Below are 220819 nucleotides of genomic sequence, written 5' to 3'. Positions count from 1 at the left end.
TTTGTCCGATTTCCCACTCGACCACACATATTGAGGCTGCTGCGAGTCGCTCTTTCTCATGAATATTAATTTGGGAATTTTTGGGGATGGGTAGTGCCTAATTAGTGTGGGCCACAGCGGCCATTGGACTGGCTCAGTAATTGAATCACAGCTGCGAAGTACTTACTAATGATGCGTGTCTCTAAGCTGAGCCGGACATTTGAGTAAAGCAGAGTCGAATATAGCCTGAGAATCAACTGGACTGCAAAGGAAAGCCCTGCAAATGAAAAGGAGTTAACAGTGTGCAAGGATGATCCTGGCTTGAATTTTCTCGCTCTGCAATAGAAATATATTCCACAGAAGTGTGGTAACAAGATGTCAGTGTGCCGAGAAGGCGTCGGATGTGGTGTTCATAATGCGAGGCGACATGCGAAATCAAATCGCGCCCAGGGCATCCCACCCACCTCAAATCCCATATCCCGACCCCGGGCATAACTCCAAATCAAGCGGAGATAAAATAAACAACCGCAGTCGGGTGACAGCATGTGCCCACTCTGAGTGCTCCGTCAGAGCAGTGCAAGCCGAGTTCAGTGTGGATGGCTGGGGGCGGAGCCAAGTGAAATTGCAGCCATGCTACGAAAACTCACTGGTTCGGCGGCACTGCTCTAGCACACGCGGTGCAGCCGAGCAGCTGCTCCGCTCCCACCACCGGCGCGATCGCCGCCTCTCACTCTCGCTCTCGCTCTCGCTCTGGCTCTGACTCTGGCCACACTTCCACCCTCGCCCGCACTGCTCTCGACCGAGGAAACTGGTTTTCCGGCTTCGAGAATCTCACGGATTCGTTTTAGTCTTGCGGCTGACCGTTTCAAAATCAGTTTCGAGCTGTCAAGCAAACGTGCAGCATCACCGTTCAGTGCGCACTCGCCTCACCAGCAAAACCAAACCAAAATTCAGCCGAGACTGTTCTAACAACGATACCTTGTGATCATCTCAACTGAAGCGCAGAAGTAAAAAGTGTTGACAGCAGCACCCGCAAAACCCCTCCGACGGATTACTGCAGAGGACATGGCTGTTTCGGCTCTCAACATGACTCCCTACTTTGCTGGATATCCATTCCAAGGTAAGCCCCGGCGAAGACCGAAACTAGCACTACCAATTACCACAATTACGAGTACAAAACGCTAGACTCGGGCGAAGAAAAGTGCTGGCTCATCAATTGGGGCAGCGCTTTCGCCCGCCGATTTCAAACGAGAGATCATTACCCGATCGGCAGCATGATCAGCTTTTTGACTTATTGATTGTGATCAGCGGCTTGGCGGCCAGGGCCCAGAGGCATCCCGGCTCCTAGTGCGGACCTTGCAGACTTTTTGGCGCGCCCGTCTTGCCAGCTCATGGCTCGTCTCCTCTCGTCTCGACTCGTCTCGAATCCCCAACTGGCGGCTTTCTGGCGCTGGGCTTTGATCTTGGCTCAGTGTCTGCCTGTCTGCGTGTCTGCGAGTCTGCGAGCTTGGGGTCTTGTGTATCACGTAGCCGAGCAGCGTCAGCGCCCCAAACAACAGACCCTGCACTCGGTCCGGGACTTATTTTCTTTTCGGCTGTTTTGGGGCCGCCTTTCCATGCGTACATACTATACGTATACGCTCTCGTATTAGCCGCACAGCTGGGCGTCTGCCGCGCTTATGGATTATTAGTTTGATTTGATTGCCTGAGCCGACCCGGGATGCAGCTGAGATTCCCCCGCCTCTTTCCTCCTCCCTCCTCCCACCGCCACTGGCTGCGAGCAGAGGCTTTGCATTCTTTCGAAAGAGCCTACGCAAATTTGCGTTTTGTTTTGTCTACAAATGGCCATCGAATCGATTGTGCCCCTGCGCAACAAAAGATCGTGCCAATTGATCCTCGGGCTTATCCTGCTTAGTGCATTTCAAGTGCAATGCTGCCTAACTAGATTACTGCCTTCCGCTCAATTGGGCACAGGAGTACCTTGATTGGATGATCGGGCGATTCTTTGTAATGGGATCAGACCTCGTCGGACTGACCTAACAACTAACAACAACTTACTTACCTTTGCGCTTATCTTCTGCTTGCAGGACAAGGTCGCGTCAACCAACTCGGTGGCGTCTTCATCAACGGGCGGCCCCTGCCCAACCACATTCGCCGCCAGATCGTCGAAATGGCGGCCGCCGGGGTTCGTCCCTGCGTCATCTCCCGCCAGCTGCGCGTCTCCCACGGCTGCGTCTCGAAGATCCTCAACCGCTTCCAGGAGACCGGCTCCATCCGGCCGGGCGTGATCGGCGGCAGCAAGCCCCGCGTGGCCACGCCAGACATTGAGTCCAGGATCGAGGAGCTGAAGCAGTCGCAGCCCGGCATCTTCAGCTGGGAGATCCGCGCCAAGCTGATCGAGGCCGGAGTCTGCGACAAGCAGAGCGCCCCCTCGGTGAGCTCCATCTCGCGCCTCCTCCGCGGACCAACCGGAGCGGGAGCGGGAGCCTCGCACAGCATCGACGGCATCCTCGGCGGAGGAGCTGGCTCGGCGGGCAGTGAGGACGAGAGCGAGGACGACACCGAGCCCAGTGTGCAGCTGAAGAGGAAGCAGCGCCGCTCCCGCACCACCTTCTCCAACGACCAGATCGACGCCCTGGAGCGCATCTTCGCCCGGACTCAGTACCCAGACGTGTACACCCGCGAGGAGCTGGCGCAGAGCACCGGGCTGACCGAGGCCCGGGTGCAGGTCTGGTTCTCCAACCGGCGCGCTCGCCTGCGCAAGCAGCTGAACACGCAGCAGGTCTCCAGCTTCGCCCCCACCGCCGCCGCTCCCTACGGCGCCACAGCCACTGCCACTCCCAACGGCATCGCCAGCTCTGCACCTGCCCCCCACATGGGCATGGGCCTGTACGGCTCCCAGGCCTGGCCGACGTCCGGAGCCGCCTACGAGAACAACGCCGGCTACGGCGGCTCGGTGGCATCCATGTCCCCGGCCAGCAGCACCTCCGGCAGCAGCTCCGCCGGCCACAGCCCCGCGCAGGCGCAGGCGCAGGTCCAGCAGCCAGGAGCCGGAGCCGAGTTCATGAACTCCGCCTACGGCGTGGGACCGGCCAGTTCTGCCTACCCAGCCTCCGGATCGGCCGGCTACTCCATGCCCCCCTCCGCTGCCACGTCCGCCGAGCAGCTGCGATCCCAGTTTGCGTCCGCCGCCGCCTCGGGCTCCCACCACCCCTCCTCGTGGGAGAGCTACAACTTCGCCGGCTCCTTCTTCCCCCCCTCCGCCTCCGCCAGCAGCCACATGGGCGGCTTCCATCACCAGGTGGAGCAGAAGAGCTCGATGATGGGAGCTGCTCCCACCTATCCATACTTCGGGTTCTAGGGAATTATGACGTCCCCCTCCTTTCCTTTTACTGGAGTGGCTTACTCTCCTTGTAGTGGTAGAAATTAGTTGTCATTTGAACTTTAAGACTGTTTAAAATTATTTTAAGTCCAGCGTAAGAACACATGTTTTTCTATATGTAACACAATGAGCTACAATCAAACCAATAAAAATTTAAACAAATAAACCAAAATTATTTTATTACAAAAGTATTCAGAAATAAGAACCAAATGATTTGATATATCGTTAGTTTCGAAATAATTCACGGCAGTCTTTTATGCGATTGCTATTTACTTTGGGTAAAGGAAGTTTTTCTAAAATGGTATTACAGCAACGTTCGTTGGTTTCCATCAAGCACGCATGGCAGCATCGCCATTTAATGACTATCCCATTTAAGAAATCCGCACAATGAGAACAAACCCCTAAACCCCACCACGTAATGGCATTATCGGCGAGGTAAGGAACCACACACATGACCTGTTCAGGTCGTGTTCCCTAACAGGCACCCTAACAGGTTTACAAGCACAAGCAACTAATCCTTTAAAATGCCACATAAACTGTTCCCTAAAATGACAAGCTGACAATGTACTAACACGACCTTCCCACAAGGATCTCTTGTGGCCACGGACCTCGGATGAGGACAAGGGCGCTCTCCTGACGGATCCAGACAACAAGCCGACTCATGATCTGACAATTAAACAATTAGAGACAAAAAGACGAACACGCACTGCGGGCTCGATAATACGAATATAATTTAGGGACCCATTGTTTGGGGACCCACACACATCGCAGCAAAATAGAGCAATTGACAAAGGAGATGCGCAAAATATGAGCAGAGAAATCCGGCGACCACCAACGTCACTGGCTGGCCCAGGACTTTCAAGATGCCGCCAAATGTGGGCCTGGCCGAAGATGACAGGACCCGAAGGGCAGCCAAGTGCACACGGTAGTGAACAAAGCCATTGACAAAGTGACAGGGAGGGAGGGAGGAAAGGACTTGTAGTCCTCTCCCCATGCCCTAGTTGCGCCGATCGGAGTCTTGGGTGGTGCTGCTGCCCGGCCAGCGGTGCCTTTCTTCGGGTCCTTCCTGCTGCTCTCAATTATGTGTGCTCAGCGGGCGTCGCACTTACCACCTAGAATGAAAACGTTGCCTGCTCGTCAGAGTGCCCAAATGAAAACATCAATTAGTTTGTATCGCCGGCGAGGAGCAGTCCTGCCACGACGACAGGTTCGGGGTCCTTGCGAGGGCGATAATGTGTGTCAACTGTGAGAATTGATCGCACATAGCGTCCGGAGAGCTGCCTGTTTCCACTTTGTCATTCCCATACCGCACAGTAGCCTTCGGCTTCCTCTTTGCTGACGTATCTTATCCAGGACTGGGTCCTGGGCCCACCAACTTGGACATTTCTACACAAGTTAAATTTGTGTGGCCAACCGAGAGCTGGCGGCTCATTTGACAAAGCTGTTGAAGGGCCGAGCACAAAATAATGCGGTGATTTATGAGATTCCAATAGATGGGCATCGTCGCCTTCAGACGAAGTCGGTAGCATGCGAATTTTGTATGCCCCTTCTTAACGCAGACTTCCTGTGTGTCCAACTTGGCCGAAGGGTTAGCCCCGATATCTGACGAAGCTCTGTCTTGATTGATGATCGCTGATTCTGAGGAGACTGTTTTTCGGCTAGCGGATAACACATTATCAATTTCAAGCCAGTTAAACCAAGCTACTTGCATTGTTAATTGCCACCGATCGCAGCGGTAATTCTACGACCTACGACAAAATCATCACCTGCTGACGAAAATTATTACATTTAGGTGTTGAGGTTTTGGGAATGTTCCGCCAATTTTTCACACACTCTTTGGCCGCGCTGAGCCGCACGCCAAAAAATATTTATCATATATTCATTAAAAATTATTAACGTTTGTAATGGCGACGAGCAGCCAGAGCGGTAAGCGTGTTCATGGGAGCGGTAAGCAGCAAGCGTTGATAAAGCATCAAAACCAATCAGATAAGGAACGCTTTAAATTCCGTTACGTAACGCAAATTTAGAGCATATCTCTGTGTGTTGTTTTCGGATCGCTGTGTGGCAAAACGAGGGCTGGTTCTGCCTCACACACTTCCATGCGATTCGTCTTTCTCCGGAGGGGTTTCACTTTGCCGGCTCTCGCGCACTCCACTCATCCCAGAGCGCTGCAGGGCAATTACGCATGAGTTTTTGATAGATACCTGATGATAACTCGATGTTCGGGTGTTAAAGTTATGAAAAGGGGTTTCGGTTAATCCGGAGAAGGGAGATGTGTATGTCGCCATGTAGGAACACTTGAACGCCTTCACATAAAGTGCCTGCAACAATGTCTTCATATTCCACCAAAAGCAGCCCCAGCGATCGCTTTCGAACTGAACCCCACAGCGAAGATTGATTCCACCATGTCTGCTATCCACCGCCGATGACGTCGACGCCTCGGAGAAGCCTCGGCGGCAGCCGCAACTAAATAACATTATAATTCAATAAAGAGCCCCCCAGACCGGGAGGAGCCCGAAGATCGGTTAAGTAATGGCAGTGCAGCTGCAAGTTGATTTCGAAGCCGACTCGGCCAATTGGACCAGCGATGAGGCGGCAGCAGCCCAGCAGTCCAGCAGCTCGGCAGCCAGGCTGTCTGCACCGGCCATGCGAACAAATTGTTGTTATTGCCGCCGAAGCTGGCCAGCAATTGCAGAAATCATCAGTGGGCCTGCAACGTGTAATTTCCATCTCCGATGGTGGCAGCCGGGGCAAGGCAGGCGAGTTGCGCGCGGCAGGGGCGGCTGAGCCGTCGGCGATCTTCTTTGAGCTCGGCACTCGGCCGTTTTAAGCAAGCGTAAAAATATGCACAAACGTCAGTCGGGGGACTCGAAATGTGGATCGCAGAAATGTGATTACAACGGAGCACTGATTATTTATTGGGGCAGGCTCCGCCGATGATCATCGAAGGCGATTGGAGATCTGCGGCTGCGGCTGCGACTGCGGCTGCAATGGCTTGATCAGGTTGCACAAATTGAATGTTATTTTACGAAATGCGCGCACGTAGTTAGTATACGTGCGGTGTGCAATGGACGACCAAGTCCTGTCCAGGTGATTGAAGGGCACTAAAGCTCGCCGGGTGGAGGATTGGGGCGAGGAGGGGACTGGAGAACTGGGGGCCACACTTGGCATAGCGCGCGAAGATTCTTTGATCATTTTACGCTCATTTGCGGCGCACACAGTCGCTGACACCCGATGATCTTTAGCATATTTTACGCTCAACTTGTGATCAAACCGTAACTTCGGTGTCGTACCTGCTCCAAGACGGCGGGATCGGGATCGGGATCGGGATAGGGAAGCGGCCACCAGGACGGATGACTCATTGGACATTCGGCGGTGCCATTTGCATGCCCGCGATGCTTGGGAAAGTTGCCGATGAACTCCGTTTGGGGCTCGGGACTGGAGTTGCCGTTGAGTCTGTCCCCTTTCCTGTACTCTATCTTTTCTCGGCTGATATTTTATTGTTTGCATCTTTATTGCCAGTGTTATTGTGCGCGCTGGCCACGTTATTTTCTGTTATTTCCTAGCCTGCAAAGCTTAGTGCTTCGCTTTGATCTTTCGCCGCCCCGCCAACTGGCATTTGTAATTGTAATTGAGGCCGTATTGTGCTCTCCCTAGTCCGGCTCGAATACTTTCGCGTAGATTCGTTTACAGTTTTCTCCGGCTGCTTTTCTATCGCCACAAAGCGAGGCCGGCGTTTGTTATTATGTCAATCTTGGCTGATTTCCACTCTTTTCGGAGATGGTATCTGCCAAACTCTTTTTGCCTCGTGTGAAACTCCTAACTCGTAGACTGCTCATGAAATGCAAAAATTGTTCTTCGTTTTCCTTTTTTAGCATCGCGGAGTAACCACCATAGGCGGAGCCAGCAGGACGATGTGAACGAGTGGGAAAGCCAATTTCCACGGCCAGCAGAGCCCAACTACACCCCCTTCCCCTCTCGCGGCTGCATTCTATACACACAACCAATCATTTAAATGAATTATATTTCGCGGCGTTGGAAGTCATTCCCAGCCAGGAGGAAAAGGACGAGCGAGCACAACACGCGAAAGGATGCTTCAGCGGAAGGCCATCGGAAAACTGCAAGAGCATCCAAGCAAGGGGAGCGCTGCCAGGGAAAGTGGTGCGGGAACAGCAGCAGCAGCACCACCACCACCACTGCCAACTCCTGGCTGATAGGCGCGCAAATCAGCGTGAAGCGTGCAGAAATCACGGAAAAGGGACAATGGCGGGAACACTATTTTTCAACAGATCTAAAATGAAACATTTTTTGACACTTTCTGCTGCCATTCTCTCCCCAGCAGCTGCCCTGCCCCGATCCCGATCCCGATCCAGATCCTGGCGGCGAAAAGCGGGGAAGCCGAGGGGTGGTCGAGGAAATAGGTGACGGGAGCGGCTGGCAGCTCGCTTAGCGAAAAGATGGATTATTTTCACGCTTATTTCGAAATGCTCGGTGGATGTTTGCTTTTGGCGGTTATAAACGCTTGGTGTGACCGAGCTCCGGCTGAAGTTGATCCCAGCTCTGCATCCCGTCCGCTTGGGGGTTGAACTTCCTCTTTTCCCGGCGGCTGCCATCATGAATTTCCACAGGCCTTGCCGAAAGGGAAATCATGTTAGCGGAGGCCATTTGCAATGCAGTTCTTTTGGGGCCCATTTTCAAATGATCAAATGGTTTTTCGGTATGTTGTTTTTCCCCTTGATGTTTATTATTCCTATATGGATATGATAATTTCGGATTGGATCACTTTTCTGCAAGCATTAAAATAAAGAACCAGCAAAAACCCAAAACCTGTGCTTGCAATTGCCCAAAGTCATACCCCATGACCAAGTGGAATTTGCTTCGCCCAGGGAGGTGACACGGCTAACAGGTTGGGGGTGGACCGCTTCCTAGTTTCAGATTCACATATAAGATTGCGCATTGCCTTGGCCCTAAGCTGAAAATCCGTAAAAATCAATGCCAGTGATCATAGAGTGTCTGGATCAACGCAGATCTTGATGTGCGGCCGGATCTTTATCCCGCTTACGATGGTGCAGAAAATTGTGTCAGTGGCAGGGCAAATCCTTTTTGGCCCAACATGACATGACTTTTGGCTGTGTAGGCGTTTACTCGACTTAGCACCCTCTCGGGCAACTAATCCGCATTCATTCGGCTCCGAGGTGGGCGAACGGGATCAGAGCCGGTGTCCGCCGGCTTTCGGTCGCCCGAATTTGCCTGATGAGTTCATCTCCTCAGCCTCCTCCAACTCTTGAAACTTGGCCGTCCTTAAATTCAGTTGTTGTGTCCTGCGAGGATGTGTAACAAGTGCTGCACACGCGCAACCCGAGAACAGGTCCGTCCGCAGAACCCTTTCCCACACGCTCGGCCACATAAATACACTGTAATCTGCTCTTGTGTTTGATTTCAATCAAAATGCAGCCACGCCCACCTTGCCTTCCGTGGCTCGCTCTGCATTCTTCTGCGCGGCGGATGCGGAGTCCCGACTTAATCTCCGCCTGCGGCTGAGCCAACTCAACGTTTGACAACATGCCGTTTTCTTGTCTTTTTCATCCGCTTGTTTTGTCTGCTGATCGCGATGATCTATATAAGCCGATATTCGGATATGCGGATTTTTTTGACTTCTGGTGAACTTCGGAGTGCTGACAGGAAGAGATTTCGAAGGGACTTCAAAAATATTTTGGTGGATTTTGATTTTGCGACAATTCATGGATTACCTTTCTGACCAGTCTGAGAGTTTGACTTTTTGTGAATGAAGTATGCCATCAAAAATGCGGCATAGATAATATAGCTATTACATTTACACTAGTTCTATACTTCCTAATTCTCTATGGGTAATGTGAAGACCTTATTGTAGTCAATTGATCACTGCATTGCACGTTATCAGAAAAAAAGACTCAGAAGATTTATTGCCTGATTTAACAGACTCAAATCAAAATCATCATGGACGAAATGGGGGAAAATCGAAATAGCTAAGCTGAACCGCCGTAAGTCCAAGCTTTGTAGTCAAACCGACATCAGCGAGCAATCAACATTTATCGCTATCGCCATCAACCGTCCTAAGAGTCACTTGCTCCACTTATCGAGCCAAATTATTTGTTCTAGAGCCGAAACCCAACTCAAAGCCTCTCTTGGGCTTAAACGCTCTTCCTTAAAAGTTCGGCTGTCCACGGGTCTAGTATCAGTTAGTTTAGTAAAAGTAAAAAGTAGTAAAACTCAGCAGTTCGTGATATATGAAACCAATTCAAAGTTTAATAAATGTAAGGGGGCAAAGTATGGCTTAGCTTGTAATCATTGTGTTAAGAACTAAAGAGAGAATATGATGTTAATTTAGGAGAGTTAATACCCAGCTGTTGTTATCTAATACCTTTAAAATAATTTAGATTACATCTGATCTTTACAATTATTCCGCTTTTATTCTAATAGGCTTTATGACTTATCAGTGTTTTTCGGCAATTCAGGCCAAGCGCACAGTTTTCATCTTTTTATTGCAAAGCATCCGCCATTTTGTGACGCTCCCCCAAGGAATTTTTGGCAAAAGTCTTTATTTATATTTAAATCGATCTTTGCAAATGCTAAAAAAGCAATAAACATTGTAATTAATACTCGTGGTTTAAATAAATTTCGGTCAATATTTCGCGTTTAAACCAACATTTTCGGTGTTTCTATGCAAAATGTTCTTTACATGACGAAAAAGCGCTGGCAGACAACTTATTTTGGCAAGTGCCAAAGTGTTTATAATATATATAATCCATTAAAAGATGAATTTAAAAATTTTAAATCTACTAAACCAAAATAAACAAGCGGTAAGTTATAATTTTTTTCCATTATTTATGATATTCGTTTATAATTAAATAATTTTACAATAATTAGAAATATATATGTATGAACTGAGGTTAACATATAAATTCCACAGACTAGATTTACAATGAAAAATTTGTTTCATTCGAAAATTCCCCCCAGATTAAAATTCTAAATCCGCCACTGATGGGGTCTGAGGTGTCTCCTATAGTACTCTTTGCTCTGCAAGGGTATTCAAATTAAGAAATTTTAATGGGCATTAAGTGCAGTTAAATTACGCTTTTACTAATGAAGCTCTTGTATGAAAAAGGAGGAAAAAACTTCTGGATTTTTACTTGAGCAGGACAGAGTGAAAAGGTGACATTCCCTGCCAAATTGATTTTGGGCCACAAATCGAAACTCCATTTTGTGGCTGTCCTCTGCCTGATCCGAATGGCGACACATCTGTCACGTGGTTCCCGATCATTCAGAGTACAGCCAATGAAAAGTGAATGAAATAAGGTTATTGCAAATATTGGTAATATCACATCAACATCGATCACGCTTCTTTAGGTTCCCGGCCACTTCATACTACTCGGTCGTCGCTTGATCTTTGATTGGATTTGGGCTTACTCATTGTAGGGGAGTTGAGTATAACTATTGCATTGTTAACCCAATTAGTTCCGATTGGGAGATCGAAACCTGGTAGGATTTATGAAGAGGATCGTTAATCGCTGCAGTGATTTACATGGCTTCGTTTTACTCAGGTATAGAATATCAGCAACGGCCCAGGGGATCACATTGAAGACTGACCTGCGTCTGAACCATGAACGATCTAATTAATGAAAACAAAGCCACATCTGCCGCCTGACCAATTGGTTTCGTCTCAACGACATCGCCGCCTTCTTGTCACATCAGCACTTTCTTTGGCATGCGCCAATTTTTTTTATTTCCGGCAGTAAACTTAGGAAATTATGCGGGCCGGGCGCAATAAATGATTTTATTAATCCATTAAAGGAGCTTCGTATTTATATTATAAAAAATATATTGGAAAGAGACTTCGTTGCCATTTTTTAATTGATTGCTTAAAAATTATGGAATATAAATAATAAATAATAAATTCTTTTAATACCCTCTGCAAGAATATAAACAAGGCTTCTCTATTTTACAGTTGTTTTGCGACCAATCTCATTTTACATACATTTTACGCAGTCTTCCATTTTCCGTTTATCGACATCTAGCGGTCAGGCAGTGTAGAAAAACAAAGATGGGCAGCACTTTTCAGTAGGAAATGTTAAACCTGAGTTGGAATCTAATAAAATTTCTTAATTTTTATTTATTTATTATAACGATGAAGTCATCGTCTATTGTGGCCTCGTAATTTTTACCCTATGTAAATGTTGGGGGAAGAAGATATTTTTTGTTCAGTTTTTCTTTTACAACGGCGGCCCTCAACAATATAATAATTTTATCGTGAACGCTCGGTGGAACGCCCCCTCTGCCCAGAGCTCACAAAAAAACAACGCGGCTTTGCCCCAACCTCACAAAGGGGATCCCGACTCGTACGTGCTGTCATCGCTGCGATCGGGGAACCCGAGGAGTTCTGCCGAGTTCGGGGAGCGCGGAGCGAGGAGCGAGACCCTGCGAGGTGATAAAGCTGCAACAGTTTGGGCAGAAAGCCAGGACCAAGCCGCTGACCACATGCCTTAATGTGATTACGGACTTTAAGATTATAAACACCGAGTGGCTCCGAGGCTAGGTCCGCTCTGGACTGCTCCTGGTCCAGGCACCGCGGCCCTCCTGTTGCGTTGCAATTACGGCGCGTGCAGGCGACGCCCGGTTTCTGCCTCCTCTGCTTTCTTGGGGAAGTCTTCCCCACTCCTCGCTGGCGTGGCACATGATGAATTCTTATTAGCTGTCTTGGGCTGCGGCAACTTCAACCGCTGGGCTTCCCCATGAGTTCTGCTCTATTTTCGTTGCCACTAGCGGGGATTACGAAGGCAGATCTTCTCTGAGCTGCCGAACGGTCCATGTCTTCGGTCGGCCATCTGCTGGCTGGGCTCTGCTGCTGCCTGGCTGTCTGCCCCGATCAGCTTGGGGCCCAATAACGTATCAGTGAGCTGGGATCAGTTTCTGTTTTGCTTTCGTACAACATGCTCAGGGCACGCGCAAATTCTTAATGGAATTCGACTTTAGTTCGGTGAGCGGGGACCAAAGGAGCTTTGGGTATAATAAAGAGTTGTAATACAAAACTGGAATACGGCAAAACGGTATTGTTAAGTTCGAAGTTTCGAAGGTAACAATGTCGAAAAAAATTTGTATGGAAAAGAGAAAAATATGGCTTAAATGCGTATTTCTAAACTTTTCAAAAAATTATAAAAAGTAAAAGAAAAATTATTTTTAAAAAATTCGTTTTGCAGTACTATTATTTTTGTTTAAAGAAACTTTTTGCATCCAAAAATTTTAGTTTTCAAGACGAGGGAACAAGTTTAAAAAGTAGATTTTTTTTAAAATTGCCCTTTTCAATAAATATCGAATGAGGTAAGAAAAGTATGGTATCATTCAAACGGCATTTAAATTACCTTTCCATTGATACCAAAAGTTAAAAGAAGCAAGTTAAAGTTTCGAGTATATTTCACTTTAATTTTGTCAAAATATATATGCCGACCAGTGTACTTCAATATTTATTTGGGTTTTGAGTTGGTTATAAGTACATAACAAAGCGATAAAAAGAATAACGCAGCTCCGTTCGCGTCGCGATGCTGTGCAGAATCAGACTAATTTGTCTCTCTCCAACAGCAGCGATAGCTCCCTTTGCCCAAACTCTCCGCAGGTATGTGCACCGTGGGGCCAGATCGCGAATCTGCACATGCCGCCCGCCAATGCTAAACCAGCAAAATATCGCTGTCCCATTGAAGATATGGAAATTCTCTATAAAACGGTATGTTTTTAAAAACCTTTTATTATACTAAGCAATCATTTTAATTTTTAATGGCCCTTGAAGGTTACAATGTTTTATTTATTTATTTATTTTCATTTCTAATAGAACATTCAAAGACTATAAATTTGTACAAAAAATTATATTTCTAATTTTGGTCTAAGACTCCAGTTGTATTTACACCGCCATTTTCCAGAGTAGTTAGGGCGATCTCAGATATTTTCTCGTTCAGAGCCTTGTGATGCCTGGAAGTTGCAGCCTGCAGGTTTTTAATCACTCGTTCAGAAGCCTGAATGGTGAGTGCTTTCGTCATGTTCAGCTCGTGTTGAGCAGTTGGCAGATTATGATTTACTGCTCGAGATGATCGTGATTGCGTCACAACCATAGAGTATATATCAATGGCAGCGTTTGCCAGTCGTGTTAGCAAAATTTGCTCGTTTACTATATTTTTATTGTATCGCAGCAATAGCTCTTCCACCGACTGACCAAAAAGGTCAATACAATGGGCGGTTTTCTTCGCATAGGGTAAAAGTTCATCCGCAACGTGAACACTCAGATCAGTGCCGCCTAAGCCAACCGTCGAAGCAGCTCTCTTGGAGGCTTCCTTGAAAATCAATCCCAAGTTTGCAGAGGGATTCTTGAACGCACGCTGCAATTCCTTTAAATGTGATCCTGCATATTGAATGCCAGTCAGTGCGATGAATAATCGGAGAATATCATTTGTGCCCTCGAATATACGGAAAATGCGCAAATCTCGCAGGACTCGTTCAAGACCGGTCCCCACCATATATCCCATGCCACCCAGAATTTGAATCGCCTCATCGCAAACGTACCAGGCGCTCTCGGAGGCATAAATCTTGGAAATCGCCGCTTCCAAGTGGTAGTCCTTGCTGCCTGCGTCCATGTTTTGTGAGATGGTAAAGGCCATCGATTCAGTAGCATATTGCAAAATATTCATCTGGGCCAGCTTCTCCTGAATCGATCCGTAGTTCTTTAGTTTTTGCCCGAATTGTACACGATTGTTTGCATGATCGGTTGCCAGTTCAATGCATTTCTTCATGGTTCCCGATAGCGTCGCTCCCATTCCGAACCGACCGTTGTTCAATATGTTCATGGCAACCTTAAATCCGTCTCCTTCCTTGCCGAGCACGTTTTCGATTGGAATTTTTACATCTTCGAAATAAACCTCGGCAGTGTTTGATGCCTTGATACCCATTTTTTTTTCCGGCGGACCATTAGTAACTCCGCCAAATGATCTTTCCACAATAAAGGCAGTTACCTTGTCCTTCTTTTCGCCAGTTTTCGGATCCACTTGTTCGGTCTGGGCGAAAACAGTCATGATTTCGGCAATTCCACCATTGGAAATCCAGATTTTGGAACCATTAAGAACGTAGTGCTTTCCATCAGCACTTTTCACAGCGCGGCATCGAATGGACCCAGCATCAGATCCGGAACTTGGCTCTGTAAGTGCAAACGCGGCGTAAACCTGCTCTGAGGCCACTTTCGGTAGATATTTCTCCTTTTGTTCCGGGGTACCGTATAAAAGAATACCCTTAAAACCGATACTTTGATGGGCACCGATCGTAATGCCCAGTCCCAGATCATTGGCGCCCACAATGGCGCACAGTCTGCCGTATTGGGTGTTATTCAGGCCGAGGCCACCGTAGTCGGATGGCACCTGGATTCCAAAGGCTCCGAGTTCCCACAAAGCTGTCGCCGTGGTGTCATCTATTTTGGCATTGGCATCGTTACGGGCGGCGTCATTGACATCGGAGAAGAAGCGTTCAAACGGGTCTATCAGACTGTTGGTCAGATCCTTTTGATCGGTACTCAAGACGTCCGGATAAGGGAACACTTGGCTTGACACCAAAGACCCTCGAAAGATATTAGCCATAAAGGACTCATTTTCACTTGCCTTGTCCTTGTTTTGATTGCTTTTTGTTCCCAATTTGGGACTGTGAATCGCAATTTGTCTGCAAAATTTAGCATTTCCTGCCAATTTGCTGCTACTTAAGATCGTGTACCTCCACATAGTTTATAAATGTTTGTTGAATCGCCCTTTGGACTAAGAGATTTCAGTGTGACCACAATTCCGATCTCCCACAACAATTTCGTCATCACAACCAAAAGCAAAAGAAATGCGGTATGTTATGAGTATTTTTAACGCTTTTTCGATTTGAATGATTCCAGTGCACAATTTGCAACAAGTTATAAATTAACATCTTAAAAAATAGCCATAGAATTGATTGCAAAATATTACCTATTTTTTTTTTCGTTCAGTAAACAGTTCTTGAAATTAACTTTATATTAGCGTTTAATATTAAAATTAATATTTCTTGCTAGCTGAAACTATAAATTCTTAAAAATATATCAGGAAAATATATTAAAAAATGAAATAATGAACAAAGTTCTCTGACAGCCCAAAAAAAAAGGTCTTTTAACTCGAAACTTAAGTTTATTCTTTTACAAATCGTATTCCGAAATTCAATGTTTTGAGGCCTACGTGGGATTAATCAAGCAATGCGTCAGTTTCATTAAAAAACTATCTGAACTAAGTGAAATTGAAATGCTCATGAGAGCCGCGAACTCCTCTTCTTTAACGAGTGTGCTAGCGAAGACGCAACCCTCAATTTTTTGATTAAAAATGTTCACTTTGCACGTTACCTTCGATTGTTCGATTCGTTAAGTCCAACTGTCCGTCCGACGGATGGACTTTGACATTTTAGGATTGAAATTTATTTATATTCACATACATATATTAAAAACATTAAGCTGACATTTTTAGCCGTTCAGCTTTTGGTCACTTTAAAACAGTGGCGCTTTAAATGAATATCGCTTTGATAAGTAAAAAGTTATCTTTGCTTCTAGTTCAGCTCTAAAAGGATAACAACCATGGATTACTTCATTAGCAAGCAAAGTAACTAAGTGATTTAATTATTGTCTGGTAATATATTCTCAATATTAAATTAATCCTTTATAGTTCAAAAAAACTACTACTTTGAAGACTCTATTGCCTACACAGAAGACCACATTAAAGTGCAGAAACTAAGTTGGTGCGATGCCCCAAGGGAGGTAGCCTTTTTAAGATTGTCTGCAGTGTTATAAAATTCGTTTCCTTATCCACTCGTTAAATGATTTTCTGCAGAGTTTAAATAAGAGCTCGATACAAGCATACTTTGAAAGCTTTGGGCGCGTGTTACAAATCCAGATATTGGAGCCCTTAGGGGAATCATCCTTGTTTGGAAGTGGATTCGTTATTTTTGACAACGCCAAGGATGCAGCCAGGTGAGAAATGTCTCTCTAGCTTAACAGGACCCTTAATTCTTTGTAATAAATTCCCAGTGCCCTGCTTCAACATCACCAGTTTCTAAATAGAATGCCGTTTCTGATTCATGCCAGCGATAGTTGGGAGCAGCCGGATGCCTACGGATCCTCGGAGGAACTGCTGAATCACCAGGGACTAACGCCCATTTTTTGCCTTAATGACCACTGTTTGGAGCTGATTATGATGGAACTGGATTTGCAGGATCAGGTGCACTTTGCTAGAGCCTGCCCGCGTTTTAGGGCTTTCTACCAGGAAGCCATCTCCAGAAAGTACACCACTGTCGATTTGAGTTTGTTCGAGGAAATGACCGTTTGGGATATGCGCGACTTCTTTCAACTGTGCGGTGCACATGTGCAGGTCCTACGCGGTTATTGCGAAACGATTCATTTGGAGCGTTTGGCCGATTTCATTAGACATTATTGCTGTAATCTTAGGTCCGCGTTTTTGTCGGATTTCCCGCAATTTGGGCTTCACATGCACAAGATTTTCGCCAAGACTTTCCAACTGGTGGAGTTGCGGCTAGAGAACTCAGATGTCACCGACGAAGATCTTTTGATGCTGCAACATCTAACCAATCTGAAGATATTGAACTTGAGCTGCAACCCAATCGCGGGATACAGCTTGGATGCGCTACCTGTTTCAATCGAGGTTTTGGGACTTGACGACTGTGTGAATTTAGACGCCAGGCTCCTGCTTCAAATGTGCAAGCGTTTAACTAAACTAAAAGAGCTCAGCATAAGGAACATAAAAGTATATGCATCAGGTAAGAAAACCTTCAAAAGCTTGGTGAATAAGAATTTTTGCCCAACGCTGGAGGTGCTCCAAATCCCGAGTTTCAGCGGATTTGAGTACGTCGCTCAGCTGCCCAAACTAAAGCACCTAACCATCTATGTTAACATGCTGAGTCGTCAAAAAAAATTTGCAAAACTCTTTGATCAGTTGAAGCACAAGACAAGCCATCTAGAAAGATTGGAAATAGTGGATAGTCCCTTTTGGCGATGGAAAACAAAGCACCTTATAAAAATCACCAAGCTTAGTGGGCTCCGCGTCCTTATTATTTCCGACTTTACCCTGTCCGATGAAGTACTGACGCATCTTGCAAATCTTAAGAAATTGGAACAGATCCATTTTAAGAGCAGGAGCTCATTTGACTCTATGTTCGTGCATGTGTTTCGTGCGTGCGCCAGATTATACTACCTGCGGCTAGACTACTGCAAGCAGATAAACGTTAAGCTGGTGCTTGCCATTGTCAACCAAGTGCGTGAGGAGATCGCAAACCATGATATGCAGAGAAGGCTTCCCATTGAATTGTGGTCATCTATGGACATCGCACAAATTAAAGAGCTTATTCTGACAGTAAGTACTTTAGATGATAACCATCCTAATATTGCGTTTATAGTAATTTATGTTTGTTTTTATATTTCTTAACTCGGCTTAAATAAACAACAAAATCTAGAGTCCTGATCTATTGCCTGGAAACATCATCCAAATGAAAACCATACCCAACCCGGTGGATGGCTTTAATATTGACCATTTAATGGATTCGGAATCTTCAAGCGATTTTGATGAATTCGATTAACATACTATATTCATGTTAAGGTACATTCTATTATCCAATTACTTCAAAACAATGATTTATTTTAAGATTTCTTAGTTGAATTATATTTTTTTAACTAATTTGCATGTTGATTTGCAAAATTAAACACATTATTTTTTCAATTCGATCATATATTTGTATTTATTCAATATAGTTTGTGTTTTAAAAATCCGCTTCAAGCCGCTTTTCATATTACAACGGTTTTTTTTTCTGAAAACCTAAAAATCATCGTTGTTTACTTGGTAATTTTAATATTGTACGTTTTTAATTTTTGTCTGTAAATTTGCCTTGGTGTTTTTGGGTTTTGCCTTAAATCTAACAAGCAACATTATTTTAATTGACTTTTGAAAATTGCACGAAAAAATTTACTAACATAATAATTGCAGCAGGAGTAAATACTTTTGATAATAAATAGCTTATACTGGAAACGCCTTCGCTGAATATATATAGATAATAGGAGTAACAATCTCTTTAAAATTTATAATTATAGGATTTATAGTAAAGCACAAAGATTTTTGCCTGTTAACTAAGATAAAGACAAACATAACACAAATATAATACTTTGTTGAGAGGCTTAATCAAACACTTTCTCCATGGATATGTAATAAGTATTAACAATTATTAAGTTGAAAATTTCGTGAATTTTTAAATATATCCTGAAGGTTATTTAGGCAGCATAAAATGTATATGTTTTTAATTTCAGCTATGCGCGTGTTCTGTGCAAGTGAGTAGCGTAGCTGTTTGGGCAAGGATCAAGGCTTAAGGAATAACGAGGCCTAAACTACGATCATTATTTAATAACACGCCCATATATGTATATGCCTTGTATATGTTTATGTTTGTATATTCTAATAAATTATTGTACTCTCTTGCTAGTGCCAAATGCCAGTTTGGCCGCATCTTATAATTGTCCAATTGCCTTTCCTTCTTTCTAAACATATGAGTATTGCTGTACCATTACTTGGAGTATTCTTCTTGCTGAGATTATTGATTGATTGAGTATTGCTGAACTTGATGGACTTAAAGGGTGACGTCGTGCTCTTCGTCGAGCATTTCGACAAACGCCCGTGGCACAAGTCCTTTCATCAGACCCTGTTTGCCGTACATGTAATCCTCATTAACGGGCGAGCATTCAACCACAAAAATCACCTAGAATCAGATATTACATTTAGCAACTAAAACTTTAGATCAAGTGTATAAAGGGGAAAATTAGTTAGAAGTTTCAATAAAAAGGTTAATCATAAACGACTCTTTAACATTCTCCTATTACTTAGAATCGCAGAACGGCAAATTATTGAATTATATTCTCAATATTAAGTTTTCATTTGATTTCAAATAAATCTCACCTCGTTTGCATTTAAATTTAGCTCAGTGTGATCCTTGGCATCGTAGGAGCAAAGCACGCGTGCTCGCTGCATCTGATCCGTGCTGACGTGCATGGGTTGACTGGGCTTGTGGCCGGAAGTGACCGCGTTCGCGGAGTGATTGTTTCCAGTACCGCGGGCAGCGGCTCCGACCGCGGAGCTGGACTTGCTGGCACTGGCCTCGCTCAGGTCGAGTGGAATGTATGGTGTGGGGCCTCCCAAGCTGATGGAAGATGCAGAGTTTAATGAGTTTTTGATTCGGTTCGATTGCGAGGCTCTAAATGGAGGGATGAACTGCTGAAACCTGACCTTAAACGGTGCAACAACTACAGATATAATAACAACCTATCTAGTAATATAATTAAATGTTAATGTTAACTGGCACGGTGTCCGATTCGAATTTCAGGCCACTAACAAGACCCCTAAACTGTGGAGACGGCCGTAGTATCGAACTCTATGTGAAAGTCTTCCAGCAGATTCGTTAGGGACTTGTCCAGATCGGGATCTGGGTCGCTATCTAGGGCTGTGCCCACTAAAGAATCGGAATCACAGGAATGCATCGACACAGAGCTGGGAGGCCCACCATCAACGTCTTCGCTATTGATGCGCAGGCGTGGCTTGGGATGCTGCATTCTGTAAGACCACAAACAGATAACAAATAACGCAGGGTGAGATGACCAGAAGGGAGAGCACAGGATACAGCAGGATGTTGGGCCTTTTGTATTGGGGTGCGAGGACAGGTTCTTTTTTTTTTTTTTTTGGTGCCTACTTGAAAGTCTCAGTCATCCACAGCCATTGCCAATTTTTAACTTACTTGGCCAGCTCCCGTTGGAGCTGTTCCATGACATCGCCGCACTGCTTGTAGTAGCGCACCTGCGTCTGGACGAATGCGTGCAAGTGGCGCAAGTGCGAGGCTTGGGAGGTGCTGATCCCGTCCAGCAGTAGCTTGGTGATCTCCGACTGCCGGTCGAACTCGGCCTGGGCTACCCGCAGATCTCGCTCCGCCTGCGAAAACAATGTCAATTATTCAGCCACATATTGATTTACCATTAATCTAAAGCACAGTCAAGGTCCCGATACCTGTTCGAAAACGGCCTCTGGCGAGATGCCATCTTTCTATAGATTCCATTGGCAGCAGGAGGGGCAGAAATAGGTCGTGAGTGTAAAACCGAAAGAAACCCATTAAAAAACAACCACCCACTTACCGATTGCTGACCGAGCATGCTGCGGGCCTTCTTCACCCGGTTCTTGCAGGCGTCCAAATCTAGACGCTTGGTCTCCAGGATGCCACGCTCCTTGCCGATGGTCTTCATCTCGCCATCGAGGAACTTTCGCAGCGGCTGTGTGAAGCAAATACCTGAGGTGGCTATGAAGTCGTGCTCACACTGTCCAAGCTTCTGCTCCGCCTGACCGACTTTGATGAGCGCCTGGCCGTAGGGCAAATCCTGACCGAAGTCCCCGCCAGCCTCAATCATGTCAAGTGCCAGGTGTTCCAGATTGCTCAATCGCTTCGGCTTTGACTTCTCGATCTTCTCGAAGATAAAGTCCTCGACCCGATTCTGGGGATTGGGTATCAGTACCGATTCGGTGTCGCGCACTATCTTCTCCGTCCATGTCTTGGTCACATCCGCCCGCTCGGCGAGATTCTGAAAGTGCACGTCGTACTCGGTGCGCTCTGTGGTGCCAAGTTTTTCCTCGGTGAGCTGAAAGGCCGTGCCAAAGGGCAAAAAGTCAATGAAAGTGCTTGAGCTTTGGGCTGGGAGGCACCACCCCCTCGAAAAAGCCAGTCCCATGCAATCCCCACCCGCTTTTTCAAGCCACCCAAAATCATTGATTTGTTCACCTGCACCACTCGCGATATCGTACTGCCCGCCTCCTTCACCAGATTCTTAACGTTGAAATTCGGTAGATTTATGTTCATTTTTGCAGGATTTTCGATATTCAGTTTTGTAGCTGATAAAAGTTAAAATTTAAATTACGTTGGACAGCCAAATTGTTTGTATTTATCCAGTTCGCGTTTTAGCGTGACCGTCAGTAATCATTTGAAATGTTCTAAAAGAAATCTGCCCAAAATATACTGAAACATACCAAAACATTTAGCAGCAATCTAAAAGTTTGGATTACCTACCAAAACTTCAAAAATTCCAGTTAGGGCGGCATTCTTATCAGAGAATTAAAATGTTAAAATAGGTATGCAAATAACAAAAGTTGTTCGCTAGTTGCTATTTGTTCTTTTAAAATACAAAAAAATTGTTAAGCTGACATTGTTGATTTAAATTTTATTGCAAACTAATACTAACTTATGCCGTCGCTAGATACACATTTAAATTAACTAATGAATCTGCTTCCAAAAGCCTCCGCAGTGGCAGTGCAGCCACTTGCTGAACCACGCCTTCAGGGCCGAAGTCTTGGCCACTTTGCTGGCGTTATTGACGAAAACGAATCCGCAGCGAGCACACCTTCGGATGGTATTGGGTCGCGCACCCAATTGGAGATTGCTCACACCATCCTTCACCGACCGGGCGAAGACCACTTCCTCCGTTTCCATGTCCTGCAAACAGGATGGCTCCACCAGCGAAGTGAACTGCAGCTGTCCCGATTTTACGGCCGCGAATCCCTGAGCACTCAACAGCGTGGTGGGACTGAACTTCGAGGGTTGGGGGATTAGTAGCTGCTTGGACAGCAGACTGCACTCGTCCAGCAGCATTTCGTCGGGCTCTGCAGGGTTTTGAGACAAGCGAGTCAGTAAACGGAACAGGATCACTAACACATCAATGTTGTCCATAGTCTTGGTGTAAACAGGCAGGCACTGGGGGTTCAGCAGGCCCCAGATGCGGATCATGACAAGGAGTTCACGCAAACTGCCGATAGCCACGATGTCGCGGCTTATGTCGTAGCTGGGACGTTTCCCGGATAGCTTGCTCTTCATCACCTCCTCGGGCAGACGGTGTAGCATGTTGAGAGCGAGGTCGGTGACCCACTGAATCAACTGTTGTAAGCTCTGCAGCATCACCGGCTCCACGGTGAAATCTTTGGCATCCAGATTTAGCATAACAGTGTCGACATCCGGTATAGATTCGGCTAGCTTTATGGCCAAGTTATCGGCGGGTCCTTTATCCTGGAATCCCAGATCGGAGGGTCGCAGCAGGCTTTTGAATGTGGTGGATATGGCGTGCAAGATGATCAGATTGTCGAATTCCTGCTGTTGAATGCGACACAGATTTGACTTGAGCGCCAGAAAATTGGCATAGTAGTAGTGCCGCACATAAGAAGGCTGGCGCGTAAAGTTGTCTGTCAGCTTCTCCACAAGCGCCTCCAGATTACCAAGGTTCAGCAGCAGTACATCGCTGGCATCGCAGCCCGTCACGATGCAGTACTCCAGCAAAAGCAAGCCAGATATGGCTTGCTTCACGAGAGGAGCCTGCATGGCATGTAACTGTGCGTGGCTATCAAAGATAAGGAGCATTTGACTTGTGGGCGTCAGATCACCGCTAACAAATCTCACTCCGCCACTTGCATCGGAGACCTTTTCAAACTGGGTGAGATTGAGCTGCTTCAACGTGTTGGGCTCCAGCACTTGTACGCTGTTGTCTTGCAGAATGGCGTACACTTGGCAGCAGTCTGGTGCGGAGACCGACAGACGCGTTACGCAGATATCGGCCAAAAAAGCGTTGAGCTGCACCTTGCCCACCTGCTCCCAGCTCTCTGATTGCACGAACTCGTTTGTCTTGCTGTTGGCGCCACCGCCACCCTGAAGTAAGGCGTGCACACTCTGGTGCCGGCGTGTCAGCGTCCACTGCTCCAGCTGGCTACCTGAACCATCCGGACAGGCGTAGGCTATGAAGATCACATCCTCGCTGGCCACCCGCGTCCATTTTATGTGACTGATCCGTCGTCCATCGAGAGGACCCAAGAAAATGCTGGCCTGCGACTCGGACTTAATGGCCAGATGCTGCTCTAGGCCAAGCTCGCCCTCCAGGGACAGAGAAACCCTGAAGCATTGCACCAACTGTTGCTGCCAGCCGCAACTGAAGGCGACATTTAAAGCGCCCGAAGGACTCGGCGTCATGCTACAGTGTTCGATAAAGCTGCGCGATATGCCGATGCTGTGAAACGTTGGTGTCAGCTCGACGATCTCGTGGACTGGGCCTTCCGCTCCTGCTCCTGCTCCGCCCGCGGATATCTTCTGCAGCACTGGAAGAACGAAAGCGGCCAGTAGTCCAGAGGAGGTGAGCAGCGCACAGCCCTCGCTAGGCACTCCGCCAAAGCCGCTGAGAGTGGGCTTCTGCTGCTCCAGCCGTTCGAACTTCTCCGCATAGTACGTGTGATCCTTCTTCTGCGGATTGAAGGTCACCCCCTTGCCGTTGTGAAAAAACTGGGCCTCAATGATGTCCTCGCTGGGCACGGTGGCGTGGAACTGCAGGACCCACTTATTAATTGACTGGTTTCTCGGCTGCCAGATCTCCACGCGTCCGCCAACATATCCTAGAAGCAGTTGTTCCCCGTTCGGACTCCACTGGAGTACACTGATGAGGGACTTAGAGGAGCACACCTTGTAGTACTCCCACGGCGTCACAATGTCGCACACGTACACATGGCTGTTGCTGGCGCCCACAGCCAAACTCGTCCCGGGCAAGGATCCATCGCCGGCTTCTCCTCCGTGGGACGACGGAACTATGGCGCTCTGCAAAGTACTGAACGCCACGATATTCCTTGCGGAAACGGAGCAGAGTACCTTCTTGTTCGGAAAGACACTGTCCTTGCTAAACTCCTTGCCCTCGACTTTGTACAATATTGTCATTTTGCGGCACAAACAAATATTAAAGCGGACTATTATTGTTTTCTATGCGACGCCTGCCAATACTTATTATCAAACATTTTTCAATTTCACAACACTGATAAGTTAGCGGCTTTCACACTAGTTATTAAGTTTAGAATTAAAAATTTTGTTTGTTTCATTTATATATCTTAACAAATTGTGTATAATTTAGTTGTATAAATTTATTCAAAGCAGAAATTTCAATAAATAATATAATGTAAAAGCAACATAGGTAATAATTATTAATTCTATGTTTTAAATTAAGTGGGGCGACCTTATTTCGTAGGACCATTGTACTTTAGCCAAAAATATTACCTAAAGCCGGCCACACTGTCGCGACTCTTTTGTTTACGTCTGACTTTGATTATAATTTTGATTATATTAACAATGTTTATTGCCGCTTCGACGCCGCAGGTGTATTGATTAGAGGCCATTCCAACAGGTGAGTAAATTATTCCTTCCCCAAAATCTAAACTGCACCATCAATCGAGTTCGACAGCCGGCAAACAATATACGGGCCGCAAACCGGCTTATCGACACCGTGTGTTTGAAGCGATCTTACTCATAGTTTATTGAACTCTGAGGGAGCGTACATTAACTTAAGGCAATAAATACACACACACGTCTTACGGACTAACTAAATATGGTATCGAGTATCGCATCCGGGGTGCTTACACCAGATTGGCGTATCGCAGTCCCTTGACGAGGCTGCCACTGAAGTTGTCACCGTCCGTAAACCGGATTCCGTCCGCCTGACAGGACTGCAGGCTGCAAGGATACTCCGCCCCGTAGGCACTGGGGTCCCAGCGGATCTGCAGCTCGTAGGATAGTTCCGGATTTAGCACGCAGGCCTCCTCGCGCCTCCAGCTAAGATGCAGATCGCAATTGTACTTGGTGTTCTGGTTTTGAACGACATGGCTCCATACTGGTGGCGTGGCCGCATCGTCGTTTTCTGGCAACACCTCGCAAAGGTCTAGGCGCAGCGACTCCCGGTACTCCAGCAGCTGGATGTGGCCCATACGGTTGGGGGTCAGTCGGCTGTTCAGCACAAGACCCAACAGAGAGATGAATCTGGAGCACTTTATGCGCAGGCGGAAGACTGGACATTCCGCATCCACAGTAAATGGCCGGCAGGCCTTGTAGTAGCAGCGCTCAACAGAAACCACTGGAGCCGGAGCGGGAGATTCCAATTGAGTGATGCCCGACGCCACAGGCCAATCGCTTGATTCACCACCCAAGCCGTGGACCACCAAATCCGCATCACTAGGCCCCAGGCCCAACTGCTCGCATTCCTGTCGCGTCCACTCGTAGACGTACCAAATCAGCAGCTTGTGCGGCTCCTTGCAGGCCGCTATAATGGCCTTCACACACTCCTTGGATACATGGACATAGTGTTCCTTTAGGTGGCTCACATACTGGCCGTTATTAACACAGCAGCGCATGAAAAAGGTCATACAGACCTCCAGCAGGCCATCGAGGCCCATGCAAACACTAAGCTCCAGGGCGGGCAAAATGTTGGCGAAGCGCAGTTTGCGTGTAATAGCCAATAAAGTGTCGGCTATCAGCTCCTCCAGCAGATACTTCTCCGCGGCATAGTACAACTCAATGCATGCAACCAGCTCCAGATCATTGTATTTCACTACTCCTGTGTAGATGTACTCCACCAGCACCTTGAAGACAGCAGCACTGATGTCATTGATCTCGATTTCTGGCTCAGTTTCGTTGTTTTGCATTGGACCAAAAAACATGGCCTCGAAAACAGGACTGGCAGCGCTTAGGATTAGTTTGTGACCCTTCACCTGCTCCTCGCAGATGTGGAACACACAATCCGTGTACTTGCCGCTATGGAGCAGCTGCCCATAGCGTAATCCCAGCGCACTATCCCCGCTGACTGGCTCCTTGCGATCCATCGCCAAGATGCTCATCTACGAAAGCGGCAAAGAAAGGTTGTTAATATTAATGAACCAATTGAGAACCAGTTTATAATTTGCTCGTGCCTTGAGGGCGCATCAATCATTCCCGAGATAATGGAAACTATTTCGGCACGGGTGAATAGAAAGCGAGAGAACAAAAACGATTTAAAAGAATAAGCTGTCTCTCTTTTTCAAAAGAAATAGAAACAAGTTTGCTGAAATTTTGTTTGGCGGTAAAAGTTTGGGATAAAGTAGAAAGGTATAGTGAAACGAGTAAAATATTCAAACCCCAGATAAAAAATAATAATTAAAATTGAAGTGAATTATAAATTTGCCTTTTTTATGAAGCCCCAATATAAAGATTAAAATTTAATAGCTACTAAAACTAATACTTAAATACTGTACCATTTGATATTTTCTTAAATCAAAATTTCCCCACTTTCAATTTTGCTCACATTTCATGGTTTTTTAATAAGAAGGGCGCGTGCCGTAAAAAAGCCGTAACAAAATCCCCTCGAAAATATTCTTAAAGTCAAGAGCGTTTCGGAAGGTATAACAGATGTGACGTAATTTGAGTTGAATAATATCAATTACCCCGAATGCATTAGATTTCCTTAGTCACGGCCAAGATTGCGATGTGGTCCGCATGCAAATATATATGTACATAGATGTACGAATGTATATACATCCACAATCTCGCACATGACAGGCTTTTGTTTATCAATAAGCCGAAATAATACTACGCCGCGTCTGTTTGCCAGCCAGTTAGTTATTCATCTATTGCCGGCTCGGGTTCGGCATTTGTTTTTGCAGCAGGTAATATAGAACCGGTTTAAAGTGTTTTTACAGATTTTAGTTGGCCGGCGTAGATTAGGCTAGCGCGACTTATAAGGGGTGCCTTACAAAATCAGTGCAAAGCACTTGACAAAGTAATCATGTCAAAAATAAATCGGCATCTTTAAATGTAATAAAATAAACTTAAGAGTTGTATGGCCCATTTAAATATCTAACTGATAAGCCCAATGTTCTTGGTATAGCGCAAACACAGATATATTTGTAAACAGCGGGCTCGCCCCGAAGAAGAACTGATGGAGTGCTAATCTCCGCTTCCCTGCTTTCAATATTTCCGAACTGAGCTCATGCTAATATTTATCCCCCTTTTTAAATTCAATCAATAACCTGACGATCTGCTGCGCACTTTGTTTATTCGATTCAAATCGTGCGATTCAGTTGCGTAAAGTGTACCTAACCAAGGTGTTCAAGGGTTAACACACGACCTTATGGCTAATTTATGATTTTTAAGAACTTTAGGAAATTTGGATAAGTAGATATTTCCAAGAAGAAACACACCTTTTGGCACTGTGACAAATTCTTTTTCAAATAAGCACACGGACGCGAATTGTAACAAAAGCGATCTATATGGTATAAGTTTTAGTGGTGTACGAAAAATTGAGTTGGGGAAAATTAAAAGCGAATTTCACGCGCCCTCACGGCGAGAATAATTAAGTGAACGTCGCGTCGTCTCAGTCGCCTGAACTTGACCGATATCGCGTCTTTATAAGACAGACAACCCAGCTGTTCCGAGTGAGATCGGAGAACTTGAGCGAGAACCAGAATAGCGACAACCGTCGAGCGCAACGCGCCACCTTCAACTGATCTTACTTGGTTTGGGGGAACGTTCTCCATTCGATTTCTCGGTCTCTTTCCTTCATTCCTCTCCCATTCTCTCACTTAAGTTCTGTTTGGGTTCTCAGCGATCTTGGATGCAGCAATAATGCCTCTGCGGTTTTGATAGCCCATTTCTTCCTGCTTCTTTTTATCCTGAAAGGTTCCCCTATGCTGTTGGAGAATGTTTTTGGCCAGCTTTAGGTAGGGCGACCGCTGTTTATCATCCATCAAGTCCCATATTTGTTTTTCTGGTATCGATTTGTGGGAATTAACCACGTCCAGGTAGTTGAGACCGACTAACCCCACTTGACGAATTCGTTGGGCGAGTAGGAAATTAAAAAAGGCGTTTGTGGAACCCAAGTGTTCCAGCTCGTTAAGTGGGAATTTTCCTATGGTACTGCGACTGAATCTCACACGGGACATCGTTTTCGAAGACTGAGATCCCGAAGAAGACGCGGTTGGTGGTGCTGAATCTTCAGCCGAGGCAATAGCCTCTTCGTCGCGAAAGAAAGAGCACCAGAACTCTAACGTCTTCTCCCAGATCCAGTCCATTTTGAGGCACAATTAATTTTGACGTGTAGGGCAATGCAAAAGGGGCTTTGTCTCTGAGGATGCGACCGGTATCTCCATAATGGTTGCTCTCCCGCCTTTACAGAGATTACAAATTAAGCGTCTGCCTGGCTTTTTGCTGCCAGCGATTGATGGCCAACCTTGAACCCTTTCAATTGACTCTTCTTCAGTTCAGCTTGGTGAGCGAAGAACACCAAAGATATTTCTGTAGCTCCCAGTCACTTTCATACTCTACGTACTTCGGGGGTATATCAGTTTATCGTGATTCAAATATTACACAAACCTAGCTGGCATTTTCGCGATAATGGGAAAGTAATCTTATCATTTAATCATGGTCAAAATTATCATTTAGAGCGTGGTTAAAGTAAAAAGATAACTTTGAAACTTCTGTTTATGTTTTAGAAGGTTTGTTTATAGGTTGAATAAAGAGATATTCATATAGTTGGAAATAAAAACAATGAAATTAAATGTATAAAATTTGTGAAATGTATGCTGAAAGAGTATACACTTGTCGGTCGAGGTAATCCCATCCAGCTGCTTTGTGTCGGAGCTATAGTTCTGCTTTGGCTGGCATGTGGCTGCCAAACAGGTAATGTGGTCGCTGGACTGGAGGCTGGGCCCTCACGCACATATTCCTCAGATACACACACGTGTTTCCTATTTTATTGTTTGGCAAGCCCATTCATCAAGGTCTTAACACTTTGCCTCCTCTCCTCCTTTTCAGCACCCTGTGATGCACCTGTCGCCTGGGCAACTGAAAGTGGTGCTTGTACTAGCCCTGCTGCAGGAACTGCAGGTCAAGCCACAGGTGGACGTATTCCAGGAGCTCTTCGAGAAGGATCTGGAATTGTGCCCTTCATGCTTTTCTGCACAGCGCCAGCAATGCGAGGAGATATTTCAGAAAATTAAAGAGCCCTCGGATTGGACTAGGTTTCTAAAAGCCATCGCCCAGCTGTTTGATCATCGATCGATATATTTCCTAGAGCTAATTGAGGATCATCAGAAAACCCAGCTTGTGGCCAAAAGAAAGAACATTTATGGGCATAAGGGCAAAGACCTCGAAAAGGAATTCCTTGAATTAAAGGAGCAACCTGGTGGTTTTCATCTTTGCCGAACCTTTTCAAGAAAACCTCGTTTTGTTATCTATCTAGAACAGCGCGGCTATGCGGCCGACACTATCTGGTTCTACATGATGCACTACGTCAGCCCGCTGCTCATGCAGGAATTGTACAGGCAGGAGTTTCCCGTACCCCGCACATACGCATCCTGCGGTCTAACACATATTCAGTCCCATGAAGGACGCACTATAATGCATTACGCTGAAGCCGAAGAAAAACTCCGATTGGAGCTGGCCCGCAAGATACTCGAACTATCTCTTAAGCTGACCTTTGGCTTTGCGGACTTTCGCCTCCTCTTAACTGATTTCACCGCTGATAATTTGGCGTTTGACGAAGCCAGCAGGAAGGTAACTGTAATCGATTTGGATTCCTTGGTGCTGGTGGATGCCGCATCCATTGCAGGGCAAGCTGAGAAGTACGAGCCGCTGCCTGGCGAGGGTTTTACCTTCCAGGTCTCAGCATTCTGTTCTGGCCAGCAGCTGGATGCGAACGTCTATCAGGCGTGCCTACTCCTCAGGGATGTTCTGCTCAAGAATCTCGACAACGAAAGACTGCAAACGCTCTTGGAGCAGTGTGTTGCATGCCAAGATGACTTCTGTGATATGCGCTTCCAACAAGCTTACGACTTGATTAAACTGTTGGACAGCTAGAATATAAGCCAAGGATTGGAGATCCACTAGTAGTTAATCGTTTATAATCATAAAACACATCCATTACACTCAATTAAATGTCTAATCGAACTTCGAACACCGAACTTTGAAGGATTTGGAAGGAGGGCTAGCAGCGGCAGTCTGCTATCCGGTTAACTTAGGATTAGGACGGGCGTTGTTTCGGAGCTTAGATAATATCACGTGGCACACTCAGGAAGTGTATGGAATTGGACACATGGTGTGTGATGTCCGTCAGTGTCTCTTTGTGCACGCCCCCAAAAAGGATCAACTCCCCGTTGCCGGCAATGAGGCTGGAGAGGATTAACCGATCCGGAGCGCCTTTAAGCACACCGAAGTTTTTGTATTCCACCCATTCGAGGGCGGGATCGCTGCTTTCCAGAATGCCGGATATGTCGCACACGAAGAGGGATTGCACATTGCAGCGCAGCCTTTTTGGAGAGGGGCGCGCAGCGGTTGTGGTTCCACTTGGGCGGCGGCAGGTGCACTGCGTCGCGAGTTTCGAATGGCGTTCATCTTCTCCTCCATGCGGCGAATGCGCTCGTTGTGATCCCTTGAGGCACTTCGCGACCGAGTAGGCACATTAAAGGCGGCCATACGAAAGGGATCCTGTTGAAAATTAAAAAGAAATTAAAGATTGGTAATAGGAGTACGTTTGTGCCACTAACCTCGTATAATTCATCGAAGCGTTTGGGTAGCCTAGGTTCATTATCACGACACCTTAGTGCCAGGTTCCTTTGCAAGCGCTGGGCGGCATCCACGTCGCCATCAGCGGGCGATGGAGCTGCATTTGGTCGCACAGGCGGGGACGGGGGAGAAGCAGCGGGAGCTGGAGCTGGCGGGGCATGGAGATCACTCAATCGGCCCGAGCGTGGCTGGTAATTATTGTTATTGTTGTTTACATTGCTGTTGTGCAGAAATTGCTGGGCCTGCTGCATGTGCTGATTGAGAATTGCTCGCCGGTTGGCCAAATACTGCTCCTGAGGACCCAGTGGGCCCGCCGCTGCTCCTCCCACTCCAGGGCGGATGTTTCCTGCGCGATTCTGACCAGGACCGGGCATTCCTCCGACCAGTCGTCGATCCGGCATCGGTATTCGGTGTCCCCTCGGGGGTAGATTTTGAAGAGGATTCGGCGGTGGCGGTCCACGACCTCCCACGACTGGGACTCTGCTCTGCTTCATCATTTGGAAGTCCTGCGGCATGTTGGGCGATGGTCCCACCACCACCAGGTAGTTGTTGATCTTGCAGCCGGGATTGCACCACATGTGGACGGCCCCAAAACGCTTGTTGCGCACATTCAGTGACTTCCAGCACCACACATCTCTGGTCATGTCCAGCAGCCAGGCGTCGGTGTACACCCGATTGGCGCCACCACATCCGCCCACCACGAGGAGATGGTTCCTGCTCAGCTCCACCTGGATTTGTCCGTATCGTGGACTGGGTCTCGTGTTGCCCACAAACAGCGGTTGCCACCAGCGCTGCTCGGGCAGATCCAGCACCCACGTCTCGTTGGAGTTCACATTGACATCGTCCTTGATCTGGTAACCACCAAAAACTACCATTCGATCGCCATGCACAGTGGCCGAGTGCCCAGCCATTGCTGGTGGGCAGGAGAGCGTGTTGCGCAGCAGCCAGCGGTTCTTGCCGAGATCGTAGTAGTGCAGCTCGTCGAACAGACACCACGGTTGGTAGGGCGGATGCAGCGAGGGGTAGCGCCAGCCGCCAAACAGGATCAGCTGGTCGCGCCACGCCACCATGGAGGCGCTGCCCTTGGGCGAGGGATAGGTTCCGGTTGCCACCGGTCGCGCCCAGCGCATGTGCGTCAAATCAAAGCGCCAGAGATCGTTGAACGTGGTATCAGAGGAGGAACCACCGCCGAAGACATACATGGAGTTGCCCTGCCGCACAGCCGAGTGAGCAAACCGTCCAGCGATGAAGGACAGCGGTGCGCCACCCGTTCCGTTTGCTGTTTGCGGGGAGAAAACCTCCCAGCGCAAACGAAAGTCGGTAAGACCCTTCTCCAAGTTCAATTTAGAGCGCCGCACGAGATCTGTGGATAGTTGGAAGATAGTTAGCGAGTATTATGGCAAAATATAGCAGATACCTACTTTTAACAATGGAGTGCCATCGCTTGCACACCAGGCTGCAGTGCTCCAAATCCCCGTAGGGTGGCAGGTAGGTGAAGATGAACTCCAGTATCTCATCGGGAAAGACATTCAGATTCACAGCGGCCAAGGTCGCCTCACAGTAATCGTTCTCGCCATCGACCTTGTGGCTGCACGCGTCCATCCTTTGTGATGTCCTTGGTGCCTTCCTTCCTGGCGTTCGTGGTGTCCCTCACCTTCAAATGCTGCACCACAGAGTCAGCAAATGCCAGCGAAAGATCCTAGTTCACGTAACTTTGCACTAGACCTCTATTCTGGCTCAAGCTGCTGATGATTTTGGGTTTTTTTGATAAATCCAAAATAAATTATAAACAGTAGCCTGTAAGCAGTGTGACCGCGATTAGATACACGAAAAATACCACTCGGCACGGAAAAATATACCAAAGACAAAGTGTAATGGCTTGCTTATTTGCTTATTCATTTTTTATTTTTAAAGAAATTTTTCAAAATGGGGAAGTAAAAAAATTTTTCTTTAAACGTAATACTTGATCGAAAGAAATGTTAGTTAAAATAAAAAAAGACAACCGATAAAATCTTTGTTATAAAAAAAATGGTTAGGTTTTATTAATGTTGATTTGGCATTAGACTTTAACAAGTTATTAAGAGCTGGTGTGGACAGTACATATGCTTCGATATGTGTTAGTGGAGACTGGTTAAATGCCCGCGTTTCGTAGCGAATGGGAAACCGACTTGGCGAATTTCACGTGTTTGATTTGTTTATTTTTTATTGAGCGCCAAAATGAGCTCAACAAGTGATAAAAAGATAGTAATAAATAAGCGATCAAAAGGACTACCCCGAGAGGCTCTGGAAAAACTGAGTCAAACGGAGTTGATTGACAAGGTGGTCCAACTGGAGGCTTACAACTTTCAGTTGCGGAATCTCCTCCAGAAAAAGTTAACCGAACAAGACAGAAACGATGACGAGTATGCTGTCTTGTTTGATAAAGAAAAGGAGGAAAAGGTTTCCAAAGAAACTATGATTTCCAGCAAGGTGCAGAAGCAACGTAAGTTTGATTGGAGCAGGTAAGTCAGTTTGTTTTCAACGATTTAAAAAGGCTTAATGGACTTCATCATCTTTTCAGTGCTCACAAGCGTCATGTTTTGTTGAAAATCACGTATTTCGGTTGGGATTATCAAGGATTTGCTTGTCAGGAGGACTCCAATGATACTATCGGTAAATTATAAACCTATTTACTAGTGAGTTACCTAATTTTTCTTAATTTTTACAGAATCCAACCTATTTCGCGCCTTAACTCGCACCTGCCTCATAGAATCCCGCGCCTCATCCAATTATCATCGCTGTGGACGCACTGACAAGGAGGTGAGCGCCTTCTGTCAGGTGATCTCCATCGATCTGCGTAGTAAACATCCCCCAGAATGCCAAATGGATCCTGGAGCTCTGTCCTCTGAAATCGACTATTGTGGGCTCTTGAATCGAGTGCTGCCCAAAAATATTCAGTGTGTGGCTTGGATGCCACTGCGCAGTCCTGTCTATAGCGCTCGTTTTGATTGCATTTCGCGTAGCTATCGTTACTACTTCCCCAAGGGAGACTTGGACATTGCTGCTATGCAGGAAGCCTGTAATCTCCTAGTGCGCCATGCCGACTTTAGAAATTTCTGCAAAATGGATGTCCACAATGGGGTAACCAACTACATGAGAAACTTGCAATCAGCCAGGGTGGAAGCTTGCCAAGATCAACTCTCAAACACAGGTAAGTGGTATCAATAAAAGCAGCCGTCATGTCTTAGTGATACAATTTTGTCCACCTTTTCCTAGGTTACGACATGTACTTCCTAGAGATCCAAGCCAATGCCTTCCTGTGGCATCAAATACGTTGCATTATGGCAGTGCTACTACTGGTCGGTCAGGGCAAAGAGAAACCCAGCGTTATTAGTGACCTTCTTGATGTTGAGTCCAATCCTTGCAAGCCTCAGTATACCCCTGCTATTGGGTTGCCGTTGAATCTTTTCCGCTGTGATTTTCGTGAAAATACTACCAGAAGTCTAAGCCATCCTGCTGACGGAGGTGCAGATGATGAAGCCATGGATACAACTACGGCAGAAACAGAGAATTTGAATACTTCTGCTCATGCAGAGGAAAGTGATCTTACGAAATGGATTTACAATGAAGAAAACCTCCAGAAACTTATTGAAAACACTCAATGTGAGTGGACGCAATTCAGTGTAAAAAGCACCATGATACGAAATGTGCTTGAACAACTGGAGGGCCTTTTAGAGGAAAACTTCAAACCCAAAGAACAAGTGCAGGCACAAGTAATATTGCTACAGGATTCCGTTAAACCCCGTCAATATCAGCCTCTCTTGGAGCGGAAACGTTGTGGTAGATATTGAAAAGCATCGTATCGCAAATGTGTTCTAATTATTCGTATTTACAGAGAGCTTGGAGAATCGAATAGAGCATTTTGTGAAGAAGCAAAGACTGATTGTCAAGGATGAAACGGCAACGGCTTGATTTATTTTAGTAATATTAGTCAAAACCAGATATATATTCTAGTGTGTATTTGTGTTTCAGGTAAATATATTTAACTTGTTTGATTGTATATAGAACTTGTACAACGTTTCGAACCTTAGCCTAATCTAGAATGGGTAATAATTTAAAATTGTAACTCCATACAATTGCTTACATGCTAAATGGGATTCTAGATGCTACAAATAGTCTTTATATAAGTATAGTTCTTTCAAGGGGCTTTGTACGATTACGAAAAAAACTCTACTTAATTAATGAAGCTAACATTTAACTTGGTTAAACGATGCAGGTTGTCCATAATCAGGTATTATCATAGGGATAAGTCAAATATGGGTCTTAACATGGATCTAACAACCCATGGATTTTGCTTTTTGTAATCTGGAAAATAAAATGTTAAACGTTAGATTTTAATTCAACGATTAGTTGACTTTGCCACACTCACTTTCTCCTCAAGATCTTGAGGACAATGGTGCCCTCTCTAACGTTTTTAAAGAGTCCAATTGTTTCGGCATGACTCATGCCCTGCACAGAGTTCCCATTGATCTCCACTATCTCATCGCCTGTTGGGTATTTATTTATTTATTTTTAATTGTTTGGTTATGTTTGCTGATAGCCAACTTACCCGCTTGCAGTGTTCCATCATCGGCTGCTTGACCCGAGGGAAATACAGTCTTCACAAAGATTCCCATGTTACCCTTTGGAGAATCGCGTCCTCCAACAATGCTAAAGCCCAACGATTTCAGTCCAGGTCCCTTGAAGAAGGTAATAGTCTTCGGGGTGCAACGACCACTGCCTATAATTAAAGAACTACATTAGAATTGCAACACAAACATTGATGGTAACAACTTCGGTAAAATTTGACTTCTGACTACGTTCGAAATACTGAACAGTTTGATTATAAAAATTAATTTTTACTTGCAATTATTAAAAGCAATGGTTGAAGGTTATAAATTTTATTAAACGAATTGTTACTTCTAGTAGGAAAATTATCTTGTGGATTACTGGGTTACTGATTCTCACCCTCGCTCATGGACGCACGGATGACCTCCGCCATTTCCTCGTCGCGAATAGTTAGCTTGGCCACCGGCAGCGATGGTCTGTGATTCATTAGGGCCGTGGCAGGCGGTGCCAGTGAGACACCGGCTCCCGCTGACGTCGCTGTGACACCCGATGCTGGTGAGGATGAGGATGAGGCGTTAACATAGGGATTAGGCGAGAACAGTGAGACGCTCTTTGGCGAATGCTTGATGTACAGTGATTGGTGTGTCTGTTGTTGGGATTGCTGATGCTGTTGCTGCTGCTGCTGGTTAGTGAGATCAGTGGTTGTGTTGGCTGTGGAGGATGGGTTGTTAGCGACTCCCTCTCCGACGGTTAGACTGTTAGGCGGCGCCTGCATGAACAGGCTGAGCCGCGACGAGCTCAACCGCGAGTGGGCAAACCGGAGCGAGCGATAGTGCGAGTTGGCCAGATTGATTGAGTTCCTGGCGTAGTGGGTGCGCTGGCCAAACTGCTGGGGACTGGGTGCAGTGGCCAGGGCGGAACCCTCGGAGCAGCGCTTCCGGGCCAGCAACTGCCACTTCTCGTCGTCGGCCAGCGAGGAGGCGACGCACACGCTCGCCGCCCGATTTGCATACACTGGCGTATAGGAGTCGGTGTCGTTAGCGGGTTCGTTCTCGTTATCCAGCAACCGTTGGTGGTGGTTAGGTGAGGAGGAGCAGCTGCTGCTGCTGGCAAAGAGCGGGGTCGGTGTTAGAGCCAAGCTGCGCTGACCTGAGGAGCTGCGTGCCCGCCGCCTGAGAAGCTCGTGCTCCGCTCCACCAATTTCCAACGAGTGCCTGGGCGTGGAGCTCCTTCTGTGCTGCATCAGTGGCATCGGCGTGGGCAGTGTGCTAACGCTGGCCATCGATCGGGCATCGCACTGGTCCTCGCCCTGGTTGTCCGCCTCCTGATCCGGCTCCTGATCGAGATTCTGGCCCTGCATCCTCTCCTGCTGCAGCTGCATACTCTGCATGCTGGTCAAACTATCGGTGCTCTGGGTGCGTTGCACGTAACTCAGCCTGTGGCGCTGCCCGCTCATCCCATCGATCCGGATTTTGGTGTAGAAATCGGTGACCGTGGTCACCTCATCGTGGGCAATCACCAGGTCGATGCAGTTGTCCACAAAGCTGCTTAGCAGGCGCTGCACCTCGGCGAAGGATTGGATGCCGCGCAGGTGCTTTCCGTTCACGTTGACGATCTCATCGCCCAAACGAAGACGACCATCCCTAAAAAAGAGGTGAAATTTAGAGGGGATAATGAATATTGAATGAAAATTGTATATTATGAACAATCATTTAGGATTTAAATTTCAAAATCTCAATGTTAAATATTAAGGATTTCTAACTTCTAAAAAGATTAAGTACAGAATGTATTCATATTAGAAGTTTTGAAACAATATTTGTAAGAATATATTCCCGTTTTAGACAACGTAAAATAATAAATTAAATAGACTTATCATATATTCATTAAAAAATATAAATAATATAAAAAAATTCATTACTTTTACCTACTACTGCGTACCCAAAAAATTTAATGAAAGAAAAATGTAAGATATCCGTAATCTCCCAATATAAATTTTAAGACTCACTTTTGGGCCATGCCATAGGGTTCCAGTTCGACGATGAGATACCGGTACTGCTGCTCGTTGCTGTTGGTCATCACCGTCTTGGGCGAGAGCACTATCCCGATGTAGTCCTCCTGGCACTTGCGCTCCAGCTTGAGCTGCCTGAATCTCCGCCGGATCGTCTCCGTTTCGTAGTCGTAGTTGTAGCCACCCAGTGAAACGGGGGCACTGCAGATGCTGCTGTTCCTCGTCGATGGAGCCGCACCCACCGTCGTGCCCATTCCCAATCCCATGCCAAGGCCTAGACCCCCGATGCCGATGCCCAGGCCCATGCCCACGCCCTCCGACGAACTGAGCGAGATGAGCGAGTTGCGCTTGAGCGTGCCCGAGGCAATAGATTCGGTATCTCCGCCGGAGATGCTCAGATTATTGCCCAGCCGGGCGCCCGTGGCACCGCCATCGCTGTCGTAGCCGGACTCGTTCGAACTTAGACAACTACTTAATCTTTGGTAAAGTGGTTCCCAGTCCTTGGAGGTGATGCTGTCGTTGCGCGACACATTGCTCACCATCGCCTGTTCGGGGGATCGTCGTTGCGGGAGTGGCGACGATGTGGCTTGCTCCTGCTGCTGTTGCTGCTGCTGCTGATGCAAATGCTGCTGCTGGAGGAGATCCCTCTGGTGCTGCTCCCGCTGCCGTTGTACTTGCTGCTTCAGGTGGCCCGGTCCATTGCCATGGTTCTCCTCAGGCAGAACCGAAAGACGGGAGCGCAGGAAGGCGTATGGGAATGCCCCACGTCGCGACGGATCGTGCTGGCCACTGGATGCACTGCCTCCTGCACTCGCTGCTCCACTAGATGGTGAGCCCAGGCTACCGGCAGCACTGCCACTACTTGTGCTGGCGGTCAGACAACTGCTCACCTTGGCGATGTCATCGCAGCTACTCGACTTCAAGCTGGCGATCCTCGGCAGACGCTGCTCTCGCTGTTCCCGCTGGAGATTCAGGCCCTCGGTGGGATCGTCGCACTTGACGTACGAGCAGCTGGACAGCTGGCTGGTGGAGCTGCTCCTGTACAGCGTGGTGGCCGCCGGAGTGGCCTGCTGTGCCGCCTCCGATGCCTTCACCAGGTTGTGGGAGCGATGGTTCAGCATGCCGGTGGATCCGATCCGATGGAAGAAGTTCTTCAGCGTCTTTTGAGGGCGCACCGCCGCCTGGAACTGATGTGTGGGCGTGGACTGGGCACTCTGGCTCTGCCCAGATCCCACATCCTGCTGCTGTTGCTGCTGCTGTTGCTGGTGTCGCTGCTTGATGGTCTCGATGGGACCCGACTTGCACTTCTTGAGGGTGCTGGTTGTGGTTGAGGAGCTGCTCTGATGACCACCACCAGTGGGTGCGGGCGAGGCCTTTCCCGCACTGGAGCCACTAGAACCACCAGATCCACTCGATGCCGCCGTTTTGTGGTGCGTTGGCGAGTGGAAGAGGCTCCTCAGGTCCGAGTGCGATTTGTGGGCGGCGGCGGGCGAATCGCTTCGCTTCAGCAGATCCAGTTTGCGACTCATCCGTTTGCCCCAGGTGAAAACTGCAACGGGGAAAACAGAGGATTTGCAATCAGAAAGCGATTTCTAACTTAATTATAACACTTCAATAAATCTCAACGCCTCGCCGCAACTTTGCCGCCAGTTGCCAGTTGACAGATGAGAAATGTCCGAGGGGTTCCGTTCCACACGGACTTGATCTTGGACACACATGGCCAATGACAATCCACTACTCCGCCAATCCAACTCTACAGCTCTCCAGCTATCCAGCTGCATTGTGGTCAGCCACGTGCCACGTTCTTGTGAAAAGGCATCCGATTTCAAGGCATTTGCGGTTGGAGTTTCCTCCACAACATAAAGTCACAAAAAGCGAGGTCGGCCCTAAAGATCTTTCGACCTTAACTGACGTTGAAGACATTTGACAAGAAGTCTTGTGCTGGTCAGAGTTGAGTAAGATTATAATACGAATTATAAGAAACAATATCAATAAAAAACCAACACAATGTTTTCAGTAAAGTTTCGAGGCTCTGAATGAACTTTTTTGTGTCCCTAATTTAAGTCCTAAGATTCAAGTAAATTAAATCCCTCTTAATTCCACCTTTTTATTCGACTGCAGTAGTTTAATCAGACAGCTCTCAGAATTAAGTAAATAAACCCATGGATGTGAACATAAAAGATATATTCAAATGATTTGCAGCATTAGCAGCCCATCGACTGGTCATCGAACGATCGTAATTCTGCACAGATATTGAGCAATAAACACACCTCAATTACTAACAGAGCATAACCAATCATTAAATGAACTCGCATTGCCCATCGCCCAATGGATATCTAATAACATCGTAAAATATTTTAACGATCGCGCCTTAACAGCAATCGCAAACACTTAAAAGAGCAAAGAGTTCTGGGCGCTAGTTCTAGCGCTCCTCCTCGAATCTGGTTAATAAACAAATTTATGCGCTTGTTCCATATTTATCGCCAGGAGACGAGGAGACCAGGAGACGTGGAGACCAGGAGATGAGGAGACCAGGAGACGCGAGGTGCCAAGCCAGCGGGATGAGGCATTTACGAACAATTAGCATAAAACATGCGCAGCGAAAGATTCGAGGGATCAAGAAGGCATCGAATTGCCATCGACTTCAAAGCGCATTATACGGCTCCACCAATAAAATTTCCAAAACTATTTTCATCAAAAACGGAATGGCGGAGTGGGAGGCAGAAGCTCTGGCATCCAAAAGCCGTGACTGGTGATGCAAGGCAGTGACTCAGGTCACTGACTAACTGACTAACCCACTTAAAAGACGCAGTTTTGCGTTCACTGGGAGAAAATCGATAACTGATAAATTGATTTGTAAAGCTATGTATCTAAACTTAAAAAAGGAAAAATACATTGATCTATAAAGTCCCAATTTATCGTTAAAGTTTCAATATTTTCATTTTTTTTTTTTAAATGTCGTTTAAAGAATATTCCTGAGCAACTCAAGATATTCAATTGAAAGGTTAGATATTTTTTTAACTGTTTTGCAACTAGTTTCCGATTTTCAGTCCGAATCATTTGGAATACAGTTTTCGAAACCTCTTGCGGAGCATTTCTTCTTCCAGCTGTTGAGTCACTGCCTCCCGTCGGTGATCGCTGGGTATAAGGTGTTGGCCATCTCTGGCTCTTTCCGGCTTCTTTCGCTGACTCGTGCCAAAGTTGTTTAATAGCCGCAGCCCAGCCGCGGGCTTTGGTCCGTTCAAATTGCCCTGACTCAGGCCATGTGTGGGCGCATTCGCTTGGAAGTCGGGATGAGGACGAGGATGTGGATGTGGATGTGGATGATGATGACCACGGCAATGGTGATGATGATGATGATGGGCACGAGGCTATGGTTATGAGGATGAGGAGGCGTTTCGGGGGGGGTGGCCAGATCCAGAGCCAATGCAGGTTGACAGCCGCTCCAAACGGCAAAACTCCACCCAAGGCCTGACCGAGTTCGTCTTTGATTAAAGTTTTCACCAATGCAATCACACAAGAGCCAAGGAAATGAGGGGCAGGATTGGATTGGATTGGATGGAAGGATGGATGGAGGGAAGGAAGGGGGAGCTGCAGCAGCCGAGTGTTAAACAATAATAGGAAACGGCGCGCGGGCATCAATTATATGACAGCCTCAGCCACACTCCACAGAATCCCTCTCTGGATCTCTGTACTCCTTAGATCTCCCCCGATCTCCTCCAGATCTCTCTGCTCTCCCCATCGCCATCTCCATCTCCACCTCGAACTCCATCTGCAGTCACCGCCGGCCACATGCCACAAATTCTACACCCACTTAACTTTCAAGACGGTGTCAAATGCCCGCCAGCCCCAAGAGGCCCGTTTTCCCTCCTCATTTTCCACTCCCTCCTCCCCGGAAAATCCCCTCCAAAAGTCGGGAGAGATGGCTTTGTTGCAATTTTGCCGGCTGACATGCAAGCGATGTTGAGGCAAAACCATTTGAGACCCAGAGAGCTGGAACTGAATCTTAGAACTGAACATCTGAAGTGGTGCAGAGGTGGAAAAAGCGGCGCTGCTGGATGATGAAGTGCAGTTTTCCAGAGTTGCCAGAGAAAGGAATGGTATCCATGGTATCCCAGAAAGCACCGCTAATTTTCCAAAAGCATATATTTGTAGAAAAGTAAACAATTAAATGTTTTGTCAAAAAATTAGCTAAAACTTTAAAGGAAAAGTTTAAAAATCATCATTTCCTGGATCTTAAAATAAAGTATCGAATGTTAAAGCGTTGAATACTAGTTAGCTTACGAATAAATGAAACCAAAATCCAAATAATTTTAAGTCTTGTTTCATTCTTAATTGATATGCAACGAAGCCAGCCGAAAAAGTTCAATAACCAAAAAGCCATGGGAAAGGCGGAATGCTTAAGAATACTTTTATGCAAATGTGCACTCAAAAGCTGCGAATTTGCGCCACTTTCAGATCAAACGGAATCAACATCAACCATCGGCGGAATCGAAATCAGTTTGGGAATCGCTTCAGAAACCCAAATGCACATGGCTTGCAATAATATCTCACGTACAAATGCGAATTGCTTGCGGAGAATTCCGCTGAGCAGACTTGGCCATAACGGATTGGAGTTGGAGTTGGCGGGCAATGAGAGATCGATAATCGGTTTTGAAATCAAGTCAGGGGGAACATGTAATAAGCGATAATCCACAATAAATGCGCATGCGTGCAGCGCCGGCAACAAAAAAAAAACTTGGAGGAGGCGAATCCAGCGTCGATCCTCAACTGGATCGAAAATTATAGCACTTATGCTGAGAGTCTTACAGATTGGCGTTTATTGATTTCTCATCTTTTGTTTTTTTTTTTTTTTGTTCGCGGTCTTTTTCTGCTGCTTTCGATGAAAGCAATTTACAATTGCGCAAACGTAAATGTTTATTTAGCTATATCTTAATATAAACTGAAATTGACCTTGGGGCGGCACACTTGGCTCAAAAACAAACTTTAATTAAGGCCAATTAAGTGCGGCATTAGAGGCGGCAAAAGCTCAACGAACTTAGAATGCGACTTTGGCATGCGATGGCGATGGCGATGGCCTAAACTTTAGAGTGGCTTTTGGTCTTAGAAAATGAGTGAATCTCGCGGAGCAACAGCTGCAGATTCTCGCGGCACCTGATAAAATAAAACCTGCCATATCTTCTGGGCCGACTTTGCAGCTGCCTGGCCGCTTTTGTCGGCCGGCATCTCAGAATGCAATCATCAAACGTTTTGTGGTCGCCGGAGAGGGGAGCAAAAACATTATTTGAATTGCCGTTTGCTAGAACCTGGCTCATAATGACGGCCTGTGGTTCGCCGATAAGTCGGGGAAAAGTGAAAATCGGAAAAAGTGCTAGATAGCATAGATACAAGCTACTTGCTTTCTTTCGCTGGCTCATATTTTCCCAGATTTTCTTGCCTTTTCGGCTTCGATTTACCAATCGTATCGTTAGTCATTTCCTGCTCTGATTTCTTTGCTTACCTAACTAGCTGTCTTAATACCCATATCTATCTTTTTTTTTACATCGACACAACTCTAAACCTCAATCGCATATCACATAACCGGCAAAAAATAAATAAATAAAATACTCTTTGTGCGAATCATTGAAACTAAACTGAACTCAACCAAAGTAAAACGAACTGAACTGAACTGAACTGTGTTGAATGGCATATAATGCCAGGCTTTGTCACACTTGGTCGGCTGTTCGTTGGGAGATATACTACACTGAGGGTAAATATACGTTAACAAAAATTTCATTAAGAAAAAATAAAATATTTGAGGTATCTACAACCCAAATAGGTGATAAAAGGTAATGAATTTAATTGGATCATTTTTCCGAATCAGTCGAAACTGTTCTTTAATTAAAGGAAATATTTTAATCCTTAGTGTTGAAATATATGTATTGCTCTATGGGTAATAAATATTTGAATAATGAATTCCTGAGTGTTAAAATGTATTTAGAGCTTTATAAATATACCGTTCTATTAGTACTGCATATTTAAAGATAGATAAAGATTAATAGTTCTATAATTTAAACGATTCATGTTATAAAGAGTGTAAAATATTAAAGCTTATGTTGTACTTAAAGTATGCTCAAACTTTTCAGAGCGAATTCCTGTATTGAGTAGTTATTTTTTTCTGGGTGCAGGATTGGCTTTTGGGGTGGGCTCCTCCTCAAAAATCAGACCGCAGTGGCTGGCTGGCTCTCCTCACTCGCAACTCGTGCCGCGGCTGAAAACAATACAAATTCCAGTTGCAGACATGGGATCGCATTACAGCAGCGATGTTGTCGGCGGGCATTGATGCGAAATCGGGTCAATACGGTATTTTGGAGTACGAGTATGTGCCATACGGCAAAACACGCATCGTATCGATGACAATCGTCAACTGATTGGCGCTGATTTACCCTCTGTGAAAATACGGAAGCACTGGGAGTGCTGCTTCCTATGTTTAGCTTCGGAAATTAACTGTTTCAATTAAAATGTGCTCTGAATTGAGCACTTAATACCTGGCTGACAACACACACTCTCGACCCGCCTACATAATTTATGGACTCATTTTACCCGACACCTTTGTTCGGCAAACACTCCCATTCCATTCCTATTTGCACCGAAATAAATTAAAACCCGAGGGAGAAAAAGACTTCAGGCGCCGCCACTTGATGGGAAAATCAATTTCCAGGCATTTGCTCGGATTTTTGGTTCTATTTTTGGCCATGGGTACTTACCATTTCTCGTGGTGCTGGCCAAAGAAGTGGTGCTTCCCGTGTTCGAGTTGCTGTTGCTGACATCAAGGTTGTTGCTGTTGTTGCTGCTGTTGTTGCTGCTGTTGTTGCTGCTGCTGCTGCTGCTGTTGATGTTGCTGCTGCTGTTGCGATTTGCTTCACTGGCTGGTAATGAATTCGATTTGTGCTCATCGTCCAGGACAACAACTGGCACCGCTGTCACCAATTTGTAGTCGGGCAGGTGACCTGTTAACCAAACAATAAGTATCAGTTGTGTTTAAGGAAACAAAAACAGGGCATTGCTCTTTAGAAATTCAAAGAGATTAACCAAAAAGCGATAAGATTTCAGGAAGTGGCACAGTAAAATCTGTACAAATAAGGAATCTACAGATCAGTATAATTAAGATTTTCCATCGCAATGGTCGTACTCATCGCAGTTATTGTATTAATAGGGCTTTGCCCAGTTCAAGCGGTGATTAATAGAGACACTTACACACCACTAATTGCACTTGTGGTTACTCATCTAAATGGAAGTCAATCGGATTTTGATAATTGGACCAAGGAAATTAGTTTGACTGTGGAAATTGAACAACAAGAGCGGGTGTCGTGGAATATTCCCTGGTTGCAAACTCTGGAGTCTGGAAAATCATCACTAAACTTGCAACAAAAGCTCAATCCAAGCAATTTCTTTAAGCTGAAGTTGTGGTTGAGTTTCTATTGGTATCTGAAACGCTCCCTGCTCTTAAATGAGATTCTTCTCTCAAACTTTGCCCTGGAATTAAGGAAACTTCATAAAAATCAATCAGAATTGTGGGACAATGATATTCAAAACATGTTGCAAAGTTTACCAAGACCTTTAAGGCTTTTGGTTAGAAGTCACCGTTTGTGTTTGCAACACAAAAAGGAAATGTTGTATGCTACTGCTGATAATCAACTAGAATTGGGTGCTAATAGTAATTGCAGCATTTGGGAAGTTGAACCGGAAATTCACGATCACTGGCTGCGACTTGTAAATGTCTGTGATGAGAAAGATCACTTCTTTATCAGCATGTTATCACAGGAAGAATCACACATCCTGCACAGAGCTCCAAACAAATTTGCAAGACAGTTTTGTGTTCTGAAAGGCTTGGGCTACTTTGAGGAGGCCTCAAGAACTTTAAACATGAAAAGCCGTTGTAACTGGCAACTGAATGATTGCAGATTTTTACCTATGATAATATCGGTGAATAATAGAAACTAGAATGAAAAGGAATACCAACTGAACCTATATCAGATGTTTATCATTTATCCTTTTAAAGAATAAGTTTATATCACGAATAAATAAACATCATAAATAAATAATTTTTCATCTTGATTACTGTGCTACTTCTCACTCATATATTTTTATTGTGAGTTAATTTTAATCAAAGATCTACTCACCATTTGGGGTCAGGGATCGGCTGCTCCTGTTGCTGCCCGTTCCCCCGCTGGCATTTGATCCCTTTTCGTACAAGCAACTACTGGAAACGGCCTGCAGACGCTGGGCAACATATTGCTGGTACTGGGCGGCATGTTGCTGCTGCTGCTGTTGGTGTTGCTGCATGGTGGCAATGCTGTTAGTGCTGCCATAGCTGAGGAGCAATGTGGCCGAGTTGCTGCCGCCAGTGGTGAGATTGCTGCCAAGTTTCGTGGGCACCGGCACATAGATGGTGGGTGTTTGGTGTTGCTGCTGTTGCTGTTGCTGCTGCTGGCGGTGCAGACTGGTGGCCTCTTGGAGCGACATCACCGATATGGCCGAGGGAGTCTGCCGTCCACTTAGCAGACATGTGGGCGTGGCCGTGCGTAACGGTTGCTGCTGCTGTTGCTGATGTTGCTGCTGTTGCTGCTGCTGCTGCAGACTGCTGGCAGATGTTGCTGTTGCCCCGGTGGCTGTTGCTGTGACCGCCGCCGTGGCGGTGGCTCCATTGCTGGCGAGGGTGGTGCAGCTGAGTATCATGACGGGCGACTTGTCATTCAGATCAGGCAGCGATGATGAGATTGTGGCGCTGCTCACAATGCTCTTGTTCAGTCTGTTGCTGCATGTTGCTGGTGTGTGACTCTTGCTGTTGCTGCTGCTGCTGCTGTTGCTATTGCTGCTGCTGCAGTTGCTGCTCTGGCCAATCTCGCTGGCGGTTTGCTGTTGTTTCTGAGCGGCTAATGTGCTGTAGGTGTCCGTGGATTTGCGCGTTTTGAAGAGACGCATACTATGTTGCTGTTGCTAGTGTTGCCGATGTTGCTGCAATTGTAAACAAAATTATGGGTTAATTTTTTTTTTTTTGGGGGAAATGCCAAATTAAAGTGGAGCGCTTTTTGGCCCAAATGTATGCCTGCAATCTACATCGACATTCCCTATTTGTTCGCTGCTGTTGCTTTTTTCGTCCAACGGAGCGTATAATTAACGCAAATTGCAGCGAATTTGGAAGTGTTGCTGCTACAGCAACTTTAACAAATAGCATGGCCAATGGTTAAACATTGATTTCCTACTTTCTTGCCTCCGATTTGATTTGATTTGATTGTACTACTCCAGATAACACTGCGAAGACGTTGAATAATTTCCCAGCCGAACGGGGTTATTTACAGAGCAGTTATGATGAATCCACTGGATCCGCTGGCTTTATTTATAGAGTAGTTAATAGTCTATAAATACCCAACCGCTTATCAGCTGGCCAGCACTTCCCCATACGCTAATGGATCAGCCGTCTTATCGGTTCAATAAACGCATCAAAGGTGATTATCAGACAGCAATAATAAAGAATAACCGAAAACATGCTTCACATACCTGCTGATATGTGTGCTTATATAATATTTGCTCAGTGGCTTTTGTTTTTAGCCATAGCCGTTGGTTGTTTGGTGTCACAATATTTGCCCGAGACACTTTTGTCGTCTGATTGGAGTGGAAATCGAGGAAAGACAGCGGCTGGCAGTGAAGGTCAGCGAACAGCTGTCGAGTGGGTGGCCATTGGCGGTTATTGAACCACTCAACCACAAAAGCAGCCACAACAACTCTCCAGGAGATGGCCAATTCGCCCAACTGCCTTTTACTTTTCAAATTGGCCAGCCTAGTCAAAGCTAGTCAAAGCTAATTTGCTGTTTTACTAGCCTCTTTACTAGCCAGCTAGTCGCTCTTAGCCAACTTGGCTCAGCTGGCCAGCTGCAATCGCCACAAACTGCGGCCCTCGGTGCGGCTAATTGATGTGACATTTGCGTGTGCATCGACGGACGCATTTTGTACACCGCAAAACATTTTACTTTGAATTGTAAAAGGGGGAAATAGTTCCACATCATAATAAATAATAAATATTTTTCTTCCCAAATGCTCACTTTTAAATATATGCATATGAACGATGTCAGCTTTCAATGTTTTGCAGTAAACATATTTCACTGAGTCTATTAAGCAAATAAGCTAGTTCATTTTAACAGTCAACAGAAATAAATAAAAACATTAAGAAAGATTTAATAAAAAATTGAAACAAGCAAGTATCATGTAAAATATATGAAATAGGTTGATTTAATTTTAAGATCATAATTTGAGCAATTTAAGAGAGAATAACTTAAGTTTTTTTTTAAATTTCACTTTTTATACCACATATTTCCAGTCTAAGCCAATGCTGTTTGCCTAATCAAATGGTTCTACCTGGTCTCCAGTGCCTCTTCACCGTCATCCACTTGATGAGGGCCAACTTTATGTAAATGTTCCCCTTAAGAGATACCCCTTCCCACTCCCTCCTCCTCCATCGTTTCGAGTTTGCCAAAGCGCCAGTTTCCCCCGGCTACTGTTCAGCAATAATTTTGCTAATTTTATCAGAAGCTTTGAACCTTGTCTCGCTGATTTTTATTGACGCTTTTAAGCATCGGCCTGCGGTTGAAGAACCGAGCAATATGTAGTCGTAATGTGCATTTAATTGGTCTGCGAGAGGTCATTGCCGTAAATTTCCAGTGTGTTGTCTAATTAATAGTGCAAAATTTTAATGGCCAGGAGATGGAATCGCTTTCGGTTTTCGAGAATCGGACTCGGATGCCCAGTTGGGGTCCGTCGAGTCATAGTAGTTTCCTAGCCGCATTACGACGGAGTGAAGTCCAGTGGATATCCAGGCAAATGGCCGACGTGTTTATGGGGCGAAACCAGTTTCAAGGACGCGCCGTTGGCGCAATTCCAAGAACCTCACTTGGCTCATTACCGCATGACGAGCATGTGGACTAGCTCCATCCAGCTAGCATCGGGATCTGCGGATCTGGGGATCTGGTGGGGATCTGGTGCGGATCCAAGGAGTGGGCAGAGCGAACGTGACTCTGTCCGCGGGGCTGACGATTGCTAAACTATTTTTTAAACTGCCTTTCAGTCGGACAAGGACAAGGCTAAGCCGATGGCCTTTCCCCATCAACCGCACCACCCCCTCGGCTTCCCCCAACTCCCCCTTTGACTCCCCGCATACGCCATATTTCTCAGCACTTAATTTTATTTTAATTTGCCCTCGCTTCGTGTGTGCTTAGCTTTTTTCTTAATAAGTAATAACAACATTTTTCCCCTCATCCTTTTGAGCCGAGTTTTGCTGGAGGAGCCGGCTGCCCCGCCAATCGCTGCTGCATAGTTGTAAAATTCCTGTAAACAAGCCGGGCTGCCACAGCTGTGGCATGCGGCATGTGGCAACTGCAACTGGCAACACACACTCACACACACACACAATGGACAACGCACACTGATTCAGATGATCCCGCCAACAATTGCGGCAATGAATTGGCTCCACGGGTTGTCAGAAGAATTAATTGAGAGAGTTGAGGAAATAGGGGATTTCAATTAAAATATTTAGCATCTCAATTTATTAATTGATTATTATTTTTATAATTTACAATACTGGATGATATCATTTTTTTATTGAATAAAGTAACTGTTTATTTATACTTTTGAAAAGATCAAGTTCTTAAACTTTAAAAGAAGAGTTTATTTAAAATAACATTCTAAAGTAATACTTTTTTAGATAATATTGGTACTGAGTATGCAAACACGTAGATATGGTTTTTTTTTTAATATTAAACTGATTTCAAACTCTAGAACCTTGGTTCTTATCCCATAAACTTATTGACCACCCCACTGGCTGGCTTTATCATCGGGCAGCCCGAGAGTTGTTACCTTTTGTTGCCACAAACTTTTTGAGTTATTTTCTCTGTGCATGCCTTACATATAGAAGCACACGTATATATATATATTTTCGATATGGCCTATCTACCGTGCGCCTACGTATCCCAGTGTGCATGTGTGTGTGTGTGAGTTTTGTGTGTGCGAGAGTGAGTGTGTCTACTACTGGCAAGTCCGCATTCTTTTAAAGGTTGCCAAGTTGGCCGGGCCGAAACCAAAAAAAAAAAAAAAAGAAACAGAAACCGAAACGCAGACGGAGTTGGAGTCGGAGTCGGAGTTTTTGGGCTTAAAGCGGAGCGGACCAGTTCGAACGAAACATAAACCAAAACCGAAAACCAAAAACATTTGCCCAGCGGCTGCCTTGAATGGTGCGTCGGCGACTTTGGCGCATGCGTTCAGTTTTCATTTTCGTTTTTAAATTGCAGGCCATCCAAAAAAAAAAAAAAAAAAACTAAAGAATATAAAACGCAAACTCATATCTGTTTTGTCAGAATGTTAAGCATTTTTTTTGGGCGCCAATCAATCCGAAATCAAAACAGTGTTGCAGCTAGAAGTAAACCAGCAACTAGTAACCGGCAATATTGCTGCTGCTGTGCATTGGAAAAGTTGCTGACCTTCAGGTGGCACCTGTTTGCCCAGTGCAAGAGGATTATCACCAACAACCCAGCCAGTGGTCGCTGTTCCAGCTAATTAGGCATATCAATATGATTATCCCCACATGTCGCAGCGGCAAGTGTTGCTGTTGCTGCTGCTGCTTGTTGCATGTTGCTGGTGTGACTCATCTGTTGGTGGAATTGTGCTGGCTTGGAATGTTGCCGGCGTTGATGCCGCATCGCATGGCTATAAATAGTTAACCTAATCAAAATGCAGGCGTGTAAGCAAACCATTTGCATAGTTGTTGATGTGGATGTTGCTGTTGTCGTTGTTATGCTGCTGATGTTGCTGTTGCTGCTGTTGCATGTTGCGCGCTGGCAATTAACTTTGGCATGCGCAGACATTGGTCTAAATGTCAAGGTAAATTATGATGCATTCAGCTATTACGTCTAATAGTCCGAAATTCATGCACGTGTGTAACTATTTTTAGTTGTTGCCTTTTGCCGGCAATGACAGATCACTAAACCTGCTGCAACTCCTCCTCCTTCTCTCCACATTCTCCTTCTCCTTCTCCTCGTTGTTGTTGTTGTTGTTTGTCGTTTGATGCATGTCTCTGGCTGCGCCCTTTTCTACGCTAATTAAGCTGCGACTTGGACCCAGTCTCTCTGCAAGTCGCAGAGTTTTATCTTCTCCTAGGAAGAGGCCAAGGCCCCAGCGATTGCCATCTGAAAAGATGAAGATGGGCTGGCAATTGCAGGAAGAGGGTGGTCAGGTGGCCAAGGGGAAAGGCGGGTGGAAAGGGGAGGGGGAAAAGGGGAGGGGCTGGCCTGCGGCGGTTGCAACATTTAATCATCACATTGCTGCAAAAATCGTATCATTAGCGTTTTTACGATTACGCGCTTTATCAAAATAGCTGCGGCAACAGCAACAGCAACAGTTGCACATGTGCAACAGTTGCACAATTTCAGGGAGTAGGGAACCATGGGTGCTGTACAGAATTTTGTCAATACAATTCCTATGACTTGGCTTTTAAAAGAACAAGAAAATCTATTATAACCAGCTTAAGATCAATTCACTTAATTTTGATCAAATTTGATCTAAGATATTTGACTCATAAAATGGGTTTTAAAATGTTTAATATTTGTATTAACATATTTGCTCTTACTTCTTGATAATAATATGTTTAGTGGTTCTCTGAGCTTTGTACTAGTATTTCAATTTATTTCCTAAAAAAAAACAAAAGAAAATTCCTACGCTTCATATGAAATATTCTTCAAAATTTATTCAAGCTGTGTTTGGTTCTCTGCTCCACTGTACAGGTACATACAATGATTAAATATTTTGTGCCTCTTCTGCGGAAAATTGCTGGCACTGCCACAAACTGCGGCACATACACACTCGCTGCCACAAAACGAAAAGTGAAGCGAAGAGGACTGGCGGAAAAATTCTAATCAATACTATCAGTGCTGCGAGCTTTTAACTTGCGACAACTTTGTTGCTGCTCCTGCAGCACGTACATGTAATTTTTTTAATTGCAGGCAAACTTGTTGCAATTGCAACAACGGTAGCAGCAGAAGCTATACTGAAGCGAACATCAGGTTTGCGGCAATTATTTTGAGGCATGCCACACTCCCACAATGAGCTGAAGCTCTGAAAATAACTGTTTAAATATGGCCAATGAACAACTGTTGTCCGTAAGCTAATACTTTCGCTGCTGTTGCTGTTGCTGCTGGCGCCAGCAGCATGTGTTGCTGTTGCCGCTGACAAGCAATGACAGGACGCCACATCCTTGCCACTCGCAACTCGACACCGGCAACATGTAGTGCAACAAAAAACGAAAAAAAAAAAAGGAGGCAACAGCCGTGTGATGCTTCACTTAATCAGGTGTTGCGACTGATCCACCACGACAATTACACACGAGTGCTGCCAATGTTGCTGCCAGCTTGAAGCAATGTCGCCGCTTGTAGCAATTATGCCTTGAACTTGTTCTGACTGCACAACACCAACAACAACAGCAATAACAACAGCAACAACAACAGCCACAACAACAGCAATAGCAATAGCAATATAGCAACGCTCTGAAATGACAATTTCATTTGGAGCCCACTGAGCCGACAGCCGACAGCCAACAGCCAACAGTTGAGGTTGTTCAACCCATTTGGCCATAGTTCCACAGTTCCACGGCTTGTCATTAGCTAATGCATGACGGCAGTGGCAAAGAAGAGTGCTTCAAATGCAACCAAAGAATCGCCGAGACTCAATTATGAGTGCACATCTGCAATCGCTGAACGTGTTGCATGTTGCAGTTGTCCTTTTCGGAGTCTGAAGTGTGACGTCCTTAGAAGGGCCAAGTTGAAAAGTGAAAGGTAAACAAAATAGCACATTCCCCGATTCCCCGCCATTATCCCCCCAGATTAGCAGATCCCAGTTTACTTTGTGTCGGATCTCTGTCAACATCTTTACGCCGATGGCCGTTGAGTGTGTCCAGGTTTATTGCCGCAATTCGGGCCCTCGGTTAGGAAACAAACACTCGTCGTAAATGTTGTCGCTCACTTTTGACACCTCAATGATTTTGTGTGTCAGCCAAACAAAACACCAGCCAGCGACAAATTCCACATTTCAAAAGTCTCGGGTGGGGGATCCATGTCCCACTCCTTCAATGCTGAGCAGTGGACTATCCTCACTAAAACCAAACTTCACTTGGAACAAATCATTAACATGATTGGCAAACAACCTTCTGCAATTTATGGTAAACTTTTAAATGTTGGATATGTAAGGTGCTCAAAAAGCGACCATCTTTAAATGAATTAATCAAATAATCAATTTAAAATGTTTGTTTTCCAGTGGATTCCTAAATTCATAAATGTTGTTGCTCCTTTTTGACACTTCATTGACTTCGTGCTTTGGGCAAACAACAAATTTCACGACTCTAAAACAATAAATAAGTACGGATTGTGTCACATTTCACTTTTATTCAGGCTTTGTAATAGCCAGTGCTCTTGTGGAAATAATTTACTGAAAATTTCTTTGATAGCTGCTCATTAGCTAAGAACACAAATCACTGGCGAAGGCTAACAAGCAAAAATAAGTCTCCAAAGACCGCAGCAACATGAGGCAGAGCCCAGAAGCAATACACGCAGCACTCGGGGCGAAAGCAATTTCCTTGGAAAATTGCTGCCTGCAATCTCTCAGGATGCTGGGACAAGCCAAAGTTTTGCCTCCGAGAAGAGCGCTTCATCAATTTTTATATCGATGAAGACCCATTTGGTTGATAACTCCATTTGTGGCAAATGTTGCGCACGCGCGTTTTAGTTGCTCTGTCCGCTGATGTTGCTGCTGTTGCTGTTGCTGCTGTTGCTGGCTTTGCTGTTGCTGCTGCAGCTTCTGCTGCTGATGATGTTGCTGTTGTTAATGTTGTTGCTCCTGTGCCGTTGCCGTTAGTAAATTTCGCGCGAAAAACTTCAAAGTTGCCTGGCCAAGCACCTTTTGATGTCGTTGTTGTTTTTTTTCATTTTATTTTATTTTATTTTATTTGTATTTTTTTTGTGTTGCAGTTGCAAAAGGCAAACGCACGTGTTGCTATGCTCGCTATGAGGATGTTGCTGCCGTAACAGTTGCGATTGTTGTTGTCGTCGGACTGTCACTGGCCGTTTAGGCCAAACTTGGTAAATTGTTTTGTTGAGCACTGAGCGTTGGCCTTTCTTTTCAGTCCGCTTATATGGCCACCAGTTGCTGCTGTCTCCGAGTGAGAGTTGCATACTAATGCCGTTGAGTATTTGTTTCTGCTTTTTTTTTTTTGCTTGCCAGCCAGCCAGCGATTTTAATTACCACATTGGGCAGAAAGGCTGTGGGGCAGGCAGCAGGCAAAGAGGCAGCAGGCTCCGAGCATTGATTTGGCACAATTTACATATCAAAGCGAGCGAAGCAAACTTCCTGTTCCACACCCAAACACAGCAGCAATATCAGCAACAGCAACAGCAGCAATATCAGCAGCAACCAGCAACAGCAACCAGCAACAGCAGCAACAACAACCATCGGAGCAGATGTTAGCCATGGGTCAAGCCCGAGTTGTTGGCCATTTACAGCAGGCAGTGACTTGGTTGTGATGATGATGCGACTGCTGCTGTGAGTCCATTGGCCCTCATGCTGTTTACTTGCACCACTTTTTGTTGGTTCGCTTTTTTTTTTTTGTTCGTTTTTGTTTGTTGCCGCATTACGTGTTTGTTGCTCCTCACATTGTTGTTGGTGTTGCTGCTTCTGGTGATGTTGTTGTTGCTGCTGCTGCTACTGTTGATGTTGCTGGTGTGTGCGAGTGCTCATTGCTCTGTGCAACCTCTTTCTGTGGGTATTAAAATTACTTGGCATGTAATTAGTTTGGCTTTTTTGTCGTTGCATCTTGTCGATCTCTGCGTGTGGCCCCCCAACCGAAAATGTGTTCCCCAATGATTGATGCCACTGATGTTGCTGCCGCTTGATGTTGCTTTTGCTGCTGCTGCTGCTGAAGGTGTTATTTTTATGGCTTTATAATGTGAGTCAGTGCGGCACTTCCTTGGTTCTTGCCCCGTTACGTGGCATGTCAATCACCTGGACATGGCTTTATAATTTGCACAATGGCCAGGAGTGAAAAGCAGTCGACCTGGAAGATAAGGAATGTCTTAACGAGAACGAAAGCTTGGCCATGGATCGATCTTGATCTACAGATTGAAGGGAAATTCCACAGAATTCTCACAAAGAGAAGAGCGAAGTAAAATACAAAGACAGCTGAACAAGTTATTCTTTTGCCATAAATTACAGAAATATAGATAGATGTTCTGTGAAGAATAAAAAACTTATAAAAGTTTGAAACGCTTTTTGATTTCTTATAAAATGTATGTCATTTACAGCATACCAAGTACTAAAGTATAATACTTCAAAGATTCAATAATATTTATTCTCCGAGATATAAAATCTTGGAAGAAAGAAATGATTTAAAAGCATCCAAATCGGAGTTACAATCTTTCCACTTGAAAGAACATTCAGCAGAGAAAGTAAGTCGAGGGAAAACCAACATAAATAAATATTCTCGAGTCGGCTTTAAGCATCTTGTGGATAGTAAACCATCATTAGTGGCAGCAATCGCTTTGAATTTGCCTTTACAATCGTTTTTCTTTTCCCAGGTTCGGTTCTTTGGTCCGTCAACAATTTGAGGCTTCAATCGATTCCTCTTCTCCCTCCTTTTTTTTGCCACATTCTGTGGCACATAGTGAGGTTTGGTCTCGTTGTTTCCGTTTGTGCCACTTGTGTCCAGTTGAGTTGAAAATTATTGTGATTATGGTAAACTTGTTGCTCTCACTGCTGCTGATCTCCAGCTGCGCACCTGTTGCTTTTGTGGTTCAGATTCCTTAGCAGTTTGCAGTTTGCAGTTTGCAGTTGTGCAGTTTTGCTGTTTGCAGTTTAGCTGTTTTCAGTTTTCAGTTTTCAGTTTTCAGTTTTGCAGTTTGCATATGCAGATATAGAATGCACACATGCTGTTTTATGACCGCAGTTTCCATTGTTAGACTCGTTTGGCCGCTTAATTGCCGCTTTGGATTCAGATTTGAATTCTGTTTGCTCAGCTCTTTGGCACCGCGATGCTAAGCACTTGGGATGTGCAGCTGCAGCTGCTGCTGGAATTCTAAAAGGCGTGACTAATCAATCGATGGCTCAAGCCGAAGCTCAATCTTCAGCTCCAAACTCTTCCCCTTGTAAATCGAGAAATCATGCCTGATTTACTCAATATTTTCGTGTCGATTTATGAGGCCAGGTTTTCCCTTGATTGGCACTCCAATGTCGAATTCATCACCGGCTCCATCTTTAGACATTTTCATTTTTTCTTTCATTTTTGGGTTTATGGTTGGGTCGCGCCCTATTCAAAATGCAGAGGCGTCGGAGAGAGGAGAAATAATAGTGTGCCACAAAAATATTTGTTTGCCTTGCCATTGCAAGTGAGTGGGGGAAAACATGTCAGAGGCGTAGGAACAACAAAAAATTACAATCAGATATGCAAGTTAAGAAAACAACACATGTTGTTTATGTACAAACAAATATTGGATGGCTGTTTTCAACTGATGATAAGTTTATATGAAATTGTATTGGTAAAAAGAATTAAAAGTTATGCAAACTTATTTCAAATTGTTTTCATTTTTGAAGTATCAGACACTGCACTGTATTTTAAATTAAAATTTGGTAGATTTAATCCGAAACATTAATATGTAATCTTGCTTGAAATACCATCTCCTCTCGAAAGCATTTCCAGCCTAATGCAGCTGCCAGATAAATCTCTTACATAAAGTGCGTTCAGACATTCAAGTATCTCTTTTATTCCGTCCCACATCTGTTTGGCCAAAATTCGATGCTAATAACCAACGTTTTCGGCTCCAGCCAGACTTTCCCAAAAAACCAACTCGCATCTGACCTTCAAATTGTGATACTCCTGATGTTGCTGTCATGTTGCTTCTACTGCTCACGCCCAGCTAACAAAAAAAAAAAAAACAAAAACAAAAAAGTGGCTGCCATTTCACTCAGCCGAGTTTGAAGTCGAAGTTGAAGTTGAGTTCTTCACGACAGACGTGCAATCCATCAAAGTTGTTGCTGCCACCCCGCAGCAGCAGCAGCAACAACAGCAACAGCAGCAACAAGGCGAAAAAGCATAATACATAATAATATTTGTGCAAAGTGTTAAGGCAACAGAACAGCAGACAGTAGCAGACATAGTCAGACAGCCAGGAGGAGCAATCCGGTAGCAGCAGCAACAAACATGAGCGGCAGTGGAACATCTAAACACCAGGTATCCCATCCTCCAGATATTCTTTGGTAGAACGAAGGAACGAAGGGGCAGGATCAGTGGCAAAGGCCCGAGGAACTCTTTTAGAAGGAGGAGACGACGACAACGTTTTGTTTTAATTTACTCGACGCCGCCAACAACGACATTGTTGTTGCTGCTGGCTGATGTTGCTGCTGTTGCTTCTACTGTTGTTGCTGCTGTTGCTGTTGTTGCTACTGCGGTTACTGCAGTTGCTGTTGGGTTTCCTGTTTAGATAGTTTTTTGTGATTTTATGCGATACACCTTCCATGTACAACTGTTAGGCGGGGAAGTCAGGGGCTAGTCCACTTTGATGTACGTACACTTTGAAATGTTGTTGATGAGTACGCGAGATTTTTAAAAGATTGCAACGCGCAACAGCGGCGACGGCGGCGTCAGATGAAGCTGCGACTGCAAAGGCGACTCTGTTGGCTTATATAATAAATTTTAATGCACGCCCGCCCTGGACATTCCGGACAATTGGATGGACGTGGTCCGGATAGAGCTGCCAGTCTGAAAACTGGCTCACAGTGACTTTAAACTGATTGAATACAATCGAGAATTGTTTATCGTAAAAGCGTTTGCTTTTTCTATTACGAGAATGTTTTTTATGGTTAGAAAGACATATATAACTTTGGGAATCATAAAATCATATAAACCATAGATTAGTTAATGTGTCATTTGATTTATGATTTATATTTTATTTTTTTTATCTTGAATTGTAAAACAAGTTATTGGGTGTATTGCCTTGATTTATGTAAGAAATAATTTATAGGCTTGTAAACACACACTAAAACGTAATTTTTTATGTTAATTTTAAATGTGACGTTTTAAGATTTATTGTAAGATTTATATACACAATATATTTGAAGTTCTAGAATAAAATACCATTAGATTAAAACTTGTATTACTTTTCCTCGTTTAAATTAAACAACTTGTGTTATTTTAAAAACCTCAATTCATAAGAATACATTTGGAATTGTTTGAAAATAATGAAGTGCATTGTCTGCTTTATACTTTATAATAAATATCAGCCAGTTTATCACTCCACTGTGCAGCAACTGTGTCAAAACCGAAACTTATCTTCGCCCGATGTCGGTCGGCAGTTTGCCGGTGTTTTGGTTGTTCCCTCTGCTCGATTATATGTGTATATATGTGTTTGTCTTGTGTTAGGCTGACACTTGGTTAACCAACTAAGAGATAATCATTAGCTTGGCGTAATTTATGTAGAACCGGCGGCAGTTGACGGCCGAAACAAAAGACTTAGGACACGAACTTGACGTGAAAAACGTCAGGCATGCAACAAAGTAAGTTAAAGTTAAACTGAAGAATTATATCAATTAGGCAAAGGCCAGAATGGAGATCAAAGCGAGATACTAGAGGCAGAGGCAGTTGAAGAGGAAGCGAGGAGAGAGCAATTTTGGGGGCTGGACCGGGAGACGCCCCAAAAAGAGCGAGTCACTGCCAACTGGCGACCGCCAACGGCAATTATAGAGCATAAAACATCGATAATCATAATAATTAAGGATGACTGGGCAGAAAAGGGGCCGCAGGAGCTGGCTGTGACAACGCACAGTAGCCACCAGATTACAGACTCCATTGGAGATAAAACCCCGAGGATGATGCATCAAGTTGGGAACTTGCAACTGTTGCTGTTGTTGCCGCTGCCACTGCACATAAATTGTTAATTAAAGCCTATTTAGGCGGCTTCCAACCCCGAAATGTTTATTCTACGGCATTGAATTCCTTACCCACTGCCGTGATTTGTGCATTTAGAAAGTATTCTGTCCACTCGTTCGCCTTTCATTGTGTAAGAAAGTCGTTTAACTGGAAAAAAAAACCAACTATAGAACCCGGTGAATAGAACATTCTTTTCATGGCTCTCAATCAAGAATCGTTGCTTGCTAGAAAATTGAAAGCTTTTGACTGGGGAATCTATAAATCTCAATGCTCTCAAAGGGCTTATTTTTATTCTAGACCAAAACAAAAAGAAGGGGGACCCAAAAATCAACAGCAGAAACTGTAACAAATTATTTATGAACTGCAGAGCACAGTTTGCCAGTCTTTTGTTTGCCCAACAGTCGTTTTCGCCTTTCATAAATAATTCAGTTTGTTTTGTTTGGGAATTAGCAAAACTGACAAACCGACAACAATTGGCAATTTGCCTCGAATTGTGTTGACACAATAATGGAAACTGATATTGAAGTGCGAAAAGTACATAGAGAAGCTCAAAATAAAAAACGATGATTGTGTGAGAGGTTTGGCTGCTGGCCAAAAATCGAGATAAATATCTAATTAAACTTTGCTAATGAGCCGCACAACATAGTTGTGGCAAATGAGTTCAGTTTTTGGCCAACATACAAATGATTCATGGGATTTGGGCTAAGAGTAAGCCAACAGAAAACAATAAACTTGACCCAAAAAGCACGTGAATCACTTTTCTTTTGGCATAAAAAAAAATAAGAAAAAATACGTTGCCATAAAAACCAACATCAAAATAAATGACTCAGTGAAAAGAAGAGACAAAAACTGTTTGGGTTAAGAAATAAATGCCCAAATTTGCGGATGATTTATTCCTTACGGAAAAAATGTTGAGATCCTTGGAAGTCGGCCCTCATTTACAGCTTTAAAATCCTCATTTTATAACCCATTAAAGGCATGATCGCAAACTTTACTCAAGCAAAACCAAGAGCCAGTTTCAGTTTCACTGTGGCACCCATTTTCATGCATGAATTGCTAGGGAAAATAACTACAGTTATTTTCTTTTTGCGTTCGTACAATTTAATTTTCTCAGCTTTTCACTTTTCCCTGCTGCAAACATTTTTGACATTTTTTTTTTGTCATTCGTGAAGGTTTCTCTGAAGTTTTGATTAACAAAACCCAAACTGGTTGTGCAGTTAAGCAAAACCATAAAATGCAGCAGAATAAAGACGAATCGGTTTGTTGCGGTGGAAAGGTGCCTCAAAAAATCTCTAACAAAACGCTCATAACTGGAGCGTAAACGCTTATCTAACTGGGTTTTTATTGTGATATTTTCCCCTCTTTTTTTTTTTTGGGTGCCAATTTATTGACTGAGCTAATGATGATCGGCTGGCTCCAAACAGAAACGTTTCTTTGGCAGCTTAATTGTTCAACAAATACCCAAAGCTGTTAAATATTTTTACGTCTTTAGCACTTACCTCTTAATGGGTTTTCAGTGGTGACTCCAGTGCTAGAAGAGGAGGGGTGCCGAGAATTCTGCAAGGGAGAGAAAGAGAGGGGAAAGAGACTCCAATTAGATTTTCCAAATCGATTTTCGAAAACCCACTTCCTGTGGGCAACGGCAAAAGGCACTGGCGACAGCCTCATAAGCACATAAATCAGCAAACTTCATTAACACGACTGCCAAAATCTACGAATATAAATCTAAGCTGCAAGTGCAACGTGCAGCGTGCAACTTGCAACCTGTTGCCGCTGCCAACACTCTGAAAAGTACGTGACCGTTCGCTCCGGGAATAAATAACTCAATTTGGGATCGGCGCAAAAAAAGTGTTAACTTGAAATCTGGCAATAAATCAATGGCCAGGGGACTCGTTGAAGGCAGCTTGTGATTAGCACTCGCCCGATGGCTTATCTACTGCGAAAGTAAGTAATTCTTCGCTTCCCGCCTCGAGATTCCGGAAGAGTTCTTTTTTAAATAAGCATCCAAGCAAACCGAGGAACCCCAAAAAACCGAAACGAGAAACTTAAGACAGCACAACGAGATTGGGCAGCCGTCACTTCGCTTGACAGGCAATAACTTTGGCAATCTTTTTTCGCCCGCTTGCCGTTTTTGGTTTTTTTTTTCTGGTTTTTGGTTTTTGCGGTGGCCAAAATCGTTGAGTTGTTTATTATAAATATTACAGAGTCGCGGCAATTTTGCATGCCTCACGCTTGTCTCTCCCGCAGATCTCAATCTCAATCAAGATCCAATCAAATGAAATTTAAATTAGGCTGTGATCCCTTTTGACACTACTTAAAATTTAATTATTTTGCTTGAAATTGTAAAATTAATTGGCTAAAAAGGTTGGCTGGCATTACAACCTAAGGCGAAACCTGTGGCGATTTGATTCTGATTCTGATTCTGGGTCTGACTACAGTTCATTTTGAACCGTTCTTAAATCCAACCGGTTCTGATATGATTATTATGCTCTGCAACCGGTTTGCAAGGCAAACATTTTTAATTTTATTCAGTTTTATTTTGCATTTTTCCTTTACTTTTTTTTGTGAAGTATTTTGTTGGATTTCTGTTGCTTTTCGTTGGGTGGATATATTTACATTTTTAAACGTATTTGACACACATGCCGCATTTTTGCCCATCTTGAATTAACTGTAAAACTCGAGTTTATTTGGGTGAAGCTTCCGATATAATTTTTGTGATTTTCGTTTTGCTCGGCTTTTGGCTTCGTTTACATAATGTTGGCATGAAATTAATTCCGATGCGGTCAGAGATAATAGACTTTTGTCTATCGGGCTATTTATGAGGATTGTGCTTTACCTCAATCAGTGGTTTTTATTACTTTGTGCCAAAAGCTTGCTGTATTCATATTAAAATGGCATTTAGTGTGAATTACTTTGTTAACAATATGCGGTTTTACTTCAGAAGGTTTAGCTATTTCCATGTTTGTTTCACTTCCTTCTCATTCGATTGTATCTTCCGCATATGAAGAAGAGAAATTATGCTTACCGCAACTGAAAATGGCCCCCGCACACACAGAAAACGGTTTAATTTATTACCCCGGAAAACTCAAGGTTAACTTCACTTCACTTGACGTCTTTTCCTCAATGACGCGGCTTTTCCCCCGCCAAGCTTGGCCTGCCTTTTTAGCTGCACTCCAATCATTTCCCATGCGAAAACATTGCGAAAAACACACACAAAACAAAGGAAAATCATTAAAATCTTAGCCGTACGAATGTGCAACTGCTGTTGGGCAAAAAAGCGGGGAGAAAGACTTATAATATATAACCATATATAACCGACGAGAAAGAAGAGCCAGCATCTGCGACTGCGTTAATTATGTGCATTTAATGCTTTAATTAATGTTTTCTATTGAGAGATGAGACAGCGCCGATGCAGTGAAAGTTATAAACACTTAACGGCAATGAAAGAGTGAAATATTTTTATTTCGCTCATAAATATAATTCGAATGTTAATTGATAAACTTGCTAACTTGTTGTGCGTGTGCTTTTGAGTGGGCAGTGGCCAAATACATTTGATTACGGCCTGAAATTGAAATTGAAGCGGGAGAAATTTCGAGCTCAATGAGATTGTCGTGGGATGTTGAAGACGAAATGGGATCAATATGGTTAAATGGAGTGAAGAAAGTAATCTCAACGCTCTGAAAATCTGCCCATGTTTGGAAACACTTTAAATGAAGAGCAGACGTTTGAAATTTGGCATCCAAATAGTTCGAATTCATTGTTAACAGTTTTACAAACTGTAAAAAAACTGCGAAAATAAAGAAAATAAATATTTTTAGATTCTGCCTTTCCTTAAACAAATCTATAAAATATAATTAGGTCTACAACCTTATTATAGTCTGCAAAATTAATTTTGAGTTGGCTATCAAAAAGATATAAAAGAAGATATAAATAGCTGATATCGGCAATGAAACGGTAGTTTTGTTCAAAACTTTTGTCTTGCAAACGTATAATACAAATATTGTATGTGATTATAAATCAAATCAATTTATGGTTTTGTTTCCATACAAATATCAACCGATAGATAGCCAGGGCCAGCCGCTAATTTAAGCTGATGTTTTATTTATGAACTCGATTCTGAAAAGCGTTGACACGCAGAACACCAAGAAAAATGGACGGTTTGCTCTAAGGTTTATCTCTCTGGTTACAACAAACAATGGGATTTCTTTGGAGCGCTCTGGCATAAGATTTCTGTATCCATTCGGCACCTGCTTATTAGTTTCTGGTCCCATTATCCACACAGGCAGATAAAGACGGAAAGGAAAGAAATTTGCAATTTTAATGACGTTCGGTAAGGTAGGGTTTTGTTTTTTTTTTTTTGCCGAACCGAACCGCAACCTTATATAACCCGACGAGTGCGAAAAGAAACCTCTCCTACGGAGTTAGCTCATAATGCCAGCCAGCCGCACAGTTTATGGCCCAAACTAAACGTGCACTTGGCTCGGATCGCCTGGCAAATCGCAAGTCTCAAGTCGCAAGTCGCGGCTTTTGCTTTTCCTCGGCCATAAACCGAGAAACAAGAAATTTCAATTTCAAATTTTAAAGCGTCTAACTTTCGCTTTCCTCCTCAAGGAGAAGCGGAGATTTCTCGTTTCTCGACGAGAATTCCTGCGCCCGCAGTTACCACATTTTCCTACTTGGCCAATTCCAATTAGCGGATTGGCCGCAGCAACAGCAATCCACACAAACAATAAATCAAAATCTAATAAAAATAATATGAAAAATTTGTTGCATGTGCTAATGTTTCTGTTGCTGTTGCACTAATGCAACCGGTTGCAGCCCAGCCAAAAAACGATACAAAAAAATAACACCAAAACAAAAAGTAAAACCGAAAAAAAAATAGAAAAAATAGAAAAAGAAACCCCCAACGAAACCCCCAAAACAAAACTGCAAACGACAACCAGACGACGACTTTCCATTTTCAAATGTGTTTGGCAGTGTGTGTCTATATGTATTTTGCTGGGTCTGCAGCCTTCGGGCGGCCAAAAGATACGCCGGCAACTGACCACTGCAACAGCAACTAACAACAAAAGCAACAACAACTGCATCAGCAACACCAACAACATGAGCAACATCGCAGCATCGACACAACAGCAACAACTTTTCATTTCGTTTTTCACGCGGCGCATGCCAAAAAAAAAAAAAAAAAAAATAAAAAGAAGCAACCAAACTGCGAAACTAGCAAAAGATTATGATAGAGAATCGAATGGGAGAAATCGGTACAAGGACTATAACATATAGTTGGTGATTTCCTAATAAAATGTAACTGTAACTATTTGTTAAATTTAACTATTTCAATGTTAATTACATATTTGAATTTTAATGAACGGAAGTGTATATTTTGCTTTCGTGTGCTAAACCATTAGAGTTTCTTTTATTAACCACTTCCTGATAATTTTGGTTTTAAGATTTAATTACTATTCTTTAAGCTACGAAAGGTTTCTATGGTTTTTCGTACTTTGCTTTTCAGTCTATAAAAAATATAGGTGTACTAAAAGTAGTATTTGTAGTATGTAAAGACACAAATGCACTTAAAACAGATTAGTGTGCAGATATCTTAACACTTTGATCGGTTTAGTTTCCCTTTTTCCCACATTTTCTTTATCTAGATAGCGTAGACAGACTTCGACTTGGATTGAAGTCTATTGTTGTTTTTGGAAAAGTGCAAAACGTCTCGGCAACTTGGGCAATGTCTGAGCTCTGTCTACGCAGCTGGATGTCTCCACTCCACAAAAAAAAAAAAAAACTCTGGGGAGTTGTAGTCAAAGTTGTGTGGCAAGTGGCTGGCTGTGTTGACAATTTCGAAGCGCGACGACTGCCACAGTTGACCGGTCTTGCCTTTCGTGTTGGCAAATAAAAACGAAGAAGTTGCCGTGGTGGCAGGCAACATGCTGCTGCCCCTTTTACCCAGCCACTGGGTTATTAGTGGGCGCAATTTAAGTGTACGAGTGTTGCACTTGTTGCTTTTCCTTTCCACTCACACTCAATAATAATAGTAATAATTGTCCAATGCCTTTTTTGGCCAAAAAGCAGCGGAAATGCGGCTGCTATTGCACTTGCCATAGACAACTGGTTGTAGCTTTGTGGCTTTGTTAATAGTTTTGACCGCCGTTGCCGTAGCGGTTGTTCTGCCTCTAAAAACGGAAGCAAAGACCAAACAAAAAAATAAAAAATAAAAAAAAAATACACACACAAAATACACTTCGAAAGCCGCCAAAGTTGCTGTCGATGGATGACTCAAGCATAAAATTCTAAAGGGTCTTTACACTTTGTCTGCGGGTCTTTGATTATGCGAACCAACGCGAGTCGTGAATGTACTTCCGTTGAAGTCGACGTTTGTCGGATCTCTCCTATTCATCAGACAAACATATATCCGACTCTTCAAATTGGAAAAGAGGAGGAGGAAGTCTAAGTGCAACGGAAGCTGGTTAGGTGTTGAATCTCCTGAAGTTTTGTCATTAGGCAGCCTGAAAATTCCCCCATTACAAACTTAAGTTTTCCAAAAAGTTTTGCCAGCTCTTCATAAATCTTCTTCACGGGAAAATATCAATTAAACTGGGGACGACAGGGTTTAATGATGTTCTACCAGCATATTGCCTTTGGGTTAAAATATATGAGCATTCGTGTTTATTGAATCATTTATCAAGTAAGAGACACGCGTGGGCAAACAGGTGAAGAAACAAACAAAGAAATAGAATAAATGTTCTTACACCCAAAAAAAAAAAAATATATATAGTACATAAAAAATATTTAAAGAGTTCAAGAAAGAATATAAATCCAAAATTGCCAAATGTTTTAGTAGGAATGTCTTTTTATATGTTTAATAAAACTATAGTTATGACTTTATATAATTAATTACAAGTCTTTTAAGTAACTCTTTGATCCCTTTCTTTCACTGTAACCCTTAGGGTTAAGTGCAGTTTTTTGACCCCTTTGCAGTATTAACTAATTATCCGTTAACATTACCACCAACCAACAACCATTTTCAACCTGCAGACAAATTTCCTTACGAGCTGTCCAACTCTGACAAGTTGACGCCTTGAAAATTGTCAACGTCATCTGAGCCAAGCTAATGTTTAATGCCGCTGCTGTGGGGCATATATTTTTACCGTTTGTAAACTGTCATATTTCTTGTGGCAGCCCCAACAACCGAAGCAGTTAATTTGTTATTATTTTGACATTAATTTGTTGATGATTTTCAAATGGTTTTTTCTGCTGCCGTTCGGCTCTGCATAATTTATTCAGACATTTAAATAACAAAACTGGAAATTCTATTTCCTCGGGCTACCAAAGAGTTGGAAATCAACTTTTCGGGGGAAAAAGTTTGATATTTATGGAACTATTTATATTAAAGGTCGTATTGGTAATTTGGTTGGCTGAAAACATTAACATTTTAATTAATATAATAGGGCTAAGAAAATAAAAAAAACTTTTGTTTCCAAGAAAAACCAAATAGACTTTGCCTTTTTTAAGTATAAATATTTTACACACAACAACCAATCAAATATGAATGGCGGAAAACAGAAAGGGTTGTTATATTATTATTGCTCATGTTCCCCAATCGAAGGTTAACTTAAATTATGCAAAAGTTATTGAATTAATGCAAGACCAACTATTTCCAACGTTGCAGCAAATATTCACGCAATTTCCTGTCCAGCTGCTCAAAAAATTCGAGCATTTTGTGTGGCATGCGACAGCGAACGTTTTCGTTTTACCAACGAGAAAAATTTCTGGCTAATTACGCCACTCGCTATCATTAACACATTTCTTAGTCATCGTTCTTGGCCAGTCTTCCCCCAGCTCTCTTTCGGCTGACCCAATTTTCCTGACAAATTAAACAACAGTAGCCACTGTCTACAATTCACAATCCACGGTCCATTGTGGTGGCCACCGAATCGCATCTGAATCGAGGCGACTTTTACCCGCGAATTGAAATTAACATTTTTTACTCGGTTTGGTTTTTTTTTGTTGTTGTTCAACCTGCTGACAGTTGCAAGTTGCAACTGGCAATTGGCTGCCGTGAAGCATTGCAATTAAGTGGGATTAATTTGTGGATCAGCAACTTGTTGTTGATGCCCAACGGCGTTCGGCGGAAAATGCAAGTGGAAAATGCCCGTTGTGTGGAAAATGAGGGTGTTAAAATGGGTTAGCAAATGAAAATTGGATTGCGGTCGCTGGAAAATTGGTTCAGGTGGCTTGCTTGCGGCTAAAATGTGTTTAGACTTTGGAGGAATTGGATAAGTATACACATTACATTAGAAAAAAGGAAAATAAAGAATTGATTGACTTATTATAATTTTTAACTTTTGGCAATCTGATAAAAAATAATTGAGCTAAAAAATTTATTTTTTCGTATTTTGTAAGCGTTATTAAAAAAATGTATTCTTGCTCTAAGTCAAAAAAAGAAACAAGTAAGCCGTACTAAAAAGTTTCACGGAAAGCATAATTTTGTCCACTTATTTTTTTAGTTTTGTTAAAATTGCTTCTGGTATCCCACAGAGGAAAACAAAGAAAGGCGTCTTACCGTTTGACAAACTCACCCAAGTACTTTCAACGGAAACGATTAAGGAAAATGGAAGTGGCGAGGAAAAACTGCCTTCACCTTTGGCCAGCAAAACGCCCCAATCGACTTGCGCCGGGGAAAAGTCGAAGCGAAGGCCAAAGAAAAGTGTCGCCAAGTGACGATCATTGTCTGGTTCGACACGTTAACAGCGGGTTCACACGCTTTTTATGGTGGCCACATTAACGTGGCCAACAAATGTTGGCAAACGTTTCTTGGTCTGCGGATTTGGCAGATCATCATCATCATTATCTTCATCAGAAGCAGCAGGCGGCAATTAAAACGCGCGCGAAAGTAAAACGTTTTACAGTTAACAAAAGAAATAAAAGCTATACATACATACATCTGTATAATGATGAAGAAGTTGCAGACTTGGTCTTGAAAAAAAAAAAACAACAACAAAAGCAACAACAAATTGCGTATTTAAAAGTCATCAAGAAATGGTTTTTATTGCACTCATTACCTCAGTCTCTCGCTTTTTTGTTGGCTTTCGCTGAACTGAACGAAAATACTTTTCGTGCTGCATTTGCCAAACGGAATTATGTGAAAATTAATATGTTTCTGTTTACAATCATATGCAATTAAATGCAAAACAGTTTGTAATTGCCGCGTTCAACGTACTCAGCCCCAATCTCAATTAATCTCCCCGTTCGCCAGATGGGAGATGAAATATTGAACAGTGTCAAGGCTTTAATTACTTTATTACCCGAGATTCCGCAACAGGAACAATCAACAAAAAAAAAAACAGGATCGAAGGCGGTGGCCTTAGCGGTATTTTGACTTAAGGGGCCGACAAAAAATTAACCAAAAGACAAATCGCTTACGCCCTCTCTTACATTTTGATGTTCGGGAGGGACTCCTTCCCTCAGGAGGCCGACATAACAATTTAGTGTAACGATATCGGTACAGCATATGGGTACATAAATACCAGAGAGATATATGCACATGAAAAATAATTTAATTTATAACAAAGCTCAGTTGCAGGACAGTGCACAGTGGAAAGGGTTTTTGAATTATTTTAAAGGATCAATTAGTTCCGTCTGTAGCCTTTTATGATTTAAAATAAATTATTATGCAAAGCCTTTTATGATTTAAAATAAATTATTATGCAAAGATTTTGATTAGTTTGTTTTATATTTAGCTATGCTTTTGGTAACAATATTCAAAGTACATTAAAATTAGAATTGTATGGATTAGAAATACCATAAGAATCCATTATGTTTTTTATAGATTGTAATCTATTTTCCCCTAACATTTTATAACATGTCATCCTAATATTACAAAAGTAATTATCTCTAGCAGAAATCCCAAGAATTCCCCAACAATTCCCATGGCTCTGGCCCCACTGTCTCGTGTTTCAATGCGAAATTTGACGATGGCCACACAACAAATAAGCTGGGCTTTCTGGACAGAAGGCAGCCGAAACCGGAGGCCACACACAAGAGGCGGATCCGAAACCCCCGAAATGGAGCCCGAAAAAAATGAGAATTAATACGAAATGCTCTTGGGCTGGGCATTTGGCTTTGGCTGAGCTCAGCTCCCCAAGAAAAAAAATAAAAACTGAGGCTCAGCTGTCAGGCTTGGTCAATGGAAAATTAATTAAAAACCCTGCCCATACGCCGAACGAGGAAAGTAACTAGAGAAATGGCTCATTACGATGATTACGAATATGAGTTCGAATGGGAATACGAAATGCGGCAGAGAGTCAGTGAGTCAACGGTCTACGTGCATTGAACAACCAATTGGGAAATGGAAAACGGGGAAAGACCGGCGAAGAAGAAGGCCTAGAACAAGTCGCACAAATTGATTGCCGAGAGTGGAGCGTGGAGAATCGACCCACTGTGGCCAAGACGATGGCTGTGGAGAATTGTTATAACTGCGCTTTGGTCGGTTAACTGTGGCAAGACCTCAATCCAGATACAAAACGCCGCTTGGCACGCTCGCAGTTCTCGATGCTCGATTCTCGGGCTCTCGGCTCTCCATTCTCAATTCTGCAACTTCGATTACCAGCGATTCGATTTCCCAAAAGAGCCCCCCAAAGCCAAAGCCAGTTGGCCAATTTGTTTAATTGCTGTAACGCTTAACAAGTGAGAGTTCCAATTTGTTTTGGCGGGGAAAGTTGCCAGTCAATGAACTGAAAATTCCTTCTAGTAGAATCAACCCGCTGGGGAAAACCCATCAGCGAACCAAAGAGATAAATTCTGATTCATATTTAATGACGATGGAATAAATCTTTGTGGATGCTTTTCTTTTTTTAACGAGTACCATAGAGACTAATCCCCATTTTTCTAAGACACCTTTGCAGAAGATCGTAAATGAAATGGTAATCCCAGAATCTACAGATGGTTAGTGCTGCTGTAAATGCTTATCACAAAACTAAAAACCAAGCCACCGATGCAAATATTTACATGTAAACTACGATAAGACACGATCTGGAAAATGCTGCAAACTCATAAACTCAGTTGTAAACGCTTATTTGCTTACATCAGCATCAGATAAATGCATTGTTTTCAGGCAGAGTTGAGCAGATAGAAGGTAATTTGAGGGGATTTTCATGACAATGTGTTCCAGTTAATCTGGAATTTCTTTCGGAGTGGAGCTGCTTGGATCCCATTTTCCATTGGCAACGCCCCTGCCCGGAAGCTTTCAACTGGCGGTGTTGCAACCGGGTAAATGCAGCTACTTTTACTTTAGAGCAATCTCTAGCTCTCTTTTCTTTTTGGTTTTTTTTTGGTTCGAGCTCTGCTTGCATAAGATACAGATACTAGGGGGAACGGGCAAAGATACATGGATACACGCCCCAAATAAACCACTAAACCGGTGACACTCCCCCGCCCCCACAGCACCCATCTCCCGCCCCCAAAGGTGGTGGCCCGCTTGGAGCTGCTCCTCCACTCAACTGCAATCCAATCCAATGGAAGCGAAGTCGGTCGGAGTCCACTGGCGAGTCGCTAATTCAAACAAATTGCAGCATAAATGCATTATAAAAGGCAGAGGAGCTGCACCGGGCGACACAGTGTGACAGTAATAATGTCACTCGCAGTCAGAATTGGATGGAGGGAAGGGGGTGAGCGGGGGGATATAGAATGATACGGAGTGGATATGGATATAGGTGGAATAGGGAAGACCGAAGCGTGAATGCCAGTGATAAATTAGCTAGCTTCAGCGGACTGGCCATGTGTGGGCACCGACTACAGTGGTCACCAGGAAGTAACATAAGTATTTAATAGGGAACTAGAAAACTATATTCGATTAATTTTAAGATTCAATAAAGTGAGAAATTTTGAATATATTTAAAATTTATACTGAATTGGCGAGAGTAAAAATAGTACTTTACTTAACATATAAATAAATTATATGTTATACCATTAGGTAAATCTACAATGAATCACAGAAAGCAAAATACATTTTATAGAAAATGCATAGAAAGTGTGTTTACTGTGGGGGTTAATGCAACATCTAAGTGATTTATCTTCGAACTCTTTTTTTCGAAGTGCCCACAAAACCAAAAGTAATTAGTGCATCATGACCTTCCATCCCAGAGTTTTATAGCATGTTTGGGAATATAATTAGACCCCATGAAGTATTTGGAAGAGGCGAACCAAAATCAAATAGGATACACGCTGTTTTCAGATCGCTTCTGCAGGTCAGTGAACCCGATTGAACCAGAATTTTCATCGCCGTGCCGGCTAATTGATTGTTCTACTCCATTTGAGAAGCTCTCCGGCAATTGCTCATTTGTGGCACAATCGCGGCATTCATGGTAATGGTTAATTACGTTGACGATCTGGCCACATGCGACCCACTGTGCCGCATTGCCGCAGCTTGCAACTTGCAACAGCAACAGGCAACTCGGTGGCAGACAAGCAAGTGTTTTGTTGTTGTTCTGTTGATGTTGCTGTTGCTGTTGCTTTTGCTGATGTTGCTGCAGCTAATTTGATTAATGATAAGCCGAGCTTAACTGACGACGATTGTGATTCATTATGTGCGCACAAGCCGGCACACTTAGCACAGCAGCAGATACAAATGCAGATGCAGATGCATCCAAGATTCATGAACGGGCGGGGGAATTTCTATCTTTCTATCTATCTATCGGTAGCGAATTTTCATTAAAAAGATTAGGGGGTCCGAGATCAGAGAAAGAGAGAACATTGCGTTATTGGAACGAACAACAAGTGCTCGTTGTTCTGCGAACACTGAAACGCTGTGTTTGATGCGTAATTGAAGCCACAATTGAATTCGCACCGGGGCCGTATTCCATCCATCTACTCGCCATCTGCGCGGTACAATTTCGCTGGCTTTGATTACATGCAATGAGCCATTTCCTCTCTGCATCTCCACTGACCACTGACGACTGACGACTGCCCGACTGACTCTTAATGCATGCTATCTGGTTATAAGGCTATCAGGCTATATGGCTATATATCCAGCATTCTCGGCCATTTTGTTGCTGCACCTCATTTGGGCCGAAACAGAGCGATGGCTTTATTGCCGTGGAAATGGCCGCATGTGGCGAGTTAAGTAGTTAATAAAGTGGCAGAACCCAGATATGTGATTACACTATCGCATCAAAATGCTTTCGTTAATGCTGCTTCGATCAAAACTTTTCCACATCTAGCCAGATTTAATTGGATAAACATTTACATACTAGCATTTACGGGTTACAGAATTATACATCCCATAAAGTTTGGCTAATTTAATTTAATTTCACATTTAAATTGGCATTTTTGTTTTTATCGATTAACTGCATCCAATTTAAATAAACCTGCTCTTTGAATCTTTTAAATTACCATCTAATGCTGATTATAAAGCTGCTTAAAAGCATTCTCTGGCCAACAGTAACCAATTTTGTTAATTTATTTAACAGTATTACCAGTGTTTAAGGGCTATATATTCGGTTAGTGTCCTTTGTATTTGCCCGACTTTTTGTGGACCTAGTACATGTTGATAGCTTTTTGTGTTGTTACTGTTGGCAAAGTAAATGAAACGGGGGATGGGGATTCGACTAGACCGCCTTTCTGGCCTTTTCGGCCTCCTTTTCGGCCTTCTCCTTCTCCTTTTGCTTCTCCTTTTCGGCCTTTTCGCGTTCCTTGCGCGCCTTTTCGCGAGCCTTTTCGCGCTCGGCCTCCTCCTTTTCGAGCTGCTTCTCCTTCTCCTGGCGCTTCTTGTCGCGCTCCTTGTCCCTCTCGGCCCTGACCTTGGCCTTCTCCTTGCGGATCTTCTCGCGCTCCTTCTCCTGCTCCTCGATCCGCTTCAGCTCGTCCTTCTCCCACAGCTCGAAGGACTCGCGCTCGGCGGCCAGGCGCTGCAGCTCATCCAGCTCGGCGTCGCTAATGCCGCCGTCCATGTCCCGCTGCATCAGCTCCACCTCGCGCTCCATGGCCTCCTTTGCCCGCCGGCGACGGATGCCCAGCTCCCTGGCCTCGACGGCGTCCTGGTGGCGCTCCTCGCGCGCCTCCTTCTCCTCCCGCCGACGCTCCTCCTCGATCTCGAAGTCCTCCCTCTCCTCGTCGGTGTAGGGATACTCGGGAATGGTCCAGTTGAGGCACATCATACCTGGGATTGGGGTGGTTCAGTGCAAGGGAATCAAGGATGGAAATTGGTTTGGGCAATACATAATATTCATTGCACCATGCAAGGAGCTTTACTATTTCATGTTCAGTTTATATTTTAGATCAAAGAATTACAAATAATGTGATACCATATCTTTAAATTAATTGTATCACAAAATACGAAGATTTTTTGTTTCATATAAATTGCATAGAACCAAATGCTATGCGAATTATACAGAAATTAATTTAAGAGATTAACAGAATATTAGCGTCTTAATTAAAAATTTATTATTTAAAGTCTTTGCAAAACAGAGAACAGTGATTTGAAATCAATATATAGTAAAATGCATAACTATTGTAAAAAATTATTAGAACCTAAAATATTTGATACCACAATATTTTATGAATGATCCTACCTGAAGAAAAAGCAAATCCTAGTGATCCCCCTGCCGCCAGGAGGCCGGAAATAAGGAAGAGATTATAGCGACTGTTCTTTTCCGACCAGGCCTTCATGAAATCGCCCTCTGGTTTTGGGCAATCACTGAGTACCGCATGTTGACCGCCGCTGGCAAAGAATCCTGGCTTTCGCTTCTTCTCGCCACCAGGACATTTGAGTGGCGGTTCTGCGGCCTTAGTGGCCATTTTCTGCGGAACAGTATTGTGGATCAACATCCGACCAAAACGCACTGGGGGTTCAGGTGGATTTTGTTGAAGGATCCAAGGAATAAATTTTATGTGGAACGTGGAAATCTTTTCAACACAACTTACATCCTCGCTGAAGCCGATCTCTGGCTTTTCCTAAAAATCGGGACATAGTTCTAACTTGTCACTAGTCACGATTGTGGTCTTGGAAATCAGGGTTCTTCTTAGCCAAGTGTTTCTTTACTAAAATATAAAATTTTTTCCAGTGGCTAACTTAAAAATCACAAATTGATGTCAAAATCAAATGCTACTAAGCTAAGAGAAGGTTCCTTCGTTCGTATTTCATGTACTGCGATAAAGGAATTATAAGATTGGACCACTAAAATTATAGTATTCTTTACAACTTACATCAAATATTGCTTCTAAAAAGTAAATGTATTTAATTTCAAAAATTTATGAACACCTTCAAACTCATAAAAATGGTTTAATGGATAAACGAAAGACTACTTGATCCACCTAGTAGAAAAGAAATGTATTTTGATCAACATAAGTTATTTTCTTATGCGTAATTCAGATCATTTTCCAAGTACTGAAAGATCTCCAAATCAGTTCACCCTAATTCCCCTTAAAATGCAGTGAACCAATTTTTAGCAGGCTGCACTTGATGGTGATAACCAGCGAGATACACAAATGTACAACTGGAGAATCGTGTACGGTAATTTACACAACGGTTTTCGTGTAGAACACAAAAGTTCGGCCGATAAGAATAACATAACTTCCAGAATGGGGACCGGGTCGAACCCACACCCCATTAGCATGTTTCGGAAAGAGAATTTCACGGAAATTTATGATGCCCCAAAAGGGAACACACCTCGGAGAAGGTGTCACGTGCGCTGTCAAAAATCGGTTGGTTGGTCGAGACGAATGCATAATATACTCTAGAGTGGACAGCCAGCCAAATGGCCAGACACGAAAAGTGGTTGCTAGATAAAAAGAAGCTAAGGCTAATCGCAGAATGCGGTCAACAAACTGGTTCTGATTCGGATTTTGATCCGTTCTTACAAGTGGGTGGACGTTGTCGAGTGGGTGAAGTGCGCAATTGGAACCATGAAATATATAATTTATTTAGCAACCAATCATCGAGTATAACACAAATCAACGAGGGTGTCGCATATTTTGCCGTTTGTAGAGTCGCTTCCTCCTCTTGTTGTCACGCCGGATGGCGATTATCGAAACAAACACGAATCCCAGATAGATGACGGCGGCTATGAAGCATCGAATGGACACCTCCTGGTAGGCCACTTCGGTATACTCCTTAAAACTCTCCGGACTATTGAAATCTTGGGGCAATTGCAGGTCGTTGAGCAGCATAAGGGATCGTAGGTAGAAGCAAATTCCCAGCAGATTGAGCATCAGAAAGCCCCAGAAGCTCATGAAGAGGCAGAAGAAACAGCACTTTCGACCACAAACCATTTTTACGTCAATTCGATACGTCTCGATTCGGAACTTTGTTCGACAGTGTAGGCGAGTGTTGCTCTGACCGCAACAGGTGCCAAGTTTAAGTCGACTTCGAAAGCGAAACCGAAATCGGAATCGGAATGGGTTGGACCCGCTATATAACCACCACATACCATATATCTAAGTCTACGTACAAGTACAACCTTGTGCGATTTCAGCGGCATTAGATCAGAGTGGTCGGATTATAGAGTTCAGGTGCCGGTGCCTCTCGCTTTCGATTCGGTTGCGGTTGGGTTTATTCAACTCGAATTGGCTCGGTTTTTATCTGAACCACTGACGGACAGCTGACAGAGCCAGTCAATCTATATTCATGTATATTTATAATATATCTAATATATATATGTAGCACCTATCATTGCGGTTGAAATACCAGCACTTAAAATATAACTTTTTATTTTAAACCAAGAAGAAAGCCCCCTCTTTATCAGCTAAAATAAAAAAATTGCTGCGACTGCAATTATTTTATCAGCATCTTCTATTTTTATCACTTGTCGCCTAAAGTCGGCCATACCATATAGCTGATTCATTAAAGGGCAAATGCCATTGTCGATTCCTCACATGAATCACTCTTTAGATATTTTATTAAAAAAAGCTAACCAAATAATTTAGCAATAATTAGCACAACTTACCGCGAATGCTTTTCGTTCTCCAAAAAATCCGCAGAGAGCCACTAAATTTTTGCAGCTGTTGCGAAGAATAAGCGGCAGAAGAATCCACAATAAAGTTTTTACCAGTTTCTTGAAAATCCGTTACAAAACATCAAGTTGTTGTGAAAATTCGTAAGTCGTTTTCGCGGTTGCTAAACTTTTCTTACACTATCTTGTTTTTTTTTAACGTTTCTTTTATTTTGTTTGTTTATGGGTATTGTCGTTTTTTTTATGGGTACTTAACATTTTGAGAAAAAATTCAAGAATTAGGAATACTTATTAGAAAATATTAATTTTTGAAAAAATTTTAATCTTTTCAGCACATGTTGCAACTTAAGCCAAAAGGCCTCAACTCTAATTGAGTAAAAATGTTTTCGGTAACTTAATCTGCGGATTTCGTGGAGCCCCAAAAATGGGGGTCAAGTCCATTAGGCTAAAAACACGATCCCAAAGAGAGAGACCTTGACATTAGGGCGTTTGCTCACTGAACTTGGTAATACCTCAAGTGCCTCAAATTCCCTTTTGGTAACGTCTAAGGTGTCTCTTATTCTCTTTGGCACAAATCAATCAACCTGTCTTTTTCTATATTTCCCTCTAAACTGCATGGGAAACAGTTTTTTATTTAAACATATATTGACGATCGTTACAAGAAAACATATAATAACTCATGTTAGAAAAGTTTAAAACTGCTTTATAAAAATCAAAATAAAATTTAAATAATATAAACGATAACAGCTCATATGTTTTTAATATCACACTAATATTCTCACTGTGTAGCTTCAGTTACAGTTAAATTATTGTTATTTGCCGTATTTGCTTAGCACATTCTTCATTTCAATTGCACTCACACTTGTTTCTGTTTATTTTTTTGTTGTAAGTCAAGCTTACGAAGTTATCAGTGAAAAATATTTCGATCGAATAAAACAGCAAATTTATAAATGCTTAGCTTTCAGTTTGGCTTTTGCTTAAACTTGTTTTTGCATTCACAGAAATTAATTCGTACTTTTAAATATATTTTTTCTGATAAGGTTGTGTTTTCGCTAATATTCACTTTTATTTGTTCTTCATATGTTAGTTTTTTCCGTTTTTGTTTGATTGGTTTCTTTTGCACTTTAAAACACTTTTTATACAAAAAACTCTTTTTGGGTAAGAAACTCAAAAACCGGTAAGCAATTTCGAATATCACTGTAATGAATTCAAATCATTTAGATGTATTTTTCAAATTCTTAGAGCACCTTCAGTTCGAATGTCAAACTTCGATGCGACCGCCGCACTGCGAAAACAGAGATTGAGCACGAGTTTCGGTGCGATGTGGCTTAAATACTTGGGGCTCTCTCTTTCTCTCCCCAACGCACAGTGGTGCGACATCTGTTAGGAAGATATTGAAAATGAAAGGCATTTACTGTAGGAAATTGATGTGGAATCTTCTTCAAATGAAAAAAAAAACAGATAATAATATTTTTGTCTCTTGAGTTCTTTGGCCACAATGACTTTGAAAACACAAACATGCATTTATATGCAATTAAACAAATTTTTAACCTAGGCCAGTTCACTGCACCACGCTCTCTTTCACTCGAAGCTCTCCCCACGGGTGTTGACTCTCAGAGAGCAACAAGTGGGAGACTATGTCGACTACAAAAAGCTGACTGCTATGACACGTGTCTCGCTCTTGGAGTTGTGGGTGTTAAGTGCCTTAAAGAGAAAGGGAGAGCGCGGTAGAGCATTATGGTCCATTAAGTGGAGGAGTTATAATAAACAAAACAAAGTCCCCAATATTCAAAACAATTCAAACGATAAATCTTGAGACGCATTAAACATTTTGTAGAATTTTTTGCGTCTTTTATGAAAAATAAACTATACAAATAAATTTATTATTGTGCGCAGGAGAGAGAGGTAGTAAAAATAATTTATTATTTTAATTTATATATTGAATATAAATTATGTGTTCAGCTATTTTTAAGCCCACGTTACTGAATGATAAGTGCAGTCCACTAAACAGGGTATTCCCCATTAACCAATGCATCAGCAGTCTGCTTTTAAATTATAATACAATTAAAATCCCCGCTAAATGGATGCATTATGAGTGCACTCAATAATCAGATGGGACAGCAAACATGTACGATGAGCAAGTGGTTTAATCGAGTCAGTCACTCAATTTCCCTCGTTTAATGTCATAGGTAAAGGGGCATGTGAAGGACAACTACTGCCCACGGCCCATTCGAGCACCACCCACTCGAACACCGCCCACCTGTTGGGTTGTCACTTCTGAATGCAGTCCTTTTGGCATTCAAATTTTGTGCAAAGGGCAAAGAGCACCTGGAAACGTGTTTCAACTCTTATCTCCCAATGCCAGATGAATAACTTTACATCATATTCATGTGGTTGCACTGGGAAAAATTCTTTGTAACTAAAAACAGGGATTCTTAAACTTACAGAGCCCATAACATTGCCAATTTTAATCTGATTCCAAAGTGACATACCTCTAAACGATTGTATTCGCACTCGTTATAGAATTGCATTTAAAATTTCCATTTTCCAATGGTTGAAATTTCGACCCCTGTTTGTTTGATTTAAAACTAATTTTACAAGAATAATCATATTATTCTTAAAAATTACCTCAAAGTTTTCACTAATTTTTTTTACCAGTGTACTCGTAGATATCTATTCATATTCTGCTCTTTTGGCAAACACTTTCGTTAGTTAACGCTTTGGGCTTCCCACTCGTCGGCCAATTAAAGCCCAACATTTATGGCAAATTAATCGCTTCGGCTGAGAGCCATTTAAGCCTTATTAAAATGAGATCTGCGTTCGATTCTGTTTAGTTCTGCTTGCCACCGAATTGGCCAAATCCGCTTAATAGATGGCCAAAAAAGGCCGTCTATTGGTGTGGAATCGAAGCGTACTATCGATTACCTCAAATGGCTAACAAAAGTTTTCGCATCGCGGATATCCGCTCCCAAGCTACTAGAATTTCCATAGCCCTATAACTTATCCCTATTCGATCATCGAGTGGCGTCTCAGATCAGAAGAAGGTCATCCGATACCGCCGGCAGGATGGGAAAAAGGGAAAAACGGGCCAAAACCCTGAGTTTACCGATTAGCATGTTAGGCCAACGGTTCGCGGCGGCTGCTTAAGGTCTATAATTAAGCGACATAAACTTGGGTATTAGGCGCTAAATACACAAAAAACAAAAAAAAATAAAAGTAAACCTTTCGAGTGGGAGAATAACAAGGTGGAGGAAAAAGAGGAGGGGGAGGAGGAGGGGAAGGAGGAAGGGGGAGTTGCGCCTCTTCTCGATTTGCATAACTGTTCGTTTGGGCCCAGAAGTTGGGGGCTTTGCCATCGGTCTGGGTTTGGGCCTGGTTATGGATATTGGTAATGGTTATAGTATTCGTATTGGTATTGGTATTAGTACGGCTATCGGTATGGGCTGCATTGGAAAAAAAAAACAGACGGACGGCAAATGAAAACGGAGGCAAACACACGCACACACCTGAATTTACATGGGCACTGCACCTGTCCACATAACACAAGCGACTTCTCCGTTGGGCTTTCATTTGCTGCTAAGAAAGAGTAAACAGCGCGCGTCGCTTCTTTTTAACCGAATGTACCCTAAATACTCAAATGAGAAGGTACTTAAATACTTCTAAAAAACAATTTGTAACTTTTTGGTGAGCAAGTTCAAGCCACAATGTAAAAAATACAATCTAAACAGTTCAGCGAAAGTAAAAACATTTCTAATAAGATAACCATTTTATTTTACAATTCTTTTTGTAAAATTTTAATATTTCTAACTTCTATGTTTAGTTTAGAGCTTTTGTCAACAAATTTAAATACAAGTTTTTTTATAAATCAAAAATATATTTTTTTTACATTTAAGTGAATTTAAAATTCGTTATTCTAAACTGACGTTTTACTTTCTTCATTTCTTTTTTTTTTTCTGTAAAACACAAAAGAATTTCCATCAATAATGTCAATAGTGCGTCTGCAACAACAACATTAACACCGCAATAACAACAAAGGCAAATGCAACAACATCACGACACTCCTTTTGGCTTTTGCCTTTGGGTTCTTCTTCTTCCCCGGCCAAGACGAATTATGGCCATTAAAGCTGCTTGGGGTTTTAAGTTATTAGGCAACTTGAATTTCAAACTGCACTTGACAAACGCATAAATAAAAAAATCTTCAATGTGCAGTCAGTCACTGAAGATTGTGTAACTAAATAGTTTATAATCTCGGCTTTAAATATACATTTTTTAGAATAAATAATCTCGTTCTGTCTGTTCTGTTATATGCATACATATATTTTGTTTATTTTATTTTCCCAGCAATCAATCGCACTACAAATTTAAAGGGGGGACTTTCTTCCACAGAAGGGTTTTAAATTTGGATTTTAAGGTCAGTGTGCAACGAAGAACATCGAACTCCCCATCCCACCCACTCGTTTACCTGTTGAATTCTGAGGGGAGCGAATCGGTGACCGCCATTTAACCCCTTTAAATCGACGACACCCCAAAGCTGTGTTGCGAATTGCTCATACGTCATTAACTTCACTGACTTTGATCTAAATTTATTCGAGTCTCTGGGTCTTTTATTGATTGGGGTGCAGCTTTTTCTGTGGAAATCCCATGGAAATCAATAAGGAAGGAAAGAGTTTGGGCCTGGTGAATTCGACTGGTAGATTCTGGCTGAAGAAATAGTTTGTGAAATTTAATCCGCATACGTATGTGTCTTAAAAAATGGAGGTGATATTTTTTTGGAACGATTAGAGCCTTTATACTTATATTTCTAGAAATCCACACAAGAATCAATTTTAACAGTTTAACAATTTAACAATTTATAGAAATAACTTATTCTACAACTTACATACATGGTAACTACATGAGCGGGTTAAAGTGTCTAACGCCATCTGTGAGTCAGTTATGTTTACCAAACTGACAGTGAGATGGCGCCACAAACAATTTTTGCTCAGAAACCAAAAAATGTTAGATTTGATTAACTTATATAACGACAGCCGTTACAAATAAAATGCATACATTTTTTTTTAATTTTCAGCTTGAATGCAGCAAACCCATTAATATGGGCAAGGGACCTACAAGTTGTTCATAAATTGTTGTTTGAGATCTTTAAGCGTACAAGCAATACACTTCATATTGATCGTAAACAAGGCTATTACCGTTTCACAACTGACCACCTCGATGCAGTCATCCCATAAATAAACCACTTACCACAAAATCCTGTTGACGAAAACGAACAAAAAGGCGAGAAAATTGCCAGCAAATGTGGAAAATGTCATTGGTTTGCTTTCAGTAGAGATTGCTAAACGCAAAATGGCTTCGCAATACACAACAATTTAGTTGTTACAATATGGATTTATACAGTATCAAAAACTTCCCATGTTATCATCAATGATCCTCATTTAGTCCAGAATTGAATTGTAATATTAACACAAATTTCCTTATTGTCATTTGTTTTGAATTTATAACCCTTTTAATCGATCTTTAAAACCCAAAACTCTTCTCTGTGCATAGTAAAATCCCCCAGTCACGTCACCTGCGAGGCTCGATGTTTGTCAGCTCCCAAATTCGAAAACCGAAGTCCATTTCCATGTCCACCACGATTCATTCATTAATTCAGGCAAAGCGTCATAAATGCCACGCGGTTTGTATTTTGTTTTTCTGCCTCGTTGAATTCGCCGTTTGCTTCTGATTTAATTAAACGGAGTTTTGCCATTTTGCAATGTTTTTTTTCGGCCGTTCCGCAAGGCATTTGCAAGTCAAATACAGCGGCGATAATTAATTGAATGAATCGAAAAAAATAACGCATACGCAGCGTGCGCCGCGAAGAATTCTGCGCTTGCAAGCCATTGGGCAATCGTCTCGAATTCTCATCCATTCTAGTGGCCAGTGGCTAATTAGGCCCGTCATCCAAAATCCGCGGCATTTTGCACCCATTTTGGAGCGCACGCCACCCGATCGCCAAATGTGGCTAAAGACTTGGCTCGCGATGGAAGCCAAAAAAGTAAAAAAAAAAAAAAGACGGGGATCGCCGAGCGCCTTAAGTCGGCATTTAGTATGTGGCAATTTGGCATTCGAGTTTGCCACCCTTCTGGCCGTATCGATTGCTGGAAAATTGCTTTCCACCTGGCCGAAAATGTGGGGCAGTGGCTGGGAAATCTTTTATTTATAAAGCGGGGCGAAACACCAGCAACAACAAAGCGATCTGTCCGCACCGCATCGAATTGGACATGGACATGGAACACTTGTTTGGCAGTCGCCAGGCACTGGCAACAATTGCTGCTATTGACTTAATATTTGCTAATAGATTTCACATAAATCACATTCCACTGGCATGATTTATGCATGAACTCCGATCGCAGGAGACTCTCTGTCTCTTTCTGGTCGCCGCATGCTGTCTCTTTCGCTCCGAGTGCTAAGTATCTTCGAGATGTTGCTGTGGCGTTATTTTTTTGGATACCTCTTGAGAGGAAAACACATTGAAGTGCTGCAAGTTGCATACAAGACATGGCGAATTAATGCAATTTGTTATGATTTAACTGTGCATAGGTGTATGGGAAAATACACAAGGTAGTATATCCCTTTGAACACCTGAATCTCAAAAACTTAAAAAGGATATATAAATATCATTACCACATGCCGTAAAATACTATACAATATCTTCCTTAATATAATTTTGTCCATTACATTAATCAAAACATATCTTCTTTTTCAGAACACAAAAAAAAATCATGCAAAATAAATCATCAAATAAATAATCAATAATCTGTGTTAACTATTTTGTCAGCTCAATATACTATTATATATTCAAAGAATTGTAGCATAATTAATAATTTTATGAGCCAATGCCATCGTGTCGTCGGCTGCCCACCCCATGGGGTTAATCATGGTGGCGATAAAAAATCCCACGAGCTGCCAGATGCTCAAACGATTGAGTTTCGCTGGAGAAGGGGCAGTCGATCGATGGAGAGCTGCAACTCGGATCCAATCCGATGAGATACAATCCGATCCGAACCGATCCAAACCGATCCCCCTTCACGCACAAGTGTCCTCGAGACGAGACGGCGTGGCTGCGACTGAAATCGCCCATCCAAATGTGGTCAAATGTGGCACGCAGCGGCATTCGTGGCACGATAAAGATAAATATGAAGCTCTCGCCTAGATATTTCGGCCAGCCGGGGATTGTTTGCTATTGCTATTGCTATTGCTTTAGGCGTTCGCCGATTTGGCAAGCATTCATCATTATGCAATTTGGGGAGAATTTCCCAGCGACACCGAGAATTTGGTTTGCTCGAGAGTTTGGCGTTGAGAACAATTAGACGACATTCTCCACTGGCTAATTAAGTTGTTAGTGACAAGGCTGGATGTTTATTCAATTTTTTTTTAAGGGGTGTGGTGTGTTGCTATCCAAAATTGGTCGGCTAATCAGCGATTTCAATTAGCGAGCGCGCTTTCCCATTCGAGGGGCACGAATCCATTGGCACCCCCAGTGGAAATGGAAATGGTAATGCCGCCTTTCCTGCGACTCCTTAGGCGGCAAGTGGTCTGCCTTCAGATCGGAGCACCCAACTCCCAGTGCTTCGGCTCCACACACATGTCGTTGCGTCATCCGCGATTTTGGGGCCTCTCCAACTTGCGGCGCAACTTGCAATGAGAACTGCAGTTTCACTTCAGCCGAGATACATACTTCACAAATTGGCGCTGCTTGGCCCGCTTTGTTGGCTGTGACTGTGACTGCTGACTGCTCGCTGACTGTTTGTGTCCGACGACGACGACGCTCAGATCGAAATCTAGTCAAGATCTGTCCGCTCGTCCATCCGTCCGCCGGTCCACTGTCCGTTCAAGAGTACGAATACGAGTGCGTTTCAGGCCGGCGAGTCCGTCGAATGGTATAAAAGTAACGCAATGCACGCAATCCACTTACAGTTGCAATTCTCCCTCCAAGCCAAGTGAATCGAAGACCAACGCTAGCATGAAGCTTCTGGTGAGTGGGGATTAGATTAAGGATCTGGATAATCCGATTAGGACAGGAGGTCTCTCATACAAACAGACTAAAAAACATATCAATTAGATCTGATTTTGCTTGAAATGGTTTTTTGTTCTATAATCTTTGGTTTTGATTTATAAGGATCAGGGTTATATGAAAACACATAAGTGTTGTGTCCTTAATTTTATGTTAGCGATATATCTACTGATATATGAATTCAAATTTAAAAATACAAAGTAAAGTGTTCTATCCCTGATTGAATCTTGGATCAATTTTATTTGACCACTCCGGTTCAAAAACAAATATTTAGAATGTTTTTGGAAACTGTTTAGATTTTTTAAAATATATTTTCTTAATATAAAATGTATCTAACTTCTTTTCTATTGAACCCAACAGATCTTTACAACCCTGCTGGCCGTGGCCAATGCCGCTCCTGGACTCCTGGACTACGGACACTCGGCACCGGACTACAGCTACGCCCATGCTGCTCCTGCCATCACCTATGCGGCTGCAGCTCCAGTGATTAAGTCGTACGCTGCCCCAGCCATCACCTATGCCGCCCCAGCTCCGGTGATCAAGTCCTATGCCGCTCCAGCAATCAGCTACGCCCACGCTGCTCCTGCCATCAGCTACGCCGCTCCGGTGGTCAAGTCCTACGCCGCTCCAGTGGCGGTCAAGGTGGCGGCTCCGGCCACCAGCTACTCGCACTTCAGCTCGGTAAGAGTGGGATCTACTTCAGAACAGAAAAATACATTTTGAATTTTAAGGAACTTCGGTATCCGTTATTCCATTCCCAGAAAATTTTAAAAAGCATTTTTCTAAAACATATATGAGAAAATTTTTATAATTTCTTTAAAATATTTTTGTTTTCATTTGCCTTTAAACATATTTATTTACTGAAGTTTATGTTTTTCCTTCTTTTTATCTCATTAGTGATTAAAACATTTTATATTTATACTAATTTCGTACCAACATTTTCCAGGTTGTTTCCCATGCCACGCCCATTGTGAAGTCCTATGCTGCACCGGCCGTGATTAAGTCCTACGCCGCTCCAGCAATCAGCTACGCCCATGCCGCTCCTGCCATCAGTTACGCCGCTCCCACGGTGGTCAAGTCCTATGCCGCCCCAGCCATCAGCTACGCAGCTCCGCTGGTGAAGTCCTACGCTGCTCCGGCCTTGTCCCTGGGTGGCTACGATGACCACGGCTATGGATACCACTAGGTCAGCACACCGAACACCTCCAAGTCGATCCCGAATCGGAGGTGGAGCAGATGGAGCAGAAAGCTGCGAGGAGTCGCAACAGACGAGGCACGTTCTCCCCTTTACCCTCTTTTTCCAACCTGTAGTCGCAAAATCTTCACTCTTTTCTCTACATACTTCTTATTTATTTAAGAATCCATTTATATTTTCTAAAAGGCAAAATAAAAGAAAAGGCAATTTTTCAAATACCACAAGTAATATCAATAATGGCGAACACAACGAACACCAAATTGAAGCTAAAATTGTTGAGGATCTTGGCGAAATGATGCCAGGGCTTCTCCTGAACTTCACAAAAGTCGCTGGACTGCATAGAATATTATAAGTCATTATGTTTAGTAATTTAAAATGTCAAGGGATACTCACATCTGTTAATCGCAGCCCCAGTAAACAGCGCAGGGCTTTGGAATTGATGAGGGCCACCAAGCAGCCAGGAGCCTTTGCCCTGGGTGGATAAAATTCCAACCATATGATGCAAATGTGCAGGAGGTAACAATAGGTGGCCACCATCATTACCAACTTATATGCTGTCACTGAAAAGGATATTCAAAATAACATTTAGATAGAAAATTTGATGAATTTGTTAGATTACTACTAAACATAAATGGAAACATATTGGATACATTTTTATCTTACTTATAGGAGGAACATAGTGTGGGGAGGCAAGACGCGTCATATACATTAGACCCCAGGCAGTTATCAGTATGGCGATGAAGATGAGGGAACTTCTATAATTAGATCCCAGCACGAAGGACATCATCAAGAACAACTGACAGGCTGAAATACAAGAATTATTTTTGAATTATTTAAAAAGTACTAATGACAAATAATACAAATTATAAATAATCAATCTAACAGCAAAAATATATTAATAAATGGATCAAGCAACAAAACAATTAGGAAAAAAAGATATATGTATGTTTATATTTACAATACATAAAATTGTAAATTGTTTTATGGTTTCAGGAACTTTTTTTTTAAAAACAACGTTCTTAAATTTCTAGAAAAGCTTCAAAAAACTCTGACTTATACCTTTAACTTATTTCAACTTATTTTAAAAAACACAAACTGAAAAACATCAGCTGTACACATTTATCCTTTGTGAAAGTTTAATTAAAATCTTGAAGTTACTTAAAGGATGGTAATTAGGTTATTGGTACAAAAAATAGGAAATGTCTATTGTCATCTACTCACCAAAGATCGGCAAAAAGAAGATGGCCCTGTAGAAGCTTCTGTTTCGTTGCACCGTGAACTCGATGGCCACATCGCCGGCGACGGTTTGCAGCATTTGCTTGGGAGTGTATCGCCTAACCGAATCGTTGCCCACTTGCACCACGGACATTTCCGAGAAGGACCACCCGGATGGCAGGTTCACGTGCTCATTGGGAGCGATGGGGTTGCGCTCATTATCGTAGACTAGCGCTATGCTCAGCCCCTCCTGGCCAATTAGGCCCAGTTCGACGTCACAAGTAACCCGCTCGTTTGGCCAGTTTCGAGCACTATCCACACACCAACTGGTCAGCTGCAAGTTGTGGGCATACAGGGTGATGTTTCCGTTGGCGTAGACCCTCAGTTCGTGGGATACGAGGACCTCACCCATGGACTCCAGAGCGCCATTCAACACGTTCATTCGCGGTGTCCACACTTGCAGTTCCGGGTGCTCAAAAGATTCCAAGCCATCAAACTCTGCTGGTTTCCAACCCAATCGTTTGTCCTCCCAGTGCTTTAATTTTCAAGAGTTAATATACAATATATCAATAATTTGTTTAAGATTATGCTTTTAAATACCATTAACAAATGCATGCCAGTTCGAAACAAGGAATTGGTTTGTTCATAGGCGAGGGATCGCGTTTGGAAGTGGAATAATATGGAGCTCAGATTTGCCGGCAAGCTGGCATTCTCCGCCTGAAAGTTAAGTAGATTCAAAAGCTTCTGAGCCGGCTTTAATTCAGTCACCACTGAAGATATTTCCTTTTCTGTAAAATAAAGCATATTTAACTTGATCTTAAATAAGAGTTATGGGTACATTCTTACCATAACCATCGAATCCGCAGTCGTAGAACCACCGCGCAGTATTAGAGCCAAACGAGCTGAAACTGATGTATTTGATGGAAAGCGGTGATTCATCAATGAACTGCAGCAGAGGTTCCTTCTTGAAGCCGGGAATATAAACAAACAGCTCGCCATCTGTGAATCGTATTCGGCGTTGAAGTTCATGGGGAAAAAGATAAGAACATATGTAGAAACTCACTCTGGGTCTGGACGATCTCAATTGGCGTTGGCTCGTGAAGTGATACCAAGTTGTGATCGTGATTCGTGGCCACACGCCGGAATCCCATGGCGGTTCGGATAGCGGAAAACGTATTTCCGCCGGCGCCTATCACTGCAGTCGGAGAAACGATATTAAATAAATTATTATGCAGGGTTTTTAAATAAAACAGCTCAATGAAAGGTCGGTCAGTCGTTAAATCTGAATCAAATCATATTCACAAATTCCTTTTCTCTTGTTTAAAAACAGTAGCAAAACATAACATTCTTTCTCATTGATATTTCTAAAGAATTAATTTTTTGCCGTTGATTTCGATAAGAACGGTTCATTCATTTTAAATAACTTATATCACTGAATTTAAACATTAGAAATTCGGAGAAAAAATATAATTTTTTTTTTTTAATTTTTTACGCCAATAACAGTAGTCCAAAATGATAAGTAACTTTTATTAAACCTACCAATCTCGTAAACACGATCATTTCCGCGCAGATGATTCGTCACCGAGAGCAGTATGTGGGCATCCATGCTGGTCATAACGTAGAATTTCAAGTGCAACCACTCCCCGGCCTTTCTGTTGTTGTTGTCCAGCTCATGGACCATGAAAAAGGTCCGGTAACCGTATCCTGTGTTTGGAATCGAAATGCTCTCGCAGGAATCCAGCTGGGAGAAGCTAACGTTGAATCTCGATTGCGACTGTGCCGATTCCGCCTGGTCAATCAGCGGTACCAGGAACAAACAGCAGCACATTGCCACTAAGCACTTGATAAGGTTATCCATCGTATCTCCCGGAAGACTGTTCCTAACCGTCGTTTGAATCCGTCTGAAGTGCTCCTCCGACTGAAACGAAGTCCACTAGTGGCACGGCTGTCGATTAATTTATTTCAATCGATATATAAAGCAAAAAGTTTTTTTAAATTTAAAAATGACGTTACCATGTGGAAGGTTATGGTAAAAAATTAATAATGTTTTAATTTCATTTTGATTTCTCATGACTTAAAAACCGGTATAAGCTTTTGTAGTAAAGAATATTTGTTCTGTCTTTTGGAAAATTAATTTAAATTAAGTTTTTGTTAATATTTAAAAACTAGCTACTTTTTATAAATAAGGGGGCCAAGAAAAAAAGTTACATTTTTCCAACTGTAATGCTGTGCTTTCACCTCCTCCGTTAAGTGTGCCCGTGCACCCGGTATATTTCCACTCAAAACGTGCGGCCACATTATTCCGCTGACCTGTTATCAACATTTGGAGTAAATCGCCACTTTTGCCTTGTTTTATTTAAATTTTTGGGCTCGCCTTTCGAACCCAGGTGACTCCAGGTGTGGCATAGGTGCCGCTGCTGAACCCGAAGGACATGCCCGATGACACGCAGGACGCAAAGGCTCAGAAGTTGGCCGCGGCGAGGAAAAAGGTGCGACAACCAGTGCCACACACATTTGTTTTGCTCTTGTGACGTGGACACATATTGGCTCACTAATATTGATTTTGTTTAACACGCTTATGTGGACACAGCTGAAGGAGTACCAGCAGCGGGCCAGCAACAACAATGGGCAGCCGGGAACGGAGGAACCGGTGGCCCCCACCACGCAATCGCACTCGTCCACAGTTAGCATAGCCAGTAATCTGTCCGAGCGCTCTGACAGCGAGTTGAACGTGAACGGCGGAGGAACGGGAGTCCATCAGCAGCAGGAACAGTTCGTCCTGCCCACAGCCGCTTCATATTTCACACAAAATGAGCCGGAACAGAATGGCGGGCTAGCTGACCCCTCCAATCTGCAAGCCATACAAGTGATAATTGCAGAGAAGGCGCAGCTCAATGCCGAGCTAACTAAAGTTCGTCTAGCCTGCCGGGAACGAGAACTGGAGCTAGAGGAGCTGCGCACCCTGAAGGACCAGAACCAGCTGCGCCTGGAACAACTGCAGCAACACTACCAGGATCAACAGTCGACGAGCGAGCAGCAGCGGCAGCAATTTGCGCAACTACAGGCTCAACTGCAGCAATCGCAGGCACAAATCAAGGATCAGCAATCCCATCTTAACGAACTGGATGCTCAGCTTAAGCAGAGTAACTTGCGCCAGGAGGAACTGCAGCAGGAGCTGTCTAGCAAGTCCAACGAGCTGGAAATGGCCCAGCTCAAGTTGCGCCAGTTGTCCGATGAGTCCAGCGTCAGCACTGACAACCGAGTGGAGTCACTGGTGCAGACCCAATACATGTACGAGCAGCAAATCCGCGACCTTCAGGCCATGGTCGGTCAACTGACGCAGGACAAGGAGCAGGCAGCCGGTCAGTACCAAAACTATGTACAGCACCAGAGCAGCGAAATTGCCAAACTAAACGAACGAAATGCGGAATTGGCCGAGAAAGTCAACACACTACGAGAGCGCGAGCGGCAACTGATAGAGCATGTGAGCGGCTTGGAACGCGACATTCAGAAAAACCTCAGCTTACAGGCTCAGTTTAAAGAGGCCAATCAAGAGCAGCCTCCCAAGGAAGAGGTCAGCGATCAGGTAAACACTTAGTTCGGAAATTATATAGTACAAATTCGAATATTAATATAATTTTCTTTCAGAGTGCTTTAAAGGAAGAACTAGCTGCCTTAAAAGAGCGACTCGCCGACTTTGACTTTGAACGCCACGAATTTCAACTAAAAATCAAGTCGCAGGACGATCAATTGCAAATAAAGGAGTCCGCCCTGGCCGAATTGGAGCAGCAGCTAGAACGTCTTCAGGCAGAACAACCTGATCAGACGAAACTGCTGGCCACCATGGAATCGGACAAAGTGGCGGCTTCGCGTGCTTTAACTCAAAACGTTGAGATGAAAAACCAATTGGACGAACTGCAGCAGCGATTTGTTCAATTAACGAACGACAAAGCAGAACTAGTTATCCGATTGGATGCTGAAGAGTTTGCCAACCGCGAAATCCGACAGAATTTTGCAAACATAGAGCAGAAGCTGCACACCAACGAGGAGCGCTTTAAGTTCAAAGACGAAGAGATGATTCGACTGTCGCACGAGAACGTTGAGCTTCAGCGCCAGCAGTTGATGTTGCAGCAGCAGCTGGACCGCCTGCAGCATTATGAGGTAAAAGATGGACTGCTTTTCTAAAATTAATCAAGAAATTTACAAAATTCTTTAATTATTTAGGCCAAGGCTTACCACAGTCAAGAGGGAAAACAAAGGGAAGATAGTGGAGACGCTTCGGCAAATTTAGCTGAGGAAGTTAAGGATCACGACCTTACTGATCATCCTGGTCATTCGCACGATCACCCACATGATCATTCCGATGATCACTCACAGGAGCATTCCCACGATCACTGTCATGATCACGTCCACGATCATTCTCATGACCATGCCCACGATCATTCTCATGACCATGCCCACGATCATACTCTTGATCATGTCCACGATCATTCCAATAATCACCCTCATGATCATGAGCACCAAACTGATCACAGACCGGCAGCTAAAACCCTGCCCACCGCTGAAGCCGTGGAACGCCTGCAATCGCGCTTCACAACGCTGATCAGCCAGGTGGCCGACCTGACAGAGGAGAAGCACAGCCTGGAACATCTGGTGCTGCAGCTGCAGAGCGAAACAGAGACGATTGGCGAGTACATTGCCCTCTATCAAACACAGCGGCGAATGCTCAAGCAGCGCGAGTACGAGAAGGCCGCCCAAATGCGACTTTTACAAGCGGAGCGGGAGCAGCTTCGTGAAAAGATCGAGACACTTAACAAACTAGTGGTTAGTTTGGGAGTGGAGTTGCCTTCAGATCCCGGTCAGTCGCAGCAACAAGAAGCGGTCGCTAATAACGAACAGGCACCCAACGAGGGTGAGAACTCGCAGCAGATCATAAACAAGATACAGGACATCATCAGCGAGATAAAGGAGAACACGGAGCAGCCAACCCACAATCATGCAGGCGATCATCTCAACTGCTGCCTGGGCAAATTCGAGGTGGTCTAGAATATCGGAGGTCGCTTGCTCGCAAAGTGCAATTATCGTCTGCTTACGTAAAGTTATTCACTTTTGCTACTGTATTTAAATGTATTTGTATTTTGGCCCCCTGACTCTTTTGTAAATGTTTCCAACGATGTGTCCGAATAAACCTTAGTTTGCCTCTAAGACGAATCTAAAACTTAGCCCCAACAAGAACGTATTACCAAACAATCATCTTGAACGTTGTTTTATTCACAATTGAAAATATTCTTAAGGGTAGCATTAAAACGTTATTATAAAATCCTATTGGCTTCTTTGCGTGATGACATTTGTCTTCCTCCCTGTGACTGGATGAGCTGAAATGTTTATTTTACTGAAATGAGCTTGGTAAATGAAATTTGGCTAAAGATTAAAAGTTAAATTCAAATTTCGACCTGCATAAGTCGTAACTGGCCTGATACATAAAAATATTAAATAATCAATATCTAATTGTACAAAGTTATGAAACGTCATGAACATTAAGGACAAGTAACAACTGTAAGAGCCCTAAAGGTCACTTCTTGGCTTTGGACTTCGGTTCGTTTCGCATCTTCTTTTTAAGATTGGGCTCCGCCATACTGGAAGGGCGACAGCTGCGTCTCGGTCTCCCGCTAGTGCTTAAAGAACACGATGTATCAATTGTGTCCGATTTTTTTTGAGCCGTTTTCCTGGTCCGACTTTTAACAGAAGGAACTTCCTCGACGACAAACGATTTTGGCGTACTGGTGCAACCGGCCACTTGGGCAATGCCGTTGAACAAGCTTCGCCTCGGAGTGGTTCCGATATCAGGGAAGCTTCCGGAGCTGTAACTGGGCCTAGTGACAGTCAGTCTGGGGCACTGTATACTCGGCTCCTGTACGGAGTCTTCTTCCTGACCGGGAATGGCCAGTCTGGATTTCGAAGTCTCTTTTCCCCGAATTAACGAGACAGATTCCGGGACATTGGTGTTTACTTCTCGAAGAGCTCGACCACAGGGTGTGGCAGGGGCTCCGCCGTTTGGCGGACTACTTTCTATGGTGGTGTCGCAGTAGATGGCCTCACAAGACGAAGAAGATTCCGAAGCATCCTCTCCACTGTCGTTTTCCTCAACAATGCTGTACAGGCGTTCGTTCTCCTGGTTTTCGTCAGTCCTTGCCTCCTCGTTGCTTTTACTTTGCTGGGGCACTGGGCTAGGTTCTGCGCTGGATTCTTCCTCAGATTCATCCTCGTCGAACATCATCTCCGCAGGTCTTCGTGGCGGCGGTGTGTGCTGTAGACAAACAAATATAAACGAGTTTCAAAGAATATTACAACTGAAGTATTAGTTACCCTAGTAGGCCTCCGCTCTTCTGTTGCTATTGCGTCCTCCACATTGGTATGCGCCTCGACACTGGATCGCCGACTGCTTGACGAAGTAGTGCTAGACATTGGAGCAGTCCTTGTAGGCGAGGTGGTTCTCGTCGTGCGGGCCAATGCGCTTGTCCTTCGCATGTCCTTGCAGATTTCCCTTGAGCTACGACGCTGGACACTTGGCCTGCTAACCACGTGAGCTGAATCCTGATTCCCTACCAGACAGTCGTGTTCAAGATTCAGGCGCTGCATTAAATTACGAACGATGCTGATGTTCTCTAATCGCTGGCGATCGTTCTGCAGTACTTGAGCCTCCCGTAGATCCATATTTTCCCGCTCTAGCGCTACTACACGCTTCCTGTACTCGCCGATCTCCATGCGCTGCTTCTGCACCTGGTCCATCAGCTCCGCGTTAAGCAGCTTGTACTGCTGCTCCACTTTGGACGCCATTCCACGTTTATCTTATACCATTCACGAATTTTTGAAAGACGACGCCAGAAGCTTGTTTTGAATTTTATTTCAGAGTGCCCGAAGGTTGAGCATTCAAATATACTGACAAGGAATATACTAAAAAAATATACTTTCTTAAAGGTTGGCAGCGCCGCTTTGAAAGATGTTTTTTTTTGTTGGCGATATAAATATTTTAAATTCATCTAATCTGATACAAACTTAATTTGCAAGGGGCCACTCAAGTTCATAAATTAAACATATTAAAAGGTTACGCTTATGGGGTTTTATTTGAATGTACATCAGCTTTATTTCACAGTGGAGTCTAGCTGTTTCTAAGCAAAAAAAAGAAGTACGCCTTAGTATGTTTTCGTAGGTCAAAAGTCGGTCACTCTGAAAGCCAGCAGCACAATAAATTTTTTGTTTTCTCAACCGATTGCAAAGAAAACCCTTATATCCGAAACAAATTTAAGATGCTGCGGCGATAGAACACTAAATCGAGTTCATAGTCGTATTGGGACACCCTAAAGTCCCCGAAAACCGCACGAAATCAAAAGGCTACCCATATTGCCCGTGTTCGTGTGTACGTGAGTGAGAGTGTGCCGTCGCAGTGTGCGTGTTTGTGTAAAAATGAAAATCAGTAAAATCATTTGTTAGTCGTTCTACGTCTTTTAGGCATTTCAACAGGCTTTTACACATTTCTACAATTATTAGCAAGGTGGGTGGGATTTCTTGGGGGAACAGAACACATCACACACACTACATACAACACCAGCACTTTCGAAAAAGATTGAGGATTCGAACCCGCGGATTATAGAAACTCACTTGGATTTGGATACTGACGAAACCTTGTGGGAAAATATTTGAACCGCCTGCTATGCTGTTTCATCTTCGCTCTTTCGCTCGTTTGCCCGTTCGCCAGAAAACAACGACAATCACCTGCTGAAAACTTGAGTCAGCCAACAATATAGAGATCCGAGAATTTCATTCACAGAAGCACAGGCCCCAGTCGAAAACAGAAACCCGCTTCAAGGTGAGTTTGTTTGTAAATTTAACCCGTTTGTCTCTCTGGACTCAATAAGTTTATCGAGTGCATTCGGCACTCCAAATCCGGAGCAGTGTAAGCCTTATCGAGGTGGCTTATCAATCCGATTTCGCATGGCGCCTAGAAATTTGGTAATTTATGGAATATTCGGAGAACTTTTCGTTACCTGTTCCACATAAGCAATTATCTTATCGGCCGACTATTTTCGCCATGATATTTGCGCCTAATGATTGTGTGTATGTAAAGTTGCATTTGCCCAAGATATGGGTATATCTTTACTGTCTTGAAATACACAGAAAAATAGAATTATTAATTCTTTCATTCTGGATTAATATGGTCACCTTTAATGGGAATATTTGCAGCTGTACAAATAGTAATTGTTTAAATAATATTGTTTTTCCATTTTATTATTATTCGAATAACCGAATATATTTAAAATAAACTACTGTTAAAAACTTGAGGTGTTGCTTAACACCCATTTTCCACTGTGTTGAAGAACATGAAAAGGTTTTTTCACCATTCAACCGGCTAAAAAGGGTGCAATAAACCCAGGTCGCTGTGATTTTTTTCTGGTTCCATCGGCGAATGCATTTCGCTTTGGTTTGCTGTCGCTTTGTTTTAATCACATTAAGCAAAACGGTTGGCACGCGACGCATGACGAAAGCAAGTGCAACACCGCCAGCAAATACCCATGGAAGATATGAAGACCTCCCATGCCACCCCATAACTGACCTACAAAGAGTGCATTGCTCGACGGCCTAACAACACTAAATTTCCCAGCCAAGGGTTGATTTACTTGCCTAAGTTCTGCCGAAGAGATGCGAGTGCGAATTGTGACAGTTAAATGTTGATGGTGTTACATAATGTGGGAGCTCAGTGGGGCTATTCCGATTGCAAATAACGTTTTATAGGTGACAAACGATCCAAGATTTGGTTCTCTGTATTATATTTGAAATATGTATTACGATTTGTGGTTTTGATTATGCAGCACATTTATAGAAATAATTTTATTATCAATAGAAAAGAACAAAGAAAAGTACAGATCGTGAATAAGCTGATTGAGTCTGTATATGATTAAGAAATATAAGTATTTCCTTAATAAGGCTTAAAATTAGTTTAAATTACTTTTGTTAAATATTTAATTATTTTAATAAAATATGAATATGTACAGAATGTCCAGTGTACTATTTAAGCCAACCCCAAGTGAAAAGGGGTTGCGAGTTCCTTTCCGTAATTTTATGCATTGCTCAAACGGCTTTCCTAGCCGCGAAAGGGCGCCCCCTCAGTCGCCGGGTTCAATGTCATTGGCGTGTGGGGTAGGCCAGGATACCAGGGCACATGGCACATGAGCCCCGTCCCTTTCCGTCCAGGAGTCTGCCTGGCAGTCTATTGTCGCGGCTATTGTATCCATCCCCCACTGCCAGGGCATACAGAAATATCGAGTGCTGCTGCAGTGACACACGCAAAGATTGGATGATTGGAGGGGTGGGGTGTGTATGGGCAAAGACTATAGAATATCAAGATGTTGCATGACCTCAAAAAAATCGTTCTATGGTGGGTCTTGATATGGAGACCCACATGACTTTGCACTTTTAAAGGCAGCTAAGACCATATACTCAATTAGTTCGCCGCGCTTCATGAAGCCCGGTGGTGTTGTGGTAGATTCTATGCCTCGTGTACATGAAGGCCCGGGTTCGTATCCCCGCCGAGCCCCCCCAGCCATATCATATCATAAATAGTTTTTTTTCTTTTTTTTTTTTGTGTAAATTAATTAATTATTTTATTTTTACATTTTTTTTCAATTTTTTGCTTTTATAATTTTTTTTTTGCGTTCATACAAGTGGTGAACAGCCTGATACAATTATACAAGGTAGTCCACTCGGCAAAATCCATAGTCCCCTAATTTAACTTTGTCAAGTAAGTGTGAGTGAAACGGCTACATTGTGCTTCAGTTTGACAAGCAGGCACGCACTGAAAATAAGGGACCAAAACCGAACGACTTCGGCAAGCCGAGTGGACTACCTTGTATAATTGTATCATGGTGAGCAGCAAAATACCCTAACACGCGTATGTACATTCGCATGTGTGAAAATTAAACGACACAATTATCTGAATAAGGAACATTATTAATATTGCACCTAAGAATTCTTTAATTTAATTATTATAAACGAAAAATTATGATTTAAATGAAAATTAAAGAAAATTAAATATTAATGCTTTACAAGTCTGATATACTCTTCTACTATTGTAAAGTGTATAAAGCCCGATAAACTGAAAATTGTTAGCTATGAACAAATTCCCACTTTGGGAACACGACGAATATTAAAAACGAAGACGAAAGCCGAAAGCAGCAGTTCGTCGTGTTTCTATTTTTAGATTTTCCCTTTTCACCCCGACCGACCGCATCATGAAGCTCGAAACAGAAACGAAAAATTTTTTTGTATGGGATGCAACATCTTGATATTCTATAGTCTTTGGTATGGGGCACTTGTCGGCCTTGTGTGCGGCCATTTGTCAGTTGAATTCGTTGTCATGCATTTTTCGAGCACTGCATCACACGAGGTTTTTGATTGGCACGTAGTGGAGAGTCGGTCGTTTCTTTCAGCCTTTATTTCTCCGGATTTATGCTGCACTTCCTTGTGTAACCTGGAACTGAATCATAAATTTACAGTGGACTCTCCCGCGAACCGCTTTCTGACTTCAGTTTCAAGCCCCGTGCCGAGGGCTTTCGTTTCCTCAATGTGTATGACTCATAGTTTGTGTTTGACTTTTGTTTACATCATGTTTGCAAGTGCACTGCAAAAATTATACTGTCTTTAACGATCCTTAAGCTTGCAGTAAATCTTGTTGTCTTAAACAAGCAAATGTATAGTGGAAAGCAGAAATCTTATAACGAGTTGTCCAAGTTGTTGAAATTAAATTATTGTTTTCAAACCAAATACATTTTTATAGAATCGAAAAGAGGAATTTTGAATGCTATATTTAAGACATTTTATAGATGTATACGAATTTTCAATATAAATTTAAACCATATGTATTCGTATGTCAAGAATTTGCAATATCGGCCTCTTTTCTAAATAAGCGTTCTCTTCATTCTAGAATCTAAAAGTTAAACTTTACCAAGTTTTTGACTTCGTTATGATTATTTCTAATTTTGTTTTCTGCCTGTGTGGTGTATGCAAAATACCGAACCTAACACCGTTGTTGTCATTGAGTTCATCGTTGTTGTCTCCGCTGATGTTGTTGTCACGTCTCCGGCTCTCATGATGTGTTTGCGTTAGTTATTTAAGCATTGTGCGACGGTGCTGAAAACCGCATTTTAATAAACCCCGCCAGCGGCAGAAACAGAAACAAAACACAACAGCGGGAGGAGCAGCAACAACTAACAGCAAGTGCAACAATGCAATATTTATCTGGTGTAGTGTGTTGCTGACGGTAAGTGAATATGTGCCTTACATCACACACTCTTAGTAACCGATGAGGAAGGTGGCCGATGGGCGAGGCGGTGGGGCAAAAGCAGAAGCATCAATTACAAAATGCAAATGCAAAATGATGCATGGTGAAACGCTTAGATCAGAAGTAATTCAAAACGCAGCGCTTAGGCTGAAAAAAGGCTATTGAATCTAATGTATTCATTCATATATGGAATATAGACTCAACTGAAGCGACACAAGGTTGCAGGAAGGTTGGGTCAATCAAGGAGAATAAATATGGAGTGGAAATCCAAATAACAGATGTCAATGTATTCAAGTATTTCAGTCACTTGAAAACAATTTTGTTATATTTTATTCGGTAACCTTTTGAGATATATATTTAACTAGTTTTTTATGACTAACTTAATTTAAAACCCGTTTTCAACTATTGCCGATCAAAGGTTATAGCTCAACTATTCATGAGTCATTTAAGCAACCCCAAGAACAAACTGACAATATTTCTTTGACAGAGAAATTGTAATTTGCATAACAAATTGTGTTTATTAGACCTCTGGCCTTTAAAGAAATATTTTTTTTGCACAATAATATCTTCATCAAGAGCTAAATCGCTTTGTGTACCTCCCGAATTTCTTTCACCTCAAAAAATTCACCACAATATCTTTTTACGTCAGCGGATCTCTAGTATAAACGGTCATTCACAAAAGAAAAATTATAAACAAAATCGGCGTGGATGAACTATAAAAACATTGGCACAAGAAATGGTTGCGGAGCGTGTTGTCTTCAGCATTTGATACTCCGAGCGATTTGCACGGCGGTCACATATTATTATCGTACCGCATGGCTTTTGGAATTTCAATGATACAAATGACCAGCTTCCCCTCCCTTTGAAATCATCAAAAAATCCACAGCTGGCACGACTTGCAATTGAAATGTAAATGTTAATTGTTAGTCCAACGGTTTTGGCTTTTGTGTAATTGGAGCTTGGCCACAGCTAAACGACAAAAATAAATTAAAGAAATTGAAAGCGAAAGTCTGTACACTTGTGCAGCAAATTAATTTAGAGTCTTGTGTGTATATAAACTGGTTTTTTCCTTAAGAGTATCATGTACTACAGAACTCACATGAGTCACTTTAGATTTTCTTCTCAGCCTCGAAGCGATTAAAATCTAGTGTGTGGGACATTGCGGGACATTGCTTTCAGAAAAGAAAATAATCATTTTGGTGAGGTTGAAAATACTCCAAAGCTTGCAAAATCTCACTCCAGAACTTCTAATTCCGAAACCAGTCTCAGTCTTAAAACCTGAACCGCAGTGAAACATTTGCGCAAATTGCCAAGCAAACAAAACGATGAGCTAAACGAAAGAAAAGCAAGACTGAGAAAACAAAACAAATAAAATCAAGAAAAACCTCAGAAAATTACCATCATTAAGGGAACTGCTGGAGGTTTGCTAAACTGTCGCAGCAGAAATCCAACTGGGGGCCACTTTGCGGCCTGACTTATAAAACTTGCGCAATCTTTTGCGGTTACCGGGTGTTTGGGTATCGGGTATAGTCTTACCGAGCGTTTCCAATGGGCGTGCTGAACATTTAACACCCAATATTTGACTTACATAATGGCCGGCGATGGAAATAAATTTTGACAGTCGAGCAATTTGTTTTTAGGTTTCGTGCCTGAAGAAACGGGAGTGCAAGTGGAAATGGGCAGTGGGTTCGATTTCCCCGCTTTGATTCAATTTGATTCGATGTCGTCCCATCCACCGCAGAACATAACACGCCCTTGTTTATATGTGCATTTGGGGCAATTAACTTGATGACAGTTTATTGGGGCAATTCGAAAGCGTTTTCCTTCCATTTTTGGAGTGGGAGTGGGAGTGGGAGTGTGGGGGTGAAAGTGGCGACACACCTCGAAAACGTTAATTGAATTTGTAACCGGAGGATAAGAGCAGGAGCTAAAAACAGGACCATAAGCGAGGCCAAATTGTAGGAACGCCAACATGGAATCGCTTAAGGGAGTGACTCACTTCCCATATCGGGAATGAAATTGCCAAAGAGCGGCGATTTCAATTAATCGATTTGCTGTCGTTGAACCTTCCATATCAATAGCATTTTATAAGCAAGAAGTGTACAAGAACATATAATGAAATTAAGAGTGCTTGTAGCAGTCATAAAAACTGCCCACTGATAATCCGAAAAAACCGAAATCCTAAGAATGGTAAAAAGGGTCCACTTTGAACGGAAACTGAATCATAAGTTCTTTTGGGTTTTTCAAGCTTTACTCATCTCTTTTATTTTCTTTAGGATGTTGTTATTATTCATGAAATTTATGTTGGGTTATTTTTAGCTAATTTTATTTAGATAAGTTATATTCCTGAGCTTTATAGTTATGAAACGCAGGGTTGTTTATCATTCTCCCATCAAGTTCGCTTTCAAACATGTTCTCTCATTCCAAACGTTCTTGAATAAATTCTTTTATTTTCGCGCTGTCTGCCAAACGGTAATTCTTGATAAGATATAGCAACTTTATAAATACCTGGGGTCTTATGCTTCAGATTTCCAACGAAGTCGCTCTCCTATGAATCATCGTTTGCAGCTAATATTTGATTTGACTTTTAAGTGATTTTTAGTGGTCAGACACTTAGGGGTGTCATGAAGTCATGTTAATTCTTTAAGATTAGCCCAGAAAAAAAATGTTATATTTAAGGCAAATGTTGAATGAGTAAAGCAATTTTGTTTTAAGTTCGTCACAAAATTATCGGAATTCTTCCGTTAGGAAATATATTTCCTTTTGAGGGGTAAATATGTTCGATATAAATATTTTTAAAAAATTATTCATGGTCAAAGAAATGATTTGACGCATATCAAAATTGTGTTTGTTTTCAAATGCATGAACGATCCTAAGTGGAAATTGCGTCCAGCCCGAGATTACATTGTAACTTTTTAATTTCCGTGTAGTGGGGACCAGATCCCCCTTCACAACAGCAGCTGTTCAATTAAACGACAATCCGTCTGGATGAATCAAGTTGAATTGAGTGATTCATCTGCGCTGGAGGCCAGAGAAGGGAGATCGCAGTGGACAGCAATTAAGGAGCTGCCGGCTTCCACCAGACCTGTCCCACTGTGCCACTTTAATGAGTCAAGACCGCCGGGTATTTCGCACGTTTTGCTGGCTGGCTGGTTGGATGGCTGTTTGGTTGGCTGGCAGGCTTACGGTTCAGCTTTTCTTCGGCAGATCTGCAGATTCTTCCCATCATCATCTCGGCGACTGATGACAAGTGCGGTCTGCAATTGTGGCTTCTCTTTGTCTGGGCTTCTGGGCTTTGTCTCCATCACTTATTTCCATGGCTACTGGGGGATTGGAGCAACCCGTTGTGACGTCAGGCGCAGCTAATTTTATTTTTATCAATGTGTTCACTACTGTGCTCGGGCCCCCCCTCGATATCTCTCTCTCGTTCCCCGAGTCTCGCTGGAGACTCTCCCTGGGTCTCTGGTTTCTCTGTTCAAGTTTTATCGCTGGGGCATCGCATGCGCAGCGCCTCAGTTGGAATTCGACTTGCGAACTGAGCGCCACGCGCGATTCACTCAAAACCTCGAAAAAATATATATACATATATACTTTGCAAAACAACTTTTGTTTACGTGCGTGCATGGAATAGTTGCTTTGAAAAAAAAAAAAGAAAACTAACAATACAACAAACAAATCAGCGGGAAACGGTTATTATCAAAATGTAAATAAAAGCTCAAAACGTTGATAGTGTTTATCAAGAAATAAAGCGATTTCCATTCGGTTTTCGTGTGGAATTCAATGGGCCTTGAAGGCATTTTGCATTCGCTGCCTTCGTAGGTTGTTGGAACACTTGGGCCTGATCATCATTTGTGTGAACTTGTAACCGTAATCGTAGCCACGCCAGGTCATCCAGGTGATCCCGCGACCAGAGAGCTTGCTCTCGAATCTACCATTCTCCAAGTATTGGCCATTGAGGTTGCTTAAAGGGAAACAATATGTGAATATTACCCAAGGGAAGGAGTATTATTTGATACCTTCTCTGGCACTGATCGTACCACCAGGCTCCCACATTAATCCTGGCACATCCATGGCCCAAAACATCGTGATCAAATGTGGAGAACGGCATTCCCTTGTGGTATTTCAAGGAATCGCCGGCATCTCCGGAGTATTTTCCCAAAAGTTTCAGTGAATAGGACTCGGATGCGTTGCCGATGGCAAAGTCATCGTATTGAGCCTCTCGTGAATCTCCATAAAAGTCCTCGATGTAAACATATAGTTCGTAGGGTTCCGCAGCAGTTAGAAAGTGAATTTTCTCCAGTCCCAAAAAGAATTCTCCAGTGAGCTTTCCGAATCCCTGGCTGTACTCCTCCCAACTGCGATAAAAGTTTTCACCCCCATCTTGACGTCTTTGGATAACAGTCCATCCCGATCCCGCCAGTCGAGTGTCACAAAATACAGAAAAAGGCTTTATTCCGGGCACTTCTATAACATGCACGCCATTCGTATTAATGCCAGCAGCCAGACAAGATGAAGGATTAAGAACATCTGTAATAGAAAAAGATTTACAGGATGAACAAGATCCTTAATAGTTACAGCGTATTCTTCCCATTCCACTTAATGAATTTCTCATTGGAAAACATATGTGAAACTTTTACACTTACCACCGTGATGTTCTTTTGATGGTGACATCTCCTTGTAGCTCTGTTTTAGTTCTTCCAGCTGCATTTTAAAACTGTAATTATTAAAAAAGTTAAGAAAGCTTTAAAATTATTTTGTATACCAACCTTGAAACCATTCTTTCGGCTTTGTCGTAGACAACTTCCAATTTATTGTTTTGTCCATTGGAAAAAATGCTGCCACAGCTGAATAATAAAACACACATCATATAAAACTTCATGATCTTGATCCGTGCGCTGCTCATGCCAATCTAGATTATAAAGATTTTATAAATCTTCTCAGAAATTAATTTCTATAACACATTTTTTCTTATCAATTGCATTGAAAATGCAATTCCCTTGAGAAATAGTCTAACAGGAAGTCTAGAAAACTATACGATTTCAATGAGGATTATAGTATATTTTGCATTTCTGATTGATGTTCTCAGCAAAAATGTGGTGATTCAATGGCAACACCTTTGCATATTAATGAAGTACTTAACAAATTGTTTTCACGTCGATCTTAATGTCAATAAACCAAAGGAAGGGAACGGCAAATAACAATAATATATTTGAAACCGCCTCTTGGGAAGTCAGTGGTGAATCACAGGTATATTTCGGCACTTGGGTCTTATCATCATTTGGGTGACTCTGTATCCATAGTTGTGGCCACGCCAAGATCGCCAGCACATGCCTCTAGCGAAGAAACTCTCCTCGTATTTTCCACCCGGCACATATTGCCCATTGAGGTTGCTAAAATCATCAGAAATATTATTTATGTTATATACTTTATTAGATTTTAATATGTTGATCAACTCACCTATCCAAACATGCGTTGTACCACCATCCTCCCAAATAGTAAAACGCACAATTTCTATTAAATTCACGATCGTTATCCCGATCGTAGGTGGAAAACTTCATTCTTCGGTGCGATCGAAGGGAATCCCCCGCAGTACCGGAATATTTTCCCAGTGCATTCATCGCGTAGTCATCTTCCTCATTACCAATTGCAAATTCATCGAACTTGGCGTATTTTACTGTGTCATCAAAATCCTCTAGGTGGATGTATAATTCGTGCGGCTCCAAAGCAGTCAAAGCACGGATCTTTTCAAGACCTAAGAAATACTCTCCCATTAGATCTCCAAATCCATCCTTGTACTCTTCCCAATTGCGAAAGAAGCTGACGTTTCCACTAAACCTTTTTTGGATAACAATCCATCCGGGACCAGCTATTTTATTTTCGCAGAAAACTTGGAATGAATCCAAGCCCGGAACTTTCAGAGTAAACAATCCATTTTCATTAATATCTGAATTCAGACAGGAAGTGGGATATATCTTAACAGAGGAGGTATTTAAGCCTATTTTATTTTCTTTTTGCCAAAGTTCCTCCCTCAAACTGCAGAATACTATGATTTAAATGTTATTTAGTTTTTTACTCCATAACTTACCGTAAAAGTACATTTTCGGACAGTTGAAATATTGTCTCCAAGTCTTCAATTACATTCAGCGTCTGTCAAGAGTTTTGTTTATTTTATTTCCACTTAAGTTTTAGTTTTTATTTAAGGTTCACTTACCTCTGCCTGGATGAAAATAATCAAATAAATAGTCACGCTTATAGGAAAAAATTGCAAGCCAGAGAACTTCATTTTGTTAGCGAACCGATTAGAATCTAATGAAATTTATAATTTGCTAAACATTTTATTGCAAACAAAGGGCAACAGAAATTGGCTTTGTTTACGTGCCGTTTCTAATCAGTTGCCTTTCAATCACTTGATTATGATTTCTTGATAATTATTTAAAGCTTTTTACTTCCATTCACCGAATTCTTTCTGCGAATTTAATGTGATTTTGAAAGGTAGCTAAAGAAATTTAAGCATTCAAAACAAAGGCAATACATACACATATTTTAAGATCTCGGATCACGTGGGATTGTCTGCTTTTTTTAAGTGGGCTGTGTCCCAGTTCATTTAAAACTGTATCGTTTTACGCGCTGTTTGAGCTTGAAATTTCTTATTTAGGTTTGATATGTTTACATAGGGGTATAATAAATATGAACACTTTTATTGATATTATTTAAGAGGAATTAAGCCATTCAAAATTTGTGTGTAATTTTATGTGTTACATAACTCTTTCAACGGAGTTAAGTTTTTAAACTAACTTATAATTGTCATTGTCCACTTTAAAACTTTTACAAGTATTAAACAAGTTTTCTTCTAAAATCATTTATATTCTTGTTAAACAAATTATTTATTAAATATATCAATTTAAAGATGTAAAGATAATAACACAATTTATGAGTTGTTAATGTTAGGCACTTTTAACAAATAGTTCAAACTAGAGAATTTCAGGCTTCGGTGCCTCCACATCTTTTGGTCTCTTTATCGAGTCGTCAATCTGAAAACAACAGAAAACAAGACATAAATAATAAGTATAGAAATTGTATTATAAACACCCAGCATGTGTGAGTGTTACGGTGTGTGGGTGGTGACAGCGGTCTCGGATTTTAAGTCGCTCGATCAACGCCAAGCCAGTCTTAAGCCAAAGCTCCGCAGAGGCAGACGCTGTGAATTTCTCAAAGTGATTTTCTCATAGCCGGAATATTCCTATCCACCCATCACAAAAATGAGATTGAAACGAAGTTCCAAACAAAAAGTACTTAACAAAGTTAGCTTTATGTCGAATATATTCTTGTCTTTTAATTTATATCAGTTGGAGTTCATAAAATATTTATAAATCTACATTGTTGTTCCCCAAATTTAAGCTTGAGTGCTTAAAAATAAAACATTTTTGTAGAGATAGTTCTTTATGAACCTTTTATAATTTTACACAATTTAAATAATGTGTTGTTCTTTCATTTCAGATGGCTATACCGCCACCACCGGGACCGCCACCGCCGCCAGGACCTCCGCCGCCTCCGGCGATGGGTGGCCTCAAGTTGGGCGGCGGAGGAGGAGGCGGAGCGGACGCCCGATCTGCCCTGCTCAGCTCGATCCAGAAGGGAACGAAGCTGAAGAAGACCACCACGGTGGACAAGAGCGGACCGGCGCTAAGTGGCAAGGTGTGCGGAGGAGACGGCGGCGGGGGAGTTGGCGCCAAGAGGGCCCTCAACAATAATACGAGCACAAGCAACCACAACAACAGCAGCAGCAATGGCCTTGGCAATGGAGCCGCCAAATTGGGAGGCCTGTTCGAAGGCCTATCGCAAATGCCGAAACTGAAGCCCGTGAACGGCATTCGCGGTACGTTTACTACATTTTGTATTCTGATGAATATCGTTGCCTAACCGATTTCCGTTTTCCGCCCACGCAGCAACGCCATCCGCCGGTTCAGCAGCAGCAGCAACAACAGCAACATCGAAATCCACATCGAACTCAACGGCCCAGCAGCGAAGCAATAGCCCCCCAGCCGCGGCGACCGCCTCGAACGCCAGCAACGGACCCATGGACTTCAACACGGAGCTCACCAAGCACTTAACGTTGAAGCGCCAAAAACAGCAGCAGCAGCAACAGCAACAACAACAGCCACAGTCACAGCCGTCGACAAACAACTCGCATATAAATGCAACAGAAGCGAATCTGAGAACAAATAGGGGACCACCACCGCAACCGCCAAAGGTGAGGAACAGCGCTGGGAAGGTGGACCCATGGCGAGAAAGATGGATGGGATTCGCTATTAATAGAATTGTGGGGAGAAAGGTTGCCAAAGATAGTACTTCGAAAAGAAGCAAGGAAATTAAGAAGTGGGGGTTTGCTTTAAATAATTATTGGAAAAGATTTAGATACGTAGTTTTTAACGATGTTTGAACTTCGTTCCTTATACAATGTTTCCATAGGATTTGCATCTACTGAAAGGCCATTCAAACAAATTTATAGCTACTTAAATCATGCTACTAGCTAACCTTTAAGTGACTTTTGCTAAGAATGCTGTCTAGACATGCTGTTTAATTAGATGCGAGATTTCAAAGTGTCTGAACCTTTTATCATTAGAAGAAATTATTTAAAACGGAGATTAGTCATTAAAGCAAATTTGTTGAGCTTTTGAAAGGCAAATAACCACGGTTGTATCTATTTAAGTAAAACAGTGGAACAGAAAGTGTCGCACACAATCCCATTGTCAACGGAACTAATCCAACTATTGTTAATCTACGTTTCTGTGCCATCGCAGCCAGTCAACTCAAGTGATTCGATCTTGGAGCGCATGAACATCCCCCGCACAGCGCCAACCCCCTCTTTCACCGCCAGTTCGGGTGTCAAAGCGGCATCGCCCACGCTTTCGGACAGCGGCAGCAACAGCAGCGGGAGTGGAGGCGGAAGCGTCAAGAGCAAGGCGGCCAACCTCAAGTAAGTGCCATCTTTCAGCCACGAGCGAATGATTGGGTTCTGGTTAGTGGGTATTCACTCTACAGTTTTAATGGAATATGGCTTTGAAAAGTGATTTTGTGTTTCTTTATTTATGGAACTTTATAAGTTATACTTGTTTAAAAGCAACAGTTTCGTATTGCATATAATGAAACATATTCCATTAAAGTTGTAGAGACCCTTCATCTATCAATGCCCACCTTTTTGTTTGGTGGAGTTTTGGTTTTTCATTTGTAAATTATTCGTTAAAAATTCTCTTGATTTTCTTCTTTATTTTCGGTTTACTTTGACGGAACTTTGTGGTTATCCTCGCACACCAAACACACACACACACGAACTGTATTCATACCCACCACCCACAGTATCTCGTTAGGCAATAGTTTTGTAAATAGTTCAAAATCAACGACGAGTGCCTCGACCACGTCGCTGAACTCCAGCCAAACGTCCTCGTCGGGATCGATGCGCAATCTGGCGCCCAATAAATCGACACTGTTTGGTGGCAGCGGCGGTGGTTCTAGTTCCGGTTCAGTTTCTGGTGGTGGTTATGCGTCCGTGCAGAAGTCCTCGCCGCCCTCGACGGCTGACAGTACGCCCTCGGTAACGGCCACACCGTTGGCGTTGCAGCAACAGATGAAACCGGCCATCAGCTTTGGCAAGCCGAATTTCGCGCCGAAGCCACCGGGCCTCAATCAACTGGCGCTGGCCAACGGACAGCAGCGTCCGGCGGTGACCAGGCACCACAGCATGAAGTCGCCCAGGTATACCGATCCAGATTCAGCTACATGCTTCAGTAACCCATAACCCAGCACCGCAGCTCCAGCTCATCTGCTTTCATCAATCAAACTCGTTCTCGGGGTTTGCCTTACGCTTATGCTTTCCCACTTTACCTCGCAATTAAGCTTGTTTAAGAATTTGAATTTCAAGTTAACTAATCTTTTGCCATCTACCCACAGATCTCCGCCAGCGGTGGGCAGTGTGAATGGTCCGGTGTTCCCCACCCAGCAGCACTTGGGCACCCTGCGTGGTCCACTGCAGTTCCATGGCAGCGAATCCAGCGGACACAACACCAGCGCAGGCAGCATGCGATGTGCCCCCAACCCGCCAAAGTGTAAGAGTCCTTTCCTTGGTAATTTCATGTTTGATAGTAAACTCTTATACTCATTATTTTGTGAAGTATTGTTTGTTTACAAATATTCATAGCATTTAAATACCTTGTTTTAATTATTGATTTCATTATTTTCAGCCCGCCCATCGGTTAAACCACCGCCACCGCCCACGCCGGCTCGCAGTTTCTCCAACAGCAACCTGAACAACATTGGCGGATCGTCGCCTTTTAGTGCGGTGAACACGGCCTTGATCCAGAGCTCGGCCACCACCACACAGGCTCCCTCGCCACCGGTCACCCAGCCGCCCTCCTCGTCCAGCAGCAGCAACAGCGTGGCCGCGCTGCGTGACCAGTTCCGTGGGGGCGCTGGAATGTCCAATGGGGCACCATCGCCTCCCCTGCCACCGACGCCCGCTCCCACCTCCAACTCATCCTCGGCCACCGCCAGTCCCAAATCGATGCTGCGCGACAATGTCAAACCGATTATCCTAAATGGAGGTCCTCTCAATCCGCCAGCGCCGCCACCGCATCGCAGCTGCCCACCTCCGCCTCCACCGCAGCGACAGTCGAGCAATGTGAGTAGCCAACGGACGCCAATAACAATGGCAACAATGACAACAGGTTGGCCCAAATGCCAGGGGTGAACTTTAATGGACAGTTTGGTTTGGTTACCTTGGGAGTTTTTCATGGGGAGAGATGAGAAGAGAGTCAGAGTTTGTTATTTTGGGTCTACTATTTTAAGATTATAAGGGTGAACAAATGATGCTAAGTTGCTTTATTAATACAGCGGTGGTAAATATTGAATTGCAGATTCAGAAACAGGCATACCCCTAATGAAAAGATCAATAGTTTGCTCTTAGTTTAATAATATAATAGATATCATAGGTATGGGTAATATTGTTAAATTGGTTTCCTCCGGACCTATCCTAAACCTACCATCCAGCTTTGCGCAGTGCATTTGTTGCCTGATTTCTTGGCAGCCACCTTTTCCACCCCATATTTCTCCATTCGATTGGGATTCTCCCAGCGCCTGCGCTCCACCTGTTTGTGAGCGCTCCTGGCTGCGCATCGCCTGTCCAAATCAGTCCGTGCGAGTGTTCCGTTTATAACTCACCTATTTTCGCGTTGAGCGCGGTGGATTGATTTTCCAAGACGAGACGTGACCAAAACACAGTTGTTTTGCACACAACCCATTGCCCTAAGCGAATCTTGTGGCCCAGTGGCCTCCATTCATGTGCTCCTCCAGCAGGACCGAGTGAGGCGCTGGATGCGCCAGAAGCTGTGCTTGTTAAGGCAGACAATCCTAGAACGCAAAAAGAAGCACGGTGGGCTGCCATTCAAGGTTATCAAAATGCTGATGCTAAACAGCAAGCGCAACGTAACTACTGGCTATATAGTCATAAAAACAAATTGTGATACGTAATTAACATATAATCTTCTCTTGCAGGGTGGTTCCGCATCGGGATCAGCGCCAGTTCCGCCGCAGCGTCACTCCTCCATACGGCCCAACGCCCCATCGACGCCACCCACGCACATGGCGAACTCATCGCTTCAGTTTGGCAGCAGCTCGGGATTGTCGTCGGGATCGAATGCTGGAACTGCGGCCAGCGTGGGTCGCCTGGTCAACGATTTGGAGACCAAGTTTGGCAAGCGATTCCACAACGTCACCGAGTTCCCAAAGCCGCCGCCGTTTCTAAATATACAAAAAGTCTATCCTAGTCGCACGTTTAAGGCCACCAACGGTATGTAGTCGAGTGTGTGAGCGAATGTGTTTGTTCTGTGAGTGTTTTAAATTTAGTACATAAACATTTAGAAGCATATGTAACTGCGAGTATTGTTATATACACACCACACACTACACACACACACATTTGGAATGCTGTTATATAATTAATTGTTTCTTAAGGCACACGCTCTGGCATTTTAGTTTCGAACGATACAACGATTCTTATCTCTAAATAATTATAATTTTAAAAGTGTATTACTACTATTATAGAATATTATTGTTTGCAAGAGGGAAGCCCAGATTGCAATCCAATACAGCACAGGCATGTGTTAAACCCGCAGATCTTAGGAATCCTTTCGATTATTGTTGTTTATTTTACTGTTAGAGCGGAAGAGTGTTATTTTGTATATTGCATAATACTAAAGTTGAATAGCTTTATCCAAACATTATATATTGATACATTTTAATGTTATACTTTGTTAAATTTCAAAAGGGAAGCTTTCCCCTTCGCGATATTACAACTAAGCACACATTATATGATTACGCATAGTTATATTTTAACTAATCTAATATATATTTTATATGTACGTGTAAACAGAAGCCCATCCATATTGCATTGTAATACCCTGCGCCCCCATATACATTACTTTTACATGTAGCGCATGCTTTTACTTGTATTCCCGGCTATCATTTTTTATATTATGTACCTACGAACATCTCTATATATACACGCATATTATACCCGATGAATATTTAATTTTTAGTATGCAACAGGCACATAACGAGTATTTGTTTTAGTTTTGAAGTTATCTTTTGAAGAAACAATAAACCAAAACTCATTTGGATATATGAACATATTTCATTTGTTTCATTTTGTGTTTTAATTTTGTCCCATCTTATGGGCTGGTTCGGAGGAGGATCTCTTCGTGTTTGGTTATTGGTTCGATATCATTTGTCCGTCCAAATAAATAATATTCTTCCAGGAAAATATCCTCCCTCGTTGTTTGGTTGGATTGATTCTCCATTTATACGAATATTATTTGATGATTTTAAAGTTTTTTCAGCTTGGTTTGTTTTACTTTCTTAATATTTTCTTTTTTCATTGTTCAATTTTGTCTATTTTCTTCTGCATTCTGCACATAGTCGTTACTTCTTCCCATTTGTAATTCGTTTTCGCTACAAATCGCTTGTAAAAACTCGACTAGAAAAGTTTCCTTCGACTTAGCTTACCACCTTGATCGATCTCAGCTATCCTATCTATCTATCCATGTTTGTACATATCTCTCTTTCTCCCGCTCCTTCGAATCTCCCGCCAACAGCACCCGGAAACAGCAATGTGAACAACAACAACAGCTCGGTGGCCAGCAATAATAATACGACCCCGAATCCCACTCCCAATCCTGGTGGATCAGGAGGAGCAGCTCCAGTTTTGAAGCCAGCGTATGCACCACTGAAGAAACACCGGGCACCAGCACCACCGCCTCAAGCGGGCGTGGCAGCCGCCACGGTGTCAGTCATCCGGCAGTCGAGCTTCCTTTACGGCGGAGCAGCAGGTGGTTCCGGTGGCTCCACCAGCATACGACCACAGTCGCAGCCGGCGGGGATTGGGCCCAGGAACTCCACCGTCTATTGAACCGGTCATCTTGAGGGAAGATAATGGATGCAGCTTAGTGTTTGATTTGTAAATAGGTGTGCGTGTGGAGTGTGCTTGTGGCTTCGTTGTTGTTTTGTGTGGGAGGAAGTGTTATGTGCCACAGGCAAATGTTCAAAATGTCAATGGAAAGCGCCTAAAATAAACCGAACACAATAGCACACTGAAAGCAAGGAGAGCTTAAGTAAAAATCTACAAAAATTCCCGTAAAAAATTCGTTGGCGTCTTCCCCGGGCTGCACATTAATAGTTAAAGCTGAAAAAATGTAAACCCACTCAAAAAACTGTATATAGAACTAGCACGAAGTTAGTGAAATTATCAAACGGCATCTATACCTTTTATATGCGGGTGTTAAAAATTGTATGTACATTTAGGAGCTCGCCTCTTTGCATAAATATCTTACTAGACTGAACATGTTAAAACCCAACAGCAACAATTAATTAATGTAATTATATACGATATTTAGAATCGATTATTGTACGACTTAATCCCCTAGAGCAATACACACACAAAGAGAAAAATGTTAACAATGCAATACTGAAGCACAACCGAGAGCATTTCAACGAAACTCGCCGCATTCCATTTCAATTATCTTTAGTTCAATGTGCAATACGAGAGTTTGTGTGATAATCTCCAGAGTATTAAGGTATTTATCTATCATCTGTGGTTTGGTAAACGTTTGTTAAACTCCTTTTTGGACTATAACTATTGCAAGTGAACATAATACACATTAATATTATTATTCTTATTATTAAATTCAATCATTGTTGTTGGACTTGGTGTCATTAGAGGTATTATTCAGCAATTGCATTACATTTTATTCCAAATCAAAATCATTGCAGTTATAAATAAAATTACGAAGTCATTCAAAAATTGAGCAACATGTGTTTTTCGTTGGTTCAACAAAACTGGTAACGTTTAAACAAAGCTGTGGAGTAAGCTTTATATTTGAGTAAGTGTAAATGCTGTTAAGCCATAACAATCAAGATCTTAATCCTAGTATAAATGTAAAGTAAAGCCTTTTTTTGATTACATATAAAACAAATCGCACTTGTTGAAGTTAAATACTAAATATGGCTGCTCTTAAGCGACCTCATTCTTCTGCTTGAGACATTGCACCGCATCATGGAGGCCCTGATCATCGCGTTTTCGTTTACGCTCACATTTCGGACAAGGTTGCTTCTCATTGAGGCACTCTGCATGAAAAACAGCTCCACAGGTCAGGCACTAAAATGGAAATGGAAATCAATTTAAATCATACAAAAAAATTATTTTAAGATTACTTACCCTAAAGGTAGTGCTGATGTGAAAAGGATAAAGGACTCTCGGACTCTGACAGACCTCACATATAAATCCTTTGAACTGGCACAGTTTGCATTTAAGCACATGGGCTTCGCCCAGCTTGAAAGCTTTCTGCAGCTGTTGGCAGAGCACTCCACGCTGAATTAAAGCCAAATCCGCTATGGAATACAGATGAATATGTTCGTACAGGTACTCCCTGCCCGAAAATTGATTCTGCAGAAGTTCTATGCTGCTCGGAGCGCAGGTGTACAAGTAAGCCCGTATAAAGTTCAGTCTGATACGCAAGGATTGCAACTCAGCCATGGCATCAGAGGCATAATATATCCTGGGATTTAGTAGCTGCATGTCCAGAAAAGGATGTGATCGGAACTCGGCCAGAAAGGTGGCTGCCCGCTTGCTGACACTGTATTTCCGGAAATCCCAGTTGTAGATAATACGAGCGGGTATCAGTTGTATCTCTACATCCATGCAGCTGTTGCAGTAGTAACTGCCACTAAAGGCACAAACCCTTAAAGAAAAGGAAAATCAATAACAGATCTTAAGAAAAACAAGCTTAGTACTCACTGAAAGTTAGAGTAGCCAATCCCCAAAGGATGCTGGCAGCTCTTACAAAGGAATCCCTGCACATTAAGTCCTGGTTCGCGTGCTAGTTGGCATAGCTGCGCTACCATTTGCTGCAGCTCGACCATGTCGAATTCGGAAGTTAGCAGCTCGAATTCTGAGTTGGTCTATACAGAAAAAAAGTAGTAGTAAAAAGTTTTTGTTTTAAACAGCTGCTTTACTTACATCCAGCGACTGCAAATCACTCAGGTCTTCCGAAATAGGCGGATCGCTTTCCCGTTGCGGTTGAGCCACATTCAGGTTGGATGCACTGGCCCGGAACTTCTCCCAGATCTCTGACCATCCGGCTCCACTTTCGCGGTTGCTTTCGTGCTTTCGCAGCAGGGCATTGTAGCTACACCTGTCTGTATTGGGGGAACGCAGACTAACGGCGCTACTGACGCTTACAGATCGCTGGAGAAACCTTGATCCCGTCAGGTCCTCGGTGGGTGAAGTAGGTGTTGTTTCCAGGTCACCAGACCAAGAGGTCTGCATCAGATTGGATAGTGAGTTGCTTCCTTGAGGGAGAAGGCTGGGTGCCTCAAGATCTAGTTCGGCGAAGGAGTGCTCCATTTGACGATTAGATTTTTTGTGGGTCCTAGGCTTACTACCCGATGGAGCTTCCGATTCTTCAGCTTCACTTCCTTTCGCAGCATCACCTGATGTCTGCTCCTCGTCTATCACATCCATCTCATCAATCTTTTGTATCAACAAATCCAAGTTTTCGCGGTGGCTGAGATCAGGCACTCCGAAGTTGCCGCTCCGGCTAAAGGGGCTATTCGAAATGGACTCCGAAAAAAGTTCGTTGGTTTGTAGGGGCTGGGGCGTTGGTATGACGATAATATCAGAACCAAGAGAGCTGGCTATGTCCACACCGCTACTAATCTACAAGGGAAGCAGATAATATATAATTAGTATAATGATAGCTCATGTTATGAGAAATTAATATATATAAATTCCCTTTAAAGATCCATACCGGACAGGACTTTAGTGCTGGTGTCCAAAGATCAGAAAGCTGCAGTGAGTAGTCGGGCCAGTTGTTCAGCAGACTAGAGTTCACGGGCAGATCAAACTGAACATATGCCTCCAGGCTCTCCATAATCTTGGCCGCAGTCTCCAGACCCTCGGAGTCCCTGACCAGGGCGTTACGCTTGTAGTACTGGGACAGAGCGGATCCATTCTTCCGCATGTTGTTCAGGTAGGAGGAGAAAACGGACTCATTCAAGGATTGGCGCACCCAGGCGCGACACTGTCCAATCTCCGAGGTGATCTGACTGAGGCCCTGAATCTGCTCGATCACCTGCTTGTGCATGAAGACCATGCAAGGTGACCAGAAGCTGGGATCTGGCCTACGCTCCACGTCGCCAGCGATGACATTGAAGGTGGCAGAGAGGAAGGAGTCCTTCAACCCGTGCAGAAACAGGGCCTCCAAAGTGGTACATAAGGCACTAGTCTGCTCACACAATCCCAGGACCTCTGAAAACAAGACGCAATTCCAATCAATATCAATTTCCGGGGAGTACCCACAACTTACCCAAACTCTTCTGCTTCACCTCGAACTCTATCTCGCGGGCATTTTCGTTTAGAGTATTTATCAGCGCCTCCTTCACGACATTTTCACGTTTGGATGAAAAGTGATTAAGGCTGCGGAACAGGGAGCTCATTTGGTTGTGGATCCTGACCTTTTGTTATGGTTTTCCGTGAGCCGTTGGAAATGAGTAAAAAAATCTGCCCCAAAGTGTGACCGCCCCATGTAAACAAAGAAAAAATACCAACAACTAATTTAAACTTTGTAAAAAGTAACTTAAATTTTTATATTTGCTTTTTGCGATATTGATCTTTAACTTTAAAAGTCTGATCATAATCGTTGTTATAAATATCATTTATTTTTATAAGCTTTAAAAGCACTCTCGACCGTAAGTTATCGATAGGCAACACTTTTTAAATTCTTAATACTACATGGCCACTCTTAAAGTACAGTGGTCAAAACTGATGTAAATTTACCATCCGTAACGGTTTCCACATAAATCAAAAATTAATTAAGCTTTTATATCTATGAGCAAATCAAACTGAGACCATTAATACCTACAAAAATGCTCGTCAAGCCAATCAAAAAGGTCAAATCTAAGATTTTTCAAAGAGCTACGGTAAGCTACTTAAACCTGTTCTGGTTATTCTTGACTTTCTTCTCGAATCAAAGCTTATGTGTGAACGCTCGATTATGAGAACCAGAAAAAACCCCACGCAAATTAGCAACAGCTCTGAGAGAAACCGTCAACTCGACAGAATATTAATTGATTTCGTTTGGATCTTTCCTATCTCCCCTTGTTATTGTCTTGTTATTGTGCTTGGGTATTTTCGGGTTTTGTTTCAATGAACCGTCATATATTCAGTGGCCAAGGATGACTCATTTAGATCTCTCGACCGTCAGGGAATTTTATTAATGAAAGACCATCCCGACTTGGGGGAACCAGATAAAACCCCGATGCACGTAGCCAGTTGATATAATACTAAAATCAAAATTTGTGTTAAGGTCACGGTGACCAACAAAACCGATTTTATGTTTGTGTATGGCATGTTGCTGTTGTTGTCAACGCATTTTTCAATATTTTTGCAATAAAAATGTTGTTGTTTTTACAGAAGATGCGTCGCTGTTGTCGTCGCGAACCAACTGGTTCAGCATTCAAAATGCAAACTGGTCGCAACCGCCGAATCGTTTGACTTTTCAGCTGTTTTCGGCGTGTTGTTTTTCAAAAATATGTTTTCCATGTGGGCTGCATTCAGCAAATTGCATTTTATTGAATTTTATTGATACAAAACTGGTTGCAAAATCGATAATAACACAACAAATTTGGCAAGCAATAATTGTAAGACAGACATGTTTGGTTTGTTGTTTACAGTTTTTTGGGATGGACTTTGAGTATAAATAATGTACAAGCCGAATTTTAAATAAAATATTACAAACCTGAAATACAAATGTTTGTTAAACAGTTGTTTGTATGTTTATTGTCTTTTGGGAATCATGTTTCTAAAAAGATTAAGAATATACTCGTATACACATTAAAAATATATTTTTATAGGTAGATACAGGCAACTGTCGTAAACTTTGTAATAGTATTATACTTCTAGCAGAACCTAGCAGAACCATTTGATATTTACTTCATATGTCTAGTCTTAAAATAGCTAAAGCTTCGATTTTTAACAATATATTTTAAAACTCTGAACTATAGCACAAGCTCTTTATCCAACGAAAAGAGTTTGGCTTTTAAAAAAAATGTTTATTGTATCGTGTGAAGTTGCAAAAAAAAAAACGACAAAGGCATAACATTTAAATTTGAAATCTGCATGTTTATTATGCAGGGCTTCCCCAATTCGAACCGTAAGTGGGATTTCGCATGGAGAAAAACCGTTGAAGTTTGTTGTGTGACATTAATGACGATAAACAATTAATAAGGCGCTTTGGGTGAAGGGTCGCGGCGACATTTCCCAACTGAGCCGACTCTATTAAAGTAAATAATATGTGTCGCGCATTGTTGTTGCTTTTAGCTGACTTTGCAGTTTCCAAGATGCCAGCGTGTTGCCATTGTTGCGGCCAAAAAGAAATCCAAACAAAACGAAACGAAACGAAACGAAAAGAAGCGGGCTGAAATGTATAAAAACGTTTGTTTTCGTAATACAATTTTGATTACTTCTTCGACGCCAGCCGCCCATTGATGGGCATTGTCTCAGTTTGGCCCCCTTTGTGCGTCCCTAAGCGATTTGATTTATGGGCGGAGGTGCTCAAGTCGAGATCCACAAAGGCCCCCGGGTTGGCTACCGTTGGCCATTTGCCGGGATCGCGGTCCATTTGGCAATAGCTTTGTTGTAATTGTAACAATAATAACAGCCGTGATTCCCGACGCCGATGCCCCAGCCAACTGGGCAATCATTGACAACGCCGTTGTCTCCAGGGGCATGGCCTAAAAAGGGGTCAATCTTAAGAAGACAGTTCCATAGGTGATGTATTTTAAGTCAACAACAAACGAAACTCGATACCAGCAACAGATCAAGAAGAATAATAAGCTTGTCCAGAAGAAATGTTATTCTAATCCGTATTAGTGTTGAAAAGAATAAAATTAACAAACTTATTTTACTTACTTTTTAATAATTTATGAGTATTAAAAATGTTTTTGTTTCCAGAACCATGAAAATATTTTTATAGTTCTAAGAAAGTTAAATTATTTTCATGAAAATGAAATACTAAAAAATGTATTATCTTTTTTATGTTTTTAAATGTGTGATCACATTAGTAAGCTTTTTTCCATTTCATATTTAATATTTGTTTACCCCTTTTCGGCGCACCCTTTGGTGGACCATCATGAGGCAAGGAAACTGGCTCTTTGATCGTCAAAAGCCAAATGCCGGTACAAATGCTCAAATGCGGAACCAATAAGCTGACATAATTTTTTGTGATGGGCGCGAAATAAAAGTTTTGCTCGAGCCAAATGATAATTACATTCCAGAGGCATCTGAAGATATGGTCATGGTTGGCTTTCAAATGCGATCATTAACGCATTTAAATTTGAAGACCGTAGTGCGTTGGCTATTCAAGGACACCAAAGGAGACATTAGTGATTAAACAAATTGGGGATTACTATACTAAAACTCTTTATATGCAAAATCTCAAAAGAATTTCTATAAGCACCAAAAAATGTTGGTGCCATTTGATCACGAGACAAGATGATCTAATCACCGGTCGTGTTAATCGCCGGGCGGTCTGAATGCCAAAAGTTCATCGATCACTGACACCGCAGATCAACTCAACGCATCTTTATTGATCTCTCAAAAGTCTGATGGATGGGTTCTGACTCAGCCCAGTCAAAAACTCAATGCAATGAGAGAAACAGAAAAGCCTGAATAATGTTTATGTCAACAACGCGTTTAAAGTCTTTCTATCGGCGAATATTTATGAATTGAGTCGAGAACAAGAACTTGCCGGATGAACAGGATCTTGCGAATCTGTGACATATGGACGAATAACTTATGAATTGTTAGCATAATACTTTTCGAAAATCAAGCCAAACCTGTCAAAATAAACAAACCGATCGGAGCACGTTCGTTTTCAATAAGCATTTGCATTTAGTGTGTGTTTAATTTATGCGAAAGTTGTGTCTATTTGGGAACCGCTTAGCCTATTGTCTTGTAAATCACTCGAAATATAGGCATAATGTTAGACGTCTGTTGGCTGAATGTTAATATTAACACTCTATGAAGTAGGGTGACTTTTATGTATCATCAGAAAAACCTGCAAGTAGAACATATTTGTTCTCCAAATATGAATAGTTGTGAGCTTGATTATATCCATTTATTCCTATTCTTCATTCCTTGGGATGATTTTATAAGCAAAATCTAAATGGGTTGTTGCCATGATTTGGTATGCTATATTTTAAATCAAATTTTTAATGTCTTTTAATCAAATTCCGTTATTAATAAGGCTAATGATTCGAATTTTTGTTTTTAGTCATTATATTTATTTCTTTACCTACATACCTTTTTGGAAATCACGAAACATATACATACATATTTTGCTAGTATCTTTTGGCTTTGTGTAAGATTTAAATATAGTTATGATTCTAACAAAATTGGTGATCATGGGGTTAAGAGCTGGATGTGATCAGGTTGCTCGACTGACCTTGAACGTCATTGGCAATGCGTCAAACTGTGGCGACAAACCAGTATGCAAAAAAAAAAAAAAATGCTGATCACCAGGCGGCAATTAAAACAATTATTTTGCCCAGTTTCCCGGTCGATAGTAGATAAGTGAAACAAGATCAGAAGAGAGGAGAAAGGCGAGGGAGTATTTTGCATAGGTGGGATTTTCTTGCGATCAAAATTCAAATTTTCCTTCGCTCATTTACACCCGGCCCTCTGCCTCTGCCGGCTTCGCTGTCGCAGTAGACGTCAACGTCGCCGCCGCAGACAAGTCAAGCTCCGAGCAGCGGCTCTTGGCCAAGTTTATTGAAAGCGCAGAATCCGTGAGCTACGGACGTGTTTCGCTCGAGCGCATCGCGCATCTTCTCCCAACTTCGACCTACGATCTCTCGCTCGCACCCGCTCGCCGTGAATAGCACTGTCTCGCTCGCACACCGAAGTGATCGTGATATCGTGCCGCGGATTTTGAGATTCGATTGAGAAAAGGCGGTGAAAATATTACACATTATAGTTGTCGGCTTCGATTGCGTCGCCTGCGATTTTGTCATCGCGATCATTGTTAGTCGGCGGCTCCTACGCGATAATTATTCCGGCTTGTTGTTTAACCCCTTTGGGCAATGCCCAATTCTAAATTGTTAATTGCGTGACAAATTCAGAAGGAGATCCCAGCAAAAAAAAATAAAATAAAAAATAACAATAATAAATACGAAACACCAGCTCACCCACGACATAATGCAGATCGATCCGAAGCCACGATGTGGTGGCAGCGTGGCTAGCTTTACCGTTATGCTGCTGCTGATCATCGGCGCCGAATTCGCCGTTGGAAGGCCTGGTATTAAATCAAAGAAAAATATATACATATATATTCGTAGATGAACAATAAATAAATAAACTAAGGCGAATGCAATTGCGATTGCGCTATCGGTATCGCATATTTAATTTGCACCAGCATGCGAATCCGATATCTGGATCAGTGATCTTTTTCGCTTTCTTTGTCTTTATCTTACTTTACCCATTTCTGTTTGCGGTTTACGTTTTAAATGTTATGTGTGCTTATTGCGTATTTTCTGGAGGAAGCTACGAGTTTATGGCTGTGATAAAAATTATAGATTTATTAAATGTTAGTCATAAATTGTATGCCTGTCGAACCAGTTTCAGACACGTTACCATTTAGAAATGTTCTTTACTTGAAAGTTCACTGGATCCACAACTTAAAGCTTCCTCTTAACTTTATCTGTAACTAATTTTACGATTTTACAGAACCCTACTAAGTTATATTCTGAACCCAAGTCCCCCTTCCCCTCCCTCTGTCTGTCAATATCTGTTAGATGTTCCAATTGTACAATCAACTCACTGTAATGCACATTAAAACTCACCTCACCTGCATTTGAAAACCCAAAAGTCACCAGCGCACTTAATAGTTTTCACCCCGCTGTGAACTTCGATCGTGATCGTGATCATGACCCACATCGGTTGGGAGACAAGCGTTATCCCCCAGCTAACGATTAATGACAATGGCACCAACAGGCGGAAAAAACCAGTGGGTTTGAAATTAAATATATTCAATGAACTTGTACATTTTAAGACAAAAGATTGTAGAATGATGGTACAATCAAGAAATAAATGTATAGGGTTTGGCTATAACCAGAGTAGTTTTTAATTTCTTAAATATTTAAAAGACACTTTGTTTTTACCTTGTTTCCTTAAAATATGTAACTCTTTACTGAAGGCTATCTAGTTAAATGCCTGCTTTTTGTGAAGGGCTTATCCGTGTTCATTGATGCATCTTTATTAACATAACTTATTTTTCGAGTGCAGTCTGCTGACTTGTCCTGAAGGCTCTTGAACAGCGAAGGCTAATTGCAGTCAAGAGCCTTATAACTGCTGCCTTAAGCTGTTTTTGTTTGACAAACAAACCGAAGAACTGGGCGCCGATCATTAAGTTTTTTGGGTTGAAAGCGAAATGAAGTAGCCGCTGCAAAAACAAACAAACAAACAGCGCGATTCCCAAAGGCAAAGCCGTAGGAAAAATGAAATTCGAGAAGAGCCGTTGGTGAAGAGACCCCAAAGAAAACCCAAACTCAATCCGAAGCTGAAACAGAAACAGAAACCGAAACCCAAGCCAAAAGTGGGGGTTACGTAAGTCGAAGATAACGTGACTGGCAAGGCTTCGACAAAGTCGTTTGTGGATCTGTCTTCCTCTCGGCATTCGGGGGCTAAAGAAGGGGTTAAACGACCTCTGGGATGAGTTCCCTAGAGGGGATCCATGGAGTCTATAAATTTAGCGACGCTTTTGTCAAGACGATCTGTTAACTAAGTTGTTTACAGCAACTTGAGACTAATGTTGTGGCGCTCTTTTGTTTTTGGGTCATGGGGCCACCGACAAGAAGCCACAAAGAAATAGCAGAAGATTTTTCAAAAATAAAGCTATTAGAAAATTGTGGAGCACCTCGAAAACTTGGGCAAAACCCACTGACCAACTGGTCGTAGTTAATTGGCCAATAACAATTAAAGCGAATCCATAAACTCTGAGCTCATTTGAAGCAGCTGTGATGGAAATATCATTGGTGCTTAATGGATTTCTTTGGCTCGAAATAATTACATTTCGGTCACCGTTTTCACTATTCGGCAATCAATGAACCCATCGTAATGAATGGACCCCTACGTGATAATTAGCGAATTCGCACGGATCTGAAATAGGGAATCGTGCCTCACTTTCGCGTGGCTTGATTTATGATTCAGCCGCAGATTAACGTAATTAAAACACAATGGGATATCAACCAGTTATGGATATAGATAAAGATATGTAGACACATGAGCAGTGGTAATTTGATTTCGACATTAACAAAAAAAATCGGATTTGCCAATCTATTGCGAATTTTTCAAAGGCAGCCGACAAAAGCCAGAACCCATTCTGTATCCATTCTAAGCCATAAATATTTAAGTATTTATGGGTGAGTTCGGTTTCAGATTCGACTTCGGTCTTTCCCCTTGACATTTCCGAGGCAATCATAATAAAATCATATTTTGTTTGGCGATTTCAAGTGCAACAAACACGCTTTGTTTCATTTTGGCTTAATGCAAAAGTATAATTTACAAGTTGAAATTTTGTTTTTGCGATTTGACACATTTCGTTAGTCGATTGTGTGTGGGTTAACAGCCCAATAAGTCGATAACTCCAAGGCCTGAGAGATGATATAAACGAAGATTAATAAAAATCCATTACATTTTTTTCGCTGATTCCAGCGAAGGTTGGCCAAGCATAAAAAACATGCCAAAACAAAAAATGAACAAGATGGTAAACAAACTGTAAAATTGGCAAGTGCAAAATGTTTTCAACAGAAATTCCCATTGTCTTTAGGTGGGTGCAGATGTCGTGAAGCCGTCAATCAATTAAAAATTAAATTCAATAAACACAAGCAGCGGGGTGTATGGAGATGGCTATGAAGATGGAGATGTTGATGGCGATGTCGATGAAGATGAAGATGGCGTTGGAGACAAGCAAAATTAATTGGCCTGAACTTGGGCAGCATTTCGAGGCGGAAGTGCGGGGAATCGCAATGGTTTTCGGTATTATCCAAAAACACTTTCGGCCGTCAGCCGTGACGCAAGTCATCTTCACTATCTCTCTAACATTCGTACAATAATATATACCTATATTATTGCGAGAGAGGCCGTGTTGCAGGCGAAAGTTCATGGCTTCCTGATTCGCTGTTAAGCCCGTCCCAAAATGCAAATTAATCTCGATTGTTAAACGTAGAATAGAGATATGCACATGTGCTTAGCAGCCGGAACTGACTTGACTGGAAATAGCAAATTTGAAGCAACGCCCATCGCGAACTCACTTAGTCACATACCAGTTGAGTTGACCGCAGAGCAGAAACCGCATTTCCAGAATTCCCCATCGCCAACCTTATAACAAAATATCTCATATCTACATTATAGATGTACAATTTATTCAGTTATTCCGCTGTAAACAGGAATCAAGGCGCTGATCGCAAAATCAGAAGCTGGCTGAGAATCTTTTTAGATAGCCAAGTGAATTATTATTAATTATTCGCATTCGGCACGAGCGAATCACAATGCCCGTAGTGAAAAAAACAAAATCGTTGTCAGTGCAATCATTAGCCATTAATTCGCTTGTTGTTGCTGTCAAAGGCAGCTGCTGTTGGTTGGCCTGTCACTTGGATTCCCCGATTCCCAGACTCCCAGCGACAGAACAATGAGTGCCTCGTTTGACAAAACCCATCCACTAATTGAAAAGTGCGTTTCGGGACTATAATGCAAGGTTTTCAAAAATATTAGGTTGGTTGAAGTTCATTTAAACAAATAGAGTTGTCAATGCGGCTTTAATTCGTTATTTATGCAAATATCCAAATCGAAAATCAATTAATAGGATGAAAACATGGGGACATTAATTTGTACTCCCAGATAGGTTTTGGGTATCAATATTATTAGGTTTTTTGCACCAATATTTATGGGTTTTTTTTTCAATAAAGGGGAGTGTCAAATAAAATGGTTTGAGCTTTTAATAAGCTATTGCTCACTTAAGCAAATTATCGCTGTGTGTTACTATTAATAATAAGTACTCATTCTGTCATCATGACAATATCATAATATGACAATATGAAACGCACTGTACGCCTTCGAGCCCTTTTACTCGCTTCCAATGGCCAGCCGAAACGAAAGACTTAGGCAACGAACTTGATGGTTGCACACCTGTCACACCCACACAAAAAGCACACACACACACACTCGCGCATTGACTAACCTGCCTGGGTAACTTTTAAAATTGAATTTTATCTGGTGGCGGACCTTTGTGTAACTAACAGTAACCACCGCACAGCAGCCACACATCACAACAACCGCAGCAGCCACCCGAAAAAAACCAAATGGATGGCCCATCTCAGTCAATGTCAATCAATCAGCCGCTGCGGCAGCCAAATTGCCCAAGAGCCGCCCACAGCTGCCTCATCTGTCACCCAACCTCCAGCACCACTGCCACAGCCACTGCAAAAGCTCCTTGACAGAAAATTAAGATACAAATTCAGTTAGCCCTTTAGATAAAAAATGTTAAATGTTTTCTTTAGTAAGTGATTAAGAAAGTTAAAATAGAAAAGAAAGTTGAGAGATTTAAAAAGATTATTCAAAATGTTCACTTACTCCTTAATACCTTAAACCTTCCATACCGACACTAAGTTAAATATAACAAATAGAACAAAGTATAAATAACCACTAAATAATTTGATTTTTCATTTACTTAAGCTAGATAATTAACAGTTATAAAGAACTCATATTCTGATCAAGTTTTAGCTACCAGTTTCTTTTTATTTAAAATCCAACATAACTATTATTTACCAATAAATTTGGACAAAAAATACAGAGTAGCTTTCTTAGTCTTTTGAAACCATGATAATTCTAGTTAGTTCTCAAATTACTTTTATTGTAAGTAAAGGAAAAGTAAGATTTGTTTTTAATTCGAATCTTGAAGGTGTTTTTAGGGATGCCACATTCCATTCTCATTTTCTCTCTCATGCTGCCATTCACCCACTTTCACTTGCCACTTGCTACTTCCACTTGCCACTTGCTACTTCCACTTGCCACTTGCTACTTCCACTCGCCACTTGCCACTTTATGTGCAACGCTTTTGCAACGCTCGCAAAGAAGCCGCCGCTGCCACAACGAGACCCACCACATTCTGCTCTGCCCTCCAACAGATGTGCGCGAGTCGCCCTTCGCCCGCGAACTGCAGCCGCCGCTGCTGCAGCCGGACGTGACCTTCAACCCCGCCCAAGGGGGCGTGGGCGGTGGCGTCGGGCCAAAGGCCATCGACAGCTATGGCAACCCCATCGACGCTTTGCGACCCATCGACACGCCCGACGGTCGCAAGGTGGTTAGCGCCCAGGGCGTCCAGTTCGAGATACCCACGTACGCCTCGGGGATCACGGAGATCCGCCGACCGGCCGACGATCTGTTGCCGCCGCACATTGGTGAGTTGACATCAGCCACGCGAGCAGCGGCTGCCAGCGGTGCCACCACCAGAACGGAAACGGAAACGGAAACCAGGACAAAGAACGAAACTAAACACAAAACAGAAACAGAAACTCATACAGAAACAGAAACAGAAAATGCACCACACACCAGCAGTAGTCGTAGTAGAAATAGTTCAATTAGCACTAGCACCCGCACCGCACAAGCCGCACCCATTAGCACCACCACCACTAACAATAAGCTGGCCAAGCGCGATTCGATCGGCGGCCAGTTTCCCATTGCACCACCCAGTAACCGCCACGCCCCGCCCGCCTTTTCCCTGATCAAGCTGAATCCCTTTGACGGCCAGGACTCGCCCCTCATCCAAATTGGTTCTCATCCCAGTCCAAGTCCCAAAACAAGTTCCAAACCAAGTCCCAAACCAAGTCCCGAACCAAGTCCCAAATCAAGTCCCAAACCAAATCCAAGTTCAGGTTTAAATCCAAGTCAAAGTCCCTGTCCCTATTCCTTGAACCCCTTCCTAGCCAAAGCGAATTGCTCGAAATACTCAACACCGAATCCGAATCCTCTCCAACCAGATGCCATCGCTGTGGGCCTGGAACCCAGCCAAGATCAGAAACCGAACTCATTCACTGGCACAGCATCAGCATCTGCACCAGCACCACTTCCAGCCACATCACTAACACCGCCCCACCATGATCCACCACCAACCATCGAGACGACGACCAGCGCGGATGTGGAGGTGGAGCAGGCGCACCTGGTGCCACTTTCCTCCCCGGAGAAGGACAAGCTGGCGGAGCTGCCCGATTACCTCAAAGAGTTGCAGCGCGAGGATCCCAATATCGGTGGTCCAGTGGAATGGAAGCCAGCTGAAGATGGAGCCCCTTTGAGTGTAATTGCCTGGGATCTGTTGCCACCTCATAAGGATCAGGATGTCCATCACGGTGAGGATACTGCCCAGGAACCCACAATCATCACAGAAGCGCAGCAGTTGCCTGCGAAGAAGGTTCAGGGCATCGTGGATCCCATTAGCCACAATATACGGTTTAGTCTGAGCAGTGGAAATGTGAGTCCAGTGGCTCCACAGCCGCAGGAGCAGCAAATCAACGATGGACCAGCCAATCATGGCACCAATGCGCATGTAGGGGGAACTACGACCAGCAATCCAGGACGCTTCCCCAACCGACAACGTGGAACGGCGCACTACAGCACCACCAGGAGCAGCACCACTCCCAGACCCAGGATCACCACCACTCAACCCACTACAACCACAACGAGGGCCACAACTACTACTACGACCAGGAGAACCACAACCCCTACAACTACCACAACCACCACTACAACTACCACCACACCGAAACCAGAGATACGCACCACCAATCCAGTACCCAGCACCACCGAGGATCCCGGCACATTCTATAAGCTAGATAACGAGGAGTCCTATGCCTACACCTTACCTCCGTGGTTGCAGGAGGTCACCGATCCGGATTTGGATGTTGCGGTCACCTTTGAGGTGCCAGCCGACAACGATCAGTACAACCACACTATAGCAAATGATTTGGTGCCACCACTGGAGCCTTTTGTGGATCTGGGCAACATTCAGCTGAGGCCACCGCCCACCAGCAAGCCGACAACAACCAGCACCACCACTACTACTACTACAACCACCACGGCAGCACCTACCACCACAAGAACAACTACACCACGAACAACCACAACAACAACGCCACGAACAACGACAACTACAACTACAACCACAACAACCACGCGACGTCCGAGCACGCAGCGAACCACCAAAGCACCCATACCACCCACGCACACCACCCAAGCGCACCCAGAACCACCACCGCCAGTGAAACTGACCACAACCACCATCCAAAATGCAGATAATCCGTCGGAGGAAACGAAGAGCACCACTGCGAGCTCCTTGGACGCGGGCAGCAATCCCTTCGATTCGGCGACGATTCCCGCTTGGCTGAGGGACTTCGACTATCCGGATGTGGGTCCCGGCGTTCCCTTCGATCCGGATAACTTTGGTCCATCGGCGGCCAGCAGCAGCACCCGTTCCCCCACCAATCCGCCACCACGCCCCCCTACCGTCCCGTCCGCCCCCTCTGCTTTTCCATCCAAAGTCACGCTTCCGCTTCCAGTCAGCAGCAGCAGTAGCAGTAGCATCAGCAGCAGTGAGGAGCCACCGCTGGTCCTTGTGCCGCGCTCTGAACAATCGGACGACACTTCCAGTTCCGGTTCCAGTTTCGGTTCCCGTTCCAGTTTCGGTTCCGCTAGCGGCCCGGTTCCCACTACCAACTCTTTAACGCCTTTTGCAGCGCGCTTCGAGCCACAGGCCAGCAGTCCAAATTCTGCGGGTGGAGAACCCTTCCCGCCCAGCAAGGTCGAGTACACGAAGAGCGACGAGGGCAAGGTCATCAGCACGCCGGTCGCCAGCAATCAGCGAAAGAGTGAGTATTGAATTTGGTCAACGAATTTAGTCGATACATTTTATTGTTACTTCAAATTTATTACTTTATTACTCAGCACACTCTGAAAATAACTTTCAAACAAGCATTGTTTTTATGTTGAAAAGCCGGAACACAACCAGAAATATTAAAATTTTGATTTTCAAAATTTGGGAAGATCAAACCAAAAATTACTGTTACATCAAGTTTATTGCTTTATTACTCAGCACACTCTGAAAAAAATTCCAAACAAGCATTGTTTTTTGGTTGAAAAGCCGGAACACCACCAAAAATATTCAATTTTTGATTTACAAAATTTGGGAAGATCAAAACAAAAATTAATGTTACATCAACTTTATTGCTTTATTACTCAGCACACTCCTAACAAAAATTTCAAACAAGCGTTATTTTCTAAATTTATTACTTTATTACTCAGCACTCTCTGAAAAAAACTACCAAACAAGCATTGTTTCTTGGTTAAAAGCCGGAGCACTTCCAAAAATGTTCAAATTTTTGATTTACAAAGAAGAAGATAAATACAAAAATTTCTTGGGTTTCACAGAGTAGATTTTTGTGTGTTCTAAGCTTATCTGTTTTTAATTTCAGTAACGCTAAGTACCAAGCCTACTTTTACCAATAAGATAAATAAAGTATTTGTCAATCGGTTAGAGTTACTTTGGAACAAATGGTTTCTTTAATTTGTGTAGCAAATAAAACTCAGTAATAAACCTTTAAATTTTTTTGTTTCTTTTTCCCAGCGGAGACGGCGGCTCCAGTTAGCAACAATGGGAAATACACGGGTGGATTCGGAGCACCGGCGGGCTTACTCAAGCCACTGCCGAGCAGTTCCACCAGTTCCGCCTCCAACTCCGGATCGAATGGCCGGGAAAACACCGACATCTATGTGGCTGGCAATGCGCACGAATTTAGCGAAATTGTAAAGGCGAACAAGGCGAAGCCCACGGTGAATCCGGGTCGCTACAATGGTGGCTTTGGAGCGCCCACTGGCGTCCTGTCGCCCCAATCCCAATCCCCATCTCCATCCCAATCGCAGTCACAGTCGCACTCGGAACCGCGTCCCTTCCAGTCGGTTCAGCAGCATCAGCAGTCGGAGCAGGGGGATCGCCCATCATTCGCCGGACCTCGAAGGACAGATAGCCGATTCGGCGGACCGCCCGGCATTCTAGTTCCCTTCGACAATGTGCAGCGGACTGGGGGTCAGTAGGTGGAGGGGTCCGGGGAGACCGCGAATACTTTAAATTATTTATAGCCCATGTACATGTACCTATGCTAGAGCCAAGTGGATAGGTTGGCCAACACAACACTTGCGAAATAAAACGACTCAGAATAATCAAGTAAAATCTTTTGAATCTAGTTAGCTTGCATTTCCAGTTCATGGACTTCAGATTGACTTTCACTCAGTTCCACTCGGCTTTCATCTCGTCTAGACGTACAGCTAAGAAAGTGTTTACATTACATATATAATCAAAAGAGATTGTTTCAAATCGGTTACACAATGTGCCAGTCCTGCGACCAATCGCCCGAATGGTGCGCCAAGTTCTATTCGATATGGTGCATCGTATGGGGTGCTATTGGCCTCGTAGTTGGTTTTGTTTTTATGTTTGGAAGCCTCGCCGGAGAGGTCTTTTACTATTTCGGATGTTGTAATGGTATATTCAGCATACTTTACCTATTGGCCGGTATTTTCATGTTGGTTGGCGCCAAAATGGTAAGGATCGATACAATGGCTAGATAGCCATTTATTTTTAATATCCAACTTAATACATTTTATTTTAACAGAGCGGCAAGGGTTTGTTTTTGGCTGGCAAAATTCTTAGCTACTTTTGGCCTATTGTAAACTGTTTGGTAGTTTTCCCTATAGGTAAGTAAATAAACCCTTTATCTTACGTAGAACAACTTATTTATCGAGCATAATTTTAAATTTTCTTTTTTAGTTGTCCACATCATGGCCATAATAAAAATATGCAAACATCCAAAGGGCTCCTTTTAATAACATGCATTTCCATTCTCTATTTGTGTTTTTAGTACAAAACCTAAATTATAGAATAGAAACCGGAGCCGTATTAAAGGGCAAGGTAAGTGATAATAATTATTGAACTGTGTTAATGTGTTCCTTCGGCAGGTTTTTTAATGTAGGTGAAGAACCTAAAGGATTTGAGTCCAAATTATGAGTTTATTCTAATCAAAATCAACAAAATTTGCCCAATTGTCCTTTGTACAAGGAACAGTTTTTAATCAAATTGAAAAAGTCGATAATTTGAATGAAACTAAATATGAATAACTCGAAACAACAAAACAATAATTCTTTAAAAACATTAAAAAATTATAATGTACCGTTAGCAATGTTATCGGCATCTTTATCTTCAAACGGGGAATATAAAAACAATTTTTTGTGCTTGAAGCTAAAGGTTAATAAATACTAGAAAATTAGTAAATTATTTTATCCGAATTCTGATAGCGATTTAAGAGGGAGTAGTTCCATTCCGAGTTCAACAGGTGGTCCCACTGAAGCCTCGCATGCTAGCTGCTCGAATCTGGAACCGAAGCCATAACAATCGGAGGTCGTGTCTGTTCAATTGGAGTTGTCGTAAACGCGAGTCGGCATTAAGGTCTGGGGAGCAACTTGAGCAAATGCAAATATCATAATTTCCGACAGCACATCTGCAAAGTATGAAACGAACGGGGAGTAGGCCACAAATGGGGGCCCACCTCCGGATCCGCCTTTGCCACCGCCTTTGGAACCACCTTTCGATCCGCCTTTGGATCCACCTCCATTTTCAGAGGCCAGGCCACCGTTACGAGGGCAGGACAAATAAAATTGTTTCGTCACGCCACCGCGAAGGTTGCCAGCCGCTGTCGAAATGAGGCTGGAACACGCAAGACCTGGCCAAAACCACCGAGCTCCTCCGAGAACCACCCACTTCCTGCACACAAAGAACTCCACCCTCTCCCACCCATTCACGTGCTCCACCTTTACGACCTGCTCAAACATCAAGCTTATTTATTTACTCTAAAAACAATACCGGAAAATTAATAGCAATTTGTTGGGCTTCATAAATTTGTCGAAATAAATGTCCTTAACTGGCGAATGTCTTTTCCCCCTCTTTCAGTCCCAGAATTGCTGGGTGCTTTTAGGTGGTGGTGCTTCGAAATGGGTTCCACCTGGCTCAAATCGATTGCCTGACTCTGCATTTGGCCTTCTCTTATCAGCTGTTCCCGGGTGCGTGACTCCCCTTTTCCGAGTTCGGGTTTAATTTTGATGGCTTCAATTAACTGCGTGTAAATGCGGTGGCCCCTTGTCCCCCAAGCTCCCTCTTTTCCACAGAAATGCAACTTTCATGCACCGAAAACAATGCAAATCAACTTGAAATAGTTTTAAATATTGTACATCTAAAATAGGTCACTTATAAATGTTTAGTTTTTCTCAAGCTTTTGAAGAGAAAGTAATTAACTTCCCAACCTGCAAATTTAATTTTTTTGAATTGTATGTTACCGAAGTTAGAAATGGTTAAAACTGCTTTACATAAAATAAAATAATTTTATGATTAAAAACTTGGGAATGGACATTATAAATGGATGGGTTTTTCTTCGAGTGCCCAGAAGGGTTTGTTGAGATATTAATGAAACTTTATTGAAGTTTATTGCTGCTTGTCAGCGCATGTAAACTTACAAAGTAAAGAAAGCCAGAACCAGGAGCTGGAGTAGCAGATGGGAAGTGGGTTGTTGGTCTAGAACCAAAACCAAGTCGGGCCAAACGTAAAGTGAAGGAAGGTAATTTAGTTGCCCAACGACAACCGCCGCGAACAGACGTCATTTTTCCTGACGGAGTAAATAACTTATGATACTGTCCCAAAAGTAAAAAATGCGAAAGAACTAATTGGACGCGATCCCAGTTCGGAATATAACTCTGTCTCCTATAACTACTCAACGAAACCCAAATCAAAATGCCGCGAAAGAAACCGAAAGTGGATACTCTTGAAGAGATTGAGACCAGTATTAAACTGCTTTGTGATCAGTCCAATAATCACATGAAAGTTCGGGCTTACGAAAAGGCACTTTTCGGCTACAATCAGGTGGGTTTGATTTTTTTTCCAGAAATAGTTAAGGAAGTTAAGAAAGTCAAAACTTATAATGGGACATTGTCAAACGATATATTGGATATTCTTCATTACCAGTTGAGCCACATATCTATTTATTGGTAAACCAATTTACAAGCCATACTATCTATAATTTGGCACAAATATTTGTTTAAGAAATCAATACAAGTTAAAGTTGTAAACTACTTTTTTTCAAGTTGCATTTTTTACCAAATAAAGTTGGTTTCATATTTTTTATTTAAAATCCGAAATAATTGGATTAAGTAATACCAGTCTAACTATAACAAAATATTAAAACCCGCTTATCTAAAGGTTTATTTAATGTATTAATAAAAAGCAATGATTTAAACTTTAAATTTTAAAGTTTTAAAAATGGTTATACTTTTATTTAAATAAGAATGTTTGCCACTTATATTATAAAATGTATAAAATATTATGTAGATCGACAATTGTTATTTAAACATGAAAAACTTTATAAATTTAAGCGCGCTCACCAACATGGAAAGAAACCCCACTAAAGGCATGCAAAGCTTATTACAGTTTTAGAGGCGCGTTTCAAGACACAGTTTGATGTTATCAGCTCGTATTTTTATCACAAAACTTGCACCTGTGGAGTAACCGTGAATATTTTCATTTAACTACATTTTAGAATTCATTATGTATTAAATTTTAGAATTCATTATGTAAAAGACTACTTAACTTTTTCCATAAACTTACAAAATATCTCTTAGAACAAGTTAAGTTTCAAAACATTTAAAAATGCGAAAAAAAATACTATTAGGTCCTCCGTTTAAAAAAGTTTGAAGCATTTAATTCTTAAAACCCTTAACCTTTAGTATGATTTATTTTTATTACATTTATTATACTTTCGAAACAAGTTAAAAAATAAGTTTTTAAAAAATATGTATATGAAAAATGTTGATGAAGTATGTTAGGCGAGATGCCCACTCGAATATCTCTACGCAAATTCGGCTTTGAATGAAGTTTTCCTCAAGGTCGCGACCCACATAGAGGCCAAAGTTCTTGGCATTCACGCCTCCCAAAGACACGCCGCCTGACACCTGATATCTGGCACTTGGCACTTGGCACCTGGCACCTGGCACCTCGTTGTTTTGTTATCGATTGCTAACCCATTTGGGAGCGCCAGTTTCCTGGCAACAGCCTGGCAAAAGCGCCAATCAATCGCCGACTGATTTGGTCAGTAGTTGGATTTTAGCCCTTTTGTTAAGGACGGTGGATTTTGAGATTTTTTTAACGAGCGATTGCATAACAATCTCGCGGCATGTCAAACGTTCTGAACACCATCCTTGCTGTGGACAAGGAGCAGGAGCTGCTGCAGAGCTTCATCCGCACGGGAGCAGCGGCCGAAGAGGAGTCGCAGGACGAGGGAAACAGGCGCTCCAAGGGACGCTCCCACAAGCCGCCCATTTGGGAGAGGCGGGAATCCACGGAGAGAGGAGGACGTGGCGGAGGACGAGATGGCAAGCAGGCGGACGATGGAGGAGCCGGCGGAGGAGCAGGTGGCGATGGAGCGGGCGGCAAGCGGGGCAATCGCATCGAGGCCGAACTGAGAGCGGCTCGCAAAAAGATCGAGGAGCAGATCGCCAAGAAGAAGAAGCCAAAGGAGAACTTCGTGGACTTCTACACGGACAAGGATCGGGCGGCAGCAGTTAGCGCTGGAGCCTTCGACATCAAGCAGAGTCTGCAGATCAAGCAGAAGCAGGATCGCAACGAGGCACTCCTCATTCCCGATGAGGCGGACATCAGCTCGGTGATCGCACTGGGCCTCAAGGAGATCAAGAACGCCAATCCCGAGAACGCAATTCACTTTTTCTGCAAGGTCCTTTTGGTTCTTTAATACTACATAGAAATATTTATATTGGTTTTCTTATAGGCCAAACCTCTTGTTTCCTACTTACAATCAAATTTAAATATATGTATATATATTTAACAGGTTGCTCTATTAAGTAGTTAAAAAAGTCAAATCATTTTCGATTTTATAATATTTTAGAACAACTGCTCAAATTTGAAATGACCCAAGAAAATAAAAAATATGTTTCTCCTTAAGTATCGTATAAAACATTTACATTTGAATCAATTTAATAATTTTTTTGCTATAACTCCAATCCAAATATTCTATATTCCAGGCCCTGGAGCTGAACAGCACCGACATCAATGCCCTGATCTCGCGCAGCAAGTGCTACTTATTGCTGGGCGAGGCTTCCAAAGCCCTGCAGGATGCGGAGACGGCTCTGGGCGAGGATAAGAACAACATTCGGGCCATCTACCAGAAGGCCGAATCGCTTTACTACCTGGGACAGTTCGAGCAGAGCCTGATGTTCTTCCACCGCGGCTTGAGAGCCCGCCCGGAATTGGCACTGTTTCGTCTTGGTGTCCAGAAGACCCAGGAGGCCATAGAGAACACGATTGGCAGCAAGCCGGCTCCGGTGACAGCAGCTCCTTCAGCCAAGAGTGGCAAGTCGCGAAAGTCCGGCGAGGAAACGCCAAAATCGCAGGCAGTTGCTGGAACGGGAACCAGTGCAAGGGTACGCCAGAAGCCCAGTCGAGCGGATCTGGAGCGACGCAATGCCCGCAAACTTCTCGGAGAACTGTGCGTGGACAAGGAGTATCTGGAGAAGCTGCTGCTGCATCCGGATTTGGTGCGTGCGGACACCCACACGGAGAGCATATCCGCCTATGCCCGCGAGGCGGTGGAGTTCCTCAACAAACGACAGGAATTTTGGCGCCAACAGCGTCCTTGCACCGCCCTTCCCAACCACAAGAATCTGCCGCACGACGCAATGCCCAAGTGGTTCTAATGGCTTCAGTTGTCCATAGCTTCCTTGAGATTTACAGCTTCCGATGTTGAGTTTTTGTTTGAGTTGAGCCCGCTAGACAAGCTGGAATTAAATGAAATAAAGTAATTAAATTTATTTAACACGTGTTGTTTCAAACAAAGAAAAATCTGATACTTTTTTGGATACTGTTACCCCAATCCTGAACAAGTTTAAAATTAAGACCCAATATTTTTAGCGGGTATCATGTGGTTGGAATAGCGACTACAGCGGTCCAACTGGTTTATTGTTTTGTATTCTAATTGGTATGTCATTCGGTTGGGGATTAATTTAATCTTAGGCGTAACTTCAACTTTTTTAACAGAGTAATTGCAAATTCTCAATTTCATTGATATACTTCTTTAGCCAACGGAAACACAAATCTGAATGTAGCCTCAAATTGACCGATTACAACGATAGTTTAACAATGTGGAATAATAGGTAATTTTCGTCAATAGTTGTTCAGTAACAATGGATATATATGTTTAAGTATATCGTTCATACTGGAATCTGTTACAGAGTTCGTTTGCTGCTCCAGAGCTTATGCTTTTATTTCATAATTTGACTAGTACGGCTATAATTCATTTAAACATTACATTTATGCAGAGTAGTATAATACTTTGTCGCTTATATATTTCATTATTTGTTCGTCTTGGGCAAATCCGGTTCGATCGGGTTGAGTACTTCTAGCCAGCGTTAAACAAGTACAAAAAAGAGTGTAACATAAGGTTGGTCGCCTGGGTTTTTTTTACTAAGTGGAACTAATTAGTTTACTTTAAGTTTTGTTTGGCTTCGGCTAGAAACTATCGAAACAAACAAGCAGGTATAATACTAGTAACATAGAGATTCCATGCGAAGTGCAGATATTGCCAGGAGTTCTTCTCCCGGGTGGCCCAATATATTCGAGTATATTTAACATTAAATACAGCGATTCGGAATGCAATCGGAGTGCAAGACAGCGAGCTGAAATCAAACGGAAAACCATTAGAGGAATGGAATCCAAGAGAGCAATATGAAGTACCCTGAATGCGTGGCTTGGTGCTCAGTTGTTGGCTGGTCGCGTGGGCAGCGGTGGAGCATTGCCGCTCCTATTTGGTATGGGTGGTGGGCCCCGACGATTCGGCAGCGGAGGCGGCGGACCCATCGGTGCTCCTCCTATTACGGGCGGTGGCCCTGCCGGCGGCGGATGGCGTGGCGCCGGCACGTCCTCCTGGATCTCCTCGTAAATATTACTGGCGGTTTCGTAGGCGGTATCGGGTGGAATCGGATCTTTGGGCGACGGCACTTGGCGCGTGGGCGTCGATACCGGCGTGGCCTGCTTGCTCTGCATTTGGCGCGGCGGTGTCGGCGGTCCGGAGAGCACAGCCGGAGCCGTGGGCGAAGCCTTGCCCGAGGAGGAGGTGGACGAGCTGGCCGAGGCCAGTTCCGTGGGCGATTGTGATTTCGAGGATGGTGTGTTGTCCATCGCCGGCGGGCGGGGTGGTGCCGGCTGCGGCTGAAGCGGCGAGGGCATGAGCGGCTGGGCTTGCGGTTGAGGTGGTAGCGGTGGCTTCGCCGGCTTGGGCACAATGCTGATCACCCCGACGTGGGGCAGGTGGCGTGGCGAGTTCTTTGGCGACATTGGCATTGGGGGGCGGGCTGGGGGACGTGACGGCGGTTGCTTGGGTCGCTGCGGCACCTCCGGCGTGATGGCCTGCAGCAGCTGGGCATGCTCCGCTGGATTGGCGCACAGCGGTATGGTGTTGGTGGTGCACAGCTCGATTTCGCTGTCCACCAGATGCTGCCAGTCTCTGGACTTCAGCTCCAGGACAAGATCTAATCCGCAGACTTGAATGCTCTTTTTGGAGGCAGCATTCAAGGCGGACTCGCCATCACGGAAAGTGACCCACATGGTGTCCTCCACGTAGCGCACCAAGGTGACCTCTCCCATCTTGGACAGCTCGGCAATTAAAGCTGACATTACGTTCTCGTCGTAGATGGTGGGTCCATCCTCATCCGGCGACGACGAGGACTCCAGTACATGCACCACAATCGTGGAATCCGGTGGACCCAGATCCCGGATCACCTGCTCGAAAACAGCGCGTCTTCGCTGCTGATCAATCTCCATGATCTCTGCATCGATAATGGCAATCACGGGTCGGTGGTCACTCTGCTTCAGCTCCGAACGTCCATAGTGGATCAGCTTCCCGGGATTCCAAGCTGAGGCAGCGAAATCCCCTTCGGCCAGCGCCTTCCTTCGCCGCCAGAGCACTCGATCTGTCCAGGCGGGCGCACGTTGCTTTTCGGACGTATCGTAGTCATCGCTGAACAGATCGTATTTATACGTTGGGTCGAAGCTGATCTCTCCCTCGAGGAACTCCCCAAACACATTGCCCGCCTCCTGCTCCTTGCGCAGCTGATCAAATTCCAGGACGGTAGTTAGATCGCCGTTGCGAACGCACTCCTTCAGCTCGTCCTTTTCCATGTCGATGCGGTAGTTGAAGTCGCCGCACCAAAACACCCAATCGTGCGACTTGAGGGTCCTGCCCATTGGGAAAGCCAACTTCCTGGTGATCTCCGCATAGTCTGCGTTCCTTTCAGCCACCTGGGATTGACCGGCTGCAAAGTGGGCGCACACGAAGCACATGGAGGTGCCATGGAGCACAAATCTAATAGCACAGGCGCCCTTGTTTCCGGTGGCACCGCCCAATCCCGTCTTTACACAGTCAATGGCCACATCACGGATGTGCGGTGCATGTTCTGGTCGGATGTAGATGTACAGGCAAACGCCCACCAGTTGCTGGTACGTGAGCAAAACGTAGTCATTGTCCCGCGAGATCGTCTTCTGCAGCTCCTCAGCCCAAAGCTTCGCATTATCCGTGCTCGCCGCCATTATGTTGGATGCATTCAGATCCACGATTTCCTCAAATCCAATGGCATAGATATCCACCGGATGATCGGCGTTCTCCGACGGATTGTTCACATCCACAAGCGCCTTGGAGCGGGCGAGGGCATGGCAATCAAGCAGCCAGTCAGCCAACGAATCCTTGAACACAATGCTGCGGAAATGCTTGCCGCCGTTGACGTTGTAGGTGCCCACAGCAACTCGCGCCATCCGCGGACGCACGTATTCCGTGTAGCGCTTGCACAGCTCCCTCAAAACGGTGGTGGGAGCATGCAGCATGTTGGAGGGCAGCAGGATGCGAGCCCGATCGGCCAGCTCTGAGCTTAAAGTGGACCCAACCAGCAGCACATCGATGGCTTCCTGAAAGTTGATATAATTTAAAGAAATAAAGTAAGTAAGTAAGGGTATAAAAGGAAGCGTTCTAACTTACCTGTTTCGAATTATCCAGTAAGTTATTCTGTATGGTTCTTGCTGCCGATCGTGCTCCGTCCATCAATTTGGAACCACCCTGGATTGCTCCGGTGCCAGCGTAGATTTTGCTCACTTCATTTCCATTGTTTATCCACATCTGTCGGAAGATTTCCTCGAACCGCGAGATATTCTGCTGCTTGCCGCCCATTTTCAGGGCCTCCAACTGGACACCGAGCGTGTCCAATCCGAGGTAGGTCTGGACACAGTTCGTCCTGTCCAGACAGTCCAGGCAATTGGTGCGCACCACGCCGAACTGTTCGCGCAACACCTGACCGTTGGACGCGTGGAAGACGCCGTAGTTGGCCCCACAGGCCACGATGCGCTCCTTGAGCTTCGAGAGCGCCGAGAAATTGCCACCGCGGCACTCCTGGTGGTAGTCAAACACGACATGCGGCACATCCTTGTGGGCGGACATTCCATGATGGCGCTGGAACTCGTTGCTTAGCATGGCTTCTCCCTCCTTACTGCCGACCATTGAGCTTCCCAGTAGATTGACCACAGTTTGGTAGCCATATCGTTGCCTCATCATGCTCATGTGCCGATCGAAGGCGGCGGCCGAGGTTTCGAAACCACGCGATAGCTTCACCTTGTGCGAGCCCACCTGGACGCCGGGCTGTTCCCAGAAGAGCGGGACGGAGCCTCTGGTCTGCACATAACTGGTCACGTCACCATCGACATAGATCACCTGCTCCGTTTCCACGAAGTTGGCGACATAGCCCTCATCGTTGGTGCCGCGCACATTGAACCGCGTGCCCGCTCGTTCGCAACTCAGCCGGGAAATGATGGCGGCCCTGGCCTGCTTGGCGCCAATGTAGACGGTGCGCACCTCCACGGAACCGCACATGGCCTGCAGCAGCCAGGACTGGCAGTCGATGCCGAAGCGCATCAGGTGGATGTGCATCATGCGATTCCAGAAGAACCGGTTGTCCGTCTCCTCCGTTTGTTGGCGTCTTTGGGCGCAAAGCGTAATGTCAAACCGATGCGACGAGTTTCCGGATGCCGAGGCACTGGCATTGGTGTGAGCAAAGTAAAAGGTGCCCGAGTTGAGCAGCTTACGCACCTCGCTGATCTTGTCCTCGTTGGGCGCAGCATTCTGCAGCGAAACAAACGTGGTCTGCGTAATCCGGAAGATCTCGATGTCACCAATCTTGCCCATGGACACACAGCCGGTGACCAGCACCAGGAACAGCACTGTGCTCTCGCCGGCGTTCAGTTGGAGAGCACCGAGGCAACCGTAGGCATCGCACACCTTTGTGTACTGCTTCCGGATCACATCCGTCTCCTGTTGGGTCAGCAGGGCCACCGCATGCGACTCGAACAGGATGCTGTCGCTCTTGTGGCGGTGCTCCAGAAGAACACTGTGCGGCGAGGGGGCAATGGACTTCTCCAGCACACGGATCACCTTGGACATGGCCATTTTGCTGGAATTTATCTGCCTTTCTGTTGAAGGTTTTTAGGTTAGTGCGATCCTGTGCTTTTCTGTCTGATAAATTTTATTGTTGGGGAGATCGGACGAAGCTAAGACATCTGCGGGTGGAGAACAAACATTTAAATTGTGGGTGTATTAACATTTTTAATGGGTGTATCTGTTATATCACAAATATGTATATTCCTACTGGAATTGTATGAGTCTTTTTTGTTTAATAGTGCTCCCGGCTTTTTATATTGGCTATTGCACAAGAATTTTTGGACTCTCAATATATTTATTTTAAATTTAAAAAGTAACAACAGATACATGTGTTTAATGTCAGAAATTGCAGTTAAATTATATTTATTTACGACTTTAACAAGTTGCGTTATTCTTTACCAGAAATTTCGCCTCCCTTAAACTTTAAATTTAAACAAAGTCAGGAAAACCGAAAAAGTTTAGCTTGCTCAATAGACACTTTGAACTGAAATGGCACTAAAATTTCGGGGCCTGTTAAAAATCAATAGGAAACTTTTAAACATAAACAAACCGAGAAGCGAAGGAATTTTTCCCAATATTTCCGCCTCCCACTCAAGTTCACACATACTTGCAGCGTTCACATGCACCGGCGACAGCTGTGCTCTCTCTCTTTCTTTAATTCTCTGTTACTCTCTTCGTGTGTGTGTGTGTCGTGTAACTGATAAACACTTTCTGCGCATTGTATGGATTTTTCACATGCAATTTGCAATCAGAACTTATGGTTTTTCCCGGTAACTAACAATCGATGCACCTGGCAAGCACTATTTTCTCGAACCACATCAGTTCACAATGCCAATGGCAGTTTAAATTACTTTTTTTCTGGCTTTATTTCGCCAAATACCTTTGTTTGAAATTTTGTTGCAAAATTCTCGAGAGCTTTATCCAGTATGACCGTATTTGATAAGCGGCAAAACGACAGCATTCTTGCTTCTCTCGATTGTTATCGAGCTATCCATTTAGACCAGCGGGCCGTTCTAAGAATTTGATTTATGTGCTAAAAAAAAAAAACAGAGGCAAGTGTTTTGAACACCTTAGCAGATTACGTTGAACACTTTCAGATAGAGGTTAGTGGCTCTTTATCAATGGCGGACTAATTGAATGGAGTCTATAAAACATTTTCTATCTCGGCAATGGCAAATAAAGCAGTATCTAAATCGCCAAAACCTGCACACCTTTCTATTTGCCAGATAAGAAAACGCCCTCACTTTTACCCATGACTCCCCAATTGGGGATTTTCAGGCGCACCCTTTACCGTAAACATAAAACAGGTCAATTTAATAGAATTTGTTCCATTTCCGTCCGCATAACAGAAAAATGGCAAACCATAAAAATCCTAAGTCAAAAAATATCCTCCCGCCCACATGAATTATTCATATAATTATAAATGAAAATAAACAATTTCGATCTTTTAAAGAAGAATGTCAATGAGATATTTGCAATTAAGAGCAGGTTTTAAATATTATCGTAACAAAATTATTATTGTGTTTTGGAGGTCGTGACGCTTCTCACGTGTTTATGTCCCCAAAAAGTTGATTAGATAGCCCCATTGCGACTATTTGGAGTAATCTTTTAACAGCTCAATGCAACATCAAAGTGTAAATCACAGAGAATCGGGTGATTCATTCCATTTAGCCTTATCAGTGACCAGGGTCCGCAAATAAATTTGTATTACACACAGCATTCTTTGTGCTCGCAGAATGTAAGCAAACGCCAATTATTTTCGGTCTGGACTTGTTGTTTATTCAGTAAATATTTTGACTAGCTTTATGCTTAGTTTAAGGATTGACTTTAAAACTACGTTATAATTTAATCATATACAATTTCCATATAGTTCGATTTAGCTTGGCATACGAAGCAACGATTCTAGTCGAAGGGTTTACGCAGAACCCACATTTTATCTAATCGCTTAACTGAAAACTCGATTGGATCGCCGTGCCTTGGGTACTGATAACTATTGATTAATTTACATAATTCCCCAGCAAGATAAGGCCGGTTTCGGAATTTTTAGCACTCCCCCAAGTACGTCATTCCGCGTTTTAATTGCATTTTCACCCATTTTAGGCAAGGCGGGTGTGCAAAAAAAAAAAGTATTAGCAGTCGTTTATTGTGTGTGCCCACCAAATATATATCTACCCTGGTTCATTAGAATACGTATCCGCCTAAATTGTTATTTCCTAATGCGAGAGCTTAAGGCGTCGGCCTTGTTTTGTTCCGGACCTGTATCGAAGGGTCCATTCACATCCTCCCCGTTGCCACTGATATGCCTGTACTCCTATCTTTAGTCGCTTAATTCATAAATATGTTTGTGTCGCTCTGTTGTCGTGGCTTTAGTTCATTAAGATAAGAGCTCTGTGGAAAGAAATCGAAAGAATTTTCCTCCAGAACAATCCCATTTGATCATGTGACGGGCAGGTTCCAAAGACTGTATCTATACTACGTTACTATGGTCGCCAGCCTGACCCATCACCTCTCACATAACTTGGGTGTAAGATCGTTTCTAGAGCCGCATTAAACGCGGTCAGAGTCTAGTCAAATGTGCCACGATAATTACTCTGTTTGCGATGGCGTGACTCAGCCAAACATTTCCCACTTATTTGCTCGAAATCACCGCTGAGTCAGCTAACTGATAACCAGAAGCGATCTAGGAAAACCGATACGATACCAACAAATATAAAACAAAATTAAAGTAACATCAATCAAAACATAATGGGGCTTCTTCATTCACACGATCGTTTTCGATTCGATTTATTCAATGGCATTCGCTTTTCGGCGCTTATGTACAGAAGCTGGGGAAGGGCAAACAAAAAACACAAACAACGCAACTAAAAGTAATCATAAGTTTAGGCTTAACGCTAACAATATAACTAGGGTGCTTGGCCAAAAATAAATAATTACAATTCAATAAAGCAACAACAGAAGCGGGGAGAACTAACGCAATCATAATGCTAACTAGGGCTAACGTCTGTACAGGCTGGCTACAAAATATGTGTACGTAATATATACAGAAAGCATCGTTAACCAGTTCCAAACGAAGCCACCAAACTGCGCACGGGTCGATCAGCTCGAACGCCTACGTCTACTTCTCTCTGGCGAGCGATCGCAGCGATCCACTCGTCTTCTAATCAGTGTATCTAAACTAATCTAGGTCCGCCTGCCGCGCTTTACGTCCAGGTGGATTACGTGGATTCCGTGGATACCGCTCCGCATTCGCCTTTCATTTTTACACAGCTTTAAGTCTAGACTTACGTAGTGACTAAGGTTCAGCTAATAATACTACTACCAGACGCTGGACGCTAGACGCCGCCCGCCAGTCGCTTGCAGTCCTCTGAGTTGGTTGCTCACAAGTACAAAATAACAAACTTAACTAGTAGCTGCTACGACACCAGCAGTCTCTGCTTGGCGCCCGTGCAGATCAGCGTCTCCCCCGTTCCCGTTGATCCCCCGTTGGCTGCGGTGGCGGTGGCGGGCTCTAACGTTGGAGCTGGTTGTGGCGCCAGTGGGGCGTTGGCAGCATCGGAGGTGGGGCTGCTCAGCTCGTAGGCCACGCCGCCCCAGTGCAGCTTGTAGGTGCGGGCGCGCCAGCGGATCGCCGGATCCCAGAGAGCGTGCAGGAACAAATAGGGTCCAGTCAGCTCCCTGAACAGCCAGCCGACGACGAACTCGAACTTGTGGAACGGCATCGAGCCGTGCTGGACGATGGAGAGCAGCAGCCAGTCGGAGAGGAACCAGCAGAGCACGTGCACCAGGTAGAACACCAGCGGATCCCAGCTGAAGAGCACGGATGCCGACCAGGCGGCGATGGCGCCGAGTATCATGCACTCGGAGAGCGGCTCCAGCAGAATGGTGGTGGGCACCATGGCCACGCGCAGCTTGGCCCAGCGGATGAGCCGCGCCTGGAAGCTGCCGATGTCGCAGAGGCCGCTGTTCTGCAGCGCTGGCTGGTTGGAGATGCGCATCTTCCAGCCCAGCCGCGTCACACTCCGCGCGATAAAGAAGTCCTCGGCCAGGTAGCAGCCAAATGCCCTGAGGCCGCCTAGCTGGTCAATGACTGCCTTGCGCAGCAAACAGGACATGCCCGTGTGGCAGTTGATGCCCAGCACATCCGCCGATAGATAGATTCTGCTCTGCACCGTTCCAAAGAAGACCTTTTCGAAGGTGGCCGCAAATCCATCGCGATCGCAGGTAAAGGGCATCTGGTGGACCAGGGCGTGCTTCTCGGACATATTTTGCACCATGTCCAGCAGCGTGTCGTCCTTCATCTTGATGCCACTGTCCGAGATCATCACAAAGTCGTACTTTGCGGCCATGTAGCCCGGATGGATGTTGTTGATCTTGGGATTAACGCCCACGTCGGAGCCGCCCACGAATAGGGTGGCGTCCACCAGCGGGTACTTGGCCAGCAGTCGCTCCACCAGCTGAATGGCAGGGTCCTCCTTGTCTTCGACGCAGAAGAGCAGCTCGTACAGCGGGTAGTCCATGGTGAAGAAGGTCTCCAGGTTGTGCTGCAAATTGGGATCGACGCCCATAAGCGGCTTGAGAATGGAGACACCCGGAAGTGGCTGGGCCTCCGTGGGCAGCTTGCAGGACTTCTTGTGCAGCTTGTAGCGGCCGTAGCAGATGGCTATCACGTGCACCATCCAGGTGCCCAGCCAGAAGACCATGAAGAAGGCCGCGAAGCCATAAAGCGGCAGAGGTAGGTGTGACATCTCTGTAGGGGTGGCGGGTGGTGTAGGGTGTGCGTTGCGTGCTTGTGTGTGCGGGTGGTGCTCCTAAAGTCGGTGTGTGTGTCTGCGGTGACTCCAAATCCACAAATCCCCGTCTTGTGTGCTTGTGTGGGTGGTCGATTCTATTCACGATGGCATTTGCTGCGGTTGCCCTGCGGTTCGCGTTGCCCGATTGCCAGATCAGATTGACGGATCAATCGAGTTGCAATCACTGGTCGGCCGTTTCTCGCGCTTTAAACATTTTCCAGACCTCGTCGCGTTCGATTCCCAAATAAAACTGACGAGCAGCTAGCTATAAAACTGCCGAGGTATCACATCCAGTATTACCATTTTAGCTTTTTTAAAGCTGGGTCTGGCTTATCTCAAAAAGGAAAACGGTCTCTTTTTTAGCGACTGCACCTTCCTTAGCTATAAGATTCAGCCGCCTAACCTAGCAAAGACAACATCCTACATTAGCGAGTGCACCAACCCCCATTAGCTGCGACAGACAATTGAATTAAATAAATTAGTTAAATGGACAAAATATTTTTAAACGGACACCAATTTCTATAAAATATATAACACAATTTTCATTTGATTATATTGACCTAAATCGAAAGATTTAAGAATGAATCGAGTTATTTAATAGATGCCGCAACATTCCTCGAGTCACGGAAACAAAACGAAATCACCAATAAGCCTGCGCATAAACACTGACCGTCTTTCATTAACCAACACTTTAAATCTTTGAAAAATCAGTCAGAAAAAAACAAGTAAAATGCAGGAGTAACGCACAAAATCTCATAAAAAGCAGCAATACGATGGAATCCCTGTCGAAGGACCCCTCCGCAGATGACAAACAGCGAGATGATGGTCATCCGGTTAAGTTGGATTCGGAGGCCTCGGAAAACAAAATATCTCATGTTTTGCGAACGGAATTTGATGCCAAATACGAAATTGTGAACCTGCAGACGCCTCTAAATGCTTTCATGTCCGGTCACTACAAAAAGAGCTTCGCCTTCTTCACCCTCAGGAGTCGCCTGCCCGTCATCCTAACCAACGTAATTGACACCTTGACCCGAGAAAAGACCGAGCTGGTTGCCCAATTTGGTAAGGATTTCTTTGCCAGCATTTTTGCACCATTACTAACTAGTCTCCCTTCCTAGCCTCTAATGATTTTGAACAGGCTGCTCGCGAGGAGTTGAAAATCATAATTGGTTTGATATCCCGGCTGAAGTATGAGCTGCAAACGGACAAACCCTTCCAGAACTTTACGGGAGAAGGCAAGGCCATGGTTTTATCATTCCCTACTAGTACTATATGCCTTTTTTCCCCCAGAACCCGATCAAGAACTCTGGAACAACTTCATCAACAGCCTGCCCCCTGGCGAACGTACTTTTTTCAAGGCCAGCTCCCTCCACGCCGAGTGCTATTTGCATCGAAAACTGCACTCGTTTTTGGAGAACAGCATATTCCTTAAGTCCTTCGATTTCTATGCCAAGTTAAAGGAGCAGTCTTTGACCGACAGCATGGATGATGTGCTGGCCCTCACCAAGTACACTCGGCGATCAGAAAACAGCCTGGAGGTCTTTAACGAGCTGCTGACGATAAACTTGTGGAGCAACTTCAACGATCTGTGCAGCGATCCAGAGATAATCAAGCAAACGAATCGCCAGGTTCTCCAAAACGTGGAGGCCACCAATCATAATGTACTCGTCAACCAGGCAGCTAAAATCTGGGATTGCTTAAGCAATCAAAAGCGGAAAAAGCAGAAGCAGGTGGACTTCATTCTGGACAATGCAGGCTATGAGTTGTTTAGCGATTTTATCCTTGCTGAGTATATGATCGAAAAGGGATTGGCCAGCAAGGTGCGCTTTCATGTAAAGGCGCATCCTTGGTTTGTAACCGACGTTACTGAGCGAGATTTCAAGTGGACACTGGAGTACTTGAGTCAACATTCGGACTACATTATAAGTCTAATAGGAAAGAAGTTCTTGCAATATCTCGACGAGGGAACGTTCGAGCTGGCGCCAGTCTCACGGTTCTGGACATCGCCATATGTTTTTAACAGGTTATTATTGTTGATATAACGATAGCATAAATATCTTAAATTTGTGTTTTTAATTTACAGCATGGCCCAAACTGATCCAGATTTGTACAGCTCCCTGCAGCAATCACAGCTTATTGTTTTTAAGGGTGAGCTCAACTATCGAAAGTTGCTACAGGATGTGTGTTGGGACAGCACTCAAGAAACGAGCACCTGCCTCCGAGGCTTTTTGCCCAGCAATGTTTGTGTGCTGCGAAGGGTCAAGAGTGAAGTGATCTCCGGTCTGGCCAAAGGGGTTAGTGAGGCGCTGAGCAGAAAGGATCCGCAGTGGATGGTGTCGGGCCGCTATGGAATCATTCAGTTTGTGGACGTAACTCGCGAATTTGGCTACTGACTTTGTAAAGGACGGGCGGTTTAAATTTTTGGTAAATAAATAGGCGTTACATATCTAAAAACCAAAGAGAATTTAAAGTAATCTTGATAGTATCCATAGTAGTACCCTACCACTCTACGAGTGACTGGTATATATATAATCTAAATCCACAATAACCCTAATAAAACAAGTTTATATGTTCGTTTTGTTATCAAAGTAAGCCTAAGATTTATTTCATGGAAGTTTTAAACTCTAACCAACTATCGGCCAAATGGCGAGATTCCCAACGGTATTTCGAATTGCTTCCAACACGGTCACACTACGCGCCACATTATCAAGTTATAAACTTTCCGCAACCGTTCAATTCGTAAACATATTCCGTTGGAGCAATAACAGATATTTTGAGATGGCTGGCGACCTGGATTTTGACACAAAGAATGGAATTGTGAGTGGGCAAACGCCACGGCACTCTGAACTGGCGGCCCTCTATAAGCAGTGAGTTTCGGGGAGGTCGCTAAATATAGCGCCTAGTATAGATGTTGTCTATATGGCTTGATGAGAATATGTAACAAATGCGCGGACTTATCTTCACCCACACACTCAGGTCGTGGAATTAGTTTATTATCATTTAAATTCGCCCGTTACAGGAGCTTTGCTTACTACACGTTCCGTGTGCGACTGCCCTCGACCTTGGCCACCATCGCGGATTCCTTGGCCAAGGACAAGGACGTCCTGCTGGCCAAATATGGTAAAGTGAGTAGTTCGGGGTTGCACTTCCCTTGACCTTGGATTCATCGGATTGATTTCCCTTTGCAGGATGCGGCGGCCGATATTGAACAAACTACAAAGGGTGTAAATCAACTGCGGGAAGACATCCTGAGCAATGGTCCTTTGTTGCCCTTTGAGGGACTGGGTGGGTATTAAATATACTTTTAAATAATACAAAAAGCTGTAGTATTTATGCAGAGACACATTTCATTATTCCAACACCCGTTTCCTTTAGATTTATTGCAAATGTTTAAAGTCTCTTAAAACGCTCGTGATTTTTTAGTTTAAATATAATGTACCTGAAGATAGAATTGTATTATATTATTTTTATTTATTATTTTCAGATTCCGACACTAACCTGTGGAACACATTCCTGGAGAAACTTCCCAAGGAGAAAAGGACATACTTCTCCGCCTGTTGGCTTTACGCCGAGTGCTACATGTACCGCAAAATCTCATCAATTTTCCGGGCCACGGCACATTTGGCGGCCCACGACTATTTTAGTCAACAAAAGCAGACGGCGGCTAAATTAAGTGTGGATGCCATGCTGGCGGTGGCCAAAGCAACCCGGAAAAATGAACGAAACTCGGACACCTTTCGGCAGCTAATTAAACTGAATCTGTGGGGCAACCGCTGCGATCTGTCCATCACCTCCGGGAAGCAGGTTAAGCCCACTGGCAATGCCTTTGACCAGGTCACGGATCTGGAGGAGAAGCTGCTGATTGACGGCACCGAGGAGGTGTGGAAAACCCTCGATGGAGCCTCCGGCGAAGGCATTGTGGACATCATTTTTGACAATGCCGGATATGAGCTGTACACGGATCTTATCCTGGCCGAGTATATCATCGACAAGGGATTGGCCTCCAAAGTCCGGTTCAACCCAAAGGCCATTCCTTGGTTTATATCTGACGTAATGGAGCACGACTATCACTGGACCCTGCAATTCTTGGCCGAGCATCCTGATTCAGCATTAAGTGAGGTGGGCAAGAAGTGGCAGCGTTTCACGGAAGAAGGAAAGTTCGAGCTTGCGCCACTGGAAACCTTTTGGACGAGTCCTTATGAATTCTATCGCATGCCAGAGGTTAACCCTTCACTTTACAACCGGCTAAAAGAGGCTCAGTTAGTTATCTTCAAGGGTGACCTTAACTATCGCAAGTTATTAGGGGACTTTTCGTGGGACAGCACGGAGTCCTTTGAAACCTGTCTGAGAGGTATGATTCTATAAGTATTGACTCCACTTTCAATTATTTATAAACTTCATTTTCTTAAGGCTTTCGCCCATCCAATCTCTGCACTCTGCGTACGGTTAAAGCGGATCTGATCTGTGGTTTGGCCGATGGTGTGGCGGAGCGACTTTTTGCCAAGGACAAGGAGTGGATGTTGACCGGCGAATACGGCGTTATACAGTTTGCCAGCAAGTAAAGCATACAATTTTGGACGAGGACAAACAATAGTTGAATTTTTGTAGTCATAATTAATAGCTTAATTGTTAAAAATTTAAGTGGATTTTGCTAGAGGCGGAAAGGTATTGTAGATAGGTTGAAAGGTATAAAAATTCCTACAATTTCCTTTTGTATATTGAATTACGATTTCTTATTGTTCATTTGCTCATTAACCACAATTTTTTTAACGTTACATCGTAAAGTCCGTCTCTAGCTATATATCCACTTATTTTAAAGCCTTTTGCATTGTTAACAAAGCACACACACTCACCTTATGAATGTCAGTTGCCCGGGGGGCAATTAAAAATTAGTAAAATCTAAATTTTGAGTTGTTGTTTTCGGCAGAGGGTCGTAAAATTTAAGTTGAAATGCAAAGCTCAGCCAGCAGTCGCTCCGAATTGGCGGATGCCCCGTTGGTAGACAATGAGACGACCCTCGACCAGATGAAGATGATGCGGTTCATCGAAAAGAATCTGATTATAGTGACCCCGCCAGGGGAGAAGGAGGAGTTGTCCGCCAGATTCCTGACCAGCTTCGCTTTTGTCACCTTTAAGCAAAGGTCGCCTGGTCTAATCCGGGATTTAATCACTTTTCTGCGGGATCGAGAGCCAGAAATTATAAAGGAGTGCGGAGACTATGCCCACTTCGATTTGAAGCGCACCATGTGGAGCCTAGAACTGCTGCGCGAAGACATCATTAACAACGAGGAGTTCCAGATATTCCGGGTTAAGGCTCCGGACACTCAGAGTTGGAATACCTTTCTTATGGCTCTCACCGAAGATCGAAAGCAATGGTTCTCTGCCGTTTGGCTGCACGCCGAATGTTATATGTATCGCCGCATCTGGTCGATCTTTCAACGCTCAGAAACCCTGGTTAACTATGATTACTTTGGCGACCAAAAGACTTCGGCCGCCAGGAATACGACTCCGTTAATGAGGAATATCCTGAAGGAAACCAGAAAGCTAAGTCGCAGCAAGGAGAACTTTCAGCGTCTACTTAAACTATCCACTTGGGCCAATCGCTGCGACTTGTCTAACACAACGAGAAAGCCGGATGCTAGATTATTCAAAAGGATTCCTAAATACGATGCACATCTCTTGGCCGATGAGTCGGCAGATGTATGGAAAGATCTCGAAGAAGCCTGCGATCCCGTCTACGTTGACATTGTGTGTGATAATGCAGGTTTTGAGCTCTTTGCCGATCTCCTGCTGGCCGAGTATATCATTGAATCGGGCTTGGCTCGTCGGGTGCGGTTCCATGTGAAGGCTATTCCCTGGTTTATATCCGATGTTACCCATCAGGACTTTCGCTGGATGATTAAATACTTTCGCACGCACGACTCTCCGGAACTAAGGGCTTTTGGAAGGAAGATACAAGGTTACATCCGGGATCGATCCTTTATCCTGTGCGACAAAAATTACTTCTGGACAAGTGGATACGATTGCAGTCACATGAAGCAGGTGCAACCTTGTCTGTATGTCTTCATCAGTGAGGCAGCCCTCGTAATTTTTAAAGGCGACCTCAACTACCGGAAACTTCTGGGCGACATTAACTACAAGTCCACGTCCCATTTTTCCCAATGTCTTCGTGGTTTTGAGCCAACCAGCGTTTGTGCCCTGCGAGTTATTAAGTCGGATATTTACTGCGGGCTGCCAGTTTGCACCGTTGAGTGGCTAACCGAAGACAATCCCCAATGGATGACCACTGGCGAGAAGGCGGTCATTCAAGTGGCCGTCAAGCATCGACTCTCGAGTGACATTATTGTTTAACTTTAAAGGAATACATACATTAGTTCTTCTTGGATATCGCAATTAACAGCACATATTTATATGTAGCTATTGTCGTTTTATTAATTTATCTCCTAAATGGTAGGCGGTGTAAGTCGTTAAAATAAGTATTGCATTCCGTATTATAGACTACAACTAAGCATTATCAAGTAAGTATGAATGGTAGAAAAATATGTATGCTCTAAGGCCATATTTATAGCTATTTATATATGTTATATGTATGTATGATCGCTGCGATGCTTCGAATTGTTCAAGTCTTATCAATTGCCGTTACAAGAAAATCAGGGCAAAAATAAAAAAAATAATAATAAAAAAAAAAAACAATTTAAAATTTCATGCAATATCTCTTTAGCTATCAGTTTACATATCATCTTCGTACCAATCATCTTTTTCCTTGCATTTTGTATTAATATTTAAATCAAATCCAATAACTAAATGGATATTCTGCGTTCCTTTTTAGCTCTTTTTTTTGGAGGGATTGCTGGCCGCTGGAACTCACAATCCGCAGTTGGGATTGAGCTGCTGATATGGCGTCAGATCTTTGGTGATCGAGAAGAGCGCTCCGTCGCGCACCATCTTGCACATGAGGGCGCCCAGGTTCTTGGCATCGTCGATCCCGGAGTGAGCCCTGCCCTCGAAGCTCAATCCAACGTGCGACAGGGCATCGCTGAAGTTGCACGGACGGTACTTGTACCACGACCAATAAATGGCCCGCACGTCGATCCACTGATTGAAGTAGGCCGCCTTGCGCATCCGTTTGCGTGTGCACTCTTTCGCCAAGCAGATGCCAAAGTCCCAGTCCGTCCAGGTGACAAAGGCGCAGTTGCCCAGTATATTCGACTTGTTCATCTTCGGCAAGGTGAGGTTGCGGGCGCGCAGCTCCTTGCGCAGCCACTCGTGGAACATCATCATCGCCGTCTGCAGCGGCATTCCGCTGTCCACAGTCTTCTGCTGGATGCCAGTCAGTTCCGTACAGTAGCTACTCAAGCGCGGCGACTCAACGGGCAGGATATACTTGTGAAACTCGGCCTCGATCTTGCCAGTCTTCAGGTTGACCAGCACGGCTGGAAATTCTGCAATTATATAGAAACAGTATAGCCGGTTGCTAATTATGGAGGAAAAGGTTTCTACCAATGATCTCCGCTTCTCGCCATTGCGGTGGCGCCTGTTTCTCCCAGCAGGTTGCCTCAAAGTCCACAGCGATCACATACGAATAGGGCTGCATGGCCAGTTGTTTGGACTTTCTTGACTTCTTGGTTTTAACTGGCACTGTGTTGGCTGCTGTAATTTCGTCCTCGTTGAGCGACTCCTCGGGATCGTTGGCTGGATCTGGTCGGGCTCCCTCCACATAAATAGTATCGATCAGACCCAGTTGTCTGCAAAAACCAATAGGAAATGTAAAACTTAAGCGTTATCTCAGAGTTTTAGGAAATATTATTTTTGGGGTCGGTGGTTTTTTAGTTTTTTTTTGGTGGGAATTTTGTAGAAAATAAGTATGTTTTTTCAGAGCTTCTTGGTCAGCTGTCCTGAGTATACAAACAAGACAGTCTGAAGTTAACTACAGCTACTACTGTCTACGAAAAAGTTTTACAATAAAAAAACGAGAAGATCCTAACCTTCTCACTGATCTTTTAACTGCTTCTATTGCTGTTTGCCGTAGCAGACAATCATGGGCTTTTCGTGCCACAAGAGGCCATTGGTTTCGCAGAGAGCTTGGGCTATAATCTCAGGTTCGTTGGGTTTCAGGAAGGTAACAAAGGCTTGTCCCTTCATGCGACCCTGCTGCATGACTTTGATGTCTAAACTTTCGGAGGCTGTGTAATTGGCATAGAGTTCCCTTAGCTGCTGTTCATCCACGGTCTTGTCTAGGTTTTTAATGTACAACTTATTGCTCGGCTCCCCCATTTTGTAGTTCTTATACACAGGAAGAGCTTGGAGTTCGCTAGTGGGCAGGCGCTTTCCTAGCATTAAGGTGCCTGTTTTAGGCGTTTCTGGCTTTGAAGTGGATGGCTTGAGGGTTTCTGGCAGCTTTAATTCGATTTTAGGTGAATTAAAGGTGGGCTTTTGGAAGTCCTGTTTGGCATTGGAGTGACTAGCTTGATGGGCAGCCTGCTGGAGCATTTGACGCGTTCTCTTCAGGATCTTGTGATGAACATTCTCGCTTGAAGTTTGTGGCAGGAAACGCTGCCTTTTGGCCCGCTGTTGCTCCTCAGCATCGCTCTCCAATTCACTCTCCGACTCACTGGGAATAACCTCCGTTTGGGTGCCCACGTGTTGCAGGTGGTTCTGAACCAACAAGCCAGTCGAACGCTTTCCGAACGGTGGCTCCAAATTCATGCGGTTCATCAGGTGCAGAACTTGAGTGTAAAACCGGCTGTTTTTCTGCAAACTCTCACCGATCCTGGCCAGAATTTCCCCATTAATGGGTGGATAACTATAGCTTAGATATGGAGGCGGCGGCTGTGTAAAGTCGCAATGATTATTACAGGCATATAACCTTTGAATGTTCTTGTTGATTTCTGGATCCTGTTTCCGGGATTCGTTTCCGTCCGCCTTTGTTTGTGTTGACTTTTGGGCAGTGGTTTCTTGCGAATTGCCACGAATCATAAAGGCACTGATGCAGAGGGGTTTGTCCAGCATTTCGCTTAGTCCCTGCAGCTGGACCAAAGCTTTTCCCGCCTCCTGGGAATCTTTGTACTCGATGAGCGCTCTTTTCCGACCGTAGCTGTTCAACGACCTCGGGTAGATCAGCTTGCACTCCTGGATCAGCTGCGACAGTTCCTCCAGGGAGCAGGGCATCTTTTTCAGGAGCAGTTTGTTGCTTGGCTCGCCCATTTTCGCAGGAATTTCGAACGAGTTTCGGAATTTTCAGCGCCGCATGCAAAATGCACGAAAAACATGCTGAGGTAGCGTTGCCACCTGGTCAGAATTTGGTTTAACAGCGCTGCTCTATTTTACAGCACTGGTTGTTGGCGGCATTTTCGAATGCCAGCTGTTGTTGCAGTTGCCCGTTTGTTTGGTCGATAAAATCGAGTTGCATAAAGCATGTGCCGGCGACTCTTACTTTCACTAATTGGACCGGTTATCTCACAATCAGATTGCCATGACTCTATTTTCGTCTGCTGCCAAAATCGCAAGAAAAATAAATCATGAGGATTAGCGAGGGGTTTTGTCGTAGCGCAGATATAGTTTATATAAGAAACTTATGAAATAAAACCATTTTTATTTTGAGTCGTTAATAACATATTCTGCAAGCGAAGAAGACGTTTTTTTTTATTAATTTTAAAAGCAGTAAACCTAGTTTTATTCAATTTTTCCCCTTAGAAATTATTTAAATTTTGAGGTAAATGTACGCAACCTTAAATCAAGCCTTTAAATGTTTTATCAGTCTGCAATGGGAACCGAAAAGTAAGACAAATGAAGAAATCGCGTGACATCGTAGGATAATCGGTCTACAAATGCACTGTTCATTTAAATGCATTAACTCTCCGTTTGGGTTTCTTTTCGGATTAGATCGTTGTTAAGGTGGATACCCTCAGTGCGATTGGGGTAAATTTATATTTTCCAGATGCCACTTCCAGCCTCCGGAGTCAATGTACTTTTGGCGCACGCTACGAGCATTTAATCAAATTGAATTACATATGAAAAATGCCCGACATGATCTGCTTTTTGATAAATGGCACACACAGAGTGTTTATAAAAAGATCAGCGCACACTCGTGCACAGCAGATTGCATAAAATTTGCAATGATTAAATGGACAACAACAAGAAAGAGGGGCCAAAATGCAGGCAGACACAGTCGCACTTTCGCTTTTTTCCTGGCTTTTCGGGGCGGAAAATGGGGGGCGGTGCTGCGGTGGTGAACCATATGCGGAAGTCCACTTTTGCACAAACAATATAAAATTGGATGAATGAACTCTGCGCCGCTGGCAGGCTGCACAAAATAAAAAAAGGAAAACCACTTTTAAATTCACTTTTACTTGCGCCAATTGAAAAGAGTCCGCGCTGTCGGCTTTGCATTCTAAGTGACTTTAATGGGTTAAGCTATATTTAGAAAATTGCAACCAATTGCCAAGTAGGCGGAATGCCAGTGGAGCGAAGCAATTTAGACGCGGAAAAGAGGTTAACTGGAGGAAGGATCAATTGAAAATAGAAGCGAACAAAACAAAAATTAAACAACAAGGATTGATTTACGTTCGTGGTCTAATGAAGTTTAAAGTGTAGTATTTACCTAGATTCGAGGCTTTAATAGTTTTTCCGGTGATAAAAACACTGTAATTTACATTACCTTAAGTATTTCTTAGTACTTACTTAAAATTTTAATAAATCAAAGCAAAATTTAGCTCGTTTAAAATGTCCACACCCTTTTGTGATTCATTGGAAAGAGTCCTGAGTCAGCAACAGGTTTTCCATTTGGTCACCTCCAAACCGAAATGTTCACCAAGTGATGACAAGCCCCTTTTTGCACATTCTATTAATTGGCCAATGAAAATTGCAGTAAAGTGCGATTTTCTTTGTCGCCTAACAATGTAGGTGTAGTAAACACAAGTCACGGTACTAAAAGGCACTATCAATTAGCTATATATTTCCCAAGGCCCGAACAGTAGTTAGCCCAATTGTAGGAGGTATAATGAATCGAGCAAATGAGAAGCGTGCCTGGTTACAATAGAGCCAACAAAACAGGAAAACAAAAGGCTAAAAATAAACTGAGTGATTGTTTGCATATATTGCATGCTGATTAAATAAAAATTGCAAAGTAGCAATTGAGTTGTGTGAATTAAAAGCGAAAGAATCTAAATTTAATTCAATTCATAATATGTCAGAGTAATGTTATGAAAAATAAAAACTAAATAAAAATACGATAATAATAATAATTAATACTTTAAATTTGCGGATAATTTTTTGCCCATCCCTATAAAAATTGATAATATTTACGTATATAAATAGCTTCCTATGTCTTATGAGGGCACTTAGAGGGAATCACGTGGGACCTAAGCATTTAAAACAATTGACTTCCCCTTGGGTTTTGCTAATTGCCACTTGGAGAGGTACGAGTATTTATTTACGGATGATTACCGTCAAGGTCCTGGAGAAGAGACGATTTAGATGATTTAAGACTGGCTTATAGCAATTGATAGAAATTAGCGAATGGGAAGGCGAAGAGAGCGGTAGGGAGGGGCATGAAGTAAATTATATACACTTATTGCGCATACGCCCCGCGTGCCGCGCTGGAAATCGACACGCGTGCATAAAAATTTACCAGGCCGGAGCCGGGCCAAAAATGTATGACGACCTTCTCTGGCTTTACTCTACTCTATTCGATGGCGGGTAGCCCCCTAAGGCCCCAATTTCTGGAACTCCCCTTGGCCTCTGTGTTCAGACTGCATTCGTTTTGAATACAATATTCAGTTGCAGTACCCTTGATTCGGTTTTCAACCAAATTCGCAGTCGTAGTGGTGGCGATGTGGGCCGGAATTCAGTTGTATCGGCAGCGGTATCTGTATCCGTGAGTTTCGTGTGCGCCATGCTCTTGACTTTGGATAAGTTTGGTGAAAACTGCTTTCAGCCGGATTTCCCGCACTCTGTAGAAATCAGAAAACCAGACGCCGATTGCCAGCCAATGTCTGGGCATCGTATTGCGCTAACGTTCATTGGTCCACTCTCCGGTGGGCTTGGATTCTTCCAGAGAACACTCTAAGATCGGTTAAAGCTAGATCACTTTTTATTTCTCAGAACTCACACTGGTTTTTTGTAGGGTGTGCTCCAAGTTCGTTGTGGATATTCTGCAACCAATTGCTCTGTTTGATCTTTAATTTGTGCGCAGCAATTTTAGTTGTTTGTGTATGAGTTTGATTCAATTGTTCGAAATAATAATCTATAAACTGAGCAATAATAATAAATTTATTTGATTTCTGCTCCATGCAAACGGGTTTCTACTGTTTCGGCATGCTGCCAATTGAGAAAGTTCTCACAGCCTTTTTTACGACTATCATTAACTGACAGCAAGGCGGATTCGTTTTTAGCCATTATGGTGACGAAATTAAAAATAATTTCTGTACTTAATAACCGTGTGTCATTATCAACAATTTGGAATTTTGATATATGAGTATTTAAGTGGTTGGTGGTTTTGGATTATTGCCTGAAACAGTCCGGGGTATAAGATGCCAACAATGTTCATTATTTTTTATAGATAATAAATCACACACGAAAATTATAATTTAAATATCTCAAGGATCTGTTCTCGGATATATTTATTATACAACTTTCCAACGAAACCTCTAATTTATGTGTCAGTTCTAGTTTGCTCTGCATTTTAAAGTATTTTATAATAATACAATGTAATCATCGGGGGAAGGAGGCTTGGATTTTCCAAACAGGTTTGTGGGGGAATGAAAACTAGAATTTGAGCCAACTGTGACAAGTAATAAAATTGCGCAATTCTGCACTCGATTTTGCAAAACCGCTAATGGGAACACTAAACTTTACTCACGAGTGGATGGCCAAGACCTCCCATTGATCGATGAGGTGCATTTTGGCCAAGACAAAGGATCGGTTCAAAGACAAAATGCGACTTTTCTGAGGTGGCCTGACAAATCGAACTGACTTCGTTGCCGGTTATTTGGATTTATGGTTAGCAAAAGTAAAAAGCACAAATCTTGATTGGAAGCTTTTATTTCATGCCCCTGATCGTCGTTATTGTTGTTGCGACAACGTTTCCATTTATAGAATACTACGCATTTCAATTAATGAAATAGTCATAATTAAATTAAAGAGTCGCCAGCACGAGTCGTATAACAATAAGGTCTTCCAGCAGCCGGAGATTACCCGCATACGTGTGCATAGCATGTAAATACAGTGGGTGTGCTTGGTGGTGTTTACATAGTAACTCGAGACCATGTCGTCATATAGATTACACGCTTTATCAATGCAGCCTCCCGTTTTACTTTTATTACATTTTCATTGTGGCCCACAAAAGTTTCCATTGCACATCCATTGCCACATATGTATGTACACACATACATATATGCGGTATTTGTGCATACTATATGTGAATGTTTCACATATGTATGTGCTATGTGCAAATTGAACTAGCAGGTCGGGCGAGGACATATTGGGGCCATCGGGCCGAGATACAGACACATTCCTTGTGGATGCAATCTGCTGCACTTCTACAGCTTCATCCGTCATCTGGCTAGAGAAATCTTGGGAGTGGGGAGTGCAGAGCGAGAAGCCCCGTGCTCAGTTCCAATTACACTCAATTACTGGATCTGAAGTCCATCCTAGGAACTGTAATCTCCATTGCTGAAAGGCTGTAAAGTTATTTTCGGACCCTTAATTGGAGTGGACACCGAATGAGTCAGGCGAAACTCTCTTCCAACAATGGTAAGTGATTTAGAGTGCAGATTTATAGGTATGTATTTATATATGTTCAATATACTGCACAAACGAAACCAATGGCAGAGCAAACCGCTCTGAACCAGCTCCAACACGAGCATTCAAGCATTTGCCATTATTAATCCATGCTGTAATCTAAATTGCCACGACACTCAGCCTTTGGCAAGTGCATGAGACTCTATATGTAGTATATAGGATAGTCCCAATTCTGATTCCCAAACACGCGGCCAATCAGTCAGCGGGCCATCAATCAACTGATCGCACATTTAACGCCTCTGTGCGCCGCTTGATTAATTTAATCATGTGTGATTGTTTACTTTGCCAGCGTAAACAACGTAAACAAAGTTAACAGCATAAATATAAACCGAATCGGAGTTACTGATGAATGGATAATTACGCCGTCGCTGGCAGACGTTAGAAATTCAATTCCCAAGTGTTTATTGTTTTAGTCGTTGTAAATGTTGGGAAAGGCCACAAAGGAAATTAATACGGTAGAAAGCATTGTTTAACAATAGGGAGTCCGACTTGCAGTAATCTTCATATTTAAGTTAAATAAATTAGATTAGTTTGAGGTTTAATTGCACCTTGTTTATTATTATTCAGTTCAGTGGAATTTTATGCTAGTTTTATTTCTGTTTTCTCAAGTACAATTTTTTATTCAGGTTTATATTGGTTATAAGATCGGTATCTTAAAACTATAACAACTTACATAGGTCCCTGAATATCATGAAAGATATTTATTGAAATTCTGTCAGTTTTTGTGTTTTTTTTTTTTTAAATGTTGGGAATATAGAGCAAGGAGGATTATTTTAAAAGTTTAGTGGTAATTATAAACATTTCAAGTCCCTCCGGCGTATAGTTGTATATTTTCGTTTTTTCTTAATTTATTTTTAAAAGAATGATTATTATTAAAACTTTAATCTCTCTTGACATTCTTGTTCTGTCATTTATATGTATAGCTATTACAATTATCAATGATTTCCCAACATGGTTGAGTACTGTCGCGATATCTGAAGTGCGTTTCAGGGGCGTTAAAGTGCATTGACCAACATCAATATCAACAACTCGGCGATGGAAAATAAACATTTGCTTTAAAGTTATTACATGGCCTCAAGCTGTTTGCTGTTGACCAAGAGGCAACAAAAAGGCCAGGGCCGGATTTTCCAGGCCTCAACTTTTTTGCGGTGGAAAATGAAAAATGGGGTCAGTTCAGGTCAGCCTTTCAGGATGACGGGGCCCTAGAAAAATCAATTTCATTTAGCCCAAGCTCTAGTTTACGAAACCCCCTTTTCTGATTTCTAGACTCCGCCTCTGGGCAACTTAATTATAGAATGTTAAGTGGTAAGGCAAAGAGTAAGGTATAAGGGTGGACCAAAAACATTTAATGGGGAAATTCCGATGGGTTCTCGGTTATAATATCAATAACTCACCTTGCCAGTCTTATCAAGGCCATCTTTTTGTTCGATGCTGTGGCTATATAATTGACTTTCCTTTTGGCAGAGCCCTTGTAAATTTATGCTATTCGAAATTCGTTTATTTTTAGTTTGTTTTTGTTTTGTTGCTTTTTTGGCAGTGCAGCAAGTAACGGTAACTAGGCGAAGAGGGTGGACGACGAGGAAGAAGGGCCAGCGCAATTTCTTTTGTTGTCTGCTTCCCACACACACAAGCGCAAGATGCACACACCGACACAAACAGTTATTTCAGCCGGCACAACACAACAACACTGCGCTTTTTCGATATTTTGCTTTTTTTGCTATTTATTTAACTTTTGTTTACATTTTCCCACGCACACTGTCGGTATCTTCTTTTGATTCCCTTGTAGAACTTTGGACAACCTATGACCAATTGCATTTGGGGTTAAATTGTTGCGGTTGCAATAACGTCGCACAACCGGTCAATAAAGTTGCACTATTATTGTTTGCATTGGCGGCCTGGCAGCTTTTTGTATATAGTATTATTTACATCGTACCGCGCTACAGTTCAGTTTTAACTCGTTCCCGTTCGCAAATGCACCGGCCTTAAGTCTAGAGGAGAAACATCGATGGAAACAGGTTTTAAAAATTTTTGGAAACATCGATGTTTGATAGTGGCTATCGATAAAATGCATTATCGATAATGCAGCAAGTACACCAATCTCGCCTAGTGAGTGTCTCGGCTATGCATGGTGGGTAATACATAGCCGAGACATCTACCCGAACTAGCCGACTCCCGTAATATTCCAAGAACATTTGAACTTAGGGAGCAGAATTTTTAAATTTGAAAAACTCTGTTATTTATAAAATATGTCTTTAATTTCGAAATGTTTAATTTCAATTTTTTTTTAATTGGTTTGTTTCAACGGAATACACTATTTATATTAGAAAAACTTAGCCTTGATAAACAGACAAATTTGAGATTATATGCTTCTCCAGCACAAATACAAATATTTTTCAGTCATTTGACACTTTATTATTATATATTTCTTAAATATCTCCCTGATTCGAAGAAGTTTATTCAAAATGTGGGAACAGCTGGAGAGATATCGCAATCATTTTTTGCAAAAGGAGATCAAAGATGTGCTAAAGCCCAGCTCGTTAAACAGGCAGCAGAACAAAGGTAAAAAAAAGAATTACTTGGGTAAGGATTATGCTAACAAAATGTCCTTTAGAATGGGCAGAAGCAATGGGGAAACGTGATATGTGCAAGTGCATCTCGTACTGCACTTCATCATCAACCCATTTTGAAGATCGAGCTCAATTGGCTTATGGCTGGTTTGCACTTCCCAAACTGATGAAGGAGTTGGACAGTGATTTTCCTTTGACCCACTGGAAGGCTGTTGTTTCGTTGACCGAGTTCCTTTTAAATCCTTTAAATGCTCAGAGAGCAATTATTGAAATGGACCTTGTAAGAAAGTAAGTGTACATTTCGGACATTTTTCAAATCTATTTAATTCCTTTTAACCCCACAGGTTAAAAAATGCGTTTATGCGAATGCGATTAAAGCTTCACCAAGAGGAACACCGAGAGGTGGAAATGTACCTAAGGATTTATAGTAAAATGCTAATTTTACGTTCTCGTCAGGCAATTAAAATTATAATTCTTCGTTATCACAGATATTCTCTCTCGTAATTTGGATGGAGCGGAGAATATAGCTAATCGCAAGTGTTTGAGAGCTGAGTTCTACAAAATTATTAAAAATCAGGAAGTCATTAAGGATGATCTGGCTTCGGAGATTCTGCGAAATTTGACGGGAAAACCCAAAGGTGAGTTTTTTTTAATCGTAACAAGGAAATCTGAATTCTATTTGATTAACACATTTTAAAACTAAAAATGTCATGTTTGCTTGAAATATTTTTCACCCTTAGGGTAATTACAATTCTTTATATTTTATATGTACATATCTAATATCGTTTTTATCCCGTTCTATTTTCCTTAGTATTGGGAATTTTTCTGGAGGATCCTGAAAACTTTTCCGCCTTGGCTGACATATTCAAACAGGATCCCTGTCGTCCACATTATTCTCTGCATTTGTGGCATCATCTATGCCATTTGATAGAAGTGGCTCCAGAGCAGGGAATCGAATTGGGTTTCTTCGAGCTGCTGCACTCGAGGATCCTGAATCGCTTGCCTAATTTTTGGGATATGGCCACCAAGGCATTCGCTTTGTTGCTCCGCTGTGGAGAAGGTCAACGGCGGTTCGATGCAGTGGATGGCGTAAAGCTCCTTTTCAATGTCCTTGTTCAGCCAAATGAAAATCAGAGGTTATTGCTGCCTCGCCAGAAGGTTGAAAACTGGGAATACACAGTTTTGGCTTTACTCAACGGACTTCATAGTAAAAAGGCCCTATGGCGCAGTAGGGAATTCACAGAACTGCCATGTTATGTGGGCCGTTTAATGGAATCCACGCTGGACAATCCTCGCCTGCAACTCTATTGCCTGAAAGTATTCCGCGAACTGGGAGTTATGCCTTGCATTAAGCGCTATATCATTGGCAATTGGCTGGAGGACATTTGCAAGTTGTTCTGCTTGGATGCGGAGGCAGAGTGCGCCAGGGATTCACTGGTGGATTGGTTGCGAAGGGATATTGCGGACAGTAGTTAGATACCAGATGTATCCATCATTAGTTCTCAGCTATTTGCTTCATGCCAAGAAACATCGCACAATTCCCCGCTTTTAAACCGCTAAGATAAATCCAAACCGCTTCGAACTACCCCTGATGTCCCAAAGAGAAAGCGGTTATAAAGAGGGGTAACTTGGCCCAAAAAGAGCAAAAATGGCCAGGAGAGAGCTTGAATGAGAGTTCTTGGCCACTGTCAGCTGTTTACTTCCCTGTTGCCGAATAATATGAGCCGTAGTAAATATTTAACAGCCATCAAATCTATGGCTTACACTCGAAATTTCCGTTTAATGTTTACAAAAGGCTTTAAAATAAATTCCCGTTACTGTCCCATAAAGCTTCTTCTTGCCTTGACCCTGTGTCATCGGCATTTGTTGACAACTTTGCATATTTATGAACAGATAAATGGAAAGTGCGGGCTGTCAAGAAGTCAGGAAAGTTTTCCAATTTCCGATGCCTGGTCATCGGCGACAATAATGAGCAGTGGCACTGCAAGGATGCCACGATGCAAGAATGTAAGGATGCCAGGATGCAGTGCTGGCAGGACAACCACCGCAAAAATAACAACAAAAGTGGAAAAGTATCAACCACTGACCAGAGTCGCCACAGTAACCACAGTTTGCGGTTCCTGCCAAGCCTTCAGTGCGCTGTTTTTTTCCCCATCTACATATTTTAATATCTATCCCTGCACATATACTTCTATATACATCAGGACATTTTTTTTCGTATTATTTTTCTGCGGTGACAAACTTGGCAACGAGTTGCAGTTCCCTTTTTAATTTATTTGGATTGGCAGTGGGACGGAGTCCGGCATTGTCCCGGGTTCACATTTCGCATTCAATCGGCAAGTTTTGTGCCTTGTCATCGGAGGGATTCTTCTTGGTAGCAATTTTCCAAAGTCCCCGATGCCCGACTCTTTTGTGAACTTTTTAATTACCGCTGCGAGTCTGGCTTGCTTTTCTTTTTCGGACTCCTTCCCTTGCTTTTTTGCTCCTAGCCTAGCCTTTTTCCCATTTTTCAAGTTGTTTATGAAATATTTTATGGAAATTATGCAAAACTTGTTTACCAGACTTCATATTCAGCACTCGCCATCAGCACTCTGCATCAGCCGTTCGCCATTTGGCGCCTTCAAACAAAGTTCCTCACTTTTTGCCACTCAAATTAATTGCATAACAAATTGTGTTGATGAAGTGCAAGAATGCCGGAGTACATCTAACTAAAATGTGCTTGGCCATGGAGCCTTTGAACAGGGTCTTGTTTTCTGGTTAATGTACATGGCTGCTCGCCTTGGCCTTTTTTAAAAAGTTGTGCAGTATGGCATTCATAGGAAAAGGTCATTATTAAAGTTAAAGAAAACAAATATGAAAACCACATAATTCCTTTTTAATTGGTTATTCATTACTTTGACAATCATTGTTATGAAAGTATTTCGTTTTTGTTTATAGTTTGTAACTGGTTGTAGTGCTTAAAATCTAATTGATTATACATTTCATTATTAAATTAGCTGCAAATATTAATTTGTTTGACATAAATTGATTAGTTTAACAACATGACAAAATAATCAAACAATGAAAAAAATGTGTTTTTATAATGAAATAAAATGCATATGTAATTTTTGTTTTTTTCTATATACAAAATTAAAAAGGGATTAAACCAGCCTCAGAAAAAATTTATTAAAATAATAAAATATATTTTACAGAGCTTATTCATAGCTACTAAACTGGTTCTATATATTGTTCTTTTTCACCACTGACCGTCCCTAATTGGTAAACATAAAATCCACATTATTGGAACATTATCAAAATAACGACGGCCATCATTGCAGGTAAGAGTTGGAGACTTGTGGGGAATGTCAGTCGAGGTATCCATTTCATCGATGGCCCTGTGGCGCTCACTTCACCTGAGCAACCGTTACATCAGCCAGCACGTGTTCCTCCTGCTGCGCTTTTACCTGGCGCAGTTTTATTACCTCGGATTGATGCGGCTCCGTTACGACGAATCCCGAAACGCGTTGCATTTGACCCACTACAGTGTCACGGTGTCAAGGATGATTGGCCTCTGGTTCGCCTTCTTCTTCACCTTGGCCCTCCTGCATCCCTACACCCTGATGCTCCACCTCCAGCTGGTGGGTTTCACGTGCTGCCTGTTAATCCAGTCAAGAGGAGTCGTCGAGGAGCGAACGCGACTGGTGAATAGGATCATTGCACTTTCGCCGCAACTCCATCGCCTTTGCAGGAGGAAGTTGAAGTTGTCCTGGTCACTGATTTTCCAGTTTCTGGTCAAGCTGCTCACCTTTCGGATGTTTTACGAGGGATTTCTGGTGCCCAGGGAATCCAGCTTTAAAATGCTCTTCATATTTTTATTCGTGGTGCCAATTTCTTCTGCCATTTGGATAATGGATGTAACCTCACATTTAATTGGTATCTTGCTTATCCTGCTACGAAAATCCTTTGAGTTGGTGAATCAGGAAATGGTCCTCGTGGATGAAAAGCTCTGCATGAAAATCCTACGATCGGACTTCATAGCGGTGAGGAAATTACAGAAACGTCTCATTTCCCTGCAACGATTGCATGGATCTTATGTCAAATTTACTCAGCAGTTGATCGCCTGTTTGAGTCCTCAGTTAATCTTAATTGTTCTCTACCATCTGAGTGCCATTTACACCTTCTCAAGTGGCGAATGGCGACGCATGTTCCAGTTTGGAGTGTACTTCAATGGCCTGCGATCGCTTTTGCATAACCTCGATGAGCTGGTGAAGATCACAGGTGCTCCGCAGGACACTTCCTGGATGCATGTGGCCAAGTTACTTCAGTTCGAGGAGATTTTGGCCAATTATGGATGGTTGGAAAGGAAAGGATTTCGATGGAGCATCCAGGACATCGACAGTTTTGGCCAGAGTGTAAGACGCTCTTGGTTTCAAAGAAAGTTACTAATTCTTGGATTGGTAACGCCCAACAGACAACTGCTGTTTAGGGTGTCCTTTGCCTTCTGCAGTCTTTTACATTTGCACTACATGTGGAAAAGGTCAGCCTTGGTCACCGAAAAGGAAATCTTTATTGGATCAGAAGTGAGAGTAAAACACAAACATTGAAGGCAATAAATGAAAAACATTATTAAAAAAAGCTAGTTAAAACTGTGTGTGTGTGTTTAAAGTTTTTATACATGTTTGAAACCGTATCAATTCATTAACTTCTTGTCTTAAGATGAAGAAGCAAAGCTCACTGTGTCATGTCCCTTTTATGATTAATGAACTCGCAAGCCCTTTGTTTATAAAACGTTTCACAAAAGTTGAACCTTTGCAAGACACTCAACCTTTCTAACTATTCAGTTCCGCAGACAAGAGATGGCCATTTCTCACCCGCTTTGATTAACTTTCCCAAGGAAAAGCGGGGTCGGCTGTAAGACATTTATCATCTATTTATTGCACTCCAAATATTATTTGTTCAATATAACACGCACTTTACAAGGCTGAGCTTGCTCCACGGGAACTGAAGAGTCTTCGGCTGCTGCCGGGTAATTTTAAATAATTTATGCATTCGCCCTTGCTGTAACATGCACAAAAATAACAAGGGAAGCTTCCTTATTTTCCGGGCCACCCCGCAGTGAAGTTCCGAGCTCTCCGTTCTTCTCTGATATATGTAATTGCATGGCTGGCCGAGCACTTGAGGTGCCAGGTCCTGGAGCTCCTCCCCCCAAACTCCCCTCCGATCCTCACACATGCCCTTCCTTCCTTCCGGTCTGTTTTCGCCTTTCTTCCTTGCGAAATGGGGGATGCGGATCCATAAATCATTTTTAAAACATTACCTCAACGAATGCGAGTACGTAGAAGTATTTTATGTATACAATTTTGCACCTCCTAAAGCGGCACAAGATTTATAGGAAAGTGGCTCCCGGGACCTACCTCCAAATACTCGCCAGGATTGTCATAGAAAGGTTGATTAAATTTCTGAACTGACTATGGCACAGTTTAGCTATTCCAATGTATGGCCACTTTTCGCTTTCGTTTTTCGCCATCTATTGCTGTTTGTTTCATTTTCTTCCTATTGACACATAAATATTGAAAATCAATTAAACTTTTATGCACACAAGGATAGAGAGAAAGTAAAAACTGGATATATAAACTCACTTAATTGAATTTAGTGGGGTTCTAAAATGAAGCATTCTATTCAAGCTTTGACTCTGATTTAAGATTAAAGTTGTGATTGTTCGGAAACAAGTTTAACTTCTTATCCGATATCTTTTATCTGCTTGACGTCCTTGACGTCCTTGACGTCATTTACAACAAAAGACAATAGAGTGTCACAAGTGGCGGGAAAGGGGAAAACTTTTCACTTCGCACTTGCTGTTATTCAAAGAATTTACACTCTGGTGAAAAGCCAATAATTTTACTCCGTCCAGCCTAAATATAATGTAAGTTATGCCATCCACGAAATTAAGCTGCTGGCGGAAAGGAAAGCGGATAAGTTTGTATGGGGGGAATGTCTGGTTGAGCCGAAAATAAGGCAGCACAGCCACGGGCAAACGGCTTTTGTATAAATCTCTTTAATTTATTAGATTTCATTAGACATTTTGGCGTTGAGTCTGGCCGCGGGTGGTGCCAGAATTCGGTGGTCCCACCACAATTTTTATATTAACAAGCTCGAAACATGGCTTTCCCTTGTGCCGCCATAAAAAGTAATAATGTAGCCGTAAAATCGTTAGCCAGGGGGCAAGAAAACGGCGAAGATAAAAAGGACAACGTAATGAAGGTGAAAGGCGAGCGAAAGTGTAGCATACTTTTCTGGGCTTGCCTCCTTTTAGTTGTTTTGTGATGTGAAATCAAAGATAAATAATATAATACACTAGTTTTATTTATATATGTATATGTATTCATTTCAATATATAATAGTTTTAATATTTTCTTACCAACTAAAATTAAATTGCACGAATTTCAACTTAATAAACCAGGTCAAGATGGCACGAAATGTAAACCCAAAATTTGAATACAATTTAAGCATATCTCTGGCCATATCTTCGGCAGTTACGCCACGCACATGCATGTATAATTTAGGATCACTCCAAATAAATTACACACTCAACGATGTCATACTCACACACAGACACACACACACAAACACAAACACTTGCTGAGGGTCGAAAAGGGGAAGGAGAAAGGCAACAACGTTGTAATCAACAAAATTACACTAAAATACAAAGCAAAAAAAAAGGAGGAGAAATAAATTTGACACGAATGCGTCGACGAGAATGACACAAAAGCGTTACCTTCCCAAAAACCCCCTCTAGTCTCCCCATCCCCCTTTTTACCCCGATTTCAGCAGCCCCCTTTTTCTCCATAAAAGCCAAAGTAAAAATGGCACAACGCTCGAAGCCAAACAATGTAAAAGTTGCTGCCACGACATGACGAGGCGAGCAAGTGGCATGCTCCTGTAGGTGTGCAGCCGAGTCAGTACACAGAAAATAATTTATAGTGAAATCAAAGTAAATTATAAATCATGAGAGAATTAATGAACAAGGTTTGATTTATTTTATGTTAATACATGCATCGCTTTGTTTAATAAATGTGAGCATATTTTATTCTTTTGAAAACTCTTTCAGGTCAATAAAAATGTCATGTTTTCTGTCAATGAAAACTAATATATTATTTGTACGTGTAAAAAAAGATTAAAGACTGTTTTAAATATTTGCTTCTTAATATATATAAAAAGTTATAATCAAATGCATCTTTTATTATGATTTTTTTGAAGCTCTTCTTTTTTATTTAAAAGTGCTCTGTGCAAATGGACGCGAGTGTTTGCGTGACTGGGTGCGAGTCAGTGTGTGTCATGTGCGACACTTTGTAACATATTTTTTCCCATTTGTTTTCACTCGCGTCTGTCTGCGTGTGAGTGTTTGCCTCTTTTTCGGCGTCACTCGTCAGTGTCTCCCACCATCTGTCCCCCCTCTTCTCTTCCCCTTAATGTCCTTTCACAAGTGTGTCCTGTTGTTTTTGTTACGCAATATATACACTCACACACATACACTCAACCATTCAGGCCCACTTGTATGACCTCCAACCCCCACCCGCGTATCAATCAGTTAAAAATATTTTACACTGCCAAAGATTGAATGAGAAAAAAAAACACTTGAGGGGTGTGTGACCTCACCTTTGTTGTTGCTGTAATTTTTATGGCTACATTTATAACATTTATTTTGTATTTTTACGAGCTGAATTGTCTTTTGTTGCTTTATTATTATGTCTCACTTCGGGGTTTTTTATGAGAGTTTTCCTGTACCCAAAATAACAACAGAAAAAAAAGAGACAAAAAGGAAAACCCTAACCAAACTGTAGGTGGAAACCAAATTGCCAGGCAGGGTAATGACATTTTAAGTGTGCCCTTGAGGGGAAAAGGGGTCTCTAATATCACGAAAGGCCTTCATAAAGGCAAACCATAATTTGGTAATAACTTGTTTTACCAGCCTGAGGTCACATTTTCACAGCAAAGTTTTAATACAAAATTCTGGGAAAAATTTAAAATAGATTGATAATTTGCAAGTAGAAAAAGGTTTTTTAAAAGTTTACTTCTAGCAGACCAAATAATATAAATCCTCATTTCGTAACTGTCATTCTTTTGTCAATATTAAATTTTTGGCTTTAGCTGCATTATTCAAGCTCGCTTAGACAATAGTTGTCCAGCATTAAGCGTTCCCCACTTACCTAGATTTATTTTTTTCACACCCCCAAGGCACTTTAGAAAATGAACCAAACTCAGAAAAGATCCCCCACAAAGCAAAGCATTTTATAATAACTTTTCAACAATGGAATGCTTTGTTTCCACTTTGATTAAAATATTTTTTTTCTTCAGCCGTGTATAGTATGCTATAGTATGCACAATATATAGCATAGATAAAATGGGCATAATAAGGAGGGGGACTAAGGCGGGGGAAAGCCGAACCTAGTTATAAAACAAATTATGCATTATTAAAAACACAAGGGAACCAGGAGGGGAATAAACGAGGAACGTAATGCAATGGCAGTTGAAAGAAATGGAGAAGATGCGGGACATGGAAGAACTGACAATGAAGCCGCAAAAACTTGGCACAGACAACAGAAAAGAATATATAAAACATAAAAAAAAAACGAACCCTATGGAACCAAGAACGGAATGTTAAATTTTATAAATAGAGCATAGAACAACAGAGAGTGAAGGAGAAGAGGCGAGAAGGAGGCACCAGAGATTGAAGTGCCAGCAAATTTATGGAATACGAACATTTCCTATTTTCCCTATTTTCCTCTCCATTTTTTTTTATTTTTTTTGTTGATTTACTTTTGCTCTGCGCAAATTGAATCAAATGCAATGGAAAAGGAGGGGGATAAAAGGAAGGGATGAGGGAAAGCCTGTCAAGGATTTGGTTGCCGAGTTGAAAGGCAAACGAAGTTTTGTTCCTGCGACAATTTGTCGTCTAGTTTGTGCAGTCAAAGCTAAAGCTGATTTTGAATCTGAACCCGACAAGCTGCGAAATATTTTATTTTATATAGGTGAGACACAACCTGACAATGAACAAGGCAAACACAAACAGAGCGGAGATTCTGAATCGGAGTCAGTGAATGTCAAGCATACTTTAATAAGTTTAGTTAACAGAAAGTCAACCTAAAAAGAGCAGCTAAAAACACACCGGCAATGGAAACAGGAAACGGAAGTGGAAATTTACTAAGAGATAACTAAGTTAAATGAAGGCAAAAATGGAACAGTTTTTAAAGTCAAGTAAAATTTACACGAACACGAACGAATTTAATGGAGTTTGATATATTTTCTAACCTTTTCATTTAAAAGTGCATAATTGCTAAAAATATTCTTGCATTTTGAAACTTTACGATCTAATTTATTTATTGTATAGGATTATACAAATTTTCGTAACCCATAAATTTGCCTAATTATTATATGTTTATTGATGTTTAGCTGCCGCTCCTAATTTTCCGCCATTGTTTTGTTAAACTATAGCCCGCATAAAACCTGTAAATTTACCCACGAACACAAGCTCTTATAAAACATTTCCGTGTCCATTCAATTGAGCAAACAAAAACCTGTAACGATATAGATGCGGCATTTAAATGTTAATTCTCGTTTAGCGTTGCACGCGTCGTATACGTAATATCGCACAAACTGATTTTTAGTTGGGTCCTTTAGGGTTTGATGTTCCACACACACCCACTCACCCTTATATATATATATATACATATATAAACACACTGCTGACCGACCACATTTTGAAGCGAGTTGATTTTGCAGTTCATTCAGCATGTTGACCAAAATTGGCGCGGTTTTAATGTTCTTTCCCCGGGCCCTGTTTTCCCCCTCCCCTTTGCCCCTCCCCCTCCCTTTGATATGAAATAAGTTTTAGCTGCTATTCTGGCTATTTTCTTTCTTCTTCATTTGGCAATTTTCGTTTTAATCCAGAGTCCACAGCTCGAAACAATGTGCGGACTATTAGCCAAAATGTTAAATGACACGTCGAATGGTGTGGGCGTGTGTGTGTGTTGTATGTGGGTGTGTGTGTGGGTGGGTGGTTAGCGAACTAGTTTAGTTTTCGGGGTTTTGTTAGTACATGATTGGGGTTTTAACTGTTTTCGAGGATTGCTGTGGGCGTTTAACGTGTAAATAAAACAGGGTACAGTTGTGCCCCGGCAAAACAGTCAATTAATTTTAAAGGATTTCGCAAGAGCCAGAATCTGTTTCACATGCCCCAAATCATTCGCTGTTCCAATCAGATCAGAAATCCGCCAGGAATTCCTTTTCAATCTCCCGCCCAGAAATTAAATAGAATTTATCATGGCGTTGCCGGGGAGCAACGTCGAGCAGATTCAGCTCCTGCAGGTCCTTGCTGCAGGACTTCGCCTGCAACCGGGCCAAATGGATTATTAAATTTTCATGCTTCAGCTTGGCTGATAATCCGGCGAAACAAACGAAAATTGAAGTGCAACTGGCAGCAGCAGCAGCAGAAGAAGAAATATAGAAGGATTCCGGCGAAGAAAAAGGGTCGACTCCCCAGCCAATCTCCAGCACATGTCCTTAGGGACAACAGATTTGCTGCTGCTTATAATGATCTGTATCTGTGTCTCACTTTGTAAGTGCACCAAGAAAAAAGTTACACAATCATAGAACAATTAAGAGATAATAACATTTTCAAGAGGAAGTATTAAAAGCACATTATTTGTTTGTAAAATCAAAACAGTCACTTATATCCATTTTAATTTTGGTAAATGGTTTTGCTGCTACAAAAAATAAAAATTAAGAGAAATTACATCTATAAAGAATTAACCAAGAATTTCTTTAAAAAAATATTGCATTATCCTTTTCCTAATTATGGGAACACCATTGATCAATGAAGAAATATTGCGAATTTTTAAGCTGTTCCCCCATTTTTTCCCGATTTTTTTTCTAAGTGCAAGTATATTCACTTGCTTGTGTGCGAGGCGACAGTCCCTGCAAGGATTGCAACTCATTTGAGCCCAGCTCACGGGGCATGTTGCCAAGGTTCTGGTGTAAATTTCAATTTGACTGCCATGGCGAGACTCGCCGCATAAATCATACTTAGTGTCCTAGATGCTGCTCCACTGTTTCGCTGGCTGTTTCTGTTCTGTTCCTGTTGCTGTTGCTGTTTGCTGTTTATCCCTTATCCCTGGCTGCTAGCTGCTAGCTCATTTGTTGGCAACAGTTTTTGGCCTTTTGCATTGTGAGCTCATTGCATTTCTCGTTTAGTCACGCGCCAAAGTCAAAGTTTTCCCATTTCCCCCATGAATTATACAGGCTGAACTGGAGGTGTTGCTGCGCTCATAAGCTCGTAGTTTTATTTTCATCTCCGCCGTTAAACGATGATTGATGACGATCGCCATTGCGATTGCCGGGCGAAAAGTACATGGAGATAACATAATTGCTTCAAACAGAACGTAACCAAAACGCCAAAGGTTGGGGACCTGCCGTTTTCATATCCGTATCGGAGACCCTATGAGCAGAAGGGTCACAGGTCACAATCCCCCCTCCCCCTCTCCCTTCTCGCATGCTGAAATTGAAGTGTCTCTGACTGAGTTCTGTTTATGGGTGCCAGGGTGTTGACCATGGCCATTAACAGCAGCCAAATGATGTTGCCAGGGCAATTGGCCATTAGCTGGGGGGATTTTTCCTATCTCTGCAGCATATGGCAATTAAAGCACATGAAAACGGGGACTATACAAAAGGTCAGCCACGGCTTATGAGATGTAAAGATGGAATTATGTTGTTTCTTTAATAAGCGAACGTTGGTTGAAGAAAATTTTACATGCAATTAGCATATAATCCATTTCGTTTTAAGAATTTGAATGTAGTTTTAATTGATAAATACCAAATTTGTTAATAAATTCTTCAAGCCTTAAGCCTTCGAGCAAAGTTAATAAGCTTGAAAAGTGTTGAGAAAATAAATCATTTTTTAAAATTTTTATTTATATTATTATAAGTTTAACCGTCTGTCTCGTATACTGAACATATATGAAGTTCAGGCTGAAAATGGTACCATTAAAAGTTATATACAACCCCACAAAAAATTAGGTCCAAGCAATTGTGTTTTCAATCGTGTTGCAAGTAAACAGGACTGAAAGTACAGCTGTTTTCCGCTCTCAGTGCTCTTATCTCTTTTTTTGTTGTTGAGTAAATTAAGTAAGTGAGACAATAGAAAAGCAGCTTATACAATATATGGGGACTTGGGAACTGGGTTTTCCTTCCACGCCTTGGATTTTTTCCCGCGCTGCGAGAAGAACAGCTGGCAGCTGTTACTAAGGCTACTTAAACGATGCCATGTTTTTGCCCCGTACTCCGTCTCTTTCTCGCCCAATATCCCCCTCTTGCTCTAAGCTTTCTTCTCACACTCTCGTTGTCTGGAGGGGTGAATTATACTAGCATTTTTAGCAAACGTTTAGATGCTTTTAATAGCCTCCACACACATTATAGAGCATAAAGAGCCAGCGGAGACCTCTGGTTTGTTCCTGTCTCTTTCTTGCCCCCTTTTATTCTTTTCCTTTCTCTTTCTTAATTTCTTTGTGTGTCCCTTTTACTCCGTAGCTGTCTGTTTTGTTTTTCTCTCTTTCTGCTTTGTGGCCCAGACATTTCTTTAATTATCCAATTACAATGGCACAAACGAGATAGGCTAACAAAAAAAAAATAAGTAAGGATGCTGTCAACCTCTTAGTTTCTCCTCTTTTTCCCACCCCCTCACCGCACTTTCCCCTCCTTCTCCTGCTTTTTTACTTGAGTTTCCACTTTGGGTTATCCTCTTGGATTTTTATGAGCTTATTTAGTCGGACTATTTGCGCTACTTGCACCTCAAGTGTTTTCAATTTCTTGGCGTCCGTTTCCCTGCTTTTCCTACTTATTATCAGCTAACGGTAAGTTAAGATACTTTCAATAACTGTTAAGTCCGAGGAATTTTCCCCGGGGGAAATATGTAAGTGAGACTGCCACCGCTTGGCAGTGTGTGTTTTCAGGCTAATCAAAACCGAATTAGTTTTGTAAAATCATCATCATCATCAACGGGCTTAGATGGGCCACGGTTCGGCCATCCTGGCATCCTTGGGGTGTCCCGACAGCTCGTTAAATCCTTACGCCATTGCCATGCTCTGGAGCAGAGTAGATCCGGCCAGACGAGAATTTAATGCCGTAAATTGACTGCGTGAAATGAGGTTAATGCTCAATAATGCATGCGAGTAAATGCAGAAAGCCGACGGAGCTCCCTTTTCCGACTCCGACTGCAGTAGCTACCAATCCCCACCATTCCCAACCATCCCATTCCACCCATTCCACCCATCCCCACCATCCCAACCATCTCGATGCTACCGTATCCTGACGCCCTCTGATCCTTTGACGGCCCTCGATGTTGCTGTTGTTTTCGTTCTTGTTCTCGGGTTATCGATGCATTGACACAAATTCTCTCCCCGCACATACACACACACACATATATAAACGTTAAAACGGGAAAAAAAGCTCAGGCGCTCAGGATTTTTGCACCAATAACTTTTGCCTTATGACAAGCCACATGAAAACAGTGGAAAAAAAATCATGGGTGTTAAAAGAAAATTTTATTCTACTATATTATAAAGTAATGCTTACAATTTAATGGAATAGATACCCGGAAAAGCAAGGAAATAACAAATATAAACTTAAAAGTAAATGAGATATTTACTATCCTGTCAACCTTAAAAACTTGTTCAAAATCAAAAACTACTTGTATATATGTTCTTAACATATATTTAATATTTTTATATCCTTGAAAGTATTTAAATATATTAGAAATTCTAATTTAGAATCAATTAAAAAAAATTAAATAACTTCCTAACTATCTTATGTGTTGCAAACAATAGTAGTAAAACATGAAATAAGTAACTTTTTCCATTTAATATTTTAAACAAATGTTTTTACATATTTTCGTTTCACTTTTACCCACAGTGCCACTGCAGCAATCGCTGCGGAAAGCTGAAAGGTAAACCAAAGAGAAAATCATTAATAAAGCAGCTTAAAATTGCATTAACACTGCAAATTTATACATATACACATCCGTATAGATTGAGCTCGTTCAGACCAAAAGAGATTTAAAAGTGAAGAAGTTAAACAATTTGCGGGGTCAGAAACAGACACAGCCGCAGAATAAGTTACATATATGTATATACGAAGGACGAGAAAGGACATGGACTACTTTCCGAACGGCATGCATTAGTACCGGACATAATGTCCTGCAAATTGTAGACATTTTTCAATTTAATGAGGTGCTTTACTCTAAATTTTTCACATGCATAAGGCAAAAAAAAAAAAAATGAAATAAGAGAGGGCAGTGGAAGCGACAGGAGGAGAAGGCCACTTGAGGAGGCTGGGTTAAGTGCATCATTGAAACAGCAATGTCCTGCTCGCTGGTCCGTCTGCCAAGGCCATTAAAATGGTAAATTGTGGCCTGGAAATTGCATCATTCTTTCTGCCCGAAGAAGAGGGCAAGAGTTGGACTTTTGGCTCGCCAGTTGAGCAGGCAACCCAACTAACTAACTAACATGGCACATTACTCATACGCCGCGTGCTCAATGACTGTCGACTGTCGCTGGATTGCAGCTCCAGTACATCATTATCCGCTCGCTTATCATGCCCCCACTCCGAAACCATCCACCCTTTGCCAGCTCATATTCCCACTCCTTATTTTTCGCGCTGCTTGGGGCATCTTATCCACAGGCTCGTCAACGTCAAGTGCCTCGCACTTGGTGTCTTTGCTGCTTTCGCTTCGTTTCGTTTTTAGGCAGCCAAAGGAGGATATCACACGTAGGACTCACTGTCTGTGCCTCTGCAAGTGTCAAGCGACTGCTAAATGTCAGCCACAACGAGCTAGGCCCAAAAGTAGGCAAGCCTTTTTGAGGGCCAACTACAGGCAAACTTCCATAAGCTGCACTTCAAATTTAAAACTTTAAAAAGGAATTGATATTCTATGCAAAAAGTGTTTCTGGTCGTTTAATAATAATTCAAAGGATTTACTCCTAAAATCATACTAATCATACGAACTTTCGGTTTTAATCTCGCTTAAATTCCATTTTAACACCTATTTAGTTTTAAATATATACGTTTTTTTTTTTTTAACTAAAAACTATTTAAAACACCAGTACATATTGTTTTTTCCTGAGAGACATATTTTAATTTAATTTTTTAAAATTGAGCTTAATTAGCATACCAGAAATGTTTTCACTTAGTGGAGTCAGACTTTGTTTTCAGGCAGCAAGCGTGAAGTGAGAAACGTGATGGAGGAGAAAAGAGTAGAGGAACGATAGCTATGTCCTATGTCTTACTAAATCTTTGTGGAATTTATTTTGCCAGCTATTTTCAGTGATTTACTGTTTGCACACACGCACACACACACACACACACAAACATATGGTTCTGCCACGCGGTCTGAGCTCATCTTTCAGCTCGCATTCTCCACTCCAAACAAACTTCAAGTTGGGGCCACACCACTCGACAAAGTGTTAATGAGCACCCACATACACACACAAATATGCTCACACTCCCGAAAACACACACCCATAGACACTTCAATAAATTGCGCCCTGGTTGCTTTCATTATACGTGTTATTTTTGCAGGCGAGCCACAGTGCGTATGCGTAATTTTTGTCACTTATGTAGTTTGCAGTTTGACAACGAATCCCTCCCGGATCCCCCAAAAGTGTCAAGTGCTTGCTGCAGATTTTAATTTCGGCCACTTGATGTCTGGCTGCCCCCGCAGCGTTCCGCATCACGTTTGATGTGTGCGAAATAAAAAACGGAAGGAATTAAATTAAAATTTTAATTAAAACAAGCTCCTGTCTCCGGAATCTTCTGCCCAACCAGGGCACTCAGTGAAAACAGCTTAAAGCTTCGGGCCAATTTAATGAGTGGACGAGTGTGTCCCGGAGATATTTCTCAGGGGATGTCAGCAGTTGTTGGAACGCGGCTCAATTGACAACTTTACGAGCGACCCTTAATGTTTACCCAAGATAAACGAAGGGTTTTTATTCCTCACGTACAGGTTCTTCGATTTATAGTGTCCATATTGTGATTTATTTTAAAATAATACATTAAGAAGAAACTTAACAAAATTTAAAAATTTATATTTCTGACATCCCTTTAAATTTAATCCCATTCGTAATATGCTTGCCCATTTATATTATATTCTGTAACATTTAATGCAGTGATAAGATTACTAGTAACTAGATCATTCGACTCTTAAAAAACAAATGTTCAGATTTTTTGTTTTAAAGAGAAATAAACTAACTGATAACTGAAGTTGTGTCACTCCCAAGTAACTTTTCTATAACAAAATTGTTTCAAAAAACAATTTCATTGCGGTCTGACACCCAGCTGGAGATGCCACTCGTAAGGACTTTGTTGCCCTTCGCCGTTGAAAGTTGTTGGCTTTAGCATCATCATCATCATCATTGCCATCAGCTAATGACCCTGGAAAATGGCCAAAACAAACGATAACCGAGGCAAGCCCAGCAGGGGACTTGGCTGGTAAGTAACGAGGATTAAAGGCGGCTTCCAGCAATTTTCAACGTCATAAATAATATTTCAATAAATTTATATTTGCTCTGGCTCCTGTTGAGCGCTTAATTGTGTTAAGATGACAATGGCTGCCCAGGTCAGCTTAAACTTTTGCGTCTACATTGTGGCACAATCTGGTCTAAAGATATTGTCCTGTCCAAAGCGTGTTGCACGTTTCATTAGGATTATATCGCTCAGACAGAAACTTCCAATGCACCTTCATAATTCGAGACAATACAAGTCAGGGGAGAAAAAAAGCTATAAAAACGACATAATTGAATTGATTTCCTTCATTCAGCATTCCTTTTTTCCTTTAACCCCTCTGGATGCGCTTAGCCGATTTTCTCGCTCTGCTCTCTGTTCACGTCCTTTGTTTTCGCTTGCCAATTTTTGCTGGCCAGCGAAATGAAAATTGAAAATTGAATATTTCCGGCGACACAATGGGATGGCCGCAACAAAAGCAGCGACAGCAGCACCAGAAGCAGCAGCAGCTGAAAAGCATTTCTGCTGACCTAACCACACAACCTTTCGCCCCCTTTTCGATATTCCGCTTTTACCAAATTCAAGCGTGCGATTTTTGCTTTGGCTCTTTCACGAATCGGAAAACTGCAATGCTGAGGTAAAAGTGCTGAGCTGCTTTGCGGGGGGCTTGGAAAATATGGCAGCAGGCGGAAACGGAAATAAGCCAAGCACTCTTTGCTGCTTCAGATTTCGAGAGACAGTTGAAAGCTGTTCGAGTTTTGACTCCCCAAACGAGGCGATGGAGTACGATATCAAAACACTGCTTTTCAGACTTCAAGAGAAAAGGTGTTTCTTTGAATAAAAAATTGTGTTAGTTAAATAAAACAAATTGAATATATCAGCAATTTAACTTAAATACATTTTAATAAACTTTTATTTCACAATTAAATGGCAAATTAATTCAAAGTTTAAAAGTCATTAAAACCAAATTAGTATGCAGTAAAGTGTCATTATACTCTTGCAGAGGGTATTATAATTTCAGTCAGAAGTTTGCAATGCAATAAAGAAGGCCCCTCCACCTACATTTGGGTATATATATGTTCTTGATCAGCAAACTAGTTATTTTTTTTTAAGCTATCTAACCAAAATTAACACTCATAGTCCCTTAATTTTTTTTATTTTAATCTGCTTTGAAGGGTATGCCACTAAAAATTGTATGATCAAAACACATAATTTTTCCTGTTATTTTTTCGATCTCTCCTTTGGGAGTTATCCGATATAGTCAACCGATGTATACAAATTAATAGAAAAATCGCCATTAATTCGATGTTGTTTAGCCTTTATGCATTCTGCTTGACATTTGTGATGACTGCAAGGGTATAAAGGCTTCGTTCGCCGAAGCTAGCTTCCTTTTTTGTTTGAAAAAAAATTGTAATTCAAATCAAAAAGGCATTAAATTGAAATTGAATTGAGCTAAATTAGCCATCGGCCAATTAATACCACTTGATTTACATTTTAAATTATTATTTCATCAGAATGTAAAAACCTTTAAGTTAATTAAAAATAAAATTCTCTACAAGCATTGATCAATTTAGCATTACACCACCAAAGTTTTTTAAAAATAATATCCTATTTTATATCATAAATGTTTGTACAAACGGATGGTGTAATAGTACAAAACTCTTTCCCTGACCGAGCACATTATACTTATATACTTATCCTAAGTACCTATATCGAAAAGAACGATGGGGATTATCCCACTTTGGCCACAATTTAATTACATTTGCCGCACAAGGGAACCCCTCAAAGCTCCCGCAGCGCATTAGAGAACCGCTGGGGCATTGAATTAAACTGACATTAAAATAGATTCCGAATGGGAGCGGTGGAAAAAATGCAAAAACATCCTCCAAAGTGGGTGGAGATGGGTTTGGGTTTTTACGCCAGGGTCGTGCATTAAATCCACCACAGAAAACAATGCACAAATCCTATTTGAGCGCCGCTTGCAATTAAATACATTCTGGGCGGGACAAATGGGTCGGGGGGCTTCAAAGTTGTCAGTGGCTTTGGTCGCAAGAGTGGTAAAACACACATGAGTCCCAGGCAGAGTCACTATAGCCGGAAGTACACAAATCGCATAAAACCAGAGGGAACACGGGGGCACAAGAACCCAGGCCCAAAGTGAGTTGGGTTCTGCAAAAAGAGTGGCATAAAAAGTAAACAGCGTCGACACTGATTCAAAAATGTATTCAAAATGCGCTCCAAAATCCGGAGAGAAATTCTCGGTTGGGGGATAAAACATTTTTTTTTTGTTGCGGAGGGAGAACATAAAACCCTAGATGGCCCAGAATGGTACCATAAAACCCAGCGCTCTCGCTCGCTCTTTTAAGCCGCATTACAAGTGCAGGAAGCTTCCTGAATCGGGATTACGAGTAGCCAAAATGCAGCTGGGTCGTCCACTCGTGGCCAAAAATAAAATAATGGGTTGAGGGGGAGTGGAGAGTGGGGAGGGGGAAGGGGGAGGGGAGAGGTTAACCCAACGCGGTTCAGGGGTCAACAGCGAGTAAACAAGCGACTTTGCGGCGCTTTTCCCCTGTTATCGAGCGCAGCCCATTTGAATGTTTTTTTGTTTTTCCCGAAATTTATGCCAAGTGTCTGATAATTGAAATGGTCAAGGGGCAAGAGATAAAACCAAAAGGGAAACAAAAGGGAGCAAAGAATATAAGAACGTTGAAAGAAATGTTGAAGCAAATGGAGTGAAAAGTCTCAACCAAAGCAATCGGGGATTGAAGTGCAGCCAACTCAACCGCAGTCATCCAAACTAAGTATTTCTACTTATCGAAAAAGGACAATCAAAACAATCAAAGCAATACTTACTTTTACTTTTACTAAGATCAATGGATACAATATTAAATTCTTTTTTAATTTCATAAATTGTTTGATTGATTTTTTTGGTAACAAAACGTCTTCTATTAAACGTTTAACATAAAAAATGATTACTAATTTAATTGAATTGACATTTTATATATGATTTTTTTTAGCTATAGGTTTTTTTTATTTATTTATTATTTTATTTAAAAATAAACTGGTTTTATAATATAATAACAATTTGCTACCTGAAACGAAGTAGCTCGCTAGAAAGACATTAATTTTAACGTTACAGGACGTTTTGAAATTCCACACCCTTTTAAAACTAGTTCAGAAATAGGAAAGCATGTCCCGGCGCTCAACCAGTTTGCTGTCCACCGGCAAGGATGCGTCCAAGTCAAGTGCGGATAGGGAGGAGAAAAACCGACTGGCCCACCTGGATGCGATTATTAATCAGCTTAAGAACCAGACACTCGGAAATCGGAGGGCTGGAAATCTTACGGAGGCCACTTTGAGCTACGTTTGCAGCACCTGCAGGGAATTGTTTCTGTCCCAACCGATGCTCCTCGAACTGAGTGCTCCGGTGAAGATCTGCGGCGACTTGCACGGTCAGTACAAGGATCTCCTGAGGATTTTCCAGCAGTGCGGCACACCGCCGCTTTCCAATTATCTGTTTCTTGGGGATTACGTGGATCGGGGTCAGAACTCCGTGGAAACATTGGCCCTGCTGTTGGCCTACAAGCTGCGCTTTCCCGAGACTTTCTTTTTGCTGCGCGGCAACCACGAATCGGCGGATGTGAATCGGGTGTATGGATTTTTCGACGAGTGTAAGCGAAGGTATAGTGTGAAAATGTGGCGAGCCTTTGTGGATTGCTATGATTGCATGCCGGTGGCTGCCATTGTGGCGGATCGAATATTCTGTGTTCACGGTGGATTGAGTCCGGATCTGAAGAACCTGGATGATATAAGGCGGTTGCATCGACCAACTGAAGTGCCCAGCGATGGTTTGCTATGCGATTTACTTTGGTCGGATCCGGATGAGACAACTGGCACTTGGGCAGCAAATGATCGGGGTGTTAGCTTCACTTTTGGGGCTGGAATAGTGGAGAGCTTTCTGCTCCAGTACAAATTCAATCTGGTTGTTCGTGCCCATCAGGTTGTGGAGGATGGCTATGAGTTCTTCGCCGATCGCCAGTTGGTCACTATATTCTCTGCTCCCAACTACTGCAACATCTTCGATAATAGTGGAGCTGTGCTGGTGGTGGATCCCAACCTAGTTTGTCACTTCATCATCATCCGTCCGCGACCTTCGGCCCGGCTGATGCCCTTTGAATCGGACAGTGGATCGGCTTCCCCTCCGGCTTCTGGACCACCTCCCTCCACCAAAGAGAAGAAAGTCCCGTAGAAGTATTTGTGTGTGTCTGAAAACATTATTATAATTAACACAAAACTATAATGTATACAAATAATATAAAAAATATGTACATATATAAGAATAAATACAAGAATACAATTGTTATTTGGCTATTTATTTCATTTTTACTCTCCCAGAATTTCCATTTCAAAATTATCAATTAATATACGAGGATATCTGCTATAATTATTAAAACCATTCCATGGTTTTTCTCGAAATGAGTATTATTGCTCTCAATTGTGGCTTAATCGAAGGACAATTGAAGGTCAACGGAGCCGAGCAGCCAGCGACGAAACATGTAATAAATCTTCATTTAAATTTAATTAAAATTCCCAATGACCAAGTGGAAGGGGAGGGGGAAACAAAAGCCGGAGAAAGAGGATTGGCAGGGTGCTAGGAATGGGGACATTAAACTGGCGTCAAGACCAGAGGCGGAGTATAAAAAATGGGGGAGGAGGGGGGCTTGGAGGTAAACAGCTTGGCAGGTGAGTGAGTTGGCGATGGCAGCTTTTGTTTGACTTTGTAAATGTCTACCTGGCCACACTTTATGCCAGGGAAAATAATTCCATGCGCAAATATTTAAATGTGGCCGACGGGAGAAGTAGCACGCCCAGGGGCGTAGGCTTCTGGTTGGGAGAGGGGGTTTTGGGGATTGGGGGTTTACTGAATCAAGCCGCCGGCCCGCAGGCAAACTCATTTTGTTTACAAAAACCAAGCATCGTAATTTATACATTCATGTGTGTAAACATAAACAAAAGGTTCCAAGGCAAGGAAAGCGCCAGTAGGTGAAAATGCGGGGGAAGAGGGGGGGGGTGGCTAAAGAAAATATATTTAATAATCTGGGCAAACACAAATGTCGCCCAAGTGTGCGTGCGCTTGTGTAATTACACGTAGTGTGTGTGGTTCTGTGTGTGTGTGTGTAGAAAAACAAGCAACTGTCTGCATAAATATTTATTATGTGTTCAATTGCAATGGCCAAAGGCATTGGCAAAACGGTGGCGTATACGTGATTTCTGATGCACACCGGGCAAATAAATCACATATTTGCGGCCGCCTGCGGCCATTTTGAATTGTAATTAATTTGTAATTTTTTGTAAATATTTATCGTACATTTTGGTGCCATTTAAATCAATTGTGTAACGATTTTGTTAAATATTTTATGGTCTGTGAGAATTATGAATTGCAAATGAACGCCAAAAGTATGCAAGAGTCGATGGAATTCCTTTTGAAATTGATTCCCTTTGATGCTGATGAAATTTTGATCAAAATGTGTGCCATCTTTTCACGCTTTTCAGATTTGTCTTCCACACTTTCCGCGCTTATATGGCCCCTAATAAAATAAAAACGAAAGCCGAACGAAGCCAAGACACTTGCCTTTATGGGCGACAAAAACTTTATGTCGGCATTTCAGGCGCAACAAAAAAAGGCTGAAATTAAATAAAAACGTAAGAAACAACGAAATGATATGGGGGCACTTAAAGGTGCCACATGGCGGAGGATTTGGGGCGGAAGTGGCTTCCACCGGGACAGATGATGTATAAAAATGTCAACGGCAACAAGAGGCAAACTTGTAAGTGTCAGGGCGAGATGGTGAAAACTTTACCAAACGGTGTCAAAACATAAAACGAAAATTAAGCAAAAGAAAAAAACAGGCACATCCCGAGTATTTTTTTTATTTTTAGTGGCCCTACTTCTGGTCCTGACACCTGCGCACATCCTTGAGATGGCCAGGAAATGAGAAAATAAAGAGAGCGGCGGCGGGACAAGACGGGTCTACCTGCAGCTGAATCTGATGGTTGATAGCTATAAAAAATACCTCCTCCACCTTTCCTTCGCGCCATCTTAAAAACCCAGCCGTTACCGTTATACTTAAAGGTTATAGGGGAGGTAAGGAAATATAAGGTGGGTGGGGTGTGTGTGGGTTCGGAATCCGCAGTGAAGCGCAGCGGTCCGTGTCCCAGTTGCTCAGTTTGCCGCGTTCCCCAAACTAATTGGCATGCAAAGGTCGTCGCCAGCTGTCCACGCTAAGAGTCGCCCTTGATGATGACCACTTGGGGCTGGAGTGGGCGGAATTCGGGGGTGGTCGACCGCGGTGCGGGGCATTTTTTAGGAATTATTTTTAAAGGACAATGTTCGCTCTACTTCTCTTCGCTGCTGTTATCTATATTCGGTTATTAAAAGAAGGAAAAGGAGAAAGGTATTCTTCTTATATTTTTAATGCTAATTAAAGTGAATTGTGGGAACTTAAAATCATGAATCTAATTACAAACCCGATTAACATTTCTGACATTTTAACAACATCTTCTTAAGAAGTTGTGGCGTTGGGTCAATTGTGTGTTTGATGGTAAAAAATTATTAGATTATTTATTTGTAACATTTTATTTTAAGTATTTTTATTAGAATTATTTTCAACTTTAAGAAGGTGCTACTTCATTAGAAGTTATATTTAAGATATATAAGTTTTGTAAACCGTTTTTTTTCGTGCATCCTAATTTATCCCTTAAGCCATTTTCCCCGTTAACCGATTCAGTTGCTTACATAATGCAGAATCAAAACAAGGACTTTGTTTTTGTTGTGCTCGACCACGTGCGAGCGAAACGGCGAACAGCTGATTGGGCATAAACAAAAGTCATATGGTTGGGGAGAGCCGTGGAAAAGAGGAGAGAGAGAGAGCGAATTACGCACAAATCAGAGCTTTCACGCTCCCTTGCAAAGGGCTTTACCGGTTCGCTCAGTTTGCAACGGAAAATCAGCTTCACTTTCATTCAGAGCTTCGTTTCGGCTCGACTCGTGGATTTTCTTTTCCGCCAGAAATCTCTGAAAAATCGCCAGTTTGCCGTGCAAAGCCGAAGCCTTAGGTTGTGTCGTCGTGTTCCCTTCAGCTTGGAATTAATATATACATATATATATTTATCGGATTGCGCTACAGCAGCTCCGCGTAATTCGCGCTCAGTTCGTCTGCAGAAGTCAGCAGAAGCGGTTCGGAATCGTCCGTGATTTTTACGGTTTGTGAGGTGCGGTGTCTGTGGTGCGTGATTCTCAATTGTGTAATTGTAATGGATGTCCTTCGTTAAGATTAAATATTAAATTTTCAATGCTCCGTGGGTGGTTTCATGCCATTGCGCTCCATCCCCCACACTCCACTGACTCCATGGCGGCTACGTGATTTTTTATAAAGTGCCTCCGCAAATACGAAATAAGAATAAAACAAATATATTAAAGGAGAAACGCGTGCCACATCCGTCAATGGCCATCAGGATGTTTCCCTCTCCATTTATTTTCGTGTGTGCGCTCCACTCAGTTGCCTTTTGTTTTTGTCCTTGTGTTTTTCTTTCCAGTTTTTGTCCCTTTTTCGCCATATGCCACAACTGAATTTGCCTCGATTTTGATTTTTATTGCCGCCGCCGCCTTTCGTTTCGCCTTTTTTGTTGCTCCCTTTCGAAGCGTTTGCATAAATAATTGAATGCGCCTAGAGGTGCAATAAAAACTCGTGCGCCCCATTGAAATATTGAACCAGCTGAACCCACAAAAGGACCCGCCACGAATCCTTCGGATGTGTGCCCGAATTGGCCAAACAAGCATTTATCATTAAAACAACAGCGGCATGGCTTATATATTTTTAATAAAAAAATATTAAACTAGCTGGTTCGGTTCAGCAAAAAACCTTTATTCAAAATTTAATAAAGCCATATAAAAGTTGCTTTGCAAACATTTATTGTTCATAAACTCCAGTAAATCATTTAATTTGAAATGAGAAAATAACATCATAAATTAAGTAGTTACGAATTGAAATGCAATATACACATTACAGAAAACAAAACAAACAAGAGATTTGGCACATAAATAACGTAAACAACGTTTGAAAATATTTGCCAGCACACAAAACGGTGTCACCAATTTTCCACAAGGTTCATTTCAATCTCACCGAAAAATCTCACTTTAAAGGTATTTCAAAGCCGAACCACCAAAAAAAAGAAGGGGGAAACGTAACCAAAATATTTCAGCCACATATTTCTTGGCTGGCTCACGTCGCCAGGTTGCAGGACCGGATCCTGTGCTGAATGTGGTGTGCTGGTGTGGGTCCGTGTCCTTTTTGGCTCGTTGGTTGGCTGACCTCTAGGCACCACTAATTGCTGCAATTTTTCAAGCTCCAGCGAGCGTCGCTCGGCCCTTAGTTGGTTGCCAGAAAAAAAACAAGTATTTTTGCTTTGCATTCCTTTTTTTTGCCTTTGCCAATTTCCATGGAAATGCAACTGTGAATTTTTGATATTTATCAACCAAAGAGTATAAAAAAATAAATAGAAACGAGAGAATCGGTGGAGAAAACTGCGAAATTTCTGTGGTCGTCCTCGAAAAGTCCTTGACATGTTGGCCCCATCTAATGAAGAATGATTGCCAACAGCTTGCCTACTGGGATTTCATTCATTTTTCAGTTCCCGCTGGACTTCCACATGACTAATGATGTCCAAACAATCAGCCATTAAATTATGGCAAAAAAATATTGTCCACGAAAAAATCAATTGCTGAGTAAATTGCTTTTTAATTAATAGCAAATATTGCCAACTAAATGCGCAAAATTATAAGCGAGATTTAAATGGAAATATTTGCAGAAATAAAGATACAGAAGGCATAACAAATAATTCAGAATATTTCACAATATCTGTTATCATTTTTATTCGAAAAGGTTAATGGAAGCGTATGAAATGAACAAGTAAAATAAAAAAAGTGCAACAAATAAATATAAACGGGGAATTGTGAAAGTGAAGTGTGAAAACCGAAATGCGCCAAAGCAAACGCTCCAACGGATTGTGGAATCAATACCAATACCAAAACCAAAACCGAAACCAAAGTCAAGGATCCAGTGGAGTCGCCGGTCGTCCGACGATGGGACGAAGGAACAAAGGAGCCGCCGCCGCCGCCGGATCAGGAGCAGTCAACTGTGGCCTGTTGATGCTTCTCCTGCTCCTCCATCTGGTGGGTGAGCGCCTGGCGACGCCGTCGCCATCCTCCATGCAGTCGCCACAGAAGCGAGGTAAGTGCTGCTGTCTCTGCTCTGGCCACTTACACAAAGAAAAATCTGGAGAAGATCTTGATTTTTTACCATTTATATTCATTTTATATATAACATTTTTAATGCAACTTAATGCGGGGAATACATTTATATTAGTTGTCGTATTTTTCGTTCCATTTAGACATAGGCTGTATAAAAAAGGAATATTTTTTGTAAGACCAACTTTCAGTTAAACCCTAAATATTTTGTGAAATTCGGGTAGCAAATTAATTTTTAAGTGCACCTGAAAGCTTTTGAGCCAATAGTCTTAAGGTAAATGGTTTATTTTCCTACAGCATTGAAAACAACACATCTTTGTAATAATATAGTCATTGGGGTTAGCATTAAGGTACTATTTATGTTTGCTTAGATGTATTAATATATATTTTTTGCGGTGCAAGAACTGTGGCTTAAAGAAGGGTAATGCGGCTGGTGCAGGAATATGGCAAATAAATGTCAAATAACATAGCTCTAGCCGCCTCAGTTGCCCCTCTCATATGGCCTGTGTGTTTGGTGTGTTGTGGGTAAATACTCGTAGGCAGGACAAAAGGCGCACCACGTTGCGTATACGCCACGTTGCCATGGCAGCCGCGCCATTGCTATTGCTTCCATTGTTGCTCCATCTGGAGTTCTAGAACCGATGCTGATGCTGAAGCTGATGCCGAGGTCGAGGATGGTGGCAGTATTTTATTAACATTACATTGCTTTCAACTCGGCCTGACATAATAGAAAATTGAATTGCCACATTGGGGAGAAGGGGAGTAGGGAGTTGGCAGGATGAAAAGTGGGAGGACATTTGAACCCGGAGCCATCACAACTCAGAGGAACGAAGGGCTAACCGCTGCCTTCAACCCCCGACAGTTGTGCAAGTGATGCAATTAAGTGAACAGCTCTGAAGGATGCAAAACATAATTGAAGCCAGAGTGCCATGAGGTCCTGGCATGCGATAATGATGAGCGATGATGGGGCATTGGAATGTTGAGTAGCCAGTAACTAGGGAGGGATCCAAACGAGCAAGAAAGGATGTGGTTTAAGCCTTAGCATTTCATTTTTGTGGGTAGTCTAATAGGGAATATATTCCAAGTGAATGAGGAGTATGTTTGTTATTAAGCAATGAAATTTAAAGTTTAATCATTAACGTCTAGCTGCTTATTTCAACTTTAAATAAGTTAAACCATATTAAACTTTAATATTTAAACTGTCTTTCTTAATTTAATTGTGGTTCATTTCTCCCGTTAAAAATATTAAATTGGTGTCAACAGCAGGAGAAACCGTAGAATGTAAATTCGAAATAAATTCTTGGAAAATATCCATCAGGGATCTGGATTTTCCCCTTGGCCAGCAAGCGCTTTTTCCCAGCCTCCATTGCCATTCCGGTTTTGTCTTGTGAACTTTATTTGCGCGCTGCTCCATTGGCTGCTAGGATACTTGGCCACATTGCCCCCACGCTCCTGGCCTCGCCCATTCTGCGCCCAGAACTTTTGCTTTCATTTGACGCTGGGGAACAATATTGTACCAAGTCGGGTGTCCTTTATTCATTCTTCTTGCGCTGCCAGATGCCGCGACTCGAGAGCTCCTACAACATGCTTCATTTTATTATGCAACAACCAACGGGGAAAGAAAAAAAAACGGAAAACTTGCTACTTTATAGGGCAATATATATACCCCGTGCCATGGGTATATAGAAAAACAAAAACAGGAGCGGAAAAAAACTTGACGCGACATTGTCGTAAATAAGAGGCAAAAACTTTGCCTTTGTTTTGCCAAGGAGCAGTGAAAAGAAGCGGGAGAAAGTTGTGAATGAATATGATAAGTTTCCGCCTCGACTGGTGTATTGGCCATGTGTGGACAGAAGTCATAAATTTCCAGTGCTAATCCAATGTGGGGCCACACTTTATATAGGTGAAGTGAACTTTATGGATACTTAAGCCAGCCCCCCGAACGTGGCAAAGTTTTATGGTTTGTGAAGCGTGAAATATGCAACAAATTGAGGGTAAAGAAAAGCCACAAGGAAAAGCCCAGCCGGATGAGATCCTTCAATGCTCATTCGTTGTTTACCTTTAATCAAGCAGCTTAGAAATAAGTGGATAGCACAGGAAAACCGAGAAAATAAATGTTAAATACGAAATATTATTTCATGTTTGTGATCATAAAATCAATGTCCTGTAAATTTATTTTTTATTAATGTATTTTGTTACTATTTATCTTTTATAATTAATTAAATTATATAAATATGTTACATTGCTTAAACACTTTGCGACATTTGTTTAATAATTTTTATAATTACAAAGCTTTAAAAGTTCAGCGATTAGGTTTTGCTTTTATTCATATCAAAGGTAATTAAACTGTCAGACAAGAGGTTTGATTTTGATTCTATATCAGCATTACTAATTATTGATTCATGAATTAAACCACTTTCCTGATCTCGAAGAAGTGCCTTAGGTAGTACACCTCCAATAAGGCAGTAATGAGGAGCATCATGGGTCCAAAGACAGACCAAGCTATAACCCGAAAGTGAACCGTGTCGCTAACATGGATATGGCCACGATATCGGAAGTGCATGTACTCCTGCTCGATTTTCACGGCTCCCAATTCGGCGGATAGTTGGTTGACCATTCCCTGAACCTTCGCCTGTTCGAGGACATCGTCCTTGCGATTCGAAGGATCCGAGTAGTATTCGAGAGCCCTGGCAATGTGAAACTGGAACATGAGAACCTTTGGAGTCAGTGTGGACATCTCGTTGTTGAAGCACAGTTGGTATTGGCCATCCTTCAAGGCCGTGAAGGTGAAGCTGCCCAAGGTTTCCTGTTCGGAGTGGTGAAGCCAATCGTCTTCAGGTCCCGAAATCTCAACTCCCACATCCTTGAAGCCACCCTCCATCACCTCAAAGGATATGGTAACCTTATCACTGACATTTGCGTGGTCGTAGAAGCACATCGTCTCATGGGCATCCACTGTGATAATAAATCCACAAGCCGATTCCAAAAGCAGCACGATTATCATAATAATGGACAGCATATTCGATTTGTTTCGGTTCCCCATATATATTTACGCAACTAATGTGTGTTTGATATATGGGATACGAAAAGTAAAGAGGAGACTTTGTTCCCCCCGACTACTCCATTCGATCTGAATAATTGAATGCTGTGCTAATTTAACCAGCTTCGCTTCATTATCGAACCGACTTTCCATTGAAAGTCAGCCATCCCATTTGGCTCCCTCTGCAAACACCCTTCAAATCAAATTAAGATGATAAAAGCAAATTGCAAATTGTCAGACGGCAGCCCCCCAGAGTCGCCCCCTTGGCAATGCATATTTGATGTTATCGATTCCTTGGCCCATCAATTGTCAAAATGTCATGCATTTTTAATGCCATCTGGGCGGGCGGACACACATTTGGATTTTCCACAAATCATTCTTCTTGCTCTGCCATTCGTCCATTGAATTTCGATTTATAACTTTTTGTCCAATAAATTTTAATGCAAGCTGCTGAAAATATTTTCATTGTTCTTCACGCTTTAATAACATTCAAATTCGAGATTGCCATAATTATTTTCGGTTGTAATTTTAGAGCTTTGTCTGTGGGCAAAATGCTGAATGCTGAAGTGGTTATGTTCGTGTAATAATATTCTGAAATCTGCTTGCATCAATAAAATAGAAATTTTTGGTAATATAATTCCGCTAATTGCTACGTAAATTTTCTGCAAAAATATTTTCCTAGTGGTTGTAACAACTGTTATTAAATTGAGTTTTGAATCTTTTCGGTAATAGTTTTGCTGTTTAATGACGTGGCAATAAATTGTGTGATAATGTATACTGTTTTTAGCTGGGCTTGTTCGTGTGCAGACACAAAAATTATCGACGCTTCAGCGCGAAGTCAACAAATTGATTCGATTGCGATAAGTAGCTACTCCTTTCAACAAATTGTTTATCGTGTGGAAACGCCGACATCCACAGTTTATGTCGCACCTTAAAACAATTTTACGAGTCGTCAATTCGACATCAACAAAACTCCTTCAACTCCACACGGACCCTCAACTATTTGCAAAATGTTCTCACACCCAACAAAACTCATGCCCTCTCTTTCTCCCCCCCCGTATTCCTATCTCTCTCTCCGGTGAAAATTTTACAACTATTTGCTGTGTGCTCTACTTAAACAATTTTTTTTCGCTCTGCTTTGCTTGTTCTTCAGTTGGCGTTTTTTTCCTTTTTTGCGAGTTTGTTTGCAGCCCGCACTTTTGAATATCCTTTATGATATTCAATTTCAAATTCTAATGCTTAAAGCGATTAAGTACACGCTTTACGCCACTTAACTCCATGTCGCCCGTTCTAGATGGTGTCGTCTGCCCTTCAGTTCTCCTCCTCCCCTTTCCCTCGCTCCTATCGCTATCCAGATCCTATCCATTTTCGTCCCGTTCCATCCGATTCGCGGTATTTGCCGACTTCAGTTACTTTAGGCGCCATGAACACTTGATGCCCGCCTTGCCCTGCCTACCGTGCACTGAAGAAAAAAAGGGAAAGTTTATAGAAATATTTATGAATCAATTAATCTGGGTTGCACAAATGTAGCCTTGCTGAAAACATTTTCTTAGAAATTATTAACAATAATTTGAAACTTATTTCAAATCGTTTTAAAACGTTAGTTTATTTTTTTGGTTTTTATTTTTAAAACTAAAACGTTAAGAAGATATAAATTATTTATTGTACAAATTATACTAGTTAATAAATTTCAATCTCGAATAATTAGTGTTTATCGATAAACAAGTTTAATAATATTACCTTATTGTTTATGAATCTTAAAGTAATGAACATTTTGCTGTTAGATTTTTAATATTGGCTTTTCTGAAATAACTATATATTATTTCCGTTAACTGGATAGCTCGTTGTTATTCTCAGTGTTCTTCTGCTATCCATTTTTGCTATCCCACCCGCCGTGTCGACATGACATCGAAGCTCTTAAGTGCCAGTTCGAGTTGGCCCCGCCACTGAATTTGCCTTTCTTTTATTTTTTGTGTGAGCCGTGCTCAAGGACTTTTTGCTGGGTACTTCATGTGCGTGCAGCAGCTTAGCAGCAGATGTGCGTGTAGGTGTGGCACTGGGTGGATCCCCCACCCCCAGTCCCTCCCATTCGAATAGATGAGGGGACAGATTTCGCTTCGGGTCGCCGTTTCCAACAATTGAGCCTGACTTAAAGCGGCTTAAATTACGCATACGCCCAGTCGGTCAGTCAGGCGACAGCCTGTGGATAATGGCCAGGATCTATTCCTCCTTCCTGTCCTCCCTTTTTTTTTCCTTCCTTTGTCCACTTATTTTGCATTTTCTGCAACTATTTTTTGTACACCTTGACTAGTTTCGGCATCCACTCAATTATTATTATGCCGCTTGGGGAAAAAGTTTCCATAGACTCACGTGCCTTTGACTTTGATCTCCTCTTCGGTTTTTCCTTCCCCCACTTTCGTATCTATCCACTCATCCCTTACTGTTCTTCATCAAATCGCTTTTGTGGCCAGGCCATTCGTGCGTGTTCTAATTTGTTTGCAACTCTACGTGTGTGTCTTTTGTTGATTGCCACTCGTGTCCGCCTTTTCCCACTCCCCAAAGGTGTACGAGTATACCCTCCCCCCTTGGAGTCCGGTTTTAATGCCCTTTTAAAGGTGAAAATGATTTCATTTCAGGACTTTACTTTTTTATATCTCTTCACATTAGCCCAATTTTGTACATCGTTAAACGTGACGAAATTGCCTCAATTCGGGGCATGTTTTTGAGCAGCAATTAGCTTGAAGTGTTCTCTCAACTCTAATAAAATTATAAAAGCTGAAATGGTAGTTGATAAAAATTAAAAAAAAAAATGAAAAATTTTTATATAAGTATAATTGAAAAGCAAAAAACAAAAAGATTATGCGAATACATCAACAATTAAACATAGTTAAAACTAATCAAAATATCATTTAGAAAATATAGTTTTTATATTTTATTAATTTTCATTTTAAAATATTTAAAAACATTTAATATTTTATTAGACTTATTGTGTGCCTGTCAAGTATTTGATTTTTCCAATCGCAAGAGATTTATTTCTTCCTGTTTTGCATTAACAAAAATGTATTTTTGTGACCGACTGCTAACAAATATTTTGTGGGAAATACCATTTCCTGTCTTATTGTAAAGGGATCAAATCTTTATTTGGCAAACAACTCAAAGAAATCGAGGCAAAGGGAAAACAGTTGAACAAGCAAACCAATCGAACTGATAAAAGGGGGCCGCATCCTTGCCATAAGCTGCACAGGAATCGTGCTAATCTCCACTTGAAAAACACTTGACAAGAGGGTTTGGGAGGAAAATCGAGAGGGGAAATGGAAAAGCCATGAGAAATGAGCCGAAGGCAGCCTGTGAATGAGCTGTAAAAAGGCTCAAGTATTGACAATGCCTTTGGTCTTCCATGAGATATCTTCCACTTTCTTTCGCTCCCCTCCTCTTCCCCTTTCTCGACTTTCCCCTCTATATGTGTGTGTAATGGGCTAATGGGCGTGGCAAAAGTGGGACATGACAACAAATTGGCAAATTTCGTATTTTTTCTGCCCCTTTTGCGGGATACTCGAATGTGTGCGTGCGTTTGTAAGGATTTATTTCAATTGAAAGTGCCGCCATGAGCTGTCAACATGAATCCCTTAGCCAGACTCTAGCAATAAGTCAGCTAACGAGCTTCAATGAGGCATGCCAAGTATTTCCGGTACACACACACACTCAGGCACACACACAAACAGAAAGAGAGGGGTTGAGAGAGAGCGAGCGAGATGGGTAAATCAAATGGCTTGGCATTGAAGCTGCTGCTGCATTTTCGTGTCTCCAAATTTTTGCTATGTGTTGGCATGAAATTTACATTAGAATTTCCTCCTCTGCTCTTTGACTACAATTTCCATGCACAAACAAGGAAGATGGAGAGAGTGGGAAAGGCAGGCTCTAAGGACATTTTGCATAATTTTATACAATTTTCAGAGCCGAAATTTCAACAAAATTTCGCAGTCAAATTATATTGCCTGCCAAACGTTTCTGTTAATGTCTGCATTGCCATTTGCATTTGACATTTGTTAGTTAATTTAATGTTTGTTTTTATTGCGAGATACATATAATCCTGTTTACCCCTGCCTCGGCTGAAACTCCCTTTGCTAATTGGCATCGGGTTTCTCCGGTTAAGCCCTCTCAATTAGTCCAAGTTTTTGGGGGCAAAGAAGTTTCTGACGCTTGCGGCTTTTCCATTGAAACCAAATGCCTTACCCCCTGCTTCAATGGTTCGAACGCACAATAGCACTGTAAAAAAATATTAGTATTGATTAAAATCTTGTAAATCTATTGTAATAAAAAATAGATACCAAAGAAAGACTTATTAGAAAATGTTAATCCGATGCATAAACGTAAACAATTCTGTTAAAAGATTTTTAATATATGAATAATGCTACACATAAACATTTACAAAATTCAATTAAATTCCAAAGAAAGTAAGATCCTTTTTCCAGTGCACCCACATTCTGGGGTCCCTCTGTATCCTTGCGAAGCATTTGACATTTGCAATTTTGCGTCACGCTTGGCGGACAGGCAAAAAGGTTTCTGTGGCTTTTGTGGCTGTCACTTGGCGACCGATTCGATGGCATTTGGACACTGGACGTTGGCATTCATATTGAACAGCTTTTGGCTTTGATTGAACTTAAATGAAGCTTGATGCGGTTAATGGGGGAGAAATGCCATGGGGAGTGTGCGTATATCAATTATGTAAAGTGCGGAGTCAAACAAGTAATGGAATCAGAAGAAGACCTCGGCTACCTCCGCCCCACAAAATAATCCCCCATTAAATCTTAAATTTCTTGGCATAATGCTTCATTTGAATTGCTTTACACATCCTATACGTTAAGCATCTCATTTGTTAAAGCAATTTTATGCCCTACAGTCGTCACATAAATCAAATGACAAACTCAATGATAATCACTTTTGCAACGGCGCATTCAATTAACAAATGTCGCCAGGCAACAATAACAATAAACAGGCAAAATTTAATTAAATATTCCTTAAACAGCAAGCAGCCGGGAGGATGAAAAGGACGAGAGTGAAGCAAAGATATGCAGATTGAATTAAGTTTTATTCTTCACGCCCTTTTCCAGGGGTGTCGAAAAGGGGGGGAATGGAGGGTGGGGGATTCTGACAATGTTTAGCACAAAATCGCAAACGTGTGTGTAATCCAAACATATAAACATTCATACACACACACAGATACAGCGAAGGGAACGTACACATACGCAGACAGACCGACACTTTTGCGGGAGCCACGAAAAATTTAATTTTCTCACATTACTTGTGCATACTTGGAAAAGCCGGAGGCGAAAAACCGAAACCAAAAACCGAACAGAGAGCACCGACAAACCGAAACGAGCACCTACCCCAGAACCCCATTCCCCCTCCCCCTTCCACCACCCCCTTTCATCCCATTTTACCCCTACAAATACAGTCATACTTTAACGTATGCGTGATATTGAAACAATGTGAAAATTGCGCATACGCACAGTTGCCGCACTTCGCACGCATTGTTCTCTGGCTGGGCAAAACCCTTAACCCCGGTGAGCAGCAGGACCCCATTGCGGACCCCCTTCAAAAAAAAAAAAAATACTTTATTTGATAAGCAAGTCATTTGCATATGGCAAGTTGACATCCCCGCTGTGGGGGATTTCCCGCGAAAGGATGCCGTGCTGTCAGGAGGGCGTGAAATTAGAAACTTTTGCTGAAATCAGCGTCGTGTCAAATATGTTACCTCTTTGGAGGACCAACTGACGGCAAAGTGACTGGCTGCCAGCAGGTACAGTTGAGCTTTTCTATGTGCTGCTTAACAATGAGTTAGAAATCAGGAAGTCTCGGTTAATAATTTATTTAACAATTTTAAATACAAACAATCAAATATTTTGAATGTGGTTTGGTTTTAAATAAAACTATTTCGATCAAGTCTTTTATTTTTCTACAGCACTTCTTTACAAAATCTTTTTATTTTCTTTACTGTTTATAAATTTCCACAAAATAAACAATAAAATTTCAATTTATTGCTTACTCTTTGACTTCGACCGTATTTACAGAGCCTTATCGTTTATTGAGAATTTAGCTCTGAGCAGAAAAATATTTATTGAGGAAATTCTATAAAGTGTTTGCACATTTATCAATATTTTATCGATTATGGCAGCTTTGCAGCACATACTATATATCTAGAATGCCATTTATCTACTTCTTTGCAAAACCCATTGAATTGTTGCAGCAAACGCATTTTTTATCAACATTGTTCTATAAAACAAAGCTTCAATAAACTGATTTCCATCATAAAACAACCATAGTTGCTATTTCCTCTACCAGAACCTAAAAAACACATTCATATTTTTCCAAACAATTTCTCGAAAGATTCAGTGTCAACACAGGGTCTAAAACCCAACAAGGACGTACATCATCGGCCATTATATAGTTTCCAGTTAGCCGGGCCAAGCAGCCAGCTTAACCAGATATTTTCCCCGAATTCCTCGCCAGAATCCCCCGCCAATTCCCCTCCACCTGCAATCCACCACTGGCAGTCGAGAATTTTTGGTAGAGGCGACAATATTTTTGCACAATTTCCATTTTATTATTGCACATAACCCAAAATGCCATTTATTTTTACAAGTGCTTGTTGAAGTTTTCTCCATTTCTCTACACTTGCCGGCAGTTACAGCAAGTGGGAAAGGGAAATAAGATGAGAGAGAGTGAGCGAGACGGGAAAAGGGCAAAAGGGTAAAGGGTAACAACAACAATTGCGATGCCAAACACAGAAATTTATGGTCATTTGGGGAATTTTACGCTTTTTCAGCTTTGGAGCGCCGCATTAAATGCTTACATGTTGATTTAACATCCTGAAGCATGCACAGTTCTACAGGCCAGCCCAATGGATTTTCTTGGAAAAGCCACCCCTCATCCTTCCCTTTTCCGGCTTTTCCGCCTTTACCGCCTTTCCCGCTTTTCCGGGCAACTTAAAATGCTACTTTGCATGCACTCGTCCTGGCCCCATTCCACCGTCTACATCCTTTTGCCTTCCGATTCCTTCTGTTTTGTTTTAGCGCGCTCAGACTTCGTTTTCGGCGCTGCAAATCTTTGTTTATTTGCAGCTAAAATGCAAGGATTTATTGTAATTTTATACACAAGCCCGGGCAACGGCAAGCCCTCCGGCCAAGCTCAACAAATTGTTGGAAATTATGGCCCGAAAGCCAAGCGCTTTCATAAACATATGGTGGCTACGACCAGATTTGTTTAAAGTTTGCCCGTAAAGTGGGCAAACTTATTCGAAACAAAGAATGCAGAGAAGCCTTAAAGTTTTTCCAGTTCACTTCATTTACAAGTGCGGAAAACAGAGAGGTTGTTAAAATTGCAGGGATTTTAATTAAAAGCTGCATTTCTGTAATTCAAAAGTTATGAAACGTAAAGTCGAATTTAATTTCTCGAATTAAAGTCTCAAGTTTTATAACAATTTTATGCTCACCATCATAAATCTAACAATTAGTAATATCTTAAAAGTTATAAGCCGTATACGTATTGAACTATTTCTCTAAAACTTGGCTTAATTGTGTGTAGTCAAATCGATTTTCCACTTCGACATGGTTTCCATTAAGCTTTCTCCTTAAAAACACTCTATGCCGAAGGCTTGGCTAAGTCCTTTGTTCTGTTATACGTTTGTTTTCCCGTCCCGGCAATCCATCTTCATTGGAGGGCCACAAATCAAAGCTCTCACAGAAATGGTTTACACTGTATGGCTAACACTGAGCTAGGGGGAAAAGAGACTGGCATTGAGTGGGGGAAAAGCGAGGGGGATGCTGCGGAGATTTCAAGAGGAAATTGCGCTTTTACCACTCGCACTTTTACTTGGCTGCGTATTTGAATGTTGATTTTTTGAAAGGAATTTCAGCTCTCAAAAGAAATGCCAATGCAGCAGGAAAGTGTGGGTGTGCAAGGGTGCACTGGAAAAAAATGCAACCTAACTTAATTAAATTTTTAAGAAATAAGTGATTTAGAAAGAACTGATTCTTAAAATGATATATATTTTTTTGTTTGGTATTTTTATATGGAAAAAGTAAAATTGATATTTTTTTCAGATCGATTTCAAACGATTTTCCTCTCTTTTATTATTACTTTGTAAGTCATTGTGTTTTTTAATGTGTTTTTAGAAGGTTTTTGGTAAAAGTGACTTCCTTGAAATAAGTCCTTGGGGAAAAAAAAGTCTTTAATATAAAAAAAGTTGAAAAGTTTTAACTTTGAAAAACAAAATCAGGAAAAGCTGACGCAACTCTTCAAGTTATTTTTATAGGTGGCATTCAAATACAAGGTCTCAATTTTTTCTCTATGTGTAGGCGCAGCAAAAGCCAAAGTGAGCGTGCAATGAGAACCGCGTCTGTTGTGTGTGTGTGAGCCAAAGTTTGTTGTGTGTTTAGTTGCGCGTACTGCAGCCATTTTTTGTGGCTAAAAAGCGAACACACCCCGGAGAGAGAGACAAATACGTATGGAAAGCCGTATTGGAGGGGGTGAAAATGGGTGAAAAGGAGTGGCGGAGGGGAAGGGGGAGGGGGAGGGGGTTATACAAAAGCGGGCGGACCCATATGCATTTCGAGTGCCCGACGGCGGTCAAAGTAAAAAGCATCAGGCTTTCGCTTTGCTTTGGTGTTTTGGCTTGAATATTCACATGCATCTGTATGTGTATGTGTGTGTTAGTGTGTGTGTTAGCTTGTGATATGTCAAAGTAAAACTTTGTCCCGCTCCTTCGGGCGCTAGACTGTAATCTCTGTCCGCTGTTTGCCATTTTCCATTTTCACGGCGCTCGCGTCCGTTTTGGTTGCTCCAAGCCATATTGTTGGCCTGCCCAAAAGTCACCGCTCCCGCCTCCGCTAAAATACAAACACACACACAAACGCATACACACACATTGCCACATGAATATATAAATATTTGCATACATTACTCGTATATTTGTCCCAAAAGTGCGCTGTTTTTTGGTTAGCAAAAAATTAAAAGCTGGGCTGGGAAAAGCGCTGACTACGGGGGCAATCTCGTATATTTTTGATGAGTCTCGCGGGGACGAGTAAGTCGATGCGATATGCTTTGTGTTTTTATCCCCATTATTCAGCTTGCGCTTTTTAGTGGTTACCTCAAAATGTGCAATCATTACGTACCCGTATTTTTAAAAAATTAGTTTCATAAAAAATGTATTTAACAAACCAAAATAGTTCTATCAAAAAATGTCTCAAACATAGCTGAAGAAATGATAAAGTCCCCATGATTTTGAAAATGCTTTTAAGCCCGACTAAAGCAGGACTCATCTTCACACAAGATCTGCATTAATAATCCACAAAATTTCCACCTGCTAAAGTGAGGCCAAAAACTATCAAGATAATTTGCTAAATCGTGTGGCTGCCACAGGCTCCCGAAAAACCCAAAACCCAAAAACTCAAGCACGGGCGAAACGAACTACCAGTATTTTCGGCAGCACCTGGTTATGGGAAAACTTTAAGCAAATTATGACGTTTATTAAAAAGCTTTAAAGCGACTGGCAAGCTGGGTGCTGGGAAAGTAAGCACGTTTCCAGCTCAAACATTTTTCAGCCAGTGGAAGCGGTAAACTTTAATGGCTCACGCATGTAGACAGACAAAAGTTTTTTGGGGCCAGAAGAACTTGAAGTAATTTGCACAGTAATTGGGTATTAACCTAGCACAGAACGACGTTGGGTAAATGGACGTAGTTTAAGGCACGTTCTGCAGCTCGGTTCGTTTAAGTGTCGGCCACTCACATTGCTCATACGTCATGTGAGCCCCGACTGCGGTCAGTTTGATGGATTTCCACGCCCTTCGGGGCCTTTGCCAGTCGGCTACTGGCTCCGCAGTTGGTTCTTCTTTATTCAAAACTTGGTTATCCATTTTCAGTTTCCAGTTCGGTTTCAATTCCACCGCTGGCGGCCGTTTTTGCACCATTCTGGGGCCTTTATTTGATATTAAATATTAACAAAATGGCCTCAATGTACAGCACAATGTGCAGCAGGGGCGCACCGGAAAGGGGATGCAAATTGGACAATTGGGTAGTCCACTGAAGGCATCCCTTTTAATTTGCAGTACCAGCGCCCCTGCTCTGCATGTGTGTATGTGTGTAAACTTTGCGCTTTATCCTTAAACACACAGCCACACTGCTGCATGTGTTGCGTTTATAAATTTATATAGATGTTGGCTGCTGTTTGCTCGGCAAATTTTCCTATCCATTTTTCGCCCCTACCTTTGCTGTTTCGCTTTCAGCCCTGTTGATGTTGTCTATTTGCTCAACTGACGCATTGCTGTTGTTGGCCAAGTTGGTGTTGCTGCAAATGCAGCACGCGATGTTGTGAATCTTCTCTCGGCCACTTTGCATGTGTAGCGGCAATTGCAGGAGCCTCTAAAAGGTTTTTCACGTTCATTCCGCCGCGAGTAGTTCAACTTGATTTCGCCTGTGAAAGAGTGATAATTCTATGAGTATTCCTGCTAACATAAATAACTAAAATGGGTTTTGAACATGTCTATAATGTATTCGATTAGTTTTAGTAGCCTTTAAATGTATTAAGAATATTTTTATGCTTTATATTTAAAGATTTATCTTAAGTTTTAAAAGAAGAACCCGTGAAAATAGTTTTATAATATAATTTCACTAGAAAAGCTTAGATAATTAGATTATAAAATCTAGAATGGCTTTTGTGTTTTTATTTACCATTTATTTTTGTGGAAAATTTCCAACTTTCATGGCGGAATAATATTTTTCCTGTGGGTCTCTATTTTTGTTATTGCATTCTTTGCTTTATTTATTTTCCTAGCACACACATAGCATTTCATTGTAATATGGTAACTCTGGTTCCGAATTCCCCAAAAATTCCAGCCCCCTGAAAACAAAGTCGACTGTTTTAAGCAGCTGTTGGCAGCTGTTGGCAGCTGTTGGCCCAGTACTGATAATCACATTTCGCGAAAGCTTTTTGTTTCGGCCCAACTCACTCACTGGCCTCCTCTCTCTTTCTGGCCTTCGTGCGCCGTCTCGCTCGCACACATGGAAATTAAGTTAATGTTTGCTTATGAATAAGCAAATAAGCGTCTGCAGTCGGATGGTTTTTGGGGGCGAAGGAAAAGGGGAAAGCGGAGGAGCAGCCTGTTCGTGATGGACTCGCTGACGTTTACATTTTTGAAATGGCCAACACGTGTTCCTCCAGCCACTTTGGCCCACTCCAGCCACTCCCCCCACCGCCCACCACCCACTGCCACCCCTTTTGGGTCCTTGAGGGCCCACGCTCATTTCAATTTGCTTGCATTTCAATGCAAAACTTTTTCCATTTTGGCCCCGGCTTTCATTTCTCCGAGCTCTCTCTCACGTTTCATACGATTGTGTGCAAAATACTTTGTGTTTTGCTTTCTCCTTTACCCGCGTGAGTGTGTGTTAGTATGGGTGTGTGTGTGTGTATGTGTGTGCCGGCATAATTAGCATTCTCCGTGCATTAATATTAATTAGTTAGTTATGCTGTGGCGCCTGGATCCGGATCAGAACCGGTTCCGTGGATGGTCAAACAATGTTGGATATATGCACATATCTGTATATGTTAAAAAGGGTGCAGCATTATCTCAGCCAGCTCCAGGAACTATTCCCATCGGTGGACCAAGCTGGCGGTGGATTTCCCTTCATTTTTTATTTCATAAAGTAAATGCTAACTTTAATGGAGAGTCTGAAACGGTTTACATGCAATGAAAAAGCTAAAGTTTATTGCTAAAAAAAGCAATCTGTCAGATTAATTCAACGCTTTTCATTTATTAATCTGCTTATTAAAAGCGGGATCGAGCTTTAAACGAAAGTCATTCAATAATTAAACGAGGATTGAAAAAGCATTCACAAATTGATTAATAAAACATATTTTTTTCTGTTTTTGTAAAGAATGTCGTACACCATGTAGCTTATATCACCTTTTAAATAGTAAACCAACTTATTGTTACACATACGCTGATTAAATAATTTATTGTTTACGTTTTAAGTCCAATGAATTATAACGAATTAAAAGATACCAAAGATATGCAGCTTATTTAAAGTTTTGGATAAAACGTTCATTTTAACCGGTAATCAATAAGATAACCACCTTAAAATAAACCACTCTTTGTATAAAATTAAGTCTTTTGAGTTTTAAGCTTGTACCAACAGTTGCATAACTTTCTAACTATTCATATGCCTAAAATTCTCTCGAGAAGCCAAGCCAATTTAGTGCCCATGTGCAAATCCTGTAGTCCAAAGATACCAAAGTGCAGCAGGTCATTAGGCCCCCTCTTTTCGGCCCGAAAAGTCTGGCAAGACGAAACTTTGACCGGCCAGAAGACAGAACTTAAAGCAACCAAAGCCGCTTAGGCATGTCCATAGCTTCCATAGCTTCCGGTGCCTGGAAAAGTTCGGAGCGGCGCTCTAAATTCACGTTGATGCCCAGGATACAATGGCAAACAAATAGAAATGTGAATGTAAATTTTATGGCTTCGCAAATAAAATCATTTGCTGCGACAATTTTCACAAATGAGAGAGAGGAAGGGAAAGCATTTAAATAAATAACAAGAAAAAGTATAAATAATAATGGCAAAGTGGCAAGCAAACAGAACGAACCAACGGATGGAAATTATACGGGACGAAACGGGACAGGAAAGGACAGTCAGGCAAACAGGACACACAAATAAATGGACAAACAAACCAAACCATGCTATAGCATAGCATACCATGCCATACCGTACCATACCATCACAACAAGGTGCCAGGACAAATGGTCTCCGGCTCACGCTGCGTATGAGTGATATGCCTTTGGGGCGTAAAGCTTGGGGCTTGCGCTCAGTTTTTGGGGTCGCAATCGAAATCGGTGCTCTGCATGCTTTTAATTTATGCCATTGTTGGCTGAATTGAATCCAGGCCAATCAAGTGCAATTTATATAGACATTTGCCAATGAAACGGCTTCACAGTTACAGTTTGCAGTTGTCAATTTATTATTTACACGCACATCGAATGGAGATGTCGGCAAACGAGGGTCGCTTTTAAAAGGGTTCAGTGTAAATATACAAGGGGCAAAGTGTATTTCTAAGCCTTTTGATTTGCCTAAATAAACTTCTAAATGATAGAAACACAATCATTTTAAATGCTGATGGCTACGATGCTTTACATATTTTGTTCTGATATAAACTGAAACTAATTGATCCCCTCTCGTTTATAACCCACTTCATGAATGGAACTCTTTCAACTTTAATTTCATTATAAGAATGTTGCTTAATTGCTTTCTGTTCACATGCCAATTTGCCATGTTATTAAGTGGACACCGAAAAATACCTTATCGAGGGAGTGAATATAGTACACCAGTTCGAGCCAAACTTTTTCCTTGGCTTACACTCTTCGATCGGGGTGTCCTTCTATCAGTTTGCTTTTAATGCATTCCGACATGAAGCTGCCAAACAAATATGCAAATTCTGGCAAACATCTGCAATGCCTTTGAATGCTTTCGGAGTGGCTGCCGTAGCTGCTGTCGATGAACATTCAATGGAAACGGCACGGCATATTGTACCGACAGACAGGCTAATGGCAACTTTGTCCGTTTTTGGCTCCAGGATCCCTGAAAAGGAGTTCATGCACTGTGGAAATATTTGTCATGAAAAATGTAAAAAAAAAATTAAAAGGTTTAATTGCACGAATATTTATTTTTCCCATAAAATTAAAATCAGAATAATTCTTTTAAATTCTAAAATTATTCATAATAATTGTTCTGACACTTCTAACGATTTTTTAGTCAACATTCTTTAAATTTATTTTTTTTATAATCAATTTAAACTGAATATATTCTATCGATTTTTTATTAATATTCGTATTAACACCTTAACCTTTTTGGTTTTGTTTTGGAATACAAAATCATAATTTCTTTGTGTGTGGTTAGCACATACACAACAAAAGCCAAAAATCTAAGCATCAGACAGCAGCTAGAGCAACAATATCTAATCAAGTTGCCATGTTTGAATGGGCATCGTGGCAGCAGATTCGCTTGCCACTTCTCCAAGGCAAATTCGTTGTGTTTGCATTGACATTTGGTCGTCGGAGGCCATTGGCACGTTGCCTTTGCATTCGAATTAACAGTTATTTTTGGCACTCTTGTGCTGTATCTGAGCCCCCCACCCCCTTTCCCTTCCATTCACCTTTCACCGCCCTTTTTACCAGACTGGCGAACTAAAGGTAAACCAAGGGATTTCTACTTTTCTGCTTTTGGCTGCAGCTAATCTTGGCACATTGCAATTTGGCGAGGAATGTTCAATGCTGATTGCAACTGCAAAGGATTTTTTGGGGAAAAAAAAAATAAAACAAGAGAAGATTCCGCCTTGTACAACCACTTAATCGAAATCCTTGCTCAAACATCGATTTTGAAGCCGCAAAAACAATACCGAAATATTCAAATAAAGCAAGCCAAATTTCCTATTCAAATATTTCTCTGAAGTTTTGCTGGTAAAACGGAAAATTTCATTTTTGGTATGCAAAAGAAACTACACAGAGATTCAAGTAGGTTAAGATAGAAGTCAAACGTATTTGTTAAAGAAAAAACTGGATTGTATTTAATCGAGAAGAAGGCTTTGAGCAGCTACACATTCTATTTTTAAGTAGCTTTAATATTTTCATGATCATTCATTCTTTGGTCTTTTTAAGAACAAAAGAAAAAATATTTAAAGATATTTAAGATAAGCTCAAGATAACATATACATTGTGTAGTAAAATCAAACACAAACATAGAGGCTATAAGATCGAGAAATGATTTCAACAAAATTTTAATTAACAAACCAATTAGTTTTGTGTTATTTTGAAAAAGGATAGAAGAAGTACAGGGGGAAAAGCAAACACAACTCGTTGCCAAAGTTGTAAAAACATGGCAGCAAAGAAAAACAATGGCAAACAAATAGCATTGACCCAAATCAACTTGAAAAGGAAGCATGTAAAAAGCAAATACGTAACGAAGGCGAAGATACAGATTCAGATACAGATACGGATACGTATTTGAATGGAAGATGCGGGGATAGAGGATTCCAGCTCGGGAGAAGTTCAAGCTTAACCGCAGGCCACAAGCTTCGGATCCGTTCTCCACATTGCAGCAGTCTATACGGCAATTTAGATAAACTTGTTCTTGTCGGTTTTGTTGCCCATGTTGATGTTGTTGCTTCTGTTGTTGTTGCTGTTGTTGTTGTTATCCTGGCATTGACCAGGCCAAGAGCAGCAGATGCTCACCGCAAAAAGGCAAAAGTCAAGCCTCGAATGCAGGTCCTTGCGAGTTCATAAAACGACAATCTACTCGCATGGCAAAATAAAAGAAAAACTCGGAACATTTGAGCAGTAATCGACAAAGGTGGAGGGGAAAGGGGCAGAGGGGTTTAGTCAAAGGGAGCAGGATTGCCGGTTAGACCACAGGACTTTGATTAGACCTTTGACCTGTGATCGGGTTTTGTCTGCTTCTGGCAAAAAAAGATGGAAAGTGAAAAGGTTACCTTGTTGATTTTTCTTACAAAGTTTATTTTTGCTAAGAAATCGAATTTTATATTATCTGCATGTTTGTCTATTAAAAATCGAAAAAGGGCTGAAAAAAAGCAAGAGTTGTGCCCTTTGTCTTTTAAAATTAGTTTTCTAAAAAAACAAAAGCAATGTTAACATAAAAGCTAGAAAAAAAATACTATTACACTTTTGTGTACTTATGTTTATTTTTACAAATGCTTTAAGAAAAACCAATATATTTGAATACACTTCCTTATATCAGCTTTCGTTTAAATAATTATAAATATTTTCTTTTTTTTTCAGGTAACTATATATCTGGGAATTTAATCAAGGTTGATGAAATTATGAAAAGCTGGCGAAACTGCCTCATCAACAGCTAATGAGACTTGCAGCCAGGCTCCAAGGCCCGCCGTTCACATCGTCAACGGGCTGAAAAAACTCCGCCCTTTCCCTTGTTTTTCCCGTCACCTCAAACCACCGCAGATTGCACGTGAAATTCGCAAATTATGCAATTAACCCATTTCCAGCAAGATGGCCACATAAAAGGCAACTGCAAGGCAGTTCCAAGCCAAATGAAGTGTGCTCGTGTGTGTGTGTGTGTGTGTGTGTGTGTGTGTGTGGGAACGGGTATTGTGCGCGTTTTTAACTTTAAATAGCTGCTGGCAGGCAAATCTTTTTCATAAATTCGCACGGCAGCTTTTTGGCCAAGGCCCAGGAAAAATCGCACCGCAGAAACAATGGAGGAAAAAAGAAAAAGGATAAGGCAGTGGAGAGGCAGAATCTCGGTTAAATTCAAACTGACGCTGCAATTAAGCATAATGTCCTTGCAGGGATAACGTTAAGTGGCGCGTGAAATTACATTAATCATTGAAGGGATTTTTACATGCAACGACGAAGGAGCCAACCGCAAAGGCTGTTGCACCTGAAGGTCCTTTCTCGCCCTCGATCCTTTTCGCCTTTTTTTCGCCGTTCTGTTTGAGAGAGGTGGGCGGAATGGTGGACTGTGAGTCCTGGTCAAACAGAAGCTTATTTTGTGGGCATTTCTCCGACCCTTTTTTTCGTGTTTGTTTTTTGGCAACCAGCGAATGGAATGAGTTGGCAACGGTAAAGGTAAAAAAGGTAATTTTTAAGGACTACAAAGGACGGAGGTGGTGTGTAAAGCTGACCCAAACGAATGTGTTCGAAACGTTACTTAAACTAATGAAATTACATATTTTTCTTGGCCAGAAGAGGTGGAAAAATAGGCCAATATAGGAAATTATTTGCTTGACTTGATTTCAGTTTAAAGAAAAACGAATTCCAATGGAATTAACAATAAACCGAATAAATTGAAAATGTTATTTGCGCAAATTAAATTACAGATATCATATATATTATTGTATTTACTTTAAAGAACAAACAAAAGAATAAAATGTTAAGCCATAAAACGCTTTACCAAACTTAGCTTATTAAAGACCAAATTTAAGGCCAATTCATGCAGTTAGCAGGAATTTTCTGGCTCACAATTTAAGCAAAATTCCCCGTTGTGTTAGAAATGTTTGCTTTTCTGCGGATATAGAGTTATTGATGTTTGCAATTTGAGTTTCGTGCATTCAAACACACATTTCCACAGTTGAGATTCCATTTGTAAACATTTCGGCAATCATTCATTCTTCAATTTCACAAATTGGCCCTCAAATGTAGGCAGAATATGGCAATCCCCCATTTCTCCACAGACATACTGCACAACTACCATCGCGGCATAATCAAATTTTGCAGGCAAGCAACAATTTCATTTTTGGGCCACGCCTTTTCACATCCCCTACATTTCATTCAGCCGGCTTTACTTCATATTTTTTGTGAGCCTTTTTCAGGCCACGGAAACCGGGTAACTGAGAGCGGGCAATGGAAAAGGGGACTAGAAATGGAAAGCGGGGCAGTCGGCACTCTGCCACCCAAAACTCAGTTAGAAACGAAGCCCTTGAACTATGCAAATTTCTGAAATGAAAACTGGGGAAAAAAGGCGGCGGGAAACGGGGAACACAACGCATGATGCAAACTTTAATTGCCGCGAATTCTGCTGCGGGAATGGATTTTTTGGCGGCTGTAACTTGATAATTGATTGCTCAAAGTGAGAGAAGACACAAGGGGTGGCTCACCCAAAAAAGGGGTTAAATGGAGGCGGGGGTAGGGCTTTTGATCAAAGCAACTCGTTCTGCCCGTCAAGCAGAATTGCATTTTGCACTTCGCCCCAAAGGAAAGGCAAACACATTTCAATTAGCGCTTCCCCTTCCTAATGAAAGTGCAGCCTTTAAACAAATGCACAGGGGATAATTCCCTTACGCCACCAAATTTGCTGGCATTTCAGATTTTCAGCTAGGGCGAGCATCATTTTTGATGCCCCCTGGGGATAAAATACAAATAACCCAAAAAACAAAAAATGATGTGACTTAATACCAAAAAATAAACTAAAAATGCTGACCAAATATTTGGGTTTCAATAAAGCCATGCAAATAGAATTATGATTGATATATCTGGTAGTCAACGTGTAAAAGTTTTTTAAATAAACATTTAATACATGGGAGGATGTACTAGAATTGTTGTAGTTTACAAATTTAATTTCTACAATCGGATCAGGAAATAAAATGATTTGGGAATTTGTCAATAATAATATAATAGACTTGAAGGTAATTTTAAACCCTTTCGAATAAAAATTTTATTTTTTATTAAGGAGACAACTCGGATCCCATTTAAATTCTTGACAAGCATCACCATCTAAATTTATATATCTAAATGCTATATGCATTTTTTTTTTTTTTTTTTTTCGAAAAATTTTAAGGAAATTTACAAAGATTTTTAAATTCCTCCTCATCAAATAGTACTGCAAGTTTCCATCCATCCGTAGGCTGAAGCGGCTCTTAAATGCAGTTTACCCGTTCTATTTTTTCCATTCCCCTGCTTTAAGAGGCCTGTGGCATATATGTACTTATGTCCATATATGAACTTCATTTGTAGTTGCTGCTGACTTTGGCTTAGCAAAGAAAACATTTGTGGGCCTCCGCTCGATGATGACGTTGATGTCGTTGCTGTTGTTGTTGACAAAGCATAAAGTGCAGCATGTTATAGAAAGGACCACCTGGTCCACACACACACACATACACACACACAAAAAGGCATAGGGAGAGAGTTTTTATTATGTCACACAAGTGCTTCCTATGACACACAACTTCCTGGTTGAGGTGCAGCACAAAAACATAGAAAAAGAATGCAGTAAAAGCAGGGCTGAAACAAGGACAGCTTCTTGTTTGTTTGCCAGCGTGAAAGTACACTGAAAAAAAAAGTAAAGGCTTTTTAAGAAAATTCATATTTTTAATAAAAATTATTTATTTATTTACCAATGGTTTTGAATCAAATTTAACCTTAACTACAACTTGTAAATTAAATTTTTGTTGCATAATAATTGCTTTAAAATATTTTTCTAATTTTGCTTTATAAGTGAACATTTGCGGATTTTTTGTAGGGTGTGTTTGCTTGCCTCAGCAAATGCCAAGAAATAAAGAGTCCATTATGAGTGGTACGCCTTCTGGGCGGCAAAGTTTTGTGGCTCCCTTCGCCCTTTGTGAACCAGCAGCTGATATGAATTTTTCGGCTGATTCCGGGCGAAAGTTGTGCGAAAACTTTAAATTTCTTGCTAGCGAGTTATCAATTGCCAGCACACGAGTTCTTCAGGCGGGCACCAGCCGTTCTACATGGCGTATACTTAATGCTCGACTCAAGCGTCTACAAGAAGCTTTTCCACACTCACTTAACCCTTCATCTTCCACTGCACCATCCCCTCAAACCCTCGAAAACCAGCGACCACACGAAATTCGAAACATTCTCAACTGCTACTTACATAATTGCCAGCTCCCTGAAATCCTTTCGTCCTTCTTGGACCTTAACTGTTGCCAAATTCCCGCCGAACTTCATCAAAATTCCAATTAGCGCTTACACTCAATTACAAGGCGAAAGCCAGCTGCCACGCCCACTTGCAAGGGCAGGCGAGAGCAAATACAAAATACAAATACAAATACACAACACAGAACCACAAAACACAGCGCGAGTACATTAAAAACTTTTCCACGAAAATTGCCAAAGATTTTCGGGTGGAAAGAGTTTTTGGCAAATAGAAATAGGAAATGGAAAGTTTTCGGGGTTCGGAGTTCGGGGTTTGGGAAGTGGGAAAAAGGGAAAACCAAATGGGAAAACCCCTTTGTTGCGCCTTGTTAAAGTCGTTTGGTAACATTTTAAAGTCAAGCCAAATATAGCAAATGTCATTAAGTTTGGGGTGGTAGTTGAAAGCCGGGCAAATATTTACAGCAAGCTAAAGGATGTGGTAAAGGGCTCTTTGAAAGGAAAGCCAAGGCTGCCGCAGGATATTGAAATTCATGTGTAATTATGAACACAAACCCACGCGCTCGCACAAGGACTCTTCCTTATCCTTTTGTAATTGTTGAGCCTGCCGCACAATATGAAACAATTCTAGCAGCAAATGTGACTTACACACACACACAAAGACACCCACGGAAACACCCACACACCAACGAAATAGTGCGCCCATATAGATTCATCAGCCAATGGGGAAATTAAGTGAAACGGCAGCGAGACTGTAAGACATCCCCCCGCAAACCCTTCTTGTGATTTCATCAACGTAATACGATAAATTTCATAATGAAACGATGCGTAATTGCCCCAAGACCATCGCCTTGGTCTTGGTTATATGCGAATGTGGGCGTACATAAGTTTTCGCATCCTTAACAAGGGGTCCTTTGGCACTCAGGGATGTTTTTGGAAAGTTTAATTGAGTTTCGAGTATGGAGAGAAAACATTTAATTATAACCAAACATTGGGAAAATCATATTTTATGTTTATATAATGTGTACATCATATAATGCCTTTAGATATATTCGGCTTTCTTAGTTCGAAACTGAATAATAAAATATTTAAGAATTCGTTACATCATTTTGTTGTTTCACTACATGTATACAATTTATTGGCAAATACATAAGCATTTAAATATTATTTTTTAAGATGGTTAATCATTTTATTACTATTTTGCGAATTAAAATGCATTTAAAATTATATGCTCAATATCTTTCACAGCCAAAATTTTTCTCACATATTTAAAATAACTTATCCCACAAACATAAAGATTTATTTTAATACCGTACATTTGCTTTCAATTTGAATCAATTCAATTTCACTTTCTGGCCACTTTTTGCCATCAAATTTTTTTCCAGTTCCTTGCACAATTTTGCAAAAAATTCTCAAATAAAGCGATGAAATATATATGAAACACCTTAAGCACATTGAATACATTTGCATGCGCCATATATAGAAGGTATTTATAATATTTTAAAAACATTTCAGGTGAAAAAATGGCTAGCGGCTTTTTGCGAAACAAACCTTGCAAACCATTTTTTTTGTTTTTATTTTGCTTTTCGGCGTGTTACATTTTTTATACGTACGCGTGAAATTTGTTTTCATTTCATTTACAATGAAAATATTTTGTTGTCCCCATTTTGTTGGTGCTCGGATAATTGTTTTATGTTTGCGACGGCAGGGGGACAAATTCAAATGCAATAAATTTTTATTAATTTCTTTGTGCTTCGTGTGCACGTATGCGGTGGGTTTGTTTGCTCTGTGATTTTGAGCAATTTGTTAAAGCAAATATTGAAATAAATTTTGTATCCGTGTCAGCTTTGTGCAGCTCTCACAGTGTTTATTTGCTCTTGCGATTATGCAGCCTTTGATTTCATTTATTTATACGCACGAATAGCTTTGATTTATGGAAATTCCCGTCACTCATATTTTCTCCTAGCCTGGATTATATGGCAAATAATGTTGTTAGTTTTCGCCCCTAGAGCTTTTAATTATGAGCATTTTTATCCTGGAAGCCTTCATATTTTGGGGACTTTATATGGGTTTTGGTTCTGAGGTCTCTTATATTTCATATTAAACGCGTCGCTTTGGTTAGGGATTTTCGTGAACTAAAAAAAGCATTACAAAACACTCACAACTTTGCCATACAGTAATTTCCTGTCAAACTTTCTGCATTGTAATTGAGTGTAAAAGCAAAACTTTGCCTACTGCGAGGAAAAATGGAGGAAAACCATCCTGTCTTGGCTCTTGTATCTTAACTATGTTGCCAAAGCCAAAAGCCGCAATTGAGGAAGCTACTCAAAAAAAAAAAAAAAAAAAAAAAAAAAATAAGGGAAAAACTTCTATAAACTGTAGCCAACGCCACAATGGTTGCAAAAATGGGAAGGGGGATTGTGGAGGGCACATATGCTGCGGCTTGAATTTATGAAGCTTTTGTTTTCTTGTTTACTTGCAGGCAGCCAAAAAAAAAAAAAAATAAAACACCAACCAAATTATGGTTAGAGTTTAAACTTGTTTATTACGCGAAGCTCCCTTTGCCACCCTCCTTTCTTTCGCCGCCACTTGAAACAAGTTTTTTAATTTAATTTTCATGAAAATTCATGAATATTTCTTTTGCACGTATCAGAAATCTTTTATTAGTCTCCAAAAGTTTTTCTTTCGGCAACCAAGTCTGAGTTGAGCTCTTCAGTCAACACATCTGCGGAGAGTCTGTGGAAAATTTGCAATTAAAATGCACGAAAGAAGTGGAAAGCACAAGTTGCACGAAGAAGGTGGATGTGGCTGGCTGTGTGAAGTCCTTAATTGTCGGTTTGGTTTCTGGTGTATAAACACAGGATATTTATCGAATAATTAATGGTTTCAACTTGTAAAATGGCTCAGATGTTTGATAAGATTGCAGGATTAATTAGTAATTTATACATTGGCTTATTGAAATTTTTTAAGAATAATAATACGTAGTTATTAGTCGAGAATTTCATGAAGGAAATATCTTTTGAATTGTTTATACATTTTATGAAATTAAACCATTTCGCAAAACAATTTGATATGATTATCATACCATATTTTTGATTATTTAAGAATGGTTTAGAACCAGTTGCTGCAATTAAATAGGCTTTATGTTTGTACGGAAGTCCCAGCCAAAACGCCCACAAGCTAAAGCCGAAATGTACCCAACTAAAACCATTATCCTTTTGCCAGGCAAAGCTGCCTTGCAACGGGATAGATGGCGAGTCGAATCAACATTAACATTGCTCATACGCCCCATTGTTCCGTCCGCAAATTAAACGCCTCACTCTAATCGACTGCGGCTGCCTAAGCTGTCTGCTTTCGGGAGAGCCGTATAAATATTAATAACCTTTCGGATGGCAGACTCCGACTTCAGCCGCCTCCCCGGAGAGCTTGTCAAACACATCAAAGATGGCAGACTGCCTTGCCGCCCGAGGGGCTTGGATTTCGAGGAGGCAAAGGGGCAAAGCACTGTACAATTGCTACAAATTGCATTCGCCTGGCTTTGCTTTGTCCGCGGAAAGTGGAATATATACATGTGGCGTGGGCTGCGGAGGAAATCATTCTATGCCAAAACATCGGCCTAAACAACATTACAACATGCATCATCAACATAATCAGCAACAAGCGCGCCTACAACATCACGATGATGGTGCGCTTGTTTGGGGGTTCGGTGGCAAACTGGAGCTAAGCATCGTTACATGTCGTGTCATTCAACCGATATCGCCCGATCTGCGGGGGCGGTGGGGATTCAGGAAGGGGAGGGGGGCGGTGGGTTTACCTAGTTCGTGGGTAAATTTAGACATGTGCGTGCCGTGCTCGAGTTCATCATCTGCCTTAGTTCTTTTAGCTTCCTCTACAGAAGCACTGCCAAAAAAAAAAATAACGAACAATTTCTTTATCTTAAAGACACCTTTTAATCTATTTTCTACTAATATTAATCAAAATCAAAAGTACAATCCAAGATAAGTTATTCTAAGTCAATCATAAAATTTTTCAAATTATTCTTTTAAGGAATGTATTAAATAAATCAATATTAATTAACATGTAAAAATTTAAATATTCTATAATAATTTCTAATTTTCCATTTGATCAAGGATTTTTTTCTCGGTGAATGTTCCCCACTCCACCACTTGAATGTTTTCTTTGTGTGTGTTTATCTGCGTATTAAATTGCAAGCTCGTGCCTTTCCTTGTATTTGTTCTTCGCATCCATTGTTGTTGCTCCCTGCTTTCCTTTCTCCCGCTCAACTTTCCACTTTCCATCTCTCTTTCTCCATTTCTCCACGTGGCTTCTCCGGCTGCTTTTGTCATTTTCCTGCCGTTATTTTTATCTGCACGTGAGTCTTGCGAGTCCATTTCAGTTTACTTAGCCTCTGCTTTTTTCCGTTGCTCTTATTCCTTTCTCCTCTGCCTTAAATTGTCTGCCGTAAGTTTTATTATCTCAGCATGTCCCGATATACAGAATGGCGGAGAGATAACACAAATAACCGTAAAAATAGTCTATCCATGCCGGGCGATTGATGGGCAAGAATAAAGTTGATTTATAAGCGATATCAACTTGAAAACAGCATCCATGTGCGTGAAAAGTAGGTGCATCCATCTTTATAAATCATTCTTATCGACTTCAATTAATCGGGAGTTTAACATTAGGATTAATGTCTGGAATTTGTACGCTAGAAAAAGTAAAAGATTGCTATAATAAAATAAATCTTGACAATTTAAGCAACAAATAAATACAGAACAATATTTATTGACTTTACAAAAAATTTATTTTCTCGAAAAAATAAATATTTGCTGATAAATAAACAAAAGTAAACATATTTAAATACATTTGATATTTGTCTAACATTTTTTTTTTGAAATTCTTTAGGCTCCTGTTGAATTCGGGGAAAGCATTTTCCGGCTAAAAGTCCACTCCGTTTCGACAAGAAGACAACTCAATCGCGCCGCCTGGCAACATCTTCACCCAAGTGATCTGAACCCAGTGTTTTGCTGCTTGAGTTCGTGTGTCAGGAATGTAGGGCCAACAACAGGATGTGGCCAGGACACAGACGCACACACGTACTGCCAAAGGAGCAAATGCCACGAACAGTAGCACAAGAATACATACATACATACATATGTAGTATAGATGGATGTACATGTGTCGCCTGCGTCTGACTTGATTGTCTTCTGCCATTCGGACTTAAGGCCTAGAAATTTGTTGCTCCTCCAGTTGCCATTTTACCGGGGGAGTCGAGCCGAGTCGAGTCGAGTCGTTCATGCCATGCATGACAATTTTCCGGGGGTTTTCCAGGGGGTTTTCCTGCGGGTGGGACACACATACATATACTTTATATACACACACACACACGAACGCACTCGCTCACACGTAAATTTCATGCAATTTGTTATGTTTTATGTGAGGGGCTGTGATGTTACGCCTGGGAATCTCAAAATGACAGACTTCAATTTATACAATTTATTTTATTAAGTCAAACGTTTGTCTCTGCCTCTGTCCCACATTTATCTGTCTCTTTTACTCTTTCTCTTTTTGGCCGCCCGTATGTGCGTTTATTAACAAATTGATGAAACAATTTCCGCAGCGTTTAATATACCGAGCCAATTTTTATCTCTCGTTTTTCTGCTATATCCATCAACTTTTTGGATTTCCGTTCTGAAAAATCAACAATAAAATATCCGAGGGGGAAAATGGCTAGACATTTTTATTGCGAAAATGATGGACTTAAAGATTGAATACGATATTTCATTATATGATTTTCATATTTTGAATTGGTAAATAAATGGCTTAAAGTGTTTACTTTAATAAGCTTATCGGGTTTTAAAGTTTAAAAAGGAATCTGATTGCTTGAAAATTGTATTTAAGATGAATTTTTATAATTATCATTATTATAAAAAACTGCATTTAAATACTTTGTACAAAATGTCGCATGAATTTGAATACCCTCACCAAGGATAATTACAGAGGATACCAAATAGGCATTACGCCCCTTTATAGGCACGTTAAATTTTCATTTTTAGTGCATGCTCATAAAAATCTACGAAATTGGCAAATTTCAATTGCTCCTGGACCATGAGCCACATCAGAATCAGGATGAGGGCCAAGACCGGCGAGAAGGACTACGAAATGGGCCATGATAGCCACCTAAGCGCCCATATAAATCTCAATTTATGTTGGCTATTTAGAAATTTTGGGCACGCAGCAGCCATTCCGACTTAGGGCTCTCCGGATAGTCGGCCTGTGTGGCATTTCTATGCTTTAGGCCTCAAAATTATTGAATCTAATTAACTTAAATGAAATGAATGAAGAGCGAGAGGAGTCGGGACTCGTTTAATTTATGGACGTGTATATAAATTCATTTGAAGCTCTTTAATTGCTGCCAAATGGGAAAACGTTTTCATGCCTGACTAACTTAGGTATAAATATGTATGTATGTATGTGTGTTTGGCAAGGGGATCTTGTGTATGTGTAAGCCATTTTGGGTTGAAGGTCAACAGATTGATTGGAGGGATTAGGCTACGACTTTGGCTCGAAGCAAGATGCGGTTTTTGCCCTGTTGTGTTGTTGCTGCTTATTGAAAATTGTTTGTTACTTTCAGGGCGAAGAGGGGGAAAACTTGGGTCGAGTTTTCCGGGGAAACGTGGCCAAAGTTGGCTGAAATTGATGGGATAACAAAATTGTACTGATACCTTGTAATTAATCATGGCAAATGGGTCTGGCTCGACCGTAAAGGGGGGAGAATGTTTTTAATATTTATAATGCGATTTAGGGCAGATTAGGGAATTGTGTACAGAGTTAATGGTTGGGAGTTAGCCAACAATGGAGGGATTCGCACCCTTTCCTTACAGATTTTGGCAGATAGCAAAGAAAAGCGGCTTAAAGCCTGTTTCAAAGGGTGTAAATATTTCAAGAGGAAATGTTGAAAGACTGTTATTAAATCTCAATTGGGGAATCCTCAGTGATAAATTGTTTTATGGTCGTAATTTTCATATAAGGTACGTGCTTATACTCTTTAAAGTTGTGGTATTAAATTGAAATCAATGAATTTAAGGCATTGTTTCGTTGCTTTAATCCTTGTTTTAAAGAAAAACCTCAGGGGTCCATTTTTCTTTGAATTCCATTTTACCTCGAATTACTTCCTGCATTAGCAACCAATTCTGATGAGCTTGTCAAGGGGAAACTTCAAGTTCCGCCCTCACATTTTATCCCGCATCCCAAGCTGAATTGTGAAGTTTCCTGCTTTTGACTCTTCTCCAAAAAGATTGACGTTCGGGCTGCTCTGCTCTTGACATATTCGATACAATGAATAAATTCGTGAAAATTCGCCTCAGGTACAATTTTTTGTGTACTCATGCTGATGAAAGAACTCCCAACCTTTTTCTACTTAAATTAATGCTGACGCTCCAACTGAACCCTTTCTTTTCCCGAAAAGTTGAGTAAATAGCTCCCGGCAGTCTGTTAACCTAGACGATGGCTATTTAACTAATGAAGGAAAACCCAAAGTCTCAATCTGAGATTTCTTTTTGCAGTTGTCACCCACCAAAGAGCGTACAAAAATCATGAAATGTCAAAAAATTGTTTCCCCGTTCATGGAGAAAAACAGGAGAATTCAGCAAAAATCAGCATAAAAAGTGTAAAAGGTCGCCGCACAAATATGGCCCTCGGGCTTGGCCAAATAAAATCTATAAAAAAGAGAGGGAAACTTTTACGCATCGCAGCACAAAGTGACCCCGGCAAGGAAGTCTTTGCGCAAAGGACACCCAAAAACAAAAAAATAAAACAGAAACGGAAGAGAAATGATGGAAAGAGGATCTGAAGAGTAAAGTAAGCCGATACACAGACTTTGCCTGTGAAAATATTTCAACCAAAAACTGCCCGAAAACTGAAATGCGAACGAGAAAACTTTTTAATGGATTTTCATGTTGATAAAATTATCACAAAACAGGGAAAGAGCATGTAAACGCAAAATTTTTAAAACAACTAAGATAACTTAAATACTCTTGGAAAAAATATATGTTGACAAAAACATGAAATGCTTTCTACATTAAAAACATCTTATACATAGATATTTTTATTATTTACTTACTTTACTAACATAAACTTGAAACGTTTTACCCAATGATTTTGATAAGCTTTAAAATGTTATATTTTGTTATATTCTACACATTTTTTTTAAAGCAGAGTATACTAAAATTGAACTTTGTAAAAGTATGTTTGGCTCCATTTTATTTTTGTTATCGGTAGAGTTCGAGCTTTGTTTTTGCTGTTGTTTGGTTCTGACAGATTTACTCCGGCTTGGTTGCGAATTTACCTCAAAGTGTTCCTTTTTTACCGCACCAAAAATATTCTCCTCCCAGCAACTCATCATTGGGCATTCAATCAGTCTGTCAGCGAGTCAGTGAATCATTCACCGGATGGTATAGGGAATATCTTGGCTCTCCATTTGGGTGTGAAATTTGAGTAGGCAATTTTAATAATTTAAGTAAATGATCCATCACCGTTACAGTTAATCTATCAACGACAGTCGGAGCATCCGCAGGGGAGTTTTCTTTTTCCTTAGCTTTCCTTTTTAACAAATTGTCTTGTTCAAAAGTTTTTTCTTTACCCACAAAAGAAGGCAAAAAAAAAGAAGAACATCGAATGAGATAAAAAGTGACGGCGAAAATGTTGAGAAATGTTTTTGCTCTGATAAGAGAAAATTTGCTGGCTATTAGTATTTAAAGCGTTAGGTCATTTATATTCATTTAACTGAAAAATTTAATGGGACGGGATGCAGGCATTGGGACCAAGTGTTGATGGATAATCTTAATATCCTTGAAGTGGACAAGCCAACAAAAAGACCAAAGAACAGATAAATGCCTCAAAGAAAACTTTCTTTAAGTTTGTTTGAAAGAATGGTTATCGTTTGCGGACAATGGAGGCCAATGAAATAAAATGAAAGCCAAATTTAAAGCTTAAAAGTTATTATTCGGGTTCAGTTGTATCATATTATGGGATGGAAATTCTTAAAATATTTAGAAACTTCTAATAGCTTTTGAACAGATTTTCCTTCCTTTAAAATTCATGGCGGCATAATACGAAAGTCAATCAGCTTTTATTTGAATTAGTTACCAAGTGACCCCTGACCTTGCACATCTTCGTGTATCCGTATTAATTTAATATGTCAATAGATTTCCCTACACATTTTATCCAATCAAACCTTGGCAGTTATTTCCCTAAGAGGACCCACTTCAATTTTTGATGGCCAAACGTAAGTTTCCGAAGCATTTTTGAGTGCTGCTGTTTGGCAGTTCCTTTTCCAATTTTATGCAAATTTCTTGCTGTTGCTGTATTTTACGAGTTTTTTGGGTTCCTCGATGTCGATGTCGTCAAGTGGTAAATCACTTATTTGAATAAGTCAATTTCATTTCATTCCTTTCGTCCCTTTTTCCAGGGGCCCACATTAAACATCAATCTTTATGAGAGAAAAGGGATGGGAATGAGTTTTGGGAGCAGACTCAGCTGCAAAATAGTGAAAGCCGCTTTTGGGACGAAAATTCTATTAAAATATTTATGCAAATGCAAAATAAAAAAATCTACGAGCCAGCGACAACTGAAAAGCTCTCGATCTGCGCCCCCTTTTCCTCGCATTTTTCCTATTTTTCCATCCGCTTTTCCACAGCTACTGCTGCGTATCTGCGTGAAAAATGTTGAACAAACGATTTTCATAATCGATTTTCATGTCTGCGACGGCAAGGCTCAATGGCGGTTGAAAGGGAGGAGTTTCTGGGTGGAACGCTTGTCAACCTTTATCAAAAAAGGGACATGCAAGAGTCAGCGGGTTGGGGAAAACCCCGACCCACCCGAAAAGCCAAGGGAAAGCGGAGACAAATGCGATGTGCGTCTGTTGACAATATATCAACATGTGGCCAAGGACGGGCACAATCAGGCAAGGAAGTATCGGGGATATGCAAAAGACCAGCGACTTTCAGCATTTCCCCCAGCTTTTCCTTTAAGCTGCTCCAGTAGCCAGCGGAGGCGAACTGGGAAGGAGATTGAGTCCACTAGTATTTCCTACTTCGCAGGTCGCCAGAGCGCATCTAATCGATTCGCCTGAAGGATAAAAAGTGAAATAGGGAGCTAAGAGGAAAAGCTAAACTCTACTTTGCACGCAGAGAAAAAACAGGGCTTGGTTATTTCATTTAAAATAATTGTTAACGTCATCGTGTAGTTAAAAGAAAATATATCCATATTTAAAAACCGGTTGAGATCCTTTTTACAAACGTAAACGAAGGTCGTTTTATTCAAGATTTTCCTATTAACTATAAAATAATCGAGGAAAAAATATTGTTATTTTTGTTTCAAAGGTTTGTAAAAGTTAAATAGTTAAACTTTCAAAATGAGATACTGATTTTTTCCTTTGTGTAACCGGACTACAAGATATTGTTTTCTAGCCGTTGTTGCTTTTCTGTCCCCCAACTTCAACTACTCAATGGGCTTGTAACCCATTGAGTGGGTGTATCGCATGTGACAATAGTTGTGTGAACTTTACAGGACGAAGATTAAGGACCTGAGTGGGAAGGAGCCAAGAACCAAGGGAGCACGAGAGCAAGGGTGAAGTCAAGTGGGGAAAGTAAAGCTGGGGGAAAAAGGGGGACCGAGTCTCTGTGAGCCGACTTAAGGCTTAACAAGTGAGTGAGTGCCACCAGTTGGACTTTGCCGTCTGGCACTTGGCGAGTGTTTAAATCATGGCTTTCAGTCTGCTTTCTTCTTGAACTGCAGCTGCTGACGGGGCCAAAGGCCTCGGCTGAGTGATGGTTTGTTTTTTCACCAAAAGACCGTAAAAACTTTAAGAGATCTCTCATCAACGTTTTCATCCGACATTTGGGAATGCGGTGGCAAGCTATAGAATTGGAGTTATTTATGGCAAGTTCTAGAAAATAACGATTAAAGATAAAAATAAAATTGTAATGAATAACAAAGAAGCTCTTTAAAATAAAAATCCTTGTACGTTTAATTAAAAGTTCTTGTGATAGAAAATTCTATTATTTACATTTAAAACATAAATTACTTTTAAATAAATATTAATGTTAATTCAACTGAATTATTGTTGAATTTGGAAAAGTTAAATAAGATGGAGCTTTAAGTTTAAGTATCCATTATCGAAACCTTATATACCGCATCTGCCACCCCGAATTTCCTTTGGCCACCGTTAATTACCAAAAGCTGAATTTGAAGCTACATTTTGGCCGTTTATCTTTGACAGGCAACCGCAAGGAAGGCAGGATGAAAAACTGAGTCATCGCAGTAGGAGGCATTTCCATAGAATGTGTATTACATAATGAAACGCTGATAAATTAAACAGATTTGTTAGACGCCATCTCGCCTGTCGCCCTCGGCGATTTCCATCAGCCAACCGACCGACCGCCCCGTCCACAAAGACCACCCACCCAAAACCCAAAACCCCACTCCCCACCCCACCCCACCAAAAGTGTTACCTCCCATTTGGCCCCCTAATCCTTCTTGATTTCAGCTTAAGAAACCCACAGGACAGGACCGGGGATCCTTGTTAAGCTCGAGACCACATGCCGCGCGGCAAATGGCGATATTGGCTGGCGGTTTCAGTGGTTCCGGATGGGTGGTTTAGTGGGTTCGGCGGGTTTGGTGGGTTTGCCTGCAGCTAAGCTGATTGCGTTTCGTCAAAATTCTGATGTACGTTCGCGTGTATCGATTTGCACAAAGGCGTCCCTTTGAAGCGATATCCTTTCCGCTCCCCCTTTATCCCCTTTATCCCCTCTTTCTCATTTGTGGTTCTCCCTGCTTTAAGCTAAATGAAAGTGTATGATATTTCATTTAATTAAATCCTTTTTGATGTTTTTGTGAGCTGCTTCTGCGTGAAGGGGGAAAAAGCTCTTCTCGTATTAATTAAGTGCCCGATTTAATTAGAGGGGAGTGTTAAGGATACGCTTGAAGTGGATGTCCCTTCATTTTACTGCGTGTCAAAACGGAAGTAAAGAACTTCCCTCAACACTGTTCGTATCTAATGAAAATACTGTATTCCACTCACATTTTCCATTCATAATTTAACTAAAGAACAGCGGCAAAAAGTTAACCAAATAATAAAACAGCAAAACAATCAGAGAAATGTAAACTGATAACAAAAAATAAGAAAGAAAAAAATGTTGGTCACGTAACCTCCTTGTTTGCCAACTCCCACAAAAACCCAACAAGTTCGCTTCTCTGATTAAAAAGTTGAGCACGGGAATATTTTTGCATTATAGGCGAAAAGATCCTTTGGCAAGGACTTGCACTCGCCTTTGGGGTAATTTATAAGGCAAGCCACACAAACACTCGACGCGAAAACTCAACTCTCGACACGAATCGCCTTCCGTTCTTTCAGTTCTCTTCAGCGAGGTCTCTCCTCAAAATTTTACGCGCCTTGACTGCTAAAGTGGGCGGTGGGGGAGTGGTAAAAGGGGGGAAGGGGCGTGGCAGGACCTTTTCTCTTTTTTGGTCTTTGTCACAGTCAGGGACAACGACGTCTGCGTCTTTTGCATGTGCGGGGGAGTCCCCCGATGGAAGAATTCTAGAAATAAAGAGCGAGGTGGTGGCATTGTTAGCAGCCAGACTTGAATTACAAATTCAGCACAATGTCCTTTTGTCATTTATGCATTTCGCTGTATAAATTAAGCACAATGAATAGAAACGGCCGCAGGAGCTCTGGGCCTGTTTTTTCTTCTTTTTTTTTTAACTTTTAGTTCCTCCAGATAAAACTAGAGGTAAGCGGCGGCTGGAGATTAATAAGCCCAGGCCTGCGGTTTAGCATGCCCACATGAAAGTGGATTGGGATCCGTTGGTGACACTAGCAAAAAGCACAACACAGGATATCTTATCCTAGCTTAAATCAAGAAGAGCACGAGTTTTGGTTTCCATAAACATGAGATGCGAGATAAAAGTTTGA

General features: G+C 42.2%; 34 protein-coding genes across 63 annotated transcripts; 17 read left to right on the top strand and 17 right to left on the bottom strand.

The window, feature by feature from the left end:
• Positions 1–828: 828 nt before the first annotated feature.
• Positions 829–3498, top strand: LOC108090661 (protein gooseberry). The gene is made up of 2 exons (XM_017189443.1): positions 829–1099; positions 2067–3498. The coding sequence occupies exons 1-2, from the start codon at positions 1045–1047 to the stop codon at positions 3338–3340; spliced, it is 1329 nt and encodes a 442-aa protein (XP_017044932.1). The 5' UTR covers positions 829–1044; the 3' UTR covers positions 3341–3498.
• Positions 3499–13118: 9620 nt separating this feature from the next.
• Positions 13119–15194, bottom strand: LOC108090966 (very long-chain specific acyl-CoA dehydrogenase, mitochondrial). Its single transcript, XM_017189912.2, has one exon. The coding sequence runs from the start codon at positions 15142–15144 to the stop codon at positions 13261–13263; it is 1884 nt and encodes a 627-aa protein (XP_017045401.1). The 5' UTR covers positions 15145–15194; the 3' UTR covers positions 13119–13260.
• Positions 15195–15799: 605 nt separating this feature from the next.
• LOC108090917 lies at positions 15800–18839 on the top strand. Its single transcript, XM_017189841.1, has 6 exons — positions 15800–16029; positions 16093–16184; positions 16258–16397; positions 16455–17793; positions 17894–18036; positions 18738–18839. The coding sequence occupies exons 1-5, from the start codon at positions 16005–16007 to the stop codon at positions 18014–18016; spliced, it is 1719 nt and encodes a 572-aa protein (XP_017045330.1). The 5' UTR covers positions 15800–16004; the 3' UTR covers positions 18017–18036; positions 18738–18839.
• On the bottom strand, positions 18145–21426 carry LOC108090918 (endophilin-B1). 8 transcript variants are annotated; one of them, XM_017189848.1, is made up of 6 exons: positions 21242–21426; positions 20604–21101; positions 20479–20514; positions 20213–20403; positions 19827–20031; positions 18145–19183 (listed from the first exon to the last, which is right to left on the bottom strand). In XM_017189848.1, the coding sequence occupies exons 1-6, from the start codon at positions 21317–21319 to the stop codon at positions 19055–19057; spliced, it is 1137 nt and encodes a 378-aa protein (XP_017045337.1). In that variant the 5' UTR covers positions 21320–21426; the 3' UTR covers positions 18145–19054. The 8 variants fall into 8 exon arrangements, with proteins under 8 accessions (XP_017045337.1, XP_017045331.1, XP_017045338.1 ...); XM_017189842.1 differs by lacking the exon at positions 19827–20031 and adding an exon at positions 19381–19621; XM_017189849.1 differs by lacking the exon at positions 20479–20514.
• Positions 21427–21651: 225 nt separating this feature from the next.
• LOC108090951 (mediator of RNA polymerase II transcription subunit 16) lies at positions 21652–24266 on the bottom strand. Its single transcript, XM_017189895.1, has one exon. The coding sequence runs from the start codon at positions 24197–24199 to the stop codon at positions 21731–21733; it is 2469 nt and encodes an 822-aa protein (XP_017045384.1). The 5' UTR covers positions 24200–24266; the 3' UTR covers positions 21652–21730.
• Positions 24267–24545: 279 nt separating this feature from the next.
• Positions 24546–30233, top strand: LOC108090876. Of its 2 annotated transcripts, none has more exons than XM_017189770.1 (2): positions 24546–24659; positions 29093–30233. In XM_017189770.1, the coding sequence occupies exon 2, from the start codon at positions 29102–29104 to the stop codon at positions 30134–30136; it is 1035 nt and encodes a 344-aa protein (XP_017045259.1). In that variant the 5' UTR covers positions 24546–24659; positions 29093–29101; the 3' UTR covers positions 30137–30233. The 2 variants fall into 2 exon arrangements, with proteins under 2 accessions (XP_017045259.1, XP_017045261.1); XM_017189772.1 differs by lacking the exon at positions 24546–24659 and adding an exon at positions 26092–26163.
• On the bottom strand, positions 24764–28352 carry LOC108090875. Of its 2 annotated transcripts, none has more exons than XM_017189768.1 (2): positions 27793–28352; positions 24764–26142 (listed from the first exon to the last, which is right to left on the bottom strand). In XM_017189768.1, the coding sequence occupies exons 1-2, from the start codon at positions 27814–27816 to the stop codon at positions 24889–24891; spliced, it is 1278 nt and encodes a 425-aa protein (XP_017045257.1). In that variant the 5' UTR covers positions 27817–28352; the 3' UTR covers positions 24764–24888. The 2 variants fall into 2 exon arrangements, with proteins under 2 accessions (XP_017045257.1, XP_017045258.1); XM_017189769.2 differs by lacking the exon at positions 27793–28352 and adding an exon at positions 27481–27785.
• Positions 30152–32658, bottom strand: LOC108090874 (F-box only protein 42). The gene is given in 4 exon segments (XM_017189767.2): positions 30152–30601; positions 30604–30763; positions 30823–32204; positions 32263–32658. Coding segments are annotated over 4 exon segments (2001 nt in total). The 5' UTR covers positions 32444–32658; the 3' UTR covers positions 30152–30323.
• A 346-nt stretch (positions 32659–33004) lies between these two features.
• On the top strand, positions 33005–34880 carry LOC108090819 (tRNA pseudouridine(38/39) synthase). Its single transcript, XM_017189679.1, has 5 exons — positions 33005–33342; positions 33402–33493; positions 33549–34031; positions 34097–34660; positions 34716–34880. Exons 1-5 carry the CDS (start codon positions 33059–33061, stop codon positions 34790–34792), a joined length of 1500 nt encoding a protein of 499 aa, XP_017045168.1. The 5' UTR covers positions 33005–33058; the 3' UTR covers positions 34793–34880.
• Positions 34841–76658, bottom strand: LOC108090818 (putative uncharacterized protein DDB_G0293878). Of its 3 annotated transcripts, none has more exons than XM_017189676.2 (10): positions 76232–76658; positions 75366–75621; positions 59925–59982; positions 45599–46433; positions 44183–44425; positions 37434–38985; positions 35828–37071; positions 35430–35600; positions 35250–35367; positions 34841–35185 (listed from the first exon to the last, which is right to left on the bottom strand). In XM_017189676.2, exons 4-10 carry the CDS (start codon positions 46398–46400, stop codon positions 35155–35157), a joined length of 4161 nt encoding a protein of 1386 aa, XP_017045165.1. In that variant the 5' UTR covers positions 46401–46433; positions 59925–59982; positions 75366–75621; positions 76232–76658; the 3' UTR covers positions 34841–35154. The 3 variants fall into 3 exon arrangements, with proteins under 3 accessions (XP_017045165.1, XP_017045166.1, XP_017045167.1); XM_017189677.2 differs by having other exon boundaries at positions 76387–76658; XM_017189678.2 differs by having other exon boundaries at positions 76619–76640.
• LOC108090821 lies at positions 44467–45419 on the top strand. Its single transcript, XM_017189681.1, has one exon. The coding sequence runs from the start codon at positions 44598–44600 to the stop codon at positions 45417–45419; it is 822 nt and encodes a 273-aa protein (XP_017045170.1). The 5' UTR covers positions 44467–44597.
• On the bottom strand, positions 71849–73461 carry LOC108090820 (myb-like protein X). Its single transcript, XM_017189680.1, has 3 exons — positions 73345–73461; positions 72993–73262; positions 71849–72580 (listed from the first exon to the last, which is right to left on the bottom strand). The coding sequence occupies exons 1-3, from the start codon at positions 73388–73390 to the stop codon at positions 72030–72032; spliced, it is 867 nt and encodes a 288-aa protein (XP_017045169.1). The 5' UTR covers positions 73391–73461; the 3' UTR covers positions 71849–72029.
• LOC108090822 (ribonuclease kappa-A) lies at positions 74318–75177 on the bottom strand. Its single transcript, XM_017189682.2, has one exon. It carries the CDS (start codon positions 74845–74847, stop codon positions 74374–74376), a length of 474 nt encoding a protein of 157 aa, XP_017045171.1. The 5' UTR covers positions 74848–75177; the 3' UTR covers positions 74318–74373.
• Positions 76659–82902: 6244 nt separating the features above from the next.
• Positions 82903–84642, top strand: LOC108090641 (cuticle protein 16.5). The gene is made up of 4 exons (XM_017189419.1): positions 82903–83000; positions 83271–83385; positions 83785–84105; positions 84371–84642. Exons 1-4 carry the CDS (start codon positions 82903–82905, stop codon positions 84608–84610), a joined length of 774 nt encoding a protein of 257 aa, XP_017044908.1. The 3' UTR covers positions 84611–84642.
• A 110-nt stretch (positions 84643–84752) lies between these two features.
• LOC108090766 (neuronal acetylcholine receptor subunit alpha-6) lies at positions 84753–87777 on the bottom strand. Its single transcript, XM_017189605.1, has 8 exons — positions 87374–87777; positions 86898–87029; positions 86681–86833; positions 86435–86622; positions 85841–86369; positions 85283–85423; positions 85013–85179; positions 84753–84953 (listed from the first exon to the last, which is right to left on the bottom strand). The coding sequence occupies exons 1-8, from the start codon at positions 87690–87692 to the stop codon at positions 84831–84833; spliced, it is 1752 nt and encodes a 583-aa protein (XP_017045094.1). The 5' UTR covers positions 87693–87777; the 3' UTR covers positions 84753–84830.
• A 342-nt stretch (positions 87778–88119) lies between these two features.
• On the top strand, positions 88120–91087 carry LOC108090763 (golgin subfamily A member 2). The gene is made up of 4 exons (XM_017189603.2): positions 88120–88323; positions 88425–89420; positions 89483–89995; positions 90059–91087. The coding sequence occupies exons 1-4, from the start codon at positions 88267–88269 to the stop codon at positions 90878–90880; spliced, it is 2388 nt and encodes a 795-aa protein (XP_017045092.1). The 5' UTR covers positions 88120–88266; the 3' UTR covers positions 90881–91087.
• LOC108090767 (shugoshin) lies at positions 91085–92757 on the bottom strand. Its single transcript, XM_017189606.1, has 2 exons — positions 92201–92757; positions 91085–92141 (listed from the first exon to the last, which is right to left on the bottom strand). The coding sequence occupies exons 1-2, from the start codon at positions 92669–92671 to the stop codon at positions 91407–91409; spliced, it is 1206 nt and encodes a 401-aa protein (XP_017045095.1). The 5' UTR covers positions 92672–92757; the 3' UTR covers positions 91085–91406.
• A 274-nt stretch (positions 92758–93031) lies between these two features.
• On the top strand, positions 93032–111523 carry LOC108090762 (WAS/WASL-interacting protein family member 2). 8 transcript variants are annotated; one of them, XM_017189598.2, is made up of 10 exons: positions 93032–93701; positions 104667–105045; positions 105116–105420; positions 105971–106146; positions 106527–106922; positions 107118–107272; positions 107408–107844; positions 108516–108647; positions 108717–109011; positions 110315–111523. In XM_017189598.2, exons 2-10 carry the CDS (start codon positions 104667–104669, stop codon positions 110626–110628), a joined length of 2589 nt encoding a protein of 862 aa, XP_017045087.1. In that variant the 5' UTR covers positions 93032–93701; the 3' UTR covers positions 110629–111523. The 8 variants fall into 8 exon arrangements, with proteins under 8 accessions (XP_017045087.1, XP_017045083.1, XP_017045085.1 ...); XM_017189594.2 differs by having other exon boundaries at positions 107118–107290; positions 108519–108647; XM_017189596.2 differs by having other exon boundaries at positions 107118–107290.
• Positions 100846–102389, bottom strand: LOC108090768 (fibrinogen C domain-containing protein 1). Its single transcript, XM_017189607.2, has 4 exons — positions 101936–102389; positions 101813–101883; positions 101186–101696; positions 100846–101130 (listed from the first exon to the last, which is right to left on the bottom strand). The coding sequence occupies exons 1-4, from the start codon at positions 102070–102072 to the stop codon at positions 100947–100949; spliced, it is 903 nt and encodes a 300-aa protein (XP_017045096.1). The 5' UTR covers positions 102073–102389; the 3' UTR covers positions 100846–100946.
• On the bottom strand, positions 102202–103975 carry LOC108090769 (fibrinogen C domain-containing protein 1). The gene is made up of 4 exons (XM_017189609.1): positions 103381–103975; positions 103255–103316; positions 102627–103202; positions 102202–102559 (listed from the first exon to the last, which is right to left on the bottom strand). The coding sequence occupies exons 1-4, from the start codon at positions 103450–103452 to the stop codon at positions 102400–102402; spliced, it is 870 nt and encodes a 289-aa protein (XP_017045098.1). The 5' UTR covers positions 103453–103975; the 3' UTR covers positions 102202–102399.
• Positions 111524–111558: 35 nt separating the features above from the next.
• Positions 111559–114266, bottom strand: LOC108090764. Its single transcript, XM_017189604.2, has 6 exons — positions 114083–114266; positions 113525–114024; positions 112735–113433; positions 112513–112676; positions 111934–112456; positions 111559–111873 (listed from the first exon to the last, which is right to left on the bottom strand). The coding sequence occupies exons 1-6, from the start codon at positions 114210–114212 to the stop codon at positions 111730–111732; spliced, it is 2160 nt and encodes a 719-aa protein (XP_017045093.1). The 5' UTR covers positions 114213–114266; the 3' UTR covers positions 111559–111729.
• Positions 114267–118559: 4293 nt separating this feature from the next.
• Positions 118560–128041, top strand: LOC108090864 (mucin-5AC). Of its 4 annotated transcripts, none has more exons than XM_017189755.1 (4): positions 118560–119071; positions 123957–124229; positions 126558–126689; positions 127445–128041. In XM_017189755.1, exons 1-4 carry the CDS (start codon positions 118972–118974, stop codon positions 127909–127911), a joined length of 972 nt encoding a protein of 323 aa, XP_017045244.1. In that variant the 5' UTR covers positions 118560–118971; the 3' UTR covers positions 127912–128041. The 4 variants fall into 4 exon arrangements, with proteins under 4 accessions (XP_017045244.1, XP_017045243.1, XP_017045241.1 ...); XM_017189754.1 differs by having other exon boundaries at positions 126117–126689; XM_017189752.1 differs by having other exon boundaries at positions 124809–126689.
• Positions 128042–128102: 61 nt separating this feature from the next.
• LOC108090866 lies at positions 128103–129145 on the top strand. 2 transcript variants are annotated; one of them, XM_017189757.2, is made up of 4 exons: positions 128103–128415; positions 128487–128568; positions 128642–128777; positions 128830–129145. In XM_017189757.2, the coding sequence occupies exons 1-3, from the start codon at positions 128203–128205 to the stop codon at positions 128695–128697; spliced, it is 351 nt and encodes a 116-aa protein (XP_017045246.1). In that variant the 5' UTR covers positions 128103–128202; the 3' UTR covers positions 128698–128777; positions 128830–129145. The 2 variants fall into 2 exon arrangements, with proteins under 2 accessions (XP_017045246.1, XP_017045245.1); XM_017189756.2 differs by having other exon boundaries at positions 128642–128782.
• A 1069-nt stretch (positions 129146–130214) lies between these two features.
• On the top strand, positions 130215–133724 carry LOC108090879 (outer dynein arm-docking complex subunit 4). Of its 2 annotated transcripts, none has more exons than XM_017189779.1 (2): positions 130215–130780; positions 132952–133724. In XM_017189779.1, the coding sequence occupies exons 1-2, from the start codon at positions 130652–130654 to the stop codon at positions 133621–133623; spliced, it is 801 nt and encodes a 266-aa protein (XP_017045268.1). In that variant the 5' UTR covers positions 130215–130651; the 3' UTR covers positions 133624–133724. The 2 variants fall into 2 exon arrangements, with proteins under 2 accessions (XP_017045268.1, XP_017045267.1); XM_017189778.2 differs by lacking the exon at positions 130215–130780 and adding an exon at positions 131696–132644.
• A 106-nt stretch (positions 133725–133830) lies between these two features.
• Positions 133831–139367, bottom strand: LOC108090878 (synaptojanin-1). 5 transcript variants are annotated; one of them, XM_017189773.2, is made up of 4 exons: positions 139282–139367; positions 136953–138520; positions 134660–136882; positions 133831–134601 (listed from the first exon to the last, which is right to left on the bottom strand). In XM_017189773.2, the coding sequence occupies exons 2-3, from the start codon at positions 138408–138410 to the stop codon at positions 134681–134683; spliced, it is 3660 nt and encodes a 1219-aa protein (XP_017045262.1). In that variant the 5' UTR covers positions 138411–138520; positions 139282–139367; the 3' UTR covers positions 133831–134601; positions 134660–134680. The 5 variants fall into 5 exon arrangements, with proteins under 5 accessions (XP_017045262.1, XP_017045264.1, XP_017045263.1 ...); XM_017189775.2 differs by having other exon boundaries at positions 138952–139336; XM_017189774.2 differs by having other exon boundaries at positions 139009–139336.
• A 1786-nt stretch (positions 139368–141153) lies between these two features.
• On the bottom strand, positions 141154–143473 carry LOC108090938 (ceramide glucosyltransferase). Its single transcript, XM_017189874.1, has one exon. The coding sequence runs from the start codon at positions 143144–143146 to the stop codon at positions 141815–141817; it is 1332 nt and encodes a 443-aa protein (XP_017045363.1). The 5' UTR covers positions 143147–143473; the 3' UTR covers positions 141154–141814.
• A 403-nt stretch (positions 143474–143876) lies between these two features.
• Positions 143877–145645, top strand: LOC108090847 (damage-control phosphatase ARMT1). Its single transcript, XM_017189719.2, has 4 exons — positions 143877–144253; positions 144310–144426; positions 144482–145214; positions 145275–145645. The coding sequence occupies exons 1-4, from the start codon at positions 143965–143967 to the stop codon at positions 145582–145584; spliced, it is 1449 nt and encodes a 482-aa protein (XP_017045208.1). The 5' UTR covers positions 143877–143964; the 3' UTR covers positions 145585–145645.
• Positions 145646–145862: 217 nt separating this feature from the next.
• LOC108090848 (damage-control phosphatase ARMT1) lies at positions 145863–148095 on the top strand. Its single transcript, XM_017189721.1, has 5 exons — positions 145863–146058; positions 146211–146316; positions 146380–146476; positions 146676–147542; positions 147602–148095. Exons 1-5 carry the CDS (start codon positions 145970–145972, stop codon positions 147751–147753), a joined length of 1311 nt encoding a protein of 436 aa, XP_017045210.1. The 5' UTR covers positions 145863–145969; the 3' UTR covers positions 147754–148095.
• A 30-nt stretch (positions 148096–148125) lies between these two features.
• Positions 148126–149584, top strand: LOC108090849 (damage-control phosphatase ARMT1). Its single transcript, XM_017189722.1, has one exon. The coding sequence runs from the start codon at positions 148142–148144 to the stop codon at positions 149540–149542; it is 1401 nt and encodes a 466-aa protein (XP_017045211.1). The 5' UTR covers positions 148126–148141; the 3' UTR covers positions 149543–149584.
• Positions 149585–149884: 300 nt separating this feature from the next.
• On the bottom strand, positions 149885–159004 carry LOC108090850 (ERI1 exoribonuclease 2-like). Of its 3 annotated transcripts, none has more exons than XM_017189725.2 (3): positions 158386–159004; positions 150692–150936; positions 149885–150633 (listed from the first exon to the last, which is right to left on the bottom strand). In XM_017189725.2, exons 1-3 carry the CDS (start codon positions 158406–158408, stop codon positions 150056–150058), a joined length of 846 nt encoding a protein of 281 aa, XP_017045214.1. In that variant the 5' UTR covers positions 158409–159004; the 3' UTR covers positions 149885–150055. The 3 variants fall into 3 exon arrangements, with proteins under 3 accessions (XP_017045214.1, XP_017045213.1, XP_017045212.1); XM_017189724.1 differs by lacking the exon at positions 158386–159004 and adding an exon at positions 152058–152466; XM_017189723.2 differs by lacking the exons at positions 149885–150633; positions 158386–159004 and adding an exon at positions 151177–152671 and having other exon boundaries at positions 150831–150936.
• A 359-nt stretch (positions 159005–159363) lies between these two features.
• Positions 159364–161386, top strand: LOC108090994. Its single transcript, XM_017189951.2, has 5 exons — positions 159364–159550; positions 159603–159846; positions 159903–159985; positions 160047–160196; positions 160370–161386. Exons 1-5 carry the CDS (start codon positions 159454–159456, stop codon positions 161032–161034), a joined length of 1239 nt encoding a protein of 412 aa, XP_017045440.1. The 5' UTR covers positions 159364–159453; the 3' UTR covers positions 161035–161386.
• Positions 161387–162926: 1540 nt separating this feature from the next.
• LOC108090640 lies at positions 162927–164141 on the top strand. Its single transcript, XM_017189418.1, has one exon. It carries the CDS (start codon positions 162927–162929, stop codon positions 164139–164141), a length of 1215 nt encoding a protein of 404 aa, XP_017044907.1.
• Positions 164142–179217: 15076 nt separating this feature from the next.
• Positions 179218–180436, top strand: LOC108090653 (serine/threonine-protein phosphatase alpha-2 isoform). Its single transcript, XM_017189431.1, has one exon. The coding sequence runs from the start codon at positions 179276–179278 to the stop codon at positions 180332–180334; it is 1059 nt and encodes a 352-aa protein (XP_017044920.1). The 5' UTR covers positions 179218–179275; the 3' UTR covers positions 180335–180436.
• A 7257-nt stretch (positions 180437–187693) lies between these two features.
• Positions 187694–188499, bottom strand: LOC108090937 (transmembrane emp24 domain-containing protein 2). Its single transcript, XM_017189872.2, has one exon. It carries the CDS (start codon positions 188433–188435, stop codon positions 187800–187802), a length of 636 nt encoding a protein of 211 aa, XP_017045361.1. The 5' UTR covers positions 188436–188499; the 3' UTR covers positions 187694–187799.
• Between the last annotated feature and the right edge of the window lie 32320 nt (positions 188500–220819).

This window comes from Drosophila ficusphila, unplaced genomic scaffold (genome assembly GCF_018152265.1).
Source record: "Drosophila ficusphila isolate 14025-0441.05 unplaced genomic scaffold, ASM1815226v1 contig_414, whole genome shotgun sequence".
Lineage (NCBI taxonomy): Eukaryota > Metazoa > Arthropoda > Insecta > Diptera > Drosophilidae > Drosophila > Drosophila ficusphila.
Note: the sequence above shows the minus strand (reverse complement) of the source record. Positions and strands in the feature narration are given on the sequence as shown.

Excerpts from the sequence above, each read along its gene's own strand:
- LOC108090821 (XM_017189681.1), top strand. The coding sequence starts at position 44,598 with ATGGTCGTACTCATCGCAGTTATTGTATTAATAGGGCTTTGCCCAGTT.
- LOC108090878 (XM_017189773.2), bottom strand. The coding sequence starts at position 138,410 with ATGGCCATGTCCAAGGTGATCCGTGTGCTGGAGAAGTCCATTGCCCCC. Across the intron at positions 136,883-136,952 it reads TACTGGATAATTCGAAACAG|GAAGCCATCGATGTGCTGCT; the intron begins GTAAGTTAGAAC and ends ATCAACTTTCAG.
- LOC108090640 (XM_017189418.1), top strand. The coding sequence starts at position 162,927 with ATGGCCCTGTGGCGCTCACTTCACCTGAGCAACCGTTACATCAGCCAG.
- LOC108090966 (XM_017189912.2), bottom strand. The coding sequence starts at position 15,144 with ATGTGGAGGTACACGATCTTAAGTAGCAGCAAATTGGCAGGAAATGCT.
- LOC108090876 (XM_017189770.1), top strand. The coding sequence starts at position 29,102 with ATGCACCTGTCGCCTGGGCAACTGAAAGTGGTGCTTGTACTAGCCCTG.
- LOC108090818 (XM_017189676.2), bottom strand. The coding sequence starts at position 46,400 with ATGCGTCTCTTCAAAACGCGCAAATCCACGGACACCTACAGCACATTA. Across the intron at positions 35,601-35,827 it reads CCGTGCGTCCATGAGCGAGG|GCAGTGGTCGTTGCACCCCG; the intron begins GTGAGAATCAGT and ends CTTTAATTATAG. Across the intron at positions 35,186-35,249 it reads CTCAAGATCTTGAGGAGAAA|ATTACAAAAAGCAAAATCCA; the intron begins GTGAGTGTGGCA and ends TTTATTTTCCAG.
- LOC108090866 (XM_017189757.2), top strand. The coding sequence starts at position 128,203 with ATGTGCCAGTCCTGCGACCAATCGCCCGAATGGTGCGCCAAGTTCTAT. Across the intron at positions 128,416-128,486 it reads TGTTGGTTGGCGCCAAAATG|AGCGGCAAGGGTTTGTTTTT; the intron begins GTAAGGATCGAT and ends TTATTTTAACAG. Across the intron at positions 128,569-128,641 it reads TTTGGTAGTTTTCCCTATAG|TTGTCCACATCATGGCCATA; the intron begins GTAAGTAAATAA and ends TTTCTTTTTTAG.
- LOC108090762 (XM_017189596.2), top strand. The coding sequence starts at position 104,667 with ATGGCTATACCGCCACCACCGGGACCGCCACCGCCGCCAGGACCTCCG. Across the intron at positions 105,421-105,970 it reads CACCACCGCAACCGCCAAAG|CCAGTCAACTCAAGTGATTC; the intron begins GTGAGGAACAGC and ends GTGCCATCGCAG. Across the intron at positions 107,291-107,407 it reads GTGTAAGAGTCCTTTCCTTG|CCCGCCCATCGGTTAAACCA; the intron begins GTAATTTCATGT and ends CATTATTTTCAG.
- LOC108090917 (XM_017189841.1), top strand. The coding sequence starts at position 16,005 with ATGGATTACTTCATTAGCAAGCAAA. Across the intron at positions 16,030-16,092 it reads TTACTTCATTAGCAAGCAAA|TTCAAAAAAACTACTACTTT; the intron begins GTAACTAAGTGA and ends AATCCTTTATAG. Across the intron at positions 16,398-16,454 it reads AACGCCAAGGATGCAGCCAG|TGCCCTGCTTCAACATCACC; the intron begins GTGAGAAATGTC and ends ATAAATTCCCAG.
- LOC108090848 (XM_017189721.1), top strand. The coding sequence starts at position 145,970 with ATGGCTGGCGACCTGGATTTTGACACAAAGAATGGAATTGTGAGTGGG. Across the intron at positions 146,317-146,379 it reads TGCTGGCCAAATATGGTAAA|GATGCGGCGGCCGATATTGA; the intron begins GTGAGTAGTTCG and ends TTCCCTTTGCAG. Across the intron at positions 146,477-146,675 it reads GTTGCCCTTTGAGGGACTGG|ATTCCGACACTAACCTGTGG; the intron begins GTGGGTATTAAA and ends TATTATTTTCAG.
- LOC108090849 (XM_017189722.1), top strand. The coding sequence starts at position 148,142 with ATGCAAAGCTCAGCCAGCAGTCGCTCCGAATTGGCGGATGCCCCGTTG.
- LOC108090661 (XM_017189443.1), top strand. The coding sequence starts at position 1,045 with ATGGCTGTTTCGGCTCTCAACATGACTCCCTACTTTGCTGGATATCCA. Across the intron at positions 1,100-2,066 it reads TGCTGGATATCCATTCCAAG|GACAAGGTCGCGTCAACCAA; the intron begins GTAAGCCCCGGC and ends TTCTGCTTGCAG.
- LOC108090879 (XM_017189778.2), top strand. The coding sequence starts at position 132,087 with ATGTCAAACGTTCTGAACACCATCCTTGCTGTGGACAAGGAGCAGGAG. Across the intron at positions 132,645-132,951 it reads CAATTCACTTTTTCTGCAAG|GCCCTGGAGCTGAACAGCAC; the intron begins GTCCTTTTGGTT and ends TCTATATTCCAG.
- LOC108090768 (XM_017189607.2), bottom strand. The coding sequence starts at position 102,072 with ATGAGCAGCGCACGGATCAAGATCATGAAGTTTTATATGATGTGTGTT. Across the intron at positions 101,697-101,812 it reads ATCAAAAGAACATCACGGTG|ATGTTCTTAATCCTTCATCT; the intron begins GTAAGTGTAAAA and ends TTTCTATTACAG. Across the intron at positions 101,131-101,185 it reads TACGATCAGTGCCAGAGAAG|CAACCTCAATGGCCAATACT; the intron begins GTATCAAATAAT and ends TTTCCCTTTAAG.
- LOC108090769 (XM_017189609.1), bottom strand. The coding sequence starts at position 103,452 with ATGAAGTTCTCTGGCTTGCAATTTTTTCCTATAAGCGTGACTATTTAT. Across the intron at positions 103,317-103,380 it reads TTATTTTCATCCAGGCAGAG|ACGCTGAATGTAATTGAAGA; the intron begins GTAAGTGAACCT and ends AACTCTTGACAG. Across the intron at positions 103,203-103,254 it reads TCCGAAAATGTACTTTTACG|TTTGAGGGAGGAACTTTGGC; the intron begins GTAAGTTATGGA and ends AGTATTCTGCAG.
- LOC108090822 (XM_017189682.2), bottom strand. The coding sequence starts at position 74,847 with ATGTGGTGGTTATATAGCGGGTCCAACCCATTCCGATTCCGATTTCGG.
- LOC108090937 (XM_017189872.2), bottom strand. The coding sequence starts at position 188,435 with ATGGGGAACCGAAACAAATCGAATATGCTGTCCATTATTATGATAATC.
- LOC108090875 (XM_017189768.1), bottom strand. The coding sequence starts at position 27,816 with ATGGAGAACGTTCCCCCAAACCAA. Across the intron at positions 26,143-27,792 it reads AGAACGTTCCCCCAAACCAA|ATGAGCATCTTGGCGATGGA; the intron begins GTAAGATCAGTT and ends CCGCTTTCGTAG.
- LOC108090641 (XM_017189419.1), top strand. The coding sequence starts at position 82,903 with ATGGTAATGCCGCCTTTCCTGCGACTCCTTAGGCGGCAAGTGGTCTGC. Across the intron at positions 83,001-83,270 it reads TTCGGCTCCACACACATGTC|GCCGGCGAGTCCGTCGAATG; the intron begins GTTGCGTCATCC and ends AGTGCGTTTCAG. Across the intron at positions 84,106-84,370 it reads GCTACTCGCACTTCAGCTCG|GTTGTTTCCCATGCCACGCC; the intron begins GTAAGAGTGGGA and ends AACATTTTCCAG.
- LOC108090938 (XM_017189874.1), bottom strand. The coding sequence starts at position 143,146 with ATGTCACACCTACCTCTGCCGCTTTATGGCTTCGCGGCCTTCTTCATG.
- LOC108090763 (XM_017189603.2), top strand. The coding sequence starts at position 88,267 with ATGCCCGATGACACGCAGGACGCAAAGGCTCAGAAGTTGGCCGCGGCG. Across the intron at positions 88,324-88,424 it reads TGGCCGCGGCGAGGAAAAAG|CTGAAGGAGTACCAGCAGCG; the intron begins GTGCGACAACCA and ends ATGTGGACACAG. Across the intron at positions 89,421-89,482 it reads AGGAAGAGGTCAGCGATCAG|AGTGCTTTAAAGGAAGAACT; the intron begins GTAAACACTTAG and ends ATTTTCTTTCAG.
- LOC108090850 (XM_017189723.2), bottom strand. The coding sequence starts at position 152,395 with ATGGGCGAGCCAAGCAACAAACTGCTCCTGAAAAAGATGCCCTGCTCC.
- LOC108090847 (XM_017189719.2), top strand. The coding sequence starts at position 143,965 with ATGGAATCCCTGTCGAAGGACCCCTCCGCAGATGACAAACAGCGAGAT. Across the intron at positions 144,427-144,481 it reads CCAGAACTTTACGGGAGAAG|AACCCGATCAAGAACTCTGG; the intron begins GCAAGGCCATGG and ends TTTTTCCCCCAG. Across the intron at positions 145,215-145,274 it reads TCGCCATATGTTTTTAACAG|CATGGCCCAAACTGATCCAG; the intron begins GTTATTATTGTT and ends TTTAATTTACAG.
- LOC108090819 (XM_017189679.1), top strand. The coding sequence starts at position 33,059 with ATGAGCTCAACAAGTGATAAAAAGATAGTAATAAATAAGCGATCAAAA. Across the intron at positions 33,343-33,401 it reads CGTAAGTTTGATTGGAGCAG|TGCTCACAAGCGTCATGTTT; the intron begins GTAAGTCAGTTT and ends TCATCTTTTCAG. Across the intron at positions 34,032-34,096 it reads AGATCAACTCTCAAACACAG|GTTACGACATGTACTTCCTA; the intron begins GTAAGTGGTATC and ends ACCTTTTCCTAG.
- LOC108090767 (XM_017189606.1), bottom strand. The coding sequence starts at position 92,671 with ATGGCGTCCAAAGTGGAGCAGCAGTACAAGCTGCTTAACGCGGAGCTG. Across the intron at positions 92,142-92,200 it reads AAGAGCGGAGGCCTACTAGG|CACACACCGCCGCCACGAAG; the intron begins GTAACTAATACT and ends GTTTGTCTACAG.
- LOC108090864 (XM_017189752.1), top strand. The coding sequence starts at position 118,972 with ATGCAGATCGATCCGAAGCCACGATGTGGTGGCAGCGTGGCTAGCTTT. Across the intron at positions 124,230-124,808 it reads TCTGTTGCCGCCGCACATTG|ATGCCATCGCTGTGGGCCTG; the intron begins GTGAGTTGACAT and ends CTCTCCAACCAG. Across the intron at positions 126,690-127,444 it reads CGCCAGCAATCAGCGAAAGA|CGGAGACGGCGGCTCCAGTT; the intron begins GTGAGTATTGAA and ends TCTTTTTCCCAG.
- LOC108090653 (XM_017189431.1), top strand. The coding sequence starts at position 179,276 with ATGTCCCGGCGCTCAACCAGTTTGCTGTCCACCGGCAAGGATGCGTCC.
- LOC108090918 (XM_017189842.1), bottom strand. The coding sequence starts at position 21,319 with ATGAACATAAATCTACCGAATTTCAACGTTAAGAATCTGGTGAAGGAG. Across the intron at positions 21,102-21,241 it reads CGATATCGCGAGTGGTGCAG|CTCACCGAGGAAAAACTTGG; the intron begins GTGAACAAATCA and ends ACGGCCTTTCAG. Across the intron at positions 19,622-20,212 it reads CTCCAACGGGAGCTGGCCAA|CTTGGGAGGCCCCACACCAT; the intron begins GTAAGTTAAAAA and ends ATCTTCCATCAG.
- LOC108090766 (XM_017189605.1), bottom strand. The coding sequence starts at position 87,692 with ATGGATAACCTTATCAAGTGCTTAGTGGCAATGTGCTGCTGTTTGTTC. Across the intron at positions 86,623-86,680 it reads CTGCGGATTCGATGGTTATG|AAAAGGAAATATCTTCAGTG; the intron begins GTAAGAATGTAC and ends TTTATTTTACAG. Across the intron at positions 84,954-85,012 it reads TGGGGCTGCGATTAACAGAT|TCCAGCGACTTTTGTGAAGT; the intron begins GTGAGTATCCCT and ends TATTCTATGCAG.
- LOC108090951 (XM_017189895.1), bottom strand. The coding sequence starts at position 24,199 with ATGACAATATTGTACAAAGTCGAGGGCAAGGAGTTTAGCAAGGACAGT.
- LOC108090764 (XM_017189604.2), bottom strand. The coding sequence starts at position 114,212 with ATGAGCTCCCTGTTCCGCAGCCTTAATCACTTTTCATCCAAACGTGAA. Across the intron at positions 112,677-112,734 it reads GTGATTTGCAGTCGCTGGAT|ACCAACTCAGAATTCGAGCT; the intron begins GTAAGTAAAGCA and ends TTTTCTGTATAG. Across the intron at positions 111,874-111,933 it reads ACATCAGCACTACCTTTAGG|TGCCTGACCTGTGGAGCTGT; the intron begins GTAAGTAATCTT and ends TTTCCATTTTAG.
- LOC108090994 (XM_017189951.2), top strand. The coding sequence starts at position 159,454 with ATGTGGGAACAGCTGGAGAGATATCGCAATCATTTTTTGCAAAAGGAG. Across the intron at positions 159,551-159,602 it reads AAACAGGCAGCAGAACAAAG|AATGGGCAGAAGCAATGGGG; the intron begins GTAAAAAAAAGA and ends AATGTCCTTTAG. Across the intron at positions 160,197-160,369 it reads TTTGACGGGAAAACCCAAAG|TATTGGGAATTTTTCTGGAG; the intron begins GTGAGTTTTTTT and ends TATTTTCCTTAG.
- LOC108090820 (XM_017189680.1), bottom strand. The coding sequence starts at position 73,390 with ATGTCCCGATTTTTAGGAAAAGCCAGAGATCGGCTTCAGCGAGGAT. Across the intron at positions 73,263-73,344 it reads AGATCGGCTTCAGCGAGGAT|TGCGTTTTGGTCGGATGTTG; the intron begins GTAAGTTGTGTT and ends CTGAACCCCCAG. Across the intron at positions 72,581-72,992 it reads AGGATTTGCTTTTTCTTCAG|GTATGATGTGCCTCAACTGG; the intron begins GTAGGATCATTC and ends CCCCAATCCCAG.